The following is a 266,685-nucleotide window of genomic DNA, read 5'->3' as shown; positions in this document are numbered from 1 at the left end:
AGTGCACACTGATCGAGCATGGTGGAGAGCTTTGCCCCTGTCATGGCTTGTAAGGATCGCAGTCCTAAAAATTTTGATCCTCCCCAGGATCCTGTATATATTTGTGATGCTACCGCTCTGGCCCCCTCCCAGGACACTTTAGACTTTACAAAAAGCCCTCCAAAATTATATATGGGTGGGCATGCGTTCCCAAATACGTTGGGAACTAACCTTGCAGATTTGTGTGCTACAATATTTCCAAGCTGCGCAGGCTAGATTCCTGGTGAAAAGGGCCGGCCCGAGTCAGAGAAAAAGTGTTGTTTTATGGATAGTGCACTGGCTGGAACATCCCAGTGGAATATCCCTTTTTTTAATAAGACCACCCCCCCCCCTCCCAGTCTTTACCTCTCAGCAAAAACAGGCCCCATCCTTTGAGTCCGGGACTTGGTGGCCATCATGGAGGGCTTTGCGGCTTTCTGGGAATGGACGAATGCAGACCCTACAGTTCAACGACTTGAAGGTACCGGAGGAGGAGAGATTTAGATACGTTCAGATTAGGCATTGGCTGTCAGGTGTAGCTAGAGACGAGACAGGTGGCCCAACACCGCTCGACCAACTTCGAGAAATGGCTACTGAGAAAAGACTCAGATAAACATTTAGTGTCGGACCTGTATAAATTGCTCTCTGACAAGCCCCCTGATCCTATATCCGTGGCATAGCTGAGATGGGAGCGGGAACTGAGGCGGGAGCTTTTTCCCTCAGGAGTGGCGAAACATCTTTCACCGAGCTAGGCACACGGCCACAAATATAGCTAGCACAGAAAGCAACAAAAAATCGTCACCTACTGATGATTTAACCCTGGCCCGCTTACACAGAGCGAATCCACAATGCAGTGAAAAGTGCTGGCATTATAATGACGCTCTAGGGACGTTTGTACACATCTTGTGTGAGTGCCCTCAATTGACCCAAATTTGGGAAGAAATCCTGACAGAGATTGGCCACCAGTTTAGTACCAAACTCCCCTGGTTCCTGTCCTTTGTGCTGCTGGGCCTCCCTAATCCATTGACTTTTCCCCTTAAAACTAGGGGAGGAAGACACATTGCGCTGGCGTTGGGGGCGGCTCATCAAACAATCCTAACTCTATGGGGCACTGACTGGCTTCCAACGAAACTAGCGTGGCTCCACCACATTTGGCACCTCCTAGGAATGGAAAAAATTACAATGACTTAAAAATTACAAGAAGACGCTTTTGGGGAGAGGTGGCAGTCGTTTATCTCACTTTTGTCACAGGAGTTCACAGAACTTACTTGTCCTGGGTACCTAAAAGTGCTACGCCTGACCAATCTATAACCATGTCTTAATGAAGGGGACCCTCAGGAATCTAAGAACCATGGATATACAGAAGCATAAGGGAGGGTTAGGGGAGAAGGGGTTCAGGGGGGAAGGATTTTTTGTACATTAAAGTAAACGTTGTCAACGGCACTGACGGTGGAGAAGTGTGGCTCACTGGTTAGAGCAGGCATACCCTGAAGCAGAGGTCAGACCCGGGACCAGGGTTCAATTCCCGACGCGGCAGGGTCTTGAGCCCAATTGTCCACGGACTCGATAATTCTCGCTTCGGTGCCCACTCTAAGCATGGGTTCACACTATGAAACTCTGGGCATTAAGCTTGCTTAATCTCCACAACGCCCCCCGCGGCGGGATGCCTGGCTTTCACCCTGGGGATGCCCAGTACGAGTTATCTCACAGGGAAAAGCCAGGACGGGTTCCCAATGCAAGCGCCGAGATGCCCTAGGGTAAGTTGAGCGCTATATAAGAACACACATACATACATACATACAATTGCTGACTCTACTTCAGAGAGTTTACTGCTTGAATAACTGCTTTATGCTGCAACGATAAACACATGTAAACCTAAAGTGGATTTTATGATAACAATAAGAGTGATCACAGTTTATGGTTTCTGTTTTCGCTGTTGAAGGGTAGGAATATCCAGTACGAACACATTAACTTGCGTTTTAAGCGGGGGTTGCTGATACGTCTTCTGCTCTCTCAGTCTGAAATAGTGGTTTTAGATTTGTAACATCTGTGTATGATTATTCCATGTGCTAATCACGTGGTGGCAGATGCACTTAGTTAATATATAGCTTCTTTCTGTAGAGAATTGTAGTACTGAGCCATTAAAATGATACTAGTCCTTTAGAGGAGAGTTGGTACTGCTACCTTTAAATTAAATCATTGGGAAGCTCTGCTCTTGTGTTCCATTAACAGTACCCTGTCTTTATGAGACGTGCTGCAGCCCTGTCAAGAAGTGATTTTACTGTGCATTACTGGTATAGAAGCCCAGTCGAGCAGTGGGCCCATTAAGAAACCAGCACTAGTAAAACCAAAAGGTCTGACTTAAACATTGAAGTGACTCCTCAGTGATTGGTGAGTTTTGGCGTGGAATCACTCATCATGCAGGCACACATTTGTCACTCATCCTTGCTTTCATTCATCATTGTATTCATTCATTCATTGACTCGTTCTTGCATTCACACACCCACTCATCTCAATACCACAAAGAAGCAAACAAATAGAGGCACTTTTCCAAGTGCCTTTTAGTTAGTGCACCTCCAGTTGTGCCATTTGCCAAAAACCTTCCGCTTGCCACCATACTCACCTTTTCTTTTTCGTCTGCCTATCAGAGCACCTAAGCTGTATGGTTGCTAAAGACCTAATGTGGGCTTACCAAGAACCTACAGTCTGTCCATTGCTTACCACTGGTTGGCCTTATTGTCTCTCTCATGTGTTTGCTTCTTATTCAGTGGCTTTCCTTGTCCCATCGTGTGCAATGCGTCGCCCTTGAAGCATAGCGTCTTTACTATCTCTTCGATTGTCTGACTTGTATCCGCCCACTGCTCACTTTTAGGGAACTTTCATTTTCTTTTTGTTTGCTAAATACGAAAAATTGACTATGGGGGAGCAGGTGGGGAGAAGGGATTAAACCACGCGAGGGGCAGAGCAACATGAAGTGGGGAGAATGGATGATGGAGAGAACAACAGGGAGCACTGGGGGAGATGCCGAAAAGAGAGCTAGAGCAACACTGAGGGGGGAGACCTAAACAATGGGAGCAACTCTGGGGCGGGTAGAACCATCTCAGGAGAAGAGCAACACAGAGGCAGGGCGAATTACACACGAGAGCGAGCAGCACATGTGGAAGAGCAACACGAAGGTACAGGTGGAAGAGCACACATAGGAAAGAGCTGAAAAACACCTGTGTTTCATGGAGTGATTAACCAAAAAGAAAAAAAACCTATAAGTGAGCAGCAGAAGGATACAAGTCAGCAAACCAAAGGGATGTTAAAGTGCCATTGCTCCAGGGGAGCGATAAACATAATATCGACAGTACGGAACAAGGTAAGCCAGTGAATAAGAAGCAAGCAAATGAGAGTAGCAGTAAAGCCAATACAGGTTCTTTGTATGCCCATAATAGGTCTTTTGCAACCAGTTTATGCTGTCTGGTAGGCGAAACTCCCAAAACCCTTTTTTAAAGTGCCTTTCAGTTTCCTTTAAGGAAAACAGGCTCAGCGGGGCTTTAGCGCTGGTGGCGCCCAGTGAGACAATGTTTGTTGACGCCCCAATGACCTCCTTCTTGATGGATTCCCTCACTACCACCCTTTAACAGTGCCCCTCAAGTCTCCAGAACCACATTCTCTCATATGAATTTCTTTTGTTGTATAGCGTCACTCATACCAGTGTAAGTTTCAGAGCACTTTACATCACCCACATTACACACAGACAATGAATCATGCATGTGTTAATCAGTTAATGGGAAATATTACATACGACAGAAGACTGCAAGGTGTAGGATTCACATGTCATCCATACTGGTAGGCAGTATAGTGTAAGAGTGCTTTATGTGGAGAAGCACAAACTCAGAAATTAAAATGTGCCACAGTGGTTGGGGGTTGTCTTTACTAATAAGAATTGATTCCTGCCAAAATCAACTCTGCTGGCGACTTTAAGATAATAAAAGACTGGGGGGGCGTGGGGGGGGGGGTGGGGTGGATCATAGCGCTCTAACCTATACCTTGCAGTTGGCATGCAGCTGTTTGATGACAGTTCATAACTCGCTGTGCTATACTAGGATCCTAATCTATAAACCTCAAGTAACAAAAACACCTCTGTGACAAAAGTGGTAACCCACTGAACTATTTACATAATATGCATTTCTGTGATGTGCATGCTTCGCTGCTTTGCAGCAGGAGTATTAACCCTCTGTGCTACTTTGAGGCAAATGTTTCATTAGACAAAACTCTGATCTCTCTCCAGCAGCTCCAATAATCACCAGAATTATCTTGACATTTTTATGGTTGTCTGAAAGTTGCAGCACGTGTTATTAGATCCATAATATATGTATGAAAATACAACGCCTCCTGAAGTCAGCGCCCGGTGCGGTGGTACCGGTCGCACCACCCTAGAGCCAGCCCTGATCAGGCTGTATTAAAAAAAAGCAGGTTCTTTTATTTAAACAAAATCACAGGCATGGTGGCCTGCTGACCCTTGTAGCCATCATGCCTGTTATTGTGTACAATCAGAGTGAGCAGTGATTTGTGACCTTCCTCTTGAATATAAATGAGGTAGAGTGGATACCAAACTTTTTTGATTCAGAATTTTGGGAACAGAACTATTAGTACATAGGTGTTTTCCCAAATTTTACGTGGGTCGCAAATACCAACCAGTGTTATAGTACACCTGGCCATTGGTTTTGTAATGATATATTTAGTATTAAACATCAAGAGATAATTTGGCTAGTAGCGTACAGTATTAGCAAGATCAAGGCTATGTGGTCTCAAAGTCCACATAGTAGCACATTATTTATAATTATTATTATTATTAATCTTGCATTCACCTTGTCCCTATATGAATTTTTGCTCACCGCCTCTCGATGTAGCATGTGGTCCACATTAATCAAGAAGCCATTCATTTGAACAGAGCTTCTCTTTGATCTGCACCCATATAACCAGTGCATGATCTGTAGAAATGTGGCTTCCTTGTGTTAGTGTGTTTGTTTTGTTTATGGCCTGCCACATGACAGGCTTGCGTCAAGTCTAGCGGATTCAGGGTTCATTATCAGCGGCGATGCAGCTCTATTTAGCACAACTGAACAAAGTCAGCATTTGTCTAAGAGAAAGCTACATTTCATTGTACTCGGAAAGTTTGCTGAAAACATGTCAGTGACCTAGAAAAGCCTTGTCTTCAAATTTCCCGAGAATTTCTTGAAATGCCAATTCTAGTAAGTACAAAGAAAATAACAAGCATATGTGTGGGGATTTCGTGTGACTGAAATGAAACCGCTGAATTGATGTTACAGTGCCCCACACCGCCCCTTCCCCAACATGGCAGCAATCTGACTCATAGTGGAGGCCCTGGTCTGGGCATTTAGTTAATTAAAATAGGGTGAGATTCTTATTGTCGCTAATGCCATATTGGTAAGTCTGCAGGTAGCTCCTCCCCTTATTTAGAAGCAGATTGTATCCCAAAATGTATATTTCGGTGAAAATACCACCAATAGTCATTTTGTGTATCTTGTTGATTGAAGTGGTCATTTTATCTACGAGGTTTTTAAAAATGTGCCATGTTTTGAGATAGCCAGGTCCACCGCAAAACCTGGCAGTGTTCGCAGGCTGAAAACAGGTTGATTAGAAGGTACAAAATCAACACAGTAGTTGTCCTCCACCCAACCCATGTTCAAGCATACATGCATGTCAGAACTCAAAGCAAGTGACAATCTCCAACATAATAGTGACCTCCCAGTACATCTTAAAAAAAATAATAATAATAAAATCACTACAGAAAACAATAGTTTAAAATACTTCGGTATCTTTGTAATGCCGCCGCGTCAGCTGATATAAAGCTTTCGTCGTATGCATCTGAAACTGTAATGCACATCATGTACAAGGAACAAGTTCCTCAAAGAAGTGCAGATCTTTTGGGATCAAATCCACAAAGTAGTCCCAGTGACATAGCTGTAACTGGAAACATGCCCACTGCTGCGGGATACTTCCAGCAAATCCCCATATCAATTGGACATGCTTTGCTGAAAGAGGAGGAGCTGGTGGCACAGGAATAAAGGGTAGTACCACTATGCAACAGAAGGAATCAGTTGACAATGTTTCACTGCAGCTGGTTAAATCCAATACTTAATTTGTAAAAAAGTAAAAACTCAAGTTCTAGGGGCCTCGCCAGGAGGCACTGCAGCACATACCACCCATTGCCCCTGCCAGTGCTGCCAATGACATTATCAACAAATCTACTAACCTTCACACTCCTACAAGTGTGACAATGCAGGCTATTCAAAGCCACCCAAAGCCATAAAAATGGTTTGGGCACAATTTTAGTCATTAAAAAATATATTGAATTGTTAAACATCCCCTGTTTTGCCAAAGCCAGATTGGGTGGACGCTCTTTCTCAGTCAAAGCAGCCATGCTCTGGAACTCAAATCAGGAAAGCCCCATCGGAACCTATCTCCCGTAAGTTAGTGAAAACATGACTCGTCAGCCTACCGTAGATTCTCTCGGGCCCCCCAGTGCTGACTCACTTACTGCATCTTCTTCGCTTAGCGCCGGGACACTCCAGTTGGGGGTAGCCGTGCGCTCTATAAGATACATATTAATAATAATAATAATAATAATAAACAACTGCTGTTGTGTTTATCTCAAAATTAAGCAAACAGTCCCACCATGTGACAGACTGTCATAAGTGCCAGTGCTAATAATTAAGTGCCAGTGCTGGCAATAAAGTGCTGGTAGTGAGCACCGATTAAATCAAAACAACATTACAGACACTAGTTGCTGATTTTTAATATTCTCTACATTACCATCATCATTGACATTATGAATACAATTGGGAAAAACCTAGTATCGAATTTGAGACTGGCACACACCTCTTGGTTATTTTGATGATAATAATTTATTTTGAACTAGTGGGTTTGTCTCATCTATTCAAATTCAATTCAAAATAACTTCATTTGGTTCCAAGGACCATAAAAGTTTAACAAATAAACATCACAGTTATAAGATTTGATAACATATTTTTAGAACAGTGTGGTTACAATTAATAAAAAGAAAAGTTCATAGGAATCTGACAGGTAAAAACATATAACCCATAATACCAATGACCTAGCACGCCAAGTTATATCAATGATCATAAAATTCCAAGAATATAAAAGTTGTACATTAAAAGATTACAACGTTACTGGTCATCTTCTATAGCTCCTAACGCTTTCTAATGTCCACTGCAATTCTAATATAGTTGGAGACCACAATACAAATAGCAGAAGTGGCCAAAGAGTACACCAGATTAAAACCTTCAATGTATTTGCAAGGGCGGATTTCCCTTAGAAGCGGAGCTAAACATTTTCCCCATGGCTCTTTATAAAGGGGGCAGAATAAAATAAAGTGCAAAGTGCACTGAGCTGGCAAATTGTCCCACGGGCAGGGTATAAGTTTGTCATCCCACCCTGATTGTCTCGGGATGCCACTAAAAAGTGCAGAGTGCGTAAACGAAGTCTAGTTAAAAGAAATCATGTCTGTACGTTGGTGGTAAAAGTTAAGTAAAATTGCTGTTGGGCATGGATCAAGCATTCGAGACCAGCCACCTCAGGTTGTGTATGGCGCATATTTGCCCTAGAATAATGCCCCTCTTTGATGATGGATTTCGTGTTTGTGACAATACTATCAGGATTGGCGTAAAAACGCCTGAAGCCTAACTCATGAAATTTATCTCTCACAAATCGAAGCCAAGGGATCGATGGGGCACTATCCAGTTTAGTACAATCTTTAATCACATCTCTTGAGAACGTTAATTACTCAGACAGCCAAATTCCTGCCCATAGGAGTAAAGAGGCAATGCCTTTACGCTCCTCTAAGAACTTCAACCCCAGCTCTCGATGACAAAGGAGTGTGGGGGCGCTCTACCAGTTGTAGTGGAGGGTGTAGGTGGCTTCATTGCTCCTTTGCCGGCTGGCGAGGGGTGGAGACAGGTGTGTTAGCGCTCTAGTGCGCGAAGCCTATGAAAACAGCATGCCCTGCCTGCCGCGCAGCGGAAGCATGCTGCCAGCGCGATAAAGGCATGCCTGTTTGCGCCCGTCCTCGCTAAGTCCTCGCCAGGGATGCTGGTTCTTCTCTGCCAGGTTCAAAGGTAGGGATAAGGTATTCAAGAGAGTAACTTTTGGAACTGTGCAAGGTTGAGGTTCATTGCAACCATACTTTAAACCCAGAAACCCTTGTTAGGAAAGGATTTTCTTCTTGTGCGTTTTTGATTTTGGAACTATAGGGGGAGGAGAGGAGAGCTCTGTTCAGGGGCATAACACAGGCCCCTGCAGCCCCCAAGGTGCGGGAGGACCTTCACCCTCCAGGGGGCCCCGTCAGCACCGCACTTATGCTGGGCAGCTCTAGATTGAGTCCAGAGGGGCCCCTTCATGTACCCTGCAGGGGGGCCCCCTCAAGGTTCGTTATGCCACTGGCTCTATTATTACCAAGGCTATAGGTACTCCCTCCGTTACTGAGAAGTCAGTTCAGGGCTTCCTTATTAATGCTAGATCTCGGATTAAAAACAATGTGGTTTTTAAAGATTTTGGGGCAGATTTATGTTAACTGGAGCATCCCCAGGGATGCGCCAGTTGACATGCGCCACAGTGCGCCACACCTCAGCCAGCCATGGTGCGCCGCATTTATAATGCGGCGCACCATGGTGCAAAAACGGCACAGATGCGTGACGCATCTGTGCCGGAAATGTGGCGCATTGCTGGAGTTGCGCAGCTCCAGCAAGGCTCGGGTGTGCCCCATTTTAACAATGCTGCGTCAAGACTTTTGACGCAGCATTGGCTTAAAAGTGACTGAGTGAAATCTCATAGATTTCACTCAACCTGCCCCGGAACGCCCACCCTGCGCCGGAACGCCCACAAGCGGCGCAGGGCTTTACAACGTGACGCATCTGCCTAGATGCGTCATGTTGTAAATCGTTCGTAGGGATGCGCCACGTTTACGCCGCCTTGCGTGACGCAACAGCGGCGTAAACGTGGCGCAAGGGCCTCATAAATCTGCCCCTTTGTTCTACAATGAAAACCGGACTGGGTGTTCGTAACTGAAACGTGGGCTAATGATTTCTCAGGTCCCGACCTTGTTGAGGCTATCTCTTTGGGATACTGCCTTACCAGATTGGACAGAATAGGACGACGAGGTGGGGGACTGGGTATTTTGTTCAGGGATATTTTTACCTGTCGCTCCTAACCACTCACATCACCTCGCGACCAGTACCAGGCTTTATGCTTCTCCATAAACACGCATCCTACAGAAAGTTTTTCTGGTGTTCTCTGTTACCGACAACCTGGCCCTAGGGCATCCTTCAGTCAGGATTTTTGCAATCTCTTGGAGCCCTACCTAGAAGGAACCAATTTTAAATTTCTTGGTGATTTTAATTTTAATTTAGAAAATAGCTTAAGTCACGACACACAACCCCTCTTGGAAAGTATGAATTGCTGTGGCTTTTCACAACTGATCATATCACCCACATGTGCGACAGGCCACACCCTAGATGGGATTTTTTCTAATGATCATTGTATTAGGGTGGGAGAGCCCCTTCCCCTAGCTTGGTCAGACCACTTTGCCATTCCCTTTAATATAAGGGTCTTGGCATCTTGGAATATTCAACCTGATAATAGGAAAGTGGCTGACAAACGGAATCTTAATCTGATTAGTAATGAGGCTTTTGCTAACTTTCTCACTAATTTTCCGTTTCCAGGACACCTAAGCGCTAACTTAGCTGCAGATGAGCTATTTAAAAAGTTATTAGCAGTTATGGACACCCTAGCACCCATAAAATGTCATTATTTAGCAAGAAAAAGGCCTTCGGCACCTTAGTTCTCCGACAGACTGCGTAAATTGAGACAGGAGTGTAGGAAGCAGGAAATACTATGGCGCATTGACCTAGCATCTTCAGGCAGAGAACTGCATAAACAATGCTTGAAAGCATACAAAGCAGCTATCATGGAGGAAAAGGGAAGGTACTACGTAAAAATTTCAGAGTCGCTTAAATCCTCCAAAGAGCTCTTTAACATTGTTAACTCCCTTATCTCTCGCCCGGTTATTGACCCTGTGGAGTCTTCACAGGAGCTCCGCAATAGGCTTTCAGCTTTCTTTTGCACTAAGATCTCAGATATATATGCCCAGTTGGAAGCCCTAAATTTAAGTAAGGACCTAGATGCCCAGCTTGTAACTCATCCAATGGAAAGTTCCAGCAAGAATGTGACTCCTAGTTTACTTGCTTTTCTGAGTATGTCACCAGAGATTACAGACCACTTATTAGGAGTAGGGCTGGGCGTAGTTTGCGAAGTAGCGCTTCGCGAAGCTACGCAAAGTGCACTTCGGACTATGCGAGCTACGCGTAGCACTACGCGTACTGCGTAGTAGCATGTTCGCACAAGCATCCGGCACTGTGCAATCATTGAAAACGGCATCTTGCACAGTGCGAGCTGTAGTTTTCTGCCGCTCGTGGAGATTTTTCCTCGAGCGGAGCTTTCTCAAAGCTGACTGGTAGTTTCTCATCGCGAGTGGTCGCGAGCATACGCGACCACTCGCAATGAGAAACCAGACTTCCCCACGTTGAGAATCTCGCAGGGAGGTTCTTTTCCACGCTCGCGATCGACATCTTGAGGTTGCTGATCGCGAACGAGGAAAAAGTCTCGCCAGGATGTCATTTTGCTTGCTCGCGGTCGCCAACTTGACGTTGAGGACTGCGAGCAAGCAAAAAATGACAGCTGCACTACGCTACGCATGTTCGCACTGTGCTACGTGCAGTTCGCATAGTGCGAAGTTGCGCAAACTACGCGAGTGTAGCGTAGTGCTTTGCCCAGGCCTAATTAGGAGGAGTTAAGTCTGGATCTCCTATGGACCCTTGTCCCTTGAAGGTCCTAAAAAGTGCTAAAGTTGCTAATATACCCCATCTTACCACTGTCCTAAATTTAGCCATCTCGGAGGGGCAATATCCCCTGGCTTGGACGGCGGCAGTAGTTAGGCCACTTTTTAAAAAGCTCTCACTAGACCCGATGAAGCTGAAAAATGATCGTCTTATTTCCCTCTTGCCGGTCCCTGCAAATATTTTAGAATCTTACCTGAATTCCCACCTGAGTGCCTATCTGAGGGACCATCAAATCCTTGATGGTTCTCAACATGGGTTCAGAAGCTGTCATAGCACTGAAACTGCGCTCACTGTGGTTTTTCACAACATTCGTACCACAGGTGGATGCAGGTCATACCACCTTACTAATTTTACTTGATCTTACCGCAGCTTTTGTTACCTTATCCCCACTGAAACTTTTGAAGCGTATCAGGGAGATAGGTGTTGGGGGCTCTGCTTTAGGGCTTCTCACCTCTTTCCTTAGTGAGCGAACTCAAACAGTGAAACTGGGCAATTTCTATTCGGATCCAACTTCCCATTTATGCGGAGTGCCGCAGGGCTCTTCCCTAAGCCCTACATTGTTTAATATCTATGTTACCCCGCTGGTAAAGGTGGTAAAATCTTTTAGTTTGGAGGTGTTGTCGTATGCGGATGACACGCAAATAATGGTTCCCATCACTCATAACATCAGTGACTCCGCTCACTCAATTTTTAAAATTGCTTGCAAGCAGTCTGGTCATGGATGGTGCAAAACTATCTGAAACTGAATGGCGAGAAGACAGAGGTTCTTATTTTTGGGGACAAGTTGAACATTTGGTCCAGGGAGTGGTGGCCTGACTCTCTGGGCACTTGCCCAAGTCCCGTCTCCCATGGAAAAAACTTGGGTGTTTTGGTGGATAATTCCCTTTCCTTGAATCTGCAGATTAGCAGGACGGTGGCTACCTGTTTCGGGCTAATCAGGCTTATAAGGAAGATCTCGCAGTTTCTTTAATTTGCTTCACGCAAACAATTTGTTGTTGCGCCAATATTGTCCAGATTGGATTATTGTAATGCCCTTCATTTGGGCATTAACAAGGGACAGTTGCGGCGCCTGCAGGTGGTGCAGAACGCCGCTGCTAGGCTAGTGATGGACTCGCCTAAACACCATTCAGTCTCAGCTTCTCTTCTTTCTTTGCATTGGCTCCTTATGGGCCGCAGAATTATGTTCAAAACCCTCTGCCTCACTCACAAAGCTTACTATGGCCTGAGTCCTGATGGCATTAAAGCTTTATTTCAACACTATGCTCCCACTAGGAAACTCAGGTCAGCAAGCAAACATCTTCTTACTGTTCCCAGGTTTAAAAGGGTGAGAAGGTGTGGGAGAGCTTTTCAATTGCCGCTGCCAAATTGTGGAATTCCCTCCTTGAGGAAATTTCGGGACAACAATCACACACTCTTTTTCGAAAGGTTTTAAAGACCTGGTTGTTCCCTTAGATGTTTGTCCGAGTGTGTCTTCTCCTACCTGTATATTGCTCTGCTGTTAGCGCCTTGACGCCCTTGGGCTAAGTAAGCACTCTATAAATTGTATATTAATTCATTCATTCATTAGTATAGATTAAAAAGAGAAAAGACGCTAAAATACACCCCTGCCGGACACCTTCTGGGGAAACAATTTGCTTAGTCTTTTCCCCTTGGGGGCCATATCTTATGGCAACAGTAGTGTTAGCATGTAACCTACGCAAGAGGGAAATGAGTGCTTTCTCAACATCCATTTTCCCCATTTTTCCCGATTAACTGTAGCAAAGGTGTTAGACAAGTCCATGAAGGTCAGGTGGATAGAACACTTCCTGGCCCTCATGTACTTGATAATAATCAGGGACAGATTGAGGCACTGCTCTTTAGTACCCTGACCCCTCCTCAAACCATATTGAGTTTTGGACATGACCCCTATGGTGGTCGCCCAGGCTTCCTGTTGGTCAAGGACGAGCCTCCCCAGTACCTTTGCTGTGGCATCGATAAGGGAAATTGGTATATAACAAGCCGGGTCATTCCTATTACCCTTTTTTAAAGACAGGAACTACAGTGGCATCCTTACAGGTTGCTGGGATGGGGCCAATCACCACTGCTTTAAAGACGTTAGTCAATAAGGGTGCCCAAAGGTTGGGATTCCTTTTGAACAAATCAACTGGAACCCCGTCAGGGCCTGAGGCTTTCATGCATATTCTCTTCACTAGAGCCTCCTCAACCTCAGATACTGAGATGGATGAACCTAATTGGGAGGCTGCGCTTAAATCTAGAGGCAGGTCCCCACTATTCTCCTCTAACTGCAGGCAGTTCGGGTTAAATATAGCCAAGAAGTGGAATTTCCAGGCATTCCCTAAAATCAGTGAATCCATCTGCCTCATATCGTCTGTAAATAAGGGGCGATCAATAATCTTTCAAAAGCTTTTAGTGTATTTAACACCTTGGCTGCGACGCAAATTCTGCTGCGGTGCTCAACATTCCAATTGCGGGTGTGGCTCAGACGGCCGTCATGCGCACACGCCCACCGTGACTCATAACGGCCGGGGTCGTCATGAGCACGGAACGGGTTAAGGGAACTAGCTCTCTCCAGGTCTTCCCATGCCAATCTCCTCAGTTCTTCTTTTTTTGACTGATAGTAGTTTTGTATGTTTGCCTCACACTTTTGATTTGGTTTCTGTCACAAGGGCTATCGTGAAGGGCCATTTTGAGGTTCTTTTGAGCCCTTGAGCATTCGGTGTTAAACCAACATACCTCCTGGAATTCCCTTCGCTGGACCGGTCTAGTTAATCTCTTAGCTACATTTGCACAAATCAACTCAAATTGCCGAACAACCTCCTCAGGGGAAAAATCTTGTTGTAGACAACTCATAATCGGGTGATAATTTGCTATGACAGTTTCTTCCTCAAATTGGGGAGGGTTTATTTTACCCCAGTTTAATCTTACCTCTTTATTAGGATTATAATGAATCAGGCGACTATCACCTTTCCCTACCTGGGCTGTCGTACTGAGAGAAACTGTGAAGGGGTTATGATCACTAGCATTATTAGGTTCCACCTCGAGGTCGTTGACAAGCGGCAAACACTTCCTTGAAATAAACATATTGTCAATAAAACTTTCCCTTCCACCTCTAGCATATGTATAACACTGGGGTGAGAAACTACAGGCCTAGTTATTAATAAGGCCTCAGTCATTTTCAATTATGGTGAAATTTAAGGCCTCGCCCTGTAGTGTGTGGGTAAAGTGCAACTGGGGCTAACCATCTGTGTCCAACAGCGCACAGGCTCATTGGGCACTAAACCTGCAGGTAGTGCAGTGAAAATCCCCCACCCAGATGATACATAATGGCTGCCACTTCACGGAAATGTTAGTAATTTCAGCCTATAGGGCTTCAATAAAATGACGGGAACTTTGCTCAAAGATGATATAATATCAATTCACCACTATCTTAACCTGTGGCATATTGGAATCATAATTAACTTGATACCAAGTTGAAGAGCCTACGCCAAATGCTTTTATGGACCCATATTTTACCGAGATTAACAACAGCAGCCCTCCTTTAGCCCTCCCTGCTGGAGAAGATATTGCAGGGACAGTGAAAGAGCGATAACCACCCAACACAACGCCATCCCACAGCTTTCTTGGTGACTTGGGGGAAGATGGGGAATCCCCGTCAGGATCAGTGAATATGGTGTACAGTCAGGGGGTAGATTTAATAATTTAATATTTTTTCTCCACCCCGCCACTTAAGGAACCATGTATTATTTTTTTTGTATGTTCTTATATAGCGCTCGACTACCCGGAGGCATCTCGGCGCTTGCCTTGGGAACCCGTCCTGGCTTTTCCCTGTGAGATAGCCCCTAACGGGCATCCCCAAGGTGAAAGCCAGGCATCCCGCCGCAGGGGGGCCGTTGTGGAGATTAAGCAAGCTTAATGCCCAGAGTTGCAGAGTGTGAACCCATGATTAGGTCAGGCACCGAAGCGAGAATTATCGAGTCCGTGGACATTTGAGCTCAAGACCCTGCCGCGTCGGGAATTGAACCCTGGTCCCGGGTCTGACCTCTGCTTCAGGGTCTGCCTGCTCTAACCAGTGAGCCACACTTCTCCACTATTAGGCCATTAACATTTGTATTTCCTCATGGAGAACTACCCCCATACAATGGGCCTGGTCTTGATCGATTTGTAACCCCATGTCCCTCCTTTTGGTTATTCCTGTGGATATTCCCATGGGGCGCAGGTTCCCATGATGTCTGAACTGGGGGGTTAATATGGGAGGGTTATGTGTTGGAAGAGGCCCTCTTACTTAGAGTACTTGAAGTAGGTGTTGCACTTATAGGGGCCATCCTATCCAGAGGGGCACTAGAAAGAGCATAATTTACACTTTGATCTGTGTTACTAACTTGGGTGGCCCTTTCATTCTGTTTGTTGGTTGCCAAATTCTTTCCTAAATCCTGCACTGCTCTAGCAAGTCGCTCTTCTATAGACTAAACGAGATAACATTGGTACCAGAGCCTCTTGTACCGTTTTAAGGAACTTTTCAATAGAGGTGTCCATTCCTTTTTGTGTGGCACTTCCTCTTCCTCCTATGCGAGATCTACGTGCATTGCCTGTTATGTGGGTTTGTTTAGTTCTCTGAACCCTCGGCGAGTGGTCCTTTAATCTGTAATCAACCCCTGTCAATTCAGTGCGTTTTCTCTTCCCCCCGTTGCGGGCTAATGACCAATCTTCTCCGAGGATGGGTTGGAGGTAGGCTCAATTCCATCATTTGTAGCACATAGGTCACCCTGGGTCAAAATGACGACAGTGGGCGAAAGTGGGGCTAGTGGCCTATGATCAATATCTGTTTTAGCCATGGCTGAATGAGAGTCAGAATTAACAGAAACAAGTGAATCAGGGAGTGGAGCTAATGAAATTCTTTGTTCTGCCAGTTCTATTTCTTTGCTAATCACCCCTACTGCCTTTTGAAGGAAGCCATCCAGGGTATCGTCAATGTTTTTTTAAAACAGGTGCAGGTTTCCATTTCCCCATAGTGAAATTTCCCTTGAATATATACTGAGGGAAAATATTGTTTTTACTTTCAGGTGGCTTCACAAGGCTGGAACTCAACACCGAAAGTCCCAGAGTCAGGAAGGAATAACCAAGAGGGTAGGCCCAGTCCAACCTCCTCTAGGCTCTTTAGGGCGCGGACGCTGCGGTGCTGCGGAGCCCTGCAGGGATTAAATGCGCCTCCTGGCACGTTGCGTTGTCAACATGATGCTGCGGTGGTGCCTGGGGGCTGTAGTCCTGCTACTGGTGGTGGTGGCAGCAAACTCATGCTCCCGCGCTGCAGGAGCCCTGCAGGGATTAAATGCGCATCCTGGCACATCGTGTTAGTGGCGTGATGCCGTGGTGGTGCCTGGGAGCTGTGGTCCTGCTCCCGGTGTGAGCGACGGCAGCAAACTCAGGCTCCTCAAAGTATGGTCAAATTAATATTGTAGTTGTATTGTGGCCCGTTGAGTGATGGCAGTTGTTCAGGAGCCGGCCCGTTGGTTATCTCTGCATTGTGATAGCAGAACCTGACTGCAGCTCTCCCTTGCATCCAATCTTTACTGCGACACTCCACCAACTGTAAAAACAGATGCTCAACCGCGTACGTCAAGGAGAGTCTGACTTTACTTCAGGTTCATGATTCTTCTTGATAACTCGATAATGGACCAGATATCTGCCCCCTCACTTGGCCTGGGGCAGAGCCAAGGACACCATTAGAACCGGTTGCGACTGCATCGAATCAACTGTAGATCAGTCCAGTGTGAAGTGAGCCCAGACCTGTCTCATCTAATATTTTTTATAAACCCTGGCATGGGTTATGGATACATTGCTAAGGCATTTGCCCCAATGCAATAGGTTTTCTAGTAATTCACAGGCTGCATATGTGGTGGAGGTAAAAAAACACGAATGTCATATTGGCTCTTGACTGCACCTGCATCTTATTGGTACCCATAAAGTCAACATATCAAGTGGATCAGAACCGTAAGGTGCTCTACACTCTGAATGTACGCATGAGATGGAATACTATCCTCCATAAGACTTGTTGCAGTTGTAAGTTTTCCCACATCCATGCATGATGATAAGATTCAAAGTAATATCAAAATGTTTCGCTTTGTTGTCTATGAAGTATATATGACAGCACATCCTTTCTACAGACCCAAAACAGATCCCCCTCATTACAATATTTCTGCTCAGGGCGATATGCTTGCCTGTTTACCACAATGAACCGCTACCAGTAGGAATGTAACTAGTGTAAGTGAAGTGTTATTTTGAGAGTTCCTGACGACAGGGATGCACTTCTAAACTAAGTGGGGGCCCAAAGAAAAATGTGCAGTGAATTAAAAAGCCATTATGGGTGTCTACTTAATTTTAAAAGTGTCAACATCCATATGGTAGTTTAAAATAAAGTGATCGGTGCCATGGGGATATTAGTGTCCCCCCACTGCTGTATGTGAGATCAACATGTTTCTGCCTATAGGCCCAGCTGGGTCCACGGCATTCATCAGGATCATAATATAAAGGGCTCTACTCTTACCAAATTTTTGTGAGAGCGTTCCACTTGGTGGGGTGATCAATACTCACACTCCACTGTCTGTAGTAATAGGTTTAAATGATTCTGAAAGACAAACACTATTCAAACCTCATCACACTCTTACTTACACTAGCGTACAAGATAACCAATAAAAACCAAAGTCACCCAATTTCTAATGTGAATTATTCTTGGTGCCATTAGTGTACTAAAATAAATGTTCTTAGTGCACTACATATAGAGGACTTTTCCCTTTATAGCTTACCCTATGATGACGTAAACTGTGCCTCATAGGAGGGAGGGCAGATGGGCCCTTTAGGTCCTGGAACTAGAAAAGGAAGGCATGGAGAAAGAGCAGAACATTATAACTTGCAAAGCCGTCAAGGACCTATCACCATATTTGTAAAGCATCCTTGTGTTATGTACAAGCTATGCATCCTGAAATAACACGACTCATTCATTCTCACATTCAATCTCTTACTGGTAACTGCAGTGATATATATGACAGCACATCCTTTCAACAGCCCCAAAACAGATCCCCCTCATTACAATATTTCTGCTCAGGGCGATATGCTTGCCTGCCCTGCAACTAATGATATACCACATCCATTAAGCTATGGAGTTACATTGATTCATTGTTCTGCCCTGCTGTGCTGATATTTTGCCTCAAACTCCCTCCTTGCTTTTTTGTACCTTACAGCTGATTTCACCATCAACTCTAACAACATTCACATTATCTACCATCCATGGTGGGACAAAAATTATTTTTTGTCGTCGTCATGCATCGCTATACATATCCAACAATAACCACATCTACGCTGGAGACTTCAACCTCTACTGCGACAATCCCGTTACAGCTCACCCTCCCTTCTTGCTTGTCTACCTGAGCGAATATATTTTTATTCAGCGCTGACAGAAACCTACACACATTTGAGGTACTACTTTTGACCTGATCATCTCAAAAGAGAATTTCTTCTTAGTGATGAGTCTTTTATAGTAGACTGGTTTGATCATTATCAGAATTCCTTTCCCAATGCCTTTCACTACAATTGTCATTCTGGGAACAGCTCAAAAACAGAAATGGGGTGATCTAAACTGTCAGGAATATAACCCTGATGACTTTGTCTCCAAAGGGACAAAATACCTGTTCCTGTTTCCAGAGACTCGTCATGCACATGACACGTGTAGCCTATTCAGTTATACTCTGATAACACTGTTTCACTAAGAGAAAAAGTGTTCTTCCTCGTGGTACACTAAGGTGCTAAATGACCAGAAAAAAAACCTACCACTCCGAGCTGTCTATTGGCTCTAGGATCCCTTGTTCTTCTAGCCGGCGCAGCTCTCGTTGCACTGCCTCCCTCACCGCTATGGGCACATTCCTGACCTTGTGTGACACTGGCCGGGAGTCCTCTTTGAGTATGATCTTGTGCATGAACTTCTCGAGTTTCCCTACCTTCCCTCCGAAGACCTTGGGATACTCTCTTTTCACTCTCCCCAACTCTGGCCAGCTTTCATTGACCGTGAGCAGCACTTGTTCTCTGCCCCCGGTCCAGTTTGATTCCGAGGTCTCCCTGGTCTCTCCATCCTAGAACCGATGGGCCTTTCTCTGCTATATACAGCTTGCACGTCGCTGTCCTCCCTCTGAACTCGAACTTCAGGCTTCGGTATCCGACCATGGGGATGGGGTTGCTCGTGTACGACACCGGTCGTATATCCGGTGGTTCCAGTTTGGGACCGAGGCTGGGTCTGAATTCCTCTTCCCATACCGACCTCTGTACGATGGTGTATGGGGATCCTGAGTCAATCGCGATTCGGATTTTGACTCCTCCTATCAACATGGCCGCTCGCGGTTTGTCGGAGCGCTTGGTGTCAATGCCTAGTACCTGCTCTTCAATGTACAGCACTCTGTCGTCTTCATCTGATTCTTCGTCAGCACCTTCTTCAGGCTGCGGTTGCGCTATGAACTTTTCAACAGACTTCTTTTCCTTCCTTCGACACACCTTTTTGTAGTGGCCTACCAGGCCGCAGAACGCGCATCTCGTGCGAAAAGCCGGGCAGCGTTTGTCTTGGGCCATGTGGTTTGCGCTCCCACATCTATAGCACATGGACTTGACTTGCGGAAACTGCTTCCCTGCTTGTTCCGGTCTTCCCGCCCATTTGCTGGTTCCTCTGCTGTCTCCGGGCGCCATCTTGTATCTCCCCGCTGGCTCCGCGTCGTCCACTTTGTTGACCATGGTTCTCTGCGCACTCTCTTTCTTGGCTGCCTCAGCACAACGTTTGGAGAGTTCGGCCTTCTTCACCATTGCGATCACCTCTTTTAGCGTCGCCTCACCGTGGGCCCACAGTTTGTCCTGCACATTTCTGTTGGTGATGTGCATTATGATCTGGTCCTTAATAAAATCTTCCTCCGACGCCCCATTCTTGCACATGACAGCTAGTCGCCTCAGGGCCGCTATGTAGTCGTCAACCGACTCCCCTTCTCCTTGCTTCCTTTGCTGAAAATTGTACCGATCAATGCAGACACATACCGGCGGACGGTAGTGGGCATCCAGATCTTCCAGAGCTTGTTTGAATACGTCTGCATCGGCTGCTTGTAGTGGTGTCGTCGCTATGTTCATGAAAACCCTTATTCCTTCTGGGCCCAGGTTGTGTAGTAGTATACGCTTCCTTCTTGCGGGGGTGAACTCGTCACTGGATTCATCTTCTAGGTAGTTCTTAAAGTATTCCCGCCAGTCCTCCCACTTCATCTGTGGTTCCCCGGGCCTGGGTAGGAACGTGATCGGCGCCGTGAGTGAGGACGCTTGATTACTCATTTTCGCCTGTCCTCCTGGTTCACCCCCTTGATTTCTGGGGCTGCCGGGTGCACTATTGTTCTCTCCCCTATTTCTGGGGCTGCCCGGTGTGCTGACACTCGCTGTTTGCGACGTGTTGGGGTTTGGATTCCCTCTACCCCTTTCCACTTGGTCACCCTTTTCCGCCAGGGCCTTAGTGAGGGCGCTCTCTTGTTCCTACCGTGCTTCTGCGTAGGCTGCCGCTCCACTGGGCTCCTGGCCACGTGGTGTGGTTGTCCAGGTGTTTGCGCCTCTGCCATGCTCTTCTTGTGCTTCCTGTGGTGGTTTCCTCATGTTTCCCCACCTCTTCTGTTGGGGCACCGTCAGGTGGCGTCTCCTGGGTCCTTCTTCCTCTTGACTCCACTGTTGTTCCCTTCTACTACGTTTTTTTTGTGTGTGTGGGGACAGATCCCACTCCTCGTCGCCACTGTAGAGTGTGAGGTTCCCTCTTAAAGACCACAGGAGGCGCTGTATTCAAAATGCAGGGATGTTCTTTATTAGTTTATCACACAGAGAAGCGCGCCAGGCGTCTTACTCAGACTGCGCTCCGATCCGCTCTGAAAGGCGTGAACCGCCGTTCGCGCATGCGCACTGCCGCACACTGTCCCTACGTGCGTGTTGCGTCACACGCCTTCAGCGCGACTAGAGCGCTGACACCACACCTCTTCACATTCTGCAGGGGGGTCCATCAGTTTGCATTACGCCACTGGTCCTATGTAGAACTTATTTAAAAGAAGAAACAAATACCTATGCTATTTTGAACATACTGTTGTAGCTCTGCAGGAAACTTTGGAAAAGCAACCCCCGCAGAAGCTTCTATGCCCTTCTCTGACAACTGTGCAACTTTGAAAACATATTTAATTGTGACTTCCCATGTCTCTTTCTATCTCTGTCATTCCATAATCTGCCATGCAAGTGCGCCTTCTTCAGAATTGTGTTGTTGTGTGAGCTTGTTTTAAAAGCAATAAAAATGTTTTTTAGAAGACAAACTGTGTAACGTTGATACATTGAGACCATATCACACAAGGGGGGGACTGGAAGTGTTATAAAACGTTATAAATAAATAAATAAGTTTTGGGCTGACTGGTTTTTTAAATGTTTGCAGAGATTGACGAGTATATTACAACCTTTGCTAGTGGCAAATTGTAAATTGTCTCTGGATCATCATAGAAATGCGCTGCCTGTGGCTGGAAATATAGCAACACTTGTTGATATTTTTAGATGAATTATAGAACGTGATAAACGACAACAAAATAACGCTACTAAATTTAAACATGACTAGGCGCAGCAAAACAAACACAACACATCCACCAGAGTTCAGCAAAACACCCACACAATGCATAATGCAGCACAAAACACAACATACCACCACCACATCAAAATGTTGCACAACAAATGCATTGTTCATCCAAGCTGGAGTATGAACATTCACGTTTTTTAGTTTTTCTTTCTTTTTACCTGCATTAGGAGATATCTTTCCCTGAACAACCAATGCATTGTGCAGAAGATTTCCATTTTAGTTTGCATTGTTTAACATTTCGTTATTGCAATCTTGGTATTCTAAAGTTGCGCAGGTACTGCAAGTCTTAAAATGCAACGGTCTCTTTCTTGTCTGCCTCACTTCAGTCTATGTTTTATGTTTTTTGTTAAAGAACGAGAAGCAATGACAGGGCTGTTCATCTCCCTTATTCATCAATAATGCAATGTGGGATAAAAGTTCACGCCTTGGCTATTTTTGTGCTGCGATGAGGCCACCCCTCCAGATATATACATTCCCTCAAGTGTTATGGTTGTCAACTTCTCCGGAGGTCCACGCCTCCACTTGCTGCCACTTCTCCCACCCCCTTCATGTCCTCTCAGGTATGCATTTTTGGGAGTAGGATTCACACAAGACACCGAGCACTGCACATAGCAAAAAGATTCATACCCTACGTATTAGAGGCACAGATGTATATTTACATTGACATGTCAGTCATTACAACCAGTGTTGAGGGAAAATGCATATTATTTCGATCCATGTACAGAAAAAGCCTTGTAGCATGCGAGTTCTTAGAAAGCCACTTGGATTTCCAATCAGGCAGGGGATGTCCTTCTGTTAGTCAGTTGGAGGCCAGATAACCAGGTTTCCTGAGGTTCATTGTGTTATAGATCATACAACAAACTTCAAAGCGGAATCTTTAGGAATAGTGAGCCTAGGCAAATCTTTCAAGAGAGGAAAACGTGCTCCAACTTTATTTGCTTTCTAGTAATTCGAGCTGCTGCATGAGAAACTGATTTAATTGGAGACAGGGAGGATTCAGAGAGTCCAGTGGATGCTCAGAGCGTTAGTCTGCTTCTGTGTTATAAGACATGTGCAAGGATTTTGAATCAGATGTGTAATGAGGTATGTACAGTCTAGTCTTTGTGGGTGGAGCTAGGGGAGGGAAAGGAAGAGGAGGAGCAAGGGACAGGAAAGGGGCAGTTAGAGTAGGGACGTGGTCAGGAGTAACAGCACTAATAAAGGCTCTACTAAAGTACACACAGTGTGTCTGTCATTTTTGGTAGCACGATGCTACAAGATGCTCATAGATAGGAGAAATAGCTTAATTTGGGATGCAATGAAGTTGCTATGGAGCTGTTTGTGCCCTTCGCACGATAAGTTCATTGAATGATAGAGAGGGAGCCATGAGAATACCCACATTCTTGGCAGAGGTTGAAAGAAGGGAGAAGAAGCCATCTAAATTGCTGTGTATTCACTCCTGTGAGAGGGACTTGGTGATTCCCAAAAATATGAGGACAATATTGTTCTATGTTGAATTGATTGGACCATATGGTGAATACTTCCGGGGTTCAATGAGGTCCAGGCAGGCCTAGTTTAAGAATATCTTTATCTGAATAAACTTTTAGATGTAATTAGGTATCACCAGAGTTTCCAGCAGTGTGGATGGCAGTATCGTGTTTGCTAAGTAACACTCCCAATGGCTTCAAGTATGGGGTTAACAACAAGGAAGTAAAACAGACATTGTGATACTCCACATGAGGCAGGGATTGGAAAAGATCTGGGGGTGGAGATTCCTGTAGGATTTCATCGGAACAAACTTACATCTGTTTTCACTACTTTCTGCCAGAGAGGTGTTAGGTGAAGCAATTAAAACTTCAGTGACACCCAGGCCAAGCTCGAAATTTCAAGTAAAACCTAGTGGTGGATGGTCTCAAAGGCTAGTGACAGGTCAAGAAACACAAGGAGACATGGATCACCATTATCAGTTTTTGGCGGCAGGCTCTGTATTACAACTTGGACAGCAGCCCTATTAATTCTTTTGCAGCTTTATATAGCGCACATTTGGCCCAGAGAAATCAGAGATCGCTAACTGAGCACCAGATTACATTACACAAAGTTATTTTGCTAGGGATGAATGAGGTTGGAAAGATGAAGCACAATAGCTACTAGCCTTTCATTATTGTTATCAAGGAAAGGGAGGGGAGTTATCAGATGGTAGTTGCAAAAGTCCATTCATTCGGGGAGTTGTAACTATTTGGCCTGATTCATAAAGTTGTGTGCATGTGTATTTCAGGCTTTCACTTGGAAATATCCCTTTTACAAGGGCAAAACCACGTTTCGAATTCAATAAAGTTGCTTTTGGACTTGTAAAAGTTTTACAATAGGATTTTTATGTGAGCAAACTTAATTAAAAGGAAAGGAAGTGGATGTTTGAGGCAAACTCTTCTACAATCCTTTTTCCCCCTGAAAAGGGTCAAAAATGTACTCTTGATAAAGTAAGGAGTATATCCCTTACCAAGGTGAGAAGATCAGAACGCTGGCACTTTGGAAGAGGTGCCTACACAAGGGCAAATAATTATCCTATAGAGAACATTTAATTTTTACGGTTTTTAAGTTGGAAGTTAACAAATTGGTGCAGCAGATTTCTGCATAAACAAATATGCATGTTTGTTTGCTGTGGTGAATCTGATCTTCACAACATTTTCTAAGAGTATGTCTGTGAACCTACAACTGTTGCATTTTCCCAGGTATTCTGCAGGAAACATTTAAATTCCTGTAAGTCCCAGATCTGCACTCATGAGAGGTCTCACACCTGTGGATGCAAATGTATGACTTTCTTTAAGAATCGGGCCAAATGTTTGGTACTATCAGTCTTCTAGGGTTAGAACTGTTTGCAACTGCAGCCATTCACATCGCATTCAGATACCTGTGTATGCAGTACTGTTGTACTACTCAGTTGAGGTTAGCTTTTCTGCAGACTCTCCTTCTATCGCTAACATTTTATAGGGTTCTTGCAGCTTATCTGTGGTGTCAAGTGGCAAGTGCTGCATCCTTTAATATTCATGCCAAAAGTGTTTTAGGACATTGTCAGTTAGTTACAACGTGGGCCTACTGACCTCTCCTACTCTGTTGCATTCCCAGAATATCTACTGTTGGCTTGGGGAAATGTGAATGTGCCGGTATCCTGATGTACAGCTATTGTGTCTGTTGTCACCCAGGAGCACATGAGCTATACGCATAGAACCGGTGCTACTACTAGGCCCAGTGCAAGCTGAATTGGGTGGAGAAGATGGCACAATCACGTTTACCAGCTTCTCTCTGAAGGGAGCGCTGCTGCCCTTAGATGCACTATTTTTCCACTTACTCTTCTTCCTGCATGTAAATCTTGGCTTATATAGGAGTCTTCTCACCCGTGGATTAAATGGCCTCACTGCTACGGTGTTTCCGTTCTGACCCCAACTCTCTGCTTGTCTTGGAATATCCTTCGGTTCAGTGGGCAGCTTAGAAATCAGAGAGCCATCATCCACTTTAGGGGACCTGCAATTATTTTTGGGGGAGTGATTAGCTTGAGAGAATGATGGGATGACTCATGAAAATTTTACCTGCCCTGCTTTGGTGGAGTTTTAACTCCAGGCCTCCATCTTGGAAGCCAGCAAAGCCACACAATTTTGTTTTTCAAGCCTTGCGGTGCAGGCTTTCTCTTTCATGCAATGCCAATATATTATAATGGTATTCAGTATATTCTTCTTGTACTTCTTGTGTAGTCTGGTCCCGCTATAGAAACAGAATAATATATCTAACCTACAGTACTAAAATAAAGTCATACAGTCCAGAATAAAGACTAATGACCCCAATGACTCCTCTCCACTCATTAACTGATCTTCTGTCCCCCCAACCCCCCCTTTTTTTTACTTTGTTTTGCCCTCGGTCCCGCTGAATTTAAGAGATAGGGTTCCTAGCGCTGGGATACCTCAGGGTGACTATGCGCTCTACAAAAATAAATAATAATAATAATAATAATAATAATAAAAATACTGGCAGGCTGTAAAGAGAAGTTTCTTGCCTTGAAAACAGTTCAGTACCAGACACTAGCCCTAAACTGAAGATTTTTGAAGATTTTTAAAGATTCATGAAATAAGACCAACACCAGAGAGTTAAGGTTAAAATGGCAATAGGAGGCAAGGCTAAAGATTGTAAAGCAATAAGGTTAAAAGGCAACATTAAAGAAACCGCTCAAAAGTATCACCCAGTATACTTGAACCAAAATTTTGACTGAGCACAAGGGACTTTAGAAATGAAGGTAAGACCCCATCTCTTGGCGCATTACATGAAAAGACCCTAGTTAAGAAAATAATTGAGCTCTATTCCCAATGTAAATAATAGGGTATTCAACAATGATCTCCCCAACAAGAAAAACCTAAGGAACCAGCACTAACGGACATTCTGGTGGAACGTAAGTCTCCGAAATCATTAATACTTTTATATATGCAAGCCTATATGTAATTGAAGGGAAACTGGACAACAATGAGAAAAAGACAGATGAATATGTAAAAGGAATCAATATTCTAGAAGCATTCCCGCAACAGTTCAAGAGCTCGAATATCAGATGTATCAAATTCAGAAAGCTGAAGAAGACTTAAAACAGGTACAGACAAAGCAATGACTTTTTGTTTTCCTTCTTGCACTCAATAATAACAGACATGATTGTCTTAGTAGAAAGCTTCCTACCAAACATTCTTGGCCTGCCTTCAAAGCAATGTGCAAGGAGAACATCATCTTGGACCCCCTCCAAAAGTAAATGGGAACGACAAGTCAAGAGGTACTTTCTGGAATACAGCAAGTCCAACCTAATACTGACAGCAGTGAAAAAAAAATATATGTGACTATGGCAACCTCTGTTTATCTTGCAAGGGATTGCGAGGGCCCGATCAGCAGGAAAATCCTTGAAGTTAGACCACAAATGAGAAGACCCAACGTCAAACATGTTGAAATCTAGCCTCGCAAATGTACAATAACACATCAAATTGGCCTCAAAATTTTCAAGTACCCTGAATAACTAGAAGCATTTCTAGACAGTCTGTCTGAACAACAAATGGAAACTAATTGGCCTCAACTTGAAGAAAGGACCAAATCCAGAAAACAAGCCTGTTCCTGATAACTTTAGAAGAGTTTGGTATAGAAATTTGATTAAAAAAAAAAGACTCAATAATTGACTCATTCCAAGATACCTGGCCAATGGCAACTTAGCCTGTAAAGGTCAACAGGAAGCATGTTACACCTCACCGATATGTTTATCAAAGATGCAGAGCGATTGTGAGGCGTTTTCAGATTTTACTCGGAAATTACTTCTTTCATTATATGATCACCTGTTCTGGTGAAGACCTACAAATGAAACACAAAGCCTTGCGAGGGAAGAAGTCTCTGGCCTGGTTAGGGGCAGAGAGGAACTCTGAAGGGAGTACACCCTCCCGTAGGTTAATACTGTGTCACAAAAGGTACTCCCTATACTTCCTAGTTTACCACAGGGGAATGAATTGGCTAACTAGAACAGTATGTATCTTATTTAGGTGGGTGGTATGCCCTATCTGAAGTGTCAACACCACTGCTGCGTGGGGAAGGAAGCAATTCCTTTTGTTATTTTATTCCCTCACACACCCAAGTGGTGTCATGCTTCATCATCGGGACACCCTAACGCCTAGAAGTTAGGGTGGGCTCGACCATATTTCAGGGAGCACTTAGTAAGATAGTTTTTGGCCAGGGGGATAAAGATTAAAAATCACTGTCAGACCCAGTGTCTCTTTATTCTTGGGTCTGGCAATAATGTTAAAAAAATGTGATATATAGGGTCTCTCGCGATATTATGGTCCGAGGACCCTATTGCCAACATGTTTCTGTCCTCTGCTGCCCCATGAAGGGTGCGTGGAGTTTCTTCAGGGCGTGACCCCCTTGAAATAAGACAGTTAAGAGAATTTCCCTATATTGTACCGCGATAAGGGCAGATAGCTGCTCCTTATTTAAATGTGACCTTTGTCGCAATTATTCACTCCATCTGTAAGGGGAACATAGAAAACAAACAGAACAAACACAAATTGGTATTCGGATGTGATTGTAAACATTTTTCTTTCTCAGTATTTCTGCTCATACCACCGTGTTTCAATGCCTCTGGTGTTAGTGATACCCAGATGCCAACGTGTCTATGGAAAATTAACATGTCTACTCTGTGACTGACCACATCTTTTGCAGCTCGTGTAATCAAATGGTGGCGGTCAGTAGCCGCAAACTATAGTCATGTATTCACTGGTAAGTGACTATTGTTCTGAAAAATCGGTCTTTGTTAATACACTCATACAAACACAAGCACGAAAACAGGTACAGACCGCACCCTCAGACCAACCTCCGTGATTATTTAAAAGCATTCATTCTTTGGGAATTCAACAGAGGCAGAGTATCTCGTTTACTGTTAAGTAGGTATGGTGGGTGCTCAAAAGGTGGGAGTGAGTAACAACTGAAGGCTGTAACATTGCAAAACATATCAGACCATCGGATTTGATCTTTCGTAAACCACAACCCCAACACAGCATGCACAGCACACAATTCTTTGTAATCTCACCATTTTGTCCACACATACAGATGCTGAGGAGTTCAAGAGTGACCAGACCAGGATACAACTCTCAAACACAGAACGGGACACTGCAGCTCAAAAATGTAAACGCAATGCTTGCAGTAATATCTGGGAAATTACAGTAAAAAACCAGCCCACCAGACCATAAAAGAAGCCCACAAACAGCCAAAAAAACAGTCTGCCCACTGACCACCCAGACACGTCTTTTTAGCATTACTCGGAGTACAAGCATGCATTACTCAAAGCCCTGGACACGAGGGGGAGCTGAGGGACTTAGCAAAGCAAACGTTCAGGAATAAGAATGCCATGTGTGAACTGGCACAAACGAACGTGAACCTTACAACACAGATAAGGTGGTAGCAAGCTGTCTAGTGCTGACTTTACCCAGGGCCGGCTTTAGAGTTGGTGGCGCCTGATGCAACAATCTTTGTTGGCGCCAACACACTCCTTCTACGTGGACTACCTCACTTCCACCGTCCAAAGGTGCCCCTCATCGCCCTAAGCTCCTCTATCACATTTATGTATTTTATAGTGCTACTCATCACAATGTAGACTGTCGGAGTGCTTTACATCACACATTTACAGAGTCAGCAAGTGTGCAAATCAATGTGTAGGAAATGTTTCTTAGGATAATGAGGACTGCAGGTTGTAGGAGTTGCATGTCATCCATACTAGTAGGTATTATATGTTAAGAATGCTTGGTCTGAAGAAATGAAGGGGCAGATTAACTAAGTGCATACGAAACCAAAGTTGCTGTGCTACGATAGCACTACAGCACCATATCTACTAAGTTATGGTAGTTTTGCTCTCTCGTGCTTGCATACCTTAAATTGCCTTGCCTCAATGTGCACAACCTTGCACCATTGCACAAGGGTGCATACGTGATGTCAAGCATAGGTCTTATTCTGGAAGGGTACACTTCCAGCACAAAATTCAATGTTCTGACAAAGTTGGAAAGGTTTGGAGAAAATACATCTTTTCTCCAATTTCGTGTCTGTGTCAAGGCATAATTTATTTATGCAAATCCCTTTCTACCAAAGTTAGTAGAGACTGGATTAGCATCAAAATCCTATTAGTGTGTGCATGGGAAACATCCATGTACCATCCACGATATGCCTGCTTGACGTAAATTAGCACATAGTGCTACTTTGTGTTACTTTAGGGCAACTATCTAATGCAAAATCAGGATCTGCACTGGCAAGGAAATCCCAAAACAACACTGCGCACCAGATTTACATCACTTTTGTGATGCAAACCAGGTGCGAAGTGTTAGTAAATTCCTCCCTTAAACTCAAGATTTGAAATGTAACACTGTTGGGGGTGTCATACTAATAAAATTACTAATAAAATTGTATTGCTACCTAAAAGGACCCTTTTTAGCAACTGGAGAGTAATGAAAGATTGAGGGGAAAAACAAGGGGCTAAACCTATGACTTTCAATTTGCCTGCAGCACTTTGATGGCCGTTAATAGCTCAGTGTGCTATGTTAGAAGGATTGTAGCTTATGAACTCCAAGTAACAAAAGTATACCTTTACAAAAGCAGTAACCCACCCAGCCACCTACATAAAAAAAAATGTGTGATCTGCATGTCACATATTGTGCATTGCAGCAGGATTATTAACTCTCTGTGCTATGTTAATCATTTCAAAACTGACTAGACATATCACAGATCTCTCCATCGTTTGCATTAACCAGCACAGTAATCTTGCCCGTTGTAATTAACCCCTGAACATGGGCGCACGCAAAGATCTCTTCAAGCTGCTGTTATCTCACCTCAGCCTGTCATGCAAAGAGCCCCCCCCCCACCCCCGACCTTCGTGCCCAATGCAATGGCACCGGTCTCACTGCCCTAAAGCCAGCACTCACTTTACCTATAAAGTCCTGGAAACTTCCCAAAGCTAATTCCACGTTGACCTTTTCTTCCCTAGACCTATTGTCCTGTTCTTCCACTTAAAAGTTGTCTCTGGAAACTCCTGTCTGTCTTTTGTAAGAAGGTTGCTGGCCCTGTAATGACAGAGTGGAACCTCACATACCCCAGCAGAATGCTCAAAAACACTTTGCAGCATTCTTTAAAAAGAATCAATAGAATACTAAACCACATTTCTATGGAAAGGGGAGCATCTGAAAATCTCATTGAGAACTTGAAGAGAGACAAAAACGGGAGGGTCAACATCAAAAACTTTCAAACTTAACAAAATGCCTTTTTCAATGGCAGAGTGAGCCATCTGATTCAAACTGTAGATGAAGCGAAAGTCATTTCTTGTCACTCTTCTTCCTTTGTCAATGTTCCCATCTACATGCGACTGCAAACTACCAGATTCGATTACAGCAACCGCCAATGCAAAATATCATTAATAAATATAATAAATTGCATTCGGAAAGAAAGATGGCTTTTATCGTAGTCTTTGGTTTAATAAGGAACTCAAAACAACTTTGCAATTCTCCTATGCGAACACACAGATCAGAGTTAGAATCCTGACTGCCTAGCAGATCTACGGAGACGATAGCTCAGGTAATCCAGAATCAGTTAATAATACAACCTTCCCATGTCCAATCTTAATTTTTTTACAACATGAATAACCAGGGGGACTGGCAGAAAATATGACCTAACAAACATAATTTTAGACAGCTGTGTCTGGCCCAGAAAAGAATCATGCCAGAATCCAGTTATAGAACTACCATCCAAGCTTCAAAACAGCTAGAATGTGTATCCTGCCATGAGATGAAGATACGTAGCCCAAAAAAGTCAACAAGAAAACTGCAAAGTTAAGTTAGCAAGGCCTTCCGAAGTCAGAAAATGGGTGAGAGCTGTTTCAAAAAGACTCCAGTGTTGAAAGCAGTAGTGATGGGGATGACAGCAATTGTTGCCCCCACTCTCCAGCCTTGATGTTGATTAATTGCCGGATGCCACAATAGCCTCCACGGTGTGCCTGATCTGTGGGTCGACACCAACAGAGGTCTAGAGTTGTACAGTCCTGCTGCACTGGTTTGATAAAGTTGTTGATAATGTCACACCTATTTTTTTATTGTTAGTACATGAGGACCTGTTGGTTAAATGAAGGGATGAGTGGACCAGGAACTATATTAGACATATAATGATACTGAAAGAGGCACTGAGCCATGACCCATGTGTCCAGACATATGCATCTGATTGTCTAGAGTCAGTGTCCACCATTTATGTTACAAAAGAATAACGTTTCTGAAATGGAGGGTGTGCATAGTTTTGTCATCATAAATGTCACTGCCGTTGTTGCAGTGATACTATCAATGATGTCACAGATTATGCGATGAGTGATATCATATGTGGGATAATTAGCAATGCAGGGCAAGGGTGCAAGGTATAGTTACCCTATGGCATGAGTTATACTGACTTGAGACAACTATAACTGGTGAATTTCAGTGGTTTTGTCCATTCAAAACAACATGTTTTAAATTATATTTTCCCCTAACTAGAATGTCACTTTAACCTTTGGGTATATTTTTCAGTGAATTTCTAGTTTTTTTTAAATTAACATTAAGTAATATTTTATTACCATACGTTAGGCCAACCACCCACTTTGCATGGCCTTTACCTGTGAATGGTGGGTGGTTGACTGCAGGGGCAGTCAACCCCCAGTGGTCAGCCAAACCCCCACAGTGCACAGTCTTTGCCCGTGCATTGCCTGTGATTGGCCGCAGGCACACAATTCCCTGTGTGTAGCGTGACCTCTGAGCAGCCAACCCTGCGCCACGCATGAGACACCCACGGGGGCGTGGCTAAGGCGCCGATGTAGGTGGAAGCGGGACTCCGGAGCTCCTCCGCGCACGCCTCGCACCACCACACATCCTGTGTCCCGACTCGGACCCCGAGCCCACAGAAGTGCCCAGGAGAGTAACGGGAGCGAGTAGGAGGATCCCGGAGGTCTGGGGGCCCCTGCATGAGCCCCCACGGACCTTTTGGCGGAGAACGAGGGACCCGGGGAAGCGAGCGCCCAAAATGGCGGCCGCCGTCCCGAACTAAAACGCCTGGCGGAGGAGCCCTGGTGAGACCGAGGTACCCTAGGAGGCTGTGGCGGCTGGCTGGTTATTGGCGCGGCCCCCCTGGCACCCGTAAGAGGTGAGGAGTGCTGGCTGGGACTACGGCGCGCGGAACCGGAGAGCGAGGGACGGCCGGCTTGCCTGACCCTAAGATGGCGCCGCCTGTGAGCCTGTAACTGCTTTGGCGGCCGTTTGCGGAGCCCCTGAGACCTCGTGGAGTGCCGTGTCTGACATCTGGGTGGTGGGTTAACCACGGAGTCCGCACCGCCTGCAGACCAGTGGTGCCAAGCCTGCGACGACGGGGAGAGCAGAGGAGGAGGTAACGGCTGCCTGCTCCCACGAGGCATTTGACCCGGAGGCGGGAAGAGGCGGCTACTTGGCCGGAGACGCCCGGGTGCCGAGCGCCACATTGGGACCGGCGATGGCAGGCGCAAAATCAACCTGAGTCTCCCAGTCGAGGGAGGCCCCGCCGGGCGACCGGACCCGGAGCTCTGGTGCCCCAAGGCCCTGGCGGAGCGGGACCTGACCACTGGGCAGCATCTTGGACTTGACCCCAGTACCTGTAGTGGAGCTGGTGTGGAGAACGGGGACGCCGCCGGCCACTGCAGGGGCACAAGAAGCTAGCTGCCCGCCAGCATGGTGCGGGGAGGCAGGAAGAAGGGCTTTGAGGCCCTGAAGCTGGATGACCCGGGCCACCTCGTGGACGATGACCCGCCGGGACTGGGAGAGGGGAGCTCGACCCGCCCACGGGACCCTTCCCTGGGGGACATCATGCAGGCGATCGTAGCGTCGCGGGAAGCTCTCGAGAAGCGCATGGATGCCATCGGATCGGACCTGACCCTGCTGAAGGACGACCATAGGAAGCTAAAGGAGCGAGTGGCGACCTCGGAGGTTACCCTGAAAAGTCTGCCTGGGGACGGGACTGAACTAAAGGCATCACTGGCAGAGATGGCGCAGAAGGTACGAGTGCTGGAGCTCAGAGCCGAGGACAGTGAAGGGCGCTCTCGGCGCAATAACCTCCGCCTCGTAGGGGTCCCCGAAAAAGTGGAGGGGCAGGATGCGGTCTCCTACCTGGAGGGCTGGCTGCGGACTGAGGTGGCCCCAGAAGGACTTTCCCCGTTTTTTGCCATTGAACAAGCGCACAGAGTCCCCGCGCGCCCCCCCAAGCCAGGGGGACCGCCGCGCCCGATTGTACTGCGTCTCCTACACTTTCGGGACGGGGACCATATCCTGCGGAGGGTGAGAGACCTCCCGGACCTGAGAATCGACAACAGCAAGGTCATGGTCTTCCCGGACTTCACTAGAGACGTGCAAAAACAGCGGACCTCCTTCCTGGCGGTCAAGCGAAAACTGAGATCGCTGCAGATGCCCTACGCTATGCTGTTCCCGGCGCGGCTGCGGGTGGTTGCTGGAGAGCGCACCCACTTTTTCCAAACACCACAGGAGGCCTGGAGCTGGTTGGACGCTAGGGGGGAGCCGGGCGAGGATCCCCCGCCGCAGACCCCACCCAGGAGACGCTCAACGGAAACGACGCCGACACGACGATCTGGCTCCCCATCGGGATGGCAGCAGGAGCGAGCCAAGGCGGTGCAGGCGGTGGCGGCCATCAGCCAGGGAGACGCCAGCCCCTTCAGTAGTGCATCGGAGCAGTCGAGGGTCAGTGCTCCCAGCCCTGGCTCCAGCAGCGGGCACGAACTCTCGGAGACGGACCTGCCGGTGGTGACTCCCCAAACAGCAGATGGTATCCTTGGCTGATCTGGATCGAGGGACACTGGCCGCATATGTAAGGTACTGGGGTGCAGATGGGGGGCCGCTTCCGGACGCTATGCAGTGAGGTGCGGATACCCCCCCGGGACCTATGACTGGGACTGTGGGGGAGGGGAGAGTCGGGAGGCCTCTCCTGAGTATTGTTGGGGGAGGTGGGGCGGGGGGTTTCGGGCCTGTCTGGGGTCGGCGTCGTGGCCGCTCCAGCCCTATTCTGTAGTGATACACTTTTGATATTTGAGTTTGGATGGGGTTTCCATGTTGGTTGTCTGTCCTGGGGAATGGGAGTTGGGGTAGTTTGCTTACACAAGTTGGGAGGGTACGGGGGGGGGACCTGGGCATGCTGGGGGGGTCACTGGGAGGGTAGATAGGGCACGGAGGGCTCTACCATGGGATCCGACTTAGGCTACAAATGTCTCACATGGAACGTACGGGGGATGCACTCGATGCATAGGCGGCAAAAGATCCACTCCTATTAAGTTAGGCGGGGCATTCACATCGCCTTCCTTCAGGAAACGCATCTGCTAGCTAAGGAAGGGAAGGCGCTGCAGCGACGCTGGAGGGGGCAGGTCTATCACACTGGTTACTCTGCTTATGCTAGGGGGATGGCCATATGGGTACCGGCGGGGGTACCTTTCCAGTGCACACAACAGGTAATTGACCCGGAGGGGAGATACATAATGCTACGAGGCAAGCTGGATGGGAGGGACCTTAATCTGGGTTGTTTGTACGCCCCGAATGTGGACCAGCCTGCATTTCTCTCTCTACTCTCCAACAAACTGGCCCCATTCTTAGTGGAACCCTTGCTCCTGGGCGGCGACTTTAATAGTGTGACTGACACTGCCCTGGACAGATCGCACCCCCCCCTGCTGAATGCACCAGCTGGCAGACTTGCACTTGCGCGGTCGGCCTGGCAGCGCCGATGGGGACTGGTCGACTCCTGGAGGGCTAGCCACCCGTCGGACAGGGACTATTCGTTCTTCTCCGCTCTCCATGAGTTGCACGTTCGCATAGATGCCTTCCTGTGTTCCCAGGACGTGCACGCGGAGGTGTGCCACAGTGAGTATCTTACGCGCTCGATCTCTGACCATAATCCGCTCCTCGTGCGGATGCGCTGGTCGCAAATCCGCCCGAGGATCCCGGCCTGGAAACTCCGCCCTGAGGCACTAGACGACCAGCTTTTCCAAACCACAATAGCCTCGGGCATCGAAGCATATGTGAATAAGGGCACGGCGGGCTCAGCAGCGTTGGAATGGGACGCCTTTAAATCTGTACTGCGGGGCCAGTGCATTGCGACGTCATCGGGGGTGCGGAGAACGCTACTGGAGGAAGTCGCGAGGGAGGACAAGACACTACGGGAACTAGAGAGGGCAAGGCCTGAACGGCCGGACACTCATGAGGCCCTGCTGGAGGCGTGTGAGGCGGTGGCGGCGACGGTGGAGCGTCTCCGGTGCTTTGACTACAAGGCCTACCTCACGTGAGCGCACTCGGAACGAGACAAGTCAGGAGCTCTTCTGGCCTGGCTGGCCAATCCGGCTCGCCGGAGCTCGGTCATCCTTGAGCTCAGGGACCACGCGGGGGCGGCGCGATTTGATCAACAAGGGATCAACGCCTTGTTCTATGACTACTACACGGAACTTTACCGTAGCAGGGTCCTTGCATCGCTGGAGGAATTCCAGGCCTTTACAGAGGATCTTGACCTGCCGGTATTGGAAGAAGAGGACGAGAAGCGGCTCGGGGCCAAGATCGAGGAGAGAGAGGTGCGAGTCGCCATCAAGAGCATGGCCAGGAATAAGGCACCGGGCACCGACGGATTCCCAACGGAATTTTATCTCACCTATGCTGATCTCCTTGCGCCCCGGCTGACGTGGCTATACAACGAGTCGAAGTGACTGGGCCGTCTTCCTGCGACCACGAGGGAGGCGCTGATCGTCCCCCTACTGAAACCGGGCAAGCAACCATGGGACAGGACGGCATACCGCCCCCTGTCCATGCTCAACCTGGACTACAAGATTTTGAGCAAGATCTTGGCGACGCGCTTGCTTCCCCACATGCCCAGGCTGGTCCACGCCGACCAGTCCGGCTTCATCCCGACCCGCAACACGGCGCTGAATGTGCGGCGACTCCTACATGTACTGGAGGCTGACACCTATGACACCGACGAGGCAGTGGTGTTTGCTGTCGATATGGAGAAGGCCTTTGACAGCCTGGAATGGCCTTATCTCTTCCACGTTCTGCGCATGCTGGGCCTCGGCGAAGACTTCGTAAATTGGACGAAGCTGCTCTACCAGGACGCGACGGCGAGGGTCAGAACGGGGAGGGTTATCTCGGAAATGTGCTTGGTGGGCAGGGGCACCCGCCAGGGATGTCCTCTCTCCCCCCTGCTGTTTGCCCTTGCTGTCGAACCCCTTGCGGCGCGAGCCCGGCTGGGCCGGGCATATCAGGGCCTGGACGTCTATGGACAGGTACACCACATCGCATTGTACGCGTACGATCTGCTGCTGTTCTTGGCGAACTCGGCGGACTCCCTGCGTGGAGCTAAGACCCTCCTACAATCGCTGAGTAGAGTGTCGGGCCTCCGAGTGAACTGGGCGAAGTCCCACCTATTCCCAGCCCGCCCACGAAGAGCATGCCCGCAAACCACGGAGGGCGTGACGTGGGAGGAGAGGAGCCTGCGTTATCGTGGCACCTCGATTTTCCATGACAGAGCGGATATCCTTGAGGGAAACATAGGGACGGCAATCAGGCACACCAAAGGAAACTTTGACGTTTGGAGCACGCTCCCGTTGTCACTCATGGGGAGAGTGGCACTACTCAAGATGGTGACTTTACCGCGGCTACTCTACTTCTTCGGGACCCTCCCGATCTGGATCCCGGCGAGCTACTTTTGGCGGCTGCGATCGATGGTTATCGGCTTTCTGTGGGGGGCGGGCAGGCGCAGGGTGGCGCATGCCACGCTTCTCAGACCTCGGGCGGATGGAGGTCTGGCAGTGCCGGACTATGAGCGCTACTACCTAGCGGCGCAGCTGCAGTGGCTGACGCAGTGGGTGGCAAGAGCCAGACAGGGGGAGGACGGCTCAGGAGAACCGGCGGGCCCGGTCCAGGTGTTTTCCCGGATTGTCCTGGGACTCCCGATGGGAGATTTCCACCTCACTCAGGAGTTTGCGACGGCCCGAAAATGCTGGAACAGGTATCGCCGAAGGAGCGGTATTGCGGTTCCGTACGCACCTGAGATCCCACTTAAACTCTGCGGAGCACTCCCGCATGGGGGTTCGTGGCGCGGGCTGGATGACTGGGACCAGCGGGGGCTGTCATCCATGGGCGACCTTTACGAAAACGGGGCGCTCTTGCCGTTCGACCTCCTGAGGGATCACTTTGAGCTGGCGGGAGGGGACTTCCTCCTTCACGCAGCACTAACGGCGGCGATTTCCAACTCGCCGATTTCCAACATATGTTCTGGTCTTGCCCTGAGCTGGGTTCCTTTTGGGGAGAGGTAGTAGAGGTTTTGAAGGAGGTAATGGAGAGGGACCTGCAACTCACCATGGCACACTGCATCCTACACTGGTTCCCTCACACATCAAAAAACAAGGTTACTAGCAAATTTCTGGATCTGGGGCTCCCCCTGGCGAAGCGGGCCATCACGTCTCAATGGAAGGCATCCAGGGGCCCCACGGTGGAGCGATGGAAGGCTGAGCTGCATAAATGGACCCGGTGTGAGGGTGAGCTTCGCCTACAGGCCGCTCTCAGGGCAGGCAATGACATGGCACTGGAGAGGGCCAGGGCGTGGGAGGGGCTGGTCCTAGACCTCACGCTCCTGGACATGGAAGAGGATGACACCCCGGCGCATAGCCCGGCTCCGGTGGTGCGCCCGCCGGACGCGGGGGTGACTTAGGCCCCCTGTGCTGCTCCCCTATTCGCATTCCACTGTGGTGACTTACGAATAATTGCTGCTAAATCCTGATGCTTTGTTTCGGATCTGGTTTAGCCGGGAGGGTGGAGGGCTCGGTTCGGTGGTACTCTAGCACGCCTGGGGGGGTGGGGGGTCCGGGAGAGGGCGGGATGGTTTTGGGCAGGTTCTGGGCGGGGGGGGGGGGTAGTTGGGGTGGGGAGAGTTGGAGGGGGGCGGGGGGAGGGCTGTCCAGCAGGGGTGAAGAGTGACTCTTGGTTCAACTGGACGTGGGCTGCGGGACGGGGAGCGTGAGGGCTGAAAAGCAGCGCTGCCATTTCCCTATCACCTGGTGGCTATGTTCCGACACAGTGTTCTTCGGGCGGCTTGTCCCCCATGGTATTGCCGCTCAACCTCCGGGGTGTGAGCTGAATGGCTGTGTAACATGGAAGTGGGGGAATCGCGCATTCCTAGAGCGCCAAGGGAAATGGCTCGAACATACTGTATGTATCACTGATCTTGCTGCAATAAAAAGATATTTACAAAAAAAAATGAGACACCCACGTGTAGGAGTAGTAAGGAGTGTTTGTAGAGCTTGACGGCCAGGTGGTTCTAGTGGGCAGGTTGGATCAATAGCTTTAATGGCCATTCACAGACGCAGGTAGTTGAACTTGAGGAGTGTGGTATGTGGTGTATAGGATGGTAGGTCTGTCAGGGTTATGAAGGTGCCCTCCTGAAACATATCCCCCGTTGTGCACAGGCCTCTGTCTGTCAGCATGGTGTGCGCATTTTGTTCCTGCGTTACAGATATGTCTGGATGTTGCATGAAGGGTAATGCGGGTGTATATAGAGGTCTTATGGGCTCGTTGTACCTGGGATCGCCATGTGGTAGTTGTGCACTGAATAGTTTTAAATTCAGAGATAGACACAGCAGGTCATCTTTGTAAAATAATAGTGTACAGTGGGATGGAGTGTGCATTATCCTCTTCTCGAGCAACATGATGGATGAACTCATGAGTGGGGTACCAGTAATAAGTAAAGTGAGCATGAGCGCAAAGAGCGTATAATTGCATATCAGGCGGACCTCAAATCCTCCCAGGGCATAGTGCAGTGTAAGTGTTTCCCACCAAATCCGAGGTTGTTTACCCTCCCCGTGAACGTAATCATGTGCAAGCGTAAGGTTCTGAAAAATGATGAAGGCAGCATAATGAGGATGCTAACCAATAAATATAGAAATCTTGGCAGGATTATCATCTTTTGGAGAGTTATATGGTCAGCTAGAGACAGTGGCAGGTGGATCCATCTGGCTACTTGGTCCCCTACGTTTTTTAAGTCTTCATGGTCCGTGCCCGTTTCTTTTTTAGTAGAGGAGATAGTTGGCCCATCTTCAGGCATTCTGGGAGGGATCCTTGGTGGAGAGATGCCTTCACAATTTTTGTCTGTAGGGGAGTGATGGATCTCTTTCAGTAGGTGGTGGGTTTTATTAACTGAGGTCCCCATGGCATATCTAAGCTTGGGAAGGGAGGACGTGTGCCCCCTCCCTTAATAATTGACATTAAAGAGACAGATATGGCTACAATAGCTGTTATCCCCAAAACGCAACCCCCTTTGCCAGCGTGCGCGGAGCACCGCCCCATCTCCTTAATTAATACGGAGGTCAAAATATATGCCATGGTTCTGGTTCAACATCTTAAACCATACCTCAGCAAATTAGTCCACCCTGACCAATGTGGATTCATGCCGGCGTGGAGTACTAAACATTGCCTGTAGCGTCTCCACTTGGCCTTGGCCAACCGTCAATCATTGACCCCTTACTTGGCGCTTCTCCTAGCCAACTTTGAGAAAGCATTTGACTCGGTTGACTGGGGTTATCTGAAAGACGTTCTTCGAGTCAAGGGCCTAGGCCCAAAGTTCTGCTGTATGGTCCAAGTCCTATACTCCAGGCCAACTGCATGGGTGCAGGTTAACAGGGTGCTCTCTGACATCTTCCCAAATGGAAGAGGGACGAGGCAAGGGTGCCCCCTCTCACTCCTCCTCTTCGCCCTAGCCATGGAGCCCTTAGCCAACCCCATCCGCTCTGATAACCAGATTCGGGGCTGGCACTGGGTGGCATCACATGATGGGTTGGATGAATCCAGACCAGATAAGGCGCTTCTAGGAACCGCTCTGGTCGTAGCCAAGTGCGACACTACAACTATGTGGTGCTGAGGAGTGGACTGGTGCGCTACACAGGAACTATCATTAGACAAAGCCAGAGGTTGCCCGGCCAAACACCGGAAGGTCTGGGGCAAATGGTTGGGAATGTTAGACTGATTGAATCTCTTGTCTCCCCGGGTCTCATTTTACGTGCCCCCTGGAAGAGGAAGAATAATAATGTATTGTGCTGCGAACTGCATTATTCACTGAAAGCCTTATTTTGTGCTGCTGCTCATCACACTGCACTGTTTGTAATCAAGTTTTTATCACTCCCTTTTTAAAAAATTGATAAAATTGATTATCAAAAAATAATTCACATTAGGCGCAAGGTAATTGGGTACCCTGGGGTCAGGCATCCCCCGCCCCTTACTTTACAGAACAGCTCTGAGGGATGGAGTATGCTGGGCCTCTTTGGGCAAGGGGGCCATGTGCCCTGTCCCCAAAAGATGATTTTGAGCTGCACCCTAGACCATGCATACTCCAGGGTGGAAGGGGGCAGTTCATCCCACGCTTTAAACTTTTTTTTGCTGTGGATCCTTCTCAAATTTGCGGGAAACATATTTTAAAAAAGAGGTTTTTGGTCCCTCTAGTAACCCCCCTCAAGTCCTTAGGGGATCCGGGTATCCCTGCCCTGCCCCCTATGTTTTTTTAACTCTATTTTTTGGACTGCTGCATCCTTGTTGATGTGGTGGCAGCTAGTCAGATCTCTCCATCAATCAGTCAATGAATTGGCATTTGTATAGCGCAGCCTGTCACCCATAGGGGTATCTGGGTGCTGAGGGTATCTGGGTGAAAAGCCAGGTCTTGAGTCTCTTTCTGAAGCCCGTCAGGCAGGGTGCTGTATGGTGGTGATGGGGCAGGTCATTCGAGGTCTTGGCAATGTAGGAGAAGGAACGGACACCGCTGTGGCGGATGCATGGATGTGTGCGAGGGCTAGAGAGGAGGAGTGCAGGTGTCTAGAAGGTTGATGGAAGTGCAATTGATGGTTGATGTAGGATGGTCCTTGATCTTGGAGGGCTTTGCTGGTGTGCATGAGTATCTTGAACTGGTATCTCTTCTTGATGGGGAACCAGTAGATGTTTTTGAGGTGGGGTGATGTGGGACTGTTTGGGGAGGTCCAGGATGAGCCTGGTTGCAGCATTCTGTATGGCCTGGAGTCTTATGAGGAGCTGGGTGGAGATGCAGGCCTAGAGAGTGTTGCTGTAGTAGAGGCGGCTGTTGACGAGGGCCTGAATGACGGTCTTTCTGGTGTTGATAGGGAACCATCTGAAGATTCTATGGAGCATGCAAAGGGTATGGAAGCAGGAGGAGGAGACTCCACCAGCTGTGATCCCAGGCGGAGGTGCTGTTCCTGAAAATGAGTAATTCTGTCTTATGGTTCGGGTGGCATGGGATCCTTTGTTGGTTGTGGTGCAGGAGAAGGAGCACTGTTGGCAGGTGAAGGGTCCTTTGGTTTAACGAGGTGTAGGGGAGAAGTGGCTGATGTTTCGGTATCCAGAGGTTCGGTCCAAGAGTTCCTTGCCGGTGTATCAGAGAGTGGCCGTAGGGCCAGGGATCCTGGCACTTGGTGTCGGTGGGCACAGACTGGCTTGCCTTTGGCGCAGTTATGCAGCAGCCTCCATTTGTAGTCCTGGAATATGGGAGGGACTAGTAGGGAGGCAAGAGGGCAGGGAATGAGCATGGCGAGAGCATGAGGCTGGTGATGCCTGCAAGTGAGTCAACCGGGGCAAGTAAGGCAAAATAAAGGATAAGGGCACAAAAGAAATAAAGCTAAAATAAAACAAAATAAAGTTAAGATACAGGCACAAATGGAAGAGGTGAGGTATGGGGACATCGGAGGACGTCAGGCAGGTAGCGGTCACCAGAGCTGGATAATGATATCTGTTGTCCTGTGGATGTTCTGTCTCATGATATATGCAAAGTTGTTGAGCATTAATTGCTCGAAAACTACTGAACAGATTTAACCCAGATCGCAAAAAGCACTCTTTCTGGACCAATATCAGCTTTCTGCCGAATTTGGTCTAAATCCATTTAGCGGTTTGGGCTGTAGCTGTGTCTAAAGTTCCTATAGAAAAATTAATTGGAAAAAACTTATTTTGGGACCCCCCTCTTTCTCGACCCCTTGACAGATCACCCCGAATCTTTCCAGGAAGGAGCTGAGATGAAAATAAATGTGGGGGTAAACTTTTGTGAAGATTCATCATACGGTACTAAAGATATAAGCAAATCAAAGAATGCATTTCCTTTAGAAACATGATTCTAACTAGAACTATCCAGTTATATATATATGTGTGTGTATTTATATACATATATTTATTCACTGAAAAAAACTAAAGGCTATAGGGGTGTTCTAGTTAGGCTGAGCTAACTATAACTTACACACCGGCAATGGACTGCTTATGACCTCACATATTATAGCCTTATAGCCCGCCGTAGAGGGCTATACCGGCTATTAAAGGCCCTCTCCAGCGTTAAAAGCCCCGAGTCGAAGGCGAGGGCCTTTAACAAGGGAGAGGGACTTTAATAGTGGTATACCCCATCTACGAAGGGCTATAAGGCTATTCAAACATTCTGTCACTAGAGGACAGAATGTTCTAACAAAAAAAACAAAGCCTTTTGGGAGCGTGAGGGGATTGGAATCCCCTCAGGCTCCCTGAAGCCTTTGTTCACAGCAAGGGCTGTGAACAAAGAAACATTGGAATGTTGGAGCTCCAGACTTATACCAGCCATTATAAGCCCGGAGCACACCATTGTTTTCAATGGAGCTCCCAACATTCCAATGTTCTAATACATTTACATCACTCATGACATAGTCAGTGACATCACTGATGATATCAATGAGGCATCTCAAATGAAATCACTGATGAGGTCATCCTGTGACTGTGTTTCATAAATGTTTCTGAGAGTTAAAGATTTGATGATAAGCTACAGCATAAGTTACATTTCTATTCTTTGTGTACTAATAACTAGTCATACTATTTCTAACATATCTAATCTGTGTGACTATATGTATTAAAGTGCGTGTGTGGATGTCTGAATGGCTGTATGGGTGTCATTTGAGATGTCATGAGTGATGTCACTGACCATGTGAGGTCATAAGAAGTGCATTGCGGGAGCATACGTTATACTTAGCTCAAGAAACTATAACTTAACTGCTGAATTTCACAGCAAGCAAGCAGGAGTGGTTTTACAGCTTTCGCTTGTAGCGAGTGGAATTTGTGTTTGCTCTGACTTGGCTGAAGCTGTGTGTGTGTGTGTGTGTGTTTATACATATATATATATATATATATATATATATATATATATATATATATATATATATATATATATATATATATATATGTATATATATATATATATATATATATATATATATATATATATATATATATATATATATATCATAATATTATATCTGAAAAAGTGCAGTAAAGGATATGGCAAAGAACCATGAAGTGTCTTCGATCAGCCTTGATGTCCCAATAGATCTTTTTTTTTATCGGAAGCAGATCTTTATTGTCTTGCGACAGACTATACAAGTCTGACTTACTTACTTACCTATTGCCATATAAAGGTTTATTGCCAATTGGAAAACATCAGAATCAAAACCATTGGTGGAATGGGGTTTGCTAATGAATGAACACACTCACGATGAGTAGGAGAATCTCTGACAGAATATCGACGGACATAATATCGACCTACAAAACATCGACGCTGGAATATCGAAGGCAAGTATATCGACACCCTATCTACAACATGGTAAGTATAAAAATATCGAAACCAAAATATCGATGTTAAAAATATCATAATTGAAAATATCGGGGGGGTTTTCTGTACAAAAAAAAGTAAAATAAAGTAAATAGTACTTATAATTAAAATAAACATATTTAAACATATTTAATAATGTTTAAAATTATTAAATAATACATATTGAATAATAAAACTTTAATTAAAAATAAACATAACATATAATATATACTTACTTAATAATACATTTTACATTTGCGTGGTGGTAAAAATTACTATTCCAACTCCAGAGAATGCAACAGTAGGGAAAGCGTAGGATAGTGTAGGGGTAAAAAATACTATTCCCACTCTAGAGAGTGGAACAGTAGGGAAAGCGTTGGATAACGGGTGGGTACAAATTACTATTCCAACTCCATAGAGTGAAACAGTAGGGAAAACGTTGGATAGCGTAGGGGTAAAAATTACTATTCCCACTCCAGAGAGTGCAACAGTAGGGAAAACGTTGGATAGCGTAAGGGTAAAAATTACTATTCCCACTCCAGATAGTGCAACAATAGGGAAAGCGTTGGATTGCGTGGGGTAAAAATTACTATTCCAACTCCAGAGAGTGCAACAGTAGGGAAAGCGTTGGATAGTGTAGGGGTAAAAAATACTATTCCCACTCCAGAGAGTGGAACAGTAGGGAAAGCGTTGGATAACGGGTGGGTACAAATTACTATTCCAACTCCATAGAGTGAAACAGTAGGGAAAATGTTGAATAGCGTAGGGGTAAAAATTACTATTCCCACTCCACAGAGTGCAACAGTAGGGAAAGTGTTGGATAGCGTAAGGATAAAAATTACTATTTCCACTCCAGAGAGTGTAACAGTACGGAAAGCGTTGGATAGCATGGGGGTAAAAATTACTATTCCAACTCCAGAGGGTGCAACAGTAGGGAAAGTGTTGGATAGCGTAGGGCTAAAAATTACTATTCCAACTCCAGAGGGTGTAACAGTAGGGAAAGCGTTGGATAGTGTAGGGGTAAAAATTACTATTCCAACTCCAGGGGGTGTAACAGTAGGGAAAACATTGGATAGCGTAGGGATAAAAATTACTATTCCAACTCCAGAGGGTGCAACAGTAGGGAAAGCGTTGGATACCGTAGAATTTAAATATGACATACTTATAAATAATTTTTATATTTAAAATAATGTATAATTAAATTTTTTTTAAAAATCTACATCATTTACAAACAATTAATAATTATTAAAAACAATTACATTAGAATAATTAATTAACAATAAATTAACAACAAATACCAATAAATATTAATTAATAAATATTACTCACCAAATAATAAATAATAAATATTAAACAATAAAATATTTTTCATTACCAAAAAAATATTATTTAAAATTAATTCACATTTAAAAATTATCAAACAATAAAAAATGTATACCAAATAATACTTTTTACAAAACATTGATTACCAATTAATTACAAATATTTTCCAATTAATAAAAATAATTACAAATTAAAAATATTAATTGTCAATTAACAAAATTATTAACCAATAAATAATTAATTACCAATTACAAAAATTATTTTCCAATTACAAACATGAATTACTAATTTAAAAATGTAAATAACAATTAAAAACATTAATTACAAATTTAAATAATCAATTATTAATTTAAGTAATTAATTGCCAATTAATTATTAATTATAAATAAAATAATTATCCATAGCCAAACATTTTTTATAAATCAATAATTAAATACAATTAAATTATTTCCCACCCAATTCCCCTATAAACACACAACCCGCTACAGAAATAAAAACAAAAATTAATTAAAAACAATTTATAATTCCTAAAAATTAATAATTAATTTAGTATATTTTTATATTTTAATTACTTCCCACCCTATTCCCCTATAAACCCACAACCCGCTCCGGTACTAAAACATAAAATTTACTTAAAAATAACATTATTAATATATAAAAATAAAACACATATAATTTAAAAAAATTAAAATACTTAACAAAAACATATTACACTGTAACCGGGAACCTAGTGCCAAAGTACCCAAGACCCCCTCAATTGACTGGTGGATAGCTGACCCCTCGACTTTACCCTCTCTCCGCTCCTCGCAGAACGACTGGGAGTACGAACGAGATCATCTCTGGGGCCCACAAGACGAGGCAGAAGACGTGTTCCATTTTAAGGGGTCGTAACCTGTGTGGCAAGGACCGCCCGGGAATGATGTAGCAGGCAGCTCACTGGAGAAAAGCGAGGAAGACCTACTGTCGGCATGTGACGTCACAGACAAGGAAGAGCGAGCGGAGGTTGCTTCCCGAAACCGGAGATCGCAGGACGGAGAAGACAAGAGCGGAAAAGACGACGCCAGAGAAGAAGACGAGAAGCCTGGAGGCCAACGTTCTGTGGCTATCCCAGGTACGACAACGAGTGTCGAGCTGGGTAGGGAGGCGGGCGGGGTCTGAAAAGAAGTAGTGGAAGCTTGCGATATCTGCACACTGCTCCTGTGTGTTCACGTTCCTCTGCCCCCTCTCCATTCTTCCCCCCCTGTTGCACCCTATTTCACCTTTGCACTGAAGGCCATAGCGACGCCCGTATTTGAGCACCGTGACTTCCCTCACACCCTGGTCCCTTTAACCGATATATACCTCAGACGGAGGTTTGAATATTTCCTTTTGTTTCCCCTTTGTTTTATGTGAATGCCACACCATGGAAGAAGAGCCTCCAACCCCTGAAATTCGACCCTGATGGAGGTCCGTTCACGGAGAACCATCACCCTGTCCAGAGTAACCATGGACCCAGTTCCTCCTTCCCGGGAAAGACAGTTAAAGAAAAAGAAGAAATCTTTTGTTAAAATAAAACCTTATCTACCCAGAACTACCGGTTTCCGACCTATTTCTCCCACTCGGTTACATACACAAACATAATTAAATACATAAAAATAATACAAATATCGATATAAGTAACATCGAAACTAGTTACATCGATATATATGCTATCGATATAACTAACTACGATATTACTTACATCGATATAAATAAATGCGATATTACTTACCTTAGGGTCGATATTCTGTCCAACGATATTCTTGACATCGAAATTCTGTACCTTCGATATTTCCAACTCGATATTTGTGTAGATCGACAATTAGGAATCGATATTTAGACTGTGTACCGAGTGGGAACCATTGGCATTCCCCGGCGGGATACCTGAACAAATGTCCACTGCAGCCATCGAATATGAAATATAAAGTGGCTGTGAACATGATAAAACCCACCAAAGGCAGCCTTATCATTACTGTCACCTGTCATTGTATTAATTTTGTATATATATTACTTTTCAAGGCTGATGATGTACCCCTCTAAAATCTCCACCTCGACTAGATTTCGTTCATTAATCCGTTCAGTGCCTAACACAGCTCACACTTTGTCGTATTGATGTGTGTATACAATCTGCTTTATTGATTTTAGTCAAAATCAATAGGAACATCTTAATTAGAAAAAAAGAAATGTGCGACCATAAATAAATGTATTGCGCATTCCTGTGAGAGGTAAGAGAGCCCTAAAGAGCTATTTATCTTTCTGACTCATGAAGCCATGCCACTTATGCCTTCTGTCCATTGCTGCTCATGCATAAGCTTGTGATAAGACTCTAACCCTTCGCTGGGACAGTAGAGGTCTCTGACAATACATTCTTACAATGTCTCTGTGGCTCCGGGGTCCAGTTCCACTTTTTTATGGTTATTTATTGGAAGCAAGGACTCCGTAATACACATGCCCATGTCTCCCCTCCCCTACGAAATCCGGCTGATTACCACGCTTGCTGGAGAGCAGTCCAGCACTTACTTACAAATCATAGAAGCGATGTGCATTCTTCATGTTACTATAATAATGTGTGTATGTCATTGTTGAGCCCATGATAGAGGTTTACAAATATAAGAACTGTTCCATATAGCGCTTAATCCCACACTGCTATAAATAGCAGATGGCCTCGTTTATGTTGCTGAATGTATCACCCTCCCCAGAGTGAAAATGAAGTGGTTTTTCCCGGTTCTAAATTCGTGGCCTGCAGGTCCTACCAGGTTTCACCAGTAAGGGATTAACTCGCCGAGCCGTGTTGCCCATTCTTTTATACAAGACAAATGACATTTACTGCAGTTTTTTAAACGGTTCATTGAAGGTCAAATGCTTTCACGCACACATGCTTCCATTTTTTCTTCAGGCTGTTAACCCATAACCTAGTCATAATCCGATTATCCGATTATATTTATCCTGAAAGTGATATGAACGCGGGGAGCATGAATTATTAGTATCATGGAGGCAGGAGTCCCTCCCCCTGGGCGTTGTATGGGACAGCAGTGGCGTCATCCCTTCTGCCCTGCTCACGGTGGCCACACTGTCTTCAGACCGGCATTGCCGATGACGTACACTGTGTGCCACTTTCTCGGCAGGCCTCTCCGGCCGAAAATTCTTGAATTTGGGGCAGCCTGGGAGTTCAGGAAACCCCATATCTCGCCATAAAGAGTACGAAGCTCTGCTGTGGCCCGGGAAGGGTGAGCGCTAGCAGTGACAGCCTGTGTCCTCCTGGCTCCTGTTTATATTTTGCGGGGTGGCAGTCACCAGCATGGGGAGGAGAGCTATTCATTTTAGAGGGGTGGAGCATCAAACTAAAGCTAGTCTCTTAATCCTCAACCCCTGGATGAAGATCTAAGCATGTAATAATCCACGCAGGGCTGTTCGCTGGTGCGCTCTTCCGCGTACTATGATTTCAATAATAAATATTTTGGTGTCATTAATTCAATGTTGACTATGTATGAATATCGACATGATTTTGGCCTATATCAGCCCGCATGTGTTGTGTCTGTAAATTAATTTGGTTATGATGTTACGAGTAAGCATACCTATGGTCAAGTTCTTATGGGCAGCTGAATAGAGGTAGGTCAAGGGCGTACCCTTCAAAGTGCCAGAGCACGCTCGCTCCCCTGAGTCCGGTTTCCAGGTTTTGATAAAAGCACAAATCCACTTCAAGTCTGAGTCCTAACCCCAGCCTATGTCCACTCAGCTGCTTGCATGATGACATCATTGAAGGATCCAGCTCAGGGCGCGTGCTTTCAGAGCTTGCTAACATAATGGGCTCCCCCACTACCCGGTTACACGTCATCTACCACCCCCCAGGTAACAACATTTCCTTTACGGAAGAATTGACTGATCTTATCATACAATCGTGCTGGTAATACCAAGCAAGTTTTATTAACAAGCTTTAGCAAAGTCCGGCGATGGGGCTTTAATGTGCCAAGCCAGGCAAACACAGACACGCACCCGTGCGCATACAGTTGCATCTCTAGAGCACAAACGGAAATACAGGCAGATCACAATGAAAAGGTGTAATATTGGATTATGGTAAGATGCATGGAAATTGTGTAACATATTTAGTAGAGAACGCACAACACTCTGAAAAGCCTCTAGGCACTGGAATGATTTCATTGTTGAATACAAGTGGATTTAATCTGTGCCTGTCCCAGGATATCTGTGAATATATGCTATGTTTGTATGTTTGTGCGCAGCCATGTCAAGTCGGTGCTTGTATAGCACTTCTCCCACTTTCTGGCTCCTCAGACTGCAAAGGAAAGTGCCCATAGCATGTGTATGACTGTGTGTGTGAAGAATGTGTGTCATTACATATGCCCCGCATGTGAGCGTGCAGAGTATGTGTTTACCTACCCGTGTTTGTCTATATGTGCAATGTTTCAGGTTTCATGCATTGTGGGTGCATGCAAATCGCCAACACCTTCTTTCCCTGCTGTTATCTCAGTCACATCACATCCTTCTAAGTAGACAAGTGCATGACCAAATAACGGCTCCCTTTTTCCCTGACTTAGCTTGCTCAAGGAAATGGCAACCCCTTCCGGTAGCCATGGTGCCCTGGTAGGCATAGAAAGAAGTGTGGAAAGACAGGTATCGACTAAGGAGGACCACAGCACCTGAACAAAAAAATCTACTGTGGCAAAAAAACACGTCTAGGCAAGAGAGGTCGAGGACAAAGTATATCAGAGACGATAGGATAACAGATGCAGTGACCTGGCGATAAACAACTGAAACCAGGGGATACAAATATAAGCAACAGGGGTGCAAAGAACTCGCTGGAAAATGTTGTGTGATGCTAAAGGTGGTGCATTGCAAAACAGTCAGTCTTATATGTTTGGAAAAACTGAAAACGACAGCACCACGATCTGGAAGTGACTTACAGGAAACATAGGATGCATCTTGGTTTTGAAAGGCTTCAAAGCAGAGTGATGGGGAAACATCCATCTTTGATTGGTATGTAGGGCACCCAGTGCAATTGTTATTGGTTTTTCTGGAATGTACTGTTAAGAAAAAGGATTTGGCCTCTCCCCACATGCCCATAACTGTTGGTAAGTGCCTTCTATATACTGCGAACATCTGATGGAGCTCTACCATTGAGTGCCGTCACTGCATCATCTGAGGGGACTGTAGGAGGAAAACTGCAACTGTCCTTCCACGCCAAGACAGGTTCTGGTTCAGTTGACCTAGAAGACTGTCATTGGCTCCTTACGTGCTCCCTGGCTGGTGCAGTTTGTGATTATATCTAGAAATGAATAATGGTCCACCGTGTTCCGGGTGACTGAGATAGAGCGGCATGGAGTGTACACTGCAACTCTTTTATTTTTCACACCTGGATTTTAACTTTCCCAACACCAAAACTGAGCAGCTGCAGAAGAGGCACCAGTGCAGAGTTGGTGCAGCCCAATACGTTGAAACACTGTAAATTTGTTCAGCTTTCAGTGAAAAAACAGCTTCTGCTCCAAGACAATATGGGCTAATGACACTGTGACTACCACAGGAGAGTGGCTGGGAGTAGTGTGCACTGAGCCATACTAGTGACAAAGTAATAATAATACACAGAGACCCACAGAAATTTGCAAGGCACACATTCCACTCCTGTCTGAGTGTCTTAACCTCTCAACCATGGGAGGCCAGTGAAATGAATGCAATTATCTGTGGTTGTTAAAGGTTGCCTAGCTTCTCCAGGCCTGGTTGATGTAACCTTTCCCTGGTGTAACAAACTTCCCACGCTCAGCAAGCTCCCCTCCCCTTTCAGGCTTAGCCAGCAATACCCTCAGCTTCAATATGACTGCTTGCACACTAGTGTCTGTATCATATTTATTTTTCAAATTTGGCCTATAACATTTCTTTCACATGCCAAGACATAGAATTCTAGTAAACCTTTGTTCCTTCCACAGGTCCTCCATCCAACACGTTTAGTCAGTTGGGTTAATTTCCTTACAACAGCCATGGAGCTAGAAGGAACATTTACATATTTAAAATCAATACATTGTTGAATACACGTGGATATATGCTGTGCCTCTCCCAGGATATTTGAATATATGCTATGTTTGTGCGCAGCCATGTCAAGTCGGTTGCTTGTATAACACTTCTCCCACTTTCTGACTCCTCAGACTGCAAAGGAAAGTGCCCATAGCATGTGTATGACTGTGTGTGAAGAATATGTGTCATTGTGATTAAATGTGACTTGATAGCTGTTTTGTATTGGTTGAAAATGCAAATAAAAATATATATATTTTTTTAAAAGAGAGCGTTAGATGACAACCTTACAGAGAGTGCAGGAAAGAGTGTGCTGCGAATTGATAGGACATCTGCACTGGACGCTAAAGGTAGGGAGAAGGTAACCCACAAACAGGAAGTCCCTAGATTAACTGCGTTAATAAAATTGTAAATTTTATCCAGGTGCTTCATAAACACTGGCAAGTGCTAGTCTGATACCTTTCGACAGCACGGTGGATAACAACACTCCGGAGAATTACTTTTCGTAGAGGTACCACATTGAGAGATAGTATCAGTCCAAGTTAACATTGGAGAAATAGTCCTTAGATTTAAATTAGATTGTCTAAAAAAAAAGGCTTTTACAATTGTGGTAGCTGTTCATTGTGCTGGTTTGCAAAGGAAACAAGTGGAAAATTTCAATACAATTCTGACACAAATATTGTATCAGAGACTATCAGCCTGATTCATCAAGCTGAAATGCGCTCTCAAAGGGCCAGATTCGGAGAATCTGGCCCTTTTCGAGTGCAATTTTTGCATTTGGGATTCATCATCCCAAATGCAAAAATCGGTAATAGCGATTTCGCAATTTTGTGAGGAATTACATTTAAGGAATCTCTATTTGAGATTCCTTAAATGCAATTCATCATCCATTTTAAAATTGCGAATTCGCAATTTCGGCCCGCTATTTACCGCGAGGTCAAAGCATTTTTCTAAGTTGCATGTTGCACACACACATGTCCTTTGGACATGTGTGTGCGCAACACCTGTTTGAATTTGCATTTAGGGGTGCTACAGGGTGTCCTTTGGACACCCCTGGCACCCTTTAAATCGCTATCTTATTTGCGATTAGCAAATTGCTAATCGCAAATAAGGAATACTCCCCATTCATTCCTATGGGCCTTTTGGCCCATAGGAATGAATGGGGAGTTATTCCTTATTTGCGATTAGCAATTTGCTAATCGCAAATAAGGACTATGTAGGAATCGCATTTTTTTTGCGATTCCTACATGAATCCCGTTTTGCGAGCCTGTAATAGCGATTCCTTATGAATCGCTATTATAGACTCGCAAAACGGGTCGTTGATGAATCAGGCTGTATATATCCTGTGTCTCTGTTGCCACAATCCTATTTCATTTTTCACTTTTGTACGGCAATGCTGTTACTATACCTTTGTGACTTGTATAACGTTAATTATGGGATTGTACGACTGAGAGTGAAAATTGGGGGGAGCCGCAGTGTTGATCTGGGGATGACAGAGCTCTGCTGCGGTCTTTAGTTTGGATTAAAGGTATCTCAGAGGAGATTGCATTAAAGAGGTTGCCACCTCTGCAACACTGTTGCTCCACAGTGGAACAACATCTGCTGCAGTAAAGTAAATAGACACTGTAACAACTGAAGCCATGGGAAAAAAGGGACACACTGAGCCAAAAAAAAAATGCTGTGGACACTTCTCACCATAGGGTAGAGAAATGCAGTCCTACCATCTCCTGCTGCACCCTGAAAATGTCTAGTCCAGTACAATCGTTAGCACACGCATTCAAAAAATATAGCATAGAATTCTAATGATTGCACAAGAAAGAGCGATGCGTTATTTTCAGTTCGTCGTCTTTAATTCATTTCGCCCAGTCAACACATGTTTCGTCGATAGGCAGGGCCGGCTTTAGGGCAGTGCGACTGGTGCGATCGCACTGGGCGCTGACCTAGGAGGGGGTTGCTGAGCTTAGAGGGGCACTGTGTTTAGCAATAACTTATGATTGGAGAGATGAGGGGCATGTTTGCCCTGTGCTAGTGAGAGAATCCAAGGAGGCGATCATAGGGTGCGGTGGCGCCAAAAATTATTGTCACACCGGGCGCCACCAGCTCTAAAGCTGGCCCTGTTCATAGGAAAATACCTGCTTCTTCTTCAGGGTTGTACGGCTCTCCAAATCACTCCATTCCTCTCACCTCTCTGCCGGTTCTCCTTCTGACCCGGCTGGTCACATACTACAATGTCCTATTCCAAGTAAGCAAGTATCTCCAGAGTAGTTTATGCCCTGATATCAGGATTGAGATTGCACTGAATTCGGTCCAGTCAATTATAGTGAGCTATGATACTCCCAAAATCCCGGTCCTCTCCTGAAAGCGAGTACAGTTCCTGCGAATTCTACCACAATCATTCTGACGAGTGTAACTCAGAAGCACTAAGGAATGTTGTTTGATTTAAGAAACAACCTTAGGGTCAAAATTTGGAGGGTTTGGGTGATTCCCTCCCCTTGAGCACCGCTACTGATCATAGCCTATGTCACAAAACTAATATGCAAATCTATGAGCGCCAGGATTAGCCTAGTTTCAATTCATCCCAATAGGACATTAATGTCTAGTTCAGTGTTTACACATTAAGCCTCTCTGCTGTTTTTGTTGGAGGCTATAGAAACGCGGATGACTGTATTGTGAATGAGGGACAAGAGATGCAGAGGATAGCTCTTGGCAGCAGAATGTCTCCTCTATGGTTTTGTTTAACGTCTCCTTCACCATTAACAGTTCCTTGGGATCAACAGTGGCACAAGTCATATGCCCAAGCTTAGATTTGGCTTTAGATTGGGGGGCACATGCATGACATGCAGTCACATTATGCAAGACTTAAGCAGGGTGGCAGCTGTATGAGGCAGATGACAGTAAGTCTAAAAGGGATCCCTGGAGTCAGCTTGTTTACCACCCACCTGTCAGGCCAGGGGGAAGGACCTATAGTCCACTATACATCAAAGAACATGTAAGGATTTCCACAAAGAAATAAAATCGTTCACAATCTAATTTTATTAAAAACCAATATCTGAGCAATAAAATACACGTCAAATTAATACAAGACAATTTAAAATCCAAGGGATGTTCCTTGAAATAAACATAAACAATTGAAGACAATGCACACAATTAAAAAAGTTTTTCACAACTAAGGTACACACATATACGACATTTCAGCATTTGATGGACATCAAAAAACAAAACAATGTACTTTGACAAACCCCTCTTGTTATTGTGGCTCCCGAATGTCTTTGCCACTCTGTGTTAAATAGATCCACAGGCCTAAAGCAGCTTATTTTAAGTAAACACTAGTGATAGTGTTGAGTATCCTTCTAGAGTTTACCAGGCCCTGATAGGATTCTTTATGTCAGAAAAATTGCGTCGGTGGATTTTAAATTGTCTTGTATTAATTTGACGTGTATTTTATTGCTCAGATATTGGTTTTTAATAAAATTAGATTGTGAACGATTTTATTTCTTTGTGGAAATCCTTACATGTTCTTTGATGTATAGTGGACTATAGGTCCTTCCCCCTGGCCTGACAGGTGGGTGGTAAACAAGCTGACTCCAGGGATCCCTTTTAGACTTACTGTCTTGTTACCCTGTTCCCTGGTGAAAGTGGGGTACCCTCTCTTTTGAAACCGAGGCAGATGACAGCCTTCAACATGTTGCGGAAGGATGAGAAGAGATCCACAAGAGCCGCCAAGTTCATGTCAAGTGTCATGCAGTAGTGATGAGGTCAGAGGGAGTGGCGAAGCAAAGGCAGCCATTTTGGAGACAGTATGCAATCATTAGATGTGATGCACTCTGGGTCAGCCTTATACACGCTATCCTCAAGTATTCTACGAATGAAATCGGAAGGAGTAGGATTCCTTATTTAGACAAATTCTGGAAAATTACCACGATGCTGCTGGCATATGTAGCAACTTTCCTACAATGTATATGACTTTTCTTGCTACCGTTTGCTTTGTGGTTACTGCCTTACATAAATACATGGTTCCCGTGGACCAGGTGTTTATAGCATCCTTGGGGTGCTTGCAAGACAGTTCTTGCGTATTGAACCCCAATTATCTACACCCACCACAAAGGCCTGCAGTGAATCTTATTGAAGTGCAAGTGGTTTTCGCCCTCCAAAATAGCCGCTGGATTACTGCTGGTGGGCAGGCGCATAGGGGCTCCTTACACAAGTCTGCTGCGAGTGAGACAGATTTCTTTGCCATTAGAAACAAATGCTTGTATCACAAGTGCTCACAGATGCTCTTCCAGTGAAATGATTCGCAAACGGGTCAAATACCGTATAATCTTGCCAACTGAACAGATGAAGAGTTTACTGTTTCAAAAGGTGAATAATACTAAAGCAGTGGCTGCAGGGGATACTTCACTAAATGCAATGCCTTGGAAACACTTCAGTGGAAGAGGTATACAACAAATAATCACATGCTAAACTGATGTAAAGAGACTGCTCAACAAAGGGAGCATCGCAAACACCTCTCTTACTCTTCTGTTGTTTTTAATATGAAATAAGCTCCTGCCCCGCTCTTAAGGCTGCCTCTAGGCTAGCCAGCCCTAAACAGCATAACTATGTCTAGATACTGCTTACCGTAGTTGATTCCCGCCAGACCAGCGACATCACAATCAGTTAGTAGGTGCATTCGAGTCTATGGCAGTCACCACATAGTTACGCTGTCTCCAGAATACTGTCTTCTGTTTGGATCTTCAGATTCCTCCATGGTGTGTTTATTACTTTCATTTTTGAGTCTGGTTGTCCTGTTCCACTTTTTCCTTTGATGTTTCCAGCATTACAGTCTTGTCCAGGGACTCCAACGTATGAGAGCTCCAACTTGTAATTGGTTTTTCATGTGAAAGTTCTGCTGATTTGATGAGGATACATCAGCTTGTTTTCCAGGCTTACCATGATAATCTTATAAGTGCCCTACATTACCACAGTTCAAAGGCATCTATGTTGTTCTTGTTCCGTTTCTTCATTTTCCAATGTTTTTATCCACACAGTATAACGAGGAATACTATCTCTTGTAGAATTCTGACCTTTTGTCTTGTAGATACATCAGTGCATTTGAAATCATGTTCACAGTCTTTCATCCAAGGTTGAACTGGAGACTACAATCAGCCCTGGCAAGAATAGTCAGACCAGCTCCATATTGTAAGAGGCTGCAAGTAGAATGGTGATAAGGCAGTATGACTGGGTCATGGCAGCCCAACCCTCTGCAAAAGCAGTCCCATAGTGTCCAGCCCACCAGGAAAAGGCGAGCGGGCCATAATGCTAAAACCCAGTTCTTTCATCATAGCTTTCCCCAGTACTAATCTATATAGATGCTTTCATAGCTGGCCCGTCTATTATTGATGGTTGATTCCAGAAGAGAGAAGCTGTCCGCCATCCACTTTAAACTTGGTTACTACACCTGTTGTCATCTCCTTGGTCTTTTTGTTACATTTAATCATAGTGGCAATCTTTCAAAATCCTCCTTGACTTTTATTACGAGGGTTCGCCTTGACGTTCAGCTGAGAGTAGGAATGCTGTTGATATTGAAATCCTCAAATCTTGAATCCATGTTCATGTCCAGACCACCTTTTCGCATTATGTATGCATACTTATTGAATAGGTTCGTTAAAAGAAAAAAAGGCTTATCATGCCCTTGTTTTAGTGAAGCACTAGTCTGTTCCACCATGTTCTGGCTAGATTGTAGCTTCTTGTCCAGTGTAAAGGTTATGCCTGAGAACAATGAGATGGTCTGGGGACACCCCTTTTCCTAGGGAGGGCCCACAATTTTACGTAGTCGACTACATCAAAGGCCTTTCTGTAGTCTGTAAGGTTACGTTGAATTCGTTTTTGGTATTCCTTGATTGTTTTTCAATTATCTGCAATAATGTTTCTTGTTGCTCAGGTTTTTCTGAATCCAGTTCGCACATCCAGTAATTCTCTTTCCATGTAGGGCTCTCAGTTTCCCATTGAATTATCCTGTGCAGTATTTTCCTGGCCTGTGAAATTAGTGAAATTGTGCAGCAGTTAGCACCATCTGTGATGCTTCCTTTCGTTAAAAAAAAATTGAAATATAGATTGATCTCTCCTCCCAATCTGTTACACTTTTATAGTTAAAATACCGACAAGGAGGTTTGTTCATTTAATGACACCATAAAAGGATGCTGTGGGCTTGTTAAGGGAGGGGGTTCAAAAATGGTAACTTTTTAAGCGGGCACCTTGGAAAGGAGTTGAAGAAACGATTTTAAAAAAGTGTGAGGGCCTCGCCCTCCACCCACCCCCCCCTTGAACATTTAAAAAATGTCAGATTATTATAGCGGTTCTATTTGCTTGTATCATCTGTTTATGATATCATTATACATTAGAATGCAAATTGAAGTTTTAGCAACGTAAAAAAGCTGTATTTAGGGCAGATACTGTTTGCTCTGGCTTTAAGCAGTTGGTGGTTGCCACTGCAGTTTTATGGTAATCTGCTCCCACATACGTTTTGTTTAACTAATATTTTGAGACTCAGCAGTTTTTCCGGTTTAGCCAGTTCCCCTAAGTATTTGTACTGTTTTATGAACCTAGTAAAACTTGTTTTCTACAACCATGTGGATACTGTGTGAATGATTCCTCGAGGATCCATTTAAAGAGTGGTGTCATCTGCCAGCATGTAAGAAGGACCCATATCTGTCAGGATCAAGACAGCCGCCCCGGAGATTAAGCAATGGGATTCCCACTGAGGGAGGAGAGCAGGGAGACAGGCGAACATTAGGTGAACACTACGTCATATTACTTTGTATTTGTTCTTGCTTAGAGAGATTTGCATAGCTCAGCATCGCCAATAGAACTGTCTCGAAGGGTAGTTGGGTGTGAGTACCTTCAAATTCAGGTCATAAGCAACCCTAAACAAACTCACAATAATTCGATTCACAGGCTGAGAATGATAGGGGCTCCCTTCTCACCAGAATAACAGTGGACGCAAGATGGCGAACGGTGTCGAGTTTGTCCCAGAGGCAAGGCTGGATTCCTCAGCCGCAAACAGATGGGCCTGGAGAAACAGCATAAGGAAGCAGTCCGGTGGGCCAGGGAGGTGTACAGCAATGTGTGGCAAGCTGGAAATAAAGTTGAGCAGGGCTGTTACTTGGAGTCACTGGCTACAATTAATATCCCTACAGAAAGGAGGTGCTGAGTGTCTCAGGGGAGGGCACTGACTTTTACACATCGCTTGACATCTGACGAATCTGAGAGATAATCACAAGAGCATGTATGAAAACCAAGCAACATGCAGGAGAATCAAGAGATTTGCTGTAGCAGACAACAGAATAGCTCTGGAAATGAAGTAAACATCATGGAAAGAAGGGGCGTCTTTTCAGGTGATGGCCCACAGCTCATTCTTGTAGTACACACCAGTGCGATACTCATGACTGATAAATATATATATATAATTACAGCCATTCAGAGGGCTAATCAAACGCTTCACAAAAAAGCAACACGAAAGGAGACTATGAAACTGGAGAGGATACGCCCAGGGGACACTAGTATATACTAAGAAAATAGAGAGGATGAGTCTGCTGGAAAACAAGTTCACTCATTATTACATCATGAAATGCAGGAAAATTAGATTACACCCAGCGAAATACCCATCCAGGGACTGCTTGAGAGACGACGTGGACAGGAACAATCTGGGTGCCCGACAGACTGTGCGGCAGATTTATGAGGCCCTTGCGCCACGTTTACGCCCCTGTTGCGTCACGCAAGACGGCGTAAACGTGGCGCATCCCTACGAACGATTTACAACGTGACGCATCTAGGCAGATGCGTCACGTTGTAAAGCCCTGCGCCGCTTGTGGGCGTTCCGGCGCAGCGAGGGCGTTCCGGGGCAGGTGCGCCTCACAAAAGTGGGTGAGTGAAATCTATGAGATTTCACTCAGTCACTTTTAAGCCAATGCTGCGTCAAAAGCCTGCGCCTGCTTGAAGCAGGCGTAGGTTTTGACGCAGCATTGTTAAAATGGGGCACCCCCGAGCCTTGCTGGAGCTGCGTCACGCTTGCGACGCAACTCCAGCAATGTGACACAATTCCGGCACAGATGCGTCACGCATCTGTGCCGTTTTTGCACCATGGTGCGCCGCATTATAAATGCGGCGCACCATGGCTGGCGGAGCTGTGGCGCACTGTGGCACATGTTAACTGGCGCATCCCTGGGGATGCGCCAGTTAACATAAATCTGCCCCTGTATCTTTAACTAAACTAAAGTTACACAAAGTCTTCAAAAGTGTATGTAGACTCCAGAAACTTTCCACCTCTCACGTTCCTTTCAGAACCCTCAGATATGCCTCTGGAAGGACTCTTACTGGCTCCTAAAATCAGGACAATTTTTCACGGTGGCCAAGCCATTTCACTTCACAGTGGCAACCAATGGCCTCTCTCCTTTCATTTGGTCTCGTAGCACCAAGAAGCGTTACTCAATAATCATGCGCTCTATAAATATTAATTCTGAAATGCCAAAGACTGCTGTAAGCATGATAGTCTTGGGTGCTAATACAGAACATAACATTTTCAAACAATACACTAAACAAATTAAATACCGGTTAAAAGACACAAAGCTTATTTTAGTAAAAATACTTACCAATAGTCTCAAAACGTATGCTTTTTAAACTGTACGGGACATTATATCCCCAGCTGCAGCCTGTTTGATATGCTTTTGTTAATGATAAAATAGCGATTTACGATTAATGTCATATGGAAGGCTTCAGGCTTGAGGGAAACTGAAGGCTAAGGGCAGTACATAATCCCTTTCATGTGGCTAAGAAAGCTGAGGAAAGTGACGGATCCTTCTGATTGTACAATCAGTATTGTCTGGTGGGCGGACAGGGGGTTATGTTTTTAATGCCCTTAGTGTTTATACTGGTTGAGTGGAATTACAGTTGCCACTTGATAAAGTCCATCCATAGCCATTGAAACAATCCAAGTGCCACGCCCTACGCACCCACTTAACATTCAAGACCCCAATGAATCTCCAGTAGCAAGGGGGGGGCGGTCCACCCCTGGTGGTTCATGTTTTGGAGGCAGCAGGCTCTCCCCCCACTGCTCCCCCCCTTGCATGTGGCTGTTGCGGGCGGAAAACGTATAGACCGCCAGCACCCCCTGCTGTTACATGCAGCTGCCTCGGGCAGCAAGCGCAGGGACCGCCACTGACGGCAAAAGGTCTAGCTACGCCACTGTAAATCTCCAACAAGAAACGCCAAGGTAATGCATGGGCAAACAGATAAAAAGAAACCTATATTTCCAAAATCACGAGTGGTAAACAAGCATGCAAAATCTGGCATGGTCGAGAACGATTCTAGGGGTCCTCGCCGAACCTGGAGTATGGGGCCTTCGTTTCTGAGCCCTGTATCACCTGTTGGTCTTGCTTAACAGGGCAGGAATATAGGTCCAAGTTTGTATGTTACTGACTGGCTCAGACAAAAAAAATACTCATCAATTTTGTTTTGGCCTATTGTGCATGGCCTGTGTAAGAAATTGGGTTGGTGGTTGAATGAGGTGTGAGCCCTGGTCAAGCAGCAACCACAATCCCTCTCATGGTCAAACCCCAAATTAACCTGTGCTCAACCCTTTGGTAGCTTGGCACAGAGCAGTCATGTTTAACTTAGAGGGAATGTGTAAAGTATTTGTGCAACACTTCAAATAGTAATAAAGTAAAAACCACCACACAAAATGTATACCACACCAAGTTAGAAGTGCAGATTTCAGTAACTAAAACTAGAACACAACAAGAATCCAATCAGTACACCCAGAGTTGTAAATTTTTAAAGAATAAAGTGAAAAACAGCACATAAGTGTCTAACTCACCAACCGGGGATTTCTGGTTTTGTTGGACCGGATCAAAGTCCAAAGTTTAGGCTGACTGCGATGTCAGATACACAGTCCTAGAATATTCATGCTGAAGGTTTACCATCTCAAGTTTTGAGCCCAGAGTATCATTTGCATTTGAGAGGGCTACATGGCGCAAGGAGAGCGTGTTGGGTGTTTGTTGTGGTGCGAATAGCATGCCAGGTTTGGCGGACAGGTAGGCTGGAGCTTTGCATCGGTGGTCTTCCATGGGCGATCGGTGCTTGCTCTGTAAAGACACGAGTTGGTGGGGCTTGCGATGAACTTCGGTGTAAGCAGCATGGTCTTGGTGTGAGCAGGAGCATTCATGGTCAAATAGATCCTAAAAGCTTGATTTTAAAGCCTTTGAGCCACATCAAGGGTCCAGGACCTGAGAGACACCACTTAGGGGGTCAGAAACTGGCTGCAACTGGGTCCAGGAGCTGGTTGGGCAGCCTTTTTATGTCCCTGAGGCTCAGATCAGGAGGCCAGCAAACTAGCTCTAGGAGTCACTCTGGAGTCCTTGGTTCAAGCTGAAGTTGCAGGTTCAGTTCTTCTTTCTCAGGCAAGAGGGCAGCAAGTCGCAGGTCCCCACAGCAGAGCAGCAGTTCCTTCAAAGCAGCAGTTCTTGTAGCCTCACAGTAGTCCTTCCTGTTAGTGCATCCACCAGTCCAAAAGTGTACAGAAACGTTGGTGTCTGTTGACCCTTTTTTAGACCCCGGTGCCCTGGTTGTGGAAGTTGGAAGAAGCTTCCAGACAGTGTCTTTGAAGTGCATGGAATCCCCTGCCTCCCCTACACTGGCTCCAAACTGACTGTTGTGATAATAATCGTTAGACCCTTTGTGTGAAGCCAGAGCACAAGCTGCTCAGTTGCAAGTGGGGCTGTACCAAGCTCCATCCCCCATTCTGTCAGCAGATGGCCCACCCAGGGCATCTGATTCCTCCACTGTGTGACTGTCTCAGAGAAATTCACAAAGTGTAACTGTCAGTTACACCCAAACATGTTCAACCACAGTGTAGAACAATTCACAACCATCTCAGCTTTAATATTTCTGAAAACAAGAGTTCTCGTATCACCGCGTGTAAACAACCACCGGTTTGGAAAATAGGACTAGATCAAATCTCTTCTCTGCATATGACATGAACAATGTGCCGGTGCAATTTTTTTTTACATTTCCCTGGAGGCACGTTCACCTCAGACTGCTGCAGCATTACTATCTAGCCACTAAAGGCTCCAATAACAAAACCTTTCGCTTTGAAGGAATTTCTTTAGTGAGCACTTTCTTTGTCCTTTGCTTAATTGTATATGTTGTTTGTAAACAATTGGTACCCAAACTATTGTGGTTTTAATCTAAATTTCTAAAAGCCATTTTCAAAATTGTAATTCAAAATCCTACTTCACCATAAGTGAGGATTTTACATTCCAATCCCAGGGACACCAAACATGATATATCGACCAACTCCAATTTGGAAAATAACATCTTATTAAATGTAATAAGGAGTCTCCAATGTTATCCGTTGGGAGTTATAGGCCTCACAGTAGTGAAAAATGAATTTATGAGTTTTTTACTACCAAGACATCTAAAACTTAAAAGTACAAATCCAAACTTTTAATAGCACAGCACCTTGCCATAAGGGCTACCTACTGTTTACCTCAGGGGTGACATATATGTAATAAAGGGTGGTTTAAGGCTTGGCAAGGGGGTTTTAATGCCAAGTTGATATGCAGTTCCAAACTGCATTCAGACTGCAGTGGCAAATCTGGGAGATGTTTAAAGGTGCTACTTAAGTAGGTGGAACAATTAGTGCTGCAGGCCCACTGGTAGCATTTAATTGGCATATGGTAAACCACTCTACAAGGGATTTACAGGAAAATTAAGTATTCCAGTTGAGTGTAAGACAGTTGAAACCATGTTTTAGGGAGAGAGCACAATCACTGGGACTGGTTTGCAAGGGTAAAGTGCACAGAGGCCTAAGGCCAATAAAAACAAATTCATAAAAAAAAAATATAGGAGGAAGGCAAAATGTCTGGGGATGACCATGCTGAGAGGGCCACGTCCAACAGCCTGATACTCTTGTAATCTTTTCTACAGAAATTAATAAATAGTATTTTAAATAAATAGGCGGAGGTTGTGTCAGATGCCGTCCTGATTGCTCATATCTAGGCCTAAGCATAATTTAAATTACAGTGGGGCAATTGTTTTAATTTTGGTATTTTCACATTAGACAAAATTACACAGTAATTACAGTAATCTTTCTAACACACCTCCCTCCGGAATTTCTGCAAGCGCTATGAGACCTATCGGTGATATACGCGCTATATAAATTTAAATACAAATTAAATACAAATACAAATACACCATGTTGCAGGATTACACTGCTTTTGGAGTGAAATTATATCGGTGGAGCGCAGACAAACGAGAATTACCAGAATGTAAGCAGCTTGTGTTGCCGACGTTTGCGTTTTTTGTGCTATATTTTAGCATGAAATGCTTCCTCAAGTCCAAAATGAATTCAAGGATGCATTTTCATGCTAAAATGTTGCAGTAAGTGTCAGATTTACATTTTGCAAAAGTTTGTGTAATTTCGAGTTGTATTCCTGAAAAATTGTGAATTTCGCACGTTCATTCCCAAATCATTACGCAGTGTTTTCCACCACCATCCTCCAATGGTAATAGCCTCAGACGTAGCACTGTGGCTCTCCTCCTGCCTTCGTATAAATGGTCATGCTGGATCCTCGAGAGAAAAGCTCTTTCTGCTAGATGTAATACAGTAGCCTGTACGTAATGACTCTCACAGTCATTACTTTCTTTAGACCACTGTACCTCCCATTTGTGCATATTTCCCTACAAATAACCGGATAAGCTACAACGTAAAGTATTTATTTGTATTCTTAATATTTTAATTAACTGTTTTAAAATATGCTGAGGCAATGACACAAGTTGCCATCCACCTGTTACATACTACATAGTTCACTGTTGTGCAGTGTGTCAAATGGACAAATGCTACATTTTTGCTTACTGCCAATTAAGTTTTACAGAGGAATGTGATTTTCTTTTAGATTCTATAGGTGGGCCATTTCCAGCCTCTACTGCTCACCGATGCCACCACAAGCAGAAGCATTGTATGCCGATTCCTCAGTACGCTTCTTTGCCAGTCAGTCCACTGCTTTTCCATCCTCATGCCAAGGGAGCGCAGATCGTCATGGACCCAACGCAGAAAGCAGTGAAGAGGCAAGCGAGTTTCTGCAATGCCATCACCTTCAGCAACAGGCCAGTTGTCATCTACGAGCAAGTCAGGCTGAAGGTATGGTGCCCACCTGCTTCATCATCTTTTGTCTCATATTACCTGCACCTGTTGTACGTGTCCTCAAAAGTTTGTCCTGAGCCACTGTGCCGTGATAACTTTTCTATTGGCCAATTTCGCATTAACCACTCATTAGTCATGTGACGATTTTTAGACTGGAGCTCTAAAATCATGATTTTGAGCCAGCAAATTGGCCAGTCATTCATGGGAGGCAGGGGAGAGCTCTTGTTAGTACAGCACCATTAATTCTAGTTTTCAGCTGTAGTATGATCATCTTACCAATGAAAGCCTCCGACATCTCATTGAATCTATCCAGTGTGATAAGTACAGTCCACAGAAATTACTCCCCAAAACATTTGATTCCCATTGACTTTGGAGTTCATCTAAATTCCCTTCAAACAGAAATTAGCATTCTTGAGGGGGCTCAAAATATGGGGCTGTGGGAGTAGAGCTTCTGAAACCACACCCCTGCAGCCATCCTACACCAAGCCGACAATAGATACCAGCGCGTGGAAATCAGACAGGGCGTACACATTTATGAGCAAATTCAAATTGGATTGACTACTATGCAGAAGATATATCAAGGAAAGAACCAATTTCCCAAGCACAAGAATGCAAAGGACTTCAAATATATGGAGGCAAACCATGTTATCAGTGTCTAGCATTAAGTGATTACCTCAGGGGCGGCCTTAGGCAGGTGCAAGCTGTGCACCTGCACAGGGCCACCAAACCCCAGGGGCCACCACGCCAATATATATCCTTAATATAATAATCCTCTGAGGATGGATACATATTTGCGTGGCGGCCCCTGGCAGGGATTTGGCGGCCTCCGGCTCTGTTCCACTTCCAAACACCCTGACCCCTCCTCTTCACTGGCCTCCGCGCTCCTCCCCGCTCAGACCCCCTCTTCCGGGGCCCCCTACCTACGCTCCCTGCCCAGGGCCACCATGAGCCTAGAGCCGCCCCTGATTACCTGAACTGATGGATGCTTGCAAATATCCTCCTCAGATTACAGTCGATCGTCCTAATGTAAGGCCAGGCTGATACGGTAGGACCAGAGCAATATCAAAGAAGTAACTTGATATACAGTCTAATTATCCATTTTGATAAACAAATATGATCTTCAGCAGGAGCACAACTATGGTGGCTTGACAGCTTAAGTAATATATCATGGGCATTGTCAGAGATAGGTCAGTGGCTGTAATTGCCTCCTTCTACACACTAAATAGATGAGGCATGAATTATAAAATGTTTGTAAACAGCAGCCTTCCCTATCTCATATTGGGTCCTGCATCATCGTTCCAGGCTGGAGTAAAGAAATCATGGCACGCAGAACTAAAACCGAGGGTATGTCAAAAGTGGTGTGATCACAATAAAGTTGTAAAATTAATTATGTGCTATTTCATCTACCTGGTACTTTCTCGTGTTTTAGTCGTGTGAATCTCTTTCATAGTCCAGTCCTTTCATGAGAATACCTTATCAGGCCTCTCAGCCATACCATATTTCCTAGCATTCATCTTACTGACCAATAATAGAATTGTTTCCTAAACAGATGGATAAATATAACTTATTTATCCTCTCTGCAGTGACAGCATTAGTCCTAGGTACCCCAGAGGATTAATGTAGTCTCTCTAAAGCTCTTTAAACGTTTTCAAGCATATCTAAACCTTTCTTATGAGACTTCAGGATTTCAGCCACCTGTGAAATGTGTATGCTTTTGATGTACGCGTCCCATGTCAACGTAAAGTTCCCCCTGTTTATGTGTTTTAAAAGCTACATTTATTAATGGTCACTCGTGAAATATTCGCTCACAGGGGAGATTGAGCTGTACTAATACATTTGTAATGTCTTTGATATTCGGATGCGCTAGGACCCTCGTGATTGTGGACGGACTCTGAAAAGGAAGTTGAGTGATCTGTTGGGAGGTGTTAAGGTGTGGCTAATAAAATCATGGCGTAATGTGTGCAGTTTGTGATCATATATGAAAGAAATAGGTTGTCGGCTGTGGAGCTCCGTGTCTGGCGTGTTCATTTGCAAGCTCCGGGGCTGGGGAGGACGCTACAGTATTCTGATTTCATCTACCTAATTTATCAGCAAATCTCAGAGGAGGCAATGATCAATAAGAGAAGAGGTGTCATTTTTTGTGGAAAAATAGGTAAATTCATTTTCTTGAGCAGGAAAATTGTGACGTTCATCAATCAGATTTTTAATTTTCATTAACTGAATACCAACTTTTGCCCATCTGTGCAAGGGGTCACCTGCAATATGAACAGCTGCAAGAGTCTCATTCAATGTACCCTTGCTTGTGTAATGAATTTAGGAAACTTGCAGCTCTGGTAATCGAAGTCTCAAAGGAATATTGTTTATGGTGAGCCTGTGACCAGCAACGCCTCATGAAACTACCACCCAATGATCCCGAGTGGCCCGCAGAATTTCAGTAAGTTTAATGCTCAGGAAATGATGGACCAATATCAAAACCGTAGAGCAATGGAAGACTGACGAATAATAACAATAGCATGTTCACATCACAGCAAAGCTAATGTGACCATGTACTGAAGTGTCTCTCCGGCAACACCGCTGTTAGTATTTCACGTCACCGCAGTTAGTTAAATTATTTTGAATACAAATTCAACCTCTGAACATTCCTAAACTATATGCGGATTCACGTAACTTACATTGTGGCCCACTGATTAATCAGTGTAATGTAAATGAGATTTGAACTGAGAGCTGGTATGCTATCACCATCTACCCCAATATAGCGCCACCTAAGTTTGGGCAGGATTTGCTACAAATATGCAAGCCCATCCACTTGGCTCTTCCACAGTGTCAACCAACAAGTGCCTGTAATCAAACACAGCCTCCTGTGATCACCCACCAAAGTGAAATTCCTCTTACGTGATGCAACCCGTTGAATCACACTGGAATAGTTTTGCATCGTGAGGACCCCTGTTACTAAATAAATAAAGGTTCGGTATAGAGGGCAAGCCAAGATTCAGCCACTGTCTATATAGCAGTTGTGCATGCAGAGCTGCAATCTCCTTCAGCCGGATTAGAAGGACGCATTGGCTCCCCTCAGAAGGCGGCAAGAAGGGATTTTTATGTCGGTCTCAATGCAGAACGTTTCTACGCCCAGATTGGCTCAGATGATGTAATCGGAGTGTAAACTCTCTTCCATTGCTGTTAAGGATTTTTACATAGCTTGGACCACTGCAGTAAAATTGGGGTATAGAGCAAGATCGGAGCCAGGGTATTATTACAAGTCAGATTGTTTTCTAGTCATTAGTGCTCCTGATCCAGAAGATTACTGCCTCAGTAGTATTTACAGGGGTCCTAAGAATTGTCTTTATGACCCCCAAACTGTCTGAACAGTGTGTGAGCTTTATTTAGACCTTTCAATTGAATTAGGCTTTTCCCTTTGCTAACATATGCAAAACTGAATAATATCTGTAGGATAATAAACTAAAAGCCTAGATCAATTGACTTGCAAAACCAGGCATTCTTTTGGTCACTGATGTTCCTGGCCATCAAGAGAAGAAAGGTACTTTTAATATCATTGCATAAAACATTTACATAAAACATAGGCAGTCCGGCTGCAGACACTTCCAATGCGGAAATCAACCCTTCGAGGTCTCTTTCTGACCAACCCTTCCTTCGGAGTGGCAGCAGAGACCAAAGAGGCCCCTTATAGAGTTCAGTAGGGCTCCTCCTCATCCTCTGTGCTAATATAACCATCCGCAGATGTGCCGGATGCAGATCAAAACATTTTCAAAACAGTGAGTGCACAAGGGAAAGTGGTGAGTTTTAACCACCAGAGCTTGGGGCTGCAAGTCCCACTAAGTTTGGCGAGGCTGGAAACCAAAATAGGAACTGGAAAAAACCTTCAAACCAGTCCCAAACTACTGTAGGCCAAAACTACAATAGGGCCGTAGGGGCATGGTTGAGTCGTGACAGTCATTCCTGCTGCCAACCAGAGAAATGCCAGAGTGGCAGCCTTGCCATGCCAAGAAAATGAGGGTAATATTGTGTGGTTCAAAGATTGCATTCACCACTGATGTCACATGCCTTTCTTTCCATTTCCCTCCAATTGGACAAGATCCTGTGATTTGACAGGATGACCGGAAAGGAAAAGTTGTCTGTAATGCACTCTCGAGGTACACATGGCCCTGCAGCCCAAACTAGGATCGCCTAACTAAGCAAGCAAAGTGTTCCCTGTCGTTTTCCTCCAAATCACCCTCATCAAACCTTGCAATGCTAAGCCATACACACACACATTCTTCTAGCTCACATCTGCATCACTAACACATTTGTAATAGAACGAACAATTAATTATACATATGGTATTCAATGTTATGTAAAAAAATATTCAGTAGTGCAGTTCTTTGGATTCCTGGTGCGATAGGTTCTTGGGCAGGCTGCTATCTTCGATTGTGTATGTGCACAACAGATGGAATGTATGTCGGAATGCCGGATGCATTTTTCATGCATGCCTTAGGAATTCCGTTATTTGAACAAATGCGTCTTTAGCACGCATTTGTTATGCACGCAAGTTGTTTTAACGACTTGCCTTGGAAGGGGGGACTGGGTATTGGAATAGTTTAATTTACTATTCCAACTCCAGTCTGTTCAACAGTAGGGAAGATGGTGGACTTTAACCCCTTGGGCGCGGCCGCGATTCTGTGCCTGTGCGGAAATTTTCGGAGTGGGCGGGTTCATGACGGCCCCAGCCGTCATCAGCACACGAGCACCGTGATGCATGATGGCTGGGGGCCGTCATCAGCATAGAATGGGTTAATTCCAACACCACTCCACCATTGTGCACCCCTAAAGCAAGTGGTTGTAATGACTTGCGTGCAAAACGATTGCGTGACAGAGACGCATTCGTTCTGTTGCAGGCACTGTGAAGGCTCAGTGTGATTTTGGCTTAGTTCTAAAGGATGTTTCCCCAACAGATGATCTCTTGTTTCTAGTCCCTTGGCCTCATGTCTCTTAGCTGGCATTTCACGACTTCCATGATATGAGGGCGTTCTGGCCGAGTCTCCTCATGCTCTAAGCACACTGTAGGCTGCTGGGGTGTCTGCTCAGTTGAGGCTCCAAATGTCCAATCAGGATTGCGGCTCGACCAAGGTAAGGTCTGCACTGGGAGCAGGTGACAGCAGTTGTCTCCAATGATGCAGACTAATGGGATCACCTGAGGAACGATCCCAAAACGATATTGTTATTAATGTCTATATTACACTTATACCATCAACCGATTTCTATACAAGTTTTCAAATCTCCTGTTTATTAAAGTTTGTTTCACATCTCAGGGCAAAACAATTTATTTACAGAACATTTCATCCGTGAAAACCTTTTGTGGAGGTCTGAGCTTCTCCAGTGGTTGTGCATCAGGCTATTGTTTGCAAAATATTGTCTGACCGAAATGTTACCCTAAATATTGCTTACAAAAAATTGTTCCATTGGCTCTGGATTTTCTGTTGTTCTCTTCAATGGGGTGATTTTCTTATATACAATAGGATAAATATTTTTGTTAGATGATTTTTTGTTTACAATACTCTGGTGCCGCACCCCTCAAATAAAAAGTATTTGTTCACTGCGATAAACAGTTGCAATCCAAAACTGGTGCGATATCTGGCCTTTTTGCTGCTTTTATATTACATCTTTTTTAGGGAATAGGTGCTGGCTAGATTGTGTGTGCATGGGTTCGTGCTGTATTTAGTGTGCTGTCTTAAGTAAAGAAAGATTGTCTACCAGGGGCTGCTTTAAAGATATAATGCACAACCTGACCCTGAACTAAGGAGCACCTTAAGTGTATGCGCCAGCTGCAGGCCCGGACAGTGCTCCATATTGCTGCAAAAATGTGCTTGTTGTGGGAACCGTGGATTGGTGAAAGGGGGACTGTTTGTTTCAGGCTGCTGGTCTGCCTTTCACTGGAGGTGGCAACCCAGTCTCTGTTCTAGAGTAGGCTCTTTGGAACCCTGCGTCAGGCTCTCTGACTCTGCCCCGCCTTTATGTGGCACACTCTCAAGCACCTCACAGCCAAAGGAATCTCTCATTTCCATGGGGCCATACTCGCTTTCAAATGAAGGCACACCCGAAAGGTACAGCACGAGAAGCATCAGCAGTGCACCCTTCTTACACACAGACACACACCCTTTTCTCCTACTAATCCCAGTCCGATACATCGTGGACTCCTTCGGGCCAGCAGGTGCTTAAGCCCCCTTTGCCTCCCACTCATGAAAAGCCGGACACAAGCCTTATTTCGGCGTCATTGCTGCTCCACAGTTCAGAGCCTGCTGGTGTCGCGGCACCTGGCTCCAAGCTCAGGGGGGCACCGCATTTGAAAGACCCTTTCAAGGTGAAAGGCGCCTGCTGCAGAGTTCTTCCTGTTGCCTGCAATATTCAGGTTAATTCTGTGAAGATAATCGTGGTCATTAATGTACTTGCTAGAGCGACCCGAATTTTCTCTTGTCCCAGTTTAGGCTCATTAGAAGCAAGGAGGGGTAATGAGGATTTGAGGATTACAAGGTGTAGGAATCACATATCGTCCAGTAGACAGTATATTTTAAGAGTGTTCGCCCTGGAGTAGCACAAACTCAGGATTTAAAACGTATCTGTCAGTGGCGTAGCTAGACACTTTGCCTCCCGTGGCGCTCCCTGCCTTTGACGCCCAACGGCCACATGGAAGAGGGTGGGCTGGCGATCCCCTAAAACTTGTGCCACCAGGGGTGGACCGCCCCGCACCGCTACTTCCTTGCTACGCCATTGATCTCAGTGGTTGTGGTTGGCTTTGCTAATGAGAATATATTTCTACCCAAGCTAACCCTTTTTAGCAACATAAGGATAATGAAAGACTGGGGGAAAAACATAACGTTATAACCAATACCTTGCAGTTTGCTTGTAGCTCGATGATAGTTAATAGGTCATTGTGTTATATTAAGATTGTAACTTATGAACTTCAACTATCAAAGGGATTTCTGTGACAAAGGCAGTAACCTACTGAGCTAGCAACATAAAATACAGTTCTGTGATCTGCATGGTGCACTTTCTTTGCAGCGGGCAAATTATCCCTCTGCACTACTTTATAATGACTCAGAGCTCCCACTAGACAAAACTCAGATCTAGCTCCAGCAGGAACATTAATAACCTGCTTTAATCTTACATTTTTATTGTTGCCTGAAAAGTGCTTGTATGAGTCGTTGTCGCTGTATAATGTGTGTCTAAAGCATCCTGACACCCTACATTGCGATGAGTAGCACTATTAAACAAATAAATACATTTAAGAGATGAGTTGTGAGGAGATGGCGGGCACCGTTGGTGGGTGTAGTGAGGGAATATATGGAGAAGGAGGTTGCCGTAGGGGCGCCAACAAAGATGTCGCCACGAGCTCTAAAACCCGCCCTGCTGCAGTTGCATTGGCTGCACAGGTGAATGCAGTTTGAGGAGGAAGCTGTCCAGACTGCACTCCCCAAGGAAGGTAATTTATGTTCAGGGAGGACCATCAGTGGGGGCAATGGTGGCACAGCCTTAGAAGGCAGCAGGATGCCTCACTCAAGTAAGGGAAGCAGTGGGCAGGGGTGCATAGCAAGAAAAACAAGCAGAGCTCCTCTCTCCAGCTGCAGCATCCCACATGTCACTGCAGCGGTTGACCCCCACACAAGGTAAGTCGTGGAATGTCACAATGAAGCAGCGATCCCGCGGCTCACTGGCTTTAGGAATTACCATTTATTCCCATAACATGGAAAGCTGCAATAGATGACTTCATCCTGGCAACCTCCCCTCCCCAAACCTTCCCTCTAAATTCCCGCCCTCATTTCAGATCCTGACTGTCCATGGGCATAAAATGGGGTCTATAAGCCAGGCCTACTCTGCTACCGAGGCAGCGTAGGGAGTCCCGTACCTGTTTGTTCGTGCACTACTCACCAAAAACATAAAAGGTCATCATTCTCTTTCTAAGGAAACCTGGAATAACCAACATGCTGGGGTGTGTCCTCTGCTCCTGCCTGCACTCAGGCGTGCAACCCCCATTGGACTCACAGGGCTTCAACTCCCCCCTGTCGTGTATGACAGCCCGGGATGCAACAGCTTCCCGGGAGCACAGACAGCCGCATCCGAGTACTTCACGGGTCTTTTAAAGACATTTTGCTTGTTAATGAGGCTTTGAAGGTTTCTTTTCACCCCTTCTAAGGGCCCTTGCAGCTCCTCTCTGCCTTTTGATTGAAGAATCAGCCCCCCCGAAATGTTTTCTTGCTTAACACATCACCATTTAATTTCTTACTGCCTTTGATTTTGCCTGTGAGTGAATAAATGAACACCATTGTCTATGGTGACATGCTAACCTTTAGAGGTATGCCCTGGTTTGGGATTGCAGTTTCAGGCTTTATAAAAAATGTAGATCTTACCAGAGTTGGAAAACAGCCAGATGCTTAACTCTTTACATAATATTGTTTGGTTCTCGAGAATGAAGTAAATGCAGTAGTGAGTTTCTGTTTCACTACTGTGTAAATCGTCACTTTACCTGCGGGCAAAAAGTATTGTTATAATACTTCCCCTTGGTGCTAGTCCACAGTCATAGACTGAGCTCCTGAGGTGGTACCTGTGTAGATCCTACAAGCTTCTCCCTCCTCCTCCAGTGGCCCTCACTCCCTTCCGACAGTGACGCTGCTCGCCTGATGTCGAGATTTTCACTATTTGTGAATTGCCATATCTTGAAATCCAATAGTAGCTAGGCGTAAATCAGAATCCGTGAAAGGTTTAAACATATTTGTCCTAAGGATATATGATGATATGTAATTTAAATATTTATTAGAGGCAAACGTTTTAAGTCCTGTTTTTAGTTTTAGAACGATTGATGTTGGAAGTTTGAGGATCTGGTCTCCAGCCCCAGTGGGGGGAGAGCCTTGGTATTCTGGGAGGCCCATCAGCTATTGTATGTTGAAATCCTGACACGAGAGATCAGACTGGGCCTCTACTCTCGATTTTAATAGTGGGTAAAAGGATCTTTTTGGACTACACTAAATCTGTGTATTTTCAAATCCTTTCTCAAAATGGCATTACTGACCAAAATGGTATCAGCTCTTCAATTGTGGACTAGATGTGTATCCAAGATCCGAGGTTTATCGCAATAAGTACCATAGGTTCATTGCCAGGGCGGTACATGAAATATGTTGTCCTCTAAAAACTGTTTTTTGGGGACTCTAACCATGGCTGTATGTAAGAGAACATCTTCACTTCCAGTGCAGTGTAGATCAACTGTACATTCACTATCAAAGCCCCAACCCCATTTTTAATATGAAAACAGGCTAGCTATTAAGCAAAATGTCAAACCTGGGTTCTCGTCCCTAAAACCTACTGGGCTTAAGGAGAGAATGGGGGAAGGTTGTGCAAAACCTCTTTTTACTATGGATATTTAGACTTGGTAAACACTCAAAGTCAGAGAAGAAATCCTCTGGTGAAACGTGTTGAATCGTGCAAGCCAACATTTGCTCAGCTTCCATAAAATGCTGTGTAGGTCAGGAACTCACATACTATCAGATATAAGACTATAGTCCTTCTGAAATGCATTCTGTGTGGGACGTTTTCTAGGGTCTAAGAGTAGCCTTGGTTTGAGTGTGCATAAGATTACCTATCTTTGACCAGTCAGAATTGGTTACCTATCTTTGACCAGTCAGAATTGGTTACCTATCTTTGACCAGTCATCATTTCGCTGGATGACTTAGCAAAACCTCCAAGCACATCAAAATGACCAGAGCTGACCTGTCATTTCCACTATCTGAACACACCTAAATATACAACAATGTTGCCTTGCCCATCACACTTTTTTTTTATAATTTAATGGATATCCTGGTCTCTGTTTATTTCAGGTGACTTGTTGAGAGTCTCTTCAAAAACCTTGAACCTAAAAAAATTCCATCAATAGATATCCCAGATCCATACTAGAGAATGTGGGTCTCTCTTGCACCCGCATCTTACTGATCCTGGTAGCATTTCTATGCTCTACACTACTCAAGTGCTAGAAACGAGGCTGTGGCGCCGTTCCTGAAAGATTCTTTTTCATGATCTTTAGAGAACTTGATGTTGATGTTGCATTCCCACAGACATCACATTGATATTCAAATTTTGAATCTCATACTCTGTGGTCCCCGTTCTAGCAAAATTCTTTGCCACTACCGTCCACCACTGAAGCTTCTCAGACATGTCCTTGAAGGCTTTTTCAAGTCCTGCAATATTTCAAACAGGACTGATTTTCCTGGTTTGGGTGGAGCAAAGTGAGAGTCAGCTGTTTCCCCTCCATTTCTAATTTTCCACATCAGACGTGGACGGTTTAGACTCAAACTTTTTTTTTACTTAGAGGGTTTGATAAGCTTCACTTGGGTTATACTATGTTAGTATGAATTTGTAGAGCGCATGTTCACCCCAGGGTTTCTTGGCGCTGTGTGCTGCTGGGGAACCCGTCTTGGCTTTCCCTGTGAGACGGTCCCTATTGGGCATCCCCAAGGTGAAGCCAGGCTTTCCCTGTGAGACGGTCCCTATTGGGCATCCCCAAGGTGAAGCCAGGCATCCCCGGCAGCGAGGGGGCCGTTGTGGAGATTAAGCAAGCTATTGCCCAGAGTTGCAGCGTGGGACTCATGGTTAGAGAGTCACCGAGGGGAGATTTATCGAGCCTGCTGACATTGGTTCCGTACCCTGCCCCGTCGGGAATTGAACCCTGGTCCTGGGCTGACCTCTGCTTCTGGGTCTGCCGCCTCTAACCGGTGAGCCCCACTTCTCCACAGCCACACTTCTCCACTTGGGTGAATAGAGTCCCTGATAGTCATCTGAACCACTCACTCAGAGGACGTTTGGCACAATTTGCAGGATAGGAAGAATTCAGCCTACGTATTTGTAAGTACTGCTTTTTGAAGTCACAGTGCAAATGGTGTTATCGAGGGCTCCCGCGCATGGGCCCTCTAGCCTCTTACTTGCCTTCTGAAAAATGTGTTCTCTATTTTGCCACACCACAAGGGGGGGTCCCACTCATCTATGTGGCCTTGAAAACTTCATTGCTCTAGAAATGAGTGGTCAAGCCTCAGAGAAGGTGGACCCCTGTGCTCACAATGGGGCTCAGTAGCACAGCATGTGCACCACACAGGCTGAGTTCCATTCCAATGGCATTCTGACTCCAGCAGCCCCTCCTTGAAGAACACAATTCTCATGTTCAAAGGTAGTCCTGTTCCTCCCACGCCCCCAAAATGAGACCTCGCCCTGATATGTTCAACTGTGGTTGCATTGGTGCAGTGCCACTTTGTGTACCCCCTGATTGCATGCTTTGGTTCAGCAGCTGAGTCTTACTGGCACACCCCACCCAGAAGGCGGGGTGAAGCTGGAGCACCCCATTAAAAGCTGCCATTATGGAGCTTGGTAAGCTTTCTCCCTCCTCAATTTGACGATTTCATTAAAGCAATGGCAATGTTCATTTCTTTCTCATTTGTTAATGCGTACACATATAAGTGTTTCTGTGCCAGAACGTTTCTTTTGTCTGCACCCTGCTGGAAAGTAGAATAGGTTCTCATTCTAAAGAAGGCATCTCTTTACATCAGGTATTACTGTCTAAGGATAGCATGGCGGTGTTAGGGATAATTAGTCCTCCTACTCATGTGTTACGTTTGCATCAAATGCTACCTCATGGTGCATCTTTAAAAGCACTGCCTGATCCACCACTCTCTATAGTAAGACAACCATTGTTCACTCCAATTTCCTGTCTGGAAGGTCTGTAATTGACACCTTGGTGGTTCTACGAAGAACTTATCTTGAGTGGTGGTTCTACGAAGAACTTATCTTGAGTGGTGGTTCTACGAAGAACTTATCTTGAGTGGTGGTTCTACGAAGAACTTATCTTGAGTGGTGGTTCTACGAAGAACGTATAATGATAAATCTTATTACATATGTCAAACTCATGGTTTACATTATTGCCATCCACTAGTACTAGTGGGTTGCCATTCTAGAAAACCTGCACCGCAGCTGTGGAAGTATTCGTTTTCCAATAATATCTGTTAACCTTTATCATAGACAGGCATATTCAGTGTGATTTTTCGGTGTACTCCAGTGCTGGTCCCATTGCCTTTCCTCATATGCATTTTTCAAATTTTGGCAGTGAGAGCCGAGCATAAGGAGTACCACTGTCTCTTAATTTGCGCTTATCCTCATTAAAAGGTCTCCTGTGCCTTTGCATTTTTATGCCGTAGTCTGGTTAAAAGATACATTTACTGCACTTATGTTGAATGAATCACATTGGGCCTGATGTGCTAAATAGTTTTCAGATTGCAAAACCAGAGGTATGCTAAAACTCAGGCTTTGCGACCCCGAAACCGCAAGTCACAATGAGCCGAAGGCGCACAGCGAGTCAGAGGTCATTCTAACTCTGTGTGCACTGCGAGACACATTGTGATTTGGGAAATGTGAAAGGGCCGTGCTCCCTTCTTAAGAATCACAATAGCATTTGTCAATGTTTTGTGATCGCACTGCTGTCCTGAATCATTTATGTAACACTGCGCCCTCAAAGAGGTGGTATGTGAGTTGTATAGTGGAAGGTGGCCATGAGAGAGAACCCAAACCTTTTGAATGTAGGCTCGGACACGAAGAGAGCATCTGTGCTTCCCCAAGGCCATCAGCAGAATGCTTATTTTTATTTTTTTCTACCAGGAAAATGCTCTTTGTGGGACAGGTAGTATAACCCTCCAAAAAAAGCATTCTCTGACTGCAAATTCATGGATGGAACCCTACTGTCCCATGTAGGCCCTCCACATCAGCTTTTGCAATAGATTGTAAAGAGTCTCATCCTGATCCCTTCGTTAATATTAACTAGGCGAGAGTTCTGCGATTTTTTAATATATATAGAACCCCCTAGCACACATATTTACTTTCTAAGTACTGGAAGTGGCAGAACTATTGTACAGTTTTAAATTGGTACCCAATTTTCCATCCTTGAAAGAGAGCGAAAGTGATTAGACAATACAATTATTCAAAATAGGGAGCCACTAGTGAGGGTTTCACTCACTGAGCCACCTTGCTGTCTGTGTGTTTTTACATAGTGGGAGGTGAGCAGGGCTCCAGGCCAACTTTTTGCAACAGAAGCTAATGGAACCAAACATTCTCGTTGCCGATCCATCTGTCAGGAATCCCCAGTTTCAGACGCGTTCATAAAAACATAACCTGCGCAAAAAACTGCAGAATGATCTCATACATCACGTAACAACTAACTGATACGTGATGTATGAGATCATTCTGCAGTTATGGTGTGCTCAGCGGAATGTTACATTCTGTACTTCACTGTCCAATCCTCTTAGCTATCTTCTCCTTCCTTTCTTGTGCCGCCTATCTACCGTCGCCCCACTTACATCTGGCATCAACCCTCACTTGCATCTGCTATATGGTCCAATCCACTTTGTCATATCCATACTCTTCCCTCTTTACACACTAACCCCGCATCTGCTCTTTCACCTTTACATCTTTTACCACCTCATTCAATCTCTGGCTCTCCATCCTCTCTCCCATATGCATCCACTTTAATACACCCCCACTATCCCACTTTCTGTAATTTCCTACCCCATAATCACCCCCACTACTTGGAAAATCATCAAAAAATCAAGCTTTTAATTTCCACAGATTGAACAACAAAAATAGAGTAGATTGGTGACCTTTATTTCCTTTTGCAACAATGGCTTTTCTTTTCTTGCTTTTTGGGAAGCTTCGTTTTATAACATTCGTATTGTGCCTTGCACTTCTCCACTGACTGCACAAGAGCACCAATTAAAGGAATGCAGTGGACTCTTTACTGACTTCTCTGTAAGTCACAAATACAGGGCTTGTGGAACTCCCTGAAACCACAGAGCCCAGACACTGCTGCAAGCTCACTCAATTGCAAAGGATGCCCTTTTCAGGCTTTGGTTTTAATAGGGTTGCGAGATCAACGAGCAAACGTTACCCATGTAGGGTATTGCAGGCTTAGAACTTCTATTTCAGTTAATTCTTGTTTCCCACACAATAAATAAACGTCCTTACAGTGGATTTTTTTCAGAAATACGAATAAGACTTTCTTCATGTTATATAACAACGCTTAGTAACTTCAGGGAGTATTATTGCATCAATAGCTGTTTTGGGTAATTGTTAGCAGTTATTCTGCACTAACATCAGACACCGAGTTGGGTGCAGCGGGCTCTATTATCTTGGACGGTCAGACACAGAGGTGCTGCTACTTGGACTGTCACCTCCCTCATAAAGGGGAGCACTGCGGCTGGACAGAAGTTCACAGACCCTCGGGTAGATCTACGCTGCTGATCTGAAGGGTACAGCGCTGCAGCTGGACGTTTGTAAGCACACAGACCCTCATGCATATATGCACCTCTTGCTGGGGAACTGAAGGAGCATTAGTGACATGGAAGCTCACTGCCCTTTGCATGTTGGCCAGGCTACTTGTCTCAGAAAAAAGGCACAGCTGCAAAGTTCAGGTGCACAAAGGCCCTCGTGGCTGGGCAGCAGTAAAAAGGCTTCCGGTCTTGGCAGACCTGGTCTCACCAGCCTCCTCCCAGCAGTGCACTCCATACCTGGACTCAAACTCTGGGCAGACGCGGGTCCGATTCTCTGCATGCCTGGCAGCATATCCTCTTCACCAGCGTCTAAGTATTTTCCTCCGTCCTGAAGCATATTGCTCCTTTTGTCTCAGCCTTTCTCTACAAAGTGGTCCGCGGCTCTTCCAAGTAAAAAGGTTAACTATGAATTATCTACAGGGGATAGCTTATTGTCAGAGAGTGTCAGTTGGACCCCAGACAACTGATCGATCAGACTTGAGGTTGACCCCATACGTCTTGTGTGAAGCAGTCATTTAAGCGTTCATTTCCATTGGATGTGATACCGCTCCATGCCAAAGCGATATCATGCAGAATTGTCACTCTGATTTAGAAGATTGAAGTCAGACAGCATCAGCATCCGCCAGTCACAGGCTGTTGCAGGGTCTTGACTTGTTCAGTGAAACTGAATTTAGGATGTGTTGACCTCTTTGTGTCCTCTTGGCTTCAGTGTTGTTGCTCAGGTGTTGCTCCTCCCAGGTCACAGACTGACCTGCTGGAACTGGCTTAGTTCAGAAATTGACCCCTCCTGTTCCATTCAAGCTTATATTACTTTAAACAAGACAACTCTTGGCTTTACTATGGTCTCTGCAGGGAAGGGAGAGAGGAAAGATCAGCAAAGATAGATAAGCAGCAAAAAGGGGGCAGCAGTTCACACCTTAATGGCTATATATGTACGGGGACCCTAAACCACTGCTACTCCACCTTATGTACCCAAGCACTCTTCACACACCACATGAAATGAATGCATTCTAGATTTAAAAGAGGAAGGTTGTGAACATGACGATTTGTAGGTGAAGATGATTTATAATTAATATGGAGAAGTATGTTATCCTTCCAGAAAGGGATTTGAAGTTTGGGGTTGGCTACAGTTGAAGCATATCTCACTTAAAATTCCCAAGACCCTAACATTTGAGGGTTCTTGAGCAGTTAAAAGGAAAGCACTGAGGAACGGTCAGTGGTATGAAGAAAGGGTGAAATTGACAGAAGAGGGAAGAGATGACCTGATTTGGTAGGTGGAGAATTTGAATGATTGGAATGTGCAAGCAATTATTGGCAAAAGCCTGAATTTTACTTTGGAATAACATGCAAGTTACCACTGGGACTGAAAGAGGCCAGTGCAACATGGGCTGGAATAGTGGACTCAGCAAGTACAGTGTTCGAAGATGAAAGCTTTTTTATTTGTGATGAGAGGTGTTCTTTGATGGTGTAAAGAAGACTGCAGTTTACATTTAGGTAGTGTGGCAGCAGTACAATATACAAGTATCTACCTTGTTTAGTCAATATGATGGCAGATTGGACTTTGAGAAATTTGACAGATTACAGTGATTGGATGCTGAAGAAGCATGCAAGGAAAATTCAGGCCAGTTTGGGTCTTTTAGTGGAGGATCTGTTTCCATCCAGTTTAATGGCTCCGTTATGTAGGCTGTAACAAGAGGCGCCTATGCAGTTTTGGAGGATAAGAGCATCCACGTGTAGAAGGTAAGATTCTTAACCATACTCTTTCGATGATGACTGGTGACCCATACAGTATGAACGTCGTTCATTGAAAGCTACTGCTTTGCTCGGAGAACCATGGTCTCCTGGAAGAAGGAGGATAGAATGTTTGAGTACTTTGGTGCCTAAAAAGGAGTGTAGATCCTTGGAATATTCTGATGTAATTGCAGTAAAGTGTTTAACATCATAATTTAAACAAGCATTTACAATGCAATGGTCTCGGCATTATTAAAGGTAGAGCTATTGGCATTGCTCATGACATTTTTTTTTAAAATCATAAATAAATGGCATTGTCATTTACATTGCCAATAGCTTAATCGTTAAATAAATGGCATTGTCATTTACAATGCCAATAGCTTAATCGCTCGCAAATGCATTGCTTATTGCATTTACACCCACACAGAGCCACACACACAAAGCCACCCACACACACATACAGAGCCACCCACACAGAGCCACTCACACAGAGTCATTCACATAGAGCCCCCTACACAGAGCCACCTTCACACAGACAGAGCCACCCACACATAGAGCCACCTACAAAAAAATCTATCCACACAGAGCCACACACACAAAGCCACCCACACACACATACAGAGCCACCCATCAGAGCCACCCACAGAGTCATTCACATAGAGCCACTTACACAGAGCCACCCTCACAAAGACAGAACCACCCACACATAGAACCATCTACAAAAAAAGCTATCCACACAGAGCCACACACAAAGCCACCCACACACACATACAGAGCCACCCATCAGAGCCACCCACAGAGTCATTCACATAGAGCCACCTACACAGAGCCACCCTCACAAAGACAGAGCCACCCACACATAGAGCCACCTACAAAAAAAAGCTATCCACACAGAGCCACACACACACACAGCCACACATATCATATATCATATATCTCATTGGTGTCAGTGCTCAAGATATTTCTGGATTCATCAGTAGCATTTGACATTGCCCATCATGAGATTATTCTGATTATGTTCCAAGCTATTGGCATTGTAAATGACACATTTTTTATTTATGTGTTGGTTTTGAAAACAGATAAATAAATGGCATTGTCATTTACAATGCCAATAGCCTAATATCTCGCAAATGCGAGACCTATTGCAGTGTTCGTGCAATGGTATTGTCCTTGGTGCATCACTGGTTCACTATTCTAAGCTGGTTGAGATATTGCTTCTAAATGAGTCGCCATGTTGGAAAGTTAAAACAATGATAAACTATACACCATACCATTCCAAGATGGCCACCCACAGTTATGTTTACCTTATTCTTTAATGCAAAGCATTTTTTTTAAACTTTTTTCTGCTTTTGTATAAATGTATCTTGCATATGTTTACTTACATTGAGTGTGTGTTTTACTAATCATGAGTTAAATAATAAATTCGGGTGAGTGGGTGAATGCAATAATGAGTCAGAGAATGGAAGGATGCATGTGTGGAAGAAAGAGCTACTGGGCACATTTGTGATGAGTTAGTGAATGAGTGCCTAAACTCATCAGAGACTGAACAAACAGAGGGGGAGGTCCTTGGTTGTTGGACTAGATGCCAGCCGGCATACATGGTGACACACACAATGAATGTGTACTGACACCATCTTAGTTTGCAGAGTGTTGACACAATGTACCAGGACACTAACAGGACGATTACTGTGCCCTGCCAAGATGTGGATCATGAGTAGCTGTTTGATTCAGAATCTAACTGAATACCACTTTATTTTACCAATGCGATCACCACATAACTGTGAACTACCCTCATTGTGCCTCATGGAGGTACACTTCAGAGAGTGTGGAACCTCAACTTCATGTATGTATTGATGCATTTTAAGTTAGGTTTATGCATATTCAAATGCCCTTCCACCTAGCCTCCACCCTGACCCACTTTCCACTTACACCATGGCAATTGCAAATTTCCTACCTGGTCCAGGTCATTGCGCAGAGCGATTTTGCTGGTGACCAGTTCATGAGCCAGGTCGTCCTTCTGCTCGAGACGCATGCTGGCCTCCTGCAGTCGCTGGTTTTCTCTCTGTGGAAGAGACATGCAGACCATGAGAATGAGTTAATCATCGAAACGTTGAAGAGGGATTGACATACAGTGGGCAAAGCAAACAAAGAAAGCAAAACGTCGCCATCAGAGCAGCATACATGTAGCATAACTGCAGCTTACAAGGCAAGAGAAGGATCAAGGGGTGGCTTGGACTGCAGTTACTCAAAATGGCAGAAGTTTTTTTCACTCAAGAAAGGAGTCACTTCACCTGCAACATGTAGTCAAAACAGGTGCCTGGCTCTTAATTGGTAAAAGCAAGGAGCGAATGTAACAATCTACGCAGCATACGAGTTAGCAACATATATGCAGCTTACATTATACCTTGAGTGATGAGGGATAGCCCGGTTGTGGATACACATGTAGTGTAGTTCCTATTTTCCCTATAGGCCCTGCGCATTGGAATAACATAAACAGCAGTGTAGACGTAGAAGTGCGGTCTTTCAGGTCTCTACTGACTATGTTAGACTTAATTGGGTTTGTACCAACTAGCTCAGAGGTCACTGGAAACTTTCTTGACTGAATAGGAAGTGATCAGCTCCCCTGGCTCAGACAAGAAGGGATTCAGTTTTCCAACAACCGCATAAACATGACAACTTTGCTCCTTTAGAATAAGAGTCAATCTCTAGAGTCGTGTGAAACAATAGACAGCTATTTCACTCAGTCAGTTGTGCAAGAATTACTTTCACCAAGATGCAGAGAATAGAGAGACAGGCATTTTCAATAAAAGGTATTAGTTATTGAACAGTATTTCTTCTCATGCAAGAGAAATGAATTGCCACAATTGCAAGACTTGTTATTATAAAAAATGCGTACAGTAAAAGGAGGATTGCGAAATAATACTGTAAAAGCATTGATATGGTTTCTTAGCCATACAATGGTTAAAATGAATAAAATATATACATTCATATATACATTTAGCTAACGTCCTCAACTGGTGCTTCTAACTACGCCTACCCCGGTGTACCTGACCTAAGCCTAATACATGGGAGGGAATAAGTAAGTAGCAGTTTAAGTTAAGTTGGTTTTGCCAAGGGTTTGCTTCAAGAATTCTCTCTAAGGGTTTAGTCAACACTGTACCTCTGGAATAGAATGTTGGAGGTCTTGTATCTCCTCTCAGGACTCGATATCCCAGTTACCCGCAAGGTTAGGCTGGAAACGCCGGGGCTGGATTTTCTCGGCAGGAGAAAAGACAGGGTCTTTCTCAGCGCGTCAAGGAGGAGGAGGGGCAGCGTCCGTGGGCTTCTCGCATCTGCTGGGCTCTACAAGGGACAGCTGTTCTGCTCCTGTATTCTCTATCACCACCGCTGTGTTTGCTTAAGGCAACGTTGGTAATATTTATACCTGGAAGGTGCATTGTTTGACGTAAGTTTTTGGACATAAGACGTCAATAAAGATGTCACTAAGAACCAGTCGTTCTTACAGTGCTCATTAGAGTTCTATTACTAATCAAAACATAGCAAGCGGGGCTTTCCCAGGTTGCTGGGGGTTTTATCTGTTGAAAGAACTCGGTGTGTAATCTAGGAATCTAAGATAGTGGCTTCTGCTGTGTCATCTACTGTAATGAGCTGCAGAGTTTCTGAAATATGGCTCTGATCGTTTATGCCATTATAGGGGTATGGATTGATTATAGCCGTATAGGGGCATAAGGTCACAATATTGATCGGGGTCCTAGATAGAACACGACACCCACTCCACAAATTTATGTCCATCAAATTACTAAAAACTAAAGCAATAAGATGCATGTGTAATACTTCCCACCCCAAAATACATATTGCATTTGAAATGGCGTATTTGAAATACATGAAAATATAGGTACTGTACGTCTTTAAGCATAGAAATCATTAAAAAATTATAGCATATGTAATCAGTTGAACGATTTTGCCAAAAATTTCACATAAAATATCTCTTTATACAGAAAAGAAGGGCGAGATTATTTCATCACATATAAATGCATTTGCTGTAAAATGTACTAGAGGCTGAGGTAAAGTTATTTTGTCTCTAGATTTACTAAAAATAGAAGTTCTGTTCTTTATGAATAGTTCTACTTTAAGCAAAGGTATTCGTGCCAGGAAAAAAAGGTAAATATTTTGAAAAAGTGTTCAATAAAAAAAAAAAATGTTTATGGTGAACGGGGGAATAGAGTTCCAAACGCTTTTTAGTCGTTTTTGTTGATCAAAACTGAAGGCCAAAATCAGAGTTCATGGGAACGCTGTGCGCTGGAATGCTTTTCAAAAAATCATTGTTGTTGTTCAGGGGAGAACATCATATCAGACAGGCTCTTAAAGAATAGGTCTACATATTCAGGTGACATCCTATTTCATTCAGATACTCATAAACAACCTAGAGACTCATCAGCTACCATATACTTCAATATTATTACAATAAATTGACATTCTTTTGATCGCCGCAATGACTAAAGAAGCTTGCAAGCAAGACACAATCGCCTTGCTCAACCATTTAGCAGAGAATGGTCATATGATCTCACCCAAGAAATTGCAATACTGTCAAAGTGAAGTAGTGATCTTGAGGCATTAGACAGAAAAGGGAGTGAGACGAGCGTCTCACGAGCGCATGGAGACAGTCCTTAAGATGAAGTTTCCAACCACCCAGAGAGAGGTGAGGATGCCTTTGGGCCTGGTTGGCTACTGCCGACAATGGATTCTGAGCTTTTCCTTCGTGGCAAAGTCTTTGATTAGGCTGGCGTATATTGATGTCATTGACCTGGTTCCAAGGGATGACAAAAGTATGGAATTCTTCCAGGAGCACACAAACCTGCTTTTTAGGGCACCAGCTCTTGGAATGCCATACTACACAAAATAATTCTAATCTTTTGTCATGAGAGAGATGGGTATGCTTTGTCTGTACTAATTCAAGCCCATGGGGGACACAGGGCCCCATCGGTGACTTCTCAGCTACTCTTAATCTGGTGGCTGCAACGTAGCCCGGTTGTCTCAAAGCAGTCGGAGTGGTAAACCTCTAGTATTCAGCAAACTGAGGGAAAAGTGATGGGCTACCCCTTAGTTGTAATGGAACCCCATTCCATCGAGATCCTCCTGACCCGTTACAGAAATCAACACCAAATAGCTGCCTAACCCTCTACATCAGAATAATTTTGGCAGCAGAGAGATGTTTTCATTCTGAATATTAGATGCATCATGAATTGTACTTACGCTAACGTAGGTTGTGTTTACACTGTCCTCCATCTTGCGCCAATGTCACAAAACATCACATTTACTATTGCTGTTTTTCTTGCTCGAAATAAAGGATTATGAGATTCACACGAATAACCAGAGAGTATTCCCATGGACTTTCCCCTCACTGTACTTAACTAAGGGCACTTCAATTGTTCCAGGCTATTGTTACACAAGATATCAATTTGGATGCTCGATTAAATTGTGAGAATACCTACAAACTCATTGTACTACTACCATGAAAGAAACTCAAATGTATTCTGTAGTAAAATGGTTCCCTATTAGTACATACTATGAAAACTGTGTAAGCATGTAGAATGTAAGAACATCTTTGTTAGATCCATATAAGGGGACATGTAGATTTCTATGTACAGGAGACCTTTTACCCTTAGAAGGTAAATCTGTGCAGAATTTCAAGTAGAACTTTAAGGAGTTCTCTGTACCTATGATCGGTATGCTTATTATGGCATGTTCTATGTGGTTTGCCTACCAATCATTTATATAAAGCTTTGAAATGACAACAATTGTCTGTCATTCTTAAAAGAATGTTTATCACCTGCTACTGAGCTTAATTGATTATATAGGAGTGATGTCTCCAGTCGGGGAGAACCAAAACTCCATACCAGGACTGCACCGCTCCATGTCCTAGCTGTTGGTTTGCCTAATGAGTTGGATTTTATGATAAGGTTGCTCACCAACTTTCGTCTGGAAGACATGGTTCTGGGTGAATGAATGAATGAATAAAAGAAGTCTTTTAAAGCGTGAACAAATAAGTACAAAATACTTGCCACTGGAATCCCTATACTATAAGTTATTAGCCTCCCTTTCTCCAGATGTCCCATCATCAATCCTGAACAATTATGAGTCTGTGCATGCTTGTGTGAGTGTACATGATGGTTAACTGTGTTATGTTCCAATAATGTATCAAGAGAGTCAGGTAATATAATACATCAAGAGACCGAAGACAGGATGATATGTACATATGTCCCACTTTTATGGTATTTATTTTTTGGACATATCTGTCTGTACTTATCCATATATTTTTTGGGTTATGTGAAAAAAACTTAAGCTTAAACTAGTTTATTTCCACATTTATTCAAAAAATAAATATACACTGATACGCGAACACCTGACATAAATACCCATTAATGATAAATCAATAAAATAATATGAAAACTTTACTTTTTTGTATCAACGTTGTACACATCTAGAGCTCTTTAAGCCTAATCAGGAAACTTTTTGTCTTTATTTTCTTACCTGTCAATCTGCACAGTTGTTGACTTGCAAGTCAAGACGTTCAGAATTTAGAATCACTCAAAAAACAAACACATTTCTGTTTTTATCCATTATTAAATATAAATACAGACTGCAAATAAATAATTTTCTTTCTGTATTTATCTGTAAAAATCAGTAAAAATGGAAAACAGGCAACCTTAATTTTTATACACATATTGTTCGTATATATTTTATGTTAAACGTTTCCTTAGGCTCAGCTAGCATGAAAAGGATGTTTTTTTTCATAAAGGGGAAGCCTTATATGTTATATAATTGATGTTGTAGCTTATTCAGAAGTTGGAGTGTACGTTCAAAACACATTTTGCTGTATTAACAACACTTTCTGTCTGTGCATCTGAGAGGGTTTTTGGTCTGGCTGTTGAGACAGCCGAGGTTGTGTCGCCATCCTCCCCTCCCCCACCCAAAAAATAATTTAAAATATATATACATATAGAGGTGTTTGGGCAGCAGGCTACAAAAATTAGTCTGTTTAATTGTTATGCACATTTTGTTTCTGTCCGCCACAGCATACAGCTTGAGTCAGCTCACATATCCCATTGGCTCCCTTCACTTTGAGTGACTGCACAAAGCCTCAATACATTTTTCACACCCACCTAGAAATAGCATCTTTCTCTGCTGTTGCAAATCTGTTCAACTTGAGTTTTTTTTTAAATTTAATTTAGGTTTAGTATTATCATAAAGTACCAGCTAATTATTTACCTGTACTTCTTTTTAAAGTTTGTTAGAAAGTGTTTAAGTGGCATTGTAAAATTGTAGCAGCCTAGGATTTGAATGCTTGGTTAGTTAGCAATTTTTCTTGTCCCTTCACAAGTAATAATAAAATCATTGTGTCACTGAAAGGCGTGTTTAACACACACACTTGTAAAGAAGCTGCCTCTGTGACTGGCTTTGTCAATGCTTGTCTAAATTGATATATGAAAGGTTCAACTAATAATGGTCAGTAGTTGTAAACAGAGCATTCAGGTGTACCGTCCATGAAGAAAATGCTGAATAAACAAAGAGGGTTGAGGAGCTCTGTGAGGTTGTTCAGTGCTATCTTTAAGTACTTTGTGGTGCTGACCAGTTAATACACTGTTGGGAAGTAAATTACATTGAGACTGGGCATCCCATTGGGTAAATCATTGTTTCACAAGCATTATGTGGGATCATTAAATCATGGTAAATATTCAATGTACATGGCAGCATCCCCTCAAAATATGGGGTTTGATACCACTACTTCGTGTGCAATAAAATTAGCCAAACAAGTAACTTACCTATATGGCCAGCATGCCAGTGAAAATAAATGATATTTAAAGGAAATGCACCACTAAATATAAAGTAAAAAAAAACAAATATCATGTTCTTACCTGATTTCATTCTTCTTACATTAGTACAGCCTAATATAAGAAATATTTGTTTTAGTGTCTCCTAGATCCGATGCTGTAGTTAATTTACAGAGGAAAACTGACTCCCACGCTTACAAGGCCTATTTAACGTAGTTATAGTTCAGTGCCCAGATGCAACATATCTTTTGGTTCTGGTTAGATGCCTTTCTTCATGACCTCTACATAAGGGAAATAATGTAAGCTTGGCATATACCAGGCAGCACCACTGGGGAGGGAGCATCATGGCCCTCTCGACCTTTTGCCACTGGTGAACTGTATTTGTTTGCATATTATAACATAATAATGTTTATTATTCTTTTTCTCAGATTACGAAAAAACAGTGTTGCTGGAGTGGAGCTCTTCGACTCGGATTTACTTCCAAGGATCCCTCGCGGATTAATCCGGACACTCTTCCCAAATATGCGTGTCCAGACCTAGTGTCCCAAAGTGGCTTCTGGGCCAAAGCACTTCCTGAAGAGTTTGCAAATGAAGGAAACATCATTTCATTCTGGGTGGACAAAAAGGGCCGTGTGTTTTATAGAATCAATGACTCTGCTGCTATGTTGTTCTTCAGCGGTGTGAGGACTACAGAGTCGCTTTGGGCATTGATCGATGTGTATGGCCTCACACGAGGAGTACAGCTTCTTGGTATGTAACCTTTACATTTCCTATAATGCTACCTGCACTGCAGCAATGGTATTTTAATTTTGTGTTATAGTGATATTCATGAACCGCTCAGAGAAGCTTTTCAGGAAGAAGCTACAATTCTTCTCTTGAAATTGGTAATGGAAATTCAGACTGGAAAAAGATTGAGTGTAATATTTAGTGAATCATGCTATCTAAAGCTAAATGCAGATTAAAAGGAAGTGAGAAACCATAAATTACTTGAAAATACTACTATCCGAAAGTCAATGTAAACAAATGAGCTTTTGAGTGACCCTGTCATATCCCCCCTGTATGCTTATGTGCACTGTAACCCCTTCTACATATCCACCTTCGTGATGCCAGTGGGATGTTTTTTCTGCTGAGTCATTTAGAGCTAGCAAGGAGACTATCAGCAAAGTAAAAACTCCAGAAACAACTACTACTTGATTGCTGTTCCTAACTTAATTGCTAATGTCCTCTGGATTACAAATAGTTCTACATGCCAAACGAGGAACAACAAAAGGCAGCAGCAACACAGGGTCCAGCTCATTAACATGAAGCATTCCCTCAATATTTTAAAGGCCAGATATATGACCCTTTTTTGAGCCCGCAAACAGGAGATCCTCACGTTTGCGACCACAAAAAAGGGTGATGGCATGTACAAATGCTATTTTGTGAGTCAATAGCATTTGGAACTCCCGCTATTCGGAAAAGTCAACCCTTCCTAATAGCGAGTCAACATGCCATGTACAATTGTTTTGCGACCGCATTTGCGACCAGAAACCACTCGCAGTTTGCAACCCTTTGTGAGTATGTGAGAAAATATTTTTAATATCAGGCAGACCGCTGTCTTCACTTAAAAAATTTAACTGCAAAGTTTCATTTTTCGTTTTTAAATGCATCCAGTTTTCCTTCAAGGAAAACAGGCTGCATTTAAAAAAAAAAAAGACTACTTAATTTAAAAGCAGTCCCAAACATGGTGGTCTGCTGACCCCAGCAGGCCAATATCCCTGGGAGTGCTGGCCATTCCAAATGGAGTAGCAAATTGCACCTGCCTCATTAATAATCATGAGGCATGTAGGGCATGATTTGTGTACAACATTGGCGCTTGCACAATGAAGAATTGCAAATTCAAGCATACATGTACAAAGGGTGGAGGTAGACCTGTATTGTGTTACAGCCATTAAAAGGTTGGTATCACTAAGGCACAGAGGGCAATCAGTGGGCTAAAATCAGTGTTCATAAATAGCTTGTCCACAAACTAAAGAAGTAAAATTGACTGAAGTGTCCTATAAGCCAACTGGGAGGTCATATAATGCATAGATGATAGGTTCTTATAGGAATCAAGGATTCCGTATATGGATGTAGCAGGTCCAGACTGACCAGAACGTGCATCGGCCGTTTCCGCAGGAGACTGGAATGGTGGCAGACGGTTTTGTCACAGTGAGTGCTGGTTTTGTTACTGGGGGACAGTTGTGCAATGGTGCTGCAGTATCTGCCCCCCGTAACAAAAGCAGCAAGCACGCATTTCCAGCCTCCCGGGGCCAGGCAAGGGCTGACCAAGAAAATTGCAGGTCTGCTTTGGCTTCCCACTCCAGCCCTAGGATGTAGTCTAGGAAACTGGGCTGGTCTGATAAACTAAAATCATCCACAAAGATATGGTGGTAAGGAAATTTAGAATTGAATCTGCTGCCTGGCTGTGGCCTGACTTCAATTTTCTTTAAGTGTCTTACTTCTTTCCTGCCCAAGAGGAAGCATAGAGCCAGCCCAATATAAAGACTTGCACAGAAAAAAGAACATCTGAGCAGACAACTTTAGAAACATGCCAACAAGTAAAGAGCAGATTGGGGCTCCGACCCCTCAGGCCAAACACGCTTAGGGAGATTACAATCTGCAGGTGTGGCAATGCAGGCAGATTGCAGAGCTTGAATAAAATACATTTTGTACATGGCCCTATTCACAAGCATTTAGGCTTTTGCAAAAGTTAATGCATGTTCACAACTTATAAAAACTGGCAGGCGTATTGTAAGCAAGTGCATCCCTTGTTCACAAAGGAATGCAGGCGGCTGTGTGCTCTCCCTTGCTACCCTTCCCATTACCATTTAGAGTAGAACTACGGCAGGGGAATGGGCTGTACCTTCATTGTGCACATCTTCCTTTGTCGTCCTGGAATACAACTGCTCAAGCAGGTTATTAGTTTTGGTATACATCAATCCAGTTGTACCCCTCAGTTAGGAGAAGAAGTAAAGTCATTGGCATGTCTCAGGAATGGCCCTAAAACGCACATGGTCAGCGACTGGCTGCCGCCCCCCCCCATCTGACCACACCAACCCCCAGACACACGAACATGAGACCTGGTTATCTTTGGAAGGCGGGAGGTCACAAGACCCCCCCGGCCGTATTTATTAAGATATGAATTTAAAAAAGGTTTAATTGCAAGGTCAACAATTTATACAAAAATCAGCAGGACATTAGATACAATATTGTCAACAAGTTTGAGAGACTAACCTTAACAGAAACTCTAATACAGATTGTTTCCTAACCGAATCTAACATCCTCATCTTGATTTTTGTATACTACATTTCTGGCCATATGGCAAGGTCGCTAACCGGTGTCAGGTCCTATAACCTGCGCCTCACCTAGAGATGTGCGCATGCGCAGCCGGGCCTGGTAATTACCCGGTCCACGCCGTGAACTCCATTTACCCACTAAAGGAGGGCCCTTACTCTGCGCCATCTGGTGACGTCATGAGTATGCACGCGCGTGCGGCTACCAGCCTAAGGAAAGCGTGACTACTCCAACCCGCGCCCCTTTGAAGCACCAGTTACCTTGCCCCTGAAGTTCTAGGAGGGGCCAATGGCCCCTCCCCCTGGGCGGGAACCTCCATAGGATGATGCCCGCCCCCTCAGACCTTAAAATAGCTGCTCACCGGTCATGACCTTACCGCATGCCCCATACCTAATAAATACGACGACCTATGGGAAAAAATTCTAATGAACAACTACTCTAGCTAACACATCAAAAACATTAATGTAAATCTACAAAGGGAAAAAAGGCCTACACACAATTGCAACATCATAACATATTTCAGCTCAGTTCACTAAAGGGAAACAAATTCCTAAAGAAAGCATCATCAGCATAATATACAAACCAGACAAAGTTCACTTACGCATGGCAAAGATGGCAACAATCACCTAACAAATTACACCTAAACCAGACTAATGCAGCATCAACCATTTAGTTCCAGGGATGGTGGGTGGGGAAACAAGAAGCCCCGAGCGCGGGGCACAACACGCTGTGGGGGAGTGTCCAGAGAACAAGAGGGGCTCCTGGGCGATCCCCGCTTCTTTATTCACAAGGGACCGGGTGGGGGTGGCTACGCCCCCCACCCAGCCCCTCCTGCGGCCCGCCCTCCCTGACCCGGACATCCTACCATGGTATCCGGGTCAGGGAGGGCGCCAACCAATCGGTGGTGGGGCGCGCCGGGGAGGGCACGCCCCACCACCGAGAGGCACGAAGGGGGAGGCGGTCGCCGCGCCGCCATGCGGGCGGGGGGGCCAAGAGCCCCCCCTTTTCATATTCACAGAAGTGTGCTGCCTTCCTATCCCTCTCCTGCAAGAAACCTGCTCTTCACAAATGTACAGGTACACTTTTGTGTATGAGGACTCCGGTTCAGACAGAAGGGACTCTCAGAGCAGCCTCTGTATCAGAATTGCAGAGGAATAGCCAACAGTCAACCAGGCAGACATTTAGGGCTCTATCCACACAGATACATTTACATCTGTAAATCTTGCTTTATAAAAGTATTAGGACATTTAATTAAGTTTATCAAAAGACTATAACTACAAGTATTTAGATATACAATTTAAAGGGAAAATCATTTAAATAATCAATTTTATGCTGGCACTAATGAAATAAAAAGTTACAACACATTAACTCCTAAAATTAAATTGTTATAAATTACAAATAAATCGAAATATATTAATTTATAAATACTAATGTTAAAACAATAATTGTACAATATTACCCACCCTCACTAATAATTTTGCTTTTGTTTTATTTGTAGGAATTTGATTACAATTTCTATATTTAAGTTAAATGCCTTTTTGTATTGATAAATACAGGTTTAACGTTTCTTTTTTTGATTAGATTAAGTGTAATATTTAATTGAAAAAAATAATATTTATATTTTATTTTTATCGCTAACTAAACATAGTTTAAATTCAAAATGAATGTACATTAATTCCTATGGGATGTTAGTTTAATTCCATGTCTACTTTATTTTCTTCCTGATTGAGTTGCAGTACTGGTGGTTGGCCATTTGTGACTGGGCTGGAGTACTACTAGGGCTACAGTAAAATTAGAAGTGTATTTTGTGAATTTGAATGGCCCTATTCTTATGTGGGAAGTGTTTGTATAAGCCTGTCCCTTACTAAACCCCTCTGCAATTATAACTTTACCCCGCACAGTTTTTAGGAATAAATACCCATTTTCTCACTAGTCCCTCCCACGTTCCATATTTACTACAGAAACATATACCTATGTGTGTGAAGATCTGTGACACAGTGGCAGAGATTGCCATAAAGAAAAGATAGGAGAGGTGGAGAGTTCCATCTATTGGTTTCTAAGTTGCATTTAGCCGTAAGTAAATTGTAATACTGGAGTAATACCTTGCAGTCTCCGAAATGCAGTTTTTCAATCAGGCCCCTAATTTGCAGCATCATGACCCTCAAGTATACTGAGGAGTCTTCCCTATCTGCAGAGTGATGATGCCTTAGACCTGCAATTAACAAAGCGTACTCTGCCCGATGAGTCCTAGGCATCTGACAGAAAGAGTAGCCACTGGTTATTTGGCCCCTGTCCTGCATTGTGATGTGTAATTCTTAAAAGAGCAGTGGGAAGCATTCCTCTAAATCAAATGGCAACAGCCGTTAGATAAATACAACTGTAACCTAGCAATAGAACCCTGTTAAGGCCCTGACCATATCAAAGTAAGATGGAACGTTGTGGCAGCCATGATGGAAATTATTCATTGACTTTGGGTTCATCATGGCAAAACTGCTTTCTCTCATATCAAGAATGTATCCAGTATAAATTTGATTCAAGACGTTTCAGCTGGTATCTATAATAATGAACCATACAAGGGTCTTAGTTATGATAACCCACCACATTGTAATTTTCACACCAACTGTTTGTGCACTTGAATGACATGATCTCTGCCTAATTGCATTAACATTTCTACTAAATCTCACCAAGTGAAACCAAGTAAGGTCATATCTAGAAACAAATGGAATCTGTCAGTATCACAGATTGAATACTTTCTCTAAACACTTGCATGCTCTCTTTCAGTATCACACGACAGTATTGCATTTTATAATTCAACACGTGAGAAAGTTGTTGATCTTTTTGAGTCCTCCAATCCGAGGAAAAGAACAACAATTAGTTCTCAGAGAACTTAAAGTTCCTAGAAATAAATCTGAATCTTGATTTTCCTCTGATCTTTCGATGTGGCTTGAAATCGATAGGAAAATGCAAATGCAAATTAGATTTGGTTGACTTACTGTGAAATACGGCATTTCACCTATGTTCTACATCAAAAAACAAATTGGCTACATTAAAGTGTTATATATATATAACCACAGTTGTGAAACTTAAAAACCCAATGGCTATTATATTGATTCAATTACGTGTATGGAAACGCAGGTTAATTCTGTTGTCAGGAACTTCCTATTTAATCTTAGATAAATGGTGTTGAGTTGATTTTTTGTCTATATTAATGTACTACTCTGTCCATCAATCTCTACATTATCTATGACCTGGACAATATTTGACCACTGTGACATCATGCATGCAGGGATATCCACTATCTTAATTCATCAAGGTCAGGGATGGTGCAAGAGTTACATCTATCCCTAGTCAAATGCTATTTTTCAACCCCCTCAGGAAAAAGGGAGGTTTTCTTGTTAAATAGCTAATATGATGATTCCACCTAAGTTTGCCTGCCCACATAAGCTATATTTTTACATGCCTCTTATGATAACACTTCTGTCAGAATTGGTCAGTGGGCCATGCAGATACAGGCAATACTAAACACTCCTTAACCACATCGCTGCTGTGCATTTCCCCCCCCTGTGCTGATTTATGTGGAACTCCATTGTTCATGACGAGCTCAGCTCATCATGAGTGTATGGAGGTGTACATCATGACGAGCTGAGCTCGTCATGAGCGTCCAAGGAGTTAAGCGAGGATGCAGAGCCCCTATCAACCAGTGATTCTAAATCAAGATCTGCAGTGGAAAGTAGACCTTGCTAAGCCTTTTTGACTCTCCAGGTAGATATGTCTGAGCAATTAAGGCCTAATTCGATGGAAATCGGATGGAGCCAGTCTAAATATAGAGCGGTGCAATTAACTGTTACAGTAAGGTATGTATTTTGAACCATGGTTGATTGTTACAACACCCTTTTAAAAACTCACAATATGTTAAATATATTTACAGTTTAAACAGTAATCAAAAAATTGGAAAATACTCAAAACAAGTACAAAACAGTAAAATGGAAAGTTCACAATAAAACCTGTAATGTCACAATGAGAATTTTAATCTCATTTAGAAAACGGTGAATAAATATGATATATGGTAGTCTTACAATTCAGCAGTGAAATGATGGCCCCTGCTGAAACCCTCTCTATAATGTTTCTGAAGATCTAATGATCATGAAACGGTATTGTTTGGAAACCTCGGTGCCTGCCTGTAGTAGATAAGCACAAAACTACTCAATTCACAACCAAACTGGGTATTAAGATAATACAGGGTCTGCAAACAATAACTGTTCATGAAGCCCAGTCAATAACAATACATCTTATTGCAACAGAGGGAGATCACATTAATGCCAACATGATTACTTTATAGTTATTCAATTATGTTTAAGGTTCGAGACCCTAGAGGTCCACCTGCAACTCAGTGTTTCAAGGTTCATGTGGGGCTTAACTGAAAAAAGGATCATTGGCGACCTGCCCAACTGTGTGAGGCCATACACATATAGGGCTTGCTACAGACCATGAGGGTCTCTGGATCCAGGCTAGATGTTTAAAGAATCTGGGTCTGTTCTCCTTGGGCTTACACTCAAGTAAAGAAGCAACAGCAGCAAGGCAGTACAGCACAACTCCAGTGGTGCTTTCAGGCAAAGTCTTTACCAGAAATTAATTCTTATTCTGTTGCAGTGTGGTGAATCCATCGCATGGCAACAGGGTTCAGCAGCTTTAAGCCCAGAAGAAGCTGATCTGTAAACTGCTCAGCAGCTCCAAGTGACATTTTCAAATAAGGGGACATATTCCCACTCAGTGTTCAATGCATCATTCTATATCAAATGTTCAGACAGTCCTGCTGGGTTGGTCTTTCCCTCCTCTGGAGAGGTGCCGAGAATGATCTCCCAAAAATACAATGCAAACCGCCTATGATAATGTGCCCAGGCCTAAGTACACCTTTAAGGAAGCTGATCTGGCTGGAAACTGTGTGTATTCCCACCCAGTCTCAAAACTAAATAAAAACATGGAACAACAAAATGGGGGAAGGCCCTATCCTGATGGACATCATTGATCCTCTAGGAGATGAGTTGCGATGACACGTCCTCTGAGTGCCACAGCACACCCTATGAACAAGAATCCACTGCTACCAGTCAGCTTGGTGGAAGACTCACCTCTTCTGCCAAGTATTTTGTCTTGAGTAACTTTCCCAAGGCATTTGAAGTCTTTCTTCTCCCTCGTCCCTGAGCCTCCACTTTTGCCATTTGAAGGTGTCATGAACACAATGAAAACAAACTCACATCACTGGTTGGGGAGCTACTCTTAGTCTCTTGATTTTATTGTGCTTGAGCAGAAACTGTAAAACTGCCCTATTGACATGAAGCCAGTAGTGGAGGACCGAGATACCTGTGAGCGGCTGATCTGATTGAATTATGAATCGATCTTTTCAGAACACAGACATAATACCAAGGCACGCTGAGCTATTAGCAGTAATTCTCACATTGAGACATCCAGTATCCTGAAAGCAGAAACATTGAATTTGGACTTAGCTTTTTCTTTTCAATGGAGGAAATCTTCATTCCCATAAGCACCTGTTGGAAGAAAAATGTATACATTATTTACAGAAACACTGTTAGCCCGGTAGTTCCAGCTGTCAGTCCTATATCGGGCAAGTGTGAGTCCACCAATTGGAAAGATGTTTGTATTCATGAAATCACGTAACTGAGAAGTTCTTGGACTTGGTCAAGAAACATCACAGATGGCATGCTGAAGATCAGCTGATGGGTCATTGTGCTATGATTCTTGCTATAATATTAATAAATAATGCTAATTTGTTTTTATACTTACCACTGCATAATCTACTTCTCTATGTGCGCATTTTAAGCTGCTCAATTTAGCAACTTCGGAAAGATGGATGTCTGAGCTAACTTGACCACGATTTGAATTTGTGGCCTCCAGATCATATGGTTAAGCAGAACCTAGTTGAGACACTCTTCTGGCTTTGAATTACACTGTTTGCATGAATCACTAATGAGATATTTGTCGATGTGTCATTTTTATTGATGGAGCATGGATACTCTGATCATGGTTTAACTTTGTGACCCCATTCTTGTCCGTTGGCTTCTCACTGACTTTAGTCTCAAGGATGGCAATGGGTCTAGCCAAGCAAGTGTTATCATTTATTGTTACTGAGATGGACACATTGCTCATGTGTGGGCTTGGTGTGGGATAAGGGGAAAAAAATTGTTAAATCGTTTGCATCCTCATTTTATGTAGCTTGTTGCCTTTAAACCCCAACAACCTAGTATCGTTTGCTGGTTTTTCCGCATTGCTTTTTTGACATTTGTACATTTGTGCTTGTCCTCATGATCATTATTGTTGTTCAAGTTCAGTGATTCATAAAATACTTCAACATACATCAGCAGTACACTTCCATGTGTAAGACGGATATAGGACTCCCTACAAATGTTGCTTATTGCGTTTAGATTTGAGTGCTGGTGGGTAAACTGGCTCAGACACAAACTTTTTTAGCCCCAGCACCAGTTAGGAGTGGATAGCTGGCAGGCTAGCTGTCTGGGGTCTGTGTAATTTAAGTGCAGCTGGGAAATCCTTGTGGAAAGTATTGATATCCATGGAACCAAAGAAGCTGGATGCTACATCAAGAGGAGTCAGTTGCCAAGTGACACCTTTTTGTTTTGGCTTTTACTTTCAGTCGATAGTATAGCCAAATAGTCACAGAATACACTTGGAGGGTTGGGATTGTAGCAGATGTATTAGTCGCAATAAATGCAATATCCAGGCAGTATTAGTTCTTATAAAGCAGGTAAGACTCTCTTCATGCTAATATGAATTGTTTAGTAGTGACTGTACGTTAGAACATTAAGGATAAAATATCGAACAGTAAACATACTGGGGCCAAAGTATCAAATACATGTGTATCAAGAGAGTAAGTGCATGTATGAAAGTGTAGATTTTCAATTCTTATCTCAACAACTACGTACCTTGACAATACATATATCGTCATGGTGTATAGAAATATTTGCTGTTAAGAATAGTAAATTAACACATATCTACATAAATGCACCTTTACAATATTGTGGTAGTCTGTATTTTGGCCATGGGTTTTTGGCAGGTCGATATTATCATTTCGACATTCTTGTACGAAACCTAAGTAATTTGTGGAAGTTAAATTGCTAGTTATCCTCACCAAGAATCGGTGGGTACTCACTCTCTAAAGCCTATACTTAATAATGTTCTGCATGCCCTATAGCAGGGATGTAGTTACGTTAAGAGAGGCTAATGTGCTATTCAGTGTTCTGTGTCCAGTTTCTCTGAGTGTAAGGCTTTCATCAGTCTTACTCAGTCTTCCCAGCAGGTAACCTTAGGTCGGTGTCATGTTGACTTTCTGCAGACAAAGACTGTGGGAGTAGTCTCTCTCTCTCTTTGGTGCCGTGGTGGACTGTGTGCTGCAATTGCAGTGTACGGCTTTAAGAGACATAGTCTGTTATGGGTGTGATTTGCACACTGGGAAGGCGGTGCCAAGCTCAAGATCAGTCTGGGAGGGTGTTGGGCTGCTGGTATATTGGACCTGGAGGGTTGCTGATATGGAGACTTAATGGCCCTCAAGCATAGGGTCAACAATTCCAACATGGAGGATCGTGGGTCCCCTTTTCATACGGTGCCTCACACCAGAGGTGTATTAGAGAATGGGCAAAGTTGGCAATTGCCCAGCACCCCCACTTTTCCAGCTCCCGTTTAACTGATACTATTTGTATATACAGATTATTTTTAATTTGACATATGAGCCTGTCTAGTCTGCCAAGCCTTAATTAACACCTGCACTCTTAGCCAATGGGTGACAATTAAATCAATAATATATTACTTGTTTCCTTTTGGTGTCTCCTTTTTTCACCTGATCTTTTGTACCTCAACTAACTCTCTGTACGTCTCTCATTCTATCTGTCTCCCCATTTCTATGTACCCATCACCTTCCTGTCTTCCTCACCTCTCTCTCAATAAACTTCTCTTTACCCTGCGCCTCTCTACCTGTCTCTCATGACCTAATCTCACTCTTTTGCCACCCCTACCTCTTTATCTCCTCTCTCTACCTTAACTCTCTAACTTACACCTCTCATCACTTCACGCCTCTGTTCCCATCTCACCTCTCTGTGTCTCCCCTCCATTTACTTTGCCTTCCACATAGTGAGATGAGAGAATGGACAAGGCAGGGGAACTTGGTGAAGAAGAAAATGTATCAGTTTTATTTGATTTCACTTGATCCAATAATGAAAATGGTGACTGCTTCTTGTGAAGGCATATTTATTTGTTATTACAAATACCTAGCAGTTACCAAGTGCTTGGTCCATGCTTTATTTTAATATTACGCATTAGTTCATTAAACATCTACCAAGTCACCTCTACATGCTTTTCCTACAATTAGTGGAAGATTATGGCTAGCCTCTGATTTCCATGTAAAAAAAATGTTGGTGGGAGACAAATCTATATCCATGTGTAAAAAGACACAGCTTTATATATATAAAAATAAAATATCACTCAAGCTTTATTACAAACAATTTGGGTGATGAACCCTGAAGACCTTGATCTTTCAGCTTTTGTGGGTCACCATATCTGAAAGTTTAATGTGCAACTCAGTGTTGTTCCTCTTCAGAAGGTCTTGTAATTTTCCCAAAGAAGTGACCCTAAAATATATTTTACCCGGGTCCCTAAGAAATCTTTGAATAGCTCTTTGTCACACACAGGGTTAATGTCACCAACAGTGGAACAGTGTGGCTTTTGCAGGTATGAAAGCTCAAGGGCCCCAAAGCACAAGGTCAACACCACCCAGGGGAACCTTTTGATATTTCTAATACACGTTTTTGTTTCATTTGAGCATGAAGAAATGTAAGCTTGTTACATTCCTCTTACATTCCTGTATGTGAAAATGTTTACGCAAGTCAGTATTTCTGGGAATCTGTGACAGCTGAGGGCTCCCAGACGCACTTCTAAAAGTAGATGTTAAGTTGTGCTGGTGGGTGTCAGTGACCCGCACTGGCACTTCACTTAGGTGACCAGGACTCTTTCAGTATCTCCCCCCCCCATGGCAGTCTGATTGCCCCTTTAAGACTTTCCTCCTAGGTCAGCGGCTGCCTGCCCTAGTCCTCTCTAGTTACCCCGCCAAGCGAAGCCACACATGACAAGCTCCTTGCCACAGCCTTCAAGTGACACTGATATTAATCATATCATATGTGTGGGCTACTTAACCCGGCTGGTCCCATGACTGTTGTCTTGTCTCCACTGCTTTGGCCTCCCATTGGACACTGATGAGCTCAGCAGCTTGGGAGGGGGGCTGTGCACGCAGTGTGCAGTGCACACGGCCTTGCGTTGTGGACCCATGTTTTGTATCCGAGCCTTCCTGGATTTCTGTGCTGCTCACCGGCTCCTTACAACTCTGATATCGACGCAGTTGAAGCAGAAAGTTCTACATTCATTTTCTGCACTGAGATTGGGACTGAGAGCCACTCACTCTGCCTGGCACAGCCCTACCAAGTAAAGCATAACTGTGAGCCTCTTGGTTAAACAGTCAGAGGTTCACAGCCTCTGAAGGGGGCCCGTAGGCCCTTGTAATACAAAATCCAATCCAAGTCATGATTGCTTTTCAACATTTCTTTTAACTATTCCTTTAACGTTCATGTCCCATTTTTTCAGTTCAAACAAGCTGAGCTCGAAGACATTCACATTTGAAAGATTTTGTTGGCAATACACTACTTCCAGCAGTGTTGGTCCATAACAGATGATAATTCCTTGACGTTGTACTTTTGGTATAAAGATACATCTTTCATCCTTGTTAATAATAAACCTAATGTATTTCGAGAATTACGCTCTTCTTCAGGGGTGACTGTAACATGAAAGTTTGAAAAACCCCATTATAGTAGTCACTCTAAAACAGTATGGCTGCTCTCTAATTACCAGCCCTTTGTAAACATTCAGTGCATCAAATATTACCAAAACCCAGCCTCCATGAATAGGAAAATTAATAATTTTTTCTGGCAACACATAAATTAAACTAAAGCTCTACTACCACTATTGACCACAATTCAAATGTAACTCTGAACAACCCTGCTACATTGTGTTTCAAAGCAACCATCTATTCAGAGCAGACTAAAACGTACACTGTAGCATGCAGCCAGTTAACACATTACTCCAACATAGAAAAAACTTACACAGTTCTTGCAGACAATATGCATCCATGAAAAAACGGCGAATGTGCCCATTCCGCACTGTCTTCAACCTTGCTTATCAAAACACTCCACCATGCTGTGGCCTGATTCTCATCGTTCTTCTCCCCCTTTCCACTTTGACTGTGTACACCTGAAGTCAATTTCTTCCACATGACATCGAAGTCCACCCACCATGCTGTGAACCAAACATTCCCTACTCAAAAATAAACTGCACCAAAGTGCGCTAAAATAACCTAGCACACAATTAAAAACAAAAAAAAACAAACAAATTGAACTATAAATATTACCTCATGCCCACGGATTAAACTAAAAATGTAAATGAATCCTTGATCATTTTCACAACATTAAACTAAATATTATATAATCAATAAATCCACAAAGGTTAAAGGTAGTGCATGAAATTATATCAATGTCCATTTTTCAGCCTGTAGAAACTTTACAATTTTGAGAGGTGAAAACTCACAGGTTGCTAAGTACCATGCATCAGGGGTTAGACTAACGCATTTCAGTATGGTGGTCTACATCACCACACTAAAATGCAAAGTCACGCATTGTAGCGCCATCTGAAGCTGTGAAGCCAAAGTGCTATAACTAGCACTGAGCAAAGCAGTGCGCGATCCACGCTTCCCTCACAAACAGATTCTCGCTGTTGCAGGCCTGAGGGCTGGCTCGGCTGTGCTCGCTGGCTTCATTCAGCATTAACGTGCCAGAGACTCATAGCAACAATATGTGCCATGATTTCATTTGCCCAATGCCGAGACAGGATCTTATAATTAGGCCTGGGCGTAGGACTACGCTACGCTCGCGTAGTTTGCGCAACTATGCGATACGCGAATTGCATGTAGCACAGTGCAAAAACGCGTAGCGTAGCAGGCATTTTTTGCTTGCACGTGGTCCTCAATGTCAAGTTGGCGACTGCGAGCAAGCAAAATAACATCCCGGCAAGACTTTTTCCTCGTTCGCGATCAGCAACATCAAGTTGCTGATCGGGAGCGTGGAAAATAAACCTCCCGGCGAGATTCTCAATGCGGGGAGGTCAGGTTTCTCATTGCGAGTGGTCACGTATGCTCGCAACCGCACACAATGAGAAAGAACTAGTCGGCGTTGAGAAAGCTGCCGCTCGAGTACAAATCTACTCGAGCGGCAGAAAACGACCGCTTGCACTGTGCAAGAGGCAGTCTGCACTGATTGCACAGTGTGGACAAGCATCCGGCACTGTGCAATCAGTGTGAACAGCAGTTTGCACAGTGCACTACGCAGTTCACGTAACTTGCATAGTGCGAAGTGCACTTCGCGTAGCGCTACTACACAAACTACGCCCAGGGTTACTTATAATTAGGACGGGCTGCGATGGGAGCAGGCGACAGTTATCATGTTTCTTAAAAGTTTATGGCTGGTGAAGTAAGCTCGCTGCTACATGCACCACTATTGTGCCACCGGCCTGTATTTGGTACGTGCCTGCAGCCTCTCACAAGATGTTGCTCGAGTCCGGACCATGGCTGCGTCTGCCAAGAGAGACTGAGGTTGGTGCCTGCAGCCTCTCATGACACTGCCCCGTACGCCCTGTGGCTCCTTCTGCTAAACTGTCACTAGTCTCAGCAGGTAATTTAAATCCTTAGCATCATCGTCACTGTGCGGATCCTGCTACAGCCCTGCTCACTGCTTGGCTTTCTCTGTTGCATTGGATGCACTTGACTAGGCCCTGCCTCAGTGCCCGGTGCCCCTCCAGTTCAATCTTGGGCCAGGACTCCCAGGCAGAAAGGGAAAGTCTTGAGATCAGCCCTTCACCAGGAGTCCAGGACTTGTTCTCGGGTTCATAGCAGGGTGCAGTAATGGAGGGGAGGAACTCGTCCAAAGTGTCTGCCTCCTGAAATAAAAATCTCTATTTATAATGCTCAAGGTTTGGGGCTGCAATTACCTGAAAGAATAAAACATGCGGTTTCAAACGACCCACGCGCAAATAAACTACGTTTTTTAGAGGGAAAGGTGGCAGCGACAGCCCCGGGGAGACAAGCTGCAAACTGAAAGCACATTTTCTCCTATCAAAAGCTCAGTATGACCAGGTTACGTATCTGGTGCTTGGCAGCAGTTTTATAATCTTCCTAGAGTTTCTGGTTGCTCAAATGGGTGTCATTTCTGATATTTACATGTTTCCCTGTTCTTTATCACTTGATTTTTGCTTCCGAGGAAGTATCACTCATAGTCGTTGAATGTCACTCATAAGACACTGAAAAAATAAAAAATGTCACACATAAGCAATCCGAAACCTTGGCAGCAATGCTGCAACTGCCCACGTTATCAATCGAGCCTGGACTAGTCAAGTCACACCATCAAAGCTGCTGCACTCACTAGATCATGCACTGCAGCTGAGTTGGGATCTGGCATTTGTGAATTCCTAGCCAACTACAGAACTCTGTCTGGCACCTAGTACTGAAACATCTCTTCAGTTCTGCTATGATTTATCCTCACCCTCTGCTGTGTCCACTCATGAGATCATTTTGTGTGTGGGAATGCAATGTTTATCAGTATGTGTGATAACATGACAGTGTGCATTGCTTTCTGGACACGGATGTAGACGTCGATGTTATATGGTGTGCAGGTGTGTATGGTGCGGTGCCTTATTGACAGAGGTCTCTGCTACTTGAAACTAATGGTTGGTGCAAGGCTGTATACTTGCCTATCAGTGTAAGCAGGAGGCTCCCACAAAGACCCATCCCACAGCTGTTATCAGTAGGATTTTGTCTGTTTCACACACTGATATAGCACCTCATCCTGCACTTGCCCTTCCCAGTTCTACCCTCTTCCCGTGCAACAGTGTGCCCCTTATCAATGCAACACCAAAGAACTCACCTTCTGCTCTGCTTCACCACAGCACATTCATCATTACTTCCTATATATTCCAGCCTTCTGCCCCTCTGAGTTTCATACACCAAACAAATCCCTTCCAAGCCCTCTGCCACAGCCCCTGCCCCCCATTCCCCCCTGGTATTAAGTACTGACAGAGCTTCTGTCTAGAAGGGGCATTTGCACTTCTGTGAGCAGATATGCCAAGCACCCCCTTGACATGTATGATACTTTGAGCTATCCCAGCCTTTTAGATCACTGGACTTTGCATACTGGGGGTTACAGACCATAACAACAATGGGAATCTACAAGTCCCAAAATACAACGTGCTGAAAGGTTATGCAAAAGACTGAATTTAACACATTACATGGATCTAATAGACAGCTACATACAATATCTAACTCTGGCCTATGTCCCATTCCCTGCCACAATGTAGAGGCAATTCAGAGGGATACTGGCCACATTCAAGATTCTGCGCCTCTACCGTTTCTTCTGAAGGTTATTGCTAAAGTTTATCACAATTAAGGGTGTTTCTTCTGAAGGTTATTGCTAAAGTTTATCACAATTAAAGGTGTTTTTACACTATGTTAGGTTGGTTACGTTTTTTATATATATTTTCACAAAAAGAACAGGTTGTAGTGAGGTTAAAGTTAGGTGAAAATTTCAGCTAAAAATATTATTTTAAACTAAAAAAACACTGACATTCCCTTTAGTTTAATATACAAACTATAACTTGTCCCCTGCTAGGGACTGCTTATGACCTCATATATTACATCCCTCATGACATGTGAAGAACTGCACAGAGAGCGTAGCCTCTCTGCTGTAGTGGCTTACCCACCTAACTGGGCTTGGGTGTCTGGAGGGAGTGGGCAGCCCATAAAGAGCAGTACAAACAGTGCAGGCTGTGCGTAGTAGACAGGTTTGCCAACCTGATGGGGCTTGGATCCCTGGAGGGACTGGACTCTACGCACATTCTGCATAACGAGCAGTAATGTACATAGTAGGAGCTTGCCCGCCTAATTAGGCTTTTATCTGTGAAAGCAGTGGGCTCTACGTGCAGTTTGCACACAGAGCGCTAACTCTGTGTAATACGGACCTGTCCACTTAATGCAGCCTAGGCCTGTGGAGGGAGTGGACTCTGCTCACAGTCTGCACACTGAGCACAGACTGTGCATAGCAAGGGCTTGCTCGCCTAATGGAACTTGAGTCTCTGGATGGAGTAGGCTCTATGCATGTTCTGTCTGTACCTGTAGGTGCATCAAAATTCACAAAGCCAAACAGTCGCAGAGATGGGAAGCGTCGAGAAACAGAGAGATGCGTCAGTTCCTGAGTCTTTGGTGAGGTGATGCAGCAGTTCTGCTGCATGCAGAAGTGATGCGTTGAATTGGACTGCAGGGGGAAGTGATGCATTGATTCCAAGATGGATCTGGTCCGTGGCTGATGTGCTCGGAAAACTTGCCACACAGGTGCGATGTGTGGAAATCCAGGATGCATCAGCGATCGATGCAGAGGCAATCGACGCAGCGGCGACAAGTGGTGCTGCATCAGTTTCTTCTGCCGCAATCCCACGATGCATCGCTTCTTGCAGCCATGACATGCGCTGCGTGGTCGCGTTAGCAGCGTGCTGATGCGTGGAGATTCTTCTCGCACGGCGGTGCTGTGTCGGAAAAAACAGCTGCAAGAAGGGCAATGCGTCGATTTTCTCAGTTCTTCTGGTATCTTCCAGCTCCCAGCAGCAGGAGCAATCTCCAGAGGCCCAGAACTGGAACAAGCACCACCTGGCAGGTCAGAAATCTCAGCAGCAGAGTTCAGGGGAGCTGGGGGTGAAGACTTTGTGTCCCTGAGACTTTAGACCAGGAAGCCTGCACACACAGGCCCTTGGAGATTCTTCTTCATGCAGGTTCACAGCAAAGTTCCAGTCTTTGTCCTTTCCTGTGCAGAAACAGAAACTGCAGGCCAACCCCACACAGCACACAGCAATGGGGAAGTACTCCCACCTCACAGCTCTTCTCCTTGGCAACAGTTCCTCTTGAGTCCAGAAGTGATCCAAAGATCTGGGGTTTAATCTCTACAACTTATATCCCATGTTGCCTTTGTTCTCTTGGTGCAAGGGTCTCTGAGCCCATTCCAAACCAGTTCTGTCCTCACTGGTGCAGTATTACCACAGGTGGCAAAGACGGCATTGTGCAAGGGAGACAGGCTCTGTTCAGGTGCAAGGAAATCTCCTCCCATTACTCTAAATGCAGCCTACCCTTTTCAGCTCAGCTCTGAGTCCTTCAGGTAGGGCCAGGCACACCTCAATCCCCCACTATCTGTCTACAGTGAATGCACATGTATAGCCCCTATCACTCCAAAACCAGGCAGTCAATCCACAAACAGGCAGGGGCACGCAGAAGGGTTTAACAAGAAAATGCCTACTTTCTAAAAGTAGGGTATACTAGGGGGGGTTTTACCCAAAAGAAGTCCCGGGGACCTGGGTTAGTTACGTATAATGGGGAAGGGATCCCGGGGAATGAGGAACACAGAATATAACTCAATACATACAAGCAATCACATAGACGTTGAATCCATTCTCCATGTTTTAATCACACAGGAGATGTATAACAAATAATGACAATAATCACGTAATATAAATAGTGGTGGAGCAAGGCCCAAAAAGGGGGGGGGGGGTTTGCGTGATATTGTGAGGATGTAGTGATAAGGAAAGGGTAAGGTGAGCGAACAATCAATACTTTAAACCACAATAAAAAATGGTTACATATAATGTACATTAAAGAATTTGGGATATCAAATTAAACTAAACTGTATCATACTCCACATAGTACAACATATGAACAGTAAGGCCGTGGAGTTGACAAATTAGAAAGAACATTGGTTGTCGACGTTTCGACCCTCTTAAATATGCAGGTCCTATTAAATCCTTGCAGCGGGGTCTTCTTCAGGACTGGGGAGTTAGGGCAGACCACCTATTACAATATATATAATGTAAGGTATTATTACGCTGATTAAATAAAGAGATTAATCATAATTACTTGGGTGGAGAACAGCACACGATGTATTTATAAAATGGAGGGAACATGCACGAATGTGGGGAATTAATTAGTAAGGTGACCCCTAATTCAGGGGTACCTTGAACGACTGAGATGTAGCATCACCGTGAGTGGTAGCGTGAGCTATGGGCGCTGAAAAACAATGTGAAGCGTCACGTGAAACGGGTGACCTTAATAGACTAAAGCACCGTTAATGGTGACAGCTATTTAGAAATCGGGAACGGTAAAATAAGTGATCCGTAACCAGGTGTGGCATGTCAAATTCGGACTGATTAGCGTTACCGACGGTAATGTGGGCATGCCATTAAGATCAATATTATTACCTTGCTTGGTGCAGGGGACATCCTGTTCGATGTTCCTATAAGAAATAAATAAACATAGGTCCAACACGTTGATGTATGCCGGGCCGAGGGCCGAATGAATCAGCCTGATTCATTCGGCCCTCGGTAAGCGTTTGTTTCTGACTCACCAATGGTTTTAGGCTAAGCCAGATCGTAGGCAGCGCCCTTGAATTACATTACCCATTTCTTTGTTATAACAGATATACTTGACGAACGCATCGAATTCTGAACGATTGTGTCAAACCGACGGGGTAAGTGCCTCCCGGTTTACATGTGATTCAATCGTCTGCCGCTACTACTGTCGATAGTAAGGGGCCCGGCATACATCAACGTGTTGGACCTATGTTTATTTATTTCTTATAGGAACATCGAACAGGATGTCCCCGTTATTATCTTTTTCAGATTTCATATTGCACCAAGCAAGGTAATAATATTGATCTAAATGGCATGCCCACATTACCGTCGGTAACGCTAATCAGTCCGAATTTGACATGCCACACCTGGTTACGGATCACTTATTTTACCGTTCCCGATTTCTAAATAGCTGTCACCATTAACGGTGCTTTAGTCTATTAAGGTCACCCGTTTCACGTGACGCTTCACATTGTTTTTCAGCGCCCATAGCTCACGCTACCACTCACGGTGATGCTACATCTCAGTCGTTCCAGGTACCCCTGAATTAGGGGTCACCTTACTAATTAATTCCCCACATTCGTGCATGTTCCCTCCATTTTATAAATACATCGTGTGCTGTTCTCCACCCAAGTAATTATGATTAATCTCTTTATTTAATCAGCGTAATAATACCTTACATTATATATATTGTAATAGGTGGTCTGCCCTAACTCCCCAGTCCTGAAGAAGACCCCGCTGCAAGGATTTAATAGGACCTGCATATTTAAGAGGGTCGAAACGTCGACAACCAATGTTCTTTCTAATTTGTCAACTCCACGGCCTTACTGTTCATATGTTGTACTATGTGGAGTATGATACAGTTTAGTTTAATTTGATATCCCAAGTTCTTTAATGTACATTATATGTAACCATTTTTTATTGTGGTTTAAAGTATTGATTGTTCGCTCACCTTACCCTTTCCTTATCACTACATCCTCACAATATCACGCAAACCCCCCCCCCCTTTTTGGGCCTTGCTCCACCACTATTTATATTACGTGATTATTGTCATTATTTGTCATACATCTCCTGTGTGATTAAAACATGGAGAATGGATTCAACGTCTATGTGATTGCTTGTATGTATTGAGTTATATTCTGTGTTCCTCATTCCCCGGGATCCCTTCCCCATTATACTTTCTAAAAGTAGCATTTTAAAACACTTAATATAAAAAACATCTCTACCAAAATATCTGTCATTAAATTCTGAGTTCAGAGAGCCTAAACTTTATTTCTCTGTCTCGTCCCAATGGGAAGTTACTCTTGTAAGATGTTACAAAGTACATCCCATTTTATCCTATGGGACAGATTAGCTTTTCAATAGTGAAAAACGAATTTGGCAGTATATCAGGACATGTCACACACACCAGTACATGGGGTACTTTGGGCCTACCATAGGGGCATTTTACATGTAAGAAAAGGTAAGGTTAGGGCCTGGCAAGTGGGTGCATCTGCCAAGTTGGCATGGCAGTTAACAAACTGTGTACAGACACTGCAGTAGCAGGTCTGAGATACCTTTCCCAGGTTACTCATGTGGGTGGCATAATCAGTGCTGCAGGCCCACTAGTAGCATTAGATTTATAGGCCCTGGCACACTTACTTTACTTTACTAGTATATCAAATATGCCAATCATGGATAACCAATCATGTTCACAATTTACACAGAGACCATATGCACTTTAGCACTGATTAGCAATCGTAAAGTGCCCAGAGTCCTATAGCTAACAACAACAGGTCAGGGAAAAATAGAAGGAGGAAGCAAAAGGTTTGGGAATAACCCTGCAGAAAGGGCCAAGTCCAACAGAAGATAATTATCAAAGGGAAAGGTGCTGGGACTACATTACATTCCTTGTGACTGCCCTCCCCCAATCAGTTCTAGTGCCAGAGAAAAACATACATTGTAAATGATATAATTATCTCAGACTCTTTACCAGCATTACAAGTTCCAGCTGGGGCAACCATACTGCTGCTGGCTCAGAGAGGTGGATAAATAAACAAGATATTCATAGCTGCATGGAGCGGAAGTGCTTTTTATGTGGAAGCACACAACTTCTGCCCAATCTTAACATGGACTCCTGACTACCAACATGTGGATGGTGTCAAAACCCCTCATTGTATTACTATGTAGAGCTCTTTTTTACTTTGATTACATTACATCTGGCTTGACAGCTGTTCTGTCAAGCCAGACATAAAAAAAATGGAAATAAGGTGTGTCAGCTTGGAAATGGAAAGTACAATTTGATGAAATTGGGACTGACAGGTGTACTACCCACCAGCCTTATAAAAAGACAAATTATACTCTTTGACCTCGGTCTAATTTTGACATTTCGAGTCTGTGTTATTGCATAGAGACTTTGCAATAGACGTTCTATATTTTCGCCTCGGTTCATGATAAACATTATTTATGTGCTGTACTGTCTGACGTTAGTATTGTATTTTCCATAAGCGCTTTCTTGAGCACGGCGGCATCAGCGCGTCACAATTTTTTCATAGTACAATCAACAAAGTACAAGGCTGTTGAAAGATCTCAACGGAACCCCCGGGGCGCTCATTTTTTGTAATTTTATTATTACCATTGTTCATCTGTAGTGCAAATAGCTAACGTTTAAAATAAAACGTACAGCAAGAGCATGGCCCGCCTGTCTTCTGATGGCCTCTGAGATCTTTAAGAACTATGCATCTGCCGGATGAAGACTACATATCTTCCCAAATCCTCTGCCGAGATTGTCTGTTCTTACTGATGTTAGGTAGTCAGATGCTAATTTCATACCCAACATTTTACAAATGTAAAGTGGGAGATTGTGGGGGGAAAAATCGCAGAAATGTATTTTCCCCGTTGACAAGCATTGAAGTAGAGACAATTTCAGGCGGCAGAAAGCTAAAATAAAGTACATTGTGGCTTTCAAAAGCGGGAGTCTCCCGCTTGAATCAGGCCTGTTCGTATGTATGTAGTTTCTGTCCCTCTTCGTTTAATATGCAAGGTCTGCACAATCATTGAACGTGACAAAGCATCATCGCCTGATGGGTTATTTCCAGAGATAAGGAACACATTCAACTTAACATTCAACTTGACAAACCTATTACAATCAGGCCCGGCTCCAGGAATTTTTATTTGGGTGGGCCAAGGGTGCATTCGGGTGGGCCAATGCGGGCCCGATTTGTCTCTTATATGTCTAGCCAGGCCTGCTTCTGGGCCGTCTTTTATCTCTTCTTAGTCTTACTAAGCCCAGTAAAATGCGCTCTTTTACAAATCTCTTTCTAACTGTTATCACTCTCAAAAAGTGTTTTTTCCATGTATTGCCCTGTCCCTTTGATGGGAAGAGGAGGTTTCAGAGGTGGGTGTATCAGGCATGTGACAATACTCGGGCTCCCTCTGTGTGAGCCTTAAGGGAGAATCCCTCCAACTGACCCCTGACTCTGCAGCGCATTCCCTTACAGGCTTGATTATCCACTTTTCTACCACCCCTTTCCAGTGCATATTATCTCACAGTTGACCTTGGTCCACAGCTCCATACCAGCCACCATCTGGTTACACTTTCATTATTCCCAGTAAAAACATTAATAAAATCACCTCCAAAGTTGAAACATTGAATATAGCAGTAAATATAATTAGCACACATTTTAAAGTATTTTCCACAATTGCCATAATGATCCGACTGCTAATTAAAAAAACACGCATATGCAATGTACAATGTAATAGGTCTCACATTTGCAAGTGTTTAAACTATTGGCATTGTAAATGACAATGTCTTTTATTTATGTTTTAAATACCAACACATAAATAAAAGGCATTGTCATTTACAATGCAATAGCTCAAACTCTAACAAATGTAAGACCTATTGCATTACAAATGCTTGTTTTAAAAATTGCGCCTCTTCTGGCCATGACGTTCCCTCCTTCCTGCGGGTCTTTAAATTCTTCACTCACAACCTTTGTTCATTGAGAGAGAACTTCTGTAATGAGGACATGTGTGAATGGCAAGTTATTTATATAGCACTTACTACTTCTGATGAGGCATCATGATTTAGTTGTTTCGGCTCTGAATGTACATAATATACAGTGTCTAGTGTGCCTTTTATTAAAGGGCTCTGACTTCAACTCGGACTACATGTACACCATATAAAAGAAAATAAGCATTTCTGCAGTGTGAACACTCTGGCTGCCCTTCAGACAGACCCTGTCTGCCATCAGTTCACAGACAGCACTTAAAAAGACATGCCCGCTGTTCCGGCTTCCAGCACATAGGCCATGCACTGAATGAACATGAGTGCCCCTATGTCTTCCCTGCATGTCCACATCAGTGTTCCGACCTGCCATTGGTTGTGAAGGGATTGTTGGGTGTAAAGTGATAGGTGCAGCACCAAGTAGATAGACTTCTGGACTGAAAGTCCCTGTGTAAAAAAATACAAATCAATGTTTTTAATATGTGTTATCAATTGCATGACTTTGTAAAAAGTCAAAAGTTATTTGTTTTTATGTATATTTTTGTATGTTTGTTTATACCTGTAGGGGACAGGGGTGCAGTAAATCTTACGTTTATTTTAAATTGAAATGTCCCTTTTGAAGGATGTTGATTTGAATCGGGGGTGCTGCCTAGAAGGATTTAGGCAAGCGCCATGGTATTGTTTCACATTGTAACTCATTCTCAGGGGACAACCATACATGACTAGGCCATCTATGGGTACACATCACCACGAATTCACAGTGCCCATTTCAAACTCAGGGGTATGAAAGGCAAAACTGGTTCAGTAAGAATGCCCGTCTAAGCTGAATGTTGCACACAGCAGCAGCAGGTGCATTGACACGATGAGCTAAACTGCCTCGCTTTGTATCCCATTCCCATTAAGTCCACTGCATTGTATGGTTTCACCTAAAGCTCGACTTTCTTATGATATACAAATCTCACCACTTTGAACCCCATTTACAACGCAAACGGCCTCTTCATGTTGATTGTCAGGAGGTAGGAAGCAGGGGGATGAACGTATAGAGTCTCTATGACAAAGGCAGTTTCCCATTGAGCTATCCACATAAAATTCTGTTTATCTGCATTTGAAAACTACCAACAGGAAAAATGATTGCTCTCCAGCAGGATTATAAATCACCAGAGTTATCAGGACATTATCGTTGTGTATCGTTGGCAGAATCACTGTGAGGGCCCAGGCTCTTGTTTGGGTGGGCCAGGCTCATGTTTGGGTGGGCCAGGCTCATGTTTGGGTGGGCCTGGCCCACCCGGCCCACCCTCTAGAACCGGGCCTGATTACAATGAGGAATTAGCCAAAAACTAGCGGAAATGTGCCCATTATAGCGGATGTAAACATGCCTATCAGTCAGTCAAACCGGGTTTCTTTATACATTAGATAATAGAATTCGTTCATTATTGTACCGATGAAGGAAACACCCTGTATAGTACTTTGTATTGCATGGTAAGCATTTTCATTTATGAGTAAGTAGATTTATGAGATGAACACAGAATAGACCAAATCAGCAAATGCATGTGAAACTCAGCAAATAAATTTGTTGACTGAGAGTACTGAATTAGGCAGCAAAATTGATTGATTGCACCGTAATCATGAAAAAGGCAAATAGAAATATTAACCATTTTGCTACCATATGGTTTTATATAAACTCTTATAAAGGTTCTGTTTTTCCTCCTGGGTGTGTGTGCGTGCATATGTGCATGTGTTTGTGTATATATATATATATATATATATATATATATATATATATATATATATATATATATATATATATATATATATATATATATATATATCCACTGCAATCCCACTCCAAAGAATGGGGCCGACACATGCTCTTAGGTTCAGGTGAACATTTATTTGCTTCTTCAGGCATAGGTCAAGTGTCCTGTAAGGTTAGGTGAAACGCTGGGCAGACATGTTTCAGCCTGTCGGCTTTCCTCAGTGCCCGCTTCACCATAAATGTAGTTGCACTTGGGGGCTCAATTTAAAGGTGAAATCATTGTTTGCTCATTGGTGCAAACAGTGTGGCCCGCCCTCTACTACCTCCAGCCTTAACAGTTCCGCGTCAATCCATGCCGGGTTTTGCATTCTCCTCGCTGTTGAATGCAGGTACATATATAGCTTTTCCTGTTTTCCACCTGGTCACTGCTGATCCAATCGAAGCAGGTGCCTCCGTCCTCTGTAGAAAAAAAATATAGAAAGCTAAAGTGCACCTATGGTTATGAATTAAAACCAAAAACAACACTGAAATGTGCATGCTATGGTTAGGAGCACAATCCATAACTTGATCAACAGCCATGCAAACCATAACTCACACATTGCATTTAATGCTCATGACCTCACCCTCAATTAAACAGATGAAACTACAAATGTATATTATCTTACAAATGAGATTACACTTTACATTACCTGCATCACTTTGACAGAGACGTTCTTCTGCCGGGTGGCAGTGGGATTGACATTAGGACCCTGCTTCCAGCCAGTCACAGCACCCAACTCTTCCCAGGCAGCCAACAGCCCTTAGCACATGACCTTCATCCGTGTCCAGTTGAGGTTTGCCACAGATGGCCGACCCCAAGTGTATGCAGCCTTTGACCACAGTACCTTGCTGCTAGCCAGCTGCTCCACCTGAATGACTGCGGGATGCCTACTTTGACTACGCATGGGCAGTTGGCTGACGACATCTCAAGCGACATCATTGATGAGCTTGTATATGACATCACCAATTATATCCTCAGGGTAAAAGGTTATAGCAATGACAGAATAGCTCTCATTTTATGCACAAGTAACTTGCAGATTTGGTCAATTGCATTCACAATATGATCTATATTTATTGATCACATGATGACAAGGTCTAAGTGAAGGGGCTGTTTACCAAATAGCCTCATTCATTAACTTTCACTGGTTTACAGATTCTCAACATCCAGTAGACATAAATCTAATCCACAGTTTGTCCTAATGCACGGTATATTTACCATGTGGTTTACTTTCAGATCTCATGCTGAGTTTACCTGTACCATTGAAACATTGACTGTGATTTAAATAATAGCCGAAAGCCATGTTCCATTACATACTTACCATTCTTAGTCACCTTTCATCCGCGCTTCCATTTAATAGAAAGTTAATATATTTTCAGCAAGTGAGAGATAAGGACATGCTGCCTGACCACACCTTTTGCCCATCATCTATTGAAAAGGCACTTAAACGGTACCGCTACCTGCAATGCAATACATGTGAATTTCAAACATTTACTGGCCATGTTTCCCTTCCCCCTCCCCCCGCCTCTTGTAAGAACAGACTTCATATGCTTGTGGTGCATTTTTTGTAAGTAGTACATCCATCAGTTGCACTCTGAAGTCTAATCCTTCCCCCACTATTGTGTCTGCAATATTGGGCGCAATAATCCATCACTCTGCAACCCCAGGCATACAAACTCTATTTGTGTCCAGCACATGGTAGCAAGAGCTATTTCCTTCAAGCATACTCTGACATGTGAACTCTTCTTCCAAATATGAACTGCACACACTATAGGGCTATGATGTTTTTGATGTATACTGTATAGAATTAAGTCACTTCCTGTGCTCCCTTCACATGCTCATACCTTTTAGTACACACAATTTGTTTATACAGTAATAACGTTCACGATGCCCTCGGTGATGTCATTTGAGGTGTCATCAGGGGTGTCGTGCAAGGCCAAGAGCATCAAGTGGTGGTCATGTAAGGTATCCTTTGTACAGCTTACTATCACTGGGGAGTTTCAGTAGATTTTAGGTTTTGTATTGTGACTGCAAAGTCTCTTTAAATAGTTTTTGAAGGAATTTATGAGAGTTTTATAAAGAAACATTACTTATAAGAAAAGGTAACTATGACTTAACCTTAACATTTTTTCCAGTATTTTTTATGATACACTGCAGCCAGCCCCATACTGCCACAGTCCTCCTCAATAGGCTTTGGGTGCTGGGCCATGCACTCAGGTCTCATACCAGCAAACCACATGCACATATCCATTGGCCATGTGTAGTTGCATTGGGTGTTGTTTTCATGCTTTGCAGCCAACACAAATATAGAATTCCTGAAAATATTTTCAGACTTGAGACCAGAGCAGTGGCTTTGTAAAATGTTTGTGTTTAGGCTGTGCTCCTCTGAGTCCACCTTCAACACCTCTGTCACATCCTCCCTGGCATTGGGTGATGCTCCCTTGCCCCCTTAAGATATCTCTGTGTGGGCTAAGGGGCAGCCTGTTATGATTGGATGGCTTCCTATGTCTCAACTCCCTGGTTCTAACTAGATGGCTTTCTCTCGTTTCTTGAGTTTGTCCCACCCACGGAGCATTACAGGCTCACTGGGCCCGATTCACAGAATAAACTTAAGACTCAATCCTAAACTTACTACTATTTTGGTATTCACAGAATGCACTTACTACTTTTGGCATTCACAGAATGAACTTACTACTTTTGGTATTCACAGAAGTTAGGATTTTGTCTTAAGTCTGTCTTAAGTCTGTCTTAAGTCAGTCTTAAGTCTGTCTTAAGACAAACTTAAGACAAAATCCTAACTTCTGTGAATACCAACAGTAGTAAGTTCATTCTGTGAATGCCAAAAGTAGTAACTGCATTCTGTGAATACCAAAATAGTAGTAAGTTTAGGATTGAGTCTTAAGTTTATTCTGTGAATCGGGCCCACAGTGTTTTGAGTGGATGGCTTTTATACTTCCACCATTTACATCAAATCTTGCATTGCAGTGCCTCCAAGAGATTATTTCCCTTCCTCTCTGTTCCTGATCTCCCTGCTCTTCCTCTCCGTACTCTATCACCTCTACTACTTGATTACCCCCTTCACAACACAGCCCAAGCTATTGATGGACAGCCACTTTAAAATGTTTTGAAGCCTTTCGAAGATGGCTGCCTGCATACTTGGTGTGAATCCTTGAATGTACTTATATATGTGTTCTAATGAAATGACATTCAAAGTTGACCAAAAAATCAATTAAGGAATGGATCACTTGTCCTGAGTAACCAGAGTTTGTTAATTTTCGTATAATGTATATTGCGCATGTGTAGCACAACTTATGCTGACTCTATCGGGCCCCCAGAGGTAGAGTCAGCACAAGTTGTGCAACACCTGTGCAATAGCAGGAACCAAATCCCCTGGCTGCCCGCTGATGCAAAAACACTAATAGAATAAGGTACTATCTGACCTTAATAGAGTCTGGTGAGCACACCTTGACTTAACTAGACCCTGACAACACATGGTCTCTATCACAATTTTTTCTAAGTCCTGAAGAAAGCCTATCTGACCCGCTCGGGGAAAAAATAGGGCTGAAACATGTCGACATTTTTATGGACATTTTAAAGTGCGGAAGACCCCTAAACACCCTTCCTACGCACTAAACCATTTTAAAGAAGCTCGAACTCAGACCAATTAAAATTCTCTTTTATCTGGCTATACAAGCTTTTTAACCTATTTTTTCATCTACACAGTTATCCACTACCACTGATTCCTACTGCACTAACCAGTGGTTTACCTCCGGGTGGAGGAAGCAAGAGGACTAACCCTATGATGATGCTGTCACGTTTTTAAGAGATAGGAGGAGAATCAAGATATACCGCCACCCCAGCCTTTGTACGTGAATGAGGGTTTTTTATCTGTACATTATACGAAAATTAACAAACCCTGGTTACTCAGGACAAGTGATCCATTCCCCAATTGATTTTTTGGTATACAAATAAGGAAGCTGAATGGATTGCAGCTTCTTCCTTCTCCCCCCCTCCTGATTTGATATATTCAAAGTTGACCACCAGAGATGTGAATGCATCTTTGTGGCCATCTTTGGGCTTTCTAATAACATAACTAAATACATTAAAACATTTCCGCCGTAGATGTGTGTGGATTTAGAGTGTCCACCTTTGAAGTGGGGTATTTAAACTCTAACTATATACATTCAAAGATGGCCTCAGCAGATTTCTGCACAGAGTGCTTACAGCTGTAAATGGACAATGTAATTGCATTGTGCATGCATATTTCAATGCAATATCATCTCACTGCATTTGACTAGGTGACCAGTTAGACTATGCTAAGATTGAGGATAACAGACCATGGGAGAGGTATCACATGTTTAAAAAAAAAAGTAAGTAAATGCATAAGAATATAAGAGTCAATATGCCATGCCGAAAAAAAAAATGTTTTGTTTGTGACGAATTTTCATTAGCAGAAACATGTTAATTGAAAATAATCAAGAACCTAGAAACAAGCACAGAGAATGGTTATTCACTGCAATTGCAAATGCTTTTAGAAAAAATATGACATAAAAACTTGAAGTTATTTGCAAAAAAGCCACACATTTTTTGTTTGAGGCAAAATCTGGACAAAATACCTTATAGCAATAATAATTATCAGTCTGTACTGGCCTCTGTGTGTTATTTGGAGGCCAGAGGCTTAACTGAAAAATGTATGTATGCAGTGCACCCTCCCTGAAACCAGCTGATTTTGCCAATTTTAGCCCAATATCTCTTCTCCCTTTGCCCTGCAGATCTGCTCGAAAAGAGGTAACGGGGCAAGTACATTTTTTTTCTGGCATCAAATGAGATATTACATCCCATGCAGGCCAGCTTTAATTTGGGGATGGAGACAGAGACACTATTGGTCTCAGTTTTGAATCAACTGAGGAAATTTGGGAATGACAGCTGTTTAAACTGCATTTATATAGCACTTACTACCCCTGACGAGGTGTTATTGGATCACTGATTCTGTTGGATCTGGCAGCAGCTATAGAAACTGTCAACCATCACACTAGTATCCACTTAACTTTTGGACTTCCATTTGAAAAGTGACTGAGAAGCCGATTAGATTGCAGTTTTATCAAACTGCACTCGAACAATGCACTTAGATGGTTACTCTTCACAAGTCATACTTTTATGAGGAGACTACCTCGAGCTTCCTCTTTCTTCCCTCATTTTTTCAGCTGCTACCTTTGACCCCTAGTGTGTCAATTGCATTTTCGGGGGATATTATAATTATATTTCTAATTGCATTTATATAGCACTTACGGCCTATGACGAGGCGTTATTGGTACACTGATTCTGTTGGATCTGGCATGCAATGTTGGTAACCATCAGTGAGTATGAAGAATCTGCTTCATCCAGAGCTGGGTGTACTTCTGCTAAGGATGAATCCGCTTTCCATTGGTGGGGAAAGCCTTTCCACCTATCCAAAGCAGGTTCCAGACAGCTCTTCAGTGCTGGAGCTCCGGCAGCCGCACTACTTCTGCATGAATGTAGACCGTCACTCCATGTCCACTCCGGGATCCGCCAGGTTTCTAGGGTTGGAAATAGTAGGCACCCTCTGACAGTTTAGCCGCAGCAGGAAGATGTATATACCAGGAGATGAATCTGAGAGAGAAGACAGGGGTCGTTAGACACTAATACTGCAAAGTAAACACATTGTGCATCTACTGTAGCGCCCTCCAATGTGATTGATTCAATAGCGGGGGCTACACATGTCAAGAAATGTGTCGTTTCAGGCGCTTGTCTTGCCTGCTCTAAGTTAACGGTGCTGAATCATAGTATTGAAGCCATGCAACAAATATCCCAAGATGCGTACGAATGTAAGGGGGTATATTTAGATTAACAAATTAAGGCAAGTTGCCCAAAATAAACCTTGGGCCTCATTTATTAAAAGTGACGCATCGCTGCGTGAAAAGAGCGATGCGTCACTTTTCACTGCGCACTCCTTGCGACACCAATTATTTAATATATTTAATGTATGACGCATCATGTCGCAAGGACTTACAGATACGTCAGTATTTCTGACGCATCCGTAAGCGCAAATGTGACGCATTGCTGGAGTGTGTCACAAAAGTGACACAACTCCAGCAATGCGTCCTTTCACATGGGGAAAGCCCCATGTGAAAGGGCCTGCGTCAGTCTTACGCCTGCTGTGAGGCAGGCACAAGATTTTGACCCAACAGCATCCTAAAAGTGACGCAGTGAAATCTCATAGATTTCACTGCGTCACTATTAAGAGGCTTTTTGCGGGGGAACGCCCCCTCTGCATACATTATACCTGACGCAGGTATAATGTGGTTGGAAACGGTCTATAGCCAAGTAGATTCGGAACTCATAAAAACTGTATGATATTCATTATGATATATATTTGTCAATACCCAGTGATTAAGTGAAAAAGTCACCCAGCAAACCAATTTAGAAAAAAATTATTTCATTTATTTATTGTAAGGTTTTGTCAAATATTTTTGTCTTTTTGTAGTGTTCTTATTATTTATAAAAATCTTTTTTTTCCATATTATTACATAGCAGTTAATCATTTAGTTGATAAATCACATACATAAATTATTAAAACAGTTATAGACAGACAATAGATGAAAAGAGAACAAATAGTGTTAGCAATACGGCAAGATGGTTCACAACGCGCGTTTCGGCCAATGTAGCCTTCCTCAGGTGGCCGTGTATTGCTGTAACCAAAGATATCCAGACCTTGATATGCAAACTAGACAAGGGTATTTATTTTAGCTGCGAGCTCTTGACAATAAAATTGGATGAAAATCAAGTGGTCTTCAAATAGCCACGTTTTTCTAATGGTCGCGTTATCTAGGTTTCTGTCATAATTTAGTGACCGTGGTCATGAATCCGCCTGAATGTTTGTAATTAGCCGTTCCGATGTTGAAATTGGTGTCCAGATATAGCTCTGTCTTTGTTGCATATGCTTCCTAGGGTATCATCTTTTATCACTGATAGCATCTATATGTTGATAATATAATCTTTGTAATCTCTTTATTTGATGACGGTGCTCTAGGCGGTCTATTTATATGTCGGCCGGGAGGCTCGATTCCGTAATATGGGATCAATTTCTTGAACGTTTCGTAGTTGTGGGGTCGATGCGAAAGCAGGTATAATGTGGCGCAGGGGTTTAAAAAGTGACGCATCTACCGAGATGCGTCACTTTTTAAATATGGCGCAACAAGGCGCATTTTGTACGCCGCTGGTGCGTCACAAAAAGTGACGCACCGGCGGCGCAAAACTGACGCAAGGCCTCATAAATAAGGCCCCTTGTTTTTAAACTGTCACAGGAAAATGGCCGATCCCTGATTTTACTTGCGCAATAATGATCTGTGTTCTTTTTTATCATGTAAATTATATGTGTGTGGCAGTTGTTTGGCCGCTGCCTTGAAACACTGGTTCATTGTGTGTGCCTTTGTGGATAGCAGGGGACTGGTTAAAATGTAAAAGCGCTATCAGCTCACATGGGCAATCATAAATGCTTATTGGGCGATGTGGAAAGAGACACTCGCTTTAATACCGTGAACCTTGAACGTTTTCCCGGCGCCTCTCCTCCCACTGTGTGCCATTGACTCTGACACTGCCTCATTATTACCGTATTGACCACAGAGTAATTGTCTGCCGAGCTGTACTGCTGACCTGCTTTTTTGCAGAATTGTCCATTGATTGAATTATGTTTTTTTTCACCCACATGCTTTCCACACATCTTTCGTGGACTCCCCCTTCAGGTCTTTCTGCACCTCATGTCCTACCCTGATCAGCGCCCTTTGAGAATACAGGGCGATATATACGGGGAAAAAATCCCATAGACACAGAATGAGTACAACCCTTTGATACATCTGGCCCAAAGTCCCTTTTGAGCAGATGAGACGCCACATCCTGATGAATGCGCTTCCTCTCTCTCACGCCAGAGAAGCACGGCCGATCTATGCATCGTAAGAGCTTTGCTAAGGTTTTCTGTAGACACTCTGCACACAGTCCCTTTTTTTAGATCAAGGGAAAAACTGTTGCCGTGATGCATTTACTTCATTCTGTCAAATCTAGCCACATCGCTTTCTGTAATAGCTAATTTCTTTGGCATGGAGAGTGTTTTTTTGGAAACAACACAGCTAAGTAGCAAAATCTCAGAAAAGGCAAGTTACTAAAACACGAGATAGCCATGTATTGTTGAAATTATCATAACTCGTGATATGAACCTGCCCAACTGCAGTATTCTTCAAACCGTATGTACATTGTAGATGTTTTTACCATAGTCCAACATGTTTACTTGATGATTAGATAAGAGCTAACAGAGCTAAATGTCAGGTAAAACATAAATAAAAGGGACCCTTCCAAAATCTGGCCGGATATCTCCCAGGAGATATCCGGCCTAATGGTGCTATAAGGGCCCTGGTACAGGTTCTGAGCATTGATTTGATTTGATTTGAATAAAATATACAAAGCACAACAAATGCCCATAGGCGTCAAGGCGCTGTAATCAAGGTGATCAGAACAACCTAGGCACAACTACACATATGCACAGGGAGAAACACAAATGAATCACCCTATTAAGTGAACAACCAGGTCTTTAAGGCTAACCTGAAGAGAGAATGCGTTTGACTACTAATCAGTTGATGAAGTAGTGTGTTCCACAGTCTGGTTGCAGCAGCCGAGATGGCCCTACCTCCCCATCTTTTTTTCCGGACTCTGGGCACAGTAACCAAATTGAGATGGGGTTATCAAAGATTCCTGCTAGGCTTGTACAAGTGGAACATCGCCTTGATTCCTTCTGGGCTGGTCTGGTGGAGGGTCTTGTGCACAGTACAAAGGGATTTGAAATGAATGTGCTACTTTATAGGCTGCCAGTGTAAATCAAATAGTCATTTGGACACTGATTAAGATTGAAGAACATCCAGGATGACCCTAGTCAGCATATTCTGAGTTAGCTGAAATTAGGCTGTGAGGCTATTGTTCGTATCCAGGTAAAGTGTGTTACAGTAGTCAATTCTTGACATGACCAGCACCAGACCAACCTGTTTCCGTGCTAACACAGGAATGAACAGAAATAGTTTTCTTTTTAACATTCTAATAATCTAGATGCAGGTTGACGTAGTGTGCTTGACCTGGCACTCCATAGACAATTCACTGTCCAAAATGATCCCAAGAGTCTTGGCCTTTTTAGGTGGTACCCAGTGTGTCATGCCACCATTTGTTGTTCCAGACAGGGGCTTAAGACTAAGGGCCATATGTATGAACACATTTTCCCATAGCCACAGAATGGGTAAAACCCTTTGATACATCTGGCCCTAAGAGCCAAAACATTAATGGTCTTTTCACCATTAAACTTGAGGAAGTTTCTGTCTATCATATTGCTACTGTTGTGAATCAAAGATTAAAGTTGACTGCAGAATCTGCCGTATCCTTGGCAATCGACACAATGATCTGGATGTCTTGAGCATATGACACCGCTTGTAGTCCATAGGAGCGGTTCACCCTAGCAAGTGAGGATATAGAGAGGTTAAAGAGAATAGGGCTCAGAGTTGAGCCCTGTGGTACCCCACATGGGAGGAAGAGCAAGTCAGACTGGAATTGGTTCACTGATACCCTTTGGTACCTATCCCTGAGGAAGGATGACAGTAGCTTCAGGGCCTGATCTGTGAGGGCCATTTCCTAAATGCGCTCAATCAACAGGGATGGGGAAATGGCATTGAAGGCCACAGTCAGGTCTAACAGGATCCGAGCCGCAAAGTGCCCTTCATCCACTAGCCACCAAATAAAGTCAAGCAACCACACAAATAGGACTAGGTGAATTCTGTAACACCCAAAAGGGAATTTTAGTGAAATTCTTAAAAATGTGCTTCTGCCTACAAGGGGAGGAAAAAATAGCCCAAGATCTGACAACTTTGGGCAATTTGGAATACTTCCTGTGGTTCTCACCAGTAAAATTAGGTTAATTGAGAACCACTGAAACCTTTATAACTACCAGGTTGTGGATGGTTCAAGCACTTCCTGTGGTTCTCACCGGACTTCGTTTTGCCAACAACAGCCATCAGAACGGCCTGTCCTTTTCTCAGGTTTTCATGTGGAGTAAATTTTGATGTTTTTTGTAAATATAATTTGGCTCCACAGGCAGATTAAAAAAGCGGGCCTTTTTTGCCTGTTTTGCATTCTTCTAAATTGTTTCACATACCCGTAGTGACAGCAATAGGATGGCTTTGAGGTGAATGGTTTCTCACAACATTCACAGGGCGTAATTGCCAATAATTTCCTTCCATTACAGAGGCATGGAAAGTTGGAGCATGTTATGTGCCAGGCCCGTAACGGGAGAAAGATCACCTTCCAAATACAATGCTAATGCTCCTTTTAAAAGAAGATATCGATAGATAACAGAATTCTAATTAATTAAGCATGACTGAACTTGAGTGTGGGCAAAAACAACCAGTTACAACGTGCAGGGGGTGTATGATCATTTAGTGCACCTCATCAAATGAGCAGTTGTTGGCACCCGAAAACAAAAGTAGGCATCAGAATCCAAATTTCTTAATTGTGTGCAAAAGCATGAGAAGGCTACTAAATGCATAACAGCAGATGATATCTAGTGTACGAGGATATCAAGTGGTAACTGTCCACACTCATTCAAATGCTTCAGGGGACTACAGAAGAGGTTACTACCCACCATCACAACATCATGCATACAGTTGACAATTACGCTCCACAGTTTCACTGCACATCTTAATCCAGCAGACCTTTCTTAACTAAATTTGTACTAAAAGCAGATATGCCATCATGTTTAAGCTCAGTTGCCTACTTGCATTTAGTTTCACACTCACTGGATTCCAACCCAAGTAACAGCAACTGCTCACCTGTTTAAGACTAGAAGGAATCTATTAAGGAAATCTCATACCTGCTGGACCTGCTACCTCGCTAGAGGGTTCCTGGAGCATTATGTATGTGGGTAATAAGTGCAGCTTTGTTTGTTTGAAGCTGTGTTATTGTTTGATAGTGCTTCAATCCCTTTGTTTTCCAGTTTTGGATTCCGGTGTGTGAGTGATGATTGCTTACTATGTGTTTCATTGTCCTGCTGCCCGTTTATGTCCTTTGCCGATGCGGAATGTTGCCTGTGTGCAGATATCTAAGAAGTCATAAATGAAAAGTGGTATGTAAGTAGGTGCTCATAGAGGAGTGCAAGGGTTACTGGCAATGAAGATCGTGGAAAGAGCTTCAAAGCCGCAACCATGTGGCTATTAATAAACATTTTCAACGCCTAACATACACCTAAATTGTCAAGTGCTGGTAGTTCAGAAAGTACATTAAACACTAAACATTTTTGCAAAAGGTGTACGGGACACAAATTCTTCACATGGAAGAGTAGAAAGCTCAACATGCCATAAGTGTGTAACTATGCCTTTGAGTTCTGAATTCTGCATTTTATGACTCAGTACCTAAATGTTGCAAGGAGAAGTTACAACATTTATGATCCCTACAGTTAGAGCAGTAAAGTTGTATGTTTTAGTTTGTTAATTATTTAAATATGATTTTTTTCAAGAATTCTTTGGCTTTCTAGCAATCTCAAGTATGCAAAAAGCATCTTAGCACTTTGAAGTGACTTGGAAAAGCACTTCAAACATGCTGTAGGAAATTAAAATCTATTTATCGTAGGATATCATGCTACATTCACAACAATCTCTTAATGAATTACAAATTTAGAGCCAAAAGATGAATTGGAAGTGTTCGCATCTTTAGAGTCCAGACATTTGTTGCCCAAACAACCTCCATCTTCGCTTCCTTTCAGTAACTTTACGAAGAGTTATTGTAGTGCTTCCAAATGAAGGTCAATTATTCACTGTTCCATCTGGATTCTTGGCTGTTAGCAGCCAGTTATCAAAGAGTCTTATGTCACCCAATTGCAAATGGTCCCACAAGACGGTGTAAAGATGGAGCATGTGCATGCGGATGTAAAGGAATACACTCTAGCTAAGGTGCAGATCGTTAGACCCTGCTTGTGTCTGCTGCCGTTCAGACAAATGGGCATAATCCCACGGTTGTGAAAGGGCATGATTATAGGAGTGTACACACCTCAGTTCAGTTTCTTTCTAAACATTCACTTTAATGCCGATCAGTCTGATTGAGAACCCCCTCTATTTTTAGGAACACCTCGAGGTCCCTTCGTTGAAACCTCCCATGTCCTTTAGGGAGGAAAGAGAAGAAAAAGGGACTGCCTGCTTCATTCGTAGGGTTATCCTTCAAGCATTTAAAGGGGGGCACAAACTTCAAGACCACCCAAACAAAAGACCCACTTGAATGGTATGCCTGGGGCTATGCCAAGATATCTGAGAACGGCTTAGCAGTGGTGCCAGATTTCTTAATCATGGGTGATCTGATCTACTGGAAAGCACATGCTACTGCTAATTTACAGAAGCTAGCCCAAAAATCAGCACCTTAGGCTTTTCACCAAAATTTTCAGGTGGAACAGATTCTATTATTTGCTCATACCCACCTATTGGGCAGACATTTAGAATCAGAAAAGACAGGTGCTGATCATTTTTACTGGCCCGGAAACTTAACTCATGTAAAAACATTTTTTAGGGGGAGTCCCACTTGCCAAGTCGCTAATCTTTATAACCCCCTAAGGCCCACTGTAAGAAATTATTTTAATAGAGATGCCCTTCCAACACATAGAGCTAGATGGTGTAAGTCCTAGCACTTGTAGCGTATATGCGGTCACCATTCTTTCTCAAGCGGGCGGCTGCAAGTCAAATAGCAGCTGCCCTCATAGAAATATTTTCCCTGAGTGGGTTTCCAAAAGAGATACTCACTAACTAGGGTACCCGATTGATCTCTAAATTGATGAAGGAATCTGTCATGAACTAGGCATTAAACAGTTGAAAACATCCACATACCATCCGCAGCCAGCTGGTCTGTGGATCGGTCTAATGCTACACTAAAACAAATGTTGAATTAGGAGGGTGGGACTGGAATAAAATACTACCTTTAGGCCTCTTCCCTATTAGATATAAACCTCACTCTAGTCTGGGGTTTTCATGGTTTGAACTTCTGTTCCACTGGAAACCCCGGACCCTAAGAGAAATTACTAAAAAAGCTTGGGAAGAAGAGGATAGAGAAGAAAAGATTTTAATAGAATTTGTAGCACAATTAAGAAATAGAATAGTGAAGTTTAGAGAATTAGTAGCCGCTAATTTGGAGAGTGCCTATGGTCTTCAAGGATACTGTTGTTATCATAATATTAAACTCAGAGAATTTCAAGAGGCAGACTGGGTGTACTTCTAATTTTTTTTCAGTGTTCAAAAATGTTTAACACATTGGTAGCGGTATAATAAAATACAGATGCAAATCATCAATAAATATTAACATTAACTTATCAACTTGAAATCCATGGAAAAAGAAATGAAAATCAAAGTTTTCACATCAACCTTGTAATGATAAATATGAGTGGCCTCTTCTCCAGCTGACTTCCATGGCTTCACCCTCTCTGATAATTTAAAGTAGTTTGATATCAACCCTAAGTTCTCCAAGTATGAAAAATTGGCCTAAAGAGCACTCTGCAACATTTTTGCAGTAATTCCTAAACAATACCAGGTAAAACTCATATAACACACCATTTTATCCATACCAAACGGATGTATGACGTTACAATGCATACATTTACATCGCGGTATATTACAACGCGGTTTTTACAACAAAGTCGTTACAATGACTTGCGTTGGAGGGCACCGGACTTAAGGATAGTATAATTTACTATTCCAACTCCAGTCTAAGTACAGTAGGGAAAGTGTTGGATAGTAAACTATACTATTCCTTGTCCTAGAGCGCCATGCAGCGCAAGTCGTTGTAACGACTTGCGTCATCCAGCGCAAGTCGTTGTAACGACTTGCGTTGTAAAAACCGCAATGTAATGGCATCGCGATGTAATCCCCGCGTTGTAAACTATGTTTCCCATACCAAATCAGGTCCTGCTATTCAAAAATCTTATCATATTCCTGAAGCTAGAAGAAAGACCATTGAGGAAGGAGTTTCACAAATCCTAAAACTAAATGTTATTAAGCCTTCCAAAAGCGATTGTCCTTATTCCAAAACCGGATCAAACAATCAGGTATTAGATTGATTTTAGAAAAATAAACCTAATCTTAAAATTTGTTCACAAGAATCGACAAACTTATTGAGCAACTAGGCAAAGGTAAATACATTAAAACCCTTGATTTAACAAAGGGATTTAGGCAAATTCCCCCAAACGAATTTGCTAAAGAAACAATTACTTTTTCTACCTCAAAGGGGTTATATCAATTCACCATTTTACCCTTTGGGTTACAATGGCACCCCTGCAGTCTTCCAACAACTTATGAATTTGTTGCTTAACAAACACCAAGATTGCACTCCTGCATATCTTGATAATATCATTATTATGTTGAGTCAGTCCTGACCAGAAAACTGAAAGCATTTACAGGCAATTCTGATGGAATTGAAAAATGTAGGGCTTAATATACCCAAAGAAGAGTAAATTAGCCATCTGTCAAGTTAGATACTTGGGATCCCTCTTTGGCAATAGACAAATCAGAACCCAAGAAGAAAATGTAGCCACCCTATAGAATATACCCTTACAAGAGTTAAGAGCCTTATTAGGGTGTAGGGACCTCAGGCACTTCATACCTCAATTTGATCAGATATCAGCACCCTTACCAATCAATTGAAAAATAAATTCCTCAAAATGTTTCTAAGCTTGAGACAGAGGCAAAAGTAGCTTTCCGGAGGCTTGATGATATTATCTCGTCTGACCTAGTTTTTCAATCCCCTGACTTCACAAAAACTTTCATCTTACAAGAATATGCTTTCAACCTCAAAATAGCAGCTGTTCTGTCACAAACAACTTTAGAGGGAGACAAAAGACCCATCCGTTTCATTAGTAGTAATGTATTTAACAGGGGAAAACATTATCCCACAATTGAGAAAGAATGCCTTGCCATTAAGTGGGCTATTGAGAAACATTATTATCTTGATGGTACGGAATTTATCTTTACTGATCATGATCCTTTAATCTAGCAGGGTCTCAAAACAGCTTTGTTAGTTTCTGACTGTCTTTGCAACCGTACTGCTTTCAATCGAGCATAAGAAGAGTAAATCCAAGAGTATGCAGAATTCTTCAAAAGGATTCCTTCTAATCTTCCAGGGCAGAAGAATCTAAGGAAAGAGAGCTGTAAAATGTACTTACCTGGTATAGTACCAGATGGCCCCTCTCCGCAGTCCGTCTTATGACCAGGACCACAACCTAAAAAAGGAAATATAAGAAAAACATTAAACTGGTAAGAGGTGCTCAAAATGAACACTATAGAAAGAGGACAGGAGAAAGGAGATGAGGGGAAAACAAACACAGAGCATTCACGCATGCACATTTGTTTAAAAATCAGGATTGATTAGGAGGTGTGGCCAAGGAGCAAAAGCAATAAACTGGCTGGAGGGAAACACTATCTGCAGCACCACAAGAAGCCACAACCAGGATACTGAAGGGAAACTGGGCACCCCAAATCCTAGTTGTATGCACGTAAGATGAGGAGGCAAATAATAGATTTCCACCTCTTTTAGTCTCAAACCCGCTTTGACCACGGAGAGGGTTGTGACTATCCAGGTGGATTTTTTCCTTCCTGCACAAATTTGTGCTGTACTTGAAGTCCAAATTTAATTGAAACCAAAATCTAAACAATCCGAAAAGGGCAACCTTCACTAGGTTCAAGTTGAAGGTTTTACAGGACATGTGGCACTAGGGAAAAGTAACTTAGCATTTCTGGGTAAATTAAGCATGGTAAAATCACAATCTTTTTTAGGTATCTCTGTGTACTGATGACAGGAACCTCTATTTTCTGGGCCCAACTTTACTTGATCCTGAATCGCAAAGCAAAGATCAACCGCTTATGCCATTTCAATGTTTTGCAAGAGGGTTACTAATTAAGAGCAGGATTGTCGTCTACAACTGGAATGCAAGAAATGCGAGTCTTTCAGAAGTAATATGTCTACAACTTTCTCTTTAGTGGGGGCCAGCTACCCCATTTTAACACTCACCTCTCTCAGGGTAGCAAAGCAGAGCAGCCCAAAGCCTACTCAAGGTAGGTGATGACGGATGGTACTACCAGCTCACTGGTATGCAACAACACTCGACAAATCCATGTCCACTCAGTGCTTTTTCCTTATAAAAAGGAAAAGTACTTTATTACGTTCACACTACTAAATACTATGCATTAATTAAAAAAAAATTACAGTTAGGTAGTTGGAAACAACTTTGTTGATACTGGTGGAGCAGTTGGCACCACAGCAAACAACAAACTTAATTGACAGTACTCCTACACTATGCCTAGATGCAATATCATAGTCAGCAACTGTAAAAAAAAAGTCAGGTTTACTTGTCTGTCAGGCTGTCACCACATTAATAAAAAGGTAAAAACGAACCATATATCTGTAATGCAACACTGTTGAAGTAATCATTTTTAAAACAGTTCAAGGTGTATCAAAGTCTTACTTTTATCTTTAACTAGCTACCGGTGCAGTAATACCAACCAGCAGTGGCCCCCAAACCCCAGAGCCCATGTACAAAAGTGCAGGCTCCAGGAGTGCTTAAAAATGAAACAAACGTTTCCTAATTTAATTCTCTGGTAGACTTAGTGCAACATTTGGGTCATATAATCTGGGTTGCTCAGGTGTGGGGTTGCTGCACTCCTGCCAGCCCCCAAAAACGTTCATTAATTAGTGTTGGCGCCCCTGCCCTTCCTGGGGTACTACAAAAACAGCTTATGCTAATTTTGAGCCCCTGTCGGGTGCTTATGAGTCAAGTCAAGTCAAGTCATAAAATTTGTATAGCGCACTACATACCCAGAGGGTTTCAAGGCGCTTAGGAAGGGGAGGAGGATTATTTGTCAAATATCCACGTTTTAAGCTGCTTTCTGAACGCTAGGTGGTTCTGAGTGAGGCGAAGGTAAGCGGGGAGTGAGTTCCATGTTTTAGCAGCCAGGTATGAAAAGGATCTGCCTCCCATGGTGGTCTTGTTGATGCGAGGTACAGTGGCGAAGGCTTGGCTGGAAGAGCGGAGTTGGCGGGAGGGGGTGTAGAAGGACAGTCGAGAGTTGAGGCAATCTGGTCCGATGTCGTAGAGTGATTTGTGTGCGTGGGTAAGCAGTCGGAAAGTGATCCTCTTATTGACGGGTAGCCAGTGGAGGTCTTTAAGGTGACCAGAGATGTGTTCGTTGCGTGGGATGTCTAATATGAGCCTGGCTGAGGCGTTTTGGATTCGTTGGAGTTTCTTCTGGAGTTTTGCGGTAGTACCTGCGTAGAGGGTGTTTCCGTAGTCCAGTCGGCTTGTGACTAGAGCGTGGGTGACTGTTTTCCTTGTTTCGGAGGGGATCCAGCGAAATGTTTTTCTGAGCATGCGAAGAATGTTAAAGCAGGAAGAGGATACGGCGCTGACTTGTCTGTTCATTGAGAGTGAGGAATCCAGGATGACGCCAAGGTTCCGTGCGTGGTCTGTCGGGATGGGTGCTTTTCCGAGGGCTTCCGGCCACCAGGAGTCGTCCCATGCAGAGGGGGATGTACCTAAGATGAGGACTTCTGTTTTGTCTGAGTTCAGTTTCAGACGGCTTTGTTTCATCCATTCGGCGACTTCTTTCATTCCTTCGTGTAAGTTAGTTTTGGCGGTGCTGGGGTCCTTGGTGAGAGAAAGGATCAGTTGAGTGTCATCCGCGTAAGAGATGATGTTGAGGTTGTGTTGGCGGGCGATGGCCGCGAGGGGGCTCATGTATACGTTGAAGAGGGTGGGACTGAGTGAGGATCCTTGAGGTACGCCGCAGATGACTTCAGAGGCCTCGGACTTGAATGGTGGGAGGCGGACTCTCTGGGTTCTTCCGGTGAGGAACGAGGTGATCCAATCGAGTGCTTTTCCTTGGATTCCGATGTTGTTGAGGCGTTGTAGAAGGGTGCTGTGGCAGACTGTGTCGAATGCTGCAGAGAGGTCGAGGAGGATGAGGGCGACTGTGTCACCATTGTCCAGTAGAGTTCGAATGTCGTCTGTTGCTGCGATGAGGGCGGTCTCGGTGCTGTGTTTGGCTCGGAAGCCAGATTGTGAGGGGTCGAGGGATTTGTTGGCTTCGAGGAAGGCGGCGAGCTGGTTGTTGACGGCTTTCTCGATGACTTTGGCCGGGAATGGAAGAAGCGAGATGGGGCGGTAGTTTTTGAGTTCGGTGGGGTCTGCTGTTGGTTTTTTCAGAAGGGCGGTGAGTTCAGCGTGTTTCCAGTCTTCTGGGAAGGTGGCGGAGTTGAAGGAGCAGTTGATGACGTCTCGGAGGTGCGGTGCTATGACGGAGTCTGCTTTGTTGAAGATGTGGTGAGGGCAAGGGTCTGTGGGGGATCCAGAGTGGATGGAATTCATCAGGCGGATGGTGTCCTCAGTGGAGATTGGGTTCCAGGCGTTAAGGGTGTTTACGGGGGGAAGATGGTCAGCAGATGGTAGGGTGGGTTGGCTTCCGGGTTGGTTGTCAAAGCTGTTGTGGATGTCAGCAATCTTGTTGTGGAAAAAAAGAGGCTAGGGAGTCGCAGAGGGTTTGAGAGGGGGTGATGTCGTTGGAGTTGGCCGAGGGGTTGGAAAATTCCTTGACGATGTTGAAAAGTTCCTTGCTGTTGTGGGCGTTGTTGTCAAGTCGATCCTTGAATGCTGTTTTCTTGGCTTTTCGGATCAGTTGGTGGTGAGTGCGGGTGGCGCTTTTGAAGGCGTCCTTGTTGCTGGTGGATGGGTCTTTTTTCCAGGCCTTTTCAAGGGAGCGGCATAGTTTCTTGGACTTCTTGAGATCATCGTTGAACCATGAGGCCTTCTTGTTGCCAAGTTTGTGTTGGCGTTTTTTCAGTGGTGCTAAGGAGTCGGCGGTGTTGGATAACCAAAGGGTGAGGTTGGAGGCGGCTTCGTTGGCGTTAGAAGAGATGGCTGGGGAGGTTCGAAGGAGCGATGCGGAGATCTGATCCGTGGTGATTTTGTTCCAGTTTCTTTGTAGAGTTGGTTGGAGGTGGTTGGTGGGTTTCGGCTTGTTGTAGGTGAAGTGAACGCAGCTGTGGTCAGTCCAGAGGAGATCCGTAGTGTGGCTGAAGGAGACATGATTGCTGGAGGTGAAGATGGGGTCGAGTGTGTGACCTGCGATGTGGGTGGGGGAAGTGACCAGTTGTTTAAGTCCGAGGTTGGCGAGGTTGTCTAAGAGGGTGGCGGAGTAGCGGTCGTTGATCTTTTCGAGGTGAAAGTTGAGGTCTCCCAGAAGGATATAGTCTTTGGAGGGGAGCGCGTGTGGGGTGATGAAGTCCGTGATGTCTTCACTGAATTTTGCGCGGGGTCCTGGTGGTCTGTAGAGGAGGGTGCCTCTAAGAGTTGTCTTGGGGTCGATGTGGATCTGGAAGTGAAGGTGTTCGGAGTTAGCGAGGTTGGCGTCAGAGCTGGTAGAGATGCGGATGGATTTCTTATGGACGATAGCGATTCCTCCTCCTGTATGGTCGGTGCGGTCCTTGCGTGTGATCTTATAGTCATCAGGGATAGCAATGGTGATGTCTGGGGCGGAGGAAGCGTTCATCCATGTTTCCGTTAGGAAGGCGACGTCTGGAGAGATGGTGTCTAGTAGATTCCATAGGTCAATGGCGTGCCTGTGGACCGATCGGGTGTTGAGAAGGATGCATTGTAGGTGGTTGGGGTCGGGAGTCTGATGTGTGGTCGTAGCGGTGATGTTGTCGGTGCCGCTGAATTTGCAGGAGTGGCATGAGAATGGTCCATGGGTGCGACCAGGAGCGGCTTGGACGCAGTTGGGGGAGCGACCGGGGTTAAGGGCTAGGAGGGTGGCGGCATCGTAGGTAATGCGGGAGGGTTGGGCGGCGCGAGGGGCAGGGGGACTGGCGCTGGGCGCGGTCCAGGCGCGGACGGGCGTAGACGGGCTTACCTTTGGTGCACCTTCGACGCGGATTGGGCGCGAACGCTGCGCGTGGACGCTGTGCGCAATAATACCTGTCATATATGGATGGAGGAAGGGGAGGGGCGAGGGCGTCTCAGCTGGGAGGCGGGGCGGGCCAAAGACGAGCACAACAATCAACAAAATGGAGGCGGGGGGGGAGCACTGCAAACGCGCAAACCGAGTGGAATTGCACTTAGAAAATACAAGTAAAATGCAGGCAAGCTCAGCGGCGACCAGGTAGGTAGCAGGCACAGACAACAATGCAGCCGTGGGAGCAGAGCGGCACAGCGCGCAGACAGGCTCGAGTTAGCCGAGTAAATAATCAATTACAGCGCTAGTATGTTCAATGGCGATCGGCAGGCACAGGCACTAAAAGCAGTTCCAGTTAGTCAGGGCAAAGCGCTATATACGATACCAGCGACCTTGGAGGGACCCTGGGGAGCGACCACTCAGCTCTGGGAAGAGGAGCGAGTCACGACGACTTCAGGAGGAGAAGCGCTGATCAACTGAGTGGGAGGGCGTCTCAGCTGGGAGGCGGGGCGGGCCAAAGACGAGCACAACAATCAACAAAATGGAGGCGGGGGGGGAGCACTGCAAACGCGCAAACCGAGTGGAATTGCACTTAGAAAATACAAGTAAAATGCAGGCAAGCTCAGCGGCGACCAGGTAGGTAGCAGGCACAGACAACAATGCAGCCGTGGGAGCAGAGTGGCACAGCGCGCAGACAGGCTCGAGTTAGCCGAGTAAATAATCAATTACAGCGCTAGTATGTTCAATGGCGATCGGCAGGCACAGGCACTAAAAGCAGTTCCAGTTAGTCAGGGCAAAGCGCTATATATGATACCAGCGACCTTGGAGGGACCCTGGGGAGCGACCACTCAGCTCTGGGAAGAGGAGGTACACCTTCAACCCAGGATGTACGTATTTGATTTGGGAAGCTGCAACGTTTTTGAACACAGGCTGCTTTTTTACCGCACTTTTTAATATTTGGAATATTCACCTAAGAGCCAACTCCTACACTGCTCACCGGCTCCTGTCGTCGGCCCAGCTGTAGTGTGCTGGCACAGAACTGGCCTCCTCTTTTTCCCCCCAGCAGCGAGCAGCATGGGCTGGAGTCTGTGCTCTGGATGCCTCCTGCCATGCAAGGGGATGGGAGAAGAAAACACACCCAGCAATAGGGGAGGTCCAGTCCTTTGTGTACTGGAAGGATGGGCTCCCTCGGGATGGATCTCTCCGTGCACCAGGTCCCGGGGTATGTGGGCCACAGATAACAAATGAGGTTGTGCTCACGTCTGGGTCATGTGCAAAAACAACAGTTGATAGACAGAATGCAGAACAATGTCATACATTCACTCCAGTACAGAGATCCTGGCCTTAATCATCCCCTTTGGTATTGCCACGTCTCGGTCATGGCACGCCCCATGGGAATATTTGGAAAATGCTACAGAGCAATATGCACTCATTTTCCCACCCAGTGCTGAAGTTCAGGGATTTCTTCCTTCGAGCTGGGCATTATTCTGGTGCTGCTGCACCATGTCCAGTATCTTCTTAAGTGTCTCTCCCTTGTGCAGTGTTTTTCAAGTGGGGGTGGAAAGTTCTAAAAGGTGGGCACCTCTGCCCAATCTGAGGGTGCCACATCATCACTCCATCCTTGCCCCCTCCTGTACGTTCTTCTGGGATATTTAAACATGGCGACTTCAAGTGGTCTATGGAATGACCTTCCCTGGGACCCTCAGTCCTGCCTCAAGTTACACAGCTGAAGGACTCCTTCCCATCAAACCTTCAGAGGAAAGCCTCTCCGGTGGTTGGTTCCAGAGGTCTTGCCTTCCTGGGTCCTATTTTCTTTCCATGGACAGGGGTTTCCTCAAACCAGGTGCATTGCAAAGGGTTAGTTAGTACATGCTGTTTCCTACCCACCACTTCCTTTCCTGGAAACGAGTCCAAGCACTGTCAAATGGCTCCATTGTGTGGGTAGGCATTTGATATTTCTGCTGACAAGCAGGATAAATAACTTCGCCCAACAGGGGGCACGAAATGTGACCATAGCTCAGCCAGGGAACTCAAATTCTCAAAGGGCCATAAGGAGTACAGTTATCACAAAAGTGACAGTGGATCTGCACCCGAGGTACATGGTTACCCTGAGGTTCATACCTAACTAGTATCTCTAAGCTCAAGTTTTGCTGAACTATGTGTTGGCGCTGATTTCATCCATAAAGTGTAATACAGTGAGCACACATCTTTTCAGTAAGCACTAAAGACCTACACTGTGAATATTCACTCATATTATACGCCTACACAAGATCAGCACCAATCCATTAAGTGTCCCTTCTGCGTCACTCTGTGTGCAGATACCGGGCTGAGCTAGATGGTGGTCTCACATGCTTAGCCCACACACACATGCGTATGCTCATGTGGTAGTATGTGACCAGCCCAGAGCCTCTTACCCTAGCTGTGCAGCAGTGAACTTATCTTAAAAAAACACTTTGGCACTTAGCATTCAGTCCATTTCCACCATATTTATTGTGGGTGAGACCCGCTCACAATCAATGCCCAAAAACGTGTATTCACAATGTGAAAACTCCAGGGGGACTAAATGGGTGAAACCTATTTCCTACATGGAAGAACAAATCTAGATTAAGCGTCAAAGACTGGCTTAATGATGTTACCCAACAATGGTCTTTGGAACAAGTTACATAAAAGTGAAAGGGCTGCCAGCTAATGAGTAGAGATGTGACTGAACCCTGACCATCACCACATGCCATCCTTCCTCAGAGTTAAATCTCTCACTCTTGAAGTAATTCTATCTCCTGACTTTCCTGTCCAACCAGGTTCCATTTCCAGTCTCCTTTCGCTTGCAACTACACCGTCCATTTTATGTGATTAAGATCTAATGGATTCAGAAAAGGGGGTGGTGATGAACAGAGTGTCTGAATTGAGCAGACCACTCTTACCCAGTCCAAAGATCAGGGCTTGATCCATCACCGTTATTTATCTCACTGCCCCATCCCAGCTCAGAACCTGGCTATATGCAAATCAGTCTGTCCCTGGCCCAGTGCATCATGGGAACAGGGCAGACTAAACTACCAAGCCAATTCTTCACCAGAAAGGAGACAAGCTACCGGGGACCGGTTTCTGGCATTTCAGCCGTCTTCGGCCCGGCTTGCTTGAATCCTGATGGAGCAGTGAGAAAGGGACTCATGTCTGAGTATACCCTGCCACACCTGCCACACTCTGTCCCTCACCACCCCTTGTTGTAAATAAGATCTAATGGAGGATTATGTTAAACTTGGAGTCTTGTTCTTAGTCAAACTCCAAAACCCAACCTGGAGCCTGGCCTGAATTAGCCAATCATGGTTGTGTGAGTTTTTGCGAACACTCAGTAAACCGAAATGTACACATCACCTTCTCCAGCCTTGTGAATGGGCTGGAATAGGGTGGCAGCTTATCAAAGAGAACCATGGAAACTTGTGTTGTTTCTCCCGATCGGCTTATGTATGTTGCTTTCCTACCTTCTCATCTGATCCTTGTAACTGGATATGTATAGACATTTTGTGGGCAATAATAGTGACAAGCTGGTTTGGGCTGTTGGGGTAGACGGAAGACAGGTGTGACATCCATTTATGCCTCTCCATCCCTGATTGGAAGGCCTTTTTCCTCTGAATATTCGCTACATAGATCCCCTTACATCCCCCAAAGCTGCTCAGTGCCCATGAGAAAAGTGCCTGTCAGGCATTTACCAACATAAATGATGGCATGTGATCTGTGTACCACTACTGGGCTTTGGAGCATGGTGGGTGCGTGTCTGGCCTTGCTCTAGGCACAGAGGCACCTCTGCTCTCACCCTACACACAACAGCCAACCACCGTTCCTTTGAGGGCTTTTCCTCAAACTTCTGTGGCAATAGGTACAATCCCTCAACACAAGTCCAAACTCTGAAGGGGCTGCCACTTTAGTGCAGGACTCACGGGGATATTGGAAGATGCCCAGCCTGCTGGCGAATTAAGTAAAGGCAATTGGCCACACTGGGGCTAGCTGCAGACAAACTCATCTATGCATCTGGGTTGGGGCATTGATCTGGTTTCAAGATGGGATATGGAGCTTCTCCCAGTCAAAGTAAGAATCCGTCCCTAATATAAGGTTGAGCTTTTTAGACATATGTGTAAAACATATTCTATGCGTCGTTTCTGCAAACATATACTCATTTGCTTTGGATTGTTTCCTTCGTAAAGAGAGTTGCATTTGTTGCTTTTTGACTGTTACTGCGTGTTTCTTTTGTATGCATTAACTTATTGCTGTTTCTGATAGTAATGTATCTTGTTTTGTTGTTGTTTTTGCACTCTAAACAAAGCATCTAGATGACTTCAGTAATCCATATGAAGTAGTAATTTTGGATTGTACTTGGAGCACATTCCTTTCCTGGCAGCGAGTTATATTTAATTGCAATATCCCGGGGATAAAAACACAGCCTCCTGCTGGTGTCCAAAAAGCGGCACTTTGTTGGCGGTATGATTGCACTAAGCTCTGAATCCATTCTTTCAAAGTGCTCTTTCAAATGCTGGCCTCTAAAAATAACTGCGGCTTAAATCTCGAATGCTGCCCTGTGGTCTCCCGCCTTCTGTTAGCGAAGAAGGCCCCCCGCAGCAGGGATAGTGAATGAAGTTGGTGTAAATCGAAATGCTATCTGCGGGATTAATATTCTCTTCCTCCAATCGGATTGAGATAATAAAAACAGTGGTGGGAGAGGCCGCTCGATCAGGCTGCTGTGGTTTACGTCGTGGGGCCGCTGAGCCGTTGATTATGCCACATAGCCGCCAAATTAACCCTCCAATGATATGTCCAGATAAACCTACGATTTGTTCCCGACTAAAAGCACTGCATTGAGAAGTGAGCACAGGCAGCGGGAGCCTGCTGGCAGACCTGAGTTTTCTATGGATGTTAGAAGGTCATGCTAAGCATAGGATGGAATAAATTGCCCGAGTGTGTTTTAGTCTTGATTGGCAATTATTTACTCCACCCTCCCCCCATAATTCTCCCTGTGAGTGAAGCCTTCCATAGGTGAGAGATGCCTCCATGAGGTTCTGTCAGTAGTCTGCTATTAAGGGAAATTCATGGACCGCCGGCGGGGTGCATTAGCAGGGAGAAAGGAGTGTGTCTCTAATTGTTAATGTAACCTTTCCAGAGATTTCCATGTATGCCAGTGTGTGCTGCATGACTATGAATATGGATATTGAAGATATGGAGACCCCAGTAAGCGGTGCCCTGTCCAAAGATAGTGGTCACAAGGAGATGATGGACGGAGCGCTGAAACTTTTCACACACTCACCCCCAGTCACAGATCTGGGTTGAATCCATCATCAATCTTTAGCTCACTTCGCCACCACAGTTCGGGCCCAGCTATATGCAAATCAGTCTTGACCCTGTGCCTCATGGGAACAGTCCAGCCCGAACTGCCAAGGCCCAGCTGGATTTAGGCCCAGATCTCTGTAGTGGGGTGAATGTATGATATTGTTCTTCATTCTGTCCATCAATTGTTCTTTTTGCATAAGATAGTGGTGGGCAGTTGTATAACGGTTGAGTTTGGCTGAGAGGATCCTTTACGCATAGTGCCAGGTCTTGGTGATGCAAAAAGCCTTCGTACATGGGTCGCGTCCTAATTTATACAGTTTCAGAACATTACAGATGAAGTCAGGTGGTCTGTCAATGCCACCAAAGGACAGTCATGTAGCAGGGCAACATTCCATCCATCACAAGATTGCTTATCATGCTGGTTACTACTTTAGTGTCTTTATTAGGTATCATAGGAGGGACTTAACGTATCTGTCCTTAATTTTCGGGCTTCCTTTTCTGTCATGACTGCATTTAGGACTCTTGCTGTTCCAAGTTAACAACCTTCACAACTCCACAAAAACTTGTCTATTTGCAGCCATCATAGCAATGTCCCTGAGCTCGACCTGTGTGCTGGCAGTAAGGAAAAAGTATGCTCAGTGAGGGTGGTGAGAAATTGAATTCGTGTCATCTTATTATAGACAATCCGTCGTGTCCATAGAAAAGTACAGTATAGTTCACAGATTATAGGCTGGATTTGAGCTGTCGAGCTTGTGGAAGCTTCCCTTACACACATTCGCCTTTTGTGATATGGTTTGGGGAAATTTCCTGTCTTAAACTGTAATGTATTTGTTCCTGGATTTATTTTTCAGTATAGTTTATTTTTGTCTTAACACTTATCTTCATGTCTATATTCGATGTTTCTTTTAAATATAATTTTCTTGTTAGTATAATCTTCATGACTTAAGTGTAGTTCTTTTTCTTCTTGTATAGTTCTAATATTTGTAAAAAAGTGTTCACGTTTATGAGTTTTACATCAAATGTTTCATATGTTGAAACATCTATTAAATGTCTTTCATAGGCTTGGCATTACCCTACTTTAACAAATCTTTACCTATAGCTAATCTTTCGCTGATATTTAAGTGTACATTTTCTTATGGATGAATGTGGCTTTCTGTCGCACAAACCTAGGTGCTAAGTGGTGTACTGTAAAGTGGGCTAGTATACAAACATGAAGTGGAGGAGAAGAGAGTAAATGCAGACAGTGGTTACATTTGGAGTAGGAAGGCCTGAAGAGGAGAGGGCTGAAGTTAGGTGGTAACCGAGGAAGTAGTAGACCAATGTGCGGAGGACTACGTTGTGGGAGTGAGCTAAGGTTGTAGTCGGGATTCTGGGGTGGCATTCTTCAGAGCCATTCAGTCACCAGTGCCTTCGTCATCAGTGGGGTGTTGCTTGAAGAGCAGAGTAGGGTTTTAAGGTTTAATAAAGCGAATGATGTATTATATTTTGTGGATTTCAACTGGAAAGGAGTTCTACACCCTTGGGGAGCAATGCAGTAAAAGGCCTAGTTTGGGCTTTTTCCTCATGGAATCCATTCTGGCGATACTGCTATGTGGTCCAAACACTTCTATCTTGATCACTGTTTTGCCCAGCTTTCTTTCACCATAGTGTGTCTCAACCTGGTCTCTCAATGTACAGTTGAACGGCATATATGGAGTAACAATAATCTTTAATAAAGGTATTAATAATGTATATTAATATAAAAAAATCCACAATTAACATTGTTACATAGTTCTTGCTCCCCCACTTGTCATAGTACTAAAATTGATGATGTCGCTAGTTGACTCACACTTGACAGGGTTTCGAAAGCTGAGGGTCTGCTTTCAGGTAGAGGGGTTGTCAGAAGGCTCTTATATGGTAATCTTATGGAATGAGTTAATATGTTATAAATCCTAGCCAATATAGTCATTGTTGGATATTTGCCCTTTCTGCAGGGTCAGGTTTGGGATTTTGCCTTGTTGCTGAACCTTAGCTTTTGCTGGCTATAGAACTCTGTGCATATTATTCCTGCTAATCACTGGTAAAGGGCTTGTGTCCCTTCTTTCAACATCATGCAATTGGTATACTCCTGGTTGGCACATTTAATTTACTTATAAATCTCTAGTGTAAGATACCTAGTGTACCCAGGGCCTATAAATTAAATGCTACCAGTGGACTGCAGTATACATTGTGCCATCCACTTCAGTGGCTTCTTAAAACATGTCTTCAGGCCTATCGATGTAGCCTGGCTGTGCACATTTAAATCTGCAATTTTGACCTGTTAAAATAATCCCTTTTGACAGGCTTAAACCTTCCTTTTAAATATTATGAAGTCACCCTAATCAGGCCTTATTGCAAGGCAGAGTGCCTGGTATTTAAAAGTTGGACCTGTAAAAGTTTAATGTTAAACATTTCCTTACAGTGAAAAAGCCTTAAAAGCTATTTTCACTGAAGCAGGGTTGGCTGTTCCATAAGAAAACATTGGGATACAATATTAAGTTAATAAGTGTTACCTTTCACCTAGAAAACTGTTACAAGTTTACTTTTTGGAATTTTTGAAAAATTTGCTACAAACCCCATTCACTGCTTATTCTGATTTGTGATAAATATGTTGAAAAAATGACTTTCAGAAACTTATCGTTGCCCTTCCTGAAATCCCAGGAAGCTCAACCTGCATTTGTTTGCCATCTTCTGCCAGTCAGTAATTATCATTTCGGTAGGAGTGAATGAGGTGTGAACTTGCTCCCAGGACAGGGACAAAATGCTTTTGGTGTGGGAAGGTGGGAATGTGCCCTTGACAGGAAGTGTGTATGTCAGCAATTCACTGGCAGGGTATTTTTATGAATTATTATTTGCAATGCTGTTAACCACTTCTATGAATAAAAACTATTGAGTGAAAACGTGAATGTACTTTACACTGGACCTAAAACAGCATCTTCTGCATTCAAGAAAGGTCTCAAAATGGGACTTTTGACAGACACTGTCGTTGTCAGTTCGACATAAAGGACTAGTTCATCAGGAGGAGACTTCAAAATCGGTTTGCGCATCACCTAGATTAGTCCTCACCTGCAGCTAGAACTCTAATGCACTATAGATTTTATGATTTATTTTCCGAACTAACTGTACTCTGCTTCTATGCCATAATGTATTCCTTGAAAACAGCCGTGGCCCGTGCAGGTAAAAGAGGTCGGGCGGTGGGGCCAGGTTGGGGCGTATTTAACTGACGACCACAAGGGGAAATTAAATAAATAATACATTTTCCCTTGTGGTCGTATTTGGAAAGCTCCCCACTCCCCCCACCTGGCCCCCCGTCCCACTGCTCTTACCTGCACGGGCCGCGGCTGCTTGAAAAGGGCAATTCACTTTTACCATTCAGTGATCCAGCAACAATCTAGAAATTCTGCACATAGTGCACCAAGGTATATGTTTTTCAGAGATAGTCAGATACAGTTTCATTTTTCTTGTTTTGCCATCTTCTCTATGCAATTAAACGTTTCTCAGTAAGCAGCCACAACATCAGCCTAATCTTATTTATCTAATTGTCCCTGCATCCTTGACCGCTGATATATGCGTTAAGGATTTATATTCAAAGAGAATGAGTACCCAGCATTGTGTGCACTTATGCACAGGTGGATGTCTTCACTCATCCCTAAGACTGTGATTGCATGAAGATAATTTGCAGTCAGGCTTTTGTTGAATATGTATATTGACTTAAATGGAGCAAGTCATACATAAACCAGGATTTTGACATTCTGGAAGAACATCATTATTCAATTTATTCATACCAAGATGGTGTCACGTTGTTCTGCTCGGCAATAAAAGAAATTGAGTGCAACTTTAAAAATGTGTTTAAACAAGGCAGTTGACAGGTATTGCTTTTTTACTTGATTGCATGCTGTTAAAGTAAGGTTATGGTTTGTATTACACGCCTAAACCTGGATAAGAAAGATTGAGGTATATAAAAGTGTCTTTTAATGTAAATGTGAGAAATCACACAGTACATTTTTGGAAGCGATCCATAAAATAAACAGATTTTATGTAAGAGAATGAGATATTGCCTCTTTTTCAAAGTATTCTCTACTATATACACGCAGACAATCTCACTACCTATTTTTTTGTTAACTAGCAGCCCGGAATTCAAAAGCTTGTGGCTCTCTCACACAAGTTGCCAAGTAGACACAAATCACATCATTAAAAAGTGTGTGCAAAATTCGTGTAATTTGCTTTTACCTAAATACACAACATTTCTGCAAAATTACATATAATTATACAAATTGCAAATCTGTTATTTATTGCTACATTTAAGTGCAGAATATGTTCCTGCTGAGATTTACGATGCAAAAACGCATTTTGCGCTAAAAACAGTGCAGAAAACGAGAGCACCACGAACGCAGCCACTCTCATGCTGTTGCTCCTGTATGTTTGCAGTAAATTGTTACAGCAATAGTCACATTTGCATTATGTTTTTACTGTAGATGGTACATAATTACGCAAAGTGACATAATGGAATTTTGTGAATTTCGTGTAGCAAGCTTAATAGGAAACTCCTTAAAATGCAAGAATTAAATCTGTGATTTAAATTTCTCCCAGGCCTAATCATTACAAAGTTTACTTGCTCCACTTTCGTGGTTCTTAGGTTCCTTCGTCTTGTTCTATTGGCCATGTATGTCTAACATTTGTGTCGATTTGTGTTTGAATATGATCATGCTTTGTGATTGTATAGGTCCTCTTCTTACAGTTCAAAGTAACTTACTGTGAGAGGCTGTAAGTGAGCATTTAACGCTCTGCGCTGTGCTCCACAAATTTATTCTGGGGATAAAATATACCATGGAAAGCAATAAACTGCAAAATGTAAAAAGAATCAATACTGTATTCCTAGGGCAGTTACTTGTAATGCGTTTTCCAGAAGAATTTGCAGTATTCACAACTGCAGTGATTGTCCCTCGGCGGTCAACTGAAGCCTCAAGCTTCAAAGCGAGAGAGTGCAGATCCTGAATTGCCAGAAACTATCTCACTGACTGTCCCTCTCCGGGCAGGCAGGGGGGTGCCTGAGCTGGTGGATAATAGCCCGTTGTATGAAAAAGCAGAGTTTGCTGGCTTGCAGAGATTGACGAGTTGTGTGAAGTTGCAGAGTCACAAACCCGACTCCCTGAGGCGAGGACAACCAATGCTGGGAGGTTTCTCCAGATTGCTGATGCTATCCAATCCCTGAGATGCAAGTGAGAGGGCCACATGCACCAACACTTATAATGATCCTACTAAAACAAAGACAAAAAGAACCTTGTCTTTGAAAGAATCTTCTAAATATACGCATGAACATACTTGAAATCAACAGGACTGCAGGGCCATACTAATAGCAGGTCCTCGTATGCAGATCTTTTGACATAGCATTATCTAAAGGGATGTAGATCTCCAGCAGGATTCAAGAGGGGAATCTAAATTCACCAGGATGAAATTGCAGGTAAACTTCCTTTGGACATCTTGAGAGCTTGTACACTGTGAGGTGCATCCATTTCTGTGATCCCAGGTATCCACGTGATGCAGGAGAGCGCCGCCTAGCGATGCAGGAGCCAGAGCCATGTCACTTTGGGGAAGTTTTGGTGACTCTTGAACACCATTAAACTCCTGTGCACCACCCTCTTCAATTGAATGCTTGACACAAAAGTTGGGCGCATTGGCACTCCTACTGAAACTGGCAGCACCAAGGAAGAGGCATGTACTAACACAAAGCACTTGAAGGCAATAGAAGATGCTAATGTTCAAAAGTGCTACAGTTTCACATAGCTCGTAACTCCTGTTCCACTACAACAACAGCAGAAAAAAACTTGTGCAAAATTAGGGGTATATTAGCAAGAACCTCGTTAAAATTATTGCCGCTTTAGCGGCAGGAAACTGCCGCTAAAACGGCGATAATAGGCTTGCTAATATGCGTTATAGAATCTCCATAGAAGCCCAGGTTAAATGCGCAGGACATCTAACCTGGGCTTTTATTAGAATTCTATAACATATATTAGCAAGCCCATTATCGCTGTTTTAGCGGCAGTTTCCCGACGCTAAAACAACGATAATTTTAACGAGGTTCTTGCTAATATGCCCCTTCGTTTGAACAGATTGGATAGATGTTGGAGATAAATGCATAGAAGAGGGCTATTTTATAAATATCACGGTCATGGTCAGAAACCATTCTGCTTTTGAGATAATACTATTAAAATCGCTAAGATTATAGTTCCATACCACGAACTGAAGTCGAAGATAGTGAGCATTTCACATGGAGCTTTCCTTTACATGTAGATTGAGACAAAGTGCCTCAGACGCGTTTTCCTCAAAACAGGCCTTAATCTCTCCCTGGGCTAAAGAAAGGGAATCCCCTCAGGGAGATGGAGACGTTGAATGTGTCTAAACAGTGACATCAGCATGCCACTACTGTTGTTGCCTGAACCGAAGTGAGACTTAGGATGAACTGTACATCCTTTCGTCATGACAATTTCCAACTCTGTGTTAGCCTTTATAAATGTTATTAAAAATATAAATCAGGATATTTTATCATTTCTGCATCTGCTTACTGTATAAATATATATAACATGATAGTAATTTATCCTCCATCTTTCTAGCGCTGGGAGTTAGTTCTTCTGACACAAGAAGACTTACTCTCAGCATGGCTGCCTTACAAATACATGAAAGTTAAAAATTGTATTTTCCATTGTGTTGGGTGAGGAGGTTTCAATAACATCAAAGCAAGACCTTTGTATAATGTCTGACTGAGAAACAAAGGGCCTCAGTGAGCCCTGATGCCAAACAGTCTGACATTGAACCAGAGAATGACAGGCACCCTGGGATTCTTTGTGCAACTCATAATACCATCTCCTGTGAGCCAATGATCTCCATAGAAAATGTAAGTGCTCTATTGACTCATCTTCAGCTCTTGGTAAGCAGAGTGAAAGAAAGATATATGTCCTATTAAAAGAAAGATAATCTACTGGGCATGGCAGGATACATGCCCACCTGGAAACAAGAATGGCCCTTGGCAAGAAAGAGTCTGTAAAAACACCTGTAAAGTGGACAGTAAAGAACACCTCTATTCTAGCATCGGTTAGAAACTCCTAGAAGTGGTTTAGTTACGCTCCCACAACACCAGGACCAAGAAGTGTCCAGTCAGACAAGCCAAAGATTTCTTTTCACATCCTTTAGTAAAGTGCGCCAAGCTAAATCCATACATTTAGAGAGGCGTTGTGGTGGCAGGACCAATGTAAAATATAACACACTTCAGGGGGTACACAAGTCTAACATGCTTAGTACAAAAATAGCCAACGTGCAAGCGAAATAATAAGTGACATTTCAATGGACCAGAACATCAGCTCAGAATCCAGTTGGAGCATATAATGCTAAAATCCATACATTTCTGTCGCATTTTTTCAATTTTTCTATCAATAGACGTCAATAAAAATGTGATCATGTGATAGAAACGTGTTATTTTAAAGAAACAACTAATGAGCAAGAGACAGGACCCTCTCATGAGGAGGAAGGCAAGAAGACTTTGAGGGGCAGGTGATCAGAACGCTGAGGTCACTACTTTCTGCAATTCATGCTTCTTATTGCTAATTTCCACAAAGTGAGACAGCACGTATCATGAGATGCAAGGGACATGTGCAGTTGTACAGCACAGAAAAAATGGCTTATAGGCCTCAGAGAATCATGACACTTTGCAGACATGTTAAGGATGTGCGTTCTTAATATAAGCATGACATAAAAATTCAGCCATGTAATATATCGATGCACGTTAAAACACACAGGGGCCTACACATGCAATAAAGCATTAATAATAAAGCATTGGAACTATGGGGCAGAATACATTATTCTAGTTTCTCACCCACAGCTCAAAATCCTGTACAGTTAAGAGATTAAAGAGTTTAAGGTCCAAATATTTGTTATTAAACATGTTCAATTAATTATAGTACGCAAAAGCGGCAGGAAATAAATTGAAAATATTAGATAAATGGAAGTGCAATCGTTTTAATTGTCGTTGTGGTCTAGTGTTAAAAATAAAAGTCCGTGGTTAAAGATTCAGGTCTATGAGGTAAAGTGAAAACATTAGGGAGACTTCTAGGTACCGAACGGGTCAGTTTAACACAACATGGTTTAAAAGTTAGACCTATTTCTATCCCAAGAAACTCACAGCTGATCTGAAAGACCCACATTCTAGTCCATATCATGTTTGCATGTTGATGAACCTTCTCCTTAACCCAGACGCTTCTGGCAGTACAGACTATGGAAGGGATGTAAGTTGTGTTCTCCACCCAGGCTCTTAGCGTGCGTTTGAGCAGGCCTCTGTGTGGTGCTGTAGATGGGTATGCCTGTTCCAAGAGGCACACTGGGCGTACTGGAATATGCTTATGTTGTATGAAAGGGAGGAATACGAGAACAGAGAGAGACAGATGCATTCAAGACAGTCATCCAGAAATGCAGAAAAGAACATTGTTGTATGGAGTACTAACACCTCTCCCAGTTAAGCAAATTTAAGGCCTATATCAGCTCAAGACTCGTTAGACTTTGTCGAGTTGGCGTAGTCGGCAAGAGAATTTCTGAGCAATTTGTTTTTTTCAACATCTTTCTTAAGCATATGTTATTTTTCTCTTTGCCTCAGTGTGATTACCTGACAAGTAGTGAGTGGGGAACTCCCCATATGGCTACTAGCATTTTTATCAGCTAATGTGCTTAAAGCTCCTGAGCTTAGCCTGTACTGCCTCTGACTAAAGATGGTTGTACTTACCACTCCCTGAGTTATTTTAGGCCAGCCTGAACTTGATAACCAGTGTGGGATTAACTGATTATTTATTGGCTAGAAGCTTGAAACCAATATGTTTTTCCACCACTGCGTAAAAGCAATATGCCTTCTTAATATCCTTTCTCAAGGCAGCTGGTTATTACATTGTCTTCAGGCTTTGCCCTGTACTATAGAGATGAAGGTGTGGGATGTGTGTGTCCCACATCCAAATTCAGTGAGAAAGGTAACTGAAACGCAGATAGTTTGCGGACAATTCCCCATGTATATGCACAGATACAAAGACGTGGCCGCGTTCTTCTCTGCTCCAGGTGAGACTTTTTCAGTCAACCTTTCTAGAAGCTTCTTTTCAAGTAGCAGCTGGACTCATAACTGAGGCAACCAGTCAAGGCCGTCCCTTTCCTCTTCACCTAAGGAATCGGGCTCAGATCAGAATGCACCACAGAAAGCACACCCGTTCGGTTTAGCACAGTATAAATTATAATCTCTGCTGCGTGTTTGTTACACGACCTACAGCCAGTACAAGAATGGGTTGATGGCTGCAGCCCCCGTTCCTGCTGACACTCAAGGTACTTTGTCTTGTTTTTGCTGTTCCCTCATCTCTGCCTCAGATTGTGCCCGTTCGAAGCTCTCCTAAATTTGTAATACTTCTTTTATGAAAGAAAAGAACCCAATGTTTTTTTAAGTTACCTTAATTACAGTTTGCAGTTATAAAAAGTACAAAATCATTCATTTATACAAGATTTACATTTATCAATCACTTTTATGCTAACACAATCTTCATGAGCTTTACTGAGAGTAAACACTGAAGGATTCTGATGTCTGCACTAACCATCTGTAGCAAAATGTTGCATTTTGTACCAGTCGTTTTAGCCAAATGCAACTTTACAAAGGTCGTTGAAGAATTACACTATAAAAGTAGACCATTAACCTGTGTTGCTGAGCATGAACACATACAGGATAATCAAACGTACACCTCTGCTTATAGGGGTCGTAACCCCTGTCCAGTGTTGGAAGAAAATTCCTATTGTAAATATGATATAGATTGAGAGCGCCAATTCATAAAAACACTTCCGATTGAGTAGGGCGTATAGACCTGCTTCCTTCGCTTGATTACAGAAAATGCATTGTGGTAATGGGAATAAACTTCAGTATATCATCTCGATATCCAATCTTAAAAAACTACTCAGCATTGTTCTATGGTTTGGAAAAGATTAGATACCACAATAATACCTCACAACGATGAGATAGTTTGACTTAAATGCCATAAAAGGGCAGACTTAAATCCAAGAGGAAATACCTAATTTACTGAACAGTCCTTTATTGAACCGGTGCAGGGACCGGCATCCTTGGTGGCTCTATTTGAGACTTTACATCGAAAGGTAAATATGGAACTTTTTTGTATGGTATGATCAAGTGTGGCCATTGGAGTGAGTGACGGCAGAGATCTTATATCAGGAGATGACCAGCTGCAATGAAATATCTCTGGTATGTTCATAGTTTGGCCACAAAAAGGGCAATCGTAATTTAGGGCTCAACTGCAGTTCAGATTCCTCTTGCAAAACTCGCGCGTTTACAGATGCAAACGTGCAATTCTTCGGACGTCAGCATCAGTGTAACTCATCCAAGAGGTCATAAGAAAGGTAATATATGTATGTATGTATGTATGTATGGGCATTTATATAGCGCACTACTTACCCGGAGGGTCCCAAGGCGCTTCGACCGCTGCGAAACCCTTCCTGGCTTCCCTGAGAGATGGTCCCTTAATGGGTATCTCCAGGGTGAGACCAGGCATCCCCGGCGGTCTGGTGGGGCCGTTAGTGAAGATGAGGCAAGCTAATGCCCAGAGTTGCCGAGTGTGATCGCTGATCAGAGTGGGCACCGAGGCGAGAGAAATATGAGAATATGAGAAGCAAAATAACCTAAAACTACAGTGACAGCATCTGCTTTCTGAGAAAAGGTAAAGATTAATATGGAGCTGGATGAGGTGAGCCTAGTTCTCTGTCTATGCAACTCTCACACTAATCCTGAAAAGACCTTGTTGTAGCAAAACTCAAATTCTGAGACATGATCAAGCAGGGTTGCATTTTTGACTGCTACATCACACCAAAGAGTATATTCGCCAGTACTAAGAAGGATGAAGTTAAAGCAAGCATGTGCTATATTTTGTCAACACCCACTCGCTTGTAAATAGCTGCATGGTTATGAGTACATTAAAAACTACACTGAACGAAATCATTGTGTTTATAAAGCAAGGGTTGTGTCAAGTCCTTCTGGACTTTCTGAATTCTCCATCAGGCTCCACTGGCAAGGGCCATGTGAGCAGATGCTTGGAAGGCAGGTTAGATAAGACTCATACAGGCCCTTTATAAATACACTTGTAATTTTGCCAGATCTGTAACTGTGATTGAGGAAAAATAAAGTAAATTAAGTTGCACACAGTGGAAGAGAGGCAATGGAGTTGACCAAGAGGCATGCTGCTTGTGTTTGAGAGACAAATTGAAATGTGTCACCTGTAGTTATGGCAGAGCCTGGTTGTTTTGCTGGTGACCAGAAGCATATCCCACTTAAGAAAGCATTACTTCTACAATGAGCCAAGTTAAGGGTTCTCAGGTCTCTGTCAGTGTGAACGTTTACGAGGATGAACAGTCTAGTTGTTCGTTGGTCAAATTACGAGGGAAACCTATCATCAGTGACTAATTGTATGAATGTCTCATACTTTTGTGAAAACGAAACGGAGAGAAACACCACGGGGGTTCACTTTTAAACACGTTTTGGGATGAAAAGTCCTGAACAGCTGCATAAAACTGCATTTGGGGAAAGGGACATGATAACAATCACTGGAAGGCACTGTGTGCGGATTGTAATGAGACATGACTAATAAAGATCTTCTGTTTGAGTAACAGTATTCTAGTCTTGTGTCTAGCCAAACTACTGCATCAAAGTGAAACAGAGGACACAGTTTGCAATACCTATTGCAGATTAGTAGCACTTAGCAGAAGATACATTATTTGGATTTGTTTCAATCTTGCAGGTTTTGTCTAGCAGTTTGTTTCATTGAACCCCCCTCAGTTCAGTTCTGGCGTTTGTGACTATTGAGAGTGGCAGATCACCAGACTGTACCAGACCATGCCATTGAGGTTCATAACAACTTGTCCTCATTGTGGTTGCCAGCGTGTCCGAGGGTGCACGGTATATTATAAACTTTATTTAGAGAGATTACAGCCTTATTGAAATGAGCATTGTGTCACTAAGAATAAATTACCCTTATTCTTTTAACGTGTGATAAACTCAAGATATGCCCTTTGTTTTTTGGGTTCACTTACACTGTTTTGTAAGTTGTGTAAATTCCCTGTGCAAGGCACGAATCTTGGCCCTTAGCCTTTCAGATGCCTCATTTAGTCTGAGTGTCTCATATTCTCACTTCAGGCTTGCTTAATGGGTGAAGAATAATAGGAATGTAGCAAGTATGTGCTGTGGTTTCACGGGTTCCCACTTATAGGTATGTGGTTGTAAGAACATCTCCTGTGAAATAACCGTACCTCTTTTTAGACACCTACTCTCCCCTTCGGCAAACTGGCTGAACAGTAAAACATCTGTAAGCCAATTCCTGTTCCACTGCTGGTGTGAATATGGCTGAGTTTGCAAAATGCTAGTTAGCTAGTCAACGGAGGGGCAGCAACTGGTGCATGCCGGCGGTACCTTCGGCGTAGAACATCATTCAGGATTCCGTGTCTCAATGTATTTACAGATGTGTTTATTTATATTTTATTTATTTATAAAAACATTTATAAAGCGCGAACGACGGCCCTTAGGCATCTCGGCGCTGAAGTTGCTGCAATGTTTTAAGCCTCAAAGAGCAGAAGTTCATTGGTTGAAAGGTTTAGGTTTGAGTCTAGGTCCTAATATCGTCAATTAATGTTTATGTTTACAGTAAATATTAGTATCTCTCTCTTACATTTGCAATCTTTCTTTGGGAGTACCTAGGAGCTTAGTGACGGTTATGAAAGTCACATAATAACTAGATTATTTGTTGGTTGTAAGCTTGTTATAACTTGTAGCTGATAGCACAGCCTCCTTCACCAACAATGATTTTAAGCAAGAACCTACTACCACAATGGGCCCAGGAGATCGGTGCATAGGCAGGTGGCAACATGATCCATGTCTTTTAATGCTTCTCTAAGTTCTGTTCGTAAAATGTAAGTCATTTTCTGTAACCCATTCAACAGTTAATACATCTGTGCCATCTCACCTTTAGGAACAGATTCCTAAAGGTGCATGCTGTGTTCAGGTAGGGACTTGAAGCTTCGCCCACTCTCCGCCTATGTTTTTCATTGGCTTGTGTCATTGTCCACTGTAAACTCTGGCTGTTCATTGGTCCATAGGCTTAGTAGTCCCTCCTTAGTACTGCCTTGTTTCATTTTTTAACCTCCTATGGCGACACCCCCTGTTACGAGTGATGTTACTCGGTAGGCTTTAATTACAGCCTCCGAGCACTATTCTCTCAAATAGCTTTGTCTTGCCTGCTGTTGCAGGCTGGACACCCTCTCTCCTAACGCTGGGTTTTTATTTATAAAGAACAAACGCATTTGCATTGCAATAGGTTTCGTATTTGGAGAGTTTAAGCTTTTGGCATTGTAAATGAGAATGTCTTTTATTTATCTGTTTTAAAAACAATATATAAATAAAAGGCATTGTCATTTGCAATGCCACTAATTCAAACTCTTGTAAATGCAAGACCTATTGCATTGCAAATGCGTGTTTACACTGTCAACATCTGCACAATGATCTTTATACATGCCATCCACATGTTCAAGGTGTGTCATCCCTTGCCTTATATTCATCCCAGAAACTTTAACACCATGCGCGCTAGCGGAATTCCGCTTACACGCTGGGGTTTGCGAAAACGCACTTTACGTGACGAGCTGGGCTCGTCATCAGCGTGCGAGGAGGTTACGCCATGACGAGCCCAGCTCGTCATCAGCGTGGAAGGGGTTAAACTAATAGTCGGATTGATCTCAGATACCATTGTACAGAGTAAAACGATGTTCTGATTTTGGCATACTGTGTACCCCATTTAATAACTGATCACTTGATTGGAAGTCAGTTTTCTTCCTGTTCATGCTTCTAAATTTACCATGTTACTTGCCTCTAACATTTGCAAGTTTGGATATTGATAAATTTGGTAGATGAGTGGCTTACTAAGAAAGCCTAACAAGGACTAGTTTTAAGTCTCGCCTAGGCAGCGCTGCGCTGTCTCTTTGAGACACGATGTATTCAGGTATGGACTTGAAGCTCCACCCATTCTCCGCTCATCTTTTCAATTGGTTCCTCTTACTGTCCTTTGTAAACGGTGGCTTTTGATTTGTGAATAGGCTTAGTAGTCCCTCCTTAACACCACCTTTTCTTCTTTTGTAGTCATGAGGACTGCTCCTGTAACATATGTTGTTACTCTGTTTTATTTACAGTCTGTGGGCACTATTTTCTTAAATTACTGTCCTGCAACTGCTTGTTGTTTTTCAAGAACCACAGCACACAGCGCTTTATTTTATCTAGTGTTTTTACTTTAAGGATGGCGGCCGCACCATTAACTCGGCACACGCACTACTATATTTTTTTAAGCAGTGGGATGCCTCTTTAGCTTCAACATTGGTGGCCGCAGTGCTCAATGTTATTCCTCATCTCACAGCATGGCGTCCATTTCTATATTATCACCATGGCCGCTGCGCTTTATGCTGCAGCACGGCTCCCACGTTTTAACAAAGCACGGCGTCCATGTTGATAATACATAAGTGGGTGCTGTGCTGATGATGCATTAAGTTTCATACAATGTATTCTTTAGCTCGTGCCTGCTTTCATATTATCAATACGGGTGCCACGCTTTAATGAAGCTTGGCGCCCGTGTTGATAATACAAAAGCTGGTGCCGTACTGAAGTATAAACTTTATGCTGCAGCACGGCGCCTGCTTTCATATTATCAACATGGGCGCCATTTTTCCCCATTTTCAATTCTATAAATGTAGGAGAGCAGAGTGTAAGAGCTCCCAGTGTGTTGTGTATGTGCTTATGCTTAACACGTCAGTGCAGGCTCCGCCTTCCCCTGGCTCCTATCAAGGACGGCGCTTTACGGCATCTGCAGTAAAATTAAGTGCTGCTAGCTGCACAAGGAACACATCTGCGGCCAGGCCCAGGAGAGAGAGTAGACAGGCCCACTCTCAGCCACTCCCTTGTCTGCTCAGCTGATTGCCTCCCTTTCGCTCTCCTCCTCTGCTGGTCTCTCTTCTTCGACCCTCACCACCAGCTGCCATGTCTTACCCCTGTGGGTGCCTGCTGCCCCTGCTCTTTCTCTCCCCGGCGCTCCTTCCAACCCGAGGGGAGCCCAATGATTCCGACATGGTTAAGAAGGAGGAGGAGGACCCCCACGCAAAGCACCTCTACAGTGCTGAGATGTTCACTGACGCCATAACGGAGGCGCTGCATTTCATCATGTCAAGTGTAACATAGCCATCTGATCACTCTGCGCTGCCTGTGGCCTTGCACCCCGTCCCTATTGGCTCTTTCTTGGCTTTCTCTGCCCATCTTTATAGCTGGAAGTCTGTATCGGATGACAGTGACACTACCCTGACTGGGAGTTGATACCACCCCATCGTTTGTCTTCTCCAACTCGAATAGCACTGGTGTTACTCACTATGTGTTTTTTAACCAAGGTAGTGTCTAACAGTAAAACAATACTATACACCCCTTTAAAATGATTTCAAAATGGTTAATTTTATTTGAAGAAAATGGAGTGATTTTGCCAAATTCTGTTTCGGATGAAACCTTTGTATAACACTCTGTTGCCTTTTCAAGAGATTCCTACTTGCTGCTGTTTGTTATCGCGCTTTATTAAACGCCTGATAATGATGCAGATGATTCAACTCGTGGTCTAAATCAATCTTCTGTGAATGAGCGGTTGCACCGTAATTTCTCACTTAAAGCTAATGATCAGATGTAAAGTTACACTCTAAAGGATGCTCCGGTTTAGTGGGTTTAGCGGGTCTTGAAACCGAGCATTTTTTTTGTTGTTGCAGGACTGTGGCTGAGATAAATTAAAATTGGATGCATTTAGCATATGCTTAGAATTAACAAAAAACACACAACTATTTTTAACTTGTCGATTGGTTTCAATAATATCTGATTGTAAAAGCAAGTTTTGTGTACCAGTGTTGTGCACAAGTTGTGCCACAATCTGCCTTGAACGGAAGCATCAAATAACTATTTCCATGGCAAGAAAAGCAATCTAAATGGATTTTTCTTCTGCCACTTGAGAAACCCTCTTTATTTTCAGGGTTCAAAAGATTATTAGCCTTATATTCAAGAACTAGAAATAAGTGCAGTTATCTTTAAAGCCCTGTTTGTAAATTGGTCGAACTGTTTCTGCGCGCCAGCATTATTACAGTGCTAAGTGGTGTGTTTGGAAGTTTATCTTATACTTGTGACTAGACCACGAGCCTCCTTTTTATTCACTTTATGAAACATGTTATTCTAACAAAAATGTCACATGAGCATTATAGAGGTGGTTACCAAAAAACGAAATGATGCAAATTGTTAAGTACGTTAGTTTACATTGGGCCTCATTCTAAATGAGAGGAATTATAGGGCTGGTTGTGTCACATGGTTGCACAAGTTATTTTTCTGAATCGCTGAATACGAATACCCAGCATAACTTTTCCCTTCATAAAGTAAAATTATCTCTCTGCATTTGTATTGACGATCATGCTATTACTTGGAATAAGTAGTATATTTTGTGTTAGGATTGTAAATGATAACAAGTTGTTTTGTGTAACGAGTCTAGAGGGAACTTCAGTAGGAGGCTGTTGATTATTATGATAGGTTCAGTAATGTACATTTTCCAAGCTTCGAGTATCGTATGCTGCGATTTGAGATGGAGTCTGTAATGAGGCCTTGAATTGTAATTGTACAAAAGTTCTTTTTTATATTAATGGTATACCTAGTGCCCCCCCCCACTTTCCCCCCTTCCCTCCCGGAGTGAGGGGGGGGGGGGGGGGGCTGGCCTAGCGATAGCTTTAGCTGTTTGCTTTCCTCTTGGAACATAAAATACTATAAATATAACATACATATATGCACAACAAGAACGGACATTTGAACATTCCACGTCAGCAGTTGGTCTGTCCACATATCATTCCCACACCACAAAAACATTGGGTTGTGGGCACTTATCACTGACTGTTTTGCTCTGTGAGTGATGGACTGTGATCTGCTTGCATGTGCACATCCGCCTAAAAACAAATGTATGTTAGTGCCAGGGCATGTGGGATAATTCATTACCAATGTTTTTTTCTTTGCACTCTTTTTTATTCTTGTTTAATTTTTTTACTCATCCTTTTGCGATTAAACTGTCTTCTGCTTTCAGTAGTTCAAAGCAACATACATTTGCACCAAAAATATTTTTCAGTGATGTGCATTAAAACTAAAACAAAAAAAATCTCTAACTGTAATACAATTGTTTGCTAGAAAGCACCCTCGCTTTTCTATCAAAATTATATAATCAATGGTAGAGTTATTTAAAAGGTGTATGGCAGTTATATGGCCACTACATTTGGTCCTACTCCCCTTTGTGTCTGGTGCTGCCATCCTCGTCCTGCCCTTAACCTTTTCAGGCAGTGATATCACTTCCTCTGTGCACTCACCCCTACCGACATTTTCAGGCAGTAATATCACTTCCTGTTTGGTGATCATCAAGAGTATCTAACCCCCTTCAGCGCCAATGTCGGCGCCGTCCTCTACACCAGGGCCGCCGCAGCCACCATACAGGCCATTAATTATATGGTGGTCAGGGATGGTTGTCTAATGGCTGACTCTGCGACCTGTCCCAGGAAGCGATGTAGTCGCACTTGCTTGTCTGGGGACAGAAGTAGTGTCTTGTTTATTTTCGGGTTTATTCTCACTTGCTATTCACTGCTGTGAACACACCTCCAGGACACCATGAGCAGTTTTACACTTCCCTACTTTATACGCTGGAGGAATGTAAGGCAGTTGCACTGTATACTAATTCAAGTTCAAGTTCAAGTTCGGGAATTTGTATAGCGCACTACTCACCCATAGGGTCTCAAGTTGCTTGAGGGAGGGGGGGTGCATTATTTGTCGAATATCCAAGTTTTTAGTTGCTTTCCGAAGGCGAGGTGATTCTGTGTAAGTCGGAGGTGGGTGGGGAGGGAATTCCAGGTTTTGGCCGCTAGGTAGGAGAAGGATCTTCCTCCCATGGTGGATTTGTTGATGCACGGAATGGCGGCGAGGGCTTGATTGGACGATCATAGTTGGCGGGAGGGGGAGTAGAAGGACAGTCGCGTTTTGAGGCAATCGGGTCCTTGGTTGTAGAGGGCTTTGTGTGTGTGGGTGAGGAGGCAGAACGTTATTCTCTTGTTGACGGGGAGCCAATGGAGGTCTTTGAGCTGGTCAGAAATGTGAGCTTGCCGAGGAATGTCCAATATGAGTCTGGCAGAGGCGTTTTGGATTCGTTGGAGTTTTGTCTGTAGTTTGGCTGTGGTTCCGGCGTAAAGTGTGTTTCCGTAATCCAGTCGGCTGGTGACCAGTGCGTGGGTGACTGTCTTTCTTGTTTCGGTGGGGATCCAGCGGAAGATTTTTTTGAGCATGCGGAGGATGTTGAAGCAAGATGATGAGACTGCGTTGGCTTGTCTGGTCATCGAGAGGGAGGAGTCCAGGATGAAGCCAAGGTTACGTGCGTGGTCCGTAGGTCTGGGTGCGGTTCCCAGGGCTGGTGGCCACCAAGAGTCGTCCCAGGCGGAGGGGGATGATCCTCAGATGAGGACTTCCGTTTTGTCCGAGTTCAGTTTTAGGCGGCTGTTCTTCATCCATTCGGCTACGTCTTTTATCCCTTCGTGTAGGTTGGTTTTGGCGGTGTATGGGTCTTTGGTGAGGGAAAGGATCAGCTGAGTGTCGTCTGCGTAGGAGATGATGTTGAGGTTGTGTTGGCGTGCTATTGATGCGAGGGGGCTCATGTATACGTTGAAGAGGGTGGGACTGAGTGATGATCCTTGTGGTACGCCGCAGATGACTTCGGTGGCCTCTGATCTAAAAGGGGGGAGGCGGACTCTCTGGGTTCTTCCGGTGAGGAACGAGATGATCCAATCCAATGCTTTCCCTTGTATTCCGATGTTGCTGAGGCGTTGTATGAGGGTGCTATGACAGACTGTGTCGAAGGCTGCGGAGAGGTCGAGTTGGATGAGGGCAACTGTTTCACCGTTGTCTAGTAGAGTTCGAATGTTGTCTGTTGCTGCGATGAGGGCGGTTTTGGTACTGTGTTTGGCTCGGAAGCCGGACTGTGAGGGGTCGAGGGATTTGTTGGATTCGAGGAAGGTGGCGAGTTGACTGTTGACGGCTATCTCAATGACTTTGGCAGGGAATGGGAGGAGCTAAATGGGTCGGTAGTTCTTAAGTTCAGTGGGGTCTGCTGTGGGTTTCTTCAGAAGGGCGCTGGGTTCGGCATGTTTCCAGCTTTCCGGGAAGGTAGCGGAGTTGAAGGAGCAGTTGATGACATCGCAGAGATGGGGTGCTATGATGGAGTTTGCTTTGTTGAAAATGTGGTGGAGGCATGGGTCGGTTGGTGATCCTGAGTGGATGGAGTTCATAAGGCGGATGGTGTCTTCGGTGGTGATTGGGTTCCAGGCGCACGGGTTGTTAGAGTGCGGTTTTGGTTCGGAGGTGGGTGGGGGGGACTGGTCTTCGGACTGGTTTTCGAAGCTGTTGTGTATATCGGCGATTTTGTTGTAGAAGAATGAGGATAGAGAGTCGCAGAGTTCTTGGGATGGAGTGATGTCGTTGGTGCCGGCGGTGGGGTTGGTAAATTCTTTGACGATGTTGAATAGTTCCTTGCTGTTATGGGCATTGTTGTCAAGTCGGTCCTTGAATGCTGATTTCTTGGTGGATCGGATCAGTTGGTGGTGTTTGTGGGTGGCGTTCTTGAAGGTGGCCATGTTGTCAGAGGTTGGGTTTTTTCTCCAGGCTTTCTCGCGAGTTCGACAGATCTTCTTGGATTTCTTGAGGTCATCGTTGAACCAGGGGGCATTTTTGCTACTTTGTTTGATAGGATAGTTCTTCAGGGGTGCTAGTTCGTCGGCGCTGTGGGTGATCCATTGTGTGAGGTTGGTGGCTGCTTGGTTTGGGTTCGATGATATGACAGGGGGGTTTTGGTGGAGCGAAGTGAAGAGCTGGTCGGTGGTGATTTTGTTCCAATTTCTTCGAGGAATAGGATGTGGGGGGTTGTGGGTCGTGGTCTTTTTTTAACTGTAATGAACGCAGCTGTGGTTCGTCCAATGGAGGGCTGTGGTGTGGTCGAAGGAGATGTGCTTGCTGGAGGTGAAGATAGGGTCGAGCGTGTGTCCGGCAAGGTGGGTGGGGGTGTCGACAAGTTGTTTGAGTCTGAGATTGTTCAGGTTGTCCAGAAGGGAGGTGGTGTTGCTGTAATTTTTCTTTTCCAAATGAAAGTTGAGGTCTCCTAATAGAATGTAGTTCTCGGAGGTGAGGGCGTGATGGCTGATGAAGTCAGTGATGTCTTCACTGAATTGTGTGCGGGGTCCTGGTGGTCTGTAGATGAGGGTGCCTCTGAGTGTGGTCTTGGGGTTGGTGTGGATCTGAAAGTGGAGGTGTTCGGCGTTCGCAAGGTGATCATCGGAGCTGGTTGTGACGCGGATGGTGTTCTTATGGACGATGGCGATGCCTCCTCCTGTTTATTTGATGCGGTCTTTTCGGATGATCTTGTAGCCGTCCGGAATGGCTATGGCGATGTCGGGTGCTGAAGAGGCGTTCATCCAGGTTTCTGTAAGGAAGGCGACGTCCGGTAAAGTGGTGTCGAGTAGGTTCTAGAGTTCAAGGGAGTGTCTGTGGACTGAGCGGGTGTTGAGTAGGATGCACTTTAGAAGGTTGGTGTCGGAGCTCTGTTTGGAGTTTGTGGGTTTGGTGTGGGTCCTGATGCAGTCGAATTTGCAAGAGTGGCAGATGAAGGGTCCATGGGTGTGTCCTGGGGCAGCTTGGTAGCATTGTGGTGTGCGGCCGGGGTTAAGGGCTGAGAGGGTTGCGGCCTCATATGTTATGTGGGTGGAGCGGGTTTTGCGAGGACCAGGGGGTCTGGCGCTGGGCGCGGTCCAGGCGCGGACGGGCATAGACGGGCTTACCTTTGACGCACCTTCGGCGCGCATGGGCGCATCCGCTGAGCGTGAACGCTGCGCGCAGAAGCATCTGTCATAAATGGATAGTGGAGGGGGAGGGGCGAGGGAGGGTCAGCTGGGAGGCGGGAGCGGGGTGGAGGGGCGGGCTGGAAGGCACAACAACAACAAGATGGCAGCAATAACGAAAGGAGACCGGACGAGGTTGGGGTGGGCAGGGGCGCAGGCACAATCAGGCACAGTCACAACAGAGGAACACAATGCGACATGTAAAAGCGCTACGCTGGCACACAAGCGCTACAATATCACACAAGCGCTGCAATATGCAAAGACAATAGCGTAAATGAAGCGCTACGATACCAGCACCAGTCAGTGTTAGAGATGAAGCGCTATGAACTCAGCAGGAGCCAGGGAGCGAGGGGAGCGAGGGGAGCGACCGCTACTGACGGAGTAGCAGTCGCTAGTCTATACCCAGGATAATATACTGCATCGCTAAACACTTATAAGGTCTCAAAGGCCACTGCACTCCAACCCAAAACACATAGGTAAAAGACATTGTCATTTACAATGCCAATAACTCTCACTCTTAAAAATGCGAGACCTATTACATTGCAAATGCTGGTTTGCCAAGGAGAAAGTGCAGACACAGTAGTGCAGACACTAACAACTTACCGGTCCTTTATGATTTTATTGGAATGTTTGGAGACTGACAGTCGATTCGATAAGTCTTTATTTCGATTTGACAAAATTCATGAAAGACATTTACATTTAAAATATTTAAACATTTAATTTCCAAGAATAATATAAGACTGACACAATAGAAAGAAAAGTGACACCAACGAGTGATTCCATCCAAAAGTACAGATAGTATACAATAAATAACTCTAAATCTATTAAAATACTGTCAAGTAAAAAAAACATACCTATTTACAGTAGATTCCACATGTATGTAAGTGACTATATAAAAGACCAGATATCTACATAAAAAGGAAAAACAGGTTAGCGTAATCTCATTTTGTTTGCACGAATGGCCCACATCCAGTTTAAAAATGTGGCAACCGCAATTACTATGGGTTCAGCTGTATATGTTTTTAAAATCCTAAGTGCTTCGCTGCCAGTATTAATGCCCATAGACATACAAATGGGTTTAAGCCTCTTGTGCCCCGGTAGCGCTATAGATTCAGTCTGGGTCGGGCAGAATGGGCATTTGGTGCAGATCGTAGTACTCCACCTACCAACAAATGAATTAACTGTGAGTGAGCCCACCCTAAATTGGTGGTAAGGTTTCCTATCATTAAAAACCGTAATAAAATCCCAGTATCCTTCATACTCAGTAACATATTTAATCTCCAAAAACTCTCTCGTTAGTGACGGCCTGGATAATGATGAAAAGCGCTTCATGTTGATCATGCTCCAGTATGTCTCCTTGAAATTCTTTCTAGAAGGGAAAACATTGTCTACAGGATTGTCCCACAGTCGGCTCAGCCCCATCTCACTAAAGGTAGCCTTTGCCTGCCTCAGCCAGGGAATTTTACACGTGCGGTCAGCATCCTTAACTTCGAGGAGAGCTTGTGCATACTGGGAAAGCTCAGGGATAACCCAGAGCCTTCTCCAATAAGCCTCTGGTCTATGGAGAGCCACGTCCTCGAAAAAGTGACAACCCAAATCTAAATAGAGGGGCAGCAATGGAGTAGATTGTGGAAGACCAGTTATACCCCTCAAAAATTTGTTTTGGGAAATAGTAAGGGATGCTAAATTACCGAAACCCCTTACAGGACCAAAGCACTAATTTTAGAATTATACATTTTTAACACTGAGGCGATCGGCTTAGTAAGAGAAAGGCGCTGTTCTACTCTCCCTTTTTCAAGCTTGTGTTTATGTAGCACCATGAACTTGGTCTTGTCCACATTGACTAAGTGACCATGGTCCCGACAGAACTCCTCAAATCTAACAATCGCTGTCTGGAGACCTTTTTAGTTTTTAGAGATTAACAGAGTGTCATCTGCAAACATAAGCAGGGGGATCTTCATGCCAGCGAGAGTCAGTTGGATGATTCGTAAAATACAGAATCACCCTATTAATATACAGAGAGAAGAGAGTTGGTGCCAGAACGCACCCCTGATAACCCCTCTGGCAATAGTGAACCTGTCTGTCACACTCCCCTGCTGTCCCCACCGAACCTGTGCAAAGTTAGCGTTATGGAGTTTAATTAAAAAAGCCAGTAGATCCAATGGCATTCCCTGTTCAGCAAATACTCTCCACATCTTGGCACGTGGAACTAGGTCAAATGCTGACTTAAGATCTACGAATGCAGCATATAATGTATCGCTCTCTTAAAATCACCACACGGCAGTTAATTAAGACAAACCTAAAAACCTGGTCAATAGGGCTCGTGTGTGAGCAGAACCCAGCCTGCAATGGAGAGCGAATGTCGTATTCTTCAATCCAATCCTAGATTCGGCCCGACATGAGCCTGGCAGTCACTTTCTGTAAGCAATCAATTAAGCTTATAGGCCTGTAATTGCCAGGGTTCGAACGATCCCCCTTTTTGAAAATTGGAAGGATTTCAGCTACCTGCCATGAGCCTGGTATTGGGGAGCCTTTGGCAATAGCGTTCGCTAAGGACTGGATATAAATTACCCACAAAGCTTTGTTTTGCAAGAACAGATCAGCAGGTATACAGTCCAACCCAGGCGCTCTACCTATCTGGACTGTGTTTAGTGCTAGATCTACCTCCTGCCTGGTAAAGTGCAAGGGGTGTTTGGCTAAGGGAATCAGGGATTGATCTTCATCAAGTTCAAAATCATGATCTACTATAGCAAACTGGGTCTTGAAGAGGGATACCCACAGTTCGGGAGCTACATGATTAACATGTGCTTGGCTTGGTTTCCCCTTACCCCATTTCATCAAATGCCAGAATGTAGCCATATTTCTTTCTTTACTGGCTTTGAATAACTCATCCCAATGTTGCTCATCCCTGTCCCTTTTCGCTTTCTGTTGTACTAGCTTGTAGTCAACCCTCGCCCTTTTAATGCTTTCCGTATTCTTAGATCTTATGGCCCTGGCTAGTGCTTTATATGCTTCCCTACATGATTTCCCATACCATGCATCCACCATTGGGCCATTATTTTGTGTAGATGTGTTTACATTAGTTATAAAAAAAGCCCTTGAGCTTGTTAAAAAGTTCATTATGGATGATAATAACTTTGGTGTCAATTTCCTCATGTGTAACACATCTTAGGAGATCTGCTGCTGCACTATCAACTAACTGCCTCATAAGCTCCAATCGTTCGTCATTGATGATGCAATTAGACCATTTAACTCTCCTGGTATTTTTACTAAGCTGCACTTCTATATATGCACTTTCAGTTGCCAGATCCTCGGTGGCATGGCATCCTATCAGCTGCATAGACAGAACTAGGGGATTGTGGTCGCTTTCCACCCTTTCCAAAACAACCATATCTATGAGGGATGCCCAAAATTCCTTGTTGAGAAAAATGTAGTCCATGCGACTACTTCTCAACCCATTGCTAAAGGTTGGAGAGCCCTGCCTATCCGAGTCCGCCCTCCTGTTTGCAGCCCTAATTCCCCATTCCAGACATAAAACTTTTAGCTTGAGTGCCGCTTCAGTCCATTTTTTGATTGGGGTTAGTGTCAGTTGCGGAATATTCCATTGAATGTACTCCACTAAACTAAGATTTACATTATTTATGTCTAACGGTTCAAAAGAACAGTTAAAATCGCCTGATATTATCAGGTTACACACACCTTTGTACTGATCAAGAAAGGAATCCAAAAGAGCAACAATGCCAGTGGCTTTACCACCAGGCATCCGCCTCGCATAAATATTGAAAATTAGCAAGTCTGGGGCATCCGGGATCTGGAGTTTAATTAGTAAAATGTCTCTACTGTCGATATCCAATTGCTGGACCTTATACCTATCAGTCTGTCTCACCAGGTTGTTAAACCCCCAATCGGTCTCCCCCTCAAGCCAGCAATAGCAGGTTTGGAAAAATGTAAATAACCTTGTCGGAACACCTGGTCCGCTGACCAGGTTTCCTGAAAGACCATAATGTCATGGGCTTCAACGAATGATGACCACTCCATTGACGGTATTTTGGGGCATATTATCAAGGGGGTTTATCAAGGGGGTTTATCTCAGCTTTTTTGGCTTTAAAAGCCAAGAAAGCGGAGATAAAATGATCTCCCTATTACCTAGCTGTCGCTAACACCAGTTAGCGACAGCTAGTAGGAGATAGCGACCATCTTGGGCCCCACTTTGCATGTCAGTGATATTTATCACTAATGACATGCAAAGTGGGCGTGCCAAGATGTTACCGACTGGACACAGTCGCTAACATCGCTATCTCCTATTACCAACTTAGCCAGACGCCATCTTGCTTCCAGTTCATCACAGATGTTCCTATTGTAACTTTGCATTGGTGATTGCACAGAAAGTAGTTTGTCCTCCTTATTCCTCTCACAGCCCCTTTCTCCCTGCTGTCTCACAGGAGTCTGTGTGGAAGCCGCCATGTTTGAAACGCCCGGAAGAAACCCTGCTGCTCCTACAGCTCACTGACGGCATGTTTAGTGTGCCCCGTTGGTTCCCGGCTGCTGCCACGAGTACTAAACGACTCCTGTTCTGCTCTCGTTGGGCGAGCTAGCAGGACGGTCTTTCTAGGTTGCTTATAACATCTTTAGACTGCATTACATCTCCTCTGTTCCTCCATACTGACCCGCTATCGTTTTTTTAATGAGAAGTTATCATTCCACTCAACATCAAAAAACAAAACCAAGGAAAAAATGACTTTGAATTGGGTAAGATTTATTGGCAGTGAACCACGGTTCAAAGTCAGTGTTTTTTTTATTTTGAGACATACATTAACCCAGTTGTGTCAGATACATTTGTACTTCAGCCATTGAAAACAGAGGGCAGCTTTCATTTTAGGTAAATGTGTCACGACCTTAAGAAGAGAGCTCAAGTATCACATCAGTTTTAAGGATTCTTTCCAAAAAGTAGTTGGTTTGCATGTATTGCATATGTATACAAAGCAGACATACGTTTTCCTAAGTAAACAAAGGTTTCTATTTGTTTTGCACATCATGGCTTTCATAGCACCTGTTTCCAAAGTCTGCTGGAATGTTGATCTGGAGTGCATTTTACTGGAAGGTTGCAATATCTTGTTGCAATTTAACTTTGGATAATTCCATACTGGGTTAAGATCTGTCAATCGAAAGTTGACTCTTTGAATAATTGTGTGTAGTTCTTTCTTACTGCTGCTAACGGCACATCAAACAGTGAAACAGCATTAAAAGTTTGCTCCTGTACCGTCATACTTTTTCTTAGCTCGTCTCCCTCTTTCCAACATCCCATCCCTTTTACCTCCATAAGTTGCAAAAGTATTCCACAGTCCCGTGCTTGTTTCAAAACCGTGCTCTTTATAATTCTTTGTACATTGAAAAAGGCCATACTTTCTCCCGTCCCTCATACAAAATGCCCCCTAATGTTAGAGACTTGTGAACATCAAACACAATTGAACATGTTTCTGTATAATTGGTTTTCCTATGCTTATAATGATGAATGAGTGCCACCAATGTTTTCTGTTTTACTAGTTGAAAGCTGTAGTCTTGGCTTCTTCAGATGTTCCTGAAATAGACATGTATACATTTTTTATTAATTATTGTAGTATTTATGTAACCTCATCCGACTTTGATGTATGGGGAATAAGTGTGAAGTTATGTTATAGTCCTAGATTCTTGCACGTTCCATGATCTGTTTATGGCTGTCATACCATACTCTTGCTCATCACTGGGCACAGGATCTTGCCATTTTATCTTCACATTGTGACTTGGATTATAATCTACAGCACGGACCAGATGCTTGATTGTAGCCTTTGTTCAAGAGGAATCTTAGTACCTGGCCACAACTTATTGGAATGGTTGTTGGCTATTATTGATATTGGCCTGAAGAAGTCCTATGGTTTAAAAGACGAAACGCATTGGCTGATGGTTTGTTCCCAAGAACTAAATAAAGAAGAAAACAATACATATTCTGTGGCTCCAAGAACTTCCTTTATTGAATTAGGATTTGACAATATTCATGGACTATTGCACATGGATTTATTAGATTAGTAGTGGTGCAGTTCTAATTGGGATGTTCTGTATTTATCACCCTATCAGAGGGGGGTGGGGTGCATCTGGGCAGGGGGTACATTTGGATTGCTGCACACAGGATTGTGTTTTTCTTTCAATAGTAGTAGTAATTTATGGTATAGGTGCTGCACATGTTGTATTGTGGCCCACTGTCCAAGTTTTGAGTGTATGTTCCCAGGACCTGTAATGCTACTAGTGGACCAGCAGCACTGCTTGTGCCACCCACCTAAGTTGCCCTCTAACCATGTCTTAGGGCTGACAAGGCAGAGTCTCTGTATGCAGTTAACTGCCACTTCAACTTGGCATTTAAAACTACTTGCCAAACCTTAAACTCCCCTTTTATTACATATAAGTCACCCCTACGGTAGGGCCTAGGTAGACCTTAGGGCAGGGTGCTGTGTAACTAAAAGGTAGGACATGTTCTTTTATGATTTACATGCCCGGGCAGTGACAAACAGCCTATTTCATTGTTCACTATTGCGAGGCCTACTCCTCTCATAGTCTAGCATTGGGAATTCCTTAATACACTTTTAAGCTGTAACTCCTGATCATAGAGGATTAGCTCTTCATGTTTCATATGTTTGGAACAGTCTTAATAAATCCTCTTTACTGGTGGAGTTGGATTTACCATTACTGTTTTAGAAATGCCACTTTTAGAAAGGGGACATTTCTCTGCTCTTAGCTCTTTTGTGCCTTACAGCCTTTCCAATACACGTCTGGGTTGTGTGATAACTACACTTTGTGCATATCCTCTAGATAGCCACAAACACCAGAACATGAGTCATCTGTATTGTGAGCACTCATCTGCATTCATCTGCGTTCTGATGGGTCTTCCTGGGTAGGAAGGAAAGGAAGGGGCTGACACTTACACTTCAATAAGTAGTGTCCTGTCCACACGCAAATCACTGATTACCCCACCCCCACAGATAGCCTGGAATACAGGACTGTGTTGAAAGCGATCCTTGTGTACTTCAGAGAGGTGCTTTGAAGTCACTCCCTGCATCAAAGGCAATTTTGTGTGTAAGTACTGGGTCTCTGACCCTCTAAAATCAGACACTTCTGGATCTGGAATGGAACCTCTGTCAGAAGGAGTGCTGTGCTGCTTAAAAGCCTGCTGTGCTGCTTAAAGGACTCACTGGACTAAGTTTCTGAATGGACTGCTTTTCTGCCAGTTGCCCTGCTTCCCACTGCTTCCTGACTCTTCTGGAAGGAGAGCTGGATTCAACCTTCCCTCCAAGTGATCACCAAGGGCTTGTAGGCTTGCCTCCTGTTTTTTGCAGTCTCATGGACACACACAACTGCCTCCAATTCTGCTTGTGCTGCTGGACTCTGCTATCTGTGAGCCTCTCCTTGCCTGATGTGCCCTCTCCATGTTCTGTGCCTCAGAAGTGGGTCCTGCAGCTGTTTTGCTACAAAATCAATGCATCGTCACCACGGTGCTGATCGGAACCGACGCAGTGCTCTCTAAAGCTGACGCAGTGCCGATCCGGAGTCATTCCTTCGCGACTTGATGACGATGCAGGACCCGACTGTGAGGGGCGATGACGCAGCACCAATACAATATCCCAACCGCTACATTCGACTTCAATGCATTGACCAGACTGCATGAATCAGAGCCATGCTCCTCGCCACTTGACTCTGGCATCTGTCTTCAGAGTTGACGCATCACCTTCACTGCTAGGAGAAGATCCACGCATCTCGTTGCTTGCGACTAGGAAAGGTATTTTGTTCACCAGGGCCTGCATGGGTTCTGTAACTGGCCAACGCTTCATCACGATCAGCCCGATCTTTGTTTTTTCCCCGGTCCAGGTCGACCTAAAGTAGCCTTTTAAGCGCTACTTGCTAATAAGCGCATTTCTGCATTTATTTCTTTAAAATTCAACATCTCAACTTCTACATATTGGATTTTCGTAATTTTTGTTTTGGTTTGTTCAGAATATAATAATCTATTTCTTTAACCTGGTGTGGAGTCTTTTTGTGGTGTATTTACTGTGTTGTATGAGATATTGCGCAAATATTTTACACATAGCCTTCTAAGTTAAGTCTGCCTGCTCTGTGCCAAGCTACTAGAGGGTGAGCACAGGATAATTTAGGATTATGTTGTGACTTACTCTGACTAGGATTGTGGTTTCCACTTGAACAGGGTACATACCTCTGCCAACTAGAGACCCAATTTCTAAGATCCACCTATTGACTTATTCTACTATTTAACTATTTGCACACATATACACTCTCTCTCTCTCTCTCTCTCTCTCTCTCTCTCACTAATCAGTGAAGCTTCTGGTTGTAAACCACTCTTCAGTCCTTCCAACCCTTGTATGTTTATCGCCAATGACCAGAACCAGAAACGAATATGCCTTATGCCGGAATAGAAATATGCAGTATCCCTTCATCAAGGTGCCACCTAATGGCCGCATCCGGTAGCTTCATAGACTCATCACTATTGTCATTGGTGGGCTTGCTACTTGATCAAGCCAATGATGTTGGAATATGGTTTTAAAAGTCTTTGATATATTTTTGAAAATTATACTGAGCTGCTAAAAGCTTTCGAGGGTAAGTGCTCTTTCCTCAGAATTCTTACCTCCTCCCAGAAATTAGTATTTAAGTACACTCCGAGCTATTTAAAGTAATGTACTGAAGTACTTCAGGTGCCAGACTACTTCTATAATATAGATATGATCCACATTAATAGGCATGGGTTATGTGATCACCACAGACTGGGAAACGGACACTAGAACGCGGCCGTTTCTACGTACACCATAACTACGCATGCATTACAACGCATGCGTGGTTACAACGAGAAGCCTTTACCACGCATACCTTTACTACGAAAAACGTAGTAAAGGCATGTGTGCTAAAATTAAAAAAAATAAAGGGGGGACTTGGGGGGTCTCCCCCCCACAAAATAAAAGCATGGGTTTAAAAAGAAAAAGACGCACCTGTTTGTGAAAGAAAAAGATGTGAAGGAGAACGGCGTCTTAAGAGGAAACGGAAAAACACTTCCGCTTCCTCTTAATGACGTACAACGTCACCACGGGTAAACGAGGAGAGGTAAGGAGGAATGAGCGGGTGGTGTAGCAGAGAGTAAAAATAACAAAGTACATTTTTAGGGTGAAAATCCGTTAACATGGAAATACCATTTACGTGCATACTTTTACATCGAACATCGTTGTAAAAGTATGCGTGTAAAAGGTATTTTCGTGGTAAAGGATTTACGTGGTGACTGCATTCCGTTGTAACGCATGCATGGTAAAGGCATGCGTTACAACGGAATGCGTTGTAAAATTATACAATCCCACAGACTCGATTAAACTCTTAGCCGCTAAGAGATAAGTGTATGCTTTACATAAAATTCACTGAAAGGTAAAGCGTAACAAAAACTTTAACTGCAAAAAGCAAGCTGAGTAGAAAAACTTGCAGGTTACCGGCCAGACACATGCAACTCGAGACTCACATACAAACTTGTAGGACGTGTAGAGAAACTTTAGGAACAAGTTAATGTGACCAGTTGTTGATGTCATCGTGATCCAGTTGCCGCTGGCTGTATGACGGAATATTTGACAAAGTGGAAAACAAACACTTGAGAGCAAAAACTAAAAATTAACTGTGCAATGCAGCTTCACAGCAACTCCTCCTGCACAGTCGGGAATTTCAAAAGCTAAACATTAAGCGTATGATACAAAGTTTTTAGGCCGATGAATTAAAACTGATGAAGTGAAATGTGAAACCTTCTAAAGATATTTTCTAGGCTAGGACACAGCACTGAATCTGCACTCACTCACATCATGGATGACATATTAAAATTGCTAGACCATACTGAATCATGTCTACTTGACTTATCCTTTGCCTTCGACACTGTTAAACCCGACAGTTTACTGTCCATTCTGGAACGAAGGATGGGCCTCTCAGGGCCTGTACTGCAATGGTTTACATCATTCCTCCACAACAGAACCCAAAGAGTCAAGGTGAATCAATCCCTCACTCAGTCCTCCGCTGTCAATATGGGGGTACCACAGGGGTCCACTCTTTCACCCATTCTCTTCAAGTTATTCCTGGAACCACTTGCAAATGCACTGAACTCTGCGAACATTCTTTATCACATCTATGCAGATGACACTCAATTGTATCAGAAAATCTCCTCCCCAGAAGACTTCATTTCCCTCAACTCTATTTTGCTGAACCATCAAAACTGGCTCACTGATAACTATCTCAAGCTTAACACTTCCAAAAAGTAATTCCTCCTCTTCTCTCCTCCTAATCACACTCACAAGATCAACCTCTGGATGAAGCGTCTAACACCCTTCAACTGTTCTCTTCACATTATTGATTCCGCAAATCCCTTGGAATCACACTAGATAAACACTTGATCATGCAGAATCATATCGGCAATACCACCAAAGGAGCTAAATACTGAATGAGTATACTAAGGAAACTCAAACCCTTCCTACTACAGGATGACTTTAAGCTGGCAGTCCAAGCTCTTAAATTGCCTAGATTAGACTATGGAAGCTCCACTTTTTGCGGTCTTCCTAAATACAATATGGCCACGCTAAGGGCCTCCCTTAATGCTGCGGCCAGACTGATAACTGGTACAAAAAGAAATGATCACATATCTCCATCCCTAAAAACTCTAAACTGGCTACCATACGAAGCAAGAATACAGCTAAAGAATGCTTGCATGACTCATAACGCCCTGAATTTCAAGACCCCCATATAGCTGGCACAAAAGCTAGAGTTATCAGGGGGATGCAGACCCTCACAAAGTGCAAGTGCACTGATACTGAAACCACAGATTTTCCACAAAAAGAGAATGAGCTACAGACCCTTCTCGGGTATCGCCCCGAAGTTATGGAACTCTCCGCAACCAGATGTCTGCCGAATCTCATCTACCTCTTCATTAAAAAAAGACTGAAAACAATCCAAATAAACAAGTTTTTCCCCTAAGATACATTATGTTTTTATTGTTTATTTACCTGCCTATTATTCTGATGCTCTGAATGACCACTACATTAATGTGCAACCAAAGACTCCAGCTTTACCATGCTACTGTCATATATCTAACAAGTGTCTATTCTTACAACTGTATCCTACCTACAGTATAATTTAAAGCTCTGATACCGTCTAAGGTCATGTTCATCCTAAATAAAACGTTATAAATAAATAAAAAATAAATAAATTCAGTACTGATGAAAAGAGCTGCGCCCAAAGCCCTTAATATTAGAGATGCAAGCATCATCCCCTTGGAAAGTGAAATTCTGTTAACGGGGTCCACTGCACCTTGATGAGATTAATGCTATGCAATGAGCTTTGCGTTACTTCACACAGCTCTTTTGCAGAATCACTGGTGAGATAGCATCTATTTTTTTGGTTAATTCAATTAGCCTACCCACGGTCAATCAGATTAGATGACACATCACATTGGTTGAAACTCTGAGATATAGCCTTCCTTCTCGCTAGATCCTAGGATTCCACCCCTACTTAGATCCACAGATCAGCAGAATGGTCAAATTGCTGACACTCTAAGTGGCAGACACTCATTCAACTTTCCTCTGTGTACAGCTTCAAGCTAAATTATTTACGTTTAATGTAATTGGCAGTTAAATTGCCAGCGAACACCATTTGAGAATGCAGTGTTACTGATGGGGGTCCTTGCCCTCTTGAAACTGCCCAGAACACACAGCAGTCATGGCATAGTTCACTGAATAGCCATCACAAAATTGTGAGCTTTTTTTTTTACTTCCTGGCAATGTGTTTATTCATGCGACCCACTAAAGTTGTTGCAGATTGGGGGCATGGCCACACAAGATGGCCGAAAGGACTCGTTCTTGAGGAGCTCCTCACTTACCCCCCCAATATCCTTCTCAATCCTCTTGCCAACTACTGGAATCTTGATGACTCCTGGACGGGAACACTATTGTGGACCCAATCTGGTCCCTGGTGGTGCCGTAATTGAGTTAGGCTGTGAAGCTGAGTGCAGTGTGCTGGGACGCCGTGCTTGGATTACCAGGCCTGATTGCAGAGCAGGGCCTGGTTGGGGCCTTCCGTGCTTGGCGACTGCTGTGCAGGAGCTGTGCCAGGACCCATATCCATGTGGGAAAACCCGAAGGAGTGTGAGAAGTGGTGGCGTCGCATGCCTGCAGATCCTGGGTCACTTTGGACAAGTTGCTGCTGGCTGGGCAAGAGGGGCAGAGAGTTTCGTGGGTGTGAGTGTCCGGCGACTGCCTCAACCCCCTTTCCCTGGTGAGGCCTGTGGCTTAAGGACTGCGTTTGAGATCAGGGACGGACGCAGTTATGGGCCGCTGATTGGCTCAGTGGAGCTCCCCTGCACTGGGGTTATGAATACTGGTGGAAAGGGCATTGCACGGCTTGATGACCAACTCCTGTCAATGCAAAGCTTAGGGTGGGCAGCCCAGCCCATCCTTCCTCCCACCCACCCGTATCAAGTGCTATCTCTTGTCAGGGTACTGCGCCACATCTCACCTTCACTACAGCAGCACGGTGCACAGACTTCTTGTCAGCGCATGAACCAGTGCCCTCTTTGGGAAGCCATTAACTGTCGGTGCTACATGTAAAGCCTGGTGGCCACTGGGTTCAGACGAAAGTGCTCTCCCTCCTAAGTAGAAATCATCACTCACCCAGCCACTGTCTCTGGTTGCCATCTGTTAGACTGCACTGAGCTGAACCCCTGGGAGATGCTGCATCTGGGACTGGCCTGGGTAGTGCACTGACTTGGAGAACGTGAAACATTGGCTTGCTCCTGTGTTTCCGGTACATCACCCATGACATAAGAAAAAACAGGTCCGAGGGGCTATGCCAGGTCAACACTATTGAGCTCTATAAAACACCTCCAGCAGCCCAGCACAGACCGACAGGCTGGGGGGACCCGTTGTGAATCTAGCCCAGAGACAATGATGGAAGAGCCCTCCAAGGCAGCTATCCAGGGCTCTAAAGTGGCACTGGGGGTAAGATTGAAAAAGTGTCAGTGACAGTTAACCTCCTTCATACAGACCTGCGTAAGGTCACCAATGCAGCAGAGGAAACCATTGATGGGCTTAAGCAGGAGGTGGCCACCTTTCAGAAACAAATGATGGGTGTCCTCTCGAAAACAGGGGCATTAGAACCCAGGGCAGAAGATGCCGAAAAGCAGCCACGCAAAACAATGTCAGACTTCTGGGTTTAACAGAACGTGCTGAAGGGAAATCTATGGAACAATTCATAGAGTAATGGGTGCAAGAGGTACTGAAACCAAGAGACCGCTCCAGTTTTTTTGTCATTCAGCTCACACATGGAGCACTGGCGATCATAGCCTGTGTTCTTAATTACAAAGACAGAGACATTATCCTCAAGGCTGCATGTGAAACGGACACCACTGCACATTACGACAATCACAAAATATCAGTTTATTCTGATTATACGCAATGAGTGCCGGGTGACCGTAAGTCCTTTCTGGACTTTCAAAGATCCTTAAAAGGTATGGGCCTGAAATATATGGTCTTGTATCCTGACTGACTCCGAGTGATTTCAGATGGACAATCTCACTTCTTTGATAGTCCTGAGGATGTCAGGTGGTGGCTAGAAATGTGGGACAAAGTGCCTCAAGAGCCAGTAGGCTCTTGGAGGAGTCGCCACCTCTTGAGAGGACACCTCGCTGCTGCTTGGGTACTCGGGGGACATACAAATATTCTGACACATGCTCTGCAGGAAGTCATGAAACATTGCAAGTGGTGATGCAGAGTGATAGCACTGAACTCTGCCCCGGTGACGTTAAAGGGGGGTGGCGGTGGTACTGACAGGATGGTTGAACTGGAGCAAAGCTGAACTGTAGAGTGAAGGGTTGTGTCATCCATTCCTTCAGACATGCTTGTCTGCTGTTCTGCATGTTTTCACTCTGTTCTGACTGGCACAGTGGCTTCGACTGGCAGTTGGAGAACTTCAGTCCTGTTGGCATTCTGCTGCAATCCTGTTTTGTTTTTCATCTGAGGGGCGGAGGGGGTGTTATGTCATTTCATTTGTTGCCTACTGGTTGCTACCAGTAAGATGCTTTTTTCACTCATGCAATATACCAATCTGCAATTGTGTACAGGGACTGGAGCTCACTCCCACATTTATTGGTAAGCGCCTTTCTTTTTCTTTGTTATGTGATGGATTATGCTGCTGGTCCAGGCAGCTTCACGCGCATGGACGACCAGAACTGTTGTTTGTGTGATAGTTTGCCAGAGGTGGGGGAGTTGTTCGCTTCCTTTCTGCATGTGAGTTCTAGTGAGTTCTTTTTAACTAAGTTGCAGCTGAAAGTCCAGAGTGGTGCCATGGCGTGGGGAGAGAATCTGTTCCCCCCTAGTGGAGAAGGGGAGATGGGCAGATGGTGAGGATACACATAGTCCCTTATGGGGGGAAACTACAACATTATCTCCGGGAATGTCAGGGGGCTAGAAGGTTACACCGAGAGGTACTGGGTCCATTTGTCCTTAAAACGCACAAAACTCTACATAGCATCTTTACAAGAAACAAATGTTATGGGCAGTGAAACACAGAAGATGGGGAAAAATGGTGGGGTCAGCTCTATTCAGTTACATATTCATCTTATGCTAAGTGGACACCCGTATGGATGGCTTCTGGGGTGCCCTTTCATCACACATACAGTGAGGCAGATGTGGAGCAATGATATGTGTTGTGCAGAGTACACCAGATGGGAAGGCCAACACTATATTTAATACTTATGCACCTAACATGGATGATCGCCACTTTTTCATGATGGTTGAGGACTAGCTCTAGGATAGTTTGGTTCCGCCATCACCTGGGCGGGAGACTTTAACTGTGTGATGGATGGAGATAGGAATATGCATCTGCCCCGTATGGGAACAAAGCTTTTGATGACCAGGTCACTTTTGGATGTCAGGCAAAATTTGGGCCTTTTGGATAGTTGGAGAATGATACACCTGCTACATTGGGAATACACCTTTCATTTGCTGAAGCACAATACCTTTAGCCACTTGGATCACATGTTGGTGACTCAAGACACCTAGGGGGATGCAGCACACCTGGGTAGGTACCTTTCTGACCATGCTCCCGTATTGCTACGGTTCCTATGGTGGACGAGAGTGAATGCTGGAAAAAGCTGGCGGCTCCGCCTGGAGGTCCACATGAATACAGTATGTAGTGCCTCTTTGTCAGATGCACTGACAGACTAAATCAAACACAATTGGGATACCACATCTAGCGAAGCCAATAAGTGGGAGGCCATGAAGGCGGTAATGCGAGGTGCTAGCATAGGGTCCACATGTGGCATACGGAAACAGTGGGAGGTGGCCAGATGTGAGGAACGGCTGGAAGGCCATTTGAAGAGGTAGACAGTGCGATGGAGGATAGGCAGGGGTGTGTAGAGACACAGCAGAAGCCACATACTCTTTTGGGCAACACCCCTACACACTTACACACTACAGGCTGCGCCTACACAGGAAGGGTGACAAATCCGGAAACTCCTGGCCTGGATACTTCAACTGTTTTAGAAATAGGGTCTCTAGTTCCAAAGTTATGCACCCTGCCCAAGCAGAGACCCACAATCCTATTCAGGGTTAGTACATTACATACCAAAGATAACTCCCTTAGTAGCTTGGCACATGGCAGTCAGGCTTATCCCCAGAGGCAATGTGTAAAGTATTTGTGCACACACTCACACACCTGCACACACACACACACACACACACACACAGTAACACAGTTAAGACAGATAGACAATATTTATCTGAGTAAAACAAGACCAAAACAACAAAAATCCAACAAACACAAGTCAAGATATGAATTTAAAGATTAAATAAAAATGCAATCTTTAGAAGTCTATAGCTCCAGCTGTGGCAATCTGTTTGTGCTTGATTCGGGCAAATCCTAAAGTTCAGAATGACCGTGATGGAGTGCAGGCCGAATACAGGAATCAAGCAGACCCCCTTACCTACCTTGGATACGTCAAAAATCAAGGATGATGCGTGACGCAGTAGAGGTGAGGCGTCAGATGCTGTGGCGAGACCTTGGTTCCCGAAGGCGATGCGGTGATGTATCGATGTGGAAGGCGTGCTGCGTTGATTCTTCAGTGTCTATGTCGAACCACTGGGTTGCAGTCGCTGCATCGGTTGAAAGCCACACAGGGTCAGGCTGCGTCGTAGTGGGGCATGTTAGACTTAGGTGGCATTTCTTCAGAGGCGCTGTGGCAGTGGGTGGCAGTGCATCGCGCACTTAGCGAACGGTGTCCACGGTTTCAGTGCGGCAGCGGTGATGTCACAAGGATGCTCCGGTTCCAGACTGGCGCTTAGAGTCCAAGGGCTCAGGACTGGATTTGGCCCCAGTTGGCAGGACAGGACCCACAGCAGAAGAGTAAGTGTGCTGGTAGCAATATGCAGGTGAAGTGTTTGATGTCCTTGTGACTTCAGCAACAAGAGGCAAGCTCAGTCAAGTCTTGGAGAACCTTAGAAAGCAGGATGCAGAGAGTAAAGTCCACTCCTCTCACTCCCAGGAAAGAAGCAGCAGGCCAACACAGCAAAGTGGTACAAAACCTTTTGTTTCACATAGATCAGGGTGTGTTTAAATGTTTGGATAGATTGCTGATTTCCTTGGTGTGGGCAGGTCGCCTTAGCAGAGTGCCTTTGCCAACGCCAAAGAGATATATGGAAGATGGAGGACTTACTAAGCATTTACTACAAGGCACAACCGGATACATTCTACTGGGCTCTAGTCCAGAATCTCAATGTTGCGAATGGGTCACCAGTGGAGTGGAGAGGAAGTTCTTATTAATTTACATTAGATACACATGCACTCTTTGGTAGCACTGCCTTGTGGCAGCAGCTTGAATACAGATACCGTTTTGGAATTTTGGTCTTTGTCCCAAAAATCTCACAGACTTACTTTGTATTATATCAGGACTTTAAATGTTAATTTATTTGCATTTATAGTGTTCCCCTGAAGAAGGGTCTCCCGAAATGCATTTGAAACGACACTGAACACACATTGTGGAATGGTATGCAACGCTTACAACGCGCGCGTTACCACGACCTACTATTACAACGCGGTCGTAACAACGAAAGTTGTTACCACGCATTGCGCTGGGGGGCACTTAAGGATGGGAAATGATTTAATTTACTATCCCAACACCTTCCCTACTATCCACGGGGACTGGTGTTGGAATAGTAAATTAAATTCTTTAATTTTGCGCCCCCCCGCGCAATGCGTGGTAACAACTTTCGTTGTTACGACCGCGTTGTAATAGTAGGTCGTGGTAACGCGCGCGTTCTAACGTCATACATCCTGTGGAATATGATGCTAAAATGAATTGTACAATAAATGTTGCATTTATCAAACGTTGCCTGTAAATGAAATATTGATAATCTTGTTACACAGTCATATTGTTCACTTATCTTTTAACTCGCCATCTGTATGATGTGGAGAAGTGTGGCTCACTGGTTAGAGCAGGCAGACCCTGAAGCAGAGGTCAGACCTGGGACCAGGGTTCAATTCCCGACGCGGCAGGGTCTTGAGCTCAAATGTCCATGGACTCGATAATTCTCGCTTCGGTGCCTGACCTAATCATGGGTTCACACTCTGCAACTCTGGGCATTAAGCTTGCTTAATCTCCACAACGGCCCCCCCGCGACGGGATGCCTGGCTTTCACCTTGGGGATGCCCTGTAGGGGCTATCTCACAGGGAAAAGCCAGGACGGGTTCCCAAGGCAAGCGCGGAGATACCCCTTCGGGGGTCGATTCAGGCGCTATATAAGAAACGCAATAATAATAATAATAATATGACTGGGGCAGTCACGCATTATTGATGTTAAAAATGAGAAAAGAGTTTCAGTAATTGTGTTTACCAGAGAAAGACCAATTTAATCAAGAGCACCATGAGGGCCTGAGTGGTGCACCTAGTAATATGTGACAGGATCTGTACACAATATTATTTGTATATTTTGCCTGACAGGAGCAAGTCAGGATCACAATGTTGCACACACTGATTACATAGGTGTAATTTGCTCATAGTATTTGAATTTCTTATTTAGCAGGTGTGCAGGTTATAGCTTTCCTTCATTTAATCTATATTTCTTGCCACAAGCTGTTTATAGTAACTGGATGCAGCAATAGCAGGGCGAATCTTTTAGATGATTTCTTATTCCAGGCGCAGTTTTCCTCTATAGAACGTTGCTGGTATCTAAAAGTGCCAGCCATTGCCAAGCAACTAGTTTTCATATGATATTGTTACCTATCCTCTTTTGTTAAGATTGGGGCGTTAATGAGACAAATGGAACCTGAGCGGTTAGCACTTGGCTTGCTCCATTATGTGTTGGGGAAGCAGAAGTAAAGGTGTGCTGCAAACAAAGCTTCCGGTTCTCGGCGCACAAGTGGGCCTGCCCAGCCGGCATGCCCGCGCCTGCTTCACTATGGCAGCTGGCTCTGGGCACTCTAGGTGCAGGCATAAATCAAGTCATTTGCAAATGATTAAACATAAGGCACTGCATGTACTTAAGACAATGCTCAGGCGCACTCTGTGCATAAATTGAGGAAAGCGCTTGAAAAGACAGAGCCCATTTGATTTATTCGAATGCGAGCACGTAGCCATGGCAACACCGGTGAATGTACAAGTGTGTGGCAGATGGGCTTGGAAAGCGTGCTTTCTGAACAGTTTAAGTGCTTTCTCGCTGCGATTCAATGATTGCAGAGCGAGAGGAAGAGAACCGAGGCGAGAAAAGGTGTTCGAGTTTGTGCCTTCCCGTGTTTGTTTGTTTTCGTGTGGTCGCTCAGTTTTTATTGCTCTCTCATACCAGTTCCTTTAGAAATAGAAAGCCTTTTGTATGCAACCTAATGCATTACCCGGTCTCTTAGTTATACTCAAACTGGGGTTTTAATGGCCAATAAATAAACATATGTGTTTCTCATACTGGCAAACGTGAGATAGCAACAGTTGGCAATAAAAGGAGCTGTCCATGACCGTGTCAGCTCCTATCATTATTGTCGCAGCCAAGGTGCAGTCTTTTGTAGAGAGCTTGGTGTATATCGTTTTTTTTTATTGTAAATTGAAATGTGATCTGCTTGAGTGTGTGCCGAGCATGAACTGTACATTTATTAAGGGTCTCATGTAAAGGGCCCCTCCTAACTTTCTGTTGCCTCGGTGCGCTTTGACAAAACATATCAGGAAGATGGCAGGGTGCATTGCACAGTCTTTTTTGTTCCAAGCCGTGTTTCATTGTGATGAGTTCCAAACCGTGGAAACTTATTTTTTGATTTGCAAGTTTAGATGAAAAATCCTCGAGTCTAGTTGTCCCAAAATGCACAGGAAGAGCTCATGGAATATTTCTGATAGTGAAGTCGGTGAAAGCACACTGCATTCGCCTGCTCCCATCCTAGGCTTTCTAATGCAAGGTGATGTGGTCGCAGGCTGTGTGAAAGAGGTGACATTTTAGGAATTCTGCTGGGTAGAGAGTAAAGACATTCCAGGCAAGGGAGTAGCCAGAAAATTAAAATTCCTCGACTTTGAACCACACCTCTAAAGCTCCATGTGAGCTAAGTGAGAGGCAATCTGACAGACCCAAGAAGAGTTTAGTCTGAAGGGGTGTTCTCTTGAAAGTATATATAGCTACATACACATATACCCCCCCCCTCCCCCCCCGCCGAGTGGTGGCTCCAGGAGGCAAAGTAAGTACAGCGATGGAAACAATCAAACAGTAAGACATCTTACTAAAAATACATTGATCATTGTTCAGGAAAATACACATTCTGCCCTTTTACCTTACAGGTGGTTCTGAAGAGGCACTCGTGAAATAATCCCAAACTCTTAAAGTGCCACCAATGTGCTGAGACTTACATATCTCGGGCATGGTGGGAGAGTGGTTTCCTTTTTTCTTCCTCTCCTCCCTTTCTTTCTTTGTTTTAAAACACATTTTATTAGATTTAAATGCCACATGATGGACAGGAGCCAACCGCAAACATTGTAAAGACAGATCGGATAAAGAGTAACCAATTATTTTATACCACCACACAGCCTTAACCTGCAGGCCGAACAACTGGAAATTGACACAGGCTACCACATAGTTCGCTGAACGCACAATGTCTAAGTGTATATGTGCTGACGATAGAGCTACACAACTTGGGCATCATAGTAGTCAGGGAGATGTATAGGCCGAATTCTATGGAGGGACTGTTTGCAGCAGGGGGTAAATCTATACCCCGATATGTCCCCCAGCTGGACTAGATTTTCCTGTGTTTCTGTAGGTAGCCCCCTGCCTGAAAAACCGCAATCTCTGCTTCCATGCATCTGTCCATGGCCATCTTCCACCCACCTATTGTTGGTGGGGATGTCCCTTTCCAGGCTTGGGCAATGTCTTGTTTGGCAAGTGTGAGGCCCAGAAGGAGTAAGTGTTGTTTATAGTGGTTCCTGCCAATCCCCTCTGTACTATTTAGTAGGAATAGCTTAGGGTCCATTGGGAGATCCCATGACCGGACCCTGCCCAGGCAGGACGAGATTTTATGCCAAAATGTCTGCAGAGCCCCACAGCTCCAAACCGTATGAAAGAAGGTTCCCTCTGCATCCCCACATCTGAGGCACGTAGGAGACTGGATGACATCCATCCTCCACAGGTGGGAACGTGTGAAGTAAATGTGGTGGAGGTATTTAGATTGAATAATACAGTAGCACGTGGAGACTGCAGCACCGCAGGGACTGGTGAGGGCCTCCTTCCAGTCATCGTCTGTCATGTCTGGTAAGCCCTCTTCCCATGCCTCCATAGTTTTATGTAGTGTGGTACAGGTATGGGTGGTCAGTGTCTGGTAGATTTGACAAATCTTATGTGCCCCTAGGTCCCCCATCAGTAAACGGCCCTCCAGGGGATGGAATTCTGGTAGGTCATCCATCGGACGGGTCAGGGCAGTCAGAGTGTGTCTCAGTTGCAAGTACTTATAGAACTGCGTCCTATGCAGCTGGAAGTCTTCTTGCAGTTGCTGGAACGATTTAAGGGTAGAACCCTGCATAACATCGCCCAAGGTGGAAATACCTAATAGGTCCCATTTGTGAAAGCCAGAAAGTTCACGTTGGGGCGCAGATGTGAGCCATGCCTCAGCAGGTCGTCTGTGTCAGGCGACCCAGCCAACCCATGTTTCTGACCGTGTACTACCAGAACAGGACTACTGTTCTGCTGGTGGGGGTTAGGAAATCTTGGTTCATTTGGCTGTAAAGAAGCATCGGGAGAGGAACACCCTCCATGGTCAGGTGTTCCAGCGCACAAGCTGGTTCTGTATGTGAGATATACTATCATTCATTAATAATCAAAAGATGGGATGCTGCATAGTAGGTGTACACATCTGCCGCAGCAATTCCCCGGCTGTGTGTCAACTGTGTGCAGATACTCCATGCTACATGGATGGCACCCCCATTCCACAGGAACTTATTCAGAATTGCGTTGACATGGGTAAACTATGCGCGAGAACTATTATATGGGAAATTTTGCAACCGGTAGAGTATCCGAGGCAGGGAGACCATTTAAAAAATTGCCAATCGCCCATACAGAGACAGCGGTAGGTGGGACCATATCACTGTCTCTTCGCGTAGGCTTGTGAGTAGTGGATTAATGTTGTGTGTTCCACGAAGTCATGGGGCAGCGTGAGATGAAGTATTTAAAACCGCTGGTCACGTGGGACAGCTCCGCCGCCGAAGCTCCACGTCCCTGGTCTCCGCATATAGGAAATAGCACTGATTTTGAAGGATTAATACCAAGTCCCGAAGTCTCCCCAAACACCCGGAGTAACTGGATTCGGGGTCCAGAACCAAGGGTCAGTCATAAAGAATAGCACGTTATCTGCATATAGTGTGATTCTATCAGATAATGTCTGCGACAACTCGAACTCTCGGATAAATGGGTCCTGCTGCACCCAGGCTTCCAAGGGCTCAACAGCTAGGGCAAATAACAACAGAGACAAGGGACATCCCTGTTCTGTACCGCGGCTTATAGGGAAGGGTGCCAACCTTTGTCCTGCTATCCGGACCAAGGCTGAAAGGTCTGTGTAAAGCAATTGGACATATGCCAGAAAATGTGGGCCGAAATTAATGGATATGAGGAGTTGAAATAGATACGTCCAACTTAAGGAATTGAACGCCTTATCTATGTCGGCCAGCAGAGTAGCCGTGGGGTGGCCTAGCTCTGGGGCCTTCGCGATGGTATTGTGGACACGTCGGATGTTTTGTCGAGTGGACTGATGTGGCATGAAGCCGGACTGATCAGGATGGATTAGGTCGTGAATGCACGTGCGAAGGCGGTCTGCACGGTCTTTGACCAGGAGTTTGGGCATAACGTTGAGGAGGAAAATAGGTCGGAATGAAGATGAGTCTTCCTGGGGTGGCGGCTGGGTTTGAGAAATATGGCGAATTCATTGTGGCGCCAGTCAGGGGGTAATATGCGTTGTTCGAGGGCTCCATGAAGTGCCTCCAGCAAATATGGACCTAATGTTGCTATATTTGGCTTTATGAAATCACTTGGGAAACCGTTGGGGCCGGGTGCCAGGCCTGGGCATATGCTGACCAGCGCTGCTCTGAGTGCATCCACAGTTATGGGGTTGTCTAGTTGGTCGCGTATGTGGTGTGAAAGCTTTTGGGGGGGTATATCGGTAAAAAATTCCCCTATCAGGGCGCTCGAAATGTGTTGCCTATGCTCATATAGTGAGGGATAATACGCTGTAGACATTTGGGCCCCTACCTCTGGAAATGAGCACAGGACTCCATCCGCGTCCTGAAGCGTCGGGACGGAGGTGGGGGGCGTCACGGCCTGGGACAGCCGATGGATCATTTTACTAGACTTATCACCCCATTGATAAATCCTGTGTTGTGGCGCTAGCCAGATCTTGCACGCTTCATTGGTGAGATATTGGTGTATTTGTTGTTGTCTTTGAAGTAAGTTACGTTGCAATGTTGGACTTGTACCTGTGGTGAGTTGGGCTTCGAGGGACCTCTGACGGTGTTCTAGTTCTACAATCTGAGCGAGGCATTTATGCTTTTCGCCCGCACTTATGCTAATATCTACCCCATGGATTGTGGGTTTGAGAGCTTCCCAAAGGATAACGCTGGACGGGGCTGAGGCGGTGTTAGACGCGAGATAGTCGGAAATGGCCTGACTAAGAACAGCTTGGTAGTCCGGGTCCCGGAGGTGCCAAGGTGACATAGGCCACCTAAATGGAGGCTTTTGATATCCCGTACGAAGTTTGAATAAAACCGGGGAATGGTCAGACAGTCCCCTGGGCAAAATAGAGATATGTGATACTCTACATATTTAGCTCTGTGGCACAAAACCATAATCTAACCGTAATAGAGAGCCATGCATGGCTGATAGGAATGTAAACCCCATCTCAGAGGGGTGGTAGGCTCGCCATGCATCAGATCACCCCAGTGTAGTAGCCAAGAGATGTAATTTGGATCTGCACGTCGGAGGTTCCCGCCCAGGCCCAGCAATATCAGGCCACCTGGGAGCTCCCCCCAAAGTTGCGTGATTCTGTCAATGAAGGTATGTCCCAGAGGAGGGGAAGCATAGATGCTTCCAATGTCTATATGATCACCATGTAGTGTACCAGATATGATGGTGTATCCACCTCCTGGGTCCAGCCAATGCTTGGATAGGATGAACGGGAGCCAGCAGTGTATAAGGATAGCTGTGCTCTGGGAACACCATATGAACCCAGAATGGTATACTGTGTGGTACCCAAATCTAGTGAGGGCACTGGGTTTTATTACGTAGGAGGTGGGTCTCCTGCAGGAGAAGGATGTCAGCCTCACAGCGCTTGGCTTTTTGAAGAACGGCGCCCCTTTCCATTTTGTTAAACAGCCCTCCTACAGTCCAGGTTTCTATGGTCAATTCCCCAAGCTGGGGATTATGCGTGTGTGTAGTCATCTATTGTCTGTATAAAGTGTAATTTCAGTTGTGTTTGCAAAGCTGTGGCATAGCCCTGTGAATATGTGAAAACTACAACAATAATAACTTGAAAAGTCTGAAATTCCCCCTCCCCAACTCCCCACCCCAATACTGCCACCAACAAGGAGCATCTGTCCAGAGGAGGAGAACCTGGGCCCCAACAGGGGGTCCCAGGAGGCCTCATCCAATCATACACCAACGTCCCATAAAACATGAACGTAAATGTCCAGGGGCGTAGTAGTTCTTTGAGATTGACACCAAGCTGGAATGGTGCTCCAGACAATGCTGCATTTACCAGAAGGATACTGACCCTATCATGGCCAAAGGCTGGAGAAACAAAGGTGGTTGGCATGCATTATCACTCATGGTCCTGGGTCTGAGAGCGCCAATTGGATCTGGACCTGCACCTCCTCTTTGAGTTGCTCCTCTTTTGCCTGTTTCTCTGTGATCTTTGAGAAGAATTGGATTCCAACGGCAGCGTGTGTGTGGTTTTAGGTGCTCCGTCTTGTCCGCCCAGGTGAAGAACGCCTCTGGTGTGTAGAAGAAGTAGGTCTTTGAGTTATACATAACCCTCATAGGAGCAGGATACAGTAACATATATTGTACATTGAAATCTCTAAGGGTACGCTTTGTTGCTGTAAAGGACTGGTGCTGTTGCTGTACTAGTCTAGTGTAATTCGGGAAGATCATAATAGGTCGTGACTCAAAGAGCAACTGGTCCTTCTGGCTTCTGGCATATTGTAGGATGGCATCTCGGTCCGCGTAATTCAGCAGCTTAGCAATCACCAGTCTCGGGCGCTCCACTGGGGGTGGCTTCTTGGTCAGTGCCCGATGAGCTCTCTCCACAATGAAGCAGGAGGACAAGGAGGCTTCTGGCAGGAGGGCTTTCAGCCATTGCATAAGGAAGCGATCCAGGGAGGGGCCCTTGCACCCCTCCGTGAAGCCAATGAAGCACAGATTATTGCGCTGAGACTAGTTCTCCACGTCTTCCATCCTGGCCGTCAACTCCTGCGTGACCACAGTAAGTTTGTTCACCTTTTTTTGCAGGAAAGCTACTGTGTCATCCCACTGTCGAGACATGAGTCACTGCCTCTGTGATGTGGTCCACAGCTTTGCGGAGGTCTTGATGCAGAAATGATACCTTGGACCCCACGGCCAATCATCGCATCAAGGGTATCTCGGGCTTGAGTAATTGCAGCTAGTAGTGCCACATTGTCTGGAATTGGACCACCAGCATTGCCCACATTAGCTCCACCTGGGGCAGTAGTAAACTGTCCCAGGGAAGGGCCACAGTGGGCGTCTCGCCACTCAAGCGGCGATGGCCTTATGGCTGTGTAATTTCAATATGTAACTAATTTGTCTAGGATACTGTCTGAGGATCCCCTCCCGGGTGTTCCGCTGGGTATACTGGGCAGCCACACTGCAGGCCAGGCCTCTCGGAATCTGACTCACCACTGACCAGAAGCCGCACCTAGTCTAGCTTAGCCACTTCTGTAGGCCTAAGCGGCCAGCCAAGTAGACCCCCTAGCGGGTTCAGACTCGCCAGACCCCTGGCCCGTAGTTCGCCCCAGACCGGCCAATCCTTCTGAGTCTGTATGCCAAGGATGTAGTTTCTGCCTCAGGCTATGCCACTCCAGCCATCCACCTGGCTTTCATATGTTGGTGTTCCCCTGTCCACCACCAATGCATCCGTAGGGAGGAACCCAGTGCCCAACTTTGCAATGTGGGCGGTGCCGGCCGTAGCAGTGTTGTCACACTGGTCGATTCCTGGTAAGTCTTTTATGTAGGGCTTAACATAACCATGTTGCGCTTGGGGTATCCAAGACTCCTAAACAGGGCTAGACCCAGTCCACAGCGCACTTCACCAGGCCCGGTCCTGCTCCCGGTCTATGATGTCACTCCAGGTACTTCAATGTAATGAGGGCCGGCCAGAGCCTCCGCTTGCCGGTCGCCGTGTCCAAGGCCCTGGGCAGACTCCTCCTGGTTAGCCGCTGGGCCTTGCTGGCCTCGTCATCTTGGCGCAGAAGAGCTAGGCACATTGCGGCCTGGCGTGTCTCCGGTCCCACGCCCTAGCCGCAGCAGGGATCTTGCCACCCCACCATTGGACTCCTTCACTGGTGATATTCTCTGCCCCACTGCCCATGACCACCAATGCGGGCAAGGGAACCCCGCAGGGTGCCGCAGCCTGCCCCCAGATGCCCGGGTGCTCCCGCACAGGTAATCCGGCAGGCCCAGTTGTGCCAAGGGCCTACAGAAGCTCTTGAGCTGGCCCGACCCGGGCCACCGCTGCCCCAACAACAGCACACATCAGCGTCACTTCACCTCTGGTAGATCAATTCGGCACTTGTTCGCTTCCTGGGCCGCGCCCCATTTCAGGCACCTGCCGGAGGGAGACGTCTTTCAACGTCAGCTCGGACCCAGGCCCTGGCCGCTCGTCGGCCAATCGTGGTCAAGATCCTCCATCAAACTTCCGTTTCACCGCAATTCAATGCACCGAATGTGGGGAGAGGGGAGTGTGGCATCTAATGTGTGGTGTCTCATGGATGATGCTTTAGTTGATGAACTCAGGGTCAGGACAGAAATACCGAATACTTTGAGCTAAATGAGCGCTCTGTCCATCCTTGACTACATTTTAGGAGGCTTTTAAAGTTATTTTTTGGACAAGAACAATGGCATCTTTTGGGACAGAAAAGTCTTCTGCATGGTAATTGACGTGCACCCCTGCTCTAATTGCCAAACTGGACTGACATCTGGATCCCTATAGCTGAATTTATGTTGTCCTGGACAAACACGGATCATGCGTTTGCGCCATAAAATAAACCTTTCTCACAGATTGCAGTCTTGTTGGACCATGAGGGGTGCCCAAAGCACTACTCTCTTAGTTATGAAAGGCTACAACTTTCACCAGCAGCTAAGCAGCATGAGCAGGGTGGTGGAAGCATACCATGTAGTGATCAATAGGAGTGAACAAGTCCTTTTTTACCCGTGTCACTGGAATAAGGCCTACAAGCTCATTCAGGTTTTAAAGATGTGCTGCTGTGTGCATAACTCACCCTTGGCTACATCAGTTTGGTGTGAAATGCTGCGTGGCGCAGTAGTTGTGTATCTGTTCTGGGTGTATGAGTGCCTGGGAAAGGTACAATACAAGGATAGTGCAGTACTGAGTGATGCATACATGGTGGATGCATGTGCTGCAGGTGCATGGGCCTGAGAGTTGTACAGTAGCTGAGGGATGTAGTGCTGTGCAATGCATGCACGATACGTGCATGTACTGAGTGTATGTGTACCTGTGAGTGGTAAAATGCATAAAAAATACATTGCTGGACAATGCGCAGATGTTGAATACAAGTCCTGGATGTATATGTGTCTTTGAATGGTACTGTACATGGAGGATACAATACTGTGCAATGTGTGTATGTTGTATACATGCACCAGGTGTATGTGTTGCTGTGACTGTTACAGTACATGGAGGGCCCTGGGTTCCATTTTTGGACTCCCAGGACTGCATGGTGAAGCATGAGTGGAGGTTGAGAGATCCTCCCAGGAAAATGTATGGATTGATGCTTTCCTGTAAGCCAGCCCTTTCTACTTCACTTCAAATGGTGCTCTTTGATTCAGTTGGAGAAGGGGCCTGCAGAGGTAGGGGAGCACACTGTGTTTTATGAATACCCCTCACACACCAAAAGGACCCTTGGTGTCATGCTTCATCATTGGGGTGTGGCGTGCTGCTAACCGGTGTCTTCGCGGGAGCACTTTACATTTTTGGCTAAGTGTGGTGCGTGTGGGTTTTTTTGTGTTTCGATGTGAGTGGTGAGGTCTTACAAGTGATAAACGTGAGGGTTAAAAAGTACCTGGCACGTGAGGTCTGCAAAAAACTTTAATGGGGACCCGTGCTGGTACTGTTAAAATGGGTGATTATGAGATGTTTTTTATGATAATGTACAACACCTCAAGTGTGCGTTGTCGACATGTTTCGAAGCTAGGCTTCTTCTTCAGGAAGGGGTGACGGATCCCCACCTTACTCACGTCTTCCGATTATTATCGGGGTGTTCTTTACAGAAAAGTGCTCTTAAAAGGCTAAATGTGTGCCTATAAGTCTATTACAACGTATCTTCATTGAGAAACTTGCTGCTAAACAGCTATCTGGCACCATGAGTCTCCAAACGGTGGGGATTTAAGTGCTCTTTGCCCCGGCTACAGGACACTGAATGTGGCTCACTTCCCCGCTCGAGGCTCCGACAATTACACAATCATCCAAATTACAACAATATGGCCACTTCAGTTGTGACAAAGCACTTAGTTCAGCTTTAAACTGTAGTTTTCACTCCCAGTCTTCTTGAATTGGTCTGCCCTAATTGTGCCTCATCACAGACTCGCCTGAGGCGCCAATTCAAGCATCAATATTTCAACATCATTTATAGTGCCCATTGCCTCCGATCCAACCACAACCTAGGCATCTAATCAGCAATAATCATATGCAAGTCATCTAAGTAATAGATGTTATTTGTAGTGGCAGTCGTTTATTGGCCTCAGAAGAATAACAAACTGAGTGGATCAGTTAGGAATTGAGTGTTTAACTTTCTGATTACTCAGAACTGTAAGCCTGTTTTACAAACTGTGATTCTGTAGAGATGACATTTACCTATAGCATTCAGGAATCACAAAGAGTATTTATTTTTTTTGCGTGGAGTTTTATATAGCGTGAACTAGACCCGAAGGTATCAGAGCAATTTATTTACGTGAGCACCAGTTACGTTACAGACAGACACATTTATTTTGGTTAGGTATGAGGAGATTAAGTGATGTGCTCAGAATCACAGAATGTTCAGCATCCCTGCCGAAACTCGGACCTGGTTCGCCAGCTCCGAGGTCAGCCGCCCTAGCCGTTAGGCTGCATTCTCTCCCCCAAGTCTTAACCTCGAGCAGAGCACCTTGTTTAACTCTCACCAACATTTAGAGAACATGTACTAAAATCCGAAGTGCTTCAAATGTACCTTCTTATCCAATGTACCCAGCCTCTCTGATTTGAATGTGCACCCTTTTAGTTTCCATCCCTCTGCCCAGTCCAGCCATAAATGCAGGGCATTGCCACGTAACGACTATAGGCTTCCAGCTGCAACTTCATGGAGGACTTAAATCTTGGCCCACTGACAGAGTAGGCAGGGACAGAACCTAGCAGTTCTCCACAACTTTAACAACACAACTCCACCTCAACATTACAGTGACCATCCACGCCCTGCAACCCTATACTGTGGCAGATTCTTCTGTTCTTTGACTTTGATCCCTCTGCAACAAGCCACCTGTAATCATATTGACGATGTTGCCGGGTGCGAATATAGGTTGAACCGTAACAGCTATTTGAGAATTCATTCACCCTGAGGGGAGAAGTGATGCAGTAACAGTTTCTCCTCAAAAAGACTTGCAGCAGTGTGTCCAATCCTGCTAAGTATCACGCATCAGGCGTTAGACTAAGACATTTCAGTGTGGTGCTCCGCCACACCGCACTGAAATGCATTGTCACGCATAATGCCGTCTCAGAGCTGTCACAGAAAGCATTCTGCGAACAGTGTGTGGCAGCTGGCTGTGTCAGTGGTTGCGCGAGCTGCTCACGTAGGCTTGGACGTCCTCCTAGCAGCTAAGGGTCAGCCTCACTGAGTGGCAGCCAGTGCTGCCACAATGTATCTTTTTTGATTCTCGCGGGGCACACAGCCAGGCTCTGAGTCACTAGACAGCCTGAGCGATGTCATAGCACGGCCCAGGTTCATTGAGTGGCACAGTCCCAGACTTGCAGTAGCGCCTCATGAGGGTGTGTCGTCACATCCTGCTTCCAGAGAGGCAGTGCACAGAGTTATTAAATGTTTTGAGGACTCACATTGCTGAGGACTGGCCTAGCTGCAAAGTCTCACTCACTGGTTTCTGGGCGGCTGGGGAATCATGGTACTCGGTCCCTCAGCACACTGCTGTTCGCACCTCACTTAGACCTGCCCTGCTCAGTCGGCGCCTGCGTTTTGGGGCCCGCCCAAAAACTATGTGGTCACGCCGCCCGCCAGCTGAAATGAAGCAGTATGCAGTCAAGTGACTGCGGTGAGAGGCTGAGGGCCGTAACCGGTGCAGAATCACGCCGCCTCACTCAACCTGGAGGTCGAAGAAGGCCAGAACGAACAATATAAGTAAACCAGCCACTAGCAGTGAGTCACAATACAATTAAATTAATTTAATATTAGGTGAGCGCGCAATGTATTTCTTTTAGTACTGCTGCAGCAAGCGGTGCATTCATTATGGCTCCTCCAATGATGTCGAACAAAGGAGGACAGCAAAAGTCGGGTGCAGATCGCCAGCACAGGCACCGGCAGCATTCATTGGTTGCACAGTCAGGAGTCGGGGCAGCATAAAGTATGATTGCAGGGATTATTCCCAGCCAGGGATACAGCCAGGTGCAAGAGGGTATGGCTGGGCATCATAGCACGCATATTTAATGTTGGTGCTCTCGTGGGAGAGGTGAAGAGCTGCACTACAGTGCAACAGAGCAAGTCTATGAGTCTAGCCAGGGGCTGGTGCAAGGTGACAAGGCAAATTCACAAAGAGTCCCGCAAACTGTGTGGGTCCTAGGCAGCTGCAGCCAGGACAGCTCAGTGGGTGTGGGTGTGGTATCCAGTGGGAAGAAGCAAGCGGTTTGAGGACACAAGCATGCTCTCTAGCAAAGCGACATACACTGCAGCTGGTTCAGGCATAGGAGCTCCCTGAGGTACGTTGCCATTCCCGCCGGTAGCGCGGGTTACTGACCCGGGCTAGTGGCGGTTGGACATGTTTCTGCTAAATAGCTGGAATGCCTTAAAGTAAACAATTCTGTGTCATATGTTTTTTTTAACTTAGTTCATAGCGCGGGCGACACACCGGACCCCGGCCGGGGCGGTCGGACGCTCAACTTTAGGATTATTAATGCTAGTCAGTGGGATGTATGATGTTACAATGCATACTTTTACAACGCATTTTTTACAACGCAACATCCATTACAACGCATTCCATTACAACGCATGCCATTACAACTAATTTTTAAAAACTACCTTTACAACGCATTCCATTACAACGCATACTACCTTTACACCTTTACAACGCATACCATTACAACGCATACCATTACATTGCATGTATGGTAAGTATTGGATAGTGTAGGGGTAAAAATTACTATTCTAACTCCAGGGGGGTGCAACAGTAGGGTAAGTGTTGGATAGTGTAGGGGTAAAAATTACTATTCTAACTCCAGGGGGTGCAACAGTAGGGTAAGTGTTGGATAGTGTAAGGGTACTATGCGTTGCAATGGTATGCGTTGTAATGACTGCGTTGTAATGGCATGCGTTGTAGTGGTATGCGTTGTAGTGTCATGCGTTGTAATGGTTGCGTTGTAATGGATGTTGCGTTGTAAAAGTTTCGTTTTAATGGTAGTGCGTTGAAAAAGTTGCGTTGTAAAGGTTGTTTCTCAGTCAGTGTCTCAGAAAGTGCCTTTTGAAATAATACAGCTTAAATAGCTAGCCTATGTGTTCCTCAGTCAGCCTCTTCTTCTGAGGCTTGCCCTGACACCGCCCCCCCCAATCATGCCTCATTGTATTGTAATCTAAATTGCTTAGATTAGCCATGCAACTTGCACTCAACCTCCGGTTAATAATAGCAGGTGGCGCCGTGCTGTAATCAGTGAATGGATTTTTATTAAATTACTCAATGTGTCTTTTTGAAATAAATTGCTGTCTGCGGCCGGGTTGTGACTCTTAGCTACGTGTGTGTCCTTCAATTTCTGGTGCTTTCTGGCAAGTTTAACATCTTCTTAGATCTTCTCGTTGCTCAAATGGGTGTAATTTCTGATAACTTATATGTTTCCCTGGTCATCGTTGCTTGATTTTTCTCGCGAGAAAGTGTCACTCATAGTTGTTGAAATGTCCCTCATAATTACACTGAAATTATAAAAATGTCACACACAGCAATCTGAAACCTTGGCAGCTATGATATGTGTGCTCTAGTGTACCTCCGTATCCGATGGTCTTGTTATCTTTCTAGCCGTACCTCCTCCCTGGGGGGGAAGCTCTGCCTCCCGGTGGCTGGGAGGGTAGCCTCACTATGGGCCCAGTACAAAAAAGAGGAGGTCCGAGTTATAAATCAATTGGTTAACGAGATAAGTTCTGTATTGCACCATACAGACAAACACCACAAGTTAATTTCCGAATGTAACTGAGCAGTTCTAAAGAAGGGATATACAATATTCAAATTTCAAATTGCATTTATTTATGCAATCATTTACTTCCGTGGTTTGTTCAACATATTGTCTCATATATTCAACAGCATTACTTCAATGTAATTGTGAATTCATAACATTTAGAGTGCTCTCAGTGAGGAAGGGAAGGGAAGTGCAAAAGTTGTGAGGGACTGGGTAAAGATGGTGTGACATTTTAAGAACATTGCGTTAAAATCAAAAAATGCCTTTACAATCAAAGTAGTATAGAAGTTCCCAAGTTACATCACACATAGGTTAAATAAATTATTTTCTTTGAATCCTATGGTGTGTTAGGTTGGCGTAGTCTACGTTTCGACCCCCATGTACGCTTAAGGGTTATTCATGCCTCATGTTGGGGTCTTCGTCAGGACAGTGAATAGAGAGCCTATAAGATAATGCGAAGGCTAAAGTTAGATTTCTGTGTGCTGAACTGTCTTAAAATCAAAGAAAGGATGCAGAGATTACATACATCAAAGGACGGTCGGCATCTGTACCGTCCCAGACACCGAGACTTCAGTGCTAGCTCCAGAGGCCTCTGGTTGGTTTATTAATGATGGTACACGTGTATTAAAAATAGCATTTGGGATATCTGTGCTTATCCTTAGCCTCTAGTCCATAAATCAGTGCTAACAGTCAAGCAGTTTTCAATTCATGGGAACCGAGTGAGACGACAGACATGGTGTAGACTTTACCACTTCATATTTGATTTCCCTCCTAAAGGGTAAGTCCTGAAAGGCTCCATGAAATTCAATAAAAGGGAATAATGAAGTTGGCAAAGTTAAGAAAATAAACAATAATTTGGCAAATGTGCTTCCAGTGCTGAAAGAGCCCAGAAAGAGCCAAGTCATGTTTTCCTGTAATTGGGAACAGATCTCTGAACAATGTATTTCTTCTGATAAATGCAGCTGTGCTCCAGAAAAACACAATAACACACGGCCTTGAGTACAGAGCCATCAAGATCTACGGTCAAGCAAAACCTTTGCACAGTCAGTGTGGTTTTATTTCACAAAGAAAGACGTTTTTATAAGAAAGACGTTTATCTTTACCATTGTACTCTGTTAAAGCAAAAACTGATGGCAGACACTCGAAATATAGCGGAACCGTTCGATCGATTATTGTACCTGATCAGTGGAGCTATTGTTACTAGCCAGGAATTGATGGATGGTTTCATTAATGATGTGCTCATAATGGGACCCTGTGGGGCGTTATGGGGGTAAAGATTGCACTCCAGCCTACGTCAAAAACTCTAATGGTCAATGACGTCCAGAGTGCGTCTTGTTATCAAGATGAAGCACAAAAAAAACACGTTCTGAAACATTGTCAGACTGAAGATTAGCACCAACTCAAAAAAAAGCTGCAAAGGTAAGTAGAATTGTGTTTAGCAGGGTCTGACAGCCAATAGGATCTGCCATTTGAGAGGCAAACTGGCACAAGTTGGATCTACTTACTCCCAGCAACTGATGGCATCATAAGATAGTCAGTGGCCGAGTGGCTGTTGGGCCTCTTTTACAGCAGAGAGCTGACTGCACGTGAGACTTTAGTGAGGACAGTAAGAGCAGCTGACATAGAAGTAAAACCAGCTAGTTGGCTTCAGAATGCCGGTCACCAGGGGAAGTGAAGGTCGCAGACCAGTCTTCCCCCGGGGCACTTCACGCAGGGCCGGAAGGACAAGGTGGGGAGGGGGTCACAGAGAGTAAAGGAAGGGGCGGGAGTAGGGGGCGTATGAAGGGGTCAGGAAGGGAGGAGACAGCCTCTTCCTAACACCTAGCAACACCGGGAGGGTAGGACCATTGTTTAATTTAAATAAACACACGCTATAAGAAAGGTTACAGGTATTTTGGTCTATCGTGCCAGTTTAGGACAGGTTGCAGGGCATAGGCGTGAGGTACTTTGGAGGGGTTGTGAGTCACATACGGGCAGATCCACCCCTCGGGGGGGTTAAGGGTACACAGGTGACTGATGGTGAGGCGTGGGATGCAATGAGCACAGAGAAATTCATGAGAGGTTGTTTGGAGGGCAAGTGACATGGGAGAATGGGGATATGAAGGAGGTCGCAGAGTGAAAGGGTAGGAGTAAAACCGGTGAGATGGTTTGAGAATGGCAAGGGAGAATGAGAGGTATGGTTATGATAAAGTTATGTTTGCAGTGAAGCATTTTTATTAAAGTTTAACTGTTTGCAACCTTGTCCTAATAAAATGGCCTTTTACGCTTCAAACAGCTTGGAGTATGGTTATTGCAAGAAACTGTGCTCGTTAGAATCTCTTGCTTCCAAGTCATCAAGTTGCATTAAATGCGATGAGCTGCCGACTTTTCAACTTTGCATTCATTTTCAAATTTATGGCTCACTTGGTTCTACTCGTTACGAAGTCATGGCCCCTGTCCAAATGATTGCTTGTTAATCACTGACAGATCATGCATCATCAGGCCTCTCACTTGTTCTTCCATTAAATTCCCACTTTCTGCACTATGCTGAAGTAGTCCCTAGCTTGAGAGTTGTTATGTTTTTCATTCTGGAACCATAAAATATGCTTAATGGACAAAAATATATATTTTTCAATAGGTAGTGTCTACATGACTTTATAAAGTGCAGTGGGTCTTTTCTAATCTCAACATGTGTAATTATTTCCACCCTATGAATACGTGTCAGAAAATTGGCCTTTTCACTCGGATCACAAAATATACATACATTCTTTTTGATTTCTGCTTCCTGAATAAGACAAGAAGCAACTCACCATATCTGTGTGGTGGAAGAGACACAGACGAAGGAGAATTTCTCCCCCCCACTTACTACTGATGTGCAATGACTGAATTGGCGAAACTGCTCACTTTGCACTCTGTACTGCTCACTTAGTGTAATAGATTAGATGCATTCGAAAGTCACGCTAAGACGGTGTGCCCAAGTTGGAGCATATTGGCCAGGATAGTGTAATTTATTGGTGGGGTGCCATGGAATCCTGGCTATTCGCTATACAGCTTGGGTGCTGAAGGGGGGAGGGGGGGGGGGGTGACATGACTGAAGTGGCAGCAGATGTGAGGTGCTAAGGCCAATTAAGTGTGGTAATTAGGGTGGAAGATTTAAATGATTAGCTCATTCTGCCATTTGTTTCGGTCTAAAGATAACAGTTTATATTTTAAGATCTAGAATTGGTCATATTTCTGGCTTCTTTTTCCCACATTCATTGTGGAGATTAAGTCCGCCCCTCCGTCCCAGATTATCACTATGCAGTTATGCGAGGTATCTCTCAGGGACCAGTTAATGTACTTTTGAAATGTCAGTTTGTCATTTTAACCTAACAGATTTACTGGAGAATAATTCAGAATTTGAGCAATCATGAAGAAATGTCCACAGGTCTGCGAAGGTGAATTTGGTCTAACTCTAGCTGCATGTACTAAAACACTCGCAAAAATATTATTTTAGCCTTCTTTTTCTTCAAAGCTTTCACTCAAAACAGTGTTTAGAGCCATATAGAGCGTAGGTCACACCCCTTTCTGATTCAAGCCTCTGCTTTTATATTATAGTTACGTGGACATTATTTTGCCCCCGCCTAGTAGCATCCTGGACCGGGCCTGGTTCCAAAGATCTTTGAGGTCCTTTGTCAATTGAAGCTGAAAGCAAACAAAGATCATATTTATATCTGTACTATTTGTGAAAAAAAGCCTTGATTAAAGGAGACGCATGACTCCTAGTTTGAGTACAAGTGGCCTACTTTGTTGATTGGTCTTTTGATTTTAAGCTTATCTTCCCCTATGAAAAGCAATCTTTTCTATTCAGCAATGATCACAGGGAAGATGTGTTACCTATGCCTTGCCATAGATAAGCAAGTTCTCCCCACATGGTTTGGGTGTTTCGGGCACGACCTGGCAGGGGGAGGAGGAAGCCTAAAGGTGACTAGCACCTCCTTCTCTAAGAGATGAACCTTGGCGCTGCACCTGCCCGGTGGCGACTGTGGTTCACAGAAACTATATTGCCACTAATGACCCTGGCAGATTGTAGAAAGTGGGCACAGTAGTAAACCTTAGTCCATACCAAGTTGGAGACTGATGTCGGTAAAGTGCTTTGGGCCATTGAGAGAACAGACAGACGCATGGTGGAAAAGGGTGCCTGCTACCTTATGGATACTGTGACTAGCTCGGCCATCAGTACGTGAGGTAACCTGGACAGGCACTGACATTTACCTGACCAGGCAATAATTGGAATGTTGCAAAGGAAGAACGATAAGGAACAGTGGAGGTTCTACCGCTAGGAGAAGGGGGAAGTCACATAGGGAAGCCTCCTCATCTGAGAATAGAAATCGGAGACCTGCTGTGCAACTGAACTCACAAAGGGGCTTTAATGGAGAACTCCATAAGGCTTTCATTTTTCACTAATATGGAAGAAAACACAACCTAAAGGGATTTCAAATGAAAAGTCTAAGTTAAATTTCACAAAGCCCATGGGTACTTTTCCAGATATCTGTTTACTGAAATAACCTCCAACCTAAGACACAAACTTCCTTCTCCTGGACATCTGTTTAATTACACATATCTCCCCAAATTACAGGGAGACAAAGTTTCTCCACCCCAGAAAACCAGCTGCAAAAAAGGACTCTCCCCAATGGGGATCCGCCATGTCACCTCAGTAGGTCATGCGGTTATTGAAGGTTCTGTGATAAATATTGTTGCAAAATGAAGTTTCAGTACATGTTTTATGATAATTGCTGCAGATGCCTGTCACTAAACAAGGGGCTGCACATATCATTCAAGTCTCAACGGAGTGCCTTCATATTAACAATTAAACAGTGTCTCTACAAATGAAAGATGACCCTGTCTTACTCAGATTCAATTCTGTGATTTCCTTGTAGTAGCTGTTCACATTTTTCCTGGGTCCCTGGTCATCTAAGGAAAATCGTATTTTCCCATCTGTCTTGTTTCTGGTGACATCTACAATGTAAAGTTCTCCTTTCTATGAGATACATCACTCCTGTTCGCTTTTGGTTACTGAACCTCAAGACGTTCCTGACACTTCTCCCTGCCCTCCACCCGCTGTAGCACCTCAGCTCTTTTTTTAAACTTGTTTTTATTGATAGCTCTGCATCAGAGCACATCTTAAATATTTATCATATATATATTACATTGTAACAATCCTTTTGTTGTGGCTAATTATTCACTTTACTTTACCATCTCCACTCGTGTAGGGGATTACTATATACTGCAGTGCACTTTAATTTTTTTTATAATAACCGTAGAACATAAACAAGAAAACAAAAAACAACAAATTAAATAAAGGAAAATCCCCCGCCCCTCAGCTCTTTCAAATAAGTTGCTCCTGTATCACTTTTCCCACCCTGACATGTTACCTGTTAAGCTAGTGTAGTATTTTCCTTGTTATTATGTTTCCTACTGGATTCCTATATGAAGCTTTCACAAAGGCTATGAAATCCCTAAGGGGATAAAAGGAAAAGTGTATGGTAGGCGTCTGTTAGATTAATGCAAGAGTTCCTTTAGGCATAGTATGAGGCGGTAGGAATAGAATGTGATATTAAATACTGATGAATCCCTGAGCAATCCCTGACTAAACACCAAAATGCACTTAATTCATTTGAAAGCAAGACATCAAAAATACATGAAATTAACATCAGAAATATCAAATGTATGATTTCATGTGGATCATTAAATGATCTTTGTTCTAGAAAGATGCAAGTACTGAATTGCAGTTTTACAAATGTATGATCGTATCAGAGAGGCCAAAGATCAAATGTTCTCTCAGAAAATACTATGTAGTGTCCAACAGGTGATTATTCCAGTATAGTAAGGATTGTATTGGCATGAACGCTGAAGTGTTCATCACAAGGTGGAAGTGATTTCTCAGATAGAGACCAAGAGTACAGCAAGGGGATGAAGGACTGGGTTTTATTACCACCCAGCGGTGCCAGGGGACAACACCTGAAACCTTCGTGGGTTACCTGTTCCGGCGTACGAATGACAGAGACACGGGACACTTCCTTCGGCGTCAAAGATTCAAGGTTTATTTACTGCAGGGAACACAGAAGTCACGACAAGTACAACACGTGCAACTTGGGGAGACTGCTTCAAATTGGTTCTGTGGATCGCTCCTTTTATACAGAATTTACCCATAGGACAACGTGATACACAAAGGTTTACAACCCGGTTCCCACAATTATCCCCCAGAGGGGTCGCTTCAGTCACTTTGATACACACAGGGTCCGGAACATAAGTGCGGAAACATTTGGCGGTTCCCAACTGTAAAAACCCATCTTCCCAACATTAGTGCATTCCAATCGACAGTAAAACAGATCGAAATAGGGACGAAAACAGGTGTAGAGGAAGATGGAAACAGTGGGGGGATCGGAAAGGGTGTAAAAGGGGAGGTATCGGGAAACACGAGATACAGGCATCAAAGGGACGTGCCTAATGAGATGCACGGCTAAGACAATACACCGACACGGCGAGATGAGCCTCGAGCGGGGCCATCTGCCTTACAGTATCATCCCCCTCGTCATAAAGACACTTACAAAGAACATGTGTCTTCCGCAAATATCTTGGGAGTCCCAGGGTCGCGAAGCGGACAACGTCCGTTCGCTGGCTACTTGAGGGCAAGAGACAAAATGGATGCCGTATCTAAGATGGAACCCGTGGGTACAGATGAAAAACCCACATAACAAATGAACGGTTTAAGTTAGCACAGCGAAACTGCGCACAATTACTAAACTCGTCATTTGCGGTTCATAGATACCAAACTCGATCATATTCGTGCGAGTCAGAAAAAACACCACTTACAATTGTCACGGAACCTCAGACGCTCCTTTTGCCCTCATGTAGGCAAGCACTAGTCGGAATCATACTCGATATTCATCAGTCCATCTAGATGTTGCTGTAGCATAGCTCTGTCCAATCGAGTCCCCCTGGTAACAGGTGGCTGTCTCATACACGTTGTAGCACAGAGGCCACATAAGGCAGGACCGCACTGCACACAGAGGCAACACGTGAACAGGAACGCCACAACGACTCCGATGATCATCAGAATCTTCCAACCCCAAGTCGACATTAGGCCCCAAAACCACCCAAGTAGCGTCCAATCCCCTACGTCCACGTGTATGGATTCGGAGATCTTATGCAACTTTGAGATGGCTTGATAGACAGTCGGAGCATTATAAGGAATGAAAATACAGCAGCTCGAATGGATCACCTTACATACCCCACCTCGATCTGCTAAGATCACGTCTAAAACCATACGGTTTTGTAACGTCATAAGTCTATCCGCCTGGAGTTCTGTGGTGATATTACCAAGGGCACTGGCAGTAATATTAGCTGTCGATTCTACCACTCGAGTCAACTGTCTCAGGTTCCTACTATTAACCATAGGTCCCCAAAACGGGAGGAAACCTTTGAAAAAGTCTCCTGCCTCTTGACCGGCAGTATCCTCTTCGCTAATTACACCTCTCACAATTCTAGTCTTGTGATAATCTGCATCTACAGTGAACGTCGGAGGCAACAAGTTTGCGATAAAACATGAGCCCATGAAGTCGGAGGGCAGCCATGCATACGCACGATCATGACAGATAAAGTATGTACCCTTGGTAGCCAAAAACACAGGGGACGAGACCATAGGCAGAATGTAATTTTCAGTGCAAGCACTCTCTCCAAGTCGGGCTTTCGATCTTCGGCCACGACCTATTAAACAAAAATTACCAATGTGGGGTACGACCCATATCGGTGGCGAGCTTTTAAGCTGTTTTTCACTGGTGAACACACTATATTCGCCTCTACTTAGGACCCTATAGGCTTGTACCTCTTCTTCAGGAATAAGCGAGGGATCATAGATATTGCTATCTAAGTCTTCAATTGCTATAGACAAAGGTTTCTGATACGAGGTAGGACCAGAGTAGGGGGAACGTGGTTCTCGAATGGGGTGGAAACCCAGTGCGCTTCGAAACATTATTTGAAATGCTCGAGCAGACCCTTGGGAACTATACGGTAACACCAGATATGGAATTCCCTTATCCGTAGTGTGTGGCATCAACCCACACACCCAACAATTAGTAGTGTTAACCACTAACTGATGCTGATGAAGGAGCTGAATAAAGGAATTATTGCGGAATTCTGCACGTCTAGCCTGCTCGTGTTCGGGTAAGATATGAAAAGAATGAGGAGATGTAGTGGAGGTAGGTTTAGAGTCAGGGGTAGGAGTAGGTATAGCAGAAGGTGTTAAGTAAACCATCATATAATACACCCCACCCGCCAATAATGCAGAAACAGTCAAAAATAATACGAATATTTGGAACACAAAACATTTGGTACGACTGAGTTGTTGCAACTTGAATCTGTGCGCTTGAGCTCCTTCCAAGTCCGTCAGCTTCGAAAATGCCATGCCCTACGACCGTCCGCAACGTTTCTTGACGCACTTCGTTCTGTGTAGCAGTAGTCAATCCCTAGGAGTTCCCAGGAACCGACGGTCTTTAACCTAGTGTCAAGACCTGCTAACCAGAAGGAAGTACGCGCGCGGCCCTACGGTCTTTATTTCACAAATGTATATATATGCGAACACAATGTTTCTCAGCTGTAGAAGGAAAAAAATGTAGGGAATGGAACTCAATGAATATATACAAAAATAATTACAATGATATGAGTGCTCAAACTGATCGTGGAAAACGGGATAATGCAATTGTCAAGGGACAGAACAGAATCTTTTATTAGTCTCTTGTGCTAGATCGCAAAAAGTATCGGGTTTTCCCAGGACGTGTCTGCTCGTCAAACAAAGGATCCGTTGAAGAGACAGCGTTCTGTTGATCAGTTGAATGTTCTGGTCTTGAGTCTTTTGATGGCAAATGTTCAACAGTGTCTTTTTGCTGCACTGAGGATTCTTCGACAGGTTGCGCGTCACTGAAAGGTACAAACGTCGGCAATCCTTCGGTTTCAGTTGATGCAATGCCTTTCCTCACCCACGAGTCTGCTGGCAACGGGATAGGGACCTTTTTGGTGTGGGTGGCGTGCACCCAATTCTTCCGTCCCTCAAGACGAACTGCAGTTCTCGTGGCAAGGAGGACCTGGTAGGGTCCAGTGAACCTCGGGTCCAAGTTGTTCTTGCGCGAAAAGTTGCGCGTCACCACCCAATCTCCGGGCTGGAGCTGGTGGCCTGGACCCTCCGTCTGCGTCGGCAATGCTTCGTGAACCTGTTGGTGAATTAACCTCAGTTTAGCAGTCAAGTCATGAAGATAATCGATCAACATTGGATACTCAAGATCACAGAACACACCCGGTCTAGGGACCCCCCAAACGTTAGCAGGACGACCGAACACTATTTCATAGGGACTGAGCCCTACTCGGGAGTGTACAGTTGCCCTTGTTGACAGTAACGCTAAGGGTAAGGCGTCAGGCCACGAGAGACCAGTCGTAGCCTGAATCTTTGCTAGTTTTAGTTTAAGGGTGCCGTTATACCCTTCAACCAAACCTGCTGACTGGGGATGATTGGCGCTATGGAACTTCTGATTAATTCCAAGGCCCTTACACACACTCTTCATCACACTCCCCACAAACTCACTTCCGTTATCGGACCACACGACTCTAGGCATTCCGTACCGAGGAAAGTATTCCTTCAGTAGGATTTTCGCAGTAGACAAAGCTGTATTGTCTTTAAGAGGATAGGCCTCGATCCATCGGGAGAATGCACAAACCACAACTAAAACGTATTTCAAGTTATTGCATCGCTCCATATGGATGAAGTCCAATTGAATCACCTCAAAGGGACATGAAGGGGGAGCAAAACTACCAGGAGGAGTTGGGGTTCCCTTACCAGGATTGTACAACATACACACCATACAATTCTTAACCAAACGTTCAGCACATTTCGTAATACCATCATTCTTCCACACAGGAGATAGCAACTTGCAAATACCTTTCGCACTAATATGTGCTAACCCATGTGCCATTGTCACAACAGCTAGCACATACGCATCAGGCAACATCCATCTCTTATGTTCCGATAAGTCAATCCTACAACCATTCGCATCCAACTTTCCCGTGCTTTCTTTCCACTTCGTCTTTTCAGTCTCGGTGGCCTCATTCTGAATTGCTTTCACACTCTCGATAGTGTCCTCACACACACTCGATTCTGTAGGCCACCTAACCGGACTCGTCACATACATTCGAGTGCTAAGGTTCCGGGCAGTCTCCTTAGCAATCTCATCTGCAAAAGCATTACCACGACCAACATCATCCGTCACCTTACGATGCGCACTGCATTTAACAATCGCCACTTGCTTAGGCAACGTAAGTGCATCCAAAAGATCATTCACAAGCTGGCCATGCTGAATCTTCGTACCATGGGATGTTAGAAAACCTCTCTCTCTCCACAACCGTCCAAAGCTATGTGCGACGCCAAAAGCATATTGGCTGTCGGTAAACACATTCACACGTTTCCCTTCCGCTAACACACATGCTCTAGTAAGAGCGATCAGCTCTGCGGCTTGGGCAGAATTCTGATTTAATCTCGCAGTCTCAACAACAGTATTCAACGTTACAACAGCATATGCAGTAGTCACATCGCCATTCGGTAATTTAAAACATGAACCATCCACATACAGCGTTCCATCTGGGTCATCCAAAGGAGTGTTTTTAAGGTCCACTCGACCTTTTGTTTCCTCTTCTGTCCTCAAATAACAGTCGTGTTCTGTCATTTCATCTGACTCTAAGCTAATTGGTAACAAAGTTGCCGGGTTCAGAACATTACAACGTTTTATTTGAATGTGGCTTGCCAACAGCGTCAACTCGTACCCAGACAACCTCGCACTCGTCAAGTGCTGAGTTTTCGTACGATTCAAAAGAGTGTCAACTGCATGCGGAACCATCACCGTAAGCATATTATCCATGACCAATCCTGCTGATTGTCGGATGGACACCGCAGCTGCCGCTGTTGCTCGTAAACAACTCGGCAATGCTCTGGCTACTGGGTCCAAGGTCGAGGAAAAATATGCACATGGACGTTGCTTACCACCAAAAGGTTGCGTTAAGACACTCAACGCACAACCTTCCCTCTCGTGAACATATAATGTAAACGGCTTGCTATAGTCAGGAGTACCTAACACAGGAGCCGAACACAATGAATCACGTAATTCAGAAAAACTTTTCTGACATTCCTCTGTCCATGGTAAAGGAGTTGAAACATCCTTGCACGTAAGAGCTACTAATGGTTTCGCCAGCAATGAAAAGTTTGGAATCCATTGCCTGCAGTACGACGTGATACCTAGAAAGGCACGCACATCTCTTTGGGTTGTTGGCACAGCCATTCGCGCAATTGCCGCAATTCTCTCTGGGGTCAACCGTCTTCCCTCCTTTGACAATAAGTGACCTAAATAGGTTACTTCTTGACAACAATATTGGAGTTTAGAAGGTGACACCTTGTGATTTAACTCGCAGAGATGTCGCAGCAGCGATACCGTAGCAATTTTGCAAATGTCCTGAGTATCAGCAGCCACCAATAGGTCATCGACGTATTGGATTAAGGCCGCACCAGCCGGCAACCTAAATGCATCCAGTTGACCCTTCAGGGCTTGACTGTAAATAGACGGACTTTCACAGTAGCCCTGAGGAGCGCGTTTAAACCGGAAGCTGCGTCCACCAAGAGAGAAACCGAAAAGGTCTCTGCTCTCTTCCGCAATGGGAATGCTGAAGAACGCATTCTTCAAATCAATCACCGAAAACCACGATGCAGAAGCTGGAATCAGAGTCAATAGCGCCGTGATGTCAGGCACAACGGGGAACTGAGGAATCACAATTTTATTCACCTCCCGTAAATCGATAACAAAACGATAAACAGGAGGTTTCGAAGGATCAGTGCGTTTTAGAATGGGCAGTACAGGGCTGTTGCACACGTTTCCCCGTGTTTCTTCAATTACGTCTTTCTCGATCAAATCATAGATGATCGCTAACAATGCTCGTTCACCATCAAGAGAGATACGATACTGGGGAATACGTGGCAATCGCACATTAGATTTCAATTGAACAACATAAGGGGAGATGTCAAGCAGGCCCACATCGTTGGGACCTGTTGCCCACAAAGATGAAGGAAGAGAACTCAATTCCGGTGGAAGCTTATCGAGAGACAAGTACATGGGAGAGACAACCCTCTCTCCCAGCGTAAGTTTTACACCCGCTGGAGAACAATACAAGGTCGCATGCAAACGTTTAAGCAAATCCAGGCCCAAAAGATTTTCACCACAACCAGTAGTCAAAATCAACGGAGCTTCTAGCTCACGGGGCCCAATTATAAGGGGCAAAGGACGCGACACTGGATTGCTAACAGGGGCGCCAGAGAATCCAACGGAAACATTTGTTAAGCCAGACAAAGGTGCGCCAGGGAGTTTCGAATGCTTCATGGAACTTTTCGCTGCACCAGTGTCCAACAGAAAAGGCTCAACGACGCCCGATGTAGCAACTGCGACGTAAGGCCCTCTCTGATCAACCGGAACTGATACCACTCCCTCTCCTTGTCTATGGCTGTCCTAGTAAGTACTGTCATCAATTCCCTGATCGACGTAATAATCGTCTACATTGTACTGCGCAGATCGTCCTTGCGAGGATCCACGTTGATCAAAACAATTATCGGAATTTGATGAGTTATCTGAACGGTCATTCTGAGCACCACGACCTCTTCCACGTGACGTCTGCTGTGAACCACCACGACCCCCTCTAGATGAACTACCCCTATTACGTTCGTTCAGAACAGGACAATTGAATTTGATATGTCCCTCCTGTCGACAATAGGCACATTGATTGTATCCTAATGAAGATCTTTGAGAAGAGGAGTCATTACGAGTTTGTAATCGATTCGATTGCGGCTGTGATCGATTTTGTTGCAAAGTATTCTGATTCGAACGTGGAGGATACGCTTGCTGCAACAACACTTTAGTTTTAAGTTCTTTCGTCTTTTTATCAGCACGGTCACTTTCTTCTTTCTCTCTATTCTCATAATACTGTGCCGTAGCCAGTATTTGAGCCGAGGTAGAAACGGCCCACGCACTTTCTGAATTCTTCAATTTATTGCTCAAATCGGGCAATAAGTTCGAAACAAATTTATCCACGAACAACCTTTGGCCACCCTCAGTACTCATATCCTGACCACTATGATCGATGAATGCCTCCTCAAACCTCGTAAAGAAGTCGGAGACACTCTCGTCCTTTTTTTGTTTACAAGCTGACAGTTTGTCCCAATTCACCCTCATAGCTGGCATAAGAGTTTTCATTAACGTTATTATTCTTTGGGGGAGAGCAGTAATGAGTTGTTCAGGCTTAGCCCCGCCAACTTGTCGCGTATCGGCCGCAATAAGAGCAGCCCAATCGCCACCTAATTCATTTGGATGATTCTCCTGACGAATCTTAGCCCATACCGGTTGAGGCACAACATTGCCGAACAACATGTCGATATCGGCAAGATTCATTATCGTAGCGTCCACGAGCTGCGATAATTCTTTATAGTACCCAGCAGGATTTTTGCGAGGGTCAGGCAAAGATTGCTTTACCTGTAACACTTCTGATCGTTTCCATGGGAGATGTATCCATACTCTCTGGAAATGCGGCAGAATAATAGGAACAGCATTAGCATCACCTGGCATCCATACCGGTGGAACTTCCCGCATGGGAAATTGACCAGACTCATCTGGCTGTCTTCCAATATCCTCAACAAACAAGGCTTGAGGTATAGGAGTAGGACGAAAAGATAGCAGCCGCTCAACAGCACGTCGAACATTGGTATCCACTATCAGTCCAGTCGAGAACTGAAGCTGTAGATCAGACAAAGCGGTCAACACCTCGTCAGGTGCATCGGCCGATATCTGATCACGCAAAACCTTACACATTTCTTCGAACACGTATCGTTGTGTCGGTACAGTGAATTGACAAAATGTATCAAGTACGATACGTGGCGGATTTCTAAGAGGGTGTGTCATCCAACCCATCGCCATGTTGTATAGCGCAGCACGTTCCCTGTTACCGGGAAGCTGACTACGTCTCTGAGGACCATCAGAACCAGCGGACCCAAGAACAGGTCCAAGCGAATGAAAGAAACTAGCTGCAATAGGAGAATTACGACTACGAGTAGAGGGAGAAATATAGGACACAGGACTAACAAGAGAAGGAGTAGAGACAGAAGCAACAACAGGAGTTAATAAAGCAGGAGCAGTAGCGGGAGCAGGAGTATGTGGAAGCGGAGGAGCAGTAGGGATAGCAACAGGCAAAGGAGCAGGAACAGTCGGAAGAACGGGTGCAGGTTGAGGAACAGGCAAAGGGAGAATAGGTGCAGGAACAGGTACAGGAGGAACCACAGGAACTGCGGTACCCTGTACATACGGAGGTGGCGATTTCATAAGATAAGACATTAAAGGATCCTCAACTGCGTCTTCCTTCTTTTCCGACTCAGTAAGCAAAACAGGATAACACTTATCTATAGACATACGCTGTAGCCTATCAAACACTTCCTTTTCCTTAACCTCCTTGTCACGCTGGAACTGCTCTGCTTTCTTTACAATGGTGGCAACACCATCTCTCTGATTTCGTTTAGTCTGTCTGATTTCTTTCTGTCGGGCTTCTTTACGCCACAACCGAAAGGCATCAAACATGGCCGGCCTTGACTTTTTCTCGAATAATTTAGCCTCTAGGTTATCTAGGATCGGGGTCTCAAAGCTACCATGAGGTGGCCAACTAAGGACACCGTCCTTCTTTGTATAACGAATCCAATAATCATTAAAAGTAATCGGGCCTAGCCCATGTTTACTGTACAGTTCATAAGTCGGAGTTCCAACCGGAGGTATCGGACACGAGTCCTCCAGTCGGGAATCCTCACCACAAGGTCTGAAACAACTGAACAAAGTACTACGACCAGGCATCTTGCACACTAGCCGAGTTTCACAAACTTCAAGGGTTACGGGATTTACCAAGTCCCAGCAAGAAGCACAAACCCTCGGTTTTTGGCGGCTGCAGTCGTCAAACAACACAACAAAGTACGCTAGCAAAGTGTCACCGACAAAAACACTCACACAGCGTCAACAAAAAAACACTTGCTAAAGTGTCAACAACTAAGGACTCTGGGAGCGACCCACAAATACTTAACTCAAAGATCGATGGCGTCACCAGGAAGGCCCGTCAATCGTCTCGCTATACCAAGGTCTACGCCAGGCGCCAAAACAGGTCTACAGTCAGGGCAGCAGTCCGTCGCAGCCGTCAGGAGGCGGGAATCTTCGCGGGAAAAGTCTTCGGGCCACTTGTTTCGACAACAGGATCGATGAAGCGGAGTGCACCTTCCCTCGGAGATTTCACACGAAGTTCCTCACGATCGTCGGGCTTGGACCGGTACCACTGATGCAGCCCCACGTTGGGCGCCAACTGAAGGACTGGGTTTTATTACCACCCAGCGGTGCCAGGGGACAACACCTGAAACCTTCGTGGGTTACCTGTTCCGGCGTACGAATGACAGAGACACGGGACACTTCCTTCGGCGTCAAAGATTAAAGGTTTATTTACTGCAGGGAACACAGAAGTCACGACAAGTACAACACGTGCAACTTGGGGAGACTGCTTCAAATTGGTTCTGTGGATCGCTCCTTTTATACAGAATTTACCCATAGGACAACGTGATACACAAAGGTTTACAACCCGGTTCCCACAATTATCCCCCAGAGGGGTCGCTTAAGTCACTTTGATACACACAGGGTCCGGAACATAAGTGCGGAAACATTTGGCGGTTCCCAACTGTAAAAACCCATCTTCCCAACATTAGTGCATTCCAATCGACAGTAAAACAGATCGAAATAGGGACGAAAACAGGTGTAGAGGAAGATGGAAACAGTGGGGGGATCGGAAAGGGTGTAAAAGGGGAGGTATCGGGAAACACGAGATACAGGCATCAAAGGGACGTGCCTAATGAGATGCACGGCTAAGACAATACACCGACACGGCGAGATGAGCCTCGAGCGGGCCATCTGCCTTACAGTATCATCCCCCTCGTCATAAAGACACTTACAAAGAACATGTGTCTTCCGCAAATATCTTGGGAGTCCCAGGGTCGCGAAGCGGACAACGTCCGTTCGCTGGCTACTTGAGGGCAAGAGACAAAATGGATGCCGTATCTAAGATGGAACCCGTGGGTACAGATGAAAAACCCACATAACAAATGAACGGTTTAAGTTAGCACAGCGAAACTGCGCACAATTACTAAACTCGTCATTTGCGGTTCATAGATACCAAACTCGATCATATTCGTGCGAGTCAGAAAAAACACCACTTACAATTGTCACGGAACCTCAGGGAGAGGACACGTTGACAATCCAGTTGTTTCTTCACCCTCAATTTGACTTCCTCCACAAACGGCTAATGATTACATGTACAGAATGCTGATCATGACATGTTTATTCAAATCCATCATATGCCACCACTGCCTTTTAAGCACTATAAATAAGAGTTTGTACTATTTCCAAATATTATAATACTCAACTTCTCAAACAAGGAATAGTGGCAGACTGAGTCTGCCTTGCCAGGATTCAAACTAGTGACTTGAAGATCACTGCCTATTTCGTGGTTTCAAGTATAGCTCACTGAGCCACCTATGCATTCATTCATCCATCTGTCTGTACATCTCCACATGTGTCTGCGTGTGACTGCTCATGTATTGTCTGACTGTATCTGTGTTTGTGTGTGTTGTGCCCTTGAGTACCTGTATATTTGGTGGTGTGTGTGTACGAGTGCCTGTAGGTCTATTTGCCTGGTTGCATGGTAGCTGAATTTTCTGTGGCGTATGTCTGTGTTAATGTCTGTGTGCCCGTGTGTGTGTTACAGTGTTTGCAGTTGTACATAGATGTGTAATGGACTTTGAATGCGTGCATGTCCGTTGTGTGTCTCTGTGTGCACGCACCATCCAAATGCTACATCTGTTAGTTGCGGTCAGGATTCTCTGCTATGTGTAGCTCACCCTTCTTCTTTCTCGGCCCTCGGCACGAGTGAGGCTGCAGTATGCCATTCTAGATGCCCTAATCCCTAAATTCACCCATTAATCTGCCGGCTGAAGTCGAAATGTCACACTTAATTACGTCCGGCAGAAAATATCTCTTTCCTTTGTAGGTCAACACAGGCGATATTTTTGGAACTGATCAGACTGCTCTTGTCTCAGCTTAATACAAAGGAAGGTTATTTACCGTGTTTCTGTCTGCAAAGGGTTAGTGTGATGGCCGAGTTTCTTTTTTTTTTTTTTTTATAAAACATTTTTATTATTTGCGGAATACAACATCTGCATTTATGACAACAGGCACCTAGTCACTTTACATTAGACCAGTAGGAGTTGTGTCATCAATTAGTTAGCTATAGAGCATGTGCAGTTGAACACAAAATAATTAGGTAGTGCATCAGCATTCAAGATAACAGTTACCTTTCCCGATTGACGTTTAGCTAATCACTAGCCGAGTTTCTTTTTAAAGGAGTCTGCACATGGAGGCCTTTGCTTTAGTGGCTGTGTTGCAGCAGCTGCTGCCTGGTGAAAGCACACTGGGCACTGAACGCGTACTTGCACGCTACAACTCATCCAGCCAGTGGGCTCCAATTTTAGAACCTACTAAAAAAAATATTTTCCTTTCCTTTTAAAGTAGGTATTGTATTTCAGAACTGAAGGCGTAACAACTCTAATTAGCCGGCCCTAAATTCCTCGTGCTGAGCAAAGTGAAGTGAACTCTGTCCGAGTGGGGAGATGGCGTAAAGCAGTTTGGCCCGTTTCTGTAAAATTGGTATTTAGTCTTCCAGCAGTAGTTAAAATACATTTGGCACCTGTTCCTCTCATCACCTGCGACCTCTGTGTCAGTTTGAGGTACCTGTAACTGTGGTCACCAAGTACAAAATACGGGTGCTGGGTGCGCGCCAGTGGACCATAAAATCATGTTGAAGACGGTTTATTTCGAGAGAGTATCTGTATGTAACTCCTTGTGACATGACGCGTCATACACTAAATATGACGCATCCATCATGTCGCAAGGAGGTCGCACTAAGAAGTAACGCATCGCTATTTTCACGCAGCGTTGAGTCACTTCTCAGAAATAAGACCCGTCAGTATTTCTGACGTATCTGTAGGTGCAAAAGTGACACATTGCTGGGGTGTGGCTGAAAACAGACGCAACTCCAGCAAAGTGTCCTTTCACATCGAGCAAGCCCCATGTGAAAGGGCCTGTGTCAGTCTTATGCCTGCTTTGAGGCAGGCGTATGATATTGACGCAATGGCGCCCTAGAGGTTGTGCACTGTAATCTCATAAATTTCAATGCGCCACTTCTGTGAGACTTTTTGCGGGGAACGTCACACCCGGCATACATTATACCTGGCCCAGGTATAATGTGGCGCAGGGGTTTATAAAGTGACGCATCTAGGCAGATGCGACACTTTGCAAATAGGGCACAACATGGCACATTTTTTACGCTGCCGGTGCGTCACAAAAAAGGTACGCATCGGCAGCGTAAAAGTGACGCAAGGCCTTATAAATAAGCCTGAGTCTGTCATGAAATGTACAATGACCTGTGGTATTTCCCTGGACAAATCCCCCCAGATATTACCAGGTGGAATTTCCATAGGGGAATCGAATCAGAAATGTGCGGTGAATGCACTACTTGCTTCATTTCTCATTCTAACCTTCTAAATGTTGATGCTGAGGCCTAATTGTGATTCCATTTTGTGTGTTGTACTGGTGCAGAAGGGGGTCTGTGCGTTTTCTTTGTGTGTCTTAAGCACATACAATAACTAAAAAAATCTCTGAGTTAATGCATGTTTTGCATACATTAAAGGTCAGAAGCTCCAAGGTGCAAGTACTGCCCGGTACTCCGCGCTCTGAGCCGTATCACAATACCTTTCTCTGTGGCGCACTGTTATTATTTTGAGCCCTTTTCATAGTTCTTGCCACTATCGTTTGAGGATACTTCCAGTGCTTATGTTTTGCTGCCAGCTATCATGCCTGTACTTTGTAATTTTGTATGTTTGAGCAGTTTTTTCTCAATCTAAAGAACTGTCCTCTGAGGAGGTATTCACTGAGATGGCGAGGATGGAAACTGTTGTGCAGGAGTAGGCAGTTCTTGACCCTTGGTTTCTCCTGTGTCCTATTTCTGAATGCACCCATGCCAGTTATAATATTGAAATCCAGGAATACCAATTCCTTTTTGCTGATAGTCTGAGTGAACTTAAGATACTTGTCCTGTTTGTTCAGCCAGTGTAGGAAATTCCTTCTTATGTCTTTATCGCCCTCCTATATGACCGAGACATTGTCTATATATGTTTTCCACAATTTTATGTGATTGAGATAGGGGTTCCGGGGGCATCTTTAGATGGTGGACAAAGAGACCAGCAGTGCTCGGCATGAAGGCGTGAAGGTGCTGCCCATGCTGGTCCCTTGTTTCTGTAGGTGCAATGTCCATTCAAATTAAAAAAGTTGTGAGCTAAGGCCCATTTGCAACACTCCATCACCACATTTCTGGGTGTTTGATAATCCCAATTCACCACAAAGAGCATGTCTTCGATTATGTTCAGAGTCTCATTGTGAGTGGGGCTTGTTTAAAAGCTCTCAATGTCACGTCTCATTAGTAAGTCAAACTGGGTAGTTCTTATGAGGCCTAAAACGTCCATGTTGTCTTTGAGATAGTTGTTGGTGTTTTGAACTAGCAGCCTTAAGAAGGCGTCGGGAAATCCATATAGCGGGTCTAAAATAGAGCCTATCCCAGACACTATAGGTCACCCTGGTGGGCTTACCACGTTTTTGTGTATCTCTATGATCATATAGAAATATGGGGTGACTGGGGTTTTATTTTTAAGGAACACTCCCTCTTTTTCTGAAATCCAGTCATGTGCAAGGGCTCGTACCATCATGTTGCCTATTTGTGTTCTCAGAAACTCAGTTGGATCAGTGAGAAGAACTTCATATTTCTCTCATCATTCAGGAGCCTCAGACATTTTTTTCTGATATGTCCCTGTTGTTTGTAGGGCGATTGCTCCCCTTTGTCAGCTGGCTTGATCACCATGTTTTTGTCATCAGCCAGTTCTTTGATGGATATCTTTTCCTCCCTGGTTGTAATGTGAAAGGTCTTAATGTTGTTAGGGTCAATTCCCTCTATTTCTTTCAGGACTGCCTTTTCAAAGGCCAGTATTTCTACTGACGTGGCCGGAGGGGTGAAGGTGCATTTTACTCTCACATCAGTATCCCCCTGGGTGTCGCTGATCTGTGGTTTGCCTTCATAGAAGGCCCTCAGTTTGGGTTTCCTGTAGAATTCATTGATTTCACAGCTGAGTTTGAATTTGTCCAATGTGTCCATAGGCACAAAACCTAAGCCTTTCTCCAAAACCTGCATCTGTGCAGTGGAGAGGTTTCTGTCAGTCAGGTTGACCACTAGACTAGTCAGTTGCTGGGAGCCCTTGTTGGTTACTCGAGTTTGGTTGTGTTTCCTTTGTTATTCTCCTGGTGGTCACCCTGACCTGTTCTTGCACAGGCCCCACTGTAAATGATTCCCGGTGGTGTAACAAAACTTGAGAAGACCTGCCTGCAAAGTACACGGAGGGGGCCACCTCCCCAGCTCACCACCTAACACTTTTTCTGAGGGGGGGGCCTGTAGCTTGGGGCCCCCACGCCGCGGGTGCTGCAGGAGCTCATGTTATGCCACTACAGATTCTTCCTCTTCATCCTGTCCCTTGGGCATCCCTGGCCCACCTCATAAAAAGGCATGGGCTGATTACAGGGGTAATTCGGGTAAGGGGCGTAAGGCAGTTCCCAGTGTTCAAATGTAGGTGGGTGCATATGGAGTGGTGATGGTGGACCATAATAGAAGGGCTTAGGGTAACATTGGTGGGCCATTGTATTTGCCCCATTTCCTCCCCTTTCCATACCCTGATCTAGTATCCCTCCTGTTACTTCTTCTGCAGTAATATCTGTTGGTACTCAAACCTGTCCCTGCAATCTATGCTACATGGGGATGACAACTGGAAAGGTTAAGACAAGGACCTGCGCACACTGCCATAATCTTAGGTGTGGACATTCTACTACCAAATGTCAACCCACTTTATTGAGATGAGACACACAGCACAGCACTACAAGTGGTTTGTCCTCAAACACCTGACAGAATCAGTAAACTACGAGTCCAAATTGTTTGAGAAAGAACAACTCACTTTATTTCACGTGTCACTTGCGCTGTTCACCTGCTACACGAGCACACATGTGCACACGAATGCTTGGTTTACAACCACATACAATATAAATAGTGCTGATATAACAATTGCTGACTAAATACAGACCATTTTATACGTTTCCTCCAAATTTTTGTGGTCTGTCTTTCTTACCTTTGTACTGCAATTTATTGTTTCTCTTCACAAAATTGTCTATTAATTGATTACCTGTAGAGACATTTTTGATTTGTTATACTTGATCTACCCGGGTCTCGACTGTGTTTATGGGTTATCACCTCTAGTTTATTCTCCTGCACCACTATTGTGCAGCGTGAATTAGTTCACTAGTTATGACACAATGAGGTGGTAATCAGAATCTGTTTTAACAACATGTGCTTGGAGCAATGTTTATCTATGTGTTGATTGAAATATGTTTCTCTGCCATATCTTTGGCAGACTAACCCTCTCATGATTATATATTGCAGATTACAAAATAGTGAATACCAAGTAGGTATAATCACCTTCTTATATGCAGCATGCAACGTTTTGAGTGACTGAAGCCTCTATAACGGTTTCTCCACGTAAGATATCCACGCCTAATTTGCATACTTTTTCCAACATCCTGGGGATTTTAAAGGTACCCAGTGTTTGTGGATCCCGCTGGAGTGGGTATAAGAAAATAGCCAAAATATAGCTACATTTGAATTTTTTGGGCGAAAATGGACTCCGAAAAAAGTCCTTGTTTTATTTTTGCCCAAAGATGGCACCAACTAACGGTTTTCAGTGCTAAAGTCATCATTTTCCAGCTTTTAGGAACATGCAGAGCTGAATGAAAATTCTTTTTTTATCACAGTTGTGGCATTTTTTATAGTGGTAGTCCATTTTTCCTAATTTTTGTAACTTCAACCTACTTCCAGTTTGTGGTGGAAACACATGGGTGATCTCAGAAAACTATATATTTCTGAAAAGTAGACATAATTCTGAACACCAAATATGGAGTTTGGGAGCAGTGGTTATTTGTACATCTCTAAATTTGTGGGTAGCCATACTAGCATGGGATTCAGAGAGTATTTTTCCAAAATAATTCTTTCTTACACACTGGCTTACATTTGGAGGACACAATTGCAAAGAAATCCAATATATCATAACAAATGTTCCACTATTTGGTGTTCCTACTTGCTGCCCAATTAAAACGATACCTCACTTGTGTGGGTAGGCCTAGTGCCCAAGGGCCCAAATCGCAACATGGCCACATCATACTTTCCACTGAAAACTGACCTTTTTTTACAATGTGGGCAGCTGTGGATTTTGGGCCTTAGCTCAGCTGCCACCTAGGGAAACCTTGCAAACCTGCATATTTTTGAAAACATGACACGTAGGAGAATATAGTGCGGGTGGCATGCATGGCTGTCTCCAGGTTTTCTTACCCAGATGCCCTTGCAGACCTCAAACTTTGGCTAAAAAACACACTTGAGTCACATATTCAGAACACCCACAGTTTTCACATGTTTTCCGATAACGACAGTACCCCACTTGTGTGGATGGACCAAGGGACGGCCACACAAAGGCCCTAAAGCCCTGCGTGAATAGATCAGCGATGGAGGTAGCTGGTAGTTTTCCATGGTGGTGGCTGAGCACGGTCCCAAATACCACAACCACAAATATTTTTGAAAACTAGACAACCAAGGGATTCTGAGGCGGTGTGCTTCATGGATTTCACAAGGTTTTCTTAATTACAATGGCCTGTAAGCCGCAAACTTTACCTAAAATCATCAATTTTTCTTATATTTCTCTGATGATTACATTATACAGACTTCTTTATTTCTTTACAAATTAGCCGGTGTGGGTTTCTCTCTTCTGGTTTAAAGAGATGGATTCATTAATTAGGGAGCTGATTTGGGACTGAGGCCAGCAGTGTATTTTGTTGGCAAAACTTAGGAGTCCCTTTGCCGAGGGTGGTCTGGGAGTACCCGACTATGAGCTGTATTTCCTGGCAACACTGCTACAGTGAATTGTATATTGGCTGGATGTGGGGGGGGGGGGATGATGATTATGATACGAGATTTATATAGCACACAGCTACTCAAAGAGTGTCCCGTGGCTAAAATCAAGGCTACCTGCACAACATTGATTGCCCTGCTAAGCTTGTTGAAAGCGATACCAAAGGGGATGATGGACGGAGCGCTTGAGCAAATCAAACACTCACCCCCAGTCAACTGACCTGGGTTTAATCCATCATCATTCTTTAGCTCACTCCACCACCCCAGTTCAGACATGGCCATATGCAAATCAGTCTGACCCTGTGCCTCATGGGAACAGTCCAGACCGAACTACCAAGCCATGTCTTCCCTGGACTGGAAACAAGCATCCTGGGACCGGTTTCTGACTAATCAGCCATCATCAGCCAGGCTAGCTTGAATCCAGTGGCATAGTGAGCAAGGGATCCACATCTGGGCATACCCTGCTAAATTAGGACGAACAAAGCGTTATGAACCCGAAACCGGTCCCAGGATGCTTGTCTCCGGTCCAGGGAAGACATGGCTTGGCAGTTCGGGCTGGACTGTTCCCATGAGGCACAGGGTCAGACTGATTTGTAGACTCTTCAGGTGTTTAACGCACCTGAAGAGTCCTTTGTCATTCTTCCGGCCGAGCTGCCCACCACATGGGGACTCGAAGGTCCAAAACCCCAGGACCCAACAAGTGGTGACAAGGCAACCTCACCCTCCAGAACACCGCACAGGCAGCAACCACATGTGCAGTCGGCACCACCAGCTATCATGGGAAACATGAGCCCTGACTGCGACCCAATGCCCTAGCTATGAAAGACCCATTTTCACAGACTTCTCTGCTCAGGGGATCCCAGCCACACTTGCCTTCACCCATTGCACTGAACCTATGCTGCCAGGTCCAGCGCCCCTATCATAAGTGGCCCACATTTCACCAAAACGCTTGCTGAACTGAACCAAGGCCACATGGGCCCCATACCTCCTTGTGCTGTACACACATCACCCAGACAAGAGCCCCTGCTGTCTCAACCTCACCACAATTCAACATTGGCGCTGCATGAGCATCCCCATTGCCACTCTTAGCAAGTACTGTACTCTCAGTGGTATATCAATTCCAGGCACTCGACTAGCAGTACCCACCTACTGCGTTCCCCAGGAGTGACTGCAAGTACTCTACAATACTCCCAATCATGGCTCATATTCCAGCAGTTGAACCTTTTGTCATTGAAGAAGGCGCCTCAATACAGGCTCCCCGGTGGAAGTTGTGGGTCGGACGCCTTAATTTGTTCTTTATGTCGAGAGGAGTAAGAGAAGATAGGAAGAGGGCAATGCTCCTCCTTCTCACAGGGGAGCCATCTCACATAATCTCCATGAAGCTGGACCACCTTATACCTACAACATGATGGTTGCAGCCATCATTACTCATTTTGAGACTATGGCGATCCCGGACTATGAGCGTTTTCTGTTTTGCCAAGGTTGTCAGGAGCCCGAAGAGTCCATGGACAGTTTTCATGCAAGGCTCAAGGACCCAGTGAGCAACTGTGGATTCGCTGATGAGACAGTGAAGATCCAGGCTCAAATAATTCAAAGATACATCTCTGAGGGAGCAGATTCAGGAAGTCCCCGGAAAGTCGGTACCGGATATTCTTACGCTAGGGCGATTTAAGAAATTATTGACGGCCAGAGTATCTCATACTGAGAGCCAGTGTTTCACAATCCAATAAAAACAGAAACACTGGACCTGCCTGCCCAGACCCTGGGAAGAGACAAAATAATAGGATGCCCACCACAGTGGCACCCATGTGAATACTGTGGAGGCTCAGCCCACCGCCTGTCACACAGCCTGGCCTGAGGAAAGAAGCGTGCGGTCTGTGGCAAATTACACGATTTCACAAAAGTCAGCAGATCCAGACACTCGCGTAAAGGAAAGAAAGCAGCAAATGTAAACACAGTGGAGCTAGGGAACACAGACATCAATAAAGAGGAAGACATGGACGATGATGATCTCAACGCAACAGTGCACACTGTCTTGGTGATAGGCCACAGTGCACAAATGACCATGCAGCATCGAGATGCACAGTTAGCGTAGGAGAGACAGAAGCCCTTGCTTTCATTGACACAGGAGCCTTGATTAACATTATGGCCAATGACATCTACGCCACACTAAAACCAGCCTTACGGCTCACCCTGTCATGGATTAATGACTTTGCATATGGACAACAGGTACCCCTGGTGATAGCAGGGCAATTCACAACCATGATCTCTAACAACCAACGAGAAGCGTCACCCCAGTATAGGTGACTAATACAACATTAGGGATGCTCCTGAGTGATACCACGGCAAAATACCTTGACCAGATCCAGTTTGCATTCAAAGTGCATGCAACCTCAATAGACTACCTCCTACAGGAGTTCCAGGAATTCTTTAACAGCATTGAGTGCTTAAGAGACCAGATGGTCTCATTTCACATAGACTGCTCCGTACAACCGGTGACATATATCGGCGCATCACAGGAGAAGTGTGGCTCAACGGTTAGAGGCGGCAGACCCGAAGGCAGAGGTCGGCCCGGGACCAAGGTTCAATTCCCGACGAGGCCGGGTGCAGGACCAATGTCAGCGGGCCTGATAAATCTCGCCTCGGCGCCACTCTAACCATGGGGTCCCATGCTGCAACTCTGGGCAAAAGCTTGCTTAATCTCCACTCCGGCCCCATCACCGCCGGGGATGCCTAGCTGCACCTTGGGGATGCCCAGTAAAGGGACCATCTCACTGGGAAAGCCAGGATGGGTTCCCCAGTGGTACAGCGCTGGGACGCTCCAGGGTAACCACGCGCTCTATAAATCCAACATTCATTCATTCACATCCCAATTGAGACCTAAAGTGGAAGCAGGACTACAAAACTGGAAGATGCAGGCATCATCGAAATGAGGGACTGACCTACATCCTGGGTTTCAACCATAGTAGCCAACTGCAAGCTGAAAGAACCTAGGAAAATCTGGCTGGGTGTCAACATGCGCCTCCCAAATACAGCCATCAAACAGGAGCGCCTCCTAACACCCACCGTTAATGATATCTTCGGGTAGCTAAGCGGAGCAGGGTAGTTCTCTAAAATGGACCTTCAGTCTGGATACCATCAGCTGCTGATAAACCCTGACTCCCGCAACATCACCAACTTCTCCTCACACACGGGTCTTCGGCACTATAAAAGGATTCACTTTAAAACAGCCACACCGGAAGACACGTTCCAATGCACAAAGGAAGCTCTGTCCGCAGACCCAATGCTTGTATACTTTGATCCAGGAAAATCATCCGCACTAACTATAGATGCTTGCCCTGCGGGCCTGGGTTCAGTTCTATCACAGCAGAAAGCCTGAGGAACCTGGGCATCAGAGGCATGTCCCAGTCTGGCACCAACAGAACAACAGTATTCCCAGGTAGAAAGAAAGGCCTCCGCAGTACACTAGGGGTGCGGACAATGTAATCATTATGTATATGGGCATCCTTCCAAATATACAGAAACCACAAGCCTTTGGTACCGCTGTTCAAAGTTACCACATCTCAACCACCTCAGTGCATTGAAAAATGGGTGCCCCCCACTGCAGGAATGCAACTTTCAGTTGAAATACCAGCCAGAGTCATCCAACCGGTTAGAATACCTATGCAGGCATCCTAGAGCCGCAACTGCTAGAGAAGAACAGGAAGCAGTAGAGACTGAGAAATATGTAAAATGAGTAATGGAATGATCCCCACTGCTCACAGTCTTACTAGTAGACATTCAGGAAGCAACAAGGCTTGAAGAATGCCTACAACTGGCGCTCGAAGCCGTGACCACAGGGCAATGGGAGAACCTCAAAATGCACTGGACCAGACGCACACTAGAGGTGCAAACAACAATACAAGTGCTTTACAATAACCTCCACAACTTAGCTCAAGGGGCAGAAGGGTGCCTCTTGCAAGGCCCAAGAATAGTGATCCCGACGAGTTTGGCAACACGGATAGTGCAGTTAGCTCATGTGGGACATCAGGGTCCGGTCAAGACAAAAAGCAGGCTTTGAAGCAAAGTTTGGTTCCCTGGACTAGACAAGTCTGTCAAGGCCATGGTGTGAAGATCCTCCAGCACCTATTGTGACCGAAGACAGACCCAGCATGCCATAGGTGTGTGCAACCATGGGTTATGGCATCCTACCAAGTGGATGACACACTTTAGTAGGCATTGATGACTATTCCAAATACCCAGAATTGGAATCATCACCAGCCTAAGCACACAGGAGGTCCTGCTGAAACTGGAAAAAATAATTGCCACTCATGGAATAGTGAAAGACCTCCGCACAGACAATGGGCCCCTGTTTCAGAGCCAAGAGCTGGAAGAAAACCCCAGGTCATTGAACATCACACACAAAAGGATAACCTTGACATACCCGCACGCCAATGGTGAAGCGGATAGATTTATGAGGACTCTTAAACAAGACAATTTGAACCATGTAGACGAGTGGATACCCCCTGGAGTGGACCATCTATTCCTTCCTAAGAGAATATCGGCGAACACCTCATGCAACTACTAGCCAAGCCCTGATCCAAATGTGCATGAAGACAATAGTGCAGGATGTGAACCCTCACCACCCAGACCTTCAACTTGGACTCATTGATGACCGGAGAGTACTACAGATGCAGGATGTCTGCAATACACAAATCAACATATGCAGCAGGGCCAAGGAGTCAGGAATACAAGCAGGGGACACTGTTCTGGTCAAAGATCGGCACCCAGGCAACAAACAACATATACCATTTGAACCACACCTGTGGCAAGTGCAAAGTATCATTCATCTGGAAATTGCTCCTAACCTGGCACGAAAGGGAGCCACAAGGGGGACACGAGAATTACTGTACAAGAAGAGAAGTTACAGAGAAGGCAGTGAGAGCAATTTGGTACAAGCAGAGAACACCAGCAGAGAAGGAGGGCCCTAAGCAGCAAGAAAGAAGGAAACCTGGCCACCGGAGGTCTACTTGAGACAGAATCCAGGCCGCTATGGTCTGAAGAGGTGTGGCGCCGCGGCTAGGGCGACTGACTCCGGAATCTGGGGATCACGGTTCGATCCCCGTGGCCGGCGGCAGATTAGCCCAGCACCATGTGACTCTGGGCAATAGCTTGCTTAATCTTCCCAACGGCGCCTAGAGACCCTTACGGGTGATTGTGCGCTTTACAAATGTGGATTATTATTATTATTATACGAAATCCCAAGCCATCTGAGAGACTGTATGAGTTATGCATGATTCGAGAGTTTGTGATCATTGTGGTTCAGTACGTTAACTCCTGTTGTTACGTTGGTGGGAGGGATGTTGCGTTGATATGGTGCCATCCCGGAGTGAAGGGTATGCACCATGTAGTTTGTTACAGGAGGGGGAAGAGCCCCTCATCAAGTAGCAAGTTACCTTGCAGGCATAGACACTGTGATCTAGTCTTTGCCACGTCAGGGAATCCACAAATAAGGGCAACCCGAAGGGCTCAGCAGTTGTTTAACGCACCTGAAGAGTCCTGTGTCCTTTTTTCATTCGAGCTGCCTTAGTACGGGTAGATTCGCGACCCAAAGCCCCAGGGCCCAACACATACCTGAGCTTACCTGAGGGCCATGGGAGATTTAACCAGGGTGTGAACGTAGGAAAGTACCTGAAATGGTTACACTTTTGGATATCAATATAAATGTATTGGGCATATATATAAAAGAAGTGCTACATTATTCACATAACAGGTTAAGACCTGCTGCTGTTGATATTTTGGTTTTGCCTTTTGGAACCTCATTAGAAAAGGACCGTCTGCTGATTCAATTCATCAGGGAATGAAAGGAGCTAGTATTAATCATGAGCAAAATCACCCATATATTATAGAGAGAACAACTTTAAGTGTGACCAAGATAACGTCAGTGTCCAGTGTAAAGAACTTTTCTTTTGACAGAGGTCTTAGTTCCATGTCATGTTCCAACCCTGGATTTGAGGCCTGCTGCAACACCCATGTCCTTTGGAAAAATTCTTCTTTGGAAATCATTTGACCTGACCGGTATTACATTCAGACCTCTCTCACTACCTACCTAATGTTGCTACCACAAGTGTCCATCAGGTTGCAACAAATATGTTAAGAAGTAACCTTTTTGCAGAGGAAAGGCAGTGTTTGAATGGCACAAATATAATTCTACTGGGAGCTTAGAAAATGCTCAGACTGTTGCTGCAACTTAACCCCCAGAAAGAACAGCTCTGGCTTCCAGCGACCATGGAGACATCACCCCTTAATTAATGTTCGAGCCCGACCTCGACAAACTGGGGTTGCAACTTTGCACTGGTGCAATAACAGTTGCTAAGAAACCATAAATCTGGCAAAATGCAGTGTGACAAGGAGAACATGAGTATGACTGACACCCAGCAGTGTCTGTCAAAAAGAGCAACCAAATAGCTCTCACTGTGAGCCCGGCCCCTTCTGCACCCTGAGCTTTTAACAGTGTCAGAGTGATACTTCTGCCAAGAGAGGTTGGACCTGGGAATAATCCCTGTCATCAAACAATGATGCTCACTATACGCTTCAGCCAACTTCCTCTTTCTAGAAAGGTTTTCTGGGCTTCCTCTTTCTCCAACTTCCTCTTTTCTACAATCTTTCTTATCCTTTTCTACATTTATGTCTTATGTGTATAGTAAACCTTTGTCGCATACCTGTGACTAGTCTCTTTAAATGATGTGGTTCCTCTTTAATGGAATGTTACGCACTTCCTGTTTAAAATATGTGGGACATGCCACAATTATTGAACGTTAATAGAAAATCGAATATAATTTCCATACGGAAAATGCCATGCATTTGCATAGTTATTAAAATACCTGTAAATGTTCATCAGTAACACACTTGCTGTAATTATTTTCAATACTTAACACATTCCCTATGTATGCAAATAAACAGTTCGGCATCTTGGGCTGTAACACCAATAATCATTATGCAAAGGGGTAGCCAGAAAAATTAACAGATCATTCTCTACGCCTTCACAATTTTTCACCTTGTAAACCATCATTGATAAAGCTGATACGATCACTGCCTTTTATTACAAAACTAACTAAATTAGAGCAGATTAAATTATATATGCATATTTGTCTTGAGACGGGGCTCGCTCATCTTATCATTACACTTAATGCTCCATGCAAATAACTGTTTACCTTTTATACTCCAGGAATCACAATACTCTTTGGGGCATATTCTCAAGGACTTATCGCCGAGTTATCGGAACTTTAGCGCAGCAAAAGTGGCGAAAGAATTATCGCCCCATTCTTAAGCTGGTGCAAACTGCTGATAAAGGCAGTTTTCCAGCGATAGCTTCCACAAAAAACATCCCCACGGATGACAGCGACAACTAACACTAATGATATGCAGAGTAGGTGTTCCCTTGCATCGCAGTGTTTTTTGATTTTGCTAATGTTTTTTTTTTTACTTTTGTAGTGATTTTTCCCGCCTGACGTGTGTGAATTACAGGCGTGGCGAAGATTGTCGCTGATTTTTTTATCGCGGTTGGACCCATCGCAACTTTTTTCACATTGGGGTTTAGATTTTTATTGCCGTCCCGGTGACTTTATCACACACATTTAACATGGTATCGGGAAACTTTTGCATGTTACTGCTGTGTTGCGAATAGGACCTTAACACAGAGAGTTTTTCCCGCGATAGACGGCGATAAGAAACATTGCGTTAACTGATTTTGGCTCTGATTATCCCACGTTCTTGAGAATATCCCCCCTTTAAGTATTACAGAACAGTGGTGGAATGTGTAGGGACACACTGCACACAAAGATACAGCTGTGCTTTCTTGTAACAGACAATGGCAGAATCGCTTGAGAACCTAGACAATAGGCACATAACAGTGTAACATAATTGATGAAGAGAGATAATTCTTAAGTCTTTTCGGGTTTGCAGGAATTGACCTACAGTGCATACCTTTGATGTTCCATCAGCAATACAAATCTGAAAGCTTTCCGGGTCCATATGCCATTCATTCTTTAGCTTGGGCCTCTTTGAAGCTGGCCAGTCTGTCCTATATGCACGTGTTTTACATTTTTTTGATTTCCACAACACTGTCCTTCATGGAGAAAGCGATTTGTGCACATAGGTTGAATTTATATCTAGATTTGTTTAGGGTGTATGGATGCTCATGTGGCATTGCACAATGGACGTAGTGCATTGCACCAAGCAAGGATCTGCACAGATCATTAGTACATTTTAGTAAATGACCCCCTTATTGTCAGATGGGTTGTTGACACAAAGCACCTGATAAAGTGCAGTTGATCATTGATCACCATACCTTCCTGGGATCAGTGGGATCAAAATGCAAGAGGTCGATTGGTGGCAGCCAATGTACACCACTCAGATGAAACACAGAATTTCAGAAAAAACAGACACTACTACTGTGAACCAGAGATAACAGGATGAACTTTGACAAAGACTCAGAGCTTTTTTGCAGGTGGACTTTTGTAGCCTTACCCAGTGGACATTTAGCTCTGTCAAGGTGTGGAAGCAGTCCTTTTGAAATGTGACCATGCCTATTGTCTCTCATGGTGCCTGCCAACTTATATTGGTTGGGACTGGGGTCTATCTTGGACCAGAGAATCCCCTGTGGCATACAGAGAGGCAGTCGTGTTACTTGTAATTGGAGATAGTGAGCTGGAGGGTAGAGCCATTGTCCTGCAGGATGAAATAAGGATTTATTTGGCAGTGATGACATTGTAGGTTTAACATGCTTGGTTTGTCTCTCCATAAAAGGTTAGGTGGGAAAGATGCTGGAGTTTTGCGGTTGCCATTGCAAAGAGGAAACGTGGCCTTCGTCTCAATGGCTTTTGTGGCTGTGTAGCTTTTGGAGCTGGGCGATAAGAAGGACATGACACTTTGGCAAGCAAATATTTTACGTATCACTAAATCTGCTCATAGGCGAGTTGTGGGCATTCTGGGATGAGGACACCTGTAAAAAGTGGTAAACGCCCCAAAACAGGCACGTTTGTACCTTTTATGGGTACTTTTCCACCCTGAAAAAGGTTTCAGATTTATTCCAGTCAATGGCTAGAAGACATGACTTTTCGGTGTGGCAAGTGGAAGTGAACATCCCTTAGAAGGGAGGCTTCAGGCTAGGGGTTTCTACACCAAGAAAATGTTTTACTGATGGAGAAAAAAAGTTTAAGTATTTGTAAACCAACTGAGCATGATTTTTCACAATGTGGAAGCATTGAATTGCTGCATTATCATAGATGGAGAATCTTAGACATTTGAATGCTCCTGGAAATCTGCATGCTTGAACTACTGCCCAGAATTTGATTCAATCGAAGTAACCCCAAGGGGGCAAATGTCTGACTATGAAAGCAATTTCTTTGTGGAACAGCCTGAAATTATTTGAGTCTTCCAAAAAAACAGATATTTGCTTAGGATATAGAATTAAGCCCATAGGAGCAAATTGAATATTTTATGAATAGTCCCTCAGCAAATCCTGCTTCGAATGTCTAATAATCCAGGATTTGGCAGTTTTACTACACACACTCAATATATCAATGCAATCTTGAGAGTTAATGGAACTTGGGAGACTTCTAAAGGATGAAGACATTTTTCAAAGCCTGATGCCCCCAAATAAGTGTGCCTATTAACATTCGTACTTTATATAACAAGTTGGCAAATACTATATTAAGATTATTATAAATCAGGAGCTAGATAAATTATAATACCCTGATCTCAGTGCACTGCAGCACAAAATCAATGTAGGATATAAGCAGCATTTTGTACTATAAACCTATGGATGACATTCAGAGACTCCATATTCAATTTCCTATGGACAGTAAGTGGTTTATTGTAAGGGTAAAACAGTAAAAGAGATTAAAGGCTATTACCTCTTTTAGTAGTAATCAATAAGAGCATTTGATTATTGACAATTCTACAAGCTATAAGGCCTTGATGCGTTATCTCCACCACTGCACTAAAGGTTTAAGGTTGTACATCTGATTAACGAGCCAATATTCGAGAACTGAGCACCCTAGAAACTGACTGTGGAGTTTGCTCCATTATCAAGAGTTGCCTGTTGCTATTACTACCCAACTGGTATCCCTACATCTCAGTGCAGAAGCATGCACCAAGCGACAGATTATTTTTTCATTCACTTGAAATTAAAAGGCAAGTCTCTATCATGGTGTGCAGACCAGAGAGCATGCTCCAGTTGACAGGACCTGAAAAGACCACTAAGAGGAGCAAGGAGAACTGAAGGAGAGCACATAGAAAGGGTAAGCAGAGAGCACTGAGGAGGTGGCAGAGGAGAGCACTGGATTAGAACACTATCAGGAACAGGCAGTGGGGAGTACTGGAGGAGAGCATGAAGAGGAAGAGCAGCAATGAACAGTGGAGGAGAGCACTGCAAGAAATCACGAGAAGAGAGCACAAAAAGAAACCTCCTAATGAAGAGCATAAATTGACAGTACTGGAGGAGAGCATGAAGAGGAAGAGCAGCAATGAACACTGGAGGAGAGCACTACAAGAAAGCATTAGAAGAGAGCACTAGAAGAGAGCACCAAAATAAACTTCCTAATGAAGAGCATGAATAGACGGCGCTGGAGGAGAGCATGAAGAGGAGGGGAAGCTGGAGAACACTGAAGGAAAGTACTAGAAAACAGCACTAGGGAGCATCAAAGAACATCTCTGAAGAAGAGCGTGAAGAGGTGGGGGCAGTGAAAAGCAGTGGAGATCGCGAAGAGGAGGGGGGCAGACAGTACTGGAAGAGGGCATGAAGAGAGGAGGGCATAAAATATAGTGCTAGAAAAGAAGATGAGTGGGCAGCCGAGACCACTGGATGAGGCCATAAAGAGGAGCAGGCAACAGAGAACACTGGGGAAGAGCAAGACCAGAGAGCACTGGAACAGAACATCATAGAACACTGAGAAGAGGGAGCAGTGGGGAGCACCCGGAAGAGAGTATCAGAATGGGGCAGCAGGCAGCATCAGAGATGAGCATGACGAGTAGGGGGAATCATACAGCCCTGGAGAATAACACTGGTGAAGCATTGGGTTTTAAGTGGGATGCAAAAAGTGAGGGTCTTTAAAAAGGAGTGTGGCCTGTATAATTAATGGAGGGACTTGAACACATAATCAAAATGTCTGTGCTACTCGACCAGTATTTTGGTTCCTCTGTATGCGTTTTGTTATTGCTTCCATTTATAAAGCATAACAACTGATATAAGATTGTAATGAAATGTTTTTACTTGTACTTTTATGATGGTTTTTAACAATCGAATAAAGATATATTTGATTTGATTTGATTTGATATACACCTCAAAACCAGCGAGACTATTGGCTTTGTCAGTGGTTGTCAGCTATTTAAGGTAAATTAGTATCAACAATGATTTTGTCGTAAATAATTGATATTGAAAATGTTTCAGTTTGGAAATTGTGAGACTGTTAATTCAATTTTACTGCGGGCTGTGAAAGGGGTAGTAATCTTCAATGTCTCAATCACACCCGTTGTGCCCACTCTGTTAGGCATTTACACCCTTTGTATTGCCAAATCTACATATTACACCTCATCTTTGTCCTCTTCAGCACCCTCTTCTCAATCTCTCCTGAATGCACTTCCTTGCATTTCCTGTACTTCACCCACCTTGCAAACACACCTCACCTGTAAGAACTGTATTGTCTTTGCTTTGACTGTGAAACTCTTTAAGACACACATTCGCAAAGAATCACAATCGTCTCTAGAATATATGATTACTGCTCTGTGCGATCTGCATGGAGGCCAAGGATTGGATGATCATGTATTTTGACAACTTTTATGACCCACTTACAGGCCCTGTGAGAAACTCGCACTGCCTTCAGCTTCCGCTCCAGAGTGCTCAATCATGGCCAGTTATAAACACCTGGAGTCGACTTAGTTCAAAGTATACACAATTCAAGAGTAATATGCTACATAAAAATACAGAAACACAACATGCTGAAATGGTTAATTCTCTCAGGGCATGTAAACCGTGTGAAAGATAAAGAATGCATTGCATACCAATTAATGTCAGCACAAGTAGAATTTTGAATAGGGAGAGGGTGGAGGCCACAAATATTTTGCAGCGTACTCTACTGAGCATACAGTATAGATTGCTCTGAGGCTTATTGTGAAAGACTTCCTGTAACAAAATTCTGCTCCACCATGTACTCAGGTTTGCATCTGATTTAATTGAGTTTCAAAGGTAATGCTAATTATTATGTATTACTTTTAAGTGAGGCCTTCTGCGAGACTAAGTTCTGAAGGTGAACCAGCCGTTCTTTCACCCAGTCTAATGAAATATCCCCTAAAGTGGAAATTTATTTATTTATTTATTATTTATTTATTTATTTATTTAGTATATTTATAGAGCGCAAACCTGTCACCCAGAGGGCATCCTGGCGCTTTGAGCTTAAGCTACAGCACTATTCACTTACACAGCATTTTTGGGAAATAAGTGCGTTTTTAGGGCTTTCCGGAACGGAAGATAGTTGCTGTGGCTTCTCAGAGTGAAAGGCAGAGAGTTCCAAAGCTTGGCCGCAGCCCCACTGAATGATCGGCCGCCCATCCTGACTCTCTGAAACCTCGGGACTACCAACAGCTGCGCAGAAGAGGATCGGAGAGGTCGCGAGGCAGAATACCAAGAGAACATATTCTGCAAAGGTATCGGGCCCTGATGGTGTACAGCTTTGAACACTAAACACGCAGCTTTGTACAGCACCCTCAGATGTACCGGGAGCCAGTGTAACTCTCTCAAAGCCAGGGTAGAAGAACTAGACCTAGGCTGTGAGAGGGCCAACTTGGCGGCCATGTTCTGCACACGTTGTAGCTTCCCCACCAGATTTTTTGGGGCCTCCAGAAGTAGCGCGTTACAATAATCTAAGCGACTTAGTATAGTACCGCAAACTACTTCCGGCCTGGCGCGGGCGGGGAGAAAGGGCAGAACTTTACGCAGCATGCGTAACAGCATCATGCACGTAGACGTGGTTTTATTAACATGCAAGTCAAGCTGAAGATTTGGGCCGAAGATCACCCCCAAGTTTCGAGCAGATGGTGCAGCCAAAACTGGCTCGGGGAAGGAGGCTGGCCAAAAGTTCTCTGGCAGTGTCCGTGAAGTCCGATCGGTGGAACAATAAAGCACCTCAGTCTTAGCACTGTTAAATTGTAGGGATTTGGCCCGTAACCAGTCCGCTGTGGCTGCCATGCAGCGATGGAATGTCTCCAGCGAGACCGCCTTATAGCCCTCCAAGGAAAAGACCAGCTGGGTATCATCGGCATAGTTAAAAGCCGAGACACCAAAAGATTTTATAAGCTGGACCAGGGGGCGGAGGTACAGGTTGAAAAGTATTGGGCTGATGGCCGAGCCCTGTGGCACCCGCTGCCCTACTTTCCTTGGCTCGGAACAGAATGGAGGAAGCGATACCAGCTGTTGCCGACTGTCAAGGTAAGATATGAGGTTAAACAAAAAAAGAGAGGTACGGTCAGTCTCAGTACTGCCACGGAAATAGGAGCGAGATGGATGATCACACACTCACTTCGGGTGATTAGGAAAGCCCTCACACACCGACCTAGTCAGTGTCATGCTTCATCACTGGGCCCCACCACAGAGGCCGAATGCCTCTATGGTGTGCTGCAACGCCAGAAAGACTGCGGAGCTGGTTGTGTGAAGAGGGATGTGTTGTAAGGGTAATTAAGGTTAAAAGTGTCTAAAAGGGTATCAAAAAAAGAAATTTAATATGTGATCCCTACGACACGAATATGAGGTATTATGTGTCTGAATTTAGATGCCAAGGTTTAGGAATGGTTAAATTCAGAGAATACAGTCAGTCAATATGTTTCTGCCTTAAGGGTGGTTTAAATTTACCTAGGCATTCGTCAGGACTATAACCCGGCGGTATGGACACTCTAATAGCCCACCCTAACCTGGGGGCGTGAAAGTGAAAAGAAGGTGAAAAAGTGCTTAAAAGAAAAGGAAGAGCGGATCGCTCATTTCAAAAAATGCTCCAAAATCAGGAGTATTCCAGCACTTTAAAAATGGGCGCTACTAGCACCATGGGTCTCGGGAGGGGGGTTGAAGCGTACCTGGCACATCGCCCTTAACGCTCGGTCGAGAGGCTGAATACAGGTTTTCAGCGGGCTAAGAGCAGTTGTTGCAGCTGGATGTCACCAAAGGCCTGGCAGAGTGTCGTAAACGCCCCGTCCAGTGGACCCCCCTGCCATAAGTTGAAATCCCCCAGGACCAGCAGCTTAGAGTGGGTGTTGGAAAGGTCGTAGATTAGGTCAAGAAAGTCTGATAGAGAGGGTGCCGATCCCGGTGGACGGTAACAGAGCACGCCTGAAGCAATGTTCCCTCCAGACCTCTAATGGAAAACCCCATCAACTCGAATCCCAACACCTCCCCAATTTTAAGCTGAAAGATACCCAGCTTTTCTCTGTAGATGATACCAATTCCACCACCTCAGTTCTTCAGCCGAGGGGTGTGAATGATTTTAAAGCCTGGGGGACATGCAAGTCCCAGCTCAACAAGACAGTCCTCCAGAGTCCACGTTTCAGTGAGAAACAACACGTCCAGCCCTGAAGAATCAATCAGGAATGCAATCTCTGTATGGTGCTTACACAGCGACCGCACGTTAAGCAACCCACAGGACAAAGATTGAAATGGAGAGGAGCCAGAGTTCTTCTTAGGCACCAACATCCGAGTCAGTCTGAGTTCCAAAAGAGCAGCCCGGGAGTAGACTAGGCGAGGAGTATGTGAAAGTCCAGTGGAAGCGGCCCTAGGCGCGCCCGTTGCGCGAACGGATGCAAACGAGCTTACCTCTGGCGCACCTCCGGCACGTCTACGGCGCGTCTGCTGCGCGCACTCGCTGCGCGCCTGTTCCTCCATGCCTCTATATAGTATTACGCCGCGCGGGCTTCCGGCTGCTAGAGCCTCCACACCCGAGCAAAATGGCGCCTAAGAGTGTCCCAAGCTTCTACACTCACCCAAGATGGTGGACGGAGCACCACGATCTCAATCCTAAAATCCCGCAAAATGCGAGTGAGGACACAATTATAGTGCAGGTGAGCCTACAGATGTCCCTGGTAGCTGCAGTAACAAGCGCCAAGCAATTAGGTGACAAAAGCGGCAGCGCGATAGTAAGCAGCGCGAGCAGCGCAATTAAGAATAAAAATGCCCAAGAATATCTAGGCACCAGTAAAAAGCTGTCCAGCAAGGAGCGCGGTCAGTTAAAGTCTGAGGGAGGATTTTACTGTGAAGCTTTAATAAGCTCTCCAATGCGCGGGCTTCCGGCTGCTAGAGCTTCCACACCTGAGCAAAATGGCGCCTAAGAGTGTCCCAAGCTTCTACACTCACCCAAGATGGCGGACGGACCACCACGATCTCAATCCTAAAATCCCGCAAAATGCGAGTGAGGACACAATTATAGTGCAGGTGAGCCTACAGATGTCCCTGGTAGCTGCAGTAACAAGCGCCAAGCAATTAGGTGACAAAAGCGGCAGAGCGATAGTAAGCAGCGCGAGCAGCGCAATTAAGAATAAAAATGCCCAAGAATATCTAGGCACCAGTAAAAAGCTGTCCAGCAAGGAGCGTGGTCAGTTAAAGTCTGAGGGAGGATTTTACTGTGAAGCTTTAATAAGCTCTCCAATGCGCGGGCTTCCGGCTGCTAGAGCCTCCACACCCGAGTAAAATGGCGCCTAAGAGTGTCCCAAGCTTCTACACTCACCCAAGATGGCGGACGGAGCACCACGATCTCAATCCTAAAATCCCGCAAAATGCGAGTGAGGACACAATTATAGTGCAGGTGAGCCTACAGATGTCCCTGGTAGCTGCAGTAACAAGCGCCAAGCAATTAGGTGACAAAAGCGGCAGCGCGATAGTAAGCAGCGCGAGCAGCGCAATTAAGAATAAAAATGCCCAAGAATATCTAGGCACCAGTAAAAAGCTGTCCAGCAAGGAGCGCGGTCAGTTAACGTCTGAGGGAGGATTTTACTGTGAAGCTTTAATAAGCTCTCCAATGCGCGGGCTTCCGGCTGCTAGAGCCTCCACACCCGAGCAAAATGGCGCCTAAGAGTGTCCCAAGCTTCTACACTCACCCAAGATGGCGGACGGAGCACCACGATCTCAATCCTAAAATCCCGCAAAATGCGAGTGAGGACACAATTATAGTGCAGGTGAGCCTACAGAGGTCCCTGGTAGCTGCAGTAACAAGCGCCAAGCAATTAGGTGACAAAAGCGGCAGCGCGATAGTAAGCAGCGCGAGCAGCGTAATTAAGAATAAAAATGCCCAAGAATATCTAGGCACCAGTAAAAAGCTGTCCAGCAAGGAGCGCGGTCAGTTAAAGTCTGAGGGAGGATTTTACTGTGAAGCTTTAATAAGCTCTCCAATGCGCGGGCTTCCGGCTGCTAGAGCCTCCACACCCGAGCAAAAAGGCGCCTAAGAGTGTCCCAAGCTTCTACACTCACCCAAGATGGCAGACGGAGCACCACGATCTCAATCCTAAAATCCCGCAAAATGCGAGTGAGGACACAATTATAGTGCAGGTGAGCCTACAGATGTCCCTGGTAGCTGCAGTAACAAGCACCAAGCAATTAGGTGACAAAAGCGGCAGCGCGATAGTAAGCAGCGCGAGCAGCGCAATTAAGAATAAAAATGCCCAAGAATATCTAGGCACCAGTAAAAAGCTGTCCAGCAAGGAGCGCGGTCAGTTAAAGTCCAGTGGCAATGGCTCCTTGGGAAAGGAATGGGTCCCATTTCAGAAGTGCTTCACAGTAGGCGACTGAATGCCTTTTGCGACCCTTGAAGGCAGTTTGTTGTAGCTGTATCACTCTTCACACCTCATTAGTAGCTCTTCTCCCATTATTGAATGCCGTATGTAATGCACGCACCGAATTAGCCTCTGGGAGAGAAATCACAGTGTGCGCGGGCGCACAGGCACGTAGTTTAAGGGGAGCATAGGCTACATTACAATTTTACTAATATTAGCCTTTGTGAGTCTTCTTTTCTGGGTTTCTATCAGTGGTGGTTTCTTCTCAAGGGCGCTGGAGTGGCGCCCACCCTAGTTTAATGCACGTGGATGGTAACTGCAAGGAGCAATTGATGGCATCCACAGAAATTTCTTTTAGAATGCTAAGTAAAACCAGTGGCGATCAGCAGCCTGCTTAAAGGAATGTGGATGCCTTTGCCAGTGCTGTCACTCAGCTTCCAGTCAGACTCCTGCTGCCTGCCAGAAGGGTGATGGTGCTCAGAAACAGGCGTCAGGCAGGTATCCTGTGACACATGCGTTAGTGTGCATGTGTCAAATAGAAAAATGTTGCTGCTCCACGCATGGCATAAAAGTGATTGGGGAATACGGGCGGACATGTATGAGCCCTGTCATACAATGTTTTGGGTACTCAAGGACCAGCCAATAATGACGTGAAATACAAATAATGAGGTAGTAGTGTTTCCCAAGAAAGGAAAAAGAACCGCACAATCATACAAACAAAGTTATTGACATTAATAGTAATACAGTGTGAGTCAAATAAGATTCTTCAATTTTTGTTGGGGTGCTCGTTTAGCTCTAAGGCACCTTCTACCATAAGATTCCTATAACACAGCAGAAAACTGTTGTGTATTTAAACTGACTGCAAAAAATCTCTACCGCACACCGTCTGATATTCCAGAAAGTCCCAAATTCTAGGTTGAGTGATTAGTTTCCAACAACACATTTGTGTTGCTACTGTATGAAGACCATTCAATTATTCCAAAACGTCAGAGATAAGCAATGTTTTGGGTACTGAAAGACCAGCCAATAATGGCGTGAGGCAGCTTAGTGTTTTCAGACAGCCCCCTATTGAGAACATTATCAGCCTTGTACTTCCAGGGGCTGCTTGTTTCTGTTGCTCAGCGAACCCTGCCCTTTCCCTAGTCGTCTCTGGGAGGGGCGGGTTCATCAAGCTTATCTGACTCCACTCACACCTGTGATGAGTTGGGACAGGGAGGGGTATTATTTTTTTTTTTAAACAAAGTAAGCACCATTACGTGCAGAGCATTATCTCGCTGCCTCTCTTGGCACTCTTTCTCTCCTCCGAAGCCTGGCCCCATTGAATCCTATAAATAACAAGCCAAGCTTTCACATGGGCTTCTTCTTCTGCCATCCGCACCCTCGCTCTTCCATCATGTACAGAGGAGAAAGCGTCACTATTATGGTAACAATGAGAAAACAGATATCCATTTAGTGGCTGATTTGTTCAAAGTAAAACGATTAAAAAATTCGATTAAACGTGGCTTACCCACTTAACCAAATTGTGTGATGTAAGGCAAATTGTTTATTTTATGGATCTTCATTTTTCTTCATTATTGCATATGAAAGCAGCTTGCCATTTGTGAGTTTAGAATGCCAACTGTAAAAAACCTATTGTGTTTGACTTACTAGACCAAATGTTGCTCTCTCTCTATTAGAATTCTGGGCCATCTACTGGGTTCACATCATGACTACTGTCTCGCCTCTTAGCTTAACTTAACTTAACTTAAACTTGTGCACCAGTGCTGTGCAATGGCAAACTAGAAATTGTATGGATTATTTTATGAGTTTTCCTTTGTAAATATTTATCAAAACTGTATTTTTGGTCCATTTATCGCAGAAAGAGTGCTGAAAATTGCACCAAAATATGCTAATTAAAAGAAAATTCTCGTAAGGAAACCCTTCTGGAACTTACCTCCTATACATCCAGCTCGTTCGCTTCCCTCACTCGACTAATTTATTTATTGCTCTTACGCCTCACCACTTTCAAATTCCTCCAGCTGCCACTAGTTTCTATAGTTAGTGTGTATGTATGTGTTTGTATATATAAAAAAAGTATATCTTTTCAACATTTGGACTTAAGCACTATGCTTTAATCTGTTGTGTTATACACTTGTTGCTCACAACATATGTATAGACAAGTGGTATTTTATCCATGCAATTTATGTTATGCCAATCGATTTTGTTATGCATTTATACCTGTTTTTACGGGTGATAGAGTTTTTTGCACACTCTTTATTGACACACTTGCTTTGGGTGCGTCATGCGACCAAGCTCCTCCCACGGAGTGAAACGCATCAGGGAGAGCACTAGCTCTGCACTTTTGCTAAATAAATTTCCACTGCTTTGAAAAGATGGTGTGATGGCGTCTTAGTTTCCAGCTAATTGACCCAATAGAGAAGAGGTCCGCGCCTGCTGTATCGCCGCTTCGCAGGCGGTCAGGAGTGCTGTATATGTATATATATATATATATATATATATATATATATATATATATATATATATATATATATATGTGCCTGAATCAACCTGAAAATGGATAATAAACTTTTCCTGTGACACTCGATGAGCTGCGTGGTGGTCCGTGATTTCCTGTGGTCGTAACCGTTCGAAGCAGAGACCTACATATATATATATATATATATATATATATATATATATATATATATATATATATATATATATATATATGTATATATATATATATATATATATATATATATATATATATATATATATATATATATATATATATATATATCGAAAATACCTTCCTTTGATTATTCAGTAAAGAAAATAGAACGGACTCCACTTCAATATGTCCTGCAAATCTTTATTTAGTGCTTGCTGCCGCTATATTACCTGCTGACGGTCGCCAGTAGGTAGTTATAGTTAGGATCTACTTTCCATAGGAAATCCGCAACATTCTATTGGGAATAACTTTGGCGCCGGTGGACGAATCTTCGCGAATTTCTCAAAGTAGGTGGCCCGCTCCACTTCTTACCTGAAAATGTGGGGGGGATTCGTCAAGCGAGGGCCGAGATAAAAGGGTGGTCCCAAAACGTGTTTTCTCCATGTTAATTTCCATAGGGCGGTCGAACTCACTTTTAGCCCGAACGGCTGAATGGATTTCCACCAAACTTGGCAAGTTAATTTTCGTAAAAACCACTGGAGCATATATCTTGAGACATAGCAAAGGCACATTGGGGTACCAGTCCCTACAATTTTGTCAAGTTTGGTGGAAATCCATTCAGCCGTTCGGGCTAAAAGTGAGGTTGACCGCCCTATGGAAATTAACATGGGAAAAACACGTTTTGGGACCCCCTTTTATCTTGGCCCCCGCTTGACGAATCCCCCCCAAACTTTAAAGAAAGGACCGGAGCTCCGCGAGGCAAATTTGAGGAAATTTTCAGGCAGATTCGTCAACCGGCGCCAAAGTTATTCCAAATAGAATTTTAAGATTTTGCATTGAAAAAAATCCTAACTATAACTACCTACTGGCGACCGCCAGTAGGTAATATATATATATATATATATATATATATATATATATATATATATATATATATATATATATATATATATATATATATATATATACTTGCGGGGACATTGGCAATCCCTTTAATACTTTTTTTGCATGCAAATGGCGGCGGCGACCCACTTGGGTTTACGGAACCACCAGTCCCAGAGAGCATTGCTTCAGGTTTTACACCTGTGCATAGTTACTGAGGGTATTTACTGGTGCCTGCAGCTTGCCGTCATGTCACATGTGCTGCCACTGAAGAGGGCTTTGGCCCGAAACGCGTCTGGCAGGAAAGGGACTCTGTTCGTAGCTCGCGCCCTTGCGCTGGCATCAGTGATGTCATCAGTGATGTCACTGACCATGTCATGAATGATGTAATATGTGACATCATTAGCAGTGGATTGCGGGTCCGCGATATATAGTTAGTGCATCTAACTATATATGGAATTTCAATGGTTTTGTGCGAGTAAAATAAGGTTTTTTAAATGCTAATCCCTAACTATATATGGTCTATAACCTATGTTTTTTTCAGTGAATTTTCAAGGTTTTGTAAATGCAAATTCCTAACTATATATGGTCTATAACCTATGGTTTTTTCTGTGAATATATATATATATATATATTGGAAGTGCAAGACAAGCTCTCATACCATGCTTAGCAGAAAGAGGAAATTAAGCAAAACTTAATTTATGTTCTACACAAAGGGGGTGGTTAGGATTTTGGCACTCTTGTATCTCAGATGCTAAAGGTAAAATTTTAAAAAGTAGTGGAAATGCAAACTTTTCCTTGAGTCTACTGAAGTGGAAAGCAATATAGGCACTTGAACTCAACACATAGCTACAAATCGGCATACATTGGAACTAACTTAAAAACGCAGACATACCTAAAACAGTTGGAAAAAAATGCGTCTTGGAAGTATTTATCACATACAAAGACTAGCAAACCCCTCGGATCCATATTTTCACAAAGCGCAGCCTATTTGTCACGGTCATTAAACAATGTGCAAACATTTAGGTGCATCTGTGAGAATGTAGTTAAAAAACGCCTTGTTTTCAAACAAGGATACCGGGTCTCCAATAGCCACAGACGTGCAAAACAAACAATGTAATAGATGTAGTGTACCTAGCGCCCTATAATGGACATTACTTCTGCCCTCCATCAACCGCGATCCCCTTATTGGAATATTCTATTTTGAGCTCCCTAAAACCCAACAGCTCTAGGCGACCTGGACAGAGTATATAGAGAACTTTTGTGTAGCAGACGACACTATGTGGGGAAAACATTTTGAGGCTTCAAATGAAAATAGGATAAAATATAGTTTCGCACAAGTCACATCATCATTGTATATTAGAGTCTGCAAAATATTCACAACATATTACATATATAGTGTGCTGCCACAGTGTAGGTCCAAGACTCCTGTGTTAAGGAGCATGTAAAAGATCAAAAGCTTCATTCTCACACACCAGCACTGTATAGAGCCCAGGGGCGATGCCTGCCAAAACGCCCAAAGCTCCCACATCAGAGTAAAGACAGTCTGTGGCCCTCTGTTCCAGTCACATTCATATAACAAGTGTACAGATGGCAGAAAGGTCCTTAAGCTGAATGCCCTCTCCAACTTCATAATGCTCCAGACCTGGAAATATGAGCGGGATGCCTAAACAGTCGTGTTTTCAAAGTAGAGGTTTCAGATAAAGCTGCTGGAAGTTGGAGAGGAGAAATTTGTTTGAATAAAGAGGAATGGAGAAAGGAAGGTCGCAGACGACAAGGTGAGTGATTCTCAACTCTGCAGGCCACTGTGTCCTCTAGGCCTTTAGATAAGACATTAGTGTGTGCACTTCTGCTGAAGGCCTCAAACATAACTTGGCTGAGAAGAAAATCAGGTGCACCCTGTGCAAGTCCCTGCATTTCTTCTCAGTGTGTGCGTGGGCATGTCATTTAACTTAAGGCCACTGAAGATATGACCAGTGACCTGGATAAAAAACTGCAAGGCAACCAAGTTTCCACTAGATATTAACTCTTGAATTTTGAAATGGCAACTCGTCTCAAGAGTGCTCACAAAGACAAGAAAATAGCAAACGTTTTTTAGTGTTGTCAATGTTGCACCATGCATGTGAGTCATTGAAGTGATGGACTGTGTAAGACTTGATTTAATGTGTGTGTATGTGCCTGCATGTATGTGCAGTCATGTCTTGTTTTTGTATGTATCACTCTTTGTGTATGTTTTCATGTGGTCATCCAGCATATACTTCTTTGTGAAAGTGCATTGGCTTGTGTTATTAACTACAAGTATGAAATGCACTTTCCTAGTGGATCTTTCGCGCCGTTAACACATTGTGTGAATCCTGGCAAATGGTGGGCACCATTTGCATCTGTGCCGTCTTTGCTGGTGGGCATTTCTGGTAAAGAAGGGCATTCGTGGCATCTGGTTTAAATACTGATATTTGGTAGCCTTCCTGCATAACCTCACCAGAACATGCATATGCTGATCATCTCAAACATAAGGGGTCATATTATAATTGGGGGCACTTTCCCGGTTTGTACTTGGTGGCGGTGCACCTGTTTAAAGGTGCTCTGTGGGGAAAACAGGAACAATGAGCCCAATACATAATACAGACCCTGGTGATCATTCCTGTCATATAACGAACATAACTGGTATCTGATGGGTGTCTCTGGCAGAAGGTGGTCATCTGCGGCATCTGGTGGCCATCCCTGGCCTCTGGGGATGTAGTGACGGCCATTCCTAGCATACAGTGACAATAGGTATGTGGTTGGCCTCTTTTTAATGATGCCATATGTTGCTGTCCTCCATGCAATCAATATATTGAACATAACTAGCGTTTGGTGACCATGTATGATTTATGACGGGTACATCGAGCATTTGATGGCATTAACTGGTATATGGTGACAGTCACTTTCATTTAGTGTGCATTCCTGGTATTTGAGAGTCAGACATTTGATAGCCTCCACTGGCATCTTTTGGCAATCTTTTGGGTCTGTACTCCATTTATGGCCAATGGTGGCAATTTATTGCATATGGTGGTCAGTCATGTCCTTTGAACGTTTTCCTTGGCAAGTCTCGGACATTTCTGGAATGTTGTTGTTATTTAGCAGAGTGAACATCCCTGGCATCTGATGGTCATTCAGCTATATGGCGCATTCTTAGCACCTTATTGCATCACATTTTGATACATTGAATTAGGAGTCATTACATGATATTTTGTGGCAGGTTTTGTCCACGAGGGACATTTGTAGCAGAGAGTACACTTGATGAAAACGAGAAGACAATATTTTATGACAAAGGTAGCATATTCAATAAGAAAAAAGGCTGATATTCGGTGGCAAAATATGGGTATATTCAGAAAATATTTCTTTCAACTGCAATGAAATTTGGTATTCGAGGTAAGAATTAGTATACATTCAGAAAATTAGACATTGATATTTCGGTACATTTAGTACATACAAATTAATTTATGTTTGACTGTTAAATAATGCTGAGTTGGTGGTACTCATTGATGCTATTTCATTATTTCATTGTTGTCGGTGTGCACTTGCATTCTACACCGGTAGTTATTCCACGACTCGCATAAATTAACTTCATGTAGATTTTTTTTTTATTACAGGTTTGCTCGATATAACTCTGTCTAAGGTCTAAGGGGCATATTTACAAGGCCCTTGCGCCACTTTTGCGTCACCTTTCCCATGTTAAAAGTGAATTAAAAGTGGCGCAAGGGGCTTGTAAACAGTGCCGGACTGGCTACCGGGCAGTTTAGAAAGCTGCTGAGCTGGGGGCTGATTTCACTGCAGTGGGGGCTGCTTTCGTTCATGGAGACCTGCGTGTGCTTCGAAATAATTAATGAAAAACGAATTTCGTTTAGCTCATGCAGGTCTTCATGAACGAAATCGCCCCCCAGCTCGGCAGCTTTCTAAACTGCCCGGTAGCCAGTCCGGCCCTGCTTGTAAATCTGCCCCCAAGCGTTTACGATCAGTGTAACTTAAGGAATAGATCTACTCTCTGAACATATTAAGTCTTTCTAACCTGAACTGTAGTACTCTCTCTCTCTCTGCTGTTGTAAGATTTGAGATATGGTACTGCTATCTGAGGTCTAAGATTGTGAGATTACCATATCTTTCTATGTTTTAATCATGCACCGCCAAATTAGATTCTCAGTCATACTGCTAAAAAAGAGAGTAAGGAAAAATGAAAGAGATTCAAGGGTAGAAGCGAAGGCATGTATTATGTATTATGTATTTTGGAAAATGACAGGCGCCCACGTCAAAATGCATGCACAGGTTTTTTGAAATGCTTGATATGTTATATTGCCTGTATTTTTACATGACACTTTCACCCTTGAGGGTATCCTGGCACTGTAGCTGGTCTGTGAGGCTAGCCCGGAGAGAGCTTAATTAAAAGGTCAGGTCACTAGCTTCTTGTGAAGGCTCTGATGTGTTGTGAGAGGTCATTCCAGGTTTTAGGAGCAATGCAAGAGAAGTCACAACCTCCTAATCAGCTTTTGTGTATGCTTTGGGTGTGTGCTAGTGAGTATCCGGCAGGATATAGGTGCCTGGAGGGGTTTTGGAATTGTACACAGCTGTTCAAGTAGGCATGGCCTATGTTGGGAAGTGCTTTGTATGTTTGGGTGAGGAGTTTAAAGTGTGCACGCTTGTGTGTCGGGAGCCAGTGGATTTCCCTTAGTTGAGGTCTGATGTGGGCCCAACATCGGAAATTGAGGACTAGTCTGGCTGCTGTGTTCTGGATGATCTTGAGTCTTTTTCTAAGTTGGGTGGTACCATATAGTGTGTTCCTTTAGTCCAATCTGCTCATGATGAGGACCTGGGTTTTGTTTTTCTTGTGTTAGTTGGTAGCCACTTGAATATCTTCTAGAAGATATTCATGGTGTTAACACAGGAAGATGAAACTGCATTAACTTGAGCAGGCATGTCCAGCTTGCTAGCTACAATATTTCTGTAGTTTCTAGCTGGTGCGCTGGGCAAGGAAGCCGGTCTGAGATCTGTGGTCCATCAGGTGTAATGTAAATTGGAGACCCACGTCAAGGCATCCTCCCCAAAAATGACCACTTTGGCCTTGTCCATGTTAAGCTTGAGGCAATTAGACTTCATCCAGGTGGCGGTTAAGGCCATGCATGTGGTGAATGTGTTCCTTGTGCTTAGGTGAGGATGTTGATTTTGTGAACCCGAATGACGTCTGGCAGTGGGGCCCTATATATGTTGAAGAGAGTGGAGCTGCGAGAGGAGCCCTGCATGACTCACACAAGTAAGTTCCCTGGCATTCGAGGAGTATGATGGCATGCTGATGATTTTGGTGAGAAACATGCAGATCCACTAGAAGAAGTGTCCTTGAATGTCTGTGTCATGAAGTTGTTGGATCAGTATGGGATGGAAGACGCTGTTAAAGTCTGCCGAAAGGTCTTGAAGGATGAGGGCTGCAATTTCACCTCTGTTGAGGATCATCCTGATGTCATCCATTGTTGGGATGAGGGCCGACTCAGTGCTGTGGTTTGGTCTGAAACCTGATTGTGTGGCATTGACAAAAGTTGTTTGTTGGTGAGATGGTTGGAGAGGCATCTGTTAATGGTTTTCTCCTGGACCTTGGATGCTTATGGAAGAAGGGGTATCGGTTAGTAGTTCGCAAGTTTGGCTGAGGGCTTCTTCAGGAGGGCGTTGACGGATGCATGCCGCCCAGATTCTGAAAAGGTGGCAGTATACCTTTGTCTTTTAATGATTGCTTAGAGGAACTGTGCTGTAAGGGGCACCATTAGCCACATTTTTTCCAACGTTTTCTTGATGTAGAGTTGTCCCACATTCGCCTCCAAGTACCTTTGGGAATGGTTGGACCCAATAGACAGATGATGTAGTATTTAATTAATTTTATGGGTGTCTCTTCAACTGTGCTATGGTCTTTGATCAATGATATTTGAATATTTAAAGTTTCTGTGATTTCCATAAAAGAGTTTGAAAATTACTTGATAACCTCGGCCTTGTTAGAAAATAATAATTCAGTGCATTGTCAATATATCAGCAAGGCTAAAGTGCTTACATCTTTAAGAAAAAAAGTTTGTTGGATAGAGTCATTTTAACTCTCCGAATTCAAGAATATTATCTGGTAGTGTTTTTAATACTGTGCCTCATCAAGTCTTTATCTGCACCAATAATACATTGTTGTGCTCTGTTGTTTGTAAATATTTTTAAAAGACTTGTAATGCTCGTGTTTTTGATGGCTAGTAAGGTGAATAAATGGCCTGTCTTTCCTGTCTTACATCTGAGCTGACAGTGTTTACTTGAGTTGTAATGTCTTTAATGCTGAAGTGCTTTTGAATACATTTAATGCACTGAAACCATATGAAGTTCATGCAAAAATGTTTGATGTACGTCGCTCTACTCTTCCTTATAGAAATGCTTTCTAGAAAAACTAAGGCTCTTCTTTTTGACCACCAGGGTCAGTAATTCGCATAGTATGCAAAGAAAAGTGCAAATGCCTGGTGTCTGATATTCTTTTCTCTTGGGTTTGCAGATAGTGAATTCATCCCACCTGACTGCCTTCGTCCAAGATCCTTCACAGCAATCCGGCGCCCTTCGTTACGGCGTGAAAATGAAGATACGCGTCTCTCTGTGAGCCTTTGTGATCTCAACCTTCAGGAAGAGAACTTTCAGATGATGACCGCAGTGTGTCCTATACCACAGAACTCCCTCAACTCCCAGCATTGCCATCTGCTCCCTTCGCAGCTTGAAAGCGACATCCATTTTCATCTGCTTCGCGGAGCCCACATCAAAACCCTTGATGAGCAAACAGTGGCACGGCTAGAACACACCAGAGAAGAGAGGACTTTAGTGTTCACCAGTAGACCTTTGAGGATCAATGAAACCATATTTGTCAAAATCAACAAGTCGAACGGCTCACGCCCAGGGACTCTGTCTTATGGTGTGACTTCCTGTGACCCAGGTACCCTACGACCCAGTGACCTTCCTTATAACCCGGAGTCGCTTGTTGACAGGAAGGAGTTCTGGGCGGTGTGCAGAGTGTCTGTTCCCCTTCAGAGTGGAGACATCTTGGGATTTGTGGTGAATTCCGATGGCGAACTGCATTTAAGTCACAATGGTGCTAACGCAGGCATGCAGGTCTGCGTGGATTCGTCGCAGCCCCTCTGGATGTTCTTTGGCCTCCATGGAGCAATTACGCAAATTCGAATACTAGGTATGAATTTAATATTTCTCAGTTTTAAGAGGTGAGCTCCACGATGTGGAAAAACAAATACAGCGGCAATTGACAGACTTGTATGTTTTTATTTAAATTGATTGATTTTACATCACCACGGGAGCTTCTAAGCACTGGGAAAAAGCTATAAATAAATATATTTTGCATATAAACTAGAGCCGGTAGTAACTTTAGATAAATATGATTGCATTTAGTTGTCCATGAGGCATTTACAATGATTTCTGGAACCTCACAAGGAAATCCTAGTTTCAAACCTTCATGGGAGGCATATTTTTTTAGTTATCTGATAGTTGATAGTTTGGAAGGTATTCATTCATTTAATCTCAAAATATTACAAATTGTTTGTGTAGTGCTCTTCAGTCATTGTTGTGACCTCTCTGCATAGTGAGCTTTCAGGGATCTGTATTCCCACAAGTGCGTGGCTTGCTTGCTGACTGGATGTGTTGGGGGGGGGGGGGTGCAGTGTCTCCCCTAGTACCTTTGTCTCTCCAGCCTCTGTGTGTCCCCCTCAGAGTCTATCTCATGGACAGTCTTGCTCATAGGAGAAATTATTTTACAATGCAAAGTGTATTAATCTACTCCCACGGGTTTTGTCCTATGTTTGCAGCATATTTCCAGCTTGTTTGAGATTTACAAAGTGTCCAAGGGTGTACACGCGAACATTTCTGGCAGTTGTAGGTTTCCAGGACTACTCACTCTTCCCAAGAATTATTTCCCCAAAGGTGGAAAATCTGCAAAAATGAATAACATGCAAATGAACATTTTCATATACTGTTTTCTCCAACATCTACTAGAAATGTAATGTCTTTATGCGTACTTTAATGTTTAAACATGTTTATTAAAGCAAAAATAAGCACTTGATAAGGCAGCGATTTGCCTCCCCAATTCACTGTGCTCGGAATTATAAACTCTCTCTCTCAATTCAATACTTTTAATGCATTCTTGCTCCGAGAGAGCAAAGGAAGAGATTCATGTACCAGGAATTGGAACTCAGAGGGTGGTAGTCTCAACAGGTCCCAGGCATTCTCATGAGAAAAATGAAGAGGACTGAAAAAAGATACAGATAAAATACATTTCTCTGACCCTGACCAAGTCATTTGTGAATTATCGCTTACAAGTGCCAACATAAAAAATAGCCTGAATGTGTCTGAAGCACAAGTACAGTGTAGGCCTAAACTTAAAATTTGGTCATAAAATGGCTATGAATAAACAACATCACAGTTTCATGAAATGCAATATAAATGGCAAAATCATAAAGATGGTAAAACTAGTTCAGACTGGAGAAATTTCACAGTGATTTCCAGAGTAGTAAACTACCTGTAAATTCTTTAATATCCACACTTATTCATGCATTCGGGAGTTTACTGCATTTTTCAGCACCCTATCCCTAGATTTATGATGGTGGTAATCCACCATTTTTGAAGATTATAAGCAGACTTCGAAAATGCCACAAATCTTAATTATGCAATTCATAATGTGGAATTTCAAATTATAAATATTTTATTTACGCTCATACATTTAGTTTACAAAACCCTTTGTGGCCTATTCCCCAGATATTTTGGGGAATTTCCTATACATTTAAATTGGGCATTAGTAACATCTGTTCAGTTTATATGTTTTTTAATATTTATGATCATCAGCAGAGCTAGACTCTGGAGTGCCTTTTTTATTAGGTCACTGGAGTCTAATTTTGAAGAAGGTCTAATACATGTCCTTTAAACAAGAGTTAAAGCATCACTATAGGGATCTCTTATGTGACCTTTCGCAAGAACACATGTCTAGTTACCTTTCAGAAGTGACCATGTCGGAGGCATAACATATATTCGAAAAAGTTCTCCTTTTAGAGGAGTCAATAAATTTGCTAGATTAAATAATACTATTCTCCAGATTGTGTGGGTAAATTGAGGATGAATCACTCGGATTGTCCATTAAAGACACTCCTGGCAGTCAATAGATTTTTTCAAGCAATATGTGTTTTTAGTTACAGAATAATAGATCTTGTTCTAGAGGCAAGATTTAGGTGGCATAATATACCCTCTCGCACAGGGCTTTCATTTATGAAGAATAACATTATTAATGTATTTTTCAATTCACAGTAATTCATCGCCTAGTACAGAGTTTTTCAAAAGGTGGGTCCAGACCCCTGGTGTGGGTCGCAAGCCGATACTTGTTGGGTTGTGAAAGTCCTTGTCTATTTGATAGTAATATTTAAAATGATTAGCCCAGTTTGTGGCAGTTTTGTTCAGCAAAGGTGCTGAACAATGTCCCTAGGTCCTATCTTAAAACAAACCTTTGCAAGGATCCCAAGCAAGACTGCGGGTGAACCTTCAAGTAACTGTTGCTGTTGTGTTTTACTTCATGTATGTGTGTTTATCTCAAATCACCAAATTTGAAATTGTAATGTAATATCTTGTTCTAAAATGTAAGTTTTTAGAAGAGGTTTAAATTGTTACCTTATTGTGGTAGACATGGTTGTACCCGCCTTGTGCCATATAGCCACGTTCGGCGACAGAGGTACCAGACAGTGTTCTAGTAGGCACTGAAGTTCTTTAGGGACTATACTGTCACCTAAGGTATCTGAAGACCTGGACTCTTATACATCTACTGACCATATTAAGTAATTGTGGACAAATCACTTTTTGTCCTAAATCATCAGTTCTGTTATTTGGCAAGGGTGCCATGTGCCAACAATGCTTTACACTATTAACCTTGCTTTAAGACGTGCTGATTTAGCTTCTTCACACAATGCATAAACAAGTGCATTTCTGGAAAAGCTAAGATTGTCTTTATTTGTAACATTCCCACAACACAGTTTTTGTAGTTTGCTTGATGAGGCAACCATATATAAAAAACATCTTGCCAAAGGCGGCAGGTGACATTTGAAAGTGGTGAGGCGTAAAATTTGGACATGACTTTTATACAGTGAGCGATGTGAACAGGTTCAATGGACAAACCTGGAATCCAGAGTGGGTCCCTCTCCTGATGAAGAAATGAAAAAAAGATTCCCAAATGGTACATTTCAAAGCAAATGAATGTAGTGATAAAGCAATCTTATAAAGCAGTGGGAAAGTATAGTTCTGAGATGTTAAAACATTGAAAACAGCCCCATATTTTACTGCATCACTATGTTGAGCAGTTAATGTAATGTGTAAATTGTACAGCGTGACAACTTTTTCTCTTGCTCTGCATGCAGCATCAACTTTGGAAAAAAAATGGTCTAACCACCAGGCTTCAGGAAGCACCCACAGCTGCTGGCTGCAACCAGTCATATAGAAATATGTGCAGACGGGTCTTTAAGTGGGTTGAAAAAAGTAGGGGCTCTCTATAAAAGAACATGTCAAATACATTTCTGTGATTCCCATAGTGTGCCAGCCGACCAGTATTTTGGTTTACCGGTTTCTCTCTGAGATGTAATTGTATATAGATGAATGACATAACAATTGATCTAAACCTAAAACCTTTCACTGCGATTGGCTTAGTCAACAGGTGTTAGGTGTTTAAAATAAATGAGTAACAACAATGATTTGTTATAAATATTTAACATTGGAAATGTTTGAAGTCTGAAATGGTGAGTCTGTGAATTAAATATCAGTGAGGCCTGAGGGGAGGAGCTACAACACCAACCAAGATGGCCGCATAGTCTCCCGGCTCCGCTGACCTCTGTCCTACGCTCTACTATCCTGCCACCTATCCTGATTTCCTGCCCCGGATCTGTGTGTGTGGTCCGATTTGCACTCCGATGATGTGATCCCGGAGTTTCTACGACATCGTGGAGCGGAGTAACGTCGAGGACCTATTTGAGGCCTAACCCAGCCGAGAAGCCGGGGTCTCGAGTGCTGGCCTAGCCGGGTCCGAGTTGAACAACAACGGACTGTTGAATGCGGTTGGGTCCGGTCTCTGGAACATTCGGAATTTTGGGATTGCTCTGCTACCATCTGCTGCCTGGTGCTTTATAGGAGGTGAGGTGACGAGTGACGCAAGGTGCTGTGTTGCGGGGGTCCCGGACCGGGGGTCCGGCATCCATATCGCCGGTGCCCCTTGGGTTGGAATCTCGCTATGCGCTACTGCACGCTAACAGTCTGTCCCTCATGGCTCATTCCTGCTCCGCCTAATCTTCCCCCGGAGAAGGCGCCTCTCCGTGGGGACCACCATGCCTGAGGAAAAATGGAGGCTGACGGAGCAGGCTCAAAGTGGCCCGTCATTGCGGACGGTGCTGGAGGCCCTTGTGGCACTTCAGGAGACTGTTTAAGCTCAGACCTGCAGCCTGTTGTTGGCGGCGGATGGAATCAAAGGATTGAGACCGGATCCTGACTTGACGCCCGAGACCCGGCGGCCAGCTCGCCTTTCGATTGATGCCCCGGTGGCGTATTTAGACCCGGCGCTGGAAGCTGTATTTGCCCCTATCGCAGTGGAGCTACCCGAAAGTACTGTGCCTAGTGACTCAATTAATCCGTTGGAATCCCCGGTTTTGCAGCTGTTGGAACATTTACATGCTGTCCCCATTTCGGTTCCTTTTAATTGGTACTGTGAACTGTTTTGGACTGTGTCGACCCCCCTCCCCAGTCGGTCTATCAAGATGGCGGATGGGATAAAGCCTGGCTTCGAAGACGGGGAGGGGCATCTTTGGTACCGGCTGACTAAATTGGGACCTGCCGTTCTTTTTTCATCTGTGGACCCCTGTTCTGCCAACTTCTGTGTACCATTCGACATTTTGAGGACAGGGCTTTCTTCCACTTACAGACTCAGCGAATTTTATCGACGGGGCCAAGGCTGAGATTGTTGTCTGGGTTGTTCATTGTGGTATTATGGTTAACGGGATTGTTTTATTGAATTAACGGAGTCCGGGGCGGGGTTGGTTAGGACGGGGGCGAGAGACCGGGAGTGCGTTGAATACAGCCCTCCTCCATTTCCCCTCTTCGGGTGGGGTTTAATTTCTTTCCCCTTTTTTCCCTGTTTCTTCTATATTTCGGGTTCTTGGGCGACAGGTACGCTGCTAGGGGGGTAGGCCGTAGTCATCTGCAGGGGTGCAGGGTGGGGGGCTGGGGGATGGGAGTTTTGTTTTTTTCTTTGTTTCTATGGCCTATTTTCTCTTCTTATCTTTCTTTGGCCTTTTCTTTTCTCCTTTTCCGGGTCAGTGTAGTGGGTTCATTGTTTGGTCCATCTCTGCTTTCACATCTGTGCCTCAACTCTCGCGATGTTTCGGGGCCACGGGACGGGCGTAAATGTTGGCGCGAACCGTAATAGTATGCTTGTTTATCCGGGTGTCGTCTGCTTAAACGCCACTGACCTACATGAAAACGAACTAACTGTGGACACACTGCTATTTCGCTCGCCCCCACTTCATAGCTTGAGATATTGTATGGCACCTGATCCTTCTATCTTATATTATAAAATGAAACCTTTTGTATCCTGTTTCCAATTTGATATGTCTTCCAACCAGTACGCATTGTGGATGTAGCGACTATGCTCCCCGGGAGGCTGGGTCTGAAGTTTTGATCGTAGTATTGTGTTGCAATTGCTTAGCGGCCAGCCCTGGGGGTTGTAGGCCCGTGTCTGTATCTGGTTGAACATGTCAAATAAAGGTTTTAAAAAATATATATATATATCAGTGAGGCCTGTGGAAGGAGATTTGGCCTTCAGTTATGTGCGCTTTATGTTAGAAATGTATCCTCATTTTCTCTGCATATCTTGTCCATTTGCACATCTTCAACCACCTCTTTCCTCTTCAACATCCTCTTTTCACTCTTCCCTGAATGCACTTCTTTGCATCCCTGTCACTTCACTCCCCCAAAGCATACACTGCACTCACTCAAAGTTAAGCACTTTATATTCTCTTACTTGTGTCTTGCAAATATTTTGACATCTGAGTACCCCTTCACACATACATCTACAGAATTTCAGTTGCAAATGGAATACATAAACATTGTTCTATGTGCTCTACAGAGAGGCCAACATACTGACACCACTTTGTTTGGCTTCATCCTTAGCACCTGAACGCTCAATCAAAGCCCCTCATAAACATCAGAGGGGAGGTCGGAGGGGTTAATTTAATAATAAAAAATACAAAAATTAAACGTGCCTTTCTGCCGGCCGGGTACCGAGTCTTCTCTGCTCCTGCTCTCCTGCCTCCAGCAGGAACAGGAAGCAGAAGCAGGCAGCCAGGCTCCCTCCCCTAAGCCAATCACAATGCTACAAGCAGTGATGTGATTGGTCGGGATGCCACCCAGCTAGGGGCTTATCGAGAGGCCATTTTCTCCATTCAGGCTGCATTGCAGAGTTTGCATGACTGGTTTGGGCTGCCACAGGGGGCCGACCAAGCAGTCTTTACGCACTCGGGAGTGGGCAGACACACCACTCCTCCTCTGCCCTGCTCGCAGAGCAACCCCGCCCACCCGCAACCAAACATAAAATGGTAATAACTGAAAGTTATTACCATTTTATGTTTCTGCTTCTCGCACTGTGAGAAAGCAGTGGGGTGACGCTCCTCCTCCCTAGTGAAGGAGCCGCTCCTGATCAAAATACTAGTTGAGTTGATCAAAGAGCAGAACATCCTGGAGTACTGATTGCTGGTGACTGTAATAGATGCAGGACTTGGTTAAGAGAGTTTTACATTTCTCTGCATTTAATTGCCCATTTAATAAATTACACTGTGCAAAAAATGAATCTTCTGTCCATAAACCCAAACATTACATACCCCTTCGATGCGCCCGTCGCAACGGCCGTCGCAAGCACTACCTCCGTAGTGCCGCGCACGTCCGTTGGCCGACGCGGCCCCGCCCACTCAATAAAACCGCAGCGGAATTGCCACCGCGGTTAAGATAGTTGAGGATTTCTTTGTCTCTAAATTATTTTACAGTTGCAGGCTACATTTTCTAATCTATAAAGGTTTGAATAAGTTTTCATGTTGAGGTTGAGACGTATTATTTACTTGCTAACGGCTGCAACATTTGATGCGGGTCATGAAAACCCCTATCTATAATAGTTATGGTCTTCTCAAACCATTAGGTGATGCATATAACAGGACAACTCTGTTATATGCAACAATACGGCTGATCTGTGTTTCAGCCTCTCGGTGACAGCGACGGCTCGTGGAGGGAGTTACGGTGGGGCAGGAGGGTGGGGAGGGGGAGGGGCAGGGCGGAGGTTGCTAAAAACCGGCATATGGATAATTGCAGGTAAGTAAACAATTTAATTAATAAAACGAATTTCGTAGCTCGCACTGCATTGCATTTTGCGATGCAAGGCGCACTACGAAATTCGTTTTATTAATTAAATTGTTTACTTACCTGCAATTATCCATATGCCGGTTTTTAGCAACCTCCGCCCTGCCCCTCCCCCTCCCCACCCTCCTGCCCCACCGTAACTCCCTCCACGAGCCGTCGCTGCTCGGTGAACAAACGGCAAAGCATTACCAGAAGCTTGCCATTAGCCCCCTTCGAATCTGACTCTGCCCAAATGCAGGCTGTTTTCTACAGGAGCTCTCTCAAAGGCACTGTTCTGTCCACAAGCTAAAGTACCCTTCAAGTGCAGAGGGCGAATTTATGGCCTACGTTAGTGCCCATGAGGCTTTAAAAAAATCAGTTTTATTGAGTTTTTTTATACAGACAACAGATTATGCATCATTTCTCAAACCCAATTCTTCCTCTTCTGAGTAATGCAATCAGTTTTCATTAATATTCTCTGGTTTTGTTTCATCATATCTATCAACAAGGGTCTCAGTTTCGGGGATCTTGAGTCATATATTCACAGACTTTACTGCATAAAGTACAAACAACCAAATAAATCGAAACTGCCCCATTCCCGCAAATCCTCGTTTGGTAGAACATTTTGGAGAGTTTTATTACGTATCAGAGGGGGTCCCCTCATGCACTGTTGTGAATCAGTCACTTTAAAATATGCCTAGTCAGCAACATCCAGTTCTTCAAAATGCAAGCATTTTTCTTCCCGTGAATGGGCAATGTTTTTTTTTACATACCCCTCTGTTTCCTTCCCCTTGCCAAGTAATACTTTAACTTTTGGCCCATTCAGTAATGTATTTTTGCCATGTTCTGTTGGCTCTACCACCTCTGCTCTCCAATGCATTATTATGGATCTTTTCGTCAATGCAAGGGATAAGTCAATAAATGTGTTACCTGCTTTCTGAAGTCTCGGTTTTGTGAACTGTCCACGTAAGCAGGCCTTCAGTGTTAACAAGCCTTCCCTGACCAGTAACATCACCAGGATCACTGTGATACTCTACAAGCAGCATTAATACGGTTGCAACCCCATGTCATGTGGAAACCATCAGCATTAATGATCTGTATAACCAGGTTTCTAATGTGAGGCCATTCACTTCTGTTAATAATAGTTGTAGCACCTCATGGATTTCCGACTCAGAACCATTGCTTCCCCACCTAAGTTTCATGTTCATAATTATAGCTCCATATGTTAAAAATTGTGATGTCAATTGTGATGCCTGAAGCATTTGTTCTTCGACCAGTGTTAAAAAAAGGGTACATCTTCTCCCACATTTCCTTTTTTTATTTTTTTTTATTTTATTGTTCTTAGCACAGCAGAACTGTAAACAAAATCACAAACTAATATAAATATAAATCAAATTGATCATCAAAAAAAGAATGTTCAAATTTTTGCTTTCAAGAGAGAGAAACTCATGATTCATAATAGTCCCGAAATGTGCTCCAAATTTTTATACCCAGTCTCTTTTTCCTTGATCCTTAATTGAAAATAAACTCCACTCCAAAGTATATAAGCTCAGCATTTTGGCACGCCATTGATGAAAGTCCGGTAGTTTTTCCTGTAGCCACTCCATGGCTATACATAGACGTGCAACAGTCATCGCAAAGAATATGAAGTGTCGATATTGAAAAAGTGTTTCCAAGTTATTATCTTTTTGAATTTTTCCTAACAACATCATTGCTGGGGAGATAACAACCGTTGTTTTAATTACCAAAGAAATACATTTTTTCCAAATGCTCAATAAACCCCCGCAACTTATCACAGCTATAAAAAATATGTATCGCCCCAGCGTCCTCATCCCCACATCTAAAACATTTACCTTCATTTCCAGCTCCCCATTTTGCCATTCGCTTAGGCGTGTAATATAAATCATATAACGATTTAAAGAACTGAGCTTTCAAGTTTGCTGACATGAGCGCCTCCTTTGACAAAATTAAAAGATCCTCTACATCAATTTCTATATCTCCTAAAGATTCTCTCCATTTTAGCTGCACTCTCTCAACGTCATCTTTCTTAGCAGAGACCAGGGATTGATAAATCACTCCAATTTTAACCGATCTATTAATTCCTTCAATGACTTGATGTTGAATAAAGTTCGTACGTCTCCGATTTAAGTAGTCACAAATTTGTAGGTATTTAAAAAAATACCATCTGGGCAGTGAGTATTTCTCCTTGATCTCTGCAAAAGATTTACAAATCCCATTCTCATTAACAATATGACCTAAGATCTTGATACCTTTCTGCTGCCACATGTTGGTCATTGCATCCGAAAAAATCCCAGGTAAGATCCTATGTGCATTGAGCGGAGTATAATATGATACTCTTGCTAAACCCATATTATTTATAAACCATTTCCAGACCTTAAATGCCCTCATCGTAACCTTAAACCTTGTTCGCTTAAAATAACTCCCATCAATTTCTTTGACTAGGATGTGCTCTGCATATGGCCCTAACTGTATATCGAAAATATTTGGCGTATTAGCATCATCACTTTCATGCTCTCCTGTTATCAGGACCTTCATTATCAATAAAAAGCAAGTTATATAATAAAGAAAAAAGTCAGGTACACCCATTCCTCCCCTTAGAACTGGCAGCGTCATGTAATTCATTGCCCTTCTAGGTCTCCCAGGGCTCCATATACATTTCCCACATTTGGATTGTAGCGCCTGTATTTTATCTTTAGTAATTTCTAGAGGTATGGATCTAAATAAGTACAAAACCTTTGGCAATATATCCATTTTTATGACATTAGAACGTCCAATAATAGTTAGATACAGCCTCTCCCACCTGTCCAGAGATGACGTGATTTTTGCCATTAAAATATTCCAATTGGCTTGCACTAATTCCGTCACATTTGCCTTAATTAAAATACCTAGATACGTTACTTCTTTAACCACCCTCCTGTCTTGCCATTTAATCGTATCAGAACAAAGAATTTGGGTTTTTGACTCATTCAATTTATATCCAGTTATATAACCAAATACCTTCGCTAACCGCTCTATTTCCTTTATTGCAGTTACAGGATTAGTTGTAACCACTGCAATGTTGTCAGCGTATGCAAAGACTGAAAAAAATTAATCCTGAACTTTATAAGGAGGAATCAAGTTGTTCCGGCTCAGTAACTCAATTAAGGGATTTATGTAAAGGGCACATAAAAGGGGAGAGCAAGGACAGCCTTGTCGTGTACCGCGTGATATGATGACATTTTCGGAGAGTTGGCCCATAACTGATATCTTTGCCACAGAATGTATATATAGTGATTGAATTGCTCTAATACATTTTGGTCCAAAACCCATTTTTTCATTAATTCCCAAAGATACCCCCACTGCACACGATCAAACGCTTTTTCCGCGTCTAACAGAATCAGCGCTAGATCGTTTTTGTTCACCGAGGCAATATCAAATAGAGAAATAACTTTATTGACGTGTTCTACCGTCCCCCTTCTGGGGATGAAGCCATTTTCTAGTGTGGCGATGCCAACTTCTGTTCATCCATCCACATTCTTTTTTTTTTTTTTTTTTTTTTGAAAACCTTTATTTGTGCATCTAGATAAGTACAAATAGTGGCCTACAACCTTCAGGCCGGCCACAAATACTGTTGAGCACAGTTGCATGCAATACAAAGACGCGACAGCATATCGATATTAAATAACATATAGTCAGCAGTTACACTGTAGATCACGTGCCTTCGCGCCTCAGGAGTGATGAAGGTCATTTTTAAAGTTTTCATGGCTACTAGTAGGGACCAACTATTTTGCAATAATGATTAGAATACTAACGAAAGGAAAAAGAAAAAGAAAGGGTCCGCGTAGACATAAGATAGCAATATCAGCTGAGGCATACACAGCCCAGCATTTCCGAGGGCAAAACCCACAATAGGTGTCATGACGGCCAAAAAGTGCGCAACCAGGATAGTGGACCCGTGGTCACATCAGCACCCATCGCCACCCGCCCACCAACAACCGCGACACGGACCCAAGACAGAGGAAGAAGAAATAAATTAAAAAGAAAAAACAAGGCACCATAGGAACATAAAGAAATAAAACCCATCCCTCAACCCCCACCCTATACGCATGCGAGGCTACGGCCTACCCCCCCCCCAGCAGCGCACCTGTCGCCCCATAAACCCGAAATATAGAATAAAGTAAGAGAGAGAAAAAAGAAAAAGGACACCTTTGATATAGGGAGCAAGAAAGGAGAACCCAGTCTAAAACTCCCACAAAAACCTAACCCCGGAGGAGGGCCATTTTGTTCGTGTCACGGACTCCACTACCCGCACCAGAATCACAGCGCAGCAACTACAGCAAGCATATACAAAAGTCATCTTCCCTAATGAGGGAGAGATTCTCAGTCAGGGCCCCCGTGTGTGTCCAGACAGTGTAGCAATCCGAGTCCCCTCCAGCCCAACAAAACAGTGCAGGGCCATCTCAGCAACTATTGTCCCCGGATCCCCCGCCCGTGAATACGTCCACCCCATTAGGAAAGGACAGAATCAGGTACACCCTCCTCGTTGACCGACCAGGCATGAAGTCAGAAATCAGCCATAACCAACAGTTATCCCCGGTCCCTAGCCCGCAAAAGCTACCACCCCAGTAAGCAGGGCCAAAAGAACTGACACATAGTCACAGCCTGTTATGGATAAGGACATTAAAAGCAGCACATACAGAGTCACAGGATAGCGTCCCGTCAGCCAGATTGAGAAGTGCAGCGCAAAAGCGGGCAGTTCGGGGGAACACAATCAAGAGGAGAGTGCAGCAACGTGACGCAAACAATCCGGCACACCAGGCAAGTGCAGTTTCAATGGATATAGCAAAAAACAGTCCGAGTCAAGTCCCACCAGCCAGCTTTTAAGAGTATTGAACAGATTCCCTTCAGCCCTGGCCAGATCTTGACTGACTCTTCAGAGATGGCCGACTGGGGAAGTCCGGGTCAAACAATGCAGGAAGACAAGATGGCCACCACTGGTGAAGAAGAAGGAGGCAGAGGCAAAATGGGCGCCTCCCGTCACTTTCGGTGTTGTAGACGCACAGGATAAACACCACAAGACTCAAAAATCGATTTCCACACCACCGCCTGAGGAAAGATCTCCCCAAGGCTGCAGATGCAAAGGGGAACGAGACAAGCGAAGGCAGAGTCTGATACACTAACCTCACAGTTGAGAAAGTTGCAATGTCCGACTGGAGGGGAAACATTGTAGCGCCTCTGAGAGTACCGACCTGTCGTTGAAAGTGAAGTCAGGAGACGGGGAAAGGCAACAACTCTCCGCACAAATTCTGCGCCTCAGTGCCCCCCGATGAAATCAACAGGGGCAAGCCAGCACAGTTCTGGTAGCTGGTCGGTCTCCCGGGACTCGAGAGAAGAACATTGTCGAGTCGCTCACTTATCCTTTGGAAGGAGGCATGACAATCACGGCGGAGCTCGGTCAATGCGGCAAGAACGGTCCCGTATGTCGGCTCAGAGTTTAGGGTCTCCAGTTCCGTCGCAGGGGACGGCGTAAGTATCGCAGCCTTCAGGTCATCGGTGGGCCGGGCGGCATAGTCGTGGCACAGGACAGTCCCAGCTTGCACGGGGAAAGTGGCCGCCATCGCTCCCTCCCAGGGTTGTATGCACGAAGAAGGGGCAAGGCACGGTATGAAGGCATCACAAAGCGGGCCGTCGTCGCATACACCGCTCACGGTTCCGGAACGCCGCACAGGAGATTGCATTGTCAATCCGCCGCTAAAAGAGGCAATCGCAGGAGTGACCAGCAGGAGAGAGGCAGTCGTTGGTTCAGCGACCCTCAGCGGAGTGGAGGCAAACGGGGCGCAGGTCCAAGGCTTCGGCGGTCATCCAGACTCGCGATGATATCTCCGGTAGTATAACTCGCAGGGATCCCGGAGGCACACGGGCAGGCTCAGCGCGGACACAGCATCACACCGCCGCGGTCAGAGTGCAGGATAGAAGGCAGGATTACAGCGCTGGAAGTGCAGGCTCGCGGAGCCGAGACTCGGCACGTCCGTTCAGGTCGCCATCTTGGCTCCTCCCCCATCCATCCACATTCTTGGCCCAAAAAAATCATTGAGTTCTAGAGATTTCTACGAATGGTGTGGTGGGAATGTGAAGTGTTTTCGCAAGGTCTTTTTCACATATTTCCTCCAAACATTACAGAGCTATCCACCGTGGTTTGGGTAATTCTTTGTCTATGCTTTCCTTACTCATTATCAATGCCATGCCTGAATCTGATTGAGCTTTGTGTGATTGCCATCCCACCACTTAACAATAAACTGCGTTTGAGCTGCCAAGTAATAAAGCTCAAGGTCTGGAATCCCCAAACCACTTTCAGATGTAAGCAGTGTCAGAACATTCAAGGTGACTATTTGTCTATACCCCCTCCATATAAAGAAGCTCCTTTAATTCCTTGAACCGCTTTGCTGGGACCCAGACAGGTGACTCTGGGCGCAAAACCACTTCAATTAGAGCTATGTGCCACATTGAGAGTTTCAAGCAATTTCAGAAGTTGATTTTATCCTTCAGGGCTTAAAGTGCACCTCCTAGGTTGCTGTCAAAATGTCCTTACTCTGATTCCCAGGTTTTTGAATGTGTGTTGTTCTAATGTGAACCTCCAACTATGCAATTGCTATGGTTTCTCATTCCATGCTGGGTCAATGGGACGTGCGCAGATCTTAGACCATTTCGCTTGTAAGCCTATTAAACTCCTGAATTACTTGTGGCAGAATACCACCTGATATACTGACTCTTTACTAAATCTTTTTAGATACTCAAGGGGGCGCACCAAAATGAGAGTCCAAGTAGAATAAGTAGAAAAATGTTCTTTATTTATCTTTGTTCGGCAACAAAAGGCATATCAATAAAATCCAGCCTGGAACCAGCCATGCAGAGACGCCGAAACTGACAACGGTAACCACAGCACTGTACCCACCTGCAATAAATACAACCAGGGACGGGTAGCTCTTTGAAATATAAGAACGTTTTTCGGACAAGACCTACAAAGTCCATGATACAAAGAAAAGATAAGGGAAGAGAGACACTCCAAAGGCTTTTAAAGAAATAAGCTGGAAGAAAGAAATGATCAGAAAATTCCCAGTGTGACTACAGAGGGATCTTACAAAAAGACAACTTACCGGATATACTCGCAGCGCCCTGAAGAAACTCCTTGGTAGGGAGTGAAACGCGTTGGCTGATCTCACTGCTTATTTTATTGATATGCCTTTTGTTGCCGAACAAAGATAAATAAAGAACATTTTTCTACTTATTCTACTTGGACTCTCATTTTGGTGCGCCCCCTTGAGTATCTAAACTGTTTAACTGATCTGGAGAGCACAGCGACGCCAAACAGCAGCTGGTGTCGGGGTTGGCAGCACAATATCAAACTGATTTGAACACAAACCTATTGGCACTGGAGTTTAGGTGCGGCATTTTAAGGTCCGCTGCTGCTTTTTCGTACAAAATCTTTACTAAATCTTGCATGTTTCCATTAACAAGTGGAATATTGTCAAACAGTTTTCCAAATTGACACGGTTTCCTGGGTGTTACAGGGCGAATTAGTGTCAGAGCTCGAATTGAAATAACGGAGAATTGAGCAGTCAGCAAGGTAATACTTTTAAGTCACACAGTTATGTTATGTTGCTGATTTTGCAGGGTACCACAGTTCTCAAACACTGCACGCTTATCACTCCAAGGGATCACATTGTTTCACACCAGAATACTTCATATTTAAATGTTGATCCCTGCAGCCATATTCATCAATCTCCCGTTTTGCGAGGCCCTAATAGCGAATTATAGCGATTCGCTATTAAGGACTCGCAAAACGGGGTTCATGTAGGATTAGCAAAAAGTTTTGCGATTCCTACTGATTCCTTATTTGCGATTAGCAAATTGCTAATCGCAAATAAGGAAAAACTCCCCATTCATTCCTATGGGCCAAAAGGCCCATAGGAATGAATGGGGAGTATTCCTTATTTGCGATTAGCAATTTGCTAATCGCAAATAAGATTGCGATTTGAAGGGTGCCAGGGGTGTCCAAAGGACACCCTGTAGCACCCCTCAAATGCACATTTGAACAGGTGTTGCTCTATTAGATCTCTATTAGAGATTCCTTAAATCCAATTCCTCGCAAATATGCGATTTCGCAAATAGCGATTTTTGCATTTGGGATGATGAATCCCAAATGCAAAAATCGCACTCGCAAATGGCCAGATTCTCAAAATCTGGCCATTTGCGAGCGCAATTCAGTTTGATGAATATGGCTGCTAGTTTGCATTCTCTGCCCACAGCTTAAATGATGGACAATTTCGCAAAATGAATGTGTATTTCTTGCTTCCTATTAGCCTCATTTCAATCAGCACCTATTGTTTCTTTGAGGCCAGAGACTCAACTTCATAATCCCATCTGTCTTCACTTAGATTCTTTCTCTGAATCTTAGCCAACTCCAGTTGCAGTTTGTGGACGTGAGACAAGTACTAGAGAGCCTCGCTGTATCTCCTTTGCTTTGCCAGGAGCAAACAATAGAATAGGACCAAGTAAAAGAGACTGGAAACCAACCCGAGGGAACAGCCCACTAGCTCCTTCTGCTCCAATCATGACTCTTACTTCTGTCGTTTATGACACCCTGACCGAAGCACATCATCTTCAGATGTCATATATTTGAAATATCTAGAAACACACCTCTTTCTAGATGACTAACTGATGTCTTCATCGGAGCTGGCAAACACGTTGATTCATGTGGCTACAAAAGCTACATGAATTAGTTCCCATTGGGCAGCTATACAGTACCAGCCTTGACTTTGACACAATATTATGAGCTGTCTAGAACCGCATATAAAACAACCCCCTTCTAACAAGGATGGACAACATGGCTGGATCAATGGGTCGGGCAAAGCGACCATTGCAGACAGTAAAACTAGACTTAGAAGCCAATCACGTAGTACAGTGGAAGCCTTCCACTCCAGTGAGCTCCTCAGGTCAGAAGCGTGTGCAGAATTAAAATGTGACATCTTATGGACAGAAGCCACACCAGCTTTTTTCTCACACAGCTACTTTTAACCTTATCCAGCTTTTTTACTTTTATGAAAGACTTCATCCTAACTGGAGCCCTATTGAGCTCTAAATGCTTAGAAGAGCATCACAAGTATGCTTCAGACCATTAGATCATACATTACACATGACCTGTGCGCTACATCTGCCTTTGATGATACATTGGTAGGGCGAAGGAAATTGTGAAGGGTTACCAGAGTTACCGGTATTATATGGTGAAAACAAATACAACAGGAGAAGGAGTTGCCATGATGTTCTGTATTTCATTTTGTTATGAAAAGATAAAGCTTGTACAACACCACCTTCAAGAAGATGAATCATAACGTACACTGGGCTGTATAAGCCGCCCTGCAAAGTAGGTAAAACTGAAGTAAACTTTAAAAAGTTTTTGTAACAATTATCAAACAGTGGGACATGTCCTAGCACCAAAACAAGGAAAATGGAGCATGGAAGAAAGAGAGAGGAGGGAAGGATGGCTAGACACAACTTTCGAATCATTTAGCACAACAACTGATGTCCATATGGGCAAGATCTTAGCTGGCAGTAGTTGGACTACAGAGTTTCTCTCTAGGGTGATTAACATTAAATAAGACAGGAAACGTTATTCTTGTCGAGGCTTCAACCTCGTATGGCTTTTCCCTTTGTGCCTTGAGTGGAAGATGTATCTCGTTGTGCTGTCTTGATTTGTTCTTTTTTTACACATGGCCTCGGATACTTTTCTGATGACAGTAGGACCTTTTTTCCTCTGAAGTGCTTCATACTTCAGATGATGAAAGAAGTCCCTGCTCTCTCACTGCCTTACATACTCTTTTATTGCAGCAGTTCTCAATACTTTCTCACTTGCATAGAGATGTGTGAAAGTCACAAAAATATAATACCTCCATCTAGACGTTCACCAAAGTGTCCATTAACCCCTTGCCTGCTGATGACGGAAGCGCTCCGTCATCAGCTGCGGTGGCGCTGTGCTGATGACGGAGCGGTTCCATCATGGCCCGCTCTGAGCGCCTGCGTGGCGCGAATTCCGCGCCTGCGCTGAGCGTTCCATTGAGCGGGGCGGGCCATGACGGAACCGCTCCGTCATAAGCACAGCGCAACCGACGCTGGTGACGGAGCGGTTCCGTCACCAGCATGCGGCCGCCCCGCCCCCTTAGCACTGCGGCGGAATAGCCGCCGCAGTGAAGGGGTTAAACAGATCCTAAAATTTCAACAAGTTTCTGTTGGGTTGGGCACCGCTTCCAAAAAGTGTCCTTTGAAATATCTGCTCCATTGTTGTTTTCCTTATTTTTCTTCATAAGGGGCCCCAAAACTCTAATGGTGGTTGCTTTTGCTGTATTCTCCCCAGGTGGAGTCCCAAGGTAAGCTTTTATTTCCGAAGATCAGCACTTCAGTTTTGTCGATGTTGAGCTTGAGGCAGTGTTGTTTCATCCAATTGGCAATGCTCGTCATGTATTGTTTGAACTTTGTCTTGGTGGTGACAGTTTCATCTGAGAGGGAAATAATGATCTGTGTGCCGTCAGCGTAGGACATTATTGATTCCTTTGGGATCTGATGATGGTAACCAGAGGAGTCGTGTACATGTTGAAAAGTGTGGGACTGAGTTATGATCCCTGTGGAAATTCGCAGATAAGGCCCTTGGGTTCGAATGTGAATAGTGTGAGCCTGCCTTGTGTTCTTCCAGAGAGGTAAGAAGCTATCCATTTGAGTGCTGGTCCTTGTATACCCACTGTGTGTAGTCTTGTGATGAGTGTGTGGTGGGAGGCGGTGTTGAAAGGGGTGAAGAGGTCGAGGAGGATGATGATGGTGGCGGTCTGTCCATTGTCGAGGATGGTGCATATGTCGCCTATGGCAGCGATGAGGCCTGTTTTGGTGCTGTTATTGTTTGGGAATCCTGAATGCGAGTTGTCCAGGAGTTTGTGATGTTCTAGGTGGTCAGAGAGTTGTCTGTTGGTTGTCTTATCAATGACTTTGGGTGGGAAGGGTAGCAGCGAGATGTGTGGGTAGTTGCTGAGTACTTCGGGGTCGGCTGAGGGTTTTTTGAGGAGGGCGGTGACTTCGGCATGTTTCCAGCTATCTTGAGGGAGGTGTTAGTGATGGATGTGAGTGCAACGTCGTTTGTGGCTATTCCCAAGTTGTAGATATGGGTGCAGGTCCCTGAGTGGGCTCTCTTCATTATTGCTGCAGTGTCCTTGATGGATAGAGTGTTCCATGCTATCAGGTGGTAGTCTTTGGTTGATGAGGTTTGTAGGCTGGGAAGGTCGATCGAGGGTGGCTGGGGTTCGAAGTTGCTGTAGATCTTGGTGATGTTTTCATGGAAGAAGTAGGAGAGGTTGATTCAGAGTTCTTAAGTAGGGGTGGTGGTGCTGGTTGCATCAGTTGGGTCGGTAATTTCCTTGACGATGTCAAATTGTTCCTTGCAGGTATTGGAGCTAGATTTGACTCTCAGGGTCAGGGCCTTTTTCTTGGTATCTTTCACTTGATGGTGAGTGTCTAAGTGCTTCTTGTAGTTGTTTCTTGTTTTGATTTCTCAGGTGGTTCTCCATTTCCTTTCGAGTTGTTCGTAAACTGTCTTGGACCCTCTGAGGCCAGTGTTGTACCAGCCAGCTTGATTACAGGTGCAGATAGAGATCTGGATGTTAAAGCTGTTTGTGTCATTGATGAGGTAGTTGGTGGGATCTGGGTAGTTGAGTTGGAATGAGAGGCTAAGAAATGTTCATGCTGGTTTTGGGAAAGTTGATGTTGCAATACCAGATATCATTACAATAGATGAAAAATAGCGCATGTCACGGTAAGCTGACTAGAGGCAAACTCGTAATAGGAATGGCAGAAGCGCTTGATTGCGTTTATGAGGCATATTAAGTCAAATAGAAATGGTTCAAAATCCGGATGGAGGGAAGGGTTAAATCTTGTGCGCTATCTGGGTAAAAATAAGGGGGTATGTTTATAATGACTGATTAATGAGGAATGCTTAGTCAAAACCTCATTTTTTACTGAAAGAAGGGTGGAGATGAACATAGAGTGAATAACGGCAGAAACAAAGAGAAACAGATTAAACAAGCTTGTTACTGATTTACATATGCTATAATAATGGTGATGATTGTGTAAACGATTGCGTTTGTTTTTTAGATTCCCCTGAGGAAGGGAACAATCCCGAAATGCATTGGGTATTTTCAATAAAGAAAACGTGACATGCGACAACCATTTTTCCTGCGTTTTTGTAAATACCTCTGCATGGCAGTTTAACCACATGGCTGCTGCGGGGATTTTTCCCCTGTGCTGCAAATTGCTCTTTTGCTGCAGTTATGACGAGCTCAGCTCGTCATCAGCACACGACACCCGTGGGTGATGACGAGCTGAGCTCGTCATCAGCATCGAAAGGGTTAATGGATAAAATGGATTGAAGAATAATGAAAAACGGTCAAAATGAAATTTAAAAGAATATTGGAATAAGAGAAGTCAAAGTATTCAGTATTCAGTATAGAATATCCCTCCTTGGTCCTGAGGAGAATCCCCGCATTTAAGGGGATTCGAAACTCGTCAACCTTCTGTTTTTGTTAGGCCACTCTGGTTTTCCATCTTCTGCAAATTATTTGATAAAGTGTCAATTATGTTAGATGGCCTACGTTATAGACTAAGTTAGTTCTTTACAAAATAGCTAGCATTTAGTACCGCACCAATAAAAATTTCCTAGGTGGGGCACTTTCTTCAATTCTTTGGATGTAGGAGTGAGTGTTTTTTGGTATGAGTATGACTGTAACACAGAACGATTGCGGTGTATATAGTGCTTTTCTTACAGTATGAATGAGCTTTTTGTTTTTTCTAAAAAAAAATCCTTGCATAAATTCTTCCAGATAGTTCCCTTTAGAATTCAATAATAGGGGCTCCCTTTGTAAATAGGTCTTGAAGTCTTTTCACTGTAAAAAAAAATGTTTTTAAATCCTTTAAAAAAACTGCAACTTTTTGTAAAATGAGATGAAAATAAAAGCAATTTCATTTGAAGATTCATTCAGGACTGAAATAGTGGTCTATACAGGACAATTTTTTGATCCATTGTTTTGTCAAATCTAAGAAATTATTGTGCAGTACTGGCATTTTGTTTTGTTGATTATTATAGTGGTGCGGCCTTGCTGCGCTTTAGCCAAACCCTTGTTGTTCTTTCATGTGGAAGTTGATGGAATGATCCGGCATCTCCTCCCAGCTCCCCAGAAGACTCCGGACCATACAGTACCTCGCAAAACAAACCCACATCACCCCCACCTGAGATTGATAAGTCAAGTATTTTTGGGGAATTGTAGTGTCCTGATGCAGGATAGGAAAGCCTAGGTGATGAGATGAGAATTAAAGTGAACATGCCAGACCATTCTTCCTGGATGGGGTGATGGCCTTAAAGGTCATGGTTACTGGACATAAGATCCAAGGAACAACAGCACTGTTCTTGTGTGTGTTTAGGTAAGTTGTTGAGCGCAGGCACTGTTTTTCAGGAACATGAGTGTGTATATGAAAAGACCATGAGGGACACCCACAGTGGAGGGTGAAATCACCAGCAAATACATAAACATTATACTCTGCGAGTTAAGTAGTTATGAAGTGCTCAACCCATTCCTCCAGGAACTCTTTCTTCTTACCTGGAGCTTGTGCGATGTTGACTATTACTGATTTAAAGATAAGATTGTAATACCTTCCACTATAGATTTGAATGTATAACATCTTAAGGCCAAGGGCTTCTTTGCCAGTGAGAAAATGTTTTTAGAAACCCTGGTAATGGAGTTTGCTGAGCAGTGAAACAGTTGCATTGCACTTCGACACCAGCTCTAATTGGGCTTATATCCACCATGGCAGTACGGTTTGTGCCCAGTGCCACATTGTGGCAAGAAGAACCTACCGCCAGTCACAGGACAGCAGGAATTCAATGGTAGATGATCAGTGGGGAATGCTATTAGCTGCTGTACCTAACCGCCAGGCACTGAAATAGCAAGGTTAAGTTAATGGTAGCTGCTTTGCTGAGGCACATAGAGTACTGAATATCAAATGAGGACTGGTTAGCTGGGCGCCACCAATGCATAGATAAGTGAGCAGCATTTTAGATGAGAAACCGTGAAATAGTCACACACCACAAACTATTATGAAGTGTAAAAGGCCACTTTATTAGGACAGTTTGGAGTTGTAGCTATTAACTTAAATACAAAAGTAACATGGTATCAACATCACTAATACATCAAATTCCTGACAAACCTCCTCCCTTAAACAAATCCTCAAGGTGTACCAACAATTCCCAACCAAGTCCCCATACCCGAACCTCTTTCTTTCATCTTTCATTTACTGTCCATCTTGCTTCCCCAGTCTCTCTCTCACCCTACCAAGCATCCCTAAATTAAGTCTCCTTGTCCTGGTCCAAAGTCTCAAATTTCCTCTTCCCCTCCCCTGCGCTCCGTTCTGCCCTCCCAAGGGGTGGATACACCTGCAAGTGACTCTCCATTCCCCCAAACTGCTGCCTATACAACTGACCACAATCCCTGTCCTATTGTGGCATAACCTTGGACTCTCACTCGTACCCTCTTAACATGCAGGGTGGGTGGGTGCCTCACGGTCAAACTATCCCTGTCTGCCACATGATGAAGGAGTCAGCAAGAGGCTAAACACCTGGCCTCTTGTCCCTAAATGCAGCCGGTGCTTCACTATTTGTGATGCATTGGTGACGCATTTTCCTGCCCCATTTAGAACAACATGAAAAGTCACCTTGCGCAGATTTTCCTGTTCTTGTAAATACGGCCCCTTTACACGCAGCACTTTATGTGAAAAGGCCGTTCCATGGGTGTTGATGTGGGTGTTCCCACGCAACACCCAGGGAACCTGGCACATTTCCAAATATACGAAAAATGGTAAACCTGGAAATGCGTCTCAATACTACGCCTCCCCAGGGGACGAGCAGAAATGTATTAATTTATCCCTGTTTCACCTCTTCTGGTTGTTTATGTGCAGGAAGGTGTCCCTTCCTGCACATAAACAATCATTAAAAAAATTACGCTTTGTAACTTCTATGTTTGCTACTGCAGCACACATAGAAGCTGACAAACGCCAGGCACCGGGCAATCCCCCGGTGCGCCGCAAGGGTGGGGGCCGGTTTTGGGCCTCTGGGGGCCGTTTTTGTGTAGCAAAATCGGAGCGCGGTTGCAACCCCCCCCCCCCCCCCCCCCCCCCCCCTCCACTTTCTTGTAAATGAGGGCCCTTGTCCCTTAAAACCCCGCTCCTCTCCTGTCCTAGCCAATCTCCTGTCCTGACCTTTTCTAGCCTGATTTATTGTCGTGAAGCCGCCCAGGGGGAGACTGGCTTCGCGTGTCACTCCCCCTGGTCTCTTCTGAGCTGTGCATCCGGCCATCTTGCGCCTCCAGCTTCACATAATCATAGCGTCGTGGACGCGTTACTGCTTCTTCAGCTGCTGATTGGCTCCGACAGGAGGTACACGGAGCAGAACTCGCAGTTCTGGCCTTGATGAGAGCGGAAATGGGCAGCGTGAATGTGGTCGTAATTCCAGCTAATATATGCGCACCCTGAAGTACTCATCATCTGAGATAATAGTTATGTGCTCTTCGCAGCCCTGTTTTGTTGACAGATGTGCATTCGTGTCTCGGTCGGCCCGGTCTCTGCGTGAATAATTTAACGGTGACTTTGATGTGCCGCGAAGCTGTTTCAAATGACCATGGGTGCAGATTTCACGAACGCTGCTCGCAAAAAACACGGGCTCGTAAACACACCCTTGAGATGAGGAGCAGAGCAGATGGATTCATCTATTACAGTATAATATGGCATAATCAACAGAAGAACCCGGGACACTCCTAGGAGCATCTGCGCGCTTTACAAATTCTATTCATCTTCATCAAGAAGTACTAGGGAAGGAATTAAGGGATTTCAGGCAGGTGACTGCCTTCGTTGTTTCCAAAACATAAGGAATGCTCTCCAGGTGTGGCGCGGCTAAGAATAGCACTGCAGGACGGCACCATCTTGTTCATACAAAACCAGCAGTATTTGGCCGCCTCTTTGTTTTGGCCACAAAGCAAAAATGAAAGCTGTGGGATCAGTCACAAAGGAATCCTTCTTTTTAGTTTAGTGATGTTCTGTTTCACAGCTACGCTTAGGTCCATAAAAGGGAATGGCTAAC

The 266,685-nt window shown here is 44.3% G+C and overlaps 1 protein-coding gene across 1 annotated transcript; it reads left to right on the top strand.

Moving 5' to 3' along the window:
• Positions 1–32,846: 32,846 nt before the first annotated feature.
• Positions 32,847–262,191, top strand: LOC147662586 (E3 ubiquitin-protein ligase NEURL1-like; the record flags this gene model as incomplete). The annotated part of the gene is made up of 6 exons (XM_086951063.1): positions 32,847–33,201; positions 46,031–46,237; positions 64,092–64,336; positions 88,670–88,991; positions 242,563–243,243; positions 262,061–262,191. Coding segments are annotated over exons 1-6 (1,941 nt in total), but the record flags the coding sequence as incomplete, so codon positions are not given.
• Positions 262,192–266,685: the final 4,494 nt, after the last annotated feature.

The sequence above is a fragment of the Lissotriton vulgaris genome, unplaced genomic scaffold, assembly GCF_964263255.1.
Source record: "Lissotriton vulgaris unplaced genomic scaffold, aLisVul1.2 SCAFFOLD_3172, whole genome shotgun sequence".
NCBI classification, from domain to species: Eukaryota; Metazoa; Chordata; class Amphibia; order Caudata; family Salamandridae; genus Lissotriton; species Lissotriton vulgaris.
Note: the sequence above shows the minus strand (reverse complement) of the source record. Positions and strands in the feature narration are given on the sequence as shown.